The following is a 240,653-nucleotide window of genomic DNA, read 5'->3' as shown; positions in this document are numbered from 1 at the left end:
TGGTCGCTGAGCCAGGGCACAGCCTGCACTCGGCTCTGTGTCCCTGTTGCCAACATAGGACTGGCACCATCGTGGGTGCTCAGCGACCCTCGGGGGAATGATGAATTGGAGCTCGCTACTCCTCCTAAAAAGCATGGCCTGATTCAGTCCTAAAGAATCCAAAGTCCTGCAAAGACTATGGCGCCATCCCATGCATGGATTCACATTGGGAAAAATAATTAACTGCAAACAAAACTCTCACTTCTTCCCCTGTAGGATGACCTCGTTAAAGGTTTTTTGTTTGCTTGGAAATAACAAGTCCCAAATTCTTTCAAAAAGCAATCTTTCACTTTTTTTATGTCCCCTTTTTGGGGGACTCTGCTTTGCTGGGCTGCTCTCCATACAGTGGGTGGTCTTGACATTACTCTGCCAACTTTTTGTTACCAGACTTTCTTAGGTTCCAGTGTTATCTTTTTAACTTCTATTCAAAAAATTGTAAAAGATACATAAAACTTACCATTTTGACCATCTTGACCTGCACAGATCAGTGGCACTAAATACACTCACATTGCCGTGCAACCATGACTAATTCACCTCCAGAACCCTTTTATCTTGCAAAACTGAAACCATCTTTTAACCCTTAATGAAAGCCTCCCACGTCTGAGCTCAGGCGTCCTGACTGCCCTCTGGGTTTCACGGCCTGGCTGGCATCAGCAGCTGTTTATGCAGGAACAGCCAGGCGGCCCTGTACTTGGCAGTGGCTTTTGTGGGATCAGCCCAGCCGGGGTCAGTAAGACTGGTGTGGACTCTGGACGTCGAAGGCCAGATGTAGTCTCATGATTTCTGTGCATCCTGTAGTTGTCATTGTGACTCCCTTTATACAAAACAGACCGCCAGAATCTGCCCAGTGTTCTGATCCCTTTCAGAAGGTGTGTGAATCCAGATTTGGGGACCCTCTGGAACTCCCACAAGGGCCCTCAAGCCTACACCCTAGAGGTTTGGGTCCTTGGGATGCTTTTGTCCATACTGGAGACCTCAGGCACCCCAGGGTGACCCAAGATTGGACTTGGTGCTGAGGAACACCCATGACACAGCCCGGGGGGATGAGGAACATGTTGCCCGAGTGCATTTCACAGCAATTGGAAGAGAAAAGGTCCGAGATTGGCTTTTCCTTCTGGCTCCCAATACCTTACATCTTCTGATGCTCACGATGGCCCCAGGAGGTGAGCTTGGTCTGGTTTCCTCCCTCCTGCAGGGGGTAGAGCCGCCTTTGCCAGACAGTTTCAGCCTGACCAGAGTTTCTGGTACAGAAGATCCCAAACGTCCCCCTGGAATGTCTCCCACGGCATTTTGCATGATGGAGCAGTGAGCTCAGTGATCCTCAAGCTCTTGACCTATGGATTGTAAAGATTCCTGAGTATGCTGCAAAATGTCAGGCGTTCAGGGGCCCCATAACCATATGAACAGGTGCATTAGGGCCCTTGCAACACTTGGCATTTGTCTGCCAGCATCCTACCTGCCCACTCCTTATTCTGCTAACAGAATCTCCTTCTTGGGGAGAACTCTTCCTCCTCCAACATCCACACAGGGTCACAGAGGCCAGGCCACTGCTAGGAACTGTATATCCCCCCGCCATTGAGATTTACAGGGATAGCTAGGTGACCCAAGCCGATCCAGTCAGAGTTCTCCTCTGGGATTTTACATGCAGATACCGCAAGAGGCAAACGCCTTGCCTCTGGTTTTCGGCCCCCCTCTGCTATATCCCTGCACTATGAAGCACTCTTTTCAAGTAGGAGAGAAAGAGGCCAACGCTTAGAGGAAGGACTTAAGACAAGAAAAGGAGGTTCCACTCCTTAAGGCAACCACAAATTCCATTTCAGTGTCATCCTTTCTGGGTGTTGCTATATGTAGTTGTTAATTTTATTCGTTAGTGAATCACGTTTACTGTGGACAGTTTGGGTGCAAAATGAACTGCAAATGTAGTTTGAATTTAAAGAAGGGCAGAAAGGTATGCATCTTCTGCTACAGGTTTCCTCTTCCTCATGGCACCATCCTCGTCACTTTTGCATAGAAACAGAAAAGCTTCTTCTGCTCCCCATTGACAAGATGAAAAGATTCAATCTGGTTTTTTTTTTTTTTTTTTTTGGTTCACCCAAGGAAAATGAAAGGGGTCCTTTTTCTTTAAAGTAAGAAGAAATGTGAAATTCATCTGGGCTCTTTTAACTTTACCGTGCCATTCCTACTTTTGGTAATAATTAAGCACCTAAAAAAATGGGTTGTTTTTCAACCCTGAGGGCTTAGGCTTAATGACTTTCTGGATTTCAGATGGGTTTATCCTATGACATGTGGGATGATGGCAGTGATAACACAACAAAGAAAGAGAAATCCTTTTGAATTAAAGTCTAACAAAAGTAATGCAACGAGCAACAGTTTATTTATTTAAAAAAAGAAAAAGAAAAAACTTAACTTTTTTACGACATCTTATAGATTAAGTAAAAATACCGGTATTAATATATATGTATATACATAGTGCATATATATATATATATACATACATATGATATAACATTAACATTACATGCTTCTCAGGACAGAAGAATTAGGGCATGTTCCCTCATCAGTTTAAAACTCTATTACAATTTAAAATCACTGAAGAAAACTTGCCTCCTTTATTTTCTGGTTTTAGACTTCAAGTTATAGGAAGTTATCAAAGCAAGATCTAAATGTGGAAACCATCTGCTATGCACCAATGACAACGGACTGCCACAAATGATGAGTCAGGGCTCTTCTGAATTCTTACACAGGTCTCCGCACCCTACAACCGTGTCAACCTTCTACCTGAGATGAGCGGGAATGATGAAGCCTGACAGCTTGTAGGTTTCGTGTGGACATTCACATTGACGTTCCAACAAAAGCAAAATGAACATGTCTTCGTATAGCAACAACACTGCCAATGAAATCACCCTGGAGGAAGACTCATGTCTCTCCTTTCCTTGCCAAACAAAACACAGACATTGCTGGGAAGAAAAAACAACAAAATTCAGGGTGAAGCACCTCTGGCGGTGATCAGCATACAGCAAGGGACAGAGAGGTAGCATTTCCTTGGTGACAGCTCCTGGCTGACTCTGATGGTTTCAAACACACCCTCTTCTGCAAAAGGCACTCACATATTGTCTGTTTATAAATTATACAGTGGGATTCCATACATGGGAGTCTCTCCTATAAATATAAAAGAGATAAGCTGAGGAGATGGTATAACAAAGGAAAGAGTATAAGAAATATACACTTTGGATAAATATGAGCTTTTCTGTTTTTAAAGGATAATCAATACGGTAGTTAAAAAAATTTCATCGAAAATTAGGAATTCCAGTAAAATTCCAGTAAAAGCAAGGTATTGGAGGACAAGAAATGGAGTCCAAAACACTGAGAGGAGCTCCACTAGCTTTTCTTTCGAATGGCCAAAGTAAAGGAGCTGTTCTGCTCTGAACCTGGGAAGACCATCCGCAGACAAGGGAATGTGGAGAGGCAGGGCGGTAGCAGGGGCAGAGGAACAGGTGGAGTTGGGGGCGGGGGGTCCCTGGGGATGTGGGTAGGAAGGAATGCCCTTGGCATCTCCAACGGGAAGGATGGGTCGCACCCCCTCGCTCTGCAGTCCAAAGAGACCCTGCCCAAGCCAGAAGCTGCCCTCACCGGGACACGACCGAGCTAATGGAATTATAGGAGGTGCCACTGTTGCAGCTTGACGCATAGGCCTCCTGGCCATTGCCATCGAGGTTGATTTTGAACACGGAGGATGCCTTCAGCAGGAAGTCTGCTGCATCCCGGCGACCCAGCTCCCTCAGTTTGGACATGAGGATGCCCACCGTGCTCTCGGGATAGGAGGTCCATTCCCGCAGCAGAGCATGGACTGGGCTGGGGAGGAAGTCCTTGGGGGCCCCGTTGTTGGTGTTGTACTTTGCCACCAGGTCGGGGAGGCCCAAGTTCATGGCGAGAAGGCACCAGTCCTTCCCCATGGGGTCGGGCGGGTCCAGCAGGCGGCTGAGCTTCCTCCGCGTGAGGAGGTTCAGGTCTGACGCGTGGATGTCCATGCCGAGGCTGGCCTGCTGGTAGACGTCATGACAGCCGAAGCACATGATGCTGCTGAAGCTCTCCTTGTAGCCGCCCATGGTGTTCGTCAGGGAGGTCTCCTTCAGCGCCTGCGCCCGGAAGAAGTCCCGCGGCTGGTAGATCATGACGGGCTCGTGGTGCTCCCGCAGCTGCTGGGGGCTCAGGTAGTGCTTGACGGTCAGGAGCCCGGGCAGCGTGCTGGCCATGACGTTCTCGATGGTGCTGCACACCGAGTCCAGCAGGAGGCAGCACTTGACCTTGTCCGTCTCCAGACCGCGCACCTGCACCTCCACGCCCTGGCCGTGGTTCACCAGCAGCACCAGCAGCTCCGCGCCGCGGTGGGCAATCTTGCAGCCGTTCACCCACAGGCGGATGTCCGCGTCGCCCTCCGTGCCCTGCTGGTGCACCCAGCGGCACAGGTTCACCTGCACCTTGTGAAAGATGCCGCACGGGAAGGGCGTGAGGTGCTCCACGGGGACCACGCGCACGCCGCCGTACACCATCGCCTCGTCCTCCTCGTCCGCCCAGGAGCGGTGCAGGTTGTCCGTCTTGATCAGGGCGGGCACGTCCACCATGGTCCCGCTGCTCAGGTCGCGGGCGCAGATGTCCATGGCGTCGAGGATCTGCAGCAGCTCCTCCACGTCGCTGTCGGGCACCAGGCGCTGGATGTCCTCCACGGTGTAGCGGCCCCGGTAGTGGTGCAGGGCCCGCGGCGTCTCCACGGACAGCAGCTTCCCCAGGACGCAGGTGCACAGCCAGCGGGGGTCCAGGAGCAGCACGTCCTGCACCGTTTCGCTCTGCATGATGTTGATCTGCCAGAGGGGACAGCAGAAGGTCACTTAGGGAAAGAGCCCTGGCCGGGCGCACCAGCCAGAGTAGGAAAGGGCCTGCTCCCAGTGACAGTGCCTGAGCAGATGTTCCAAGGAATGACCCAGGGTCATTGACACGGATGCATCTCGAAGGCCAAACGCTGTGGGGAAAAACATCCTGACAACGTCAGAAGAGAAATTCTGGAAAACAACTACCCTCGAGTCTTCAAAAAGGCCAATGAAATGAAAGAAAAAAGAAGAGAAATGGCAACCAAAGGCAATGAGTGATTCTAGACTGGATTATGGATCCCAAAATAAATACACACAGAAATAAACATAGTCATGAATGAAATTTTTGGGACAAAGGGCAAATTCTTCCATGAGAACTGCATATTCATTTTTTCAAATATTTTGCTCAAAGTCACCTTCAGAGGACTATATATTAGATCATGGTCCTATACCCATGTCGTTTTTCTGAGATGTGATCAATTATATGGTGTTATATGGGAAAAAATCCTTCTCTTTAGGAGATGAAGGCTAAATTATTTAAGAGAGAAATATTATGATGTCTATAAAATAAATGAGCACAGAAACAAAAGACAGAGGAATCAAGCAAATGGAGCAAAATGTAAACAGTTGGTCAAGTGTAGAGGAGAGGAAGGTTCATGGTACTATTCTTGCAACTTTGCTGAAGGCTTGACATTTTTAAAAAGATTTTTCAAAAAATATTCACAATATTTTATAAAATGTAAATTTTATTATTTTTTTAATTTTAAAGTTTAATTTTAGATAAAAGATGAGGTCTCACTCTCGCTCAGTCTGGTCTTAAACTACTGACCTCAAGTGATCCTGCTGCCTTCGCCTCCCAGAGTGCTAGGATTACAGGCGTGAGCCACCTTGCCTGGCTGAAACATTATGTAAATTTTAAACACCCTTCATTAAAAAGGTCTGGAAAGATATGCTGCCATGGTAACTGTTGGCCCAAGAGATGGGGATAAGAACGAGATGGGGGATGGTGACCAGTAGGGACTACAGGTTTATGGTTGTTTATTTCTTTAAAAAATCAAAGGTCACAAAGAAAAAATGTGACAAAAACAGAAGTAACTTTCCCTTTATGGAACAGTTCCCCTTCCTATCTCCCCTCCTGCCGTGAGCCGGGGCTGTGAACAGTGGCCACCCAAGGTGCCTCCTTCCTCACATGGGGGCTCAGACTCTGCCTGTCGCCCACAGGACTTTGGCACCCACAGTCGGGCCTAAGCCTTCAAGGCGCCCTCTGTCCATGATTCTGTTCAAACCTGAGTCTCGGTTGAAAACTCCTGAAGGGCAGAGCCAGTATCTATTAAGTTCTGAATATGGCATTTGGTGGAACACCATTTGCAATTGTGTCCTAAACACTGCCATCTCCTCAGGGTCACGAAAGACAGAGACTGACAATCTGGCCCCTAGAGGAGCAGAGTAAGCAGGCGACACAGCTCACAGTAAATGCTGTGCCCTGGACCAGAAAGGGCACACCAGAAGGGCTGCTGGGGAAATGGAGTGAGACCTGCAGAGCAGGTACCAGAAGGCAGGGCTGGAGGAGGGATGGGGCCGGCTAGGGCGGGGGGCCCGTGGGGTAGGTTCCCTTTATGGTCGTCCTTCTGTAAGTCTTCCTTGATTTACTCAAGTCTCAAGGGCACGCAGGAATGATGTCAAATAAGTGGATTATATGCTATGATCTAGAAAGGTGCTGGTCAAAAACAAGAAGGCAAGGGAATGCTGTGCCAAAGGAGTCTATTATTATACTCATACCATTCTTAATCTCCGCCAGGATCTTATAATCTAAGCTTTGGCCCTTTGCTTGTCTTCTTCCTTGGGCACATCCCTTTCCAGGATTCCTGAGCAGTCAGATCAGCCGGCTGTCTAACTGGGAGTTTAAAGGTTGACAAAGTCACTGCCTGAGCCTCTAGTTTTCAGGGTCACTGGCTTGTGGATTCAAGTTTAATTTTAAGAATACGAGGCTCATAGAGTCAGACCTGGCACCCGAGACTGGAGAGGCAAGCTCTGGCTGCTAATTGTCTCAGAGCTGCTTCTAGTGGTAATATTCAGATCAGTCTTCTTGGCCCAGAGTAGCTCACGCTGTCTCCGGATTTCCCCTCTTGCAGGAACTCAAAGGCTGCGCCCCATTCTGGGCACCGGCGTACGATGCCGTCAGAACAGGTTTCCCACCGCACCCCAGAGCCGAACGTAACAGAGCCAGAGCGAAGACTACCATTTTCGGGTAATTTCTGGCAGCCATAGCTTGCTGTTTTTTTTTTTTTTTTTTAGATGTGTACCGTGAATTATGATTAGTCTGTGTGTCTGTGCACTGTCTCTCTGTCTCCGTGTCCACAGACACTGTCTCTATGAGAGACTGCCTTTTTCGATGGTGAACCGGGTGTGGAGCTGGTCAGTCCACACTCTGGGAAGCAGCCGTCGTGAAGGCTGCCAGGAATGGCAGGAAGTTCCAGAAGCCCAGGGGGCGTGGGGAGGTACCCAGGGGGCGTGGGGAGGTACCCAGGGGGCGTGGGGCGGTACCCAGGGGGCGTGGGGAGGTACCCAGGGGGCGTGGGGAGGTACCCAGTCACCCAGGGCAGCAGGCGCTGCGCTCCCTAACTGAGAGAATCTGGAGAAGAAGAAACATGACAAGACAAAATGACAGCCCCTAGAGTGAGGTAGCAAAGCAGAGAACTGCAGTTCAGAGCGTCACTTGAGGCTGGATGTAACAGTCGCGCGTCTGGAAATACTGTGGGTAGCTGGGTCATTTCCCTCTGCCTCCCCCAGGCTCATGCCACCTCCAGGAGCTGGGATCCGGGACGGACGTGGGTCTGCGGGGCGCTCACCTCGCCTGTGCTGTGCAGCTGCTGAGCCACGCGCCTGAGGTCCTCCTCGCTGGCCAGGGGGTTCAGCTGGTCCTGCACGTCGTACACGAACTGCTGCAGCGACATCAGCTGGTTGGGCCCATTGAGCTTCCTCCAGGAAGGCAGCGTGGAGATGATTCTCTCACACAGCTGAGTCATGGGAGGGCAGACCTAGAACAGGCGGGCAGGACAGGTGCCCAGCTGTGGGTGTGGCTGCTGAGGAGGGGGACCCAGCTCAGAGGACACCTTTCATTCACGTGACTGACTGGATGAGTGAGTCAGCGCTTTTATGGTTGAGTACTGGGGCAGTTATTTTTTGTAGAGCTGTTTTGAATGGACCTTCGCTGTTTATCGAACCTCAAGTTTCATGGAGGCTTTTCAGTTCTACTGGTCATGTCACATAGATGGAGAGTCTTCCGAGGGTGCTTTTGGGACTGCGGCCTCCATCACTCCATCAACTAACATTCACCACCTCCTAATGCGCCGCTCACTTCCTCCTCCCTCCTTTCCTCGCTCGCTGCGTCTCCCTCGCTCCCTCACTTGCAAAGCAGTGGTCATGCCACAGCCCAGTTCAAAAATGGTCACGCACTGCCTCCTGCCTCCAGACCCCGTGGGGATGTGCTGGGGCCTCCACGGACGCAGATCCTGTCCGTGAGTTTGTGTGACCAGAGTCCTCCCAGGCCTCCCAGACCACCCCCATCTGACTCTGCCATCGTGGGCCTCAACAGGGAAGCAAGGGCATCCGGTGTGCTCAGGGGACAGGTTTTCCTGAGAGAGGAGTTTCCTGAGAATCCCTAAAGCACGCGGGGAAACAGAGCCTGGTGTTGGCAGGAGTGTTCTGGAAGGGGGTGTGTGACAGGAGAGGCAGATGCACACCTGGCCAGAGTTTCCACCCAGGCTTCAGTGGTAGGAACATTCCCGAGTGCAGGTGAGCAGTTTTACATTTTAGCATTTTTTCTATTTACCCTATTTGCCCTTTTCCCACCAATTTTTGTGAGCTTTTCAAATATTATAGATAGTAATGCTTTATCTGTCAAATACGTTGAAGAATGTTTTTTCCGAATCTATTTCACCCTTCAACTTTGTTTATTGAATTTATTTGCCAGAAAAAATTTAGGAAAACATTATGTTTCCAAATAGATACAGTTGAAAACTTATTTTCAAACTTCTTTGAAAGTTTCTGGGGTTTTCTACCTTGTTTTAAGTGTCTTCCCCAGTACCTAGTTATTTTTACAAATACATTCTCTAAATTTCCGTTTAAGATATTTATTGTTTTATTTTTTACATTTTAAATTTTAATTCATTTACTTTTATTTATTATTATTTTTTAATTCATTTACTTTTATTTATTATTTTTTAATTCATTTACTTTTAGACGCTATAGAGTGTAGGAGTCCAACTTTATTTCCTTCCATGCACATCACCAGTTGTGCTACGATCACTTATTAAATAAACTTTTCCCCCATTAAATTAAAATATCTTTGTTTTCCATTACATTTCTAGAGATACTGTAATTTACTTCTATACTCTCTAAGCTTTTCCTCTTATCTAACTGTATTTATATAGAGCCTATGTCTTATTATTTTTCCATGAAAATTTTCCAAAAAACCTAATCCCCTAAATCCCATTCAGATTCTAGCTGGAATTGTAATAAGTTTATATCACGTGGGAAAAATTAAACATTGGGTCATATCCTGTAATCCAAGAATGCAGTCTCACTCCATTAGTTCACCTATCATTTTATGCCTTTTACTTGTTTGTTAGTAACTGTTTTTCCACTCTTCTGAATTTTCTAGATATGCTACAGTAAGTCAGTTTTGAATTTCTTTTGTAATTTATTAAAGAAAATGGTTTTTTAAAAAAACCATTAAAACTGTATGGATTTCACACAATCTGAACTGGTCTACCTGTGCCCATAACAACCCTTTATCTCCAGTCATCTCCTTGTTTCTCTACTTTTCCTTCCTTGACCAAGAGCAACAGGATAAAAACATGTCCCTGCAGCCACCCCGGGCTGGGTCCTACTGTGAAGCAGTCCCCCAAGCCCAAATCCAACCAAGAGGGCAGCACAAAGGCCCAGCTCCCTGGCTCACTGGGTGGTCTGGGGCCAGGTGCCCTCCAGGGTCTACTCACCGAAACAATCTGGCTCCGTATTTCTTGCAGGTGACTTCGAAGTACCTTTATGTCCTTAGACCCAGAAGCCCCAGCATCCAGAACGAACAGCTTATTGGAAATGTGAAGATCATTTCCAAACCTGTGGGAGCAGAAGGAGCTTCCTTAGCAGTGAATCGATCTCACCAGGTCTTTCCACGGAGAGGCCAGGCTCCTACTGGCCCGAGAGGTGGGTAGGAGGCAAGGAAAGTTCTGGTGGCTTTGCAAAGGCCCCTCCTTCCCTGCTGTTTGAGGGACTCCGCCTTATCACACCACGGGAAGAGGCATGGGGACACTGGCGCATGCTCCGAGTCACCCACACAGGAGCTTCAGGTTTTAGCAAAGCTGCAGGAACAAGGCCTGGAGAGACGTCAGTTCCCCTGACACGGAAAGGCGGGGCTAGTGCGCTCACCTTACACGTTGGGAGAAGAAACACTGTTGAAAGGGGAGGAACTAAGAGTAGAGGTATGGACGCAACAGTTGCACCACTGATCTACACGTGTTAATAGAAGCCTCACATTTTTCATATCTTCATGACAATAGATGAGTGTCTCAAGTTAATAATTTAATATCTAAGTTGCTAGCATATTATATAGAGCTACAGGTTCAAACTTTGATAGACTCAAAGTAAAAATATGTATTTTATATCATGACCCCATACACACCCATATTGATAAGTGAAAAAAGTTTTACAAATGAAATGAAATGTACTCTCATCTATCCTATTCTATTCCATTCCATCCCATCTCATTTAAAAAAGATATCTGCAAATAAGGTCACATGCAAAACTAAATAAAAATAAAAAAGAGTTGGTCATGGTCCCCTAAATGAATCTCATGTCCCATTAGTGGATTATAACTTATATTTTGAGAAATACTGATTTGCATTATCATCTTAATCATGGAAAGCACGGAAACCTAAAACAGCTAGAAGCTTTCTCTGGGCAGTGGTGCTGGGAGGGGAGGAAAAGGTAGAGGACTGCTGCTTTTCATGTGTTCTTTGCTTCTATATGTTATTATGTGGATTTACTGCTTTGATAAAAACAAAAAAATAGAGGTTGTGCATCTCTAATTGGGAAATCTGAAATCTGATATGTTCTAATATCTGAAAACCTTTTGAGCACCAACATGATGCTCAAAGGAAATGCACATTGGAGCATTTCAGATTTAGAATTTTCTTATTGCGGACATTCAACCATTATGTATATGCAACTATTCCTAAAAGCCAAAGAAATATGAAATCTAAAACATTTCTGGTCTCAATCATGTTGGATAACAGATACTCAAGCCATACAACAAAAAAGTCAACCAAGGAAAAAGGTCTTTAATTCCTTTCTGTAGTTCATGTGAGTTCTGTTGTATTTTTCACACCCCTGATTCGGTTCCTTGGGTAGTAGGCTGTCACCTGGGCTGGAGACCCAGCAGCCCCCTCACCTGTTCCTGATCTCTTTCAGCAACGATGTATCTTTGTCATATCCAAACTCGCCTCCAGCTGGGCGAGGAACGTTCATGATGTCAGCATGGGTAGCCACCAGGACAACTCGGAGTGGGTTCTTCAGCTTCCCACCAAAGGCTGGGGGCAGAGAGAGCTGCGTTATGAAGCGGGTCCTCCTACCTGGCTGGCTCTCCTGCCCAGGGCAGGGGGCGTGCTGGCCTCATGCCCAGGCCATCTCTGCAGGTGGATGGGCAACCTGCCGCGGACACGAGGGCCCCATGCCCACCGTGCAGTGTGCCCTCTGGAAGTCCCTAGGCCCGGCCAACAGGAAGATGAGCCTATTTCCTGGGCCTCAAGGAAAATCGCTCAGAGTGGACCAGACCTGACCCCAGACTACAAAAGGCAGCTTCTCAGGCCTTCCTCCAAGTAGCCCCAATCTGCACATGAGGGACACTCTTTACAAGACCAAAGAAAGGCCCCTGAGTGCAGCAACACCACCGGGATGGCTCAGAGAGAAACGGTCCGCAAGTCACACAGACAGCCTCCACTTATGGGAGTGTTTAAAACAAAAAGCCATGAACAATAAAAGAGAAAGAAAGAGGCAAAAATGGCAGCATCTTGAGGGGTATTAAGCCCAATTTATTATTAAAGGCTTTTCTGGGAAAAAAATTGACTGCTAAGGATTGCATTTCACCAGGGAAGGCTGCTTCTCTTGTTGTATGTGAAGAACAAAAGAAGTTTATTCCATGTCATCCTCTCCTCTAGGAACGAAGCTAAGATAACACATTCAGGCAACACCATCCTGTCTCATCAGTTCTTGACGGACCTGCAGGAGGAAGGAGAGCTCCTTCTGCTGATTAATTCTGTTCCCTTTAGGCAAAGGGGCAGCAGCCATCTGAGCAGGGATTCCATTCTGCACCCAACAAAATGACCATGGCTGGAAAGCGTAGAAAGAATCTGAGAAATGGCTCTAAATGACTGGCTTGGAATCGGGCCTTTGAGGCAGGAACACACAATCGTGATACAAAATCTTTCTACAGAACACTGGGAACGGCTGAGCCCCAGGAAGCTTTCCAGACTGGAAGTTTCCTAGCAGGAGGAGCCACAGCTGTGGGATCTGCACGCGGCCGGGGTGCAAGGCCTGCACCAGCGGCAGGAGCAGCGCAGGAGCCTGGAGGGAGGAGGCGATGCCCGCCGGCAGCAGGAAGGACACTCCCTCGCCCACGGGCACTTAGCTCACCTATGGGTTCTTCGACTGGGACGAGGGACTTCAGGAAACTGAGCCAGAAAATCACTTGGTTCAGCTGGATCTCATAGGGCTCTTCTAGACTAAAAACAATGACATGGATTGACGTGGGATCATTTGCAGCGAAATAGTCATAACAGCAGAAGTACACAGGATTTCCAGAGAACTCCCACACGCTGAAATCGCCAACTCCTGCAGAAAAAGAAAAGTGGAGATTCCCATCCTGAAACACCACCGCTGAATTTCAACTATAATTTTTCTTGGCAATCCAGGGGTTCCAAGGAGGGCTAGTGATGTCCATGGCATTCATCTGTCTATGTAACGAACATCTTGCCATGATTGCATACAGTTTGTCCCCACTAAAACTCATACTGAAATCTAACTCCCAGTGCGGCAGTGTTGGAGGTGGCGCCTAGCAGGAGGTGTTTAGGAGGGCGGGTCACTCATGAAAGGCTTGGTGCTGTTCTTGTGGAGGTAAGTGAGTTCTTACTCTCGTGAAAGTGTGTTAGCTGTCACAGGAATGGATTTGTTCCCATGAGAGTGGGTGGTTATGAAGCTGGTTTTGATGGCATATCCCCTGAGTCCTAAGCAGCTATAGCATGGTGCCATTTCAGAGTCTAGCACCCACGGACTCCATCCTGCCATGGGCCCAACAGCCCCTGCATCTCCGCAGCCCTGAGCCCCACTGGTATGCCCAACCTGCAGCCACCTCTCTGTGTGGCTACTGCTGCCAGCGCTGGAGTATGAGCTCTTGGCAGCAACCCTACTGTACACTTGTTTTCACGCACCTTGAGACAGAACCCCTCACCCAAAGCCAGACCACTGCAGCCACCCCCAGCAGGCTACATACAGCTGCTGCCACCGAAAGCAAGCCCACTCTACCAGCAGCAGGACTGTAGCATAGCCGCTGTCACCCCCACCCAAGCATTCTGCTGGGATCCTGGGGATTGCCCTGCCCCTGCTTACCACAGCCAGCACCTACACACACCATCAGGGGACCTGAGGACAGGTTTGCCTGGCCTGGCTCTATCTCTGCCTCAGTGCCCAATTATGCTGTCCAAGAGCCTTGGATTGCCCAGCCAGTCCACCACCATTGGTGCCTGAGCACTCCCACTGGAAGCCTGTGGTCAGGCCCACCCAACCGACTGCTACCACCACAACTAACACGTACCCATGTGCGTCACCTGCGGGTCTGGGTACTGGCCTGCCTAGCCCATTGCAGCCACTGCAACACTACTTGGAAGCCAAAGAGTTGTCCCCCTGTTGCTACTGCCATTGCTGATGCCATGCCCACGGTCCAGGGGTCCAATAACCTGCCTACCTGCCTAGCTTATCACTGCCACTCCCAGTACCTGAGCCCAAGAATTGTCCCACCTGGGCACACTAACACCAGTACCAGCAGACATTGCCTTGGGGACCAAGGACAGCCATCCATGCTCAGTTCACCACTGCCACCACTGGGGACTGAGGACTAGCCCATCTGGCATCCCTGTCCCCATTAAAACTTAACCACTGCCTCCACTGACAACCACACCCTAAGCCACTGAGGAAATCACAGACGCCACTGGTGCCATTTATGGCCAAAGAAACCACATAAGGACTACACTACCTTCACATATCCAGAAACAAAGCCCAAGTGCCCAAAACACTGTAGTACTACTTCAGGGAAAAGTCCTCCCCTATGAAAACAAATCCAAAAAGTTGGAAGACGTGACTATTATACCAGATGCACAGGTATCAATGTAAGGACACAAGAAATATGAAAAAGCAAAGAAATATAATTACTTTCCAGCAACAGATTCCAATGAAAAAGAAACTATAAAATCCCAGAAAAAGAATTCAAAATAATAATATTAAACAAGTTCAATGAGATACAAGAGAATACAGAAAAATAATACAAAAGGATTAGAAAGACAATTCCAGATATTAATGAGAAATTTATCAAAGAAATAGATATAAGAAAGCTGAAAGCCTTTCCTCCAAGAACTAGAACAAGACAAGGATGCCCACTTTCACCACTCCTATTCAACATAATGCTGGATGTCCCAGCCAGAGCAATCAGGCAAGAGAAAGAAAGAAAAGCATCCAAGTTGGAAAAGACAAAGTGAAACCATCTCTATTTGCTGATGATGTGATCTGTATCTAGGAAAACCTAAAGACTCCACCAAAAAAACCTCTTAGATCTGATAAATAAGTTCATAATAAATAAGTAAATTTGTAGGATAAAAAAAGCAACATATAAAAACCAGTAGTATTTCTATACACTAATACTAAACTAGCTGAGAAAAAAATAAGAAAGCAATCCCACTTACAATAAAAAATAAAATACCTAGTGATAAATTTAACCAAGGAAGTGAAAGACCTCTATGAGGAAAACGATAAAAGACTGGTACAAGGAACTGAAGAGGACATAAACAAACGGAAAGACATCCTATGGTCAGGTATTGGAAGAATTAATGTTATGAAAATGACCACACTACTCAAAGCAATCTACAGATTCGATGCAATCCCTATCAAAACACCAATGTCATGGGGCATGGTAGCTCCCATCTGGAATCCCAGCAATTTTGGGAAGCAAAGGTGGGAAGATCATTTGAGGCCAGGAGCGTGAGACCAGCGTAGGCGACACAGTGAGGCCCCATCTCGACAAAAAATTAAAAAATTAGCTGGGCATGGTGGCATGTGGCCTGTAGTCCCAGATACTCAGGAGGCTAAGGCAGGGGAATCGCTTGAGTAAGGAGTTTGAGGCTGCAATGAGCTATGATCATGCAACTGGCCTCCAGACTGGGTGACAGAATTGAGACCCTGTCTCTGAACAAAAAACAAAACAAAATGAAACAAAAAACAAACCCCAAAACACCAATGTCATTTTTCATAGAAATAGAAAAAAAACGACCATGTAATTCATATGGAGCTAAAAAAGAGCCTGAATAGCTAAAGTAATCCTAAGTGAAAAGAACAAAGTTGGAGGCATCACACTATCTGACTTCAACATATATTGCAAAGCTATAGCAACCAAAGCAGCATGGTATTGGTAATATCACATACAGACATATAGAGCCATGGAACAAAATAGAGAACCCAGAAATAAACACATGTATTTATAGCCAACTGATTTTCAACAAAGGTGCCAGAACACAAATTGGGTAACGATTACCCTATTCAATAAATAGTACTGGAAAAATTGGGTATCTACATGTAGAAGAATGAAACTGAACCACTTTCATAATATTAATATAAAAAAATCAACTCAAGATAGATTACAGACTGAAATTATAAAACTACTAGAAGAAAACATAAAGGAAACACTCCATGACACCAGTCTTGCAAAAAATGTTATGGTTAAAACCACAAAAGCACAGACAACAAAAACAAAAACAGACTAACGGGACTATATTAAACTAAAAAACTTCTGCATGGCAAAGGAAACAATCAACAGAATGAAAAGACAACTTTTGAATGGAAAAAAATATTACCAAACTATTCTTCTGACAAAGGATTAATATCCAAAATATATAAGGAACTCAAAGAACTCAACAGTGAGAAAACAAAAAAATCCCATTTAAAAGTGGGCAAAGAACATGAATACACATTTCTGAAAACAACACATACAAAAAGCCAACAGATACATAACAAAATGCTTAACACCACTAATGATGAAGGGAATGCAAATTGAAACCACAATGAGATGTCATCTAATCCCACTCAGAAAGGCTGCTATAAAAGAAAAAAAAGGAACAGATGCTGGTGAGGATGCAGAAAAGGGAACTCTGATGCACTGTTGGTGGGAGTGTGAATTGGTATAGCCACTGTGGAAAACAGTATGGAGTCCTCAAAAAACTAAAAATAGAAGTACTGTATAATCTAGCAATCCCACTGCTGGGTATTTACCCAAAGGAAAGGAATCAGTGTATCGAAGCAATACCTGCACGCCCATGTATTTGCAGCAGTATTTACAATTAAACCAGACATGGAATTGACCTGAATGCCTATCAATGGATGAATGGATAAAGAAAATGTGGCACTGTATGTCTATAAAATACTACTTGGCTATAATAAAGAATGAAATCCTGGCATTTGCAGCAACATGGATGAAGGAACTGGAGGTCATATGTTAAGTGAAATCAGCCAGGCACAGAAAAAATAAACACAGCATGTTCACACTCGTATGTGGGAGATAAAAAAAAAATAATTTTATGAAGACAGAGAGTAGAATGATAGGTACCAGAGACTGAGAAGTGTGTGTGTTGGGGGGTCGTGTGTGAGGAGAGGTTGGTTAATGGGCGTAAACACACGGAAGGAGTAAGTTCTAACGTTCAACAGCAGAGTAGGGTGACTGTAGTTGAAAACAATGTATTGTATATTTAGAAGTAGCTAGAAGAGAGGACCTGAAAGAAATGTTTCCAGCACATAGAAATTATAAATAACAAATGCTCAAAGTGAAGGATACCCCCAAAACACCCTGATATGATCATTACACATGAAATGCACGTAATAAAATATCAGGGGCAATCCATAAATATGTACAAATATTATTAATTTACTTAACAATCATTTATCAAGTACCTATGGTATGCCAGGTGCTTTGCTAGGTGCTTTGTCAGGTGCTTTTCTAGGTGCTGGGGATACCCGGGGTTTAGTTTTACTTTAGGAGAGGAAGGCAGCCCAGCTGCGGTCCTGCCTCGCTCCCTATTTCTGTGTGCCTTGCATTTTCTTCCAGGTGTGACACATGCTGCCTGGGACAAGCTGACTTTGGGGAATGACTCACAGCCATGTCAAAGGGAAACCCGAGGTCCTTCCCTAGGGGCAGGCAGGGCGTACCGTTCAAATAGGCGTTCTGGATGTCGATGGCCTTGGTGGACTGGTCATCGGCCGAGCAGTGCGGGTGGTGGGACGGGGCCACGAACACCTCCAGCATCCCTTTGGTGAGGCCCGGCTCGAACATCATGCTGCGGCTCCTCACGCTCACGTTCTCGCAGCCCGGGTACAGGTTGTTGATGCTCACGGAGACTGCAGGCCAGAAAGGACGCAAGTGAGCCCTTGCCCAGAACAGCGAGTCCTGCTGTCCCTCCAGGCCCTGCCCTGTCCCCAACGCACTCTGGCTTCAGGCGGCAAGTGTGCTGGGCAGCAGCGATTCCCAGGGGGGCTGCCGGCCTCTTCTGTTCTCTCCACCTCCCCACAACTCTTTCCTGCCCCGCTCTGTGTCCTGAGAGGCTGGCCCTAGGGGCTGTGTCCCCAGGCTTGTTTGCCATTTGGTTTGTGGCTGGGGCCAGCCAAGGGGAGGCCCTGGAGAAGAGGGAGGAGAGGAAGGTCGGGAATTTCTTCCCTTCTTGCTTCCCGCTGCTTCTCTGATACTAGCTGTGTCTCTCGGTGGCTCTGGCTCCCACTGGGTGGCTTCTCTCTCTAATACATGGGATTATGTCACGTTGAATGCAAAACGACTTTGACAGTAGGAGACCCTGGCATTAAGAATGCTGAAACACATGACCCCAAAGTTTTCCTTTTTGGCAGGGCCCGGTGGCTCATGCCTGTAATCCCAGCACTCTGGGAGGCCGAGGCGGGTGGATCGCTCAAGGTCAGGAGTTCGAAACCAGCCTGAGAGAGACCCTGCCTCTCCTAAAAATAGAAAGAAACTAATGGACCAACTAAAATATATATATATACCAAAAATTAGCCGGGCATGGTGGTGCATGCCTGTAGTCCCAGCTACTCGGGAGGCTGAGGCAGGAGGATCACTTGAGCCCAGGAAATTGAGGTTGCTGTGAGCTAGGCTGACGCCACGGCACTCACTCTAGCCTGGGCAACAAAGTGAGACTCTGTCTCAAAAAGAAAAACACACACACACACACACACACACACACACACACACACACAAGTTTTCCTTTGTAAAGTTCCCGGAAGGCCTTTCAGCAACTCTAGCAGCAAGTCTCCATTTGTGGCCTTGAGATTTTAGCATCTCCTCTCTGCCTGCTCATCTTCCCTGTAATAATGAGGGAGTGGGCATCAGCACGTAGATAGGTTTTAATCACGTTGTTTGCTGCTCATTGCATTTACTTTTACTCTGGCAGTGGTGCTGGGTTTCCATTTATGGTAAGGATGTAACTGTTTTGTTTTCAAATCAACATATTTTAGTAAGTAAGCAAAAGTGGGTCAGTTTAAAGGAAATACTATGTAATAATGGAGGAACGGGCGTGAGACGAGGGGACAGCAAGGCCCGCGTCCCCTGCGTAGGGAGCAGAGCCCAGGCTTGCCCTGCACGGGCCCAGGGCTTCCTCAGCATCCCGGCTCCTCGCCGGCCCACAGCCTTGTCTGTCTCCTCTGCCACCAGCGCGGGGCAGGCAGAAGCCGTCTGTCTGCCTCAGGGCCTGGCCTGAGGTGGGTGCTCGGCCTGTATCTGTGAGTCAGTGGATCGGGAATAGGTTCAAGGTGCAGAACTGAACCACGAAGGACCAATGGTTCACAATGAATTCCACAGACATTGCAAGGCGCTGAGGAAGAGACCATTTCACCTGGGCGATCCGACCTTTAAAATCGGTGATCCACACACAGAGGTAAGCCCTTACGTAAAACCAAATATTTAAGACTGAAGACACGGATGATGGGAATATCCAAAGGATGGGACAAGCAGACCCCAAGGGCAGGGCTGGGTGCCAGAAAAGGAGGAGGGACAATGGATGTCCCTCCTCCTTTGGATGGGAAGAGTTATTCTTAACACAAACACACATACACACCCACACAATTTCTGATTAAAACAGCAGAAATGTTGGCAAACAGGAAGGTAAGAAGAAACAAAACGACTTAACCCTCAAGGTCAACATGGCCAACATTTCAGTGTATTTCTCTGCAGAGCATGGCCCAAGTCTGACAAAAGCTAAGGGGTTTTCCAAAAATGGGTCTGTCCACTTAGCTGTGACCTGGAACCTGTGCCTGGATGACCACCTGTCAGGGACAAACCCTGTTTTAGTGCCACGTGGCCAGGTGCTAGCTGAGTGGAGCAGACGCTGTTTGGTGATTTGCAGCCCTTCCTCCTCCTTGGTGACAGCTTTCATTAGGAGAATGAGAGGTTAGGACAGGGTTAGCATATGGTATTATTAAAAGAATAATTTCACAGGGAAAACACTGAAATCACAGGGGGAAATGGGTTTTTCTTGCTAACTGCTGCCCCGGTGGTGCAGAGTGGCCGGCCCAGCAAGGAGGGCCCCTCCCGCACGCTCGCTCCTCCCGTCACCTTGGATACTGTCCCTCCTTCTGCGGGGCCACCACTCAACAGTCACAGCCGCTAGCGTCCACAAGGCTGAGTGACGTGTGTGGCAGCCAGGTAACGGCGGTGTGAGGTTCACGAGAGGTCACTGCCAGCCCGAGTGCCAGGCCAGGAGCTCTGAGATGCGCCAGGCCAGAACCCTGCGGCCCCCCTGCCCCCGCCCTCCTCTCGCACTGCTCGGATCGTCCCAGGGAACCCGGGCTGGCTGGGCTCCAGAGGCTGCTGTGTGCTCTGAGCCCCTGCAGATGGGGCGGCTGCATTCTCCCACCAGGACACACGTCACACTCCGTCTCCTGCCTCGAGCTCAGCCTTTGCCTCCAGCGTTCTCAAAGAAGCCAATGGCAAAGGGCCCAACTCCTGAAAGCATGCGGACTTCCTGCCGTCTGACGATATCTTGTCCCCATGTGGGCATCTCCCCATAAAAGGAAAAGGGCTGCCAAATCTAGGAGAGGTGACAGGTGTCCAGAGCCCTGGCCTGGGGGAGAGCGGAGCATGGCCTGCTGGGCAGGACCAGGGCGCTGAGAGGGAGGATGTCGCTGCTTCCAGAACCACATCCCTTCCCAGGAGGCACACACTCAGGGGCGGCCTTTCCTGGGGTGTCCAACAAGGCAACGCTGCCCTGTCCAGTCCCTAGGACGCACCTTTCGTGACCAGAGTCAGCTCTCTCCAGGCCACCCTCACAGTGCCTGACATTTGTGCCGTGGCCTGCTTTTGCAGGGTGCTGCTTGGTGCTGACACGCCAGCTGGGAGCCCAGCAAGTGACTACCGACCTGCCAGTCAGGGCTGGCGGCATCTCCTCTGCCCAACCACCTCTGGATCCAGCTGGGGCCTGTGCCCGACGGCGGCTCCCTCAGACGCAGGTGCGCCCACCAGGGGAGGCCCACCCCACGTCGGCAGGAGGTGGCATGGGGCCTGCAGCACAGCCTCCTGCCTCTTCGCAGCCTTAGGCAGGTGCTGAATTAACTGCAGATGGATCTTGTTACTTCCAGGGACTGTTTGGATAAAAGTCTGGGCACCCCCTGGAGCAGGGGCCATGTGGGCGTTAAGCAACGTGGGCCTCGGTGGGGCGGCAAACCTCTTCTGTCTTTGCAGGCCCTTCCAGCACGTATGGGACCAAATCCCACCTCTGACATTGGCTAGGAGTGACCTTACCCGGGGTCACACACTCCAGCGCACTCCTGCTCCACTCTCCGGGGCAGAGCTGGGCCTCGGAGCTCTCTGTCCCGCTCTAAGGGACGCTTGGAGTTGAGGGGCGGGGCAGTGGAGACGGCAGGAAATGCGGAGCCTGCTTCCCTCTAAGTGGGGCCGCTGCCCTCCTCCCCACTGACCGGGCAGGCAGGTGAATCCAGCATGGCCAAAACTTCCAATTTTCCACAAGACTCCAAATATCCAAGTTTTGGGGTGAGATCCCTGGATTTTTAAATGCTGGCAACTAATTCAGCCTTTCTCCTCCCCTCTTCATCCTCGACAGGTGGCTGCAGCTTGTCCCGTGGGGGCCCTCCACCTTGCCTGCACGGACACACCTCGTGTCCCCGAGCCTCGGGTCACTTTCCTCTGAAATGGGCTCAGGACACGATCTCAAGGGTCCTGAGAGTCACGAGAGGACGCGTGGTGGCACCTGGACGCCAGGTTAGCGAGAGCCATGCTAGTGTCACAGGGGCCTCCCCACGGGGTCTCCTTCTACGGAGGTTTCCACACACGCCTTTGGCTTTTGTGTCCACAAGGACAGCGACCTTGCGGGCTGGACCACCTTGAGGGGTCCCTTTTGCCTTCTCTCTCGAGTCTTTCCGGTATTTGCTGCTTTCTTAGGACTTGCAGTTCCCTACGTGGACGTTCTCGGAGTTGTGCTTCCCGAGAGCATGAAGACATTTGCCCCAGGAGAAAGGGATGCAAGTGGAGCGCTGTCTTCCTTCGGGTCCTCGTGGGAAGCAAAGCCAGCAGCCCGAGACGCCAGGACGCCACATGTGCCGTAAAGAACTGAAGGGCAGGAGACTGAAGAAAGAGCAGGGCCCACACCCCTAACCGTCCTCTGGGGGGCCGGGCTCCCTCTGACCAGTGGCTTCTCTGAGAAATGGCTGTCGGGCGTGTGGCCGAGGGACAGGGAGGCAGCCTCCTCCCCAGACCCCCAACCGCACGTGCGGGGGGCAGCGGGCGGCTCATCTGGTCCCAGCGTGGGGCACCCACAGCCCCCGGGGCTCACTGCTCCCCAAGCTCCGGCTGAGGACGCCGTCCGCCCGCCGGTGGGCATGCTGACGACGCGCGTACCGAGCCGCGCTTTATCAAGAACCTACGCCAAAGACTAGGTATGGAAAAGTGACCGGAAGGAAGACGAATGGACAGGTGACTTCTGAGGCTGAAGCGGAAGCAGCAGGTGAAATCTCTCCCTCCCGGGGAGCTCACGTGCCAGGGGCATGATCTTCACACCTCCTCAGGCCTTACGAAAACCCCAGCCATTCTCTCCCCCGCCACCCCGTTTCCCGCACCTCCCACACTGGCTCACAGTGCAGTGACCTCAACCCACAGCAGGAGAGAGCTGCGGCCCTCTAGGGGTCACAGCAGGAACTGCGGGAGGAGCCGAGTGGGACAGTGACAATGGCCTGCAGCTCCTGCAGAGGTGGCCCCTGATCCTCAAATCTGGAAAACGAACGCCTTCAGAGAAGGTGGGACCCATGTTACACCCTCAAGTGGAACCTACATTACAGTGGAAAACAGAGCCGGTACATGGAGACGCCCTTGTGCAGAGTGTCATCAGTGAGCACTGGCTCAAGGCAGCAGACACTGTGTGTCACTATCTGCGTGACTCAGGGCGGCTCGCTGATCACCAGGCTGCAGCAAAACGGTGGCAGAAACACCTTGGAGGGCTGTCGTGTGGACTGAACGAGTGACACACATGCCACATTCTGCCCGGTTCCTGGCACACAGTGCTCAGTGATTATGAGCACGTGTCAGCCAAACTGTAATCATGCGAATGTGAATTCTTTTTAGTTATTACTGCTGTGTTCAGAGAAGAGAAGTTTAAAGGGGTGTGTAAATCTCAACTGTTCCCCGGCTACAAATGCTCCCCTGACCCCTCCCTCGCTGAGAGGGGAAGTTCACCGAAACACAGACTTTAGCACATTTGTTTTCCGCCTAGGAACGCATCTGACAGCTTTGTAATATCATGGACAGAAAATGAATCCAAGTCACAAAGCACGAAATCGTCATTGTATGGGAAATTCCCTGAATGTCTCTATTCTTATCTTCAAAATAATTAATTCCTCCCTCTAAAGGGGGGCAGGAGCAATCACGCGCAGGACGGTGCCGTTGCCTCTTGCTCCCCGCAGGTGCGTCTGCCCTGGGGGAAGGCACCTGCCAGCCCGCGTGGGTCCTCGGTCCTGTCTGCAAAGGCCAGGAGGACGGCGAAGCTTCCCGAGGTCTGTGACCAAGAGACAGACCAACTCTGAAAAGCAGTGAGGAGCCTAGGAAACCACCCTCCGGCTCTGATCTGAGCACAAATGGGGCTCCCTGAGGATCTGATTTTGCGCTCCAGGCCCTCGAAACACTGGGTGCCGTGCAGCACTCCGGGGAAGAAGCATGAGGGGGAGAACCCTGCTGGGGGCCTTGCTGACCTTGGGCTTGGACCTGTGTGAGTCCGAGCCAGGCGTGGGGAACCTGTGGCCTTGGGGCCACATGTGGCCTTTTCACTGACTCCAAATTTTACGAACAGATCCTTTCAATAAGGAACAGAGCCCTGGTGGAACACAACGCAATTCTGCCATGTGCACAGGCACCACACCGGACCTGGGTTTCTGTGGCTACGGTTTTAGGGAGGCCCTTGTTTTGCTATGACTGGGGCAGTTTGCCATCTGGACAAGGGGGATGCACACATGGCCACCAGCCAGCATAGACCACACTTGAAAGCCACCAAGGCCACGGGGTCAAGCAACAGAACACACCGCCTCTCCTTGACAGGGGAGCGCAGAAGCCCCACCCACGGGGAGCCGGCCCGCGTGGGGCCTCCTACCTGCGGGCTTGGAAGCCAGGGGCGAGGGCGGGAACCTGCTGGAGCTGGCGGAGGCCAGCCGGGGCCGGCGCCTCCTGAAAAAGCTTCTCAGCAGCCCACACTTGAGAGACTCCACCAGGGTGGTTTTCCCAGCGCCCGAGTGGCCAAACAGCTTGAGCTTGATTCTCGGCTGCAGGTTCTGCGTGGGCCGCAGCTGCTGGATGAACAGTCCTCGGTGAGTGTCCTGCACACGGAAGAGAAAGAGCCAGTTGTCACACACACAAAAAGACTCACATGACGATTCTCGGGGTTCCTGATCTCTGTTCTCCAACTTTTATGCAGATGTTTTGTTCTGTTTCCACTGAGTCTTTTAAAATTTCAGATAAAATTCACATAGCATGAAAGTCACCACTTTCCGAGGTTTTCAGTAAATTTGCAGTGCTGTTCCACCACCACTGGTACCTAGTTGCAGAGCAGGTGCGTCACCCTGCCAGGAAGCTCTGCACCCAGTAGGAGTCACCTGTCGCCGTCTGCTCAGCTGCTGGCAACTCCTGGTCTGCTTTCTGCACGGATCTGCCTGTTTCCAAGGCGTCCTGACGCACAGCAAATTGGGAGGAGCAACTGTGAGGGCTTCAATTTAAACGCGAAATTGGATCAGCCCTGTTTGAGCAGCTGGGCCTGTTCCTCTCTGTGGGCAGGGGTCTGGTTCCTTTAGGGCTGTGACAGTACAAGGGGATGGGAGAGGACTGGGGACACGATATCCTTGTCACTTTCTTCGTTCTCAGTCCTACAAGGAGAAGCAGGAGGCCCCAACCTGGGACAATTCACGATTCACTCACTCACTCACCCACTCACGCATCAGTGAACATGCATGGAGGCCTCCCCTGGGCTAAGCACAGTGCTGAGGACGGGGAGATGTAGCCTCACCCAGATCTGTAGCCCTGGGGAGATACACACCTGTGAACAACTTCCATCCAATAGCACCCAAGAGCTTTCAAAGGGACTGTGTCAACAAGGTGCTCCGTGAACCTACGCAAGTTCCCCGTGGTGGTACATCGCCCATGCCACCCTGTGTCATCCCCCACATCAGCCCCTCTTCCTACCACGCTGCCCTGCTCCATAACAAGCACCCATTTGGAGCTGTCACCTATAGCCGGAGACCTCCCCCTTCACCCCTAATAGGGAGCAGTCCCTCTGCTTTATCCTGCCGACTACCGTGCACTCCACAAAGCCTGTCCTGCTTGTCACGTCCTCCTGGAAGCTTCCTCCCCAGGCCACTTGGGCCATGCACAGCTCTCTGTGGTGACCCACCTGACTGTGCAATTGTGTGGAGCTCTGCCCTGTAGACCAGGAGCCCCTCGAGGGTAGAGATGGTGTCCCCAGCGCCTGGCAGCGGGAGGAAGCTCAATAAACAGGTGTTGTAAAAATGATTTAACTCAGAGGGGACCCAGGCAAGGGTGTCTCAGTACAATCTCACACCTGGCCGGACCTTGCCTTCCAGTTCTAAATCCTGGCAGGTGCTCCTGTGCTGTTGAGGACCTCTGGCGGGGCCACTGTCACTCTGCTGGAATAGCTGTGCTGTTGCAAACCCATGTAACTCTCCCGAAGGCTCTAATTCTCTACCCCCATTTTTGATTTCTAAACTAGGACCAGACTTTCTCGGCAGGGGAGCACTGACCCCCAGCATGCACCGTGGAGCTCTGTGGTGGCATTTTTAGGCCCTCAATGCTGTGTGCGCTGCTGGGGCTAGATGCCAGGTGTCCAGACAAGGCGCACACAAACGTCCCTCTCAGGGAAGAACTTCCTGGGATCCCCTGACTTCTGAGCATCTGCTGAGCATTTATATAGGAGAAAAACCTGTTTATAGTTATCGGAGCTGAGAACTGAACTGTATTTTACATATCACCCAGAGGGTTCTGGGGCCAGGGACATGGTTTAACATACACTGTGCTTTCCAAGATTACAACCATTTTATCAACTTGCTGTTGGATACACTTTGTTTTTTAAAAATTCTTTCCTGATTTTTCATTTCTGAAAATCTCACCACATGCTGCTGTGGCCTTGGAGCTGCCATCCAAGCCCTGCAGGGCTGTGGGCGTCCGTAGGATTGCACCAGTGACGGGGGGCAGAGGGGGAGGAGGAGGCACCTGTCACATTCCCTGGTCTCCTCCTGCCCTGTGTCCCAGCACACTGACACACGTGTAGTTTATCATGCATATCGTATGTTCCTCCCAGGTCTGTGTTACCCTACAGTGAGGGCATTCTACCGAGCCTTTATAGTTATCTGTGTAGGCGCATTCCTGTCTCTGACTTCCATTCCAGGAGAGGGAGGGGGGAAGGAAAGGGAAAGGTATGAAATGCTGGGCCACGTAGAATTGGAAGCTGCAGCTCTGGACCGTGACTGTAGCACATGAGGTTGTCCTCACTTGGTTTCTTCTTCTGCCTTCAAATCCCAACCGGTTCAGAGGCAAAGCTCCACAGAGGAAGGCAAGGGCTGGGTATCTTGCCAGCAATGTCCCTGATTTATTATCTGCGTTGGCACAAAAACAGCAAAGGTTTACTCTGAGAGACTCACACATTGGAGATGGCACCAACCAGGTGCTCAAGTCTCCCCGAAGCCACCTAGTGCTGCAGAGGCGTGACCCCCAAAGCAATCCTACCTCCCCATCCTACTCTAGCCTTTGGCAGCGGCCCGTGGTCCTCCTGCTGCATCTGGCAGCCCTGCCCCCACCTCCCCACACGTGAGTACCTGAGCTGCAGCCCTCGCACTGAGCTGCAACCACCTCCCACTGTGAACATCCCATGCAGCAGATACCGGCCTCTCCAGCTGTGCTTTGACCCACAGCTCACCAAGACACACGAATGCTTTGTCCCTCCCAGTCAGTGTCTGCTTCACCTGCGTCAGGGAAAGGCAGAAAACTTGCTCTGTGTTTAAACCCAATCACTGGATCTGCGGTGCCCTCGCCTGGGCAAAAGCACTGTGCCATGCATGGCGTGGGGCTCTTTTCTGCCAGTTTTGTGGCCTGTGGATCTTGACACTTTGAGCTTTGGCAAACACGTCCATCCCATCTGCAGGAATGAGGGCAAGTTTGTCCATGCTGTAGAGTCCCAAAGGCCTTCCAAACTGAGGGGACTTGAACCATGGTAAAGTAACCAGCACACACTGCTGTGTGGCTTCTAGAAGCCACTCTCAGCCCACTGGCTGCCTTGCTAGTACAGAGCACAAGTTATGCCTGTGTCCTGCCTGTACTGAGAGTCTGGCTCACTCCTCAGAATTCCATGCAAGATGGTGCTTGCCAGACTCTGCTGGCCACTCGTTTGCCTGCTTCCTGGCCCAGCCCAAACAGTGGGGGAAGAGGGCAGAGGCAGAGGCAGAGGCAGCCGGGAGGAGTTGAGACAGACGCACTTCCGGTCTGCAGCAATGATTCCCTCCTGCATGGCGTCTTCCAGCTCATGCTGTGTTTCCACTCAGTCCTTACTGAGACCTCCAAGAAACCTTTCTGGTCAGTATCGTCCTCCTTGCTTTCAGATGAGGAAACTACAGCTCAGAGAGGCCAGGGAAGTCGCCCAAGGCCACAGAGCAAAGCCAGAACTCACCACCGGGTCTTCTTCCTACCCCTGCTGGCCACTGAGAGGGAGCTGGGGCTTCCTCAGAAGCAGGGGAGGCAGGGAGGGACAGGACGTGCAAACTGAAGGCAGACCCCACAGCTGTGCGCTGCAGTGACAAGCACGGGGGACCACCCAAGGGGGCCCTTCACAGGGCGTCCCACTGGGAAGACTCCTCCCGGTCAGCACACCCTCTGGAGGGACTCGCATCTCCCTGGCGCACCCTTTCGCCCCCGCCAGGAGCTGTCACCTTGGCTGAGACTGACCCACTCACCCTTCCTGTGTCTTTTGGGAAGAGAAGCCAGGAAACTGCTCTCTCATCCAGACGGACAGAATTCACCCACATCTTGAAAGCAAGGAAAGCAACATGTCCTCGCAAAATGAAAAAGCAAACTGTCCTGGCAAATGAAAAACCATTTTGCTTGAAAGCAAAATGTCCTCGCCTTTCTGAGAAAATCTCACCTCCCCCTGCTGGATGACCCCTCTTCCTGCTCACTGGGACCCTGGGAGCATGCAAGCACAGCCGGGCTAGACACAGCCATCCCAGATGGAGTTTCCGAAGGGTCTCCTCTTGGTGAGGCGCGTTTTCACTTCTGGCCACCAGGTGGCGGAGCAGGGGCGATGTTCCAGGCCAGAGACAGTCGCTGGGAAGGCAGCTTTCATCAGCCAGTGGTCAGCGCCGGCCACCCAGAGGGAGGGCTCTGGGTAGTTCTAGAGGGTGGTGTGAGTACTCATTTATTTGCAGGCGGAGCACGAAAGTCCTTCCACAGTGTCTAGGTAACAAAAGCCACAAGAGCACTCTGAAACCTGAGCTGGCCACAGCCCCTGCTGGCCAGGCCCTCAGTGGCTGGGCCAGGAGGAGACTGTGCAGCCACCTCCCCTGGGAGTGGGAGGCAGGGCACTTCTGTGTGACCTAAATTTGGCTCTTGTCTTGAGATGTTGTCCAGTGTGTGCGTCCCTAGGTCCTTGTGTGTGGCTTGAACACACAGGGGACCTGGGGCGTCCAGGGGTGTGGACAAGACCTCCTGCAGTGCAGGGCGACACCAGGTTGGGAAGAGGAGGAGGAAGCAGCACTGAACTGCAGGAGGTGCCCGATTCTGCACCAGAGCCTTCCGGGTGGGCGCAGAGGTGTACCTGTAGGACACACATTCACCTGGCTGTAGCTTTAATCACATGCTTGAAATATTTACACAGGAATGAGGCTCAGTTTGGATTCTTGCTCAGGCTCAGGAAGTAACACAGCTCACACAATCCCAGTCCGAGCGCCATCATCTCTCACCTGGCTGACCAGATCACCTCCTATCAGGTCTCTCTGCTTCTCCTCCTGACGCTGACACTCCGGTCTGAGCATCCGGAGGAATTCCAGAAACCTAAGGCAGTCTCGCACCCACCAGCTTGACACACTTGGCCCGACACCAACCTCCTCACCCACGTCTATAAAGCTGTGCCACCTCTCGGGTCCCATCTGGCATCCTTCTCTGACCCCCAGGCTCATGCCCTGGCTTCAGCCCAGTCACCCTGTCTTTTGTTGTCTTTTGTTTGAGCACTCCCAACTCTTCGCTGCCTCAGGCCCTTTGCACTGGCTGTTCCCTGTGCCTTCCCCCAGCCCTTCCTTGGGTGGGTTCTTTCCTCCTACCCTGCAGAGGAGGTTTACATGTCACATCAGAGCAGCCTCCCCGGTGAGCCAGTTGAAAGGAGCCCCCCACTTTATCTCTTTAAAGAGCGCCAGTCACTTTATCTCCCTTCATCTTATTTGAATCTCCTGCACGGCACCTACCGCAGGGGCAGCACACCTCTCTGTGAGGGTCAGATGGTCTCTGCGGCAAGTGCTCAAGTCTGCCATGTGTGCACACCAGCCACAGGCGAGAGGGAACGAAGGGCGTGGCTGCGTGCCCATAAAACTTTATTTACAAAAACAGGTGCTGCCGGCTGAGGCCCCTGCGCCGACTTACACTCTCTGGCATTTTTCTTATTTGGGTCTGGCCAATTCTGTTCACTGTCGACTCTCAGTGCCTGGAACAGCTCTTGGCATTCACTAGACACTGTGAACATCTTTTAAATGCGTGAACGAGTATTATTTGATAACCGCATTGTTCTTTGCAGCCTGGTGAATCTCTTAGTTTCTAGTTTCCTTTCTTCCAGCACCTCCTCCCCTCTGGCAATTTAGCTTTCACTTCCTCCTCAGAAAAGGCAACTAAACATCAGCAGGGGGAGACCGTCCACAGTCCAGAGGGCCAGATAAGAGCACTGGGAGCACTGGCTTCCCACAGGTGGCAGATGCAGCTTGACCCACATGGACAGAAGCAGGAACTCAATTATGCAAATGCGGTTTCCTTGTGCATTTTTCATTGTGGTCAAACTCCCAAATTTTTCCTGTTTTCCAAAATATTTCCGGGTACCTTTCTTCACTGTCTAGTCTTAGGTTTAGGAAAAGAAACTACTTTTACACATGATCTTAGCCAAAAGGCCCAGAAGCAATAGGAAAAGCAAACTACTTTTACTATCAGCTTATGGAAAATCTGATTAGAAGGATAGTTGAACAAAATAAAAATAAGGCTACTGCCTAAACTCTCTGAAACTATTAAAATCAGACAAGAATGGGACCTGCAGGCATAGATGTTGTGAGAACAGGTGCCGATGCAAAATCTAGATGCAACCCCCCTCCCTGCCTGTCATAACAAGAGTCCCTCCTTTTTTCCAGAAGGACAAGTGGGTTTGGCTTAGCAGCAACACAGTCCTTCCTTGGGCAGGTTTGGAGGCTGCTCTGGGCTCTGTTTTACCTGTAGGACTGAGCACAGGATAGAGTAGACAGCACAACCTTCTTTTGTAATAAGGTGCTACCTACAGCCCGGATGGAGCTGTGGGGGCTTTCAGAGACCCCCAACGCAATGGCGAGCTGGTCAGCTACCTCCAGTGTCAGGGAGCGATCTGTGGCATTTGCTGATTCCTGTGGTGTAAATGCCCCCACCCTGGCTGATTTCAAGACCCTATGTGATGACGCTGAGTTGGGAAAACATGCGCATGGACAGTACCAGAGACTATCGCATACCACTGGTCCCAGTTCACTTCCTGTGGAGTTGGGCCAGAGCAGACCCCACACAGGTCAGCCCTGCCCTGGGCTCTTCCTTCTCCCACAAGCCCTGGCGTTGGCCTCAGCCACCCTCAGCCCTGCCCCTTTCAGGTGAGGAGCTCATGTGGGCCCCTGGAACACACGGGCTGCAAGGTCCCATCTCCCTTGGGTCAGACCCCTGCACTGTCTAACGATCACAACAGCCGGGCCCTCCCCCCTTCTATTCTCCAATGGTGCAGGCAGACGAGATGACTCTGGTTCTAGTTCCGAGTCCCCATTGCTTCCCTAGCAAACGTGGTTTAAAAATGCATTTTGAGGCAATGTCAAATGACGAGAGCTGAGAACACAGGGTGCATGTCTATCACTAATTTGGCCCATTTGGAAACCAAATAAAATGGCAGGCAATTTAGGGCCACCACCCAGGCTGTCCCAGATACAGACCTCTCCCCATGAAAGTGTTCTGCATCAACTCCAGTGGTCCTCACGGAGGCTGGCTGCACCCCAGGGGGTGTCAGCAAATGCGTGGAGGTGTTTCTTGGTTTTCACAGTATTGGCAGGCAGGGGACGCTAGGACATTAGATGCTGGGGTCCAAGGACGAGAAGCATCCTGCAAGGATAGGATGTCCCACGCACCCCAAATGCCCACAGCACCCTGGTGACAGACATGGAAAATATCAAGAAGAAAATGACACTGGAAGGAAGATGGCACCAAGATGCTCCGGGTATGAAGACACTCTTCCTTTCCCCTCCCCATTGTATTCTGGTTGTGAACAATCTCTTCCTCCAGGTGACCCGACTTCTAATTGCAAATAAATCCATTTCTGGACTTTCTCCTCAGGTGCTGTCTGCTCCCTGCAGCCCCTGCCACAGTCCTCCCTGTTGTGCGACTCCAAGGGTACCACTGTGACAGCTCAGTCATTTCCAATAACCAAGTATCCCAGTATCGGTGGACCAGGGGCCAAGCAGTTATTCAGGTGGGGATGGATTTTCACAGTGAAAAGGTTACACGGTGCCTGGCAGACAGCACCTCCCTTTTTGGCTAATCAGGAAGCTGCAGTCTAGAGTCCTTGAGGGATGAGGAAGATGAACAAATATGAGGGACTCCTTCAACACTGAGCCTAGATGATTCTGCTGAAGGGAAGAGGGACCTGGGCTCTGCTCGGGAAGGCAATCCGAGTGCACCATGAAGCAGGGTGGCTCAGCACAGGGACAGCAGCATGTGCAGAGAGGCTGCCATCCTGTCTGGCCAGGAATCCTCAGTGGAGCCACCCTGTGCCCCTCAAAGCGCGTAAGCAGACATTTCTACGCCAGGTGGGGACCTCAGCCCTGCACTTATCAGCATGTTGCCACGCTCTTTGAGCCTGGGCCTCCTGCAGGAACATTCCCCTCCGCAAACCTTGGGGATCTTGTAAAATTACAACGCCTGACACAGGAACTGAGGATTCAATGGCGGCTGTTATTGCAAAGGACTCTCCAGGGTCCCTGCCACAGTGGCCATCACTGGCACCCTCACAGCAGCTCCAAGAGTGCTCTGCAAGGTTCCAACGACAGCAAACAGGTGGGGATTACTGTGTGCAGGCACTGTGCTGAGGACATTATTTACATGGATCCATCCAACCCTTATCACCTTCCCAGAAGGTAGCACCAGATTCACCCTGTTTGACAAATGGGGACACTGAGGCACAGGGCTGTTGAGCAGCATAGTTCTCCCAGCAAAACCGTGGCAGAGCCGAGGCTGGAGCCTGGGTTGCCTCACTCCTGAGTCCGCGCTCTCGGCCACTGCCCTGTGTTTTGCCTCGGAAAGCGCAGATGAGGGGGAAGCTTTTCAGTGGATTCCGGGTGCTCAGGGGGAGGGTGTCCGTTAATCAGAGGCACTAAAATGACTATTCGTTGCCTTGAGCTCTCTTTTCGAGAAAAATCACAGGATAATGGCAAAATACTAAATGTTGTCATATTCCCCCTCTCCCAACCTCTTTTAAAAATCTAGGCACCCAAAACAAAGGTGCCAATGGATGGAAGACAATAAAGGAGAGCCCAGCGTGGGACACAGCAAGAGCTCCGTGAAATGCACAGTTCTGAATGGGAGTCAGCTCTGACGTACGGGGGCACGGAGCAAGCTGCTCCGTGTTTGTGACTATGACAGTGATCGCGGCACACGGCAGCAAAGGGGGAAACAGGAAGAGAGAGAGAAACCCTCCACCCAGCAATCCAGCCAACCTCAGCTTGCGGGCCACTGCTCTCCCTTAAGTCTTTTCTCTGACCGTTTCTTCGTTCTTTCCAGACGTGTCATTATAGTGCACATCCGGGTGTGCATCCAGCGCGGCAATCTACTTTCTAATAGAAGGGGCTGTTCCTAAGGCAAGGTGGGCGAGCCGCAGCACGGCCCCACAAAAGGCCCCGTCCCTCTGCAGGGGAAGGGTGTCTCCTGAGGGGCGCGTTGTTGGACTGCAGCACCCATGCACCCCGCTCTGATGGGAGTTTCCCAGGTGGTAGACCGTACTCCCAGCCAAGACAGAACGTGGCAACTGGATTTTCCACCGAGCTCCAGTGGTGGCTGGCACTGGCACTGTGGCAGCCGAGCGGGGGGGGGGGGGTGGCAAATACCTGGCAGGGACACGAGCCAGGCACCAGGTGCACAGCTGGGGTTCCAGTCTTTCTGTGTGGAATGGTGGAAAGCCGAGAACACCAGACCAAGCAGGCTAATATACCTGGTAAAGCTGTCAAGACTGTTTCTTTAGAAGCCCTTCACCATTGCTCAGTAAAGCGTTCTTTTTACAAGTGGACTGTAAGGGGAAACCTAATGAGTAACAGGAAAAAAAATCTGTGCCTATTGAGTCTGTGCAAAGACCAGATTTCCTTTGACTTTTCACTGTTGATGGATGCTACAGCAGTAACTGATTTACTCTAGCCCTTGTATCTGGACACTTTGTCTATAAATATAAGATTCTACACCCAAATGCAGGGCTTCTGCTGTACAATGCAGCCAAAACCAGAGGTTGCAAACCACAGGCCTGGGCTTTGGCTGTGTTTCATTTGGCTGGTATTGTAATTCAGATAAAGAAAGTTTAACAATTAGGAAATGTTATGTAAAAGTTCATTATTGATTGGTACCCTGACTATTAGGCTCTCTCCCTACGCCCGCCTTGCTTTTTCTTGTAAACAAAACGATCTCCCTTGTTATTCTAGTCCAAATTCTCACTCGCTGTGACAGTGAGACAGTCCATAGCGGTACAGGGAGGGAAATACAAAGCCTGCAATTAATTTACATATTTTCTGTAGGAACAGATGAGTCAGGCTAGGAACATTTTTCCAGACTTGGATCTTTCTGGACTTTCCAGAACAAAGGGGAGACCAAATCCCTGCAGCGGTCTGGGTGACCCCAGCCTTCCCTGATCGTGTGCCCAGTGCCTTTGTGGCCAGGTCTCAGAATCCAAAGCACAAGGGTGTGAACGTGAACAATCCACGACATTATCCCCCACCAGGTCAACTCCAAAGAGTTTTAAATATGCATGTGCACTTGAAATTGTTGAGTCTCTCCAAATCTATGCTCTGTAGAAGGAAAGAAATTATTCCAATTGATGTCCCCTCTACCCACGGCTAGCCAGGAGACAACCACGCACATGTAAACTTGCGATGCTGTGAAGGTGCAGGCATTACCACTCTCCCCAGGCCCTCCTCCACCCATGCACATGGCAGGGATCCACAGCAGGGTTTGGACAATACCTTTTCAACAAGTACTTAAGCCAACTGAATTATCTTTTCATTTCTAGAAAGTTTGTTTTTCAAAAATTATAATTTATTGTAAAAAATTTGGAAAAATACAGTAATGTTTAAAGAAGAAAATGTTAATGACTCACAACAGCCAAATCAAAAAACACCACTGGGAACATTTTCCTTCTCTGCATTTTGAACACAGTAGGGATTATAATGCACACACAATTTAGCTTATGCTTTGAAGCCCAGGGGACACCCTAGGCATTAAATTCCTGTCGCTAAAACCTATTCAAAAATACTTTGAAAGCCAAAAACCACTCTATTCTATAGCTGTAGGATAACGTGCTAGACATTATAGTTGGTCACCTGATGTTTCCAATTTTTATTACTTTATTATAAATAACACTGCACCTTTGCATATAAAACATAGAGTCCCCAAATTAAAGGAAATGGCTCACGTGAAGTCCCTTAATACACGTTGCTATGATGTGGCTGGAAAGGTACACCTGCTTTCACTTATTTTTATGTTTATTTATTTATTCATTTTTTGAGACAGAGTCTCGCTTTGTTGCCCAGGCTAGAGTAAGTGCCGTGGTGTCAGCCTAGCTCACAGCAACCTCAAACTCCTGGGCTCAAGCGATCCTCCTGCCTCAGCCTCCCAAGTAGCTGGGACTACAGGCATATGCCACCATGCCTGGCTAATTTTTTCTATATATATTAGTTGGCCGATCAATTTCTTTCTATTTATAGTAGAGACAAGGTCTCGCTCTTGCTCAGGCTGGTTTCGACCTCCTGAGCTCAAACGATCTGCCTGCCTCGGCCTCCCAGAGAGCTAGGATTACAGGCGTGAGCCACCACGCCCGGCCATTTTTATGTTTATTTAAACCTTAGAGCAACGATGATTGGCAAACAGGAGCTTAACTGACATCTTGGACTTCAAAACATAAGGAAAGAGGCAGAATCAGCGTCCTTGTTTCCTCTCTAGTTCATGGGAGGCAGATAGTGCAGAGAGGGTGGGAGGGGAGGAACCAGGCACAGCAACCGTAAAGAGGTCAAATGATTTCCAAGTCCAAATAGAGAAGAAGAAACCGGATAGCGAGCTTATGCATTTATGCCACGTGATATGCAAACCACAGGACAGGGACAGATGCCTCTTCGTAGAATCTGGGTGCCCAAAGCCTTGTTTTGTTCGCTCTCATAGTTTACAAGGGAAAAGACTGAGCATTTTTCACATAAATAAAAGTAGAGAATTTCAGACTCATAAACTGCATTTCTCACCTTCCGGAGTCTTGCAAGGAGACCTGCTACATGCTCATGCTGTTCTGATTTAGCAAGATCTTCTGGTGTCTTTCCGTCCTGTTAGAGAAAAACTGTTAGTTTCTTTTCTCTGAAAGAGAGGGCTGTGTGTGTTCCATACACCAGTTCCACCCATCCGGGGCAGAAATAAGCCTATCCTCGGATGCCTATCAGAAGCAAGTCAGATGGACCAAGAGTGTGTCTGGATTAGCTCCTTATCTGTGGAATGCTTATTTCTCTTGACTGTCCAGGAGGAAGAGAAGAAGTAGGAACACAACATACACTGGTGTCTTGCAGTCCAACAGGGATGCTAACTCTCACCCCAGTTGGGCAGAGAATAAAGATTGTCATTAGATGGCAAATTCTAGTCAGTGCAAGCTGATGTCGTACAATCAATATATGGGCAAACCTAGCCCTCATATGATGCCAACCCTGGTAATTACTGTGCATTTCAAAAAAGACTTAGTTTGACAATTTTAAAAATTTTTTAAAGTTCTTAATTATTAAGTATACATTATAGTTGTATGTATTTATAGGATACATACGATGTTTGGATAGAGGCATACAATGTATATTAATCAAATCAGGGTGACTGGGGATCCATCACCTCAAGCATTTATCATTTCTTCATGTTAGAAACATTCCAATTCCACTCTTAGTTATTTTAACTAAAGTATGTCCTAACTTATTGTTGACCATGGTCACTTTGTTATCTTATTGACAGGCAACTTCGACATATTTTTGGTAAACTTAAGACAAGGAAAAAGAGCTCATAGCACTTTGGTGGTTGCATTTTATTAAGAGACTTTCCTAGGGCTCCAGTTTCATACCGAAGGGATTCATTTCTGTTTCGACACCATGAATTTGCACGACGATGGAGGGCATTTACCCTGAACACCTCTCAACACCAGGCAGACCCAGTTCTCGGTGCTTGGCATGTAGTAACCCTGAAGTCACCCCTGGGAGGCAGGAGCTACCGCTGTGCCCATGCCACCAAGGAGAAAGAGAGGCTTAGGGGCTGTTCTGTTGCTGTTTTGGACAAAAACTTCAAAAGTAGAAAAGATGAGAAGCAATTTTCAAATAAATGAAGAGGACTTTTTAAAAAAACAAAAAAAAAAAAAAGAGAAGGATTTGTCCTATCTAATATGTTTGTAAATAACAAACAGAGATGAATCCCCATGGAAGCTTAGGGATGTCCAAAATCCGTTTAACCGAAAACCCCCCAATTCCTCAACTTAATTCTCTGAGCCATGACTGGGGTCCCATTAAACCAGCCTTTCTCCATCTCGGGACTACTGACATTTTGATCCGGGTAATTCTCTGTTGTGGCATCTCTTCTGTGCCTTCTGGGATGTTCAGTAGCATTTCTGGCTTTTATCCACTAGGTGCCAGTAGCATCCCTCAACTCACACTGCAACAGCCAAAAAAATCATCTCCAGATATTGCCAAATGTCCCCAGAGGGGCAAAACGGCCCAGCTGAGAACCACTGGTATAGACTGACGGCCGAGGACCATCTGGGAGCTCCGGAGGAGCCCTGTTTTACGTTCAGGACTGCCCGTCACTCTGCTCCTATGAGTCCTGAAACGTCTCCACAGGGCAGGGAAGGGCTTCTAGCTTGCCCTGGGGCGAATTAGGTGCCTTATCAGACACTGCATTTCCAACCCGAGGTGCATGACCAATCCTCTAGTTCCTTCACTGACATGAAAGAAGGCCTTGGTTACGTGGTTTCCAAACTTCACTGCACGTTGGAACACCTGGGGATCTTGGAAAAATCCCGCTCACTGGCTCTCACCTGGACACTGCTGTCATCAGCATGGCATGCAACCTGTGCCCCCCAGGTGATTCCACTGAGCAGCAAAGTCTGGGAACCACTGCCCTAGTGAGAAGAAATCTGAGCCTGGACTTAAGTTTCCTGCCCGCTGCGGTTTCCTCTTGCAGACCCCCATCCGTAGGCAGCACAGGTGGGCCGCCACTGCCGCGGTTACTCTGCACCACTCGGCCCCTCGACAGACAAGAGAACCTCCAGCAACAATAATTCCTCACCGTTGCCCCGTACTTCACAGTTGGTGAACCGTGTACCTCTAAAGGACACTGTTCGAGCTTCCAAAAGAAATGTCTGCCAGTGCAGTGGACATGGCTTGAGAACTTGGAGAAGAGGACCCAGGCTGAGGTCCTGAGCCTGCCCCTCCCGGCTGTGTAAGCCACTCGGCCTTCCCGCGCCGGGGCTTCTTCACCTGCCCGCACAGGTTCTTGAGCGGATGAGAGAAAACCAAACGGAAAGAACCAGCCCAGTGCCGGGCACAGAGGAGCACACGGTGGTAAGTCTTAATAAAACAGCTGAGAATTTCCCCCAAACTACCTGGTCTTCTGTCCGGGAGGGAAAGGGGCAGGAGCTGGGTCTGCTGCTTTCTGGTCTTGGCTCCACTGGGTGCCGAGCGAGGTGCTAAGGGCCACATCTGGCACACAAGTGACTTTATCACCTGCCGCCCTCCTGCTTACACACAGGGCTCTCAGGGACCCAACAAGTGCGTGCGTTGAAAGACAGAGAAAGAAGGCGGAGTGTCTCAGCACCCAGCTGTCCATCATCTCAACGTGGGGCCTGTGAGCCTTGGGGACCGAGTGACTGGAAAAGGATGATCTGGGCCCAGGAATCTGTGTGTCTTTTGTGCACTAGCAGCACCTCCCACTGCATGTCTAGCCCTGGGCAGCAAGTCCCAAGTTGGCAGCAGGACATGGGGAGAAACCCATGGAAAGGGCCAAAGGCCACTTCACTCACTGTATTCAGGAAGCTAATCTCCCAGTGAAAAGATGATCTGAAAGAAATATGCACAATAACTTCCCCAGTTTTCAGACAGTGTGGGTGCAAATGATAGATATTTTTAAACCACAGAATTGTAAGGATCCATCCATTTAGCTAAGTCCACCCAGTCAACAAACGTTCCATGTCCTGGGCACTTTGGTGTCATTCCTTCCTTCCTCCCTCTTTTTATCCAGTAGATATTTATTGAGCTCCCATTATGCACAAGCCTGGGGAAATAGCAGTGAATAAAACCAACAAAAGTCCCTATTCTCATGGGATATAAAATCTAGTGGATATCATCAGCAAAGAGTGAGAGTTTGACCTCTTCTGCCCCCATTCGGCCATCCTGTCTGACTGGTATAGCAAGAACTTCCAGCATTATGTTGAATAGAAGTGGAGATAGTGGAAAAACTTGTCTGGTTCCAGTTCTAAGTAGGAATGCTTTCAATTTTTCCCCATTCAATATGATATTGGCTGTCGGTTTATCATATATGGCCTTAATAATTTCAAGGGATGTCCCATCTATGCCTACTTTGTTGAGGGTTTTTATCATAAAAGTGTGCGGGATTTTATCAAGTGCTTTTTCTGCATCTATTGAGAGAATCATATGATCTTTGTTCTTGTTTTTATTTATGTGGTGAATTACATTTATAGATTTGTGTATGTTGAACCAGCCTTGCATCCCTGGGATAAAGCCCACCTGGTTGTGGTGAATTATTTTTTGTTGTGCTGTTGGATTCAGTTTGCTAAAATTTTGTTGAAAATTATTGCATCTATATTCATGAGGGATATTGGTCTATAGTTTTCTTTTATGGCTACATGCTTTCCTGGTTTGGGAATCAAGGTGATTTTGGCTTTATAGAATGAGGTGGGGAGCATATCATCCTTCTCAATGTTTTGGAATAATTTCTGCAGTATAGGTATGGGTTCTTCTTTGTATGTTTGGTAAAATTCAGGTGTGAACCCATCTTATCCAGGACTTTTTTTCTTTTTGGAAGAATTTTTATGACTGCTCCAATTTCTGCGCTTGATGATATGCTATTATACCTAGAAAATCCCAAGGATTCAGTCAAGAGACTCCTGGAATTGATAAACGAATTCAGTAAAGTCTCAGGATACAAAATTAATGCACACAAATCAGTGGCATTCATATACGCCAATAATATTCAAGCCGAAAATCAAATCAAAGACGTAACACCTTTCACAATAGCATCAAAGAAAATTAAATATTTAGGAATATATTTAATGAAGGAGGTAAGAAATATTTATAGGAAGAACTACAAAACACTGAGAAAAGAAATTGTGGACGATGTGCACAGATGGAAATCCCGACCATGCTCATGGATTGGTAGAATCAATATTGTTAAAATGTTCATTCTACCTAAAGTGATCTACAGAATTAATGTACTCCCTATCAAAATTCCACCATCATTCTTTACAGATTTAGACAAAATAATTCTATGCTTTGTCTGGAACCAGAGAAGACCTCCTATAGCCAAAACAATCTTAAGCAAAAAGAAAAAATTGGGAGGCATCAGTCTGCCAGACTTCAATCTTTACCACAAGGCTATAGTAACCAAAACAGCATGGTATTGGCACAAGAACAGAGATGTAGACCTTTGGAATAGGACGGAGATCCCAGATATAAAACCATCCTCATATTGTCATCTAATCTTTGACAAAGCAGACAAAAGTATACATTGGGGAAAAGAATCTCTCTTCAATAAGTGGTGCTTGCAAAACTGTATGACCACATGCAGAAGATTGAAACTGGATCCCCACCTCTCACTTCTCACGAAGTGGTTGGGTCCCACTGTACACACCGGAGGGGCCGGGACAGAGGAGGTCTCCTGGGTGCTCCTCACCCCGTGACTCCCTCGAGATGCGTTTCTCTCTGTTACCACCCTGCCCCTGTCGGTGACTGTTGTGTCAGCGTCCCTTTTCCACTTCCAGAGGTTTCCTGAGGGGCACACCTGTTTTGTCACCACTGGACTCCCTGTCCTTAGCAGCGCCTCGTGCGGAGCATGTGCTCGGTGTTTGCGGAATGAATGAACGAGATGTGGGAGTGCTGCTGGGGTGAGGCTCCAGCGCCCGAGGGAGGGGCCTCGGGACAGGGCGGGTGGGAGGGGGAGAGCGGGGAGGGGCAGGGAAGGATGCCTGAGCAGGGTGCCGGCAGGATGGAGGGAAAGCCGTCGTCGTGGGGGAGGGCGGAGGTACTGCGGCCAACAGAAGGAGCCCTGCGAGGCCAGCTGCCACACGCTGGAGCAGCCCCAGCCACACTGCTGCTATTTGGCAAGAGTCAGCAGCTGGCGTTTTCAAAAATGTCCCTGCGAGTTTTTTTATGAGTTTTTTCTAGAACAAAAAAATAACTTTTTTTCCTAATAAAAATGCATATAAACGCTCTGTTACGGAGTAACTGGACCCCATGCCCAGACAGGACTGAGCAGGACTTGACAACGACACGCCAGGCCTAGCAGGTCACGCAGGGCAGGGTGGGTCTGTGCTGGTCCCAGAGGGGCGCTAGGAAGGGCAGCCACCCCACACAGGTCACCGGCAACAACTGGGCTGGGAGGGAGCACAGTGCGAGGCCAACGCCGCACGGAGCAGGCCTGTCACTCCGGGGAAGGAACGACATGGAGATACCGTGAGTGCTCTGAGGAGGGGACATCCCAGACCAGAGGTCAGTAAGCGCTTTCTGTCAAGGGCCAGGGAGTAGATGTTTTGGACTCTGTGGGCCACACAGTCTCTGTTGGAGCCACTCGACTCCGACACTACGGTGTGGAAGCAGCCAGAGACTACACAAATGCAGGGGGCATGGCTGCGTCCCAATAAAACTTCATTTATACAAACAGGCAGCAGCTGGATTTGGCCCGAGGGCCACAGTTTGCTAACTCCTTGATGACCTCCAGGAAATGAGGCTCGACTGCAACCGCAGGGCCCTGATGTTGGCTGCCACGTTGAGAAACCACTTGATCTCCTCAGAGATCAGCAAAGCTCTAATCTGTGAGTTCCAGGACTTTCCCAGCGGAAGGGGGACAGCCAGCCACTGCTGGGCCAGCAGCACTGCAGCCATCGTCTCTCACCCAGCAGTGACACTGCAACTGCATCCGAGTGGCCAACGCAGTTCCCTCTTGGTTTTTTCATGAAATGTGAACCAAAGAATTTCCTCTGTTGGGATGAACTACATCTGGGATGGGGAGAGGGAGCAAAGGGAACTGAAGAAATTTAATTTACAAACATTTTCAGAGCCGGGCGTGGTGGGGCTCAAATGTAGTCCCAGGAGTCTCACCCTGGGCAATGTAAGGAGACTCCATTTATAAAAAAACTAAAAAATAAAAACATAAAAAATGTGCAGGCCCACTAGCAAAGCCAGACTCCTTAAACAACGGAGACCTGCTCTTGTGCCTGTGGCATGTGGCAGCCTGGCCCCTCCGGGTGGGCGGATGTGGGGACCACACCCTGCAGCAGAGCCCAACTTCCTCCAGATGTGCCTAAAGGCTCCCCAGGGGGCCCAAGTGCCCTGGGGCGAGGGGGAGCGGTTAGGAAAGCGCACAAATCTCACAACGACACAGAGGCCCCGTTGTGTGACATGGGAACAGAAAGGCCAGTGGGAACCAGCGGAGGCCCCTGGCAGAGCAGGGCACGGCGAGATGAGAAGAGGAGGGTCACTGCTCGAGATGGCACTGGCGCGTGTGGGCGACCGTTCACACAACCGCGTAACACCAGCTTCTCTGCTCTAGAGTGTGTTGCCGAGGGAGCCCTGTCCCCTCTTGCCCCGGCGGCGCAAGCCCCCCACGCCCCGGCCCCGTCCCGGCCGGGCCCTGGCGGCACTCACCGCGGTCAGCGCCTCCACGCCGGCGCCCATCAGACAGAGGTACCGCACCACGTCCAGGATCCCGTTGCTGGCCGCAAGGTGCAGAGGTGTTCGTCCACACTGGGGGAGAAAAAACACCAGAGAGTCCTTCTCACGCTGCTGCAGAGGCTGAGGTTCAGGCAGTGCACGCGGGGGGCGGGAGGGGGCAGCAGGCAGGAAGATCTGGGGTCGTCAGGAAGACAGAGGAGACGCTGTCTCCTCTCTCCAGAAACTTTCCATCCACGGAGGCAGGCCGCCAGGCGGACCGTTTTCAAGTACTTTACAGCTAAAGGAGTCACTTCAAAATGCAATTTCAAATGAAGGAGTGGGCGGCTTACCATGGCATAACTAAATTAAGTTTCCTGCTGTGCTGGCGGGAAGGAAGAAGGAGGGAGCCAAGAGCTTCGGGGCAGCAAAGTTTTAGCAAGATCTGCCCCGTAGTTCAAATTTAGACACAGCCAGGGGAGAAAAGAGAGAAGGGCAGATACTGAAGACACTGCAATGAGTGAAATTCCAAGGATATGCCCACCAAATTTCTATTATGCCTATGGTTCCCAAACTGTGTGCTAAGGCACCTCAGGGCACTGCAGTGAAGTCACAGGGGTGCCAAAGAATACTGGAAGTTTTTGATGGAGCCGCCTTGTGTAGACACCAAGTGAACTACTAGCTCGAGGTTGTTCAGAGTCTCCTCACTAGATTGTGTCACCTTCCCTTTAATGGTATCTTATCTTTACACAGCAGGGGTTAGTGGTTGCTATACTAAGAAGCCAGTATCTCGAGAAATTCACTGTGGAACAGGAAGTGAGGGCAGCTTGTCCAATCTGAGCCCGAGGTTTGAGAAGCTAGGCAGTGCCCAACAGGGTGGTTATATAAGAATGAGATTAAAATAGTGGTTTTCTTTCAATTTATGTGTATGATTTTTCTTAATGGCTACTAAGTTGTTAGGACATATTTACTAAGGCGTTTGTACTGAACCACTCAATTTATGAACAGAACTGTCAGGTATTTCTTCGGCCCTAGGGGAACCGTGAAAAGAAATTGCTGAGACCCTAAGGATGTTGTGAACTGAAGAAGTGTGGGGATCTCTGATGGATGCTGTCCATTGGTAAATAACTGTTATGAAGTTAACATGCTCTTTCAAATATCCAAACAATAAGAGCAACATACAATAGAAAGTAAAGGTCCTCCTTCCCTACTCCCTCCCCTCACCCCTGCCTGCCCCCAAGTCCTCCTGCCTGGAGCTGTCCCTATTTAATATTTTGTCTTTTGCAGCAGCATGGATAGAACCGGAGGCCATTATCTTAAGTAGAAGCAGCCAGGCACAGAAGAACAAATATCGCATATTTGTACTCCTAAGTGGGTGCTAAAAAAACGTGTACATGTGGGCGTACAGGGTGGAGTGACAGATAATGGAGACTCAGAAGAGTGAGGGGTGGGGGTGGAGTATGATGAGAAGTGGTGAGGGATACCCTAAAATCCCTAACTGCACCACTGTGCAATAAATGCGTGTAATAAATGTAACCTCATATATTTGTACAAACAAAAGCGCTGTTGGTGCATTCCCTTCCAAGCTCTTACCTACGAATCCTTAATGGGATTAAAGCGAAATAATTTAAACAGCCAAGATGTGATCATACCCAACCTTCTACTCTATCGCTTGCTTTGTCCACCTAACAATAGATTGTGACTACTTTTCCATATCTGTTACCAAAATCAATCACGTTCTTATGAATTCCTGAATAGTATTTGCTGTGTGGCTGCGTTGTGATTCACTGAGCCAGCGCACGCAGGTGGACACCCAGCGAGGTCCAATTCTGTGTAGCACAACTAGTGCAGCAGTGTGCACACACATTCATATTTCTTTACTATTATCCTCTACGGTGATCTAGAAAGAGTTATTAAGCATTCAGATATCCTAGAGTTAACAAGAGAAGGGAAAGAGAAGCTTTCAAAGGTTTGGAAGAAGTGTCTGGAACATGCAATCTAAGGGAGATATCATTCCGGCTGTAGAACGTACACAGTTTTGCAGAGGGGAAGAGAGTCACTGAGGAGGAGGAGTGTGATGGGGTGGAGGAAACTGACACTTTGAAGCCCCCGGTTTTGGACAGAATAAAATCTAAAGTCCTTAGCATGATATTCCAGGTCTGTCACCACCTGGACCCAACGTCTCTTCCTAGCTTCATCTTATGCCTTTCCCCATTACCTGCCATCTAAATACCTACCCAACCCCACTACGTGTCAGCGACAGCCCCCAGTAGACATACTTGCTCGCCTCGTGTGAAACAGGCATCCTCTATTCCCTCTGTCAAAGCCCTAATCATTTTTACGTCATCACCTGTGAAAAGTCTTCTCTGATTTCTTTAATGTCCAAATTGTTGCATCTATGTTTCCGAAGCACCTGTGTCCTTGTTACAGCAGTGATGACAACATGACATGCTGCGCGATCTGCATGTGTACGTGTCTGTCTAAAAGCAGCCCCAGGGCAGAACCACTCACTCTGGTGAGCTCCTCCCTCCACACTCCGTAAACGCTCGCCAGGCACGGAGTCCTCTCGTCCTCCCAGATGTGTGCGTGCGCATGTGCACACGTGTGCACAACATGCTTTCTCTGTCTTTGCTTATAAAAAGCACCAGCTCAAAAGGAACAAGTGGGCGAGGGCCATGCACTCTGTGTCGTCTATTTCATTTCCTTGTGTGTGTTCTCTAACGCCGTAACGCAGCCGGGTTAAACAGCCGCCCTCCTGATTGCCGCATGAGAAGAATGAAGGATGAAGAAATGTCTGTTTCGTTGCATGAGCATTAAAGATAGTGAGGAGGTCCCCGACAGGGGTAGGATCTGAACTGCCATTTTTATCTCTGGGGTAAAATTTAATCCAGACAAGGAAAAGGCAAGCTGACAACACAGGGAAAGAGTCACAGTCTTCCAGTGGGTCGTAGATGCCTCCGTGCCACGTCCACGCTGTCGTTGGGTTGAGGGGGTCCGTGAGTAGCTGGATGTGCCATGGGGGGAAATGACGCCTTTCCATCCCCTCCCCTGCACATCTCCTAAACCCCTCTAGAGCCCCATCACCCTTGCTTTAAAAAAAATAGAAAAACAAGCATGACACCAGCCCTTCTGAAGGAGGCCTGAGAACCCCAAGGGCAGGACCTGCTAATCATCGGGGTGTCGAAAGCAACCCGGGAGCCTGTCTGCGGGCAGGGTGCAGACTGTGTGCCCGGCACGCTTCTGACCCAGACGGGCTCTGAATCTCGGGTCTGAACTTTTCTGTGAATTCCAAGAGGTTGAAACTAGGCAAATGATTCTCTCTTTAGCTGAACTCAACTCAATGACAACGTGATCTTCTGGTGGCCCTCTGTGTGCCACTGCCATGCCGTATGTAGCAGAAACGCAAGTTTACGCCAGCACTTATGACTGTCATGGCCATTTGCAGTAGCAAAAACATAGAGACTTTTCCATTAAATAAGCCAGTTGTTTTAAAACATGAATGTCTGGGATTGTCTTGCTGGAATTTTAAAGAGCAAACATAGTAAACGTACTTTTTGCATTGAGGCGTAGGGTGAAGCTGGAAGAACACCTGTTCCCTTTCTAGGTTAGGGCAGAGCACCGTGAGGCGCGCGCCTCTTCCCGGCCCCGTCACAGGGAGGGAGCTGGTCCCAGCTGCTGGGCACACGGGAGCCCCTGCGCATACAGTGGCCAAGCGTAAGGCAGTCAAATCAGTGCACGGGTGTTCCTTGAAGCCGCTTTTGATTCATTTAAACAATCCAGGAAGGAAAGCCAAGGTCTTTATGCTACTTTATATTACATTTGGCTTCCCCCTTAAGCCACTTACCTCCCTGACTCGGCAAGATTAGAACGGGATAAACGAAGGAAGCAACCAGCAGCTCATGGCTGAGACCCAGGATACTGCCTGTTCACATTCCCACAATGTGAAGATTACCAATTTCAATTTCCATTAGAATTAATCACATATTATGCCAGACGAATAATTTTTTGGAGAAGTATAATTTTCCAGCTGTTTCAGACATTAATTCTTTTACCTAAACAAACTGTACTAAAATCCTGCTGGCACTGTACATGCCATTGGTAAATAAGCATTTCCCTACAATTAAAATATTAATTCCGCTTGGACTTTGTTTTTAACACAATCATAACAGAACAGTACTTGAACTTTCATACAGCTCCAGGACTAAATCCACATGAATATCCAACTGTTCTACCTTATTTGGTAAATTAACAGCTAGACAGGATTCAGGGACAAGCGAAGGTGGTAGCTAAATTCTCAGAGTCAACATACAGGATTTTTTTTTTATGGACCTGGGATCGTATAATTAATTATTTTCATTCCTTCATTATTCACCAAATGATACAATCCCCTTGGTCTTACTAAATTTATTTAGCACAGACAAAGGTATTAGGAACTTTTGACTATAAAACTCTCAATGCAAAAAGCTAACAAGAAAAATATGGTCTTAGGAACCTTCATCAAATCACAATATCATCAGATGTTTTCCTGAAGACTTTGAGCTCCAGAAAGATGCCCCAATTTGTACAATGTTCTCTGATTCCTCCATAGCTGTGGTCCCCAACCCCTGGGCTGTGGGCCATTACCAGTCCATGGCCTGTTAGGAACTGGGTCTCCCATCACTGCCTGAGCTCCACCCCCACTGCGTCCATGGAAAACCCATCTTCCATGAAACTTAGGAACGGGGCGGCACAGCAGGAGGTGAGTGAGTGAAGCTTCATCTGCATTTACAGCAGCTCCCCATGGCTGGCATCACCAACCAAGCTCCACCTCCCGTCCCTACCTGCTACCCCCACATCTGCAGAAAAACTGTCTTCCATGAAACTGGTCCCTGGTGCCAAAAAGGTTGGGGGCTTCTTTTTTTTTTTTTTTTTTTTTTTTTTTATTAATATCTTCAGATTCTAGGTTGGGGGCTTCTGTTCTACAGAACCGTACACACATACCCACACACACTGGATGCAGTGTCAAGCCAGGCTGGACAGGAGGTACTTGTTAATGTAATAATTTTCTGTTACTCTAGGAAATTATTCAGAAGTCACATGTAAAATACGCCCCCAAATGGCAGGGCCCTACGGAAGGGAACACGTCCGCACGAGCGACACTGGGTTTGAAGAGACGCAAACTGAAGCCCAAGCCACAAGCAGGTGGACGGACGGAGCCAGCTGGGACGTGCAGGGGTCTTGCCCTCCATGCGTACCTTGTTTGAGACGTCCAAGCTGCAGTTTGCTTCGCAGAGGGCCACGACGATAGGCAGGTTGCCGTCTTTGCAGGCCACGTGGAGGGGGGTGTTGCCGTGCCTGTCCTGGAAGTCCACGAAGCAGCCCTGGCCGAGCAGGGTCTTGAGCACCTCCATCTGGCACCGCCGCACGGCCAGGTGAAGGGCGATGTGCCCGTCCTGCAAACAGACCCCGTCACGGTGACTTTTGCCTGGGCCTGGGCCCCTGACTCTCCACTTCCCTGCCGCCCACTGGGTGAGGTCTAATTGGCAATAGGATCAGAACTGAAAGCCCAAAGAAGGATTTAAAAAATCATAAACCTTTCCTGGGGGGAGGCCCGTGATAATGAGAGGGAAGAGGAGGCTTTCTATGCTCCACTCTGAATGATCAGGGCCTGAGCTGACCGTGAGCTCGGTTAATTTAGGCCTGGGCTGTACAATCGGGCAGGGCGAATCTATACTGCTTTTTGTCTCTGAATTTATAAAACACAAGAATTGTTGATACTCTGACGTCCTGTTGAATCAAAGTATTTGAAAAAACATTTTAAAAAACATTTGCTCAGCAATCTTCACTAACATCCTAAGTACAGAGACTACTATTTTAACTTGCATCAGGAGGAGCTGAGAAAGCAACGTGAAATAATTTGCTCAAGAGCTGTCACATAAATGAGAAACAGATTAACATGCTTAACCTCTGCATCCTACAAAAAACAAGCCTGGGAATGCATTATAGAATCCCTGGTGAATAGACGTGTTGAGTTTTAGGAGTTGGGTAGAGAGTTCTGAAACATTTCTATAACTCATCTGTGCTGGGGTCTCTCAGCCTCAGCACCACTGGTATTTGGGGCCGGGTGATTGTCGTGGGGCTGTCCTGTGAGCTGTAGGATGCTTAGCAGCGTCACTAGACTCAACCTACCAGATGCCAGTAGCAACCCCCACCTCTAGCTGTGACAATCAAAAAATGTCTCCAGACATTAGCAAATGTCCCTGGAGGCAAAGTCACCCCTAGGTGAGAACGACTGTTTTGTACCAAGAAAATCCTTCCCAAATGGCAGATACTAACTCAATTACTGCATCCCCAATCTAACTATACATAGCAATAGCACAGCCTCATTTTATGTGCAAGTTGACAATAAAAAGAGATTATGCTGAATTTGCTTAATTAAAAAATGGAACACCTGGTCTAGAATTGAGATTGACAGACAAATAAGAGTGGTTTATTGTCTTTTTACAAAATAGCAGATGACGGAAGTAAATAAATTTCTTTGTTTACCTAAAAATTAATAGGGTGATGGCAATTTTAGTCCTCAACGAGGACTGTCTTGGATTCAGTGATTGTCACTGTACCTGCTCCAAAGCTAAAAAGGCTAAGAATAAAATAGAAGAGACCAAAGCCAACTGATCAATTCATAAATGTTTTTACATGACAGAAATGAATGTTAACTATTATGCGGAATCTAGAAAAGTTCACAGAATCTTTGGAAGAGAGACGAGAAAGGGCGATGACGATTTGCTGTATTCAAGTTTGTTATCTTAGGGAAAGGATTAAGGAGTCTTGTGGTCCCTCTAGCTCCCTCGATCATTTCTCAGTGAGTGTGACACCCTCCCCAATAAAGCACCTTGTCAGAGGCATTCAGGTCAGCTCCGTGTTCCGCCAGACACTCCACGATGTCGTGGTAGCCCCTGGCGGAGGCGGTCAGGAGGGGCGTCTCTCCTTCTCGGTTCTTAATGTTCACATCACAGCCGGCTTCACACAGGGCTTTGGCCACAGAGTAATAGCCGTGCCAGGCAGCGCAGTGCAGGGGGGTTTCTTCTTCCTGGCAAGGAGATAAGTGCATAGAGGAGGAAGTGCTACAATGTGAAAGACAGTGCAAGGCATGGTGGGGGTGTGGCCAAATTCAGCAGCAAAGCAAAGTGAAGGCAGCTAGGGGGAAGAGCTCATAGCTACTGGAGCAACACGTGAATCTGAAATGGCGACACGGTGTGAGCTGCCACCACCAACAGGCAGATGTGCTGTCTCTCCTTTGTTAGTGCTCTTCCGTCAACACCTGAGAGCCTGGTGAACCCGGCTGTCTGCGCACGTGACTGACGACGGCCTCTCGGGAGCCCACTGGAACCACGGGCCCTGCTTTTCTGAGCCGTACAGCCTTAGTGTGGGTGCATCTATAGCACCTTGCTTGGAAAAGTGCCTTCCTTGACTTCATCTGAAACTATGAGTGGTGGGAGAGCACTTCTCTGAGCAAGAATTCTTCTATCAGTCCTGATGCTTCAAGATGTGTCGAGTATGTGACACGAAGGTGAGTCATGACAGCACTACTGCTTTGGCAAGGAAGTCATGGTGGAAGCAGGCAAGGCCTTGTGGTCTGTAAGGACATGAGGCCTAGCCCGTCACAATCGACAGCATTAGACACACACACCTTCCTACGAGAGGCTGCTACAGTGCAGTCGTTACAAACACGGACCCTGAAACCAGACTGTGTGGGGTCTAGGCCTGGCTCCACCACTTATGAGTTGTGTGAGCTTGGGCAAGTTATGGAACCTTTCCCTGCCTCAGTTTCCTCATCTGTAAAATAGGAATAATAATAACAGTGACCCAACTCAGGGCTGTCCAGAGGACTAAATGAATGAGTGAACGAAACGGTTAGAACCGTTCCTGGCACCAGCACCTTCCCCGCGTTGCAATGGTGCTTCTGTTCGAGTCCCTGCTCTCTGCAATCCATGGCAGAAACCCAACTTGGGGAACACGCCCAACGACCCGACTGTACCCTCTGGCTGCCTGTACACCCATGCAAAGAGCGGGAGACAGGGTGTCGGCTTCCGGGACCCACCTTGTCCTGGAAATCGGGATTAGAGCCGAAGCTGCACAGTAGCTGGACCACGTCGGCGTGGCCGTAGCGAGCCGCCACGTGCAGGGCCGTCTCTCCAGACTGCGGAAGGAACAGAGACAGCGATTCAGAGTCTCCTCTGCGAGCAGCCGTGGACACCAGAACACAAGGCCCACTGCCAAGTCCAGTCCTGCCTCATCACCCACCCACTGTGGGCCAGATGCCTCTCCGTGGCAGGTCGGGGACTGGGGTGTGAGCATTAAACCCACACACTTGGCTCGCCCATTGGTGATAAATCCCAAGTGTGAACAAACCGGTGAGAAGGGCTTCCCTTTTCCATGGTGGCTGTTCTTAATCTTCATGTATGGATCCTTCTAGCTGCGTGATTGTTTAAGACCACAATATTCCTTTAAAACTAGGTTTATAGTTCGATTATTTAAATGTACCATTTTATTTATTAACCAGTTTCTCATTTCATTGCCTGACTATGCTTAGAAACTTATTTCTTACATTCTCAGAGATTTTAAAGAACCTCACTATTCGCCCATACAATAACTTTCCATGGATTAGTAACATATCCAACTCCTTTAAGATAATTTACTTACATCCATTCCCCAAATTATCAGAATAAACAAATTTTTAAAAGACAAAAGGACATATTTTATTACCACCTGCCAGAAAATTGCCATAATAATACACAGGTGTCTCGGATGAGAAGTCATCCCTTAGATATGGTGCAGTACACAACCCATACAACGGTGTGTGGCAGCCTTGACTAAACATGTCGAATTAGCCTACCAGTATTAGAAGCAGGGAAGTGCTATATAGTAAAATACACTATGGATGAGAAGGTAGAAACTCTAGGTTCAGGTTCCAGCACTGACAATTAATTCATGGGATTGCTGTGTAGACTGAATAAAACACGTATAAATGAAAGCAAGGTATCTTGCTAAGTCAATAACTTTTATAACATCTTTGCCCCCCAGCAAAGCCTTACTTAATGTGCATTATCTCATTAATCTCCTAGTGCCAGTGACTGGAAGGCCAGCACTGTCAGCCACTTCAAACAACAAGAAAATGGTAGAGGTGTGCTTAAAAGCACAAGGCAAGTCAGTAAAAGAGTAGAGACTCAGGTCTCTATCTGGTTGTCTTTCTGTTAGAACTCTGAGTTTGCACATTATGGGGAGGATCATTCACTGCTTGCATGTTATGGCAGCTACCTGGAAGATGCCAGCATAAGGCAGATTTTAATATTAGACCAAACCACAGGCCAAAAGAAACTTCCAACTTAAATTCTCTGCAGGAAGATTTTGGTCCTGGATTCTGATTCTTTGTGTCCTGATGCACATGGAGTGCCAGTATTCACATGCATCCTTTTATTACTTCCTCATGTTGCTCTAAGAAGAGAAGTGGCCTTACCTTGTCTTTAACATCCAAAGGGCATTTGTTCTCATTGAGAAATTTCAAGGTATCGACGTGGCCATGCCGAGAAGCCCAGTAGATGGCATTGGATCCACCCTGCATAAAAACCAACGTGGAGTCACATTTCCAGAGAGCTGGTAGATTTGAATGCATGCAGCCCTTGGAGTCACTATATCTCCCTTCCCATGTGATGACCAACCAATCTCAAAGAAGCAACTTCCCAGAACAATAAAACCCTCATTCAATTTTATAGTTTTGACAAACGCACCATGTTCACACAAGATGTTAACATTAGGGGCAACTCTGTACTATCTTTCCAACTTTTTTGGTAAATCTACAATTATTTCAAAACAAAAAAAAATTATTTTTCTTTTTATAAACCCTCATTTCAGCCCGTGGTTAGGATTCCCCTATTATGGAGGGCCGGATCTAGTCCATTTACAGCTCTGTTGAAAGTCTAAGGATGCTGACAACAGATCCATTGTGATGACTGTCAGCTGTTACTTCATTCTGTCTACACTTCTAATGCAAGCTAGCCCTCAAAGTGTATCATCCTTACTCAGTTGCCCAGTGAACATGCAGGCAAATTCATTTCTGGTGAGATTAATCAGACAATGCAAACTTTTCCAAGTGTGACATCTCACACTGTTGAGCAAATATGTACAAAGGAATGCGGATCTAAAGCAACAGAGCCAAGGAGGCGATAAATGTTTGCCTTTTTCTAACATAGGTGGCAGACCGTACCAGGCTCTGTAAGCAGTCCATCTTTCTTTACAGGAAACTGACAAATTAGGACATATATATTTTTTCTGTTACCTCTAGGATTCGTAGGCATTTGGAAATACTTTTAAAAAATCAATTCACTTGCAATAAAATAGAATTAGGACCTTATCCTGGACATCGATTCTTGAGCCTCTTTTAATGAGCAACTGTAGTATTTGAATATTTCCGCAGCCAGCAGCAATGAGTAACGGAGGTGTTCCATGCTGGGATAAGAGAGGGAAAAAACATCCTTTTTCAGGCATGGTAGAAAAGGAAAAGCCCAAACGATCATTGCTGTCCCCATACACCCTCCCACGGCTCAGCAGACACAGAACTGCTGCCAGAAGGACACACGACAGCCCTTCCTCTTTCAGATTCACATCAACAGTGACATTTTCATTTGCAGGTGGGTAGAGACTCAACAGGTGAATGAAGAAAGGCCCTCAATGCGAAAAGACCTTATTTGTGACTCAAATCGCTGTCTAAACAGAAGTGATTTTTCCCGCAGTATAAGTTTCTCATTGGAAGGCAGAGTGGAGAAGCAGATGGGGTCTTCCCACCTTGGACTTGGAGGTGCACAGCCACTGTGACCACCCTCCCCCCGACCTCCCGGACCCCTGGCAGAACAGAACCAGACCTTGTTGGGTTGGTTAACGTCGTAGTTGGACAATGAGCCCAGAAGGTGCTGCAGGCCTGGGACGTTGTCATCATTGATGGCATGGATGATGGCTTTCATCACAAAGGAGTCTTCCTCATCCTAGACAGAGATAGCAGAGAAGGAAAGAAAGAGTTAGCCTATTGGCTGTGATCTTCTTATCCACCTAAGAGAAATCAGTGCTCCCCTGTTTGCAGGGGCATTCAGAGGGAAGTAAGCCGTGTGACCAAATCCACACGGTCATGGAGGGAACTGGGGGTTACTGTCTGTCCCTTCCATGCAGCAAATAAACACCATCTACGATTCACCTGGGTCCTAATGTCACCTGCATTATAATCCAGAGAACAAACAGCTTCCGAGCTTCAGATTTCAAACAATGATGATGACAAATAACCATTTGTATTTATCTTAGGAATCTGTCCAAATAGAGGCCCAGAAAGCACTGTGGAAAATTTCAGGTGCAATACAGGTCTCTTCTGGGTAAGGAAAAAGAAAAACCATAGAAGCAAACAAATGATGCCTTTGAATAAGATATTCTTAATTTGCAATTTTTCCAAGTACAGAATTGTCATTTTTTGATCACTTGAGTTTCTTCTTTCTTTACATAAAGAATAACAGGGTAAAATTCTCTGATAGCTGGTCATTGTCATAAAAAAAAATGAAGAAGAATGAAATAGGCTCTAAAAAGGGAGAAATAAAAATAAAGGTCAGAAAAAGGAAAATGAATGCATTTCTCCTTACAGTGGAAAAATATCTAGAGAATGCTGAATAAGTTTGTTATATCTTTGCCACTTTGTCAAAATTTTCTTTCAATAACAAATTTCCACAATATGGCACATTAAACCAATGAATCAGCTGGAAAGATCCTAAACGAAATTTCTGGACTTAGATGGCTACTGACATTTCAGATCTGGAAAAATGCATCTACAGAGGCTGGACCTCTGCTTGTGGGGGCAGAACGGAAAGAGCATTTCTCTGAACTGTTTTCTATAGATCTGAATCTAAACAAACTCCATGTGGGTTTTTAATACTATTTGTATGGAATACACGTTTAAGAATGGCATTGGTTTTCCTTTACTGTCACAATCCAAGTTATGACTATGAGACATTTGCATGAAAGTGAAAGTCAAGAGAAAGGAGGAGATTGGAGAAATAAGGCAGTTGTGCCAGGTCACACAATTAGCAGAACACGGGGACGAGAGAACCTGACCTCTAGTTGGGGACCTTCCCAACTGGAGTTTCCACGGCATTCTGGGTCCTGCTTCTACCTTAAATTTTGACTGTGATGCATGTATTTTTTTCCCAACTGACTATTCAGGATGATTTTCATTTGCAAACTTTAATTATTCTGATCATCTCACTTCGAGTCATAATAGTTATCTTTTCCTTGGGTCCACCGTAGCCCGCAAGCAATTCCCAAACTAAGCCTTCCTCTTGCTCCTCTTCTCCCCCTAACTTGTTTCTCTCCCTCGCCTTTTTATTTTTTAAAACATCTCTTACCTCATTTTATTTCACAAGGCTAGACCTGGAGCCTCGGTGAAGCGACTCATTTCAGGGGAAAAAAAAAAAAGAGCGCTGGTGTCTGCTCAAGTGTGATCCCCACCCTTGGAGTCGCTGGCTCGGCCCAGGAACGCTGACTACTCCGTTACAGGGACAGGGCGGTCCCCACAGAACTCCCGTGTCTGCCCTTCCTGGAGTCCCCTTTACCCCGAGTTAACAGAGCCCTGTTGTTGGACTGTCGGGAGAGAGTCTGGTTGAATTCAGATGCGTCCACTCACATCGGAAGAGCCAATCTGTGATTGAGTTTCAGTTTGGATTGCGGGGAAGACTGCAGAGCTGGTCTCAAGGCACTGGGGCAGTTAATACACTGCCACTAAAGCAAGTGGGTTTGGCCGTTTGGTCCACCAGGAGACACGCCCGCGAGCAGCACGGCATTTTCCCATCTCCCAGTGTGTGTGCGTGGTGGGGGAAGGGGTGGCGGCTGTCTCCCCTTTTTGTATTACTGTGATCTAAGATTCTCCTATGTCACTGGCTATAGAGGCTCTCATTTTAGATCATGCAAATTAGAATGAGCTCTTTCCTCTTGACTGGTTTCCCTCTCTTACCAAAATGTGTGTGTGTGTGGGCACGCACGTGTGTTTATGTGTGTGTGCATGTGCGTGCATCAAGACAGAGGGTAGTGTTGGAGGTCGTAGTGGTGCGAGTGGGGCAGAACCAACCAAATCAAAGAGAAAAGAGGAGAAAGCAGCACAAGGGTCATCAAATCATCCACCCCAACCCCATCCTCGAGAGGAGTGGGAACAGGCCTGGCATTTCCACGACTCCAGGTTTTCTGGGCTACTGAACAAACAGAACGGCTTAAACACCCTAAACACATAGCCCCGAGAAAGAGGCTCACCAAGGCAAACAGGTTTGCTTACCAGAGTATCATCGCTTCTGGCGACACTCATGTTACTTCTGGACAAGAACGACCTGGATAATCTTTGGCACAGTGATATCAAGCGAACGGATTGCTTTAAAAAAGAAAAGAGTCAGGGGAAGAGGGGGAGAGACCTTATGTAACAATAGTCAAATTAGTGCAAATGACAAAGTCTTCGAGATAGTGCTCACTGCTGACAGTGTGCATTCCTCAGGGTTGGGCAATCCTAAAGTAGGTTGCATTCTATTTGCTTACAGAATAATTCTAAAGGTCTTACAAATCAAGACAACAGGACAGAGAGAGATTCTTCCCATAGAGAGAGATTTTTCCTTTGCATTTCATTATTAAACTACAGAGCTGGACACCTTGCATCCCTTTTCTCTCCATATTTTGTTCTCTACTCGTTGAAGAATGTGATTACCCTGCAAAACCCTTGCAGGTTCCCCCGTGGAGAAGCACAGTATGCAGGGACCTTGCTCTGTGTCCTCTGTGCCACGTGGGCAGTAATGGTAGCTAATGTGATAATGACATACAATTGTCGAAACAACAGGTGGGACCCCTTAGTTACAGAACAAACATCTCTGCATTTACACTCAAAGGCAGAAGCAAACAGGTAGGGAATGTGAGAAACAAGTGGTTCTCTATTTTTTTTTTTTTTTTGAGACAGAGTCTCGTTCTCTTGCCTGGGCTAGAGTGCCATGGCATTAGCCTAGCTCACAGCAACCTCAGACTCCCGGGCTCAAGCGATCCTCCTGCCTCAGCCTCCCGAAGTAGCTGGGACTACAGGCACATACCACCACAGCCAGGTAATTTTGTTTTTTTCTATTTTTAGTTGCACAGCTAATTTTTTCTATTTTTAGTAGAGATGGGGGTCTCACTCTGGCTCAGGCTGGTCTCAAACTCTTGACCTCAAGTGACCCTCCCGCCTTGTCCGCCTGGAGTGCTAGGATTATAGCCACCTCACCTGGCCCCTGTTCTCTCTACATTTTAAGCCTAATTTTAAGGGCTCCTTTGAGAATGTAGTGCTGTGGTCCTCCTGATCCCAATCAGGGCACCCCAAACTTGGTGGGTGTGAAAATGAGGCACACTGCTGGCCCAGTGCCAGGGAGACACAGCAGGTACCTGCTTCTTCTGGGTTTGACCTGGCCCTAGGCACAGGAAACAAAACCATCCTGTCTGAACAAATCGGACCTAGAAGTCTGATTTGTTCCCGGACGTCAGGAATGCCTTTAGAGCCCTCTCCCTCGCAGCCCGGGTGGAGGCAGTGTGCACTGAGGAAGAAGAGGCCGCACTGCAAATGCTCACGGTGCTGCCTCACCCGCTCCCCAACTGCTTCCGGACAAAGGCTGGGTGTAGAGAGCCATGTACACAACTTCCCTTATGAACACGATCTCATGCTGCTTACCACAAAGAATGGATTTATTTAAAATACGACTTGTGGTATTAGCAAAAGACTTCACTATAATTTTATTGTGCTGATTTGAAAATTCGTCTTGGGAATGGTTTTGATAAATAGTACAAAATTACATTTGAAAGTATGAGTTAAATAGGGCTGAAATACTGTTTTTGTTTGTTTTTGAAAATAGAGTAATGGTGCAGCGGATGACAGAGTCAATTAAAAAGAGGAGAGGATACATTTTCCACACTACCAGTGTCAGAAGAGATGAGCCCTGACCACACAGAGCTCCACGGAGGAAACAGACTTTGGTAATTCCTCCATGTCAAACAATCTTACTTTCCATTTTTTCCGGGCTGCAAACTTCTTGAACTTCTCCATGTTTACTGCCGATGCTTTTCTGCTAAGAGCTTGTTGTGTATCTTTAGGCTAAAACGAAAGTCCAAGAAAAAGACTTAGAGCTCTCAAATGACAGAAATGTATTACATGACAACTTTTTTTGAAAGTTCTCATAATTCAGGATGCTTACATAGTCACTTTACCAAAACAGAATGACAACGTGGGACAGCATGCAAGATCTGGGAATTTGGTCTCAGTAGGCTAACTGTTACATCGCAGGGTGTGATAAAATCTATAAAGAATGGTCTTGGGGACAAGGTGAGCTTGCAGCCAAACTGAATTATAACTTTCACGTTGATCCGCTTGGGAATGGTAAGATTCATGGTGAAGCTGTGTTCTGAGGCATTTGAAGTTGGGTACCATCAAGTAATTTAGAGCTGGGTGGGACATCAGAGGTTGGCACTTTCAGTCTCTCCTTTCTACTGCATCTTTTCCAGTAGATGCATTTAGCCAGGGCCATCTAGGGGAGCCTAGGCAATTGCTGCCCCGGAACCTGCTTTTGTAGCCTACTTATTCATTCCATGATTTTGTTCTGTAACTGTCATATTTCCCCACCCTTAGTCCTTTCTGCCCTAGGCTGAAGCAACTTTAATCCAAATGCCAAGAGGGCCAGGCAGGTAATGTAAAGGTGCAATATGCCAGGGTGGCCACGTGCCCTCATGCAAAGGCACCTGTGCTCAGTGTTGGCAGATCTTCAGGTTTTTCAAGAGAAGCTGGAAATAGAGATTTCATATGATATTTACATTCTGGAAATTAATTCAAATTTTTAAAAAAATTCTATTTGGGCCAGCACCCCACAGGTCAAACCAAAACATGGCTGTTGCGTGGACTTGACCTTTTATGATTCTGCTTCATGATGGCTTACTCCTCTCCCTCCACCTTGGTGATCACTAGGATACAGTCTAATATGTCAGTCTGTCTTAAAACACAGCATCAATAGCAAACAATACTCTAGGTATAACTTGTGGTTAGCAGTACTCTAGGACAAATGACCCCCAGAGCGCTCAAACTAGTCACTTAGAAAATGAGCTAGGCAGCGACATAACATGCAACTTACTTTGATCCAGGGATGCTGCAAACTGTCTTGAATTGTCATTCTCTTCCTTTTGATGGAAATAAAGAGAAAGAAAAAAGTGCTGTGACCATAGCAGCAAATACTACAGTTATTTCCGTGCTGGCTGGGTCTACCATGCAGACACTCTGGAAAACGCAGTTTAGGAAAGAAAGCCAAAAAACGACACGGGTCTCTTCGTGATTATTTTGTTGTGCCCGCAGGGACTGCCCAAGCAAGTGCAAAGGGCCCTGTGTACGTTTTCTGGAACATTTCAGGTGGCATGCTGCCCTTTGGCAGTTGCAACCACCAGGGTCTGGGAGAGGCGGCCACATGCACAGAGCAGGTGCTGGCCCCTGCCTAGTGGAGGCCATGGCCGAGCATCTTTCAGGGACAGGGGACACTCACTTTGGATCCTTGACCAGAAGTCTTCTTATGAAATCTTTGGCTAGGGCACTGGTATTACTGAAGTATTCTTCCTCAAATTCATAGTTGACAGCAGATACATTTGCTAACGTTTCTTGCTTAGTGTCTCCAAGAAATGGGGAGGCCCCACTTAGGCTGTTAGAAATAAAGTTGGGCGCAGAATATTAATGACAACCCCTTGTGTCGCCATTTTGCTCCTATAACATCTGCTAAGGGGACTGTGGAATAAGATAACCTGGTGCTTGAGTAGTCACTTTGGAGTTTGGCTATATTTCATAAGGCATTTAACTATCACAAACAAAAGCTTCACTTAATGCAAAAGATTCACTTAACAAGTTAATGTGGAAGAGTGTCTAGCAGTTTAAAAGAAACCTATTTTCTCAGCAGTGATGGACAGCCATGCTTTCTTTCAGCGACTATGCTACAGTTTCTGATGACTCATTTCAAATTAGGAGAAAATGTTTAATTAGTATAAACTAAACATGTTTTGGGGGTGTAAAATGAGTATGTTTACATAAAAGGATGCATAAGCTGAAGAGATCAACACAGCACATTTAATGGTTAATTAAACATATGGTCTCATAGGAGAGGAAAGGATATGAGTTGAGGATTTTGCTACTTACAGAATATAGGTTATTACTCCGATACTCCTAAACACAAAACAAAACAAAAGCTTGTCAGAAGAAGAGTAGAATGAATCAGAAAGATAAGAACACCAAGGACATGCTGCTTACCACATATCCGCCTCAAGACCAAGAGGTTCATAGTTGACTATCTCAGGAGCTAAGAGGAAATAAACATTCACTTAGCTTGAGAAGGAAGTAAAAGACTCTACCTTCAAGTAACAACCATAAACACGTGCCAAGGGAACGGTCTCGCAGCAGGCCAAGTCCCGCCAGCACGACGTTCACGAGATGTAAACAACCGCAGGAGGGAAGACACTTACCGACAAACTCTGGCGTCCCAAATATGTTTTTAAATTCATTGCCAAAGTCAATTTTATGGGCCAAGCCAAAGTCGATGATCTTGATCCGCGGCTTGGGGACATTTCTATCCAACAGCATTATGTTCTCAGGCTTTAAAAAGAGAGAGAGAGAAATAAAAAGCTATGATATGTTATGCTGAGGACAACAAAATAGTTCTTCCATTCCACAAAAAGAAAAGATCCCAAATAGGGAGAAAAGGTGATTGAAGGAGAACACCAGGGGAAGAGAGAAGTTTTGGTCACGCCCTCCCCAGAGCAGCCCTGAGGCAAGGGTCAGGGGCGAGTGGTTCCCTCGGCAGGGGTGCCAGGAACACTCGGTGGGGAGGGGGTACCGGAAACAGGGGCAGCCGGGGCAAGGTGTCCCACCGAGGCGGGGGACTGCAGCGCCGTCCCTCTGAGGAGCTGGGGCAGGAGGAGCGGGGCTCAGGCTCACTGCACCTGAAGCACGAGGGAGCTGGGGTCTTTACCCACCGCTGCCCCGTCCTCCACTGCCCAGAGCTGCGTCTGTGGGCACGTATTCTTTGGCGTTTCCAGCTCCCAGGGCCAGAAACCAGACACCAGGTAGAGTCACAGGAGTTCGCAGCAAGCGGCTTTCCGGGTGTGTGTCAGTGAGTCGGGGGTGGGGTACGCTTGGGGTCCAGTTACAGTGAGTGTGGAGAAAATCCTCTCTCTGTTAAGTCCGACCCTGGCTCCAATGGTCAGGATCATTCCACGTGTCTCCTCACTGCCTTCAACTAAAGGTCTGTAATGCTGCCATTTCCTGTTGCTCCCTTCCCAAAGAGACCGTGCCTCTGTCGCAGCTGGGAGTATGACTGATGCGCCTTGTCGTCTTCCACAGTGCCCTGCCTCCAGCCAGGCAAGCACCACAATTAGCCCACCTCAGGGTTTGGTTGGCTTGACTGTTGGTGACAGAGCCATGCCATAAGCCTTTGCATCAACAACGGGACAGTGTTCAAGACTCCTGTCTTAACGTGCCCAGAGCCACGGGGGAACCGGTGCCAGCCACTGGCTAGTCCAGGATGAAAAATGCCCCGGTAACCATGGGCAACCCCTCTGCTTAAAGACCTTGCTGGTAAGACCACTTGATTCTTCCCCAATGAGTCCAGGCGTAGTCACTAATCTTAAGCCTCTACACCTCAAAAAAGGTTAGGCAATCCCAAGGGTAGACATGTATCACCTGCTTGCTGATTTATACTGATAATTCCGTCTGTTATGCCCAGACAAGAGGAAGAAGGCAACCCTTCCGGATGCCTCCGTTTTTCTTATCGAATAAACCACCAAGGCTGTGCCTTGCACAAGCCGCTATCTGGCTCACACTCCACAACCTACCTTAAGATCGAAGTGGGCGATCTGAAGGGAATGTAGGTAGTAAACGCCATTGAGAATTTGTTTGAGAAATTCAGTGGCTTCCTCTTCGGTCAAAGATTCCTTTTCAGCTAAGAAGTCAAACAGCTCACCACCTGCAACACTGAGAACCCGGAAGCAGAGGTTATTGATGACAATTCTGTTTCCTATTAATTTGTTCTCTCATGAGACATGCTCAAATTCCAGACAAGCAAATAGCATAAAGTCATGCTGAAATCCCAAGAATTTTCTGTGCGTGTTATGAGAATTCTGCATTCAGGTGCATTTGTGCTTGAAAGTACGTGGGTGCCATTTTCCTAAGATACCACGTTCACAAATGAGGAGAGGGGCGGAGACAGACATCTCGGGGAGAAAAAAAATCAATGTGTCTTTAAAACATTTTAATTAAACATATTTAGAAGGGAAGTCTTAATTCTACTGATGGGGAAATAATGCAAACCAACCCTGTACAGGATTTACAGAATACATCTTCCTATCTCAATTACAGAGTAGCTGAGAAGTTTATAATCTGAATGTTCGTCAACTTTTTAAAACTCATGATCACAATATATGGTCTGATGAGTTTCTTTTTTGGTTAGTATTGGTTTATATGTAAATACTAATATGTTTATAAAGTTCTACATTTAGTAATGAACTTAACAAATACCTTAATTAGTAAGAATAAACTTACACAAAACTGAAATGTATGTGGTTGGTTAAGGATTTTTTAGTGTGCGTCGCCGGCCAGACTGTCAGCTGTGGAGGGCAGAGGTCAGCCACCCCCACACAGTGGCCACTGCTATACCCACACTCCCAGGACAGTGCCAGGTACACAGCAAGTGCTCAAAACAGTGGATAGATATAGAAACTTCTCCTAAACACTCCATAGTGGTGATTAACGAAAAATAACTGGGAACTTTTACTAATGGTTTTTATAAGTTCATCTTTGTCAAGTTTGACCCTACATTTACAACATAATAGTGAAGTGCAATCATGCACATCACTGCTGTATTCATTATCTTTCTTAGGGTAAGACAGTTTCACAAACATTATACCTACCGGATCTACATCCATTCAGAGGAAGCAAACTGGTGTTCGTAAGATTAGACAAAAATGACAAAAAAGCTGTTTTCTTAAAAAAAGTTTCAGATCCCACCCTGAAGACACCCTCCAAGACAGCATTTGTCTTAGCGTAGTCTCAGTCCACTGGGTCAGAATTGCTTGGGGATGCTTTCAAAGTGAACATTCTCGGCCTCACTTTCAACCTGCTGGGTGAGGGTTTCCAAGAGTGTGGCCCAGGAAACTCAGCATTTTTAATAAGCACGCCAAAAACTGAGAACCATTTTCCCAAGTCTTAACCCCATGCGCCTGCTGCAGGGCCACCCCCTGATTTACCCAGGGGGCGAGGCGATCCTCCCATCCCTGGGCCTCTTCCCCAGGGGCCTAGTAGAAGCGACCGGGCCCTCCTGGAACAGTCCCCAGGGACTCCCTGTTGGCCAGAGGGGGCTGTCGCTGGGCCCGCAAGGCAGCTCCACTTGTCCTCCGCCCGTTCCTGCTCCCTTCTCCTCCCCTCCAAGTCTTGTTCCTAGACACGGCTCTTAACAATCACCCTGCACATTCTTCTCCATCTCAGAGTCTGTGTCCCAGGGAACACAACTGCACCCCATCATTCTGGGGCAGTCTGTTACCCAGCAGTACAACATTCACCATCTTGGACTGGGCTCAGCCAACAGAAATCAGGTTTGCGCTCTCACGCCTGCTCACCTTGTACCTTATTCCGTCTTTGAGTGCCGAGCAAGCCGGGGACCAGGACTGCAAAGTGGCAGTGCCTCATCAAGACTGAGAGAAAGGGGCACAAGTTGGTCCTCTACTTTCCTTCACCCACCCCTCTCTCGAGGCCCTGTTCAAATCTCATGTTATTATGCGAAGAGGTCCGTGCGTGGCTTGTCCAGGAAGCCGAACCATTCAGTCAGTCACTAGGGGGGTGAGTGGAGCCCCCATCACGCTGACTTAGGGCCCCTCAACTGCCCCTGAAGGCCCTGTGTGTATACGCCTCCCCCTCCATCCCTACGCACACACTCCTCCCCCTCCATCCCTACGCACACACTCGTCCCCCTTCATCCCTACTTATACACTTGTCCCCCTTCATCCCTACTCATACACTCGTCCCCCTTCTCTCTACTCATACACTCATCCCTCTTCATTCCTACGCACACACTCCTCCCCTTTCATCCCTACACACACACTCGTCCCCCTTCATCCCTACGCACACTCCTCCCCCTTAACCTCTACTCATACACTCGTCCCCCTTCATCCCTACTCATACACTCATACCCCTTCATCCCTACTCATACACTCATCCCCCTTCATCCCTACGCACACACTCGTCCCCCTTCATCCCTACTCATACACTCATCTCCCTTCGTCCTTACACACATACTCATTCCCCTTCATCCCTACGCACACACTCCTCCCCCTTCATCCCTACGCACACACTCCTCCCCCTCCGTCCCTACGCACACACTCCTCCCCCTCCGTCCCTACGCACACTCGTCCCCCTTCATCCCTACGCACACACTCGTCCCCCTTCATCCCTACTCATACACTCATCCCCCTTCATCCCTACGCACATGCTCCTCCCCCTTTGTCCCCCTTCATCCCTATGCATACACTCGTCCCCCTTTGTCCCCCTTCATCCCTACGCACACACTCGTCCTCTTTCATGCCATGCAGCAAGGGAGATGTTTTTGCCATGAACCTGTTTATAAAATCTTTACTCATTAATCAAAATAATTGAAACCAAATGATGTCCTTGAAGATTTAGGAGCACGATAAGTACCGTGCAAGAATTCACCCCCGTTCAGTCCCCCAAATCTCAGAAGGTACAAAATGACCTGAGGGTTTTTTTCCTATGCGGACACTTTCATATACATGACGAGAACCAAAACTCAGATGCACACGATGTTGCTGCAGAACAAGAGAATAACATTAACAAGGAAATCAGTCAAAACCTTGGTACTTTTCCTCTTTGTTCTGAATTCCACATTTTGCCTAAGAGAAGGAAGATGGATGGGAGAAGAGATGAGCAATCTGTGCGGCAGATTTAGAAAGCGAGTTCAACCTCCTTTATCAGGTCTCTGAGTCAGTGTCTTAAATCGCAGAGTGATCACGGAAAGGCTGTGAGACGCATGCTAATCAGCGCTCCCCGTTTCCTCCAAGATCGCCGGAAAACACGAGGCTTCCTTCTCCTTCCCGTGCCTTTCATCCCCACCCAAGCCTCCCTGAAAGTCAGCCACCACAGGATGTCACGAGGACACGTCACCACTTTGAAAACCAAGCGAGTCTTCCGAGTAATGTACAGGAAGGTATCACAGGATGCCAATTTCTCAATGAAAACACTACGGAAGGTCCTTGGCTCTTGTTAGGAATTGCCCAAGATGACACAGGGCTTGATTTGGGACGAGCTCTGGCCGAGATGCCAACCACAGGGGGCTCTTGGCCACACGCCCGCTGCTGGACAAGGCCCCTTTCACGGCAAACACGAGGGCTCCGCCGCAGGGTTGGGCTGCGTTTTTCCCCATTTGGTGTCACAGACCAAGTATGTGTGGTTGGCGAACTGGGGGCCAGTGGGACAAATTAAGTACCAAGAACGTTCTTCTGGGACACACTCTCGGGGACCTGGCCTGCTAGGTCACAAAGCCCTGGGAAGTGGCATGGCCAGAGGGCTGTGTGGGCCTCACACAAGGGCCCACAGCTCCAACTCTGGCTTCAAGTTGTGCATGGCTGGAAGGCGTGTAGGGAGGTCACATCACCACCTCTCTGGACCTCAACGTTGCGGTCAGAAGGTTGAACAACTGAGTCAAGTGGTTCTATGACTTCAGTACACATCACAATAATTGAGGGAAATATTAATGCAATTTCCTAGGACCAGCTTCCTGAGTGGGGCCTGTCACATCCACATGGGACGTTGAGTGATTGGGAAATAAATCCCATTATGTTAAAGCACTGAGATTTCGTGCTTGTGTTCTGCCTGCTCTAAACATAAATCCATTTAATCAGAAATAATAATGTAATCCATTTTCAAAATTAAAATTAAAAGAAAGCAACCAGTCCAAAGCACAGAGCACACTAACTGTCGCAGTGTAACAACAGTCTATTGCTGTGTAACAAATTGCCCCAGAACGTCAGTGGCTTTAAACATGACAATTATTTCATGGATCAGGGATTCAGGAAGGGCTGGCTGGGTGGCTCTGGCTCAGGATCTGTCATGGGGTTGCAGTCAGACAATGGCTGAAGCTGAAACTGTAAATGGCACTGGAGCAGCTAGTGGCTGTCTGGTCACCTCTCTTCTTGTAGCCTCGTGTCTCCACGTGGTCTCTGCATTTGGGCTAGTTAGGGCTTCCTCAGAGCACAGTGGCCTCAAGACAAGTGGACTGCTCACAGGCAGGTCCGGACTCCGGGGCAAGTGTCCCAGCCAATAGGTGGACGCTGCTCAGAAGTCACGCAGCACCAGAAGTGCCCACGCAAGACTCCAGGGAAGAGGGTTCAGAACCCACCTCTTGAGGGGGTGGATTTCAAGGGACGAACATGTAGGACAGGAGATAACACTGGAGCCATCTTTGGGAAATACAATATCACTCCGACTGTGACAGAGGAACGGAAATTTTGGGTCTTCTCTTATTTCATCCTCGATGTATAATGATAAAGGGTTAGGTAGAGGGAGTATATTAGTTTGCTAGGGCTACATTAGCCAAGTACCACAAATGAGGTAGCTTAAAATGACAGAAATGTGCTGTCTCACGGTTCTGGAGAATACAAGTCCAAAACCAAGGTGTTGGCAGGGCCGTGCTCCCCGGAGGCCTCTAGGGGAAGTCTTTGCTGCCTCTCCCCAGCTGCCTGTGGTTTGCCATCAGTCTTCGGTGTTCCTTGTAGATAATCGCCGATCTCTGCCTTCACGTGGCCTTCTCTCCTCACCCAGACTGCCTGTGCCCACGCCCGTATCTGTGCCCAAATTCCCTGTTTTTCATAAGACACCAGTCATGGTGGATTAGAGCTCACCCTAGTGATCTCATTTGTAACTTGATTATATCTGCAAAGAGCCTATTTCCAAACACATTCTGAGGTCCTAGGAGTTAGGACCTCAACATATTTCTTGGGGGGGGGGGAGTGGGTAGTATCCAATTCAACCCATAACAGGCAGTAAACTGTTTACAAGCTGCAAACAAAATATTACCGATTGGCTAAAGCAACTCAAGAAAAAGTGAGCAATAAAAGAGGACGATAATTAGAATTCACTAAAGTATTTTCTTAGTCTTGTATTTGGATTCTCCTATGAAAGAAAGTTTCATTTCTGCACCATTATAAAAATTTTTAAATACTGATCAAAAAATCTGGGTGAGAAATATATACCTGGTCCTGTCCCTGGGACTTAAGTAATTTTCCCAAATATTTTCAGATGATTCTTCTTTTAAACATAACTATCCCGGGTGCATAGAGTGTGATGGAGCAAGGTGGTACCTGATGACCTCTTAGTTTTGCCTCTAAATAAACCAAAAATTAAAAATCAGTGGTCCATTGTCACCACTGTTGTATTGAATGTTCTTTCTTATTAACCTGGGGGAAGCCCTGAGGATTTTCACATTCTCACCTCTCACATTCTAATTTCAATTTCTTGGGTCCCGAAGGACTTTGCTCAATGCAAAGTTGAAGCTGGGTCACATGTAGGGAAGACAAAACATCATGCATTGCCTTTTGCATTTGTGAAACAGGTGCGAATTTAAGGTTGGAAAGAGATTCAGCAGGTCTGAGCCATTTTTTGCTTACAGACTGTGCTGCCCCTGATTCAAATGAATAATTTCAAAGACGTCCCTAACCTTAAGGCCTCCTCTGAATTGACCCTACCTTCTTTGAATCCAAAATGCAAGCTGTATCTGAAAATACATTTCTGTTTTCACCTCAAATTCAAGTTCAAGTAACAACTTAAAAGGAGTTCTGGGGATTTTCACAGAAATGCATGCCTGGCAATCAAAGTTCATTAGTGGGGGGATCTTTCATTTTACCCAAGGAGGTTGTGCAAAAAACAGGAAGGAGCCTCTGTAAAGGTCTCTACAACAAAGTCCCTAAGGGAAGAATACCGCTCGATGGTTAAGAGGCATTGGAGGAGGGCAACCCGGGTTTAAATCGGGGCTCTGTGACCTCAGAAAGGCTAAGTTACTTTCTCAGGCCCAGTTTTCTTTATCCATACAATAGGAATATTAATACCTACTCTCCACTATACTAATGGGATTGATGGGGGTAATATGATCAGGATGGGAGTGTCTGGCACAGAGGAAGCTGTCAATATTCCATGCAGCAGGCCTTGGCCTCAACTCCTCTGAGCCACAGGTCTCTGGGTGAGGCAGAGCCTCGAAGCTACTCCCTGCGAGGGCCGCTTGTCCAGACGCTAGGCTTACGTCACCGGGTTCTCATGTGGTCTTAACACTGACAACAGACTAAGGCCACCTGTGCTCCTGTGGTTGGCGAGCAGGGTTTTCCTGAAATGGCTGGACATTCCTGGGGCCAAAAACCGGGAGAAGAGGTTGGCTCTTGGACAGAAAACAGGTGAGCCGGAGGGTGGCCTTGGCCCCATGGGAGAGAGACGCTCTCTCTCTGAATCTTCCTCTTGGGTCTGGACACGCAGGAGTCGAGATGCTCCTGAGGGCAGCCACGGGGACAGGGCAGAACGAGTGGCATGAGAGGGGACGGTGGCCAGGGCTGGGCAGGGAGAGGTGTTGGCGATTCCAAGCCCCGCACCAGAACCCTGGACTTTAGGAGCGACACTGTCTGTTTCACGTGACTCTTTTTTCCCCTTCTGTCATTCTCAGCTCTCAGTAAAGTATTACTTAAAATTCTTCAGTTGTTCCAACTGTACGACAAGAAATTACGGAAAGAGCATTTCCTTGCCTAGCCAAGAGTGTGAAGGGGACCCTGAGGCCAGATGGAGGTGACAGATGTGATGAGAGACAGCCCTCAGGAGCAGGGTCACCCTCATGGGCTGAGGTGACCACACTCAGACACACACCCCTCCCCCCGCCAGGGCTGGGCTTGCTGAGGGAGACAGCAGCTTCCTTCACAGTAGCTGTTCTGTTTGCGAAGAACTAAACTTCGGCTTGGTCTTTGAAAAATATATTCTTCTTTTAAACAATTAAAACATTCATCTATAAAACTGAAGTCCCTCTGACCACCTCCCCTCCTCCCCAATCCTGGCCCTCCTCCTTCCTGCCTCCCCCAAAACATGCACTATTATGAAAGAGAACTCCTTCTACACAGCCGTGAGCCATATGGTGTTGCTCTATGCACATTTTAAGAGCATCATGGCATCAGACTATATGCATCAACCTGTAATTTGCTATTTTACCTCAGCAATGCCAACAAAATACCTTGTTTTCTCCTTTTCCTCGCAGCCTAATGTTCACCTGATGTCTAGATCAGAGTGTGTTTAGCCACACTGACGGTTGGCCTTTCTTTATGTTGCTTCCAAATTTTCACCATCCAAACTACAAGGCAATGGTTCCTTGAGCAACTGCCTGCCCCCAAGGATGTGACCATTTTTCTAGGCCACGGGATGCGCAGAAATCCCTGTTTGGGATTTCTGGTCAAGATTATGCTTGGTCGTAAGTGATGCTGCATCCGTTCACGTCCCTCCAGCAGCGGCCATGAGCGCTGCTCTGGCGTCCCACCCTCACTTGTCTGGTATTGTTACTTCCAGCCAAGCTGATAACCGAAAAAAATGATCAATGTTTACCATACGTCTCCCTGTTTAGCAGTGAGACCAATACTCTTTCATGTTTGCTGGCTGTTTATGTTTGAGCGAGTATAAACTGTGCGTCCATGCCCTTTGCCCATATTATTATTACTGGACTGTCACTGCTATTAATTTTAACTGACCGACAGGTGCTTCTTACATATTCTGGATACTACATCTCCATCTCACATATTCTAAGTGGTTTCTCCTAATTTTGTCATTTGCCTTTTAACTTTGCTTAAAGTGATGTTTTGTTAAACAGAAGTTTTAAATTTGGATGCAAACTTGCCAATCTTTGGGCAGAAATCAAGATTTTCTAAACCAAATGTGAAGACAATGAAAAAGCAGGTGGGATTCTGCAGCCGAGGGCAAGGTGTCTAATCTTTCTGGGCTTGTGGATCTTACTGATGGCTGCCTGTGAGCCCAGAGTAGCAGATGGGATTTCTCAAGTTTTTTCTAGTACTATTTGCACTCCCCACGTCCAGGGACGTGCCTATATTGGGAGCTACCAAGGCAGCGTTACGCACATGGATCCCCTGAAACTGTCACGGTGGGAAGCAGGAGCTCCTGCGAGAGCCCACGATGTGCTGCTCTTCCCAACTCCGCACTTAGTGATGCCGTGTTGGCAGCTGGAAATTGGCTGTGGTGGGAGTATTCACACCACGAAAACAAGTTGGGGCCTCTCTCCCACAGAGAGCCGGTTGTTAAGCACTTAACAGCACACCACTGACTACAGTGCGCACGCACAGCCACCTGCCTGCAGAGCCTTCAGCTGCAAGCGGAGTTCCGACGGCGGACGACTCCAGTTAGAAAATTCTACCTCTGGGCACACGGGTCCAGATTCTGCCTTCTAGAACAGAGGTTAGCAAACTGTTTCTGTGTGAGAGCTCAATTATTCAACTCTGGCCAGGCACGGTGGCTCACGCCTGTAATCCCAGCACTCTGGGAGGCTGAGGCGGGAGGATCACTCAAGGTCAGGAGTTTGAGACCAGCCCAAGCAAGAGTAAGACCCTGTCTCTACTATCAATAGAAAGAAATTAGCTGGACAACTAAAAATATATAGAAAAAATTAGCCGGGCATGGTGGCACATGCCTGTAGTCCCAGCTACTTGGGGGGCTGAGGCAGGAGGATCGCTTGAGCCCAGAAATTTGAGGTTGCTGTGAGCTAGGCTGATGCCACAACACTCTAGCCCAGGCAACACAGTGAGACTCTGTCTCAAAGAAAAAAAAAATATTCAACTCTGCTAAATATTCTTCTTGAATTTTTTTTTAACCATTTAAAAGTGTAAAAAGTTTTTCCTCAAGGACTACATTTTTGGCCTGCGTTTGCACCAGGCTTTGGCCAGCGTTTGTCGACTGCTCAAGAACAACACAGGTCACGGACCACAGGCCACCGTGACCTGCACAGCCTCCTTCCCGTGCCAGAAGGTGGTTCTCACAGCCCTGGGGCTTTCTCCTCCGGACAGCATTCTGCCAGTGTTGTTCTTAAAGTCACTTTCAAACACGGGCCAAGTGATGTAGGGATGTTTCTAGAATCTGCTTCACTGACCTCAGCTCAGGTTTCTGTGCCTTTTCCTACCACTAACTGGCTTTGCCAGGTGCTCAGGCCAACTCAGGAGTGTCACAGACTCTACAGGAAGGAAGAGCATGGAGGACCTATCCATGTGCTCGCTGTGAGAACCAGGGCAAGACACTGAACCTTTCTGCGCTTCTGGTACAATAAAGATGACTGCAAATCCTTTGACACTTCCCACTGAGAGCTGTGGTCTCTCTCCTTACCTCAAATCTGAGCAGGCTCCATGTCTGCTTGACCAATAGAGTATGGAAGAAGTGATGCGGTGTCCATTTTCAGGCCCAGGTCTTAAGAGACTGGCAGCGTCCTTGTCCTGTGATGGACACTTGCCCTTGGAACCCAGCTGCCATGCTGTGGGGGAGCCCAAGTAGCACCACAGAGGGGGGCACGTGGGTGGAACCAACTGAACTCACGGCTAACAGCCAGTGGTGTGAGAGGCCATCTCGGAAGGAGATTCCCCCTGCCGAACTCCTGACATGTAAGGAACCATCCCAGAAAGGCATATTCCTGCCCCAGGCAGCTGCCCCAGCTGGGGCTGCAAGCAGGAGAGATGAGCTGTCCCTGCTGAGCCCTGTCCCAATTGTAGATTTGTGATCAAAACAAAGGACCGTTGCCATTTCAAGTCAGGAAGCTTTGGAGTGGTTTCTATGTAGCAACAGAAGCTCAGAACCCTGCCTCCTTGGGCTTTTGCGAGGATGAAACGACAGGATGTGCACAATATGTTTAGCTCGATGCCTGGCACATAAAAGTGCTCAGCGAATGGCAATTATTATCATTCAGAAAACACAAAGTTTGAGTTCCCCTCTAGGGACAGAGAAAGTGTTTTACCTCCTATCTTAGGGGTTTTTCTCTACAGGCCAAGCTTCCTACAGAGATGGATGTGTTTCGGTTTCTACATTAAATGAGATCACATGAAAAGTGCTCCTGAGCACAGACCACAACTCACGGTCGCCGTGCAGGAAGAGTCAGCTCGCTCCCTGCACAGATCCTTCCTCTTGGAAGCGCAGAAATAGAGAAATAGAACCTCCACTCCAAGCCACCCTCCAGCCCACCATGCCACCACCGCACTGGGTCCCCAAACTCTCCAAGAACAACAGGCAAGTTTATCTCAGTTCCGCTGTGCCCAGGCTGACGTGCGGCCTCCAGTGATTGGAGGAAACAGACTTGTTACCGGCACAGAAGACCCCGTCTTAGGGACGTGTGCTGCACACATGGGAGACCAAACCTGCCAGCTCCGCCAGCCGCGGCAGGAGGAGGCGGACTCCGGCCTTGTGAAAAGACCCATACTTGAAAATAATGCGGGATCCCCGAAAGGCCCCTGGCCTCAAAAATCTGGTCTTCCATAGTCATGGAGGACTAATCTGTGAAGCTGGATTCAAGAGCAGCCAGTGTGGAAAAATGAGGCTTTTAAAGCAATCACTTTCATTCATAAACGAAAAGGCAGAATCATGGCTTTCTTTCAGCATCCAGGATGGAGACAGAATGCTGGATGGGGGGAAAAGAAAATGCGTCATGACTTATCAACACCAGCAGGCGCGACGGGACGCAGGGCTGGACCACGCCACTCCAGCTGCTAAGAAGGCGGAAGCAGTTGCCAACGCGGCGCAGCAAGCGGCTGTGCTTTCCAGCCGCGGTGGTCTCTGGTATGGCCAGCCCAGCCCCTGACTTAGCCGCTGGCACGCTCAAACTCAGGGCCACGCCATGCAGCGTTTGCTGCGGCAGATTTTCAAACACGAGGCCGCCATTCTCAGCTGGACGGGAGCCCCCAAAAACACAAAAAAACTTTTTTTTTTTTAATTGAGGAAGCATTATGTGGAATATAATGAGGCATTTATAAAACAAGCCAACAAACCCAAAACAGTTTCTGTTTCTTCCTCTTTCGGGGAACAGAATCTACCTTCCCTCCCGCACTGGACAGATCAGAATGACGGCAGCTCTGGCAAACGGGCCGTGGGCTCAGAGCCGCGGCCTGGGGGAGGCCGGCTTCCGGACAAGACAGCCTGGAGGTTGTGCTGGAGTGACCGGCGCCTGCTGCTCAGGCAGTGGGCGACCCGTCACACCCTACAGGACGCCTTGCGTAGGTGGCCGTCACTCCTACAGTGGATTCACAGAGGCCACGGCCCTCCCACCCCAACACTGGGCATCTGCATTTTCCGATTCTCTGCTTGCATTTTTGTTTCCACAGGGGAAAGGGAGGGAGGGGGCGTGGAAAAGTGACATGGATGGGGAGGTCACATAAAAATATTCCAAACAGATGAAAGCATAATTTGTTTAAGGCTCCCAGAAACAAAAACAATGGAGACTATCAACTCAGGAAGGAACATAGGAGAAAGGTGCAAGGCGGCAAGAATGAAGGCCTTTGTGGAACGATGGCTCTGTGTGCCTCCCAAGAATTTCCAGGAGATCACAGGATGCCCTAGGGGAGAGGTGCTAGCGTGCGAGAACACCCTGGTGCTCTAGGGAGCCCAGCAGGGCTGTGTGGAGAGCCTGGGTTTCTGGTCAGAGGGACGAGGAGCTGTGGATCTGGAGTCACCCACACGCCAGTGCTAATGGGTGGTGAGGAAGTGGCAGGGGAGGGTGCAGAGGGATGGCCAAAGTGTCCACTTCAGGTGAAATTATAACCAAAATCAGATGAGAAAAACCAGACGCTGGCATGCCAGAAAGGATCTTCGGGGCCAGGGTGGGTGCTTGCTACCTGCACTGGGAATGCCGTGAATGAAGATTCAAGACCTGAAGCACGAGGGGGGTGGCCCTCCTTGTTCAGCACCCAAAGGACTGCGGACAGTCCTGGGCTCCCCAGCTTCACAGAGACGCGGAGTCTGGAGAATATTCAGAACGTGGCATACCAACAATAAGGGTGACACACGGGGGGACAAGAGAGACTGCCCCGTCTCCGGGAAGTTTGGGAGGCCAAGAGATGCAGAAATGCTTCCCGCAGACGCCCCAGGAATGTAAGGAATCTGGACGAGGTGGTTCAGGCAGGAAGTGCAATAGGAAACATACGGCCTTCTGGGCATAGCATCGCAGGGTGCAACGGCCAAGCCCGCCAACTGGGTCACCATGAAAGGGATACAGGTGTGCAGACTCACAAGCCCCAGCCCTCAGGTGTCTGCATGGCGTCCTGGGGTGCCTGCCTGGCCCCTGAGGGTGGTCATCTCCATCCACAACTAGCCTCGTCTGTTTACTCCACAGAAGCGATGATGCCCAACGCACGCGGTACGGGTGCAGGAAACGGACGGCCAGTGATGCCTCAGGCGGTGTGGTCGCGGAGGCAGGCGGGTGCAGAGGGAGGCGAGAGACAAACTATAGTTCCCCCTTCCAATGGGTCCATGCGCATTCCCTGAAGTGGAGCAAGTGCTCATGCAGAGGGACAGAGGCGCTCCCCAGCCACAATGGCCGCAGCATATGCCAAGCCTCTTGGGACTTTAATGGCTTCACTCCAAGCGTCGGAGACCCGCAGAAGTAATTAGGCCAATCGAAAGTGGGGCAAACGGAAAAGCAGGGGCAGCCAGACATCTCTTCGGCCCGGGTAATTATAACTGGCACTGGAACAAAAGGCCTGCGGGAAGCAAACCAAGCTGCACAGCTGTAGAGGGGGGTCTATTCCCAAATCAACCCACCTCGTCTAGTTGGACACAAGGGAAGGCTGTTATCAAGGGAAGCACAGAGACCCACCTCCTCGACTGGGCTACTTCTCCCTGCCGAGCCAGTGAAAGGGCCCAAGTGAAAGCTGCTGATTGTTGGTGATGACCTGGAAACCCAGGGATGGACGCCCACTGGCCCGTCCGACAGGGGCACGCCAGTCGGAAGGGTGATGCTGCAGCCCTGAGATGAGGAGAGCTGCAATTTTAACGGCATAGAGCAGAATGATCCTCCCCTGGGGTTGCGGACGTATCTGAGGAGGAAGAAGAAGAGTTGGAGGAGGAGGAAGAGATGGACGAGTTGGGAGAGCTGGGATTCACTGAGCAGGTGCGGAGGCTGTCGTCTCTACCTCGGCATCTCCCTGGAGCGCTAAGGAACCTAGGGAGGGGCGCGGAACGCTGCTCTGCCGGCAGAGGAGGGCTGAGAGCAGAGCGCTTCCCCCATCAGGGGCCACCAAGAAAGACGCAGCTGAGGTCAGGTGTCCCAGCAGCAGAGCCCGCCTGGGGCCATGCCAGGGTTGAGCAGGGCGGGTGCCATGGTGTCACGGACAAAGGGTACTTTTGACGGTCTAAAGAGCTCATCTTCCTTCTTTCTCTCCTTCTCTGCATAAATAGTTGCTGAGTTCCTGCTATGGGATGGGCGTTACTGTGCCGCATGCCAGTGCCGATCAGCAGCTCTACTTCCAGCCACCCACCTCTGACTGTCAGCGGCCTCCCGCATGACAAAGCCAGATACAGCACAGGTTCTCAACGCCTGTCCTTGGAACTCCGCCGACTGCCTCATATTCAACTCCTTCCCCTCCCACGCACCCAACCCAGGGTCCTACGTCCCAACCCTCTCAGGCCCAAGGTAGAAATTAACCAAGGTGACAAACTGCCCTGTTTCCAAGAGACAAGACTACTCAGGGGACAGCAGGTCACAAACGATGCGGAGCCTTCTGGAAGCGGTGCCTGTGACTTTGTTCCTTCTCTTCATCGCCACGGTCCTTGCCTGGAAAGTCTCCTCACTGCTGCTCCTCAGGATTGGAACCATCACCGCCCAGCTAGTGTCCACGACCAAATTCAACTTCAGCCACTTTTCCTGGGCACTGAGCCTGTGCCAGCACTCACGTCCTTGCCTAGAAGCCTGGCATCTAATGACAAACAAGCAAAGTACTGCGCAGCCCCCGAAAGCTTATAGTCCACTTACTTACAGGAGAAAGAAACATAAACATTTAAAGCATAGTATGCTGAGTGCTGCCATCAATATACATCTAAAAGGTGATGAAAACGCACTTACAAAGGCAATTAAACCTAACTGGAGTGGGCAGGAAACTCGGAGGGGGTGACATGTGAGCTGGGTTTTGATATGAGTAGGAGTTCTCCAGGGGGACAAGGTATGATCTGGTAATAGCAAGAGGTTCTCTGTGGGTGGAGCATCAGGGACAGAGGTGAGGGGGTGGAGGGGAAGGGGATGGATATAAAGAAGGGCCTGGACATGGGTTCAAAGACTCCACACCATTCTATGAATCGTGGACCTCATTCTGTCAGAAGGAAGGAGCCATCAGAGGTGTTTTCTTTCTTTCTTTTTTTTTTTTTTTTGTTATCACAGTGGTAGAAAATCAGAGATGTTTTTTAAAGCTTTACTGAGATGTAATTCACACATCATAAAATTTGCTCTTTTAAAGTGTACAACTCAATTGATTTTCGTATGTTCGCAGAGTTATGCAACCATCACCACAATCTTATTTTATTTTATTATTTATTTTTTGAGGAGAAGGAAAGAGGAGTATATTAATTTGCCAGCAAATGAGGAGGTTGGCAGACTCCTGTCTCAAAGTACCAACATCCTCCCTCTGAGCAGACGTACAGAGCTTTTAAAGGTTCTGATTAATCCCATAATCCCATCTTTGGCTAAGACAACCTCTGACCTCTTCCCGGACAATTCTCTTGAGCCATCTACTGGGGCACAAAGAACAAAAGATACTCCCCTGCCCTTCCTGACCACTGTCCTGAGGCAGGGATGCAGGTTTTAGTTCTCAAAAAGGGTGAGGGGGTTTTGAAGAGGTAGAAAACATTTTTACCCCTTTCCAGGCCATTTTCTGTTACATATTCCCCACTGTCAGTTTTTCCCCTCCCATATCTATGAGAGGAGGGGCGACGTAGTCATCAATCTACTTCCTGCTGAATTGGGGCGATGTTTTAGATGGAAGGTTTATACTTATTTATGTCATTACAAAGCTTCGGCAGTAGATTTACAACAGATTACCAGGCAAAAAAGGGCATAAGCAACAGCTACAACTGTGGGGACTGACAAGGCAAGATGGAGGACACCTGATAAGAGAGATTTACTCCGCTTAGTATCTAAGACATCAGGAGGACTGCGGGTCCTTCCTGTCGCCTTGCATATGATGCCTAATACAAAGCTGGGTAAGAAAGAAACATGGGACCTCTGAGTGCAGAGCTATGAGTTGCACCCTGTAGGGCGTCTGAGAGACCAGCATCTGCCAAGTCACAAATCCATGTACAGAAATACTTGCACGGAACAAGGTTTACGGTAGGTAACACACCCAGCAGTAAGACAGATCAACAGAAGAGGCGATAGCCCGGGAAATCCTCACTAAGGAATTGTCCCTCTACCCTACAGACAGAACACATAACCAAAGAAAGATTAGTGAAAATACATTTTCACTAATGAAAACATTTTCATTTTCCCCTTTTTCTCAAACAGATACTTTAGCTCGCCTAAAGGCTGCCCCCTCCGCTGGGGGCTACACCTCTTTACTTAGTAACATAGACCCAAGGTTTCACTTCCCGCTATCTCAACAAGGTGTCACTTGTTAGAGGCACGTCACAGGGCCCCCTTCACTTTTCTGTTTCCAGCTGGGGCAGTAACCTGAAAAAGGCAAACTGAAGTACAGTGGTTAGCACCTGACCCACTCATTTGACCTGTGTTTCATTCTATTTTCTTTTACTCCTGGTTATATTACCATAGTTGCCTTGGGGTGCTAGGAGCGTCTCTCATAAGCTATTTTTTTTAGGGGCTTAACTTAAGCCTGCTTCTGAAGGGCCACCCTACGCAGAGGAGGGCAAGCGGCAACACCCTGTCTCACTTTAGATGGGTTTCTTGTATCAATTCCAGGACATGTGTAATTTCTAGGTGTGGAGCTTTGCTTACTTGCCGGGTTACCTCCGCTACAAAGGAGGGTCCATTATCACCTTTGTGAAATGCCCAGGGCTCCGTGGAGTGTGCTCCCGGGTCCTGTGACAGTGGGTGCCTGCTGATGTCCCCGCTGAGCTGACTCTGTAGCTGTGTGTCCACGGCGTCCATGACCAGCACGCCATTCTCTATCTGCTCGGCCTCTTCCCCAGGACTGCGGATGCCTGTTATCCCTCCGTGCTCCGAGGCCTGCTCCTCTTCTGTGCTGGCGTACGGGTGCAGGAACTCGGTGAAGGCCCTGTCTCAGGCCAGCAGCTCCTGGTAGGATCCCATCTCGGAACCTCAGACGATCTCTCTGTTTGGGTAGGACAAATCTCTACCCAGCCTGAAAAGGTATCTACCGATACGAGCCTAGGCATCCGAGTGAAACTGTCAATCATTGGAAGGGTGGACCCCCACATGTTGGGGTCCCCGTGTAGTGGGTCACCTTTCTGTCCTTGGACTGCCCCAAGCACATAAACAGTTAGTTGTCAACACAGTCCTCTCCAATGAGGCCCCACCAAATCCATCAAGGCATCACACTCCCAATGTATGTATTCATGCAGGTTCCTCATAAGAGGCCGAATCAAAGCTATGGTAGGAGAATCAGTCTATAAGAATTCTGTCTCCATTTAGTTACCATCCCAAGTGCCAGAGCTCCAGTCTTTAGTTTTAGAGGGGATCTAAATCTAGCCAAGGTATCAAGGCACGGAGGAACAGATCACCTCCAGTGACCTCCTTAACTGTTCTGCCAGTGGCCTGATTTCCTCTGGCAATCAGCTCAACTGTTTGGTTTCGAACTCCTGACCTTGAGCTTGCTCAACTGTTTGGGCTGAAGTCCCAGGTGGCAGTGCCACTCTGTGATCACCGCATATCCAGGCAGCCTCCAAAACCCCTAAACAGGCATGTCGCAAAACCTCATTCTTTTTGGCTGGCAAAAGGATGGCAGGATTGAGAATAAACACAGTCTTTAATAACAACTGACGAGTACCTGCTACTGTCAGGAGGCAAAGAGGCCATCCTCCCATAATGCTGTCCAGTGGCTTTGAGAAATAAGCCACTGGCCTGGGCTGTCTCCCAGCATCTATACTAAGACTCCAAGGCTCATTCTTTGTTTTCCATATTATTTAAATTATTTCTGTGAGTCAGGCAAGCCTCAAACAGGGCCAATCCTGAGACTCTGTATCAGTTTTCCAAAGGCATTTTGAAAGTCTGTGGTCCAGATCAGGGGCTCCACATCTGTCCCTTTAAGGGTCCCATATAAGGAAGTCTGGGATCCAGACATGACAGAGCCCTGTCATTTCCAGGGACCTTAGATAAGTAACCTGCTGTTTGCAAATCTGTCCAATTACAGGTTCCACAGTCCCCTAGTAAGCTCTCAAAGAGGGCACGAGAACCCTTTTAAAGCCCCAACACAGTCTAGCAGCACTGTGAGGCCATCCCAGACCCAAGATCCTGCCACTCAAATGCAACTGAGTCCAATATCCTTAGTGGCATGCAGACCCTGCACATATCTATACTCATGTGATCCCACTGTTAGCCTGGGTCTGCCCCCCGCCCACTGTGGGGCGTTCTCAGTTGTCGCCTGCCCATAGCCGCCTCACTGCTACCTGGTTTGTGGAATGCCGTGCACAGCTGGGGCCAGGGCTGCACCACGGCAGAAAGGTCGGGGGCGGGGGTGGGGGGACCCTCCAGACCCCTCCTGCCCACGCGGCTTGGTACCCGCCAGTGGAATCCCCACTGTCAGTTTGCATCTGGGGTTGGGGGGAGCGGAACGCATGGAGCCCTGGGCCCCTTCAGTTGTAAAACTCTGCTAATCAGGTCCCCGCTGTGAATCTGCACCCAGGGGCTTCTATGGGGATATTTGGGTTCGAGCTACTAGTGAGGCAGGGGCCGCCCTCCTAGCCCCATCCTTAGTCATCTGAGTCCTGGACTTGAAGGAGCCATTTGCTTTCCTGAGGGTTTTTTTACCTGGAGCCCTTAGCAATTTGGGGCAGGGTTCTTTCCAATGCCCTTCTTTTTTTTTTAAGTCCAAAAAGCATGCTGATTGTTCCCCACCCTAGGGTGGCCTTTCCTTTCAACTGTCTCAAAGGATCCTTAGCCAGCATAGCCAGCAGAATGCACACAGTTTTTAGTTTACCTTAAAGGCCATACTGACCAGCTGTGAATGATTCATGCTAATTGCCTTGCCCTGGCTATGGTGCCCTCTGGCCAAATGGAGCTCCCTGCTGGGTATGGAGAGACCATTCCAGACCCCAAGTCATAACCTAAAAGGCGTGAGATCAAAGAATTAGTTCAGGCAGAGTCCTCCCCAGCTCCTCCCAGGGTGCCAAGATGGTGGTGGCAGCAGGTGGTCCTTCCCCCTTGCTGTGGTGGCCACGAGCGGCGCCCCATCCTCCCTCCCACAGGTCCGCTCCCAGGCTGGGGCCCCTCAATCTTACAAACACAAATCATTTTGTATACTATAAACAATGAGTTTATCTCAGGCAGAGAGCTTGAGGCTCAACATTTTTTTTTTTTTTTTTTTTTTGAGACAGAGTCTCACTTTGTTGTCCAGGCTAGAGTGAGTGCCGTGGCGTCAGCCTAGCTCACAGCAACCTCAAACTCCTGTGCTCAAGCGATCCTCCTGCCTCAGCCTCCCTAGTAGCTGGGACTACAGGCACGAGCCACCATGCCCGGCTGATTTTTTATATATATATATCAGTTGGCCAATTAATTTCTTTCTATTTATAGTAGAGACGGGGTCTCACTCTTGCTCAGGCTGGTTTTGAACTCCTGACCTTGAGCAATCCGCCCGCCTCGGCCTCCCAAGAGCTAGGATTACAGGCGTGAGCCACAGCGCCCGGCCTAGGCTCAACATTTTAACTCTGCAGTGGTAGGCAGATGATTTGAACTCTGAATTTTCCTTGATATAATTTTCCCTTTAGTGAAAACTTGTACACAAGAATTGGCCATCCTAGAAAACCTGGCATGCCTTTGAACCTTCCCATTCATACACATACTTGCAAGTAGAGGCACCATAAACCAACTGGGATGCCTGAAGCGGGTCGTTCTCCTTGTGTTTCTTTCTTTCTTTTTATTTCGGCATATTATGGGGATACAAATTTTAAGGTTTCAATAAATGCCCTTTCCCCCCTCCCCCCCACAAGTCTGAGTTTCCAGCATGACCATCCCCCCCTTATTTTCCATTCTTCTTTGAAAGCACATTTATAGTACCTACATATGAGACAGTTCAGTTTCCTGTTTTACAAAAGCACAGAAAGGCCAATTGAGATTAATTTTGGGAGGAAGAGGCAATGGAGATGACCCTTTAGAACGCACCTCCAAATCAAAATTAGGATCCAAACAACAAAGTCCTGGGAAAGGAACCAACAGATAAGACATAGGTTCACAGATGACCATTCAGAAACTTCTCCCGAGGGACTTTCAGATGGAACAGAAATGGAGCCTCCCATGGTAAGACAAAACTCACAGTCAAACACAGACAATACAGGGGATTCCCAACACAAAGAATCAAAAATGCCAAGGCCTATCAATCACATGGGAGTTTTCATTTAATAGCCACTTCTTACAAGTATAAGTTCAACAAAACTCACAAATAACAGACAATACAGGGGATCCTCAATACAAAAATGCCAGGGACTATCTAACAAATGGGAATCCAAAAGACACAAACGCCACCCCAAATGGTGCCTTGAATGGCCTGCCACAGGGCCGGAAGGTTCACAAGCGGGAATCCAAAGGTGATGAACGCTGAATTCAAACCAGATTCCCTAGTTCCACTCAACCTCATGACTTTCACCCCTAAAATGGCATCTTCAAACAAACAAAACCAACAGAAAGGTGTGAAAACCCGTGTGGGTGGAACCAGGGTCGTGGCGAGCACGCTGGGGAGCTCACCCAGCAAGTGGCCCGTTTCCTTCTCCTCAACTCCGTGCAGGCTGCGGGGGCTGCGTCTACTTCGGGGAGACAGAGATGGGAGCTCCCCGGAGCTAAAACAGGCTCCCGCAGCTGCTAAAACAGGTTGTCCCTTGCTCTCTCACCTCAAAAACAAGTTGCTCCTTCCCATGAAGACCCTGGCTTTGACCTGGGGCTGCTGCTGGTCACGGGGTGCCATTCTACCAGGTGCCAATGGGCCCACCCAGGGATGCCAAATTCTGTTACCAAAAGCTCGGCACTTGTCCCTGAGGCTGCATCGGAAGAACAAGGGCAAGTGGTTTGAGGAGAAGGAAAAAGGAGTTTATTAATTGTTGGCAAATGAAGAGGTTGGCAGACTCCTGTGTCTCAAAGTACCAACATCCTTCACAGTCTAATTTTAGAACATTTTCGTCAATCCCGAGAGAAATCTTGTGCCCATCAGTAGCCACTCCCCTTCCACCACCAGTCCCCACGTGCCCTCATCGGCCACACAGCTACTTTCTGTCTCTATGGATGTGCCCGTTCTGGACAGCTCGTGTCTGTGAAGGCATGTGACGTGCAGTCTTTTGAAACTGGCTTCTTTCACTTCGTAGTTCACCCATGTTGTAGCCCGTATTAGTTCCTCATTACTTCTAATTGCCAAGTAACTGTCCATCACGTGGACATACCACATTTTGTTCACCAGTTGATGGACATTTGATTGGTTTCCACATCTTGGCTATTATGAATAATTCCACCATAAACATTCAAGTATAAGTTTTTGTGTGGAAATACATTTTCATTTCTCTCGGGTACAATCTGAGGAGTGGAAATGCTCAGTCATATGGTAACTATTTTAACATTTTGAGGAATGCTCCCCAAGTGGCTAAACCAATTTACACTCTCACCAGCGGCGTTCCAGTGTCACCCGCAGGGTTCCGATTTCCCACATCGCGATTAACACTTGGAAACAGCTGTGTTTTTGATTATAGCCATCCCAGTGGGAGTGAAGTGGCATCTCATTGGGGTTCTGGTTGCATCTCCTACCGACTAACGACCTTGAGCATGCTTTCATGTGCTATCCACCACAGAGTTTTCAGCAAGAGAAGTAACTGTTTTGTGGTAAATGAGGAGGTGAGCTGGACGGGAGGGAAGCTAGAGGATGTTGCAATAATTCAGGGAAGAGTCCATGAGATCCTGCACAAGAGCAGAAGTAGAAGAATGGTGATGAGGAGAGATCCAGGAGCCCGCTCAGCGGCAGAATCCCCAGGACTTGATGAAGGACGCCGCATGTGTGGTACAGTGGAGAATGGGGGAGAAGAAAGGCCAGGAGAGCTCCAAGTGTCCTAGTCTGGACAACCAAGAAGATGGTGATGCCATGGTCTGAGCTAGAGAAAGGGGGGGGGGGCAGAGGAGGGAAGACCAGGACCTCCGTTTAGGACACACTAAGTGGAGACCATGAGGGTGGAGACGTTGAGTAGGTTGAGTAGGCTCCCAGAGAAGCAATCGTGGGGTCCAGAGAGACCTGGAGATAGAGCTTTAGGTGTTACTAGGACACTGGGAGGTGACAGTTGAATAGCATGGGCTACACACAAACGAGTGAATCCTGCGGTACGTATTAGGGAGCTTCGGCAGAGCCCTTTCAGTGACAGTAGAGGATGGAAGGTAGATTACAGTGCCATGAAGAGGGAACTGAGAGTCAAGGAAGAGAAGGGAGCTTCCTGTGTACATGAAAAGCCTTCCCACTGCATCCATCATACATCAGGATGCTAAGGAGCAGCCAGACAATGCCCACCCCCTTCAGGTACGGACGCAACAGCCAAGGGCAGAGCAGGCGGGCTGCACTGAACTCGCCTGCTGGGCAAGTCGCCCTGGCAATGGAAAGCTGCCACTGGCTCAAGAGCCAAGACATCTAGCCCTTGCCCTCCAGGTCTCCACCTCCCCATTCCAATAAGGTTATTAATAAAGCAGAAAACACGGATAACAGGAGGGGGTCATGCTTCCAGAAAAGATATTTCCTTTTTAAGAATTTCTGATGGGCACACAGTCTTTGGGAAAGGATGACAGCTCTGTGCTCAGAGGGCGCTTCCCCATCATCTATCATTTTCTCTGAACCTTACGGACACCTTTGTTAACAGTCTCAAATTTCCCTGTTTGTGTGTGCCATCTGTGTCCTGGTAGGACCTAGATTGACCCAAACCCTAATGGTCAAGAGACTACTGGATACTTTACTCTTCAGGAAACTTGGTCAAGGGTATGCTTTCTAGGCCGGGCACAGTGACTCACGCCTCTAATCCCAGCACTTTGGGAGGCTGAGGTGGGAGGATCACTTGAGGCCAGGAGTTAGAGACCAGCCTGGGCAACATAGTAATACCCCATCTCCAAAAAGTAAAAATGCTTAACCAAGCATGGTGGTGTATGTCTATAGTCCCAGCTACTCAGCTGACTGAGGTATGAGGATTGCTTCAGTTTGAGGTTGCAGTGAGCTATCATGACACCACAGCACTTCCACCTGGACAACAGAGCGAGACCCTGTCTTGAAGGGAAAAAGAAAAAGATCATGTTTTCTGAAGCTCAAGCTGAAGCAAGTAGACAGGCATCTCATAAAGAAAAATGTCCTTGTTGATAGTCGACGTACCAACACACATGGCCCTTCCTCACATCGTGTTCTTCTTGCTCTGTCTGGACTTGACATACATTCATGGGACAAGCTGAGTCTTAAGGGTTGTGGGTGCCAAAGCAGGACACAGTCCTGCCCCCAGAGAAACATGCTGAGGGGGCCAATATGCACATGCTACCGTCACGCCAGAGTCCCCACAAAGTCATGCCTCTCCTGGGCTTCTGCATTCCCACGAGAAAATGATAATATTTTCTGTCCTGCCCCAACTTCATGGAAAGGCCAGGAAATACAGAGCAAGAACAGCACGCAGCCAGAGAGGCAGCATGAGAGGAAGAAGCAGAAAGCTAAGGTGATCCTTGAAGTCCAGCCTGGCCTTTGAAAGCTTCTAAGTCACTGCTTTGAAATCAAGGAGGAGCACATATGGCTTGGGAACCCCTGGAATGTGACAATCGCTCCTGAGGAGGCATGAGGCCAGGTGACAACCAGCGCCTAGACAACAAGGCCTTGAAGGTGAAGCCCCACGGTGGCTTAGCAGATTTCTAGAGCTTGGAAAACTCCAACAAAAGAATTCCCTCCCCCAGAGGCTGCTGCCTGAGAATCAGCACGTCCCCACCCTCCCTGTGACCTACATCTGGCTGGAGTGGGCACAGCTTTCTTATCTGCAGGGTGGAGGTAATGCCACTCGCCTAGGGTTGCAGTGAGGATTAAATGAGATCTAATCAGGGACAGGCCGACCATGGCTGACTCAAAGAGGCACAAGTGAAGCGCCAATACAGGCGGCCAATTTTCCACTGCGGAAAGCCAGTCGGTCATTGGACTCTGTCCTCTCTCTTCAGGCAGTTTGTGAGGATTCACATCTGACTGGAAGTAACTTAAAAGAATGAACTCTGTCTCAAAAAAAAAAAAAAAAAAGAAATGAAATGAACATTCTATTCAAAATTTCAGAAACAGCCAATTCTACTTGAATTTTCCCATCAAAATACTGAGGGGAAAAGTTCCTGACACTTGTGTCTAGAGCCGGGGAGTGAGCCGACATTTCAGTGTGGAACGTGCACATGTTTACTGCCGGCCCCTGGAGCCCTGACGTTCCCCATCTGCATCACAGCAATCGTGACAATGTTAAAAACAAGTGACAGGAATAATCAGGGAGGGTGGAGCAAGATGGCAGACGAGAAACATGGCCAGACAGAGTGTCTCTGCAAAAAAGACAGTTTCTAGAAGAAATTAGAAGAAAGAAGCAAGCAGATGAGCATACATCGGCAAAGGGTCGGAAGGAGGGGTACCGGAGACTACGGGAGACACTAAGGGAGACTCCAAGGGAGGAGGATGAGGAGGAGAACTGGAAACAGAGACCTAAGAAGCTTTGAGACCAGTGGCAAGGGTAGCTGGAGTGGTTAACTTTCCCCTCCCATGCATCTCAGACTGACGGTGGGATCCCCAGCAGGTGGAGAGACCTGTGGAAACCAGCCCAGAGATGGCCACAGCCAGTGAGCTCCCCTCCCTGACAGCTTTTCCTGGAAGCAGAAAACAGAACAGTGACCCCTGCTAAATAGCATTTGTGATGCCTGAGGGCAGGCTTACCCAACCCAGCTCCGCCCAGACTCACTCCAAGACCAGCCCTCACTGAGGTGGAGAATAAGGATACTCCTAGAAGTCCCAGAGCCACCCACCACCAGAAGCACTAGACTGCCTCTCCAGAGGAACAAGAGCTGGTTACAGGACACAAAACAAACAGTGTAGCCTGCTCATCTGAGCAAGCAACACCTACTGACAGGGAGGATGTTCTGCACACCCTTTTCACAGCACCTACTTGACTCATCATACAGGGTGTGGTCAAATGTCACCCACAAACACCACATCCTGGCTCATAGATTAAACAGGGTGTATCATTATCCAAACGAAAATCTGAAGGAAAGAAGCAACAACTGATCCATATGGGAAGAAATCAGTGAAGAACTCTGGAAATATGAAAACTCAAAGGGAAAGCACACCCCAAAAGGGGAACACCAGCCCCGTAGAAATGGACACTAACCAAAATCAGACCACTAAAATGTCAAAAGAAGAATTCCAAGCATAGATCATAAGAAAATTCAACGAGTTGCAAGAAAAACTGGATAATCAACACTAGAAAATGCAAAAAGACTCCAGGGCCTGGAACAAAAATTCACTAAAGAAATTGAACCAATTAAGAAAAGTTTAACCGAACTCCTAGAAATGAAGAATCAATTCAGGGAACTACAAAATACAGTGGAAAGCCTCAAGAACAGGGTAGATCAAACAGAAGAAAGAATCTCAGAGATTGAAGATAACACCTTCCATTTAAATAAACCAGTCACAGTGATAGAGCAGAGAAACAAGAGAAAAGAGCAAAGCCTACAAGAGATGTGGGATTATGTGAAGAAACCTAATGTGAGGGTTATAGGGTTACCCGAAAGGGAAGAAGAAAACACTCAAGGCTTGGATAAGCTATTCGAAGATATAATAGAGGAAAATTTCCCAGGCCTTGGTAAAAATCTCAATATACAAGTTCAAGAAGCTCAGAGGACCCCTGAGAAATTCAATACAAAAAGGAAGACGTCACGACATGCAGACATCAGACTGACCAAAATATCAACTAAAGAAGCCCTTCTACGAGCTGTATGGCGAAAGAAGCAAGTCACATACAAAGGAAAATCAATCCAAATAATGCCAGACTTCTCCACTGAAACTTTACAAGCAAGGAGAGACTGGGGCCCCATTCTCACTCTTCTGAAGCAGAATAATGCCCAGCCTAGAATCTTATTCCCTGCAAAACTAAGTTTTGTATGCGAAGGAGAAACCAAGACATACAGATAAGCAAAGACTGAGGGAATTCACCAAGACAAGACCAGCCCTTCAGGAAGTACTCAAAACAGTGTTATCCACGGATCAGCACAATAAACACTCACCAATGTAAATCTACTCACAAGCTAAAGATCAAAGCCCAGAAACCACGATGGCCCAAGAGAGAAAACAAAGCAACAGAGTTCAACCCAAAATAATGAACAGAAATCTGCCCCACCTATCAGTTATCTCAATAAATGTGAATGGCTTGAACTCCCCACTCAAGAGACATAGGCTGGCTAAATGGATAAAAAAATACAAGTTAAGTGTCTGCTGCCTTCAGGAAACACATCTAACCTGCAAGGATGCATATAGACTAAAGGTAAAGGGGTGGAGAACAGTATTTCAAGCAAATGGAAGCCAAAAGAAAGCTGTCGTGGTGGTACTGATTACAGATAACTTAGTTTTTAAATCAACAAAAGTAATAAAAGACAAAGAAAGTCACTATATAATGGTGAAGGGTACAGTTCAACAAGAAGACATAACAATTCTAAATATATATGCACCCAACCTAGGTGCACCCAGATTCATAAAGCAAACTCTACTTGATCTAAACAAGTGGATAAACAACAACACCATAATAGTCGGAGACTTTAAAACCCCACTGATAGCACAGGACAAATCCTCCAAACAAAAAATCAACAAAGAAATAATGGACTTAAACAGAACTCTGAAACAAATGGGCCTGACTGACATTTACAGGACATTCTACCCCAAAGGCACTGAATATACGTTTTCTCATCAGCTCATGGGTCATTCTCTAAGATTAACCATATTCTAGGACACAAAGCACGTCTCAAACAATTTAAAAAAATAGAAATTAAATCATGTATCTTTTCAGATCACAATGGAATAAAAGTAGAAATCAACCCTAACAGGAACTCTCATTTCTACACAAAGTCATGGAAACTAAACAACCTTCTGCTGAATGATCACTCATAAACGAGGAAATCAAAATGGAAATCAAAAGATTCTTTGAACTAAATGACAAAGGAGACACCAGTAACCAAAACCTGTGGGACACAGCTAAAGGAGTCCTGAGAGGAAAGTTCATTTCCATAAATGCCTATATCCAAGAGTCGAAAAGATCCCAAATAGACAACCTAATGATATCGTCTCAAAGAGCTAGAAAAAGAAAGACCAACTCCAAACCCAGCAGAAGAAGTGAAATCATTAAGATCAAATCAGAACTAAATGAAATTGACAACAGGGAAACCATACAGAAGATTAACAAAACAAAAAGTTGGTTCTTTGAAAAAATTAACAAAATTGACACACCTTTGGCTAGACTAATGAATAACAGAAAAGAAAAATAATAAGCTCCATCAGGAACAATAAAGGGGAAATTACAACTGATGCCACAGAGATACTAGATATAATTCATAAATACTCCAAAAACCTCTATGCACACAAACTGGACAATGTGGAGGAAATGGACAATTTCTTAGAAACACACAGCCTCCCTAGGCTCAACCAGGAAGAAATAGAATTCCTGAACAGACCAATATCAAGTACTGACATTGAAATAGCAATAAAAAACCTTCCTAAAAAGAAAAGTCCTGGACCAGATAGTTTCACACTGGAATTTTACCACACCTGCAATGAAGAACTGGTGCCTATCCTGCAGAAATTACTTTACAACATTGAGAAGGATGGAATCCTCCCCAACACATTTTATGAAGCTAACATAACCCTGATGCTGAAACCAGGAAAGGATGAAACAAAAAAAGAAAACTATAGACCAATATCCCTTATTAATATAGATATAAAAATTCTCAACAAAATCCGAGCCAATCAAATCCAGGTGCTTGTCAAGAAAATAATCCATCACAACCAAGTGAGCTTCATCCCAGGGATGCAGGGATGGTTCAACATATGCAAATCTATAAATGTAATTCACCATATAAACAGAAGCAAAAACAAAGACCATATGATCCTCTCAATAGACACAGAAAAAGCATTTGACAAAATTCAACACCCTTTTATGATAAGAATGCTCAACAAAATAGGCATAGACAGGGCTTATCTAAAAATGATATAAGCCATATATGGCAAACCCACAGCCAATATCATACTGAATGGGGGAAAATTGAAAGCATTCCTACTTAGAACTGGAACAAGACAAGGTTGCCCACTATCTCCACTTCTGTTCAACATAGTGCTGGAAGTCCTCACTACAGCAATCGGACGAGAGAGCGGAATTAAGGGCGTCCAAATGGGAGCAGAAGAGATCAAACTCTCACTCTTTGCTGATGACTTGAAAGTATACCTAGAAAACCCCAAGGATTGAACTAAGAGTCTCCTTGAATTCATAAATGAATTTGGTAAAGTCTCAGGATACAAAATTAATACACAGAAATCAGAGGCATTCATATATGCCAACAACAGTAAAAGTGAGAACCAAATCAAAGACTCATTCCCTTCAAAATAGCAACAAAGAAAATAAAGTACCTTGGAATATATCTAACTAAGGAGGTAAAAGACCTCTACAGGGAGAAGTATGAAACACTGAAGAAGGAAATAGCAGAGGATGTAAACAGATGGAAGAATACACCATGCTCATGGGTCGGCAGAATGAACTTTGTTAAAATGTCTATACTACCCAAAGTGACCTACAGAGTCAATGCAATCCCTATAAAATACCATCATCATTTTTCAAAGATATAGAAAAAATAATTTTACGCTTCGTATGGAGCCAGAGAAGACCCCGTATAGCAAAATCAATCCTAGGCAACAAAAACAAAACAGGAGGCAACAATTTACCAAACTTCAAACTATACTACAAGGCTATAGTCATTAAAACAGCTTCTGACTGGCACAAGAACAGGGACATTGACCAGTGGAACAGAACAGAGAACCCAGATATAAAACCATCCTCATATAGCCAACTAATCTTTGACAAACCAGACGAAAACATACACTGGGGAAAAGAATCCTTATTCAATAAATGGTGCTGGGAAAACTCGATAGCCACATGTAGAAGACTGAAACAAGACCCACACCTTTCACCTCTCACAAAAATCAAGTCACGCTGGGTAACAGACTTGAACCTTATGTGTGAAACTATTAGAATTCTAGAGGGAAATGTTGTAAATACTCTTCTAGACTTTGGCCTGGGCAAAAAAATTATGAAGAAGACCCCAAAGGCAATCACAGCAGCAACAAAAATAAACAAATGGGACCTGATGAAATTAAAAAGCTTCTGCACAGCCAAAGAAACTGTCAAGAGAGCAAGCAGACAATGCACAGAATGGGAGAAAATTTTCTCATACGATAAAGGGCTGATAACTAGAATCTATTTAGAACTCAGGAAAATCAGCCAGAAAAAATCAAACAACCCCATCAAAAAATGGGCAAAGGACATGAACAGAAACTTTTCAAAAGAAGACAGAATAATGGCCAACAAACATATGAAAAAATGCTCAACATCTCTAATCATCAGGGAAATGCAAATCAAAACCACAATGAGATATCACTTAACTCCAGTGAGAGTGGCCTTTATCAAAAAGTCCCCAAACAATAAATGCTGGCATGGATGCAGAGAGAGGAACACTCCTACACTGCTGGTGGGACTGCAAACTAGTTCAACCTCTGTGGAAAGCAATATGAAGATACCTCAAAGTGATATAAGTAGATCTACCATTTGATCCAGCAATTCCACTACTGGGCATCTACCCAAAAGATCAAAAGTCACTTTATGAAAAAGATATCTACATTCGAATGTTTATAGCTTCACAATTCACAATTGCAAAGCTGTGGAAACAACCCAAGTGTGCATCAATTCATGAGTGGATTAATAAAATGTGGTATATGTATACCATGGAGTACTATTCAGCTTTAAGAAACAATGGTGATATAGCACCTCTTGTATATTCCTGTATAGGGCTGGAACCCATTCTACTAAGTGAAGTATTTTGAGAATGGAAAAACAAGCACCATATGTACTCACCAGCAAATTGGTTTTAACAGATCAACACCTAAGTGGACATATAGGAATAACATTTATCGGGTGTCGGGCAGGTGGGAGGGGGGAAGAGGGGATGGGAATATACAACCACAACGAGTAAGATGTGCAACATTTGGGGGATGGGCACCCTTGAAGCTCTTACTCAATGGGGGAGGGCAGGCATGGGCAATATATGTAACCTTAATACTTGTACCCCCATAATATGCTAAAATAAAAATAAATAAATAAATAAATAACAAATAAAATAAAATATTACCAACTTATTTTAAAGTCTATATGCCAAAAAATTGAAATAAACTATTTTTCCTTGAAAACAAAACAAAACAAAAAAACAAGTGACACAGGTGAAAAAAAACAAGTTAATGTAATACTCAGTTACTTAGAAATACAAATTAGGAGAAAAAAGCAACATAAAATTGTTTCTGGAAGTATTTCTTGTTTGCTTTTTTAACTACATTTTACAAGGACATGAGGCAGCAGGGGAGGCTCTGAGGGGCCCAAGGGTGCCCTGGGAAGACTGTCAGGACCCACTGCGAATGCCATTCTAGTAAAATCATCCTACTATGTGCCCTGCAGTCCCAGTGCTCTCCCTTCTGGAGCCCTGGTGGGGGTGGAGGGAGGAAGCTGAGAAGAAAGGAAGACTGTCACAGCGACAACCCTCTCATCCTCTCGCTGATGTTGGGGGTGTGCCTGGCCGAGACAGGAAGAACAAGGTCTGAGACTGGCTGGGAGTTTCCAGGAGGAAGTGCGAACAGTCTGTAGGACTTGAGCTACCCTGGAGAACCCTGGAGAATCTGTGGCCCCTGGGAAAGGGTCTAAGAATAGCCACGTGCCTGGAGCTATGGAAGGCCCTGAGGCTGGCTGGCAGGTAGCAATGCTGCCTCAGTTTCCCAAACCTTCACCACAATTATGGGTCTCCCTTGGAGATAAGCAGAGACTCCAAATACTATCCATAGCTTATGTACAGAGCATGGAGAACATCATGCCAGATACTAAAATTACAAATATATCCTAAAAACTATAGATCTATGAGCTCACAGATACTGCATGGGGTTTGTTTTTAAGATTTCCATTGTCCCAATTTTTTTTTAAGACCATCCAGAAATCAAATAATCCACTTAAGTGAGTGAAAAGACCTATTTAATAACACTAAGGAAACACTCTTCAACTGAGCTGGCAAGAAGGGAAAGTGTGGGGGAGACGCACATGCAGGGTTTCCTTTCTCAAGAGAATGCCTGGATGGCAAATACCCTATTTTATGTGATTTAATTCTGCTGTGAAAGGTTCAGACTGCTGCCAAAATGTACTTTTCTTCTCCGCGCTTGCCTAGCCACAGATATGTGAGGAGCAGGATGCCAGAAGTGTAACCCAGAAGAGCTCTTGAAATTACCTTTGCGAATAAAGACAAAAGTTCAAAAAGTCAGAAGAGCTGGCTTGAGCTCACAGAAGAGAGAACAAATGTAGCAGCAAAAGGAGGCATTGGCAAAGTCTCAGTGTGCTTTGTGCTTTGCAAGCAGGGGGAGAGGAGCAGGGGCAAGGGGAATAAAAGGCCTCCATACCACACACACCTCAGCTTCACTGAAGTCCCCAACGCCACATTCAGTTTCTACGACCTTTGCCCACTTTTAAGGTCCTTTGAAACCATCACTTTAATGGCTGCATTTGCTTCTTGAAAGACTCTTGGGCATCTGACTTGCCGACCAGGGCAGCATGTATTCATCTACTTACATACACGGGGGCTAAGATACAATTTTAAACATTCATATTCACATTCTGATAATTCTGCATCCTGGTCTGGCTAGGAAAGAGTGAGCCAACTGAACAATGATCCTGCATAAGGCCATCTAATGTTGCACAAACGTTTGAATACAACTCAGCAGTTGTTTGCAATGGACAAACTGAATTCCAGAAATTATTAACTTAGCCAAAGTCAAAGAGATCTAAAAAAGAAGAGCTGTTGTTCAACAGGTATAGTGTTTCAGTTTTGCAAGACGAGAAAGTTCTAGAAATCTGTTGCACAACCATGTGCATACAGTTAATGCTGTGCACTGTGCATTTAAAAATGATTAAGATGGTAAATTTTATGTTGTATGTTTTGCCACGATAAAAAAATAAAATTTTCCTTTTTAAATTAAAAAAAAAATGCATCATTCATTTCATGCCCTGCACTTGGCTAAAACCACAGCAAGCTATACTAATTAAATGGAATTTCCCGTCACACATACAAAAAAATTTAAAAAGAGGCAAAGCTAAAAGGAGTTACTCCATTTTAAAGATCTGCTTTAAAACTATAGCAGAACTAATAAGGGGCAAATTTAGAACTAGAGAACCAAACTGGCTTGATTTCTCTGAACAATCCACTATGCCGACACTTACTTGGCAATTTTAGCATGTTTACTTTATAAACCTTACCATGGAAACCTTTCAGACAGGTGACCGTCCTGAAACAAACTGTGACGGGATAATGTCAATCCCTTCCTTATGTGAGCCCCTGTACCTCACACCTCGCCAATCCTTCTCTGTTCAGGCCTCCTACTGTGAGTAAAATTTATGTATCACATCGTTTTGCAGTTACCCAATGGAAACACCATGGTTAGGTGCTTTGCTTTGTTTTTAAATAGTTTGCAGAATTTAAGATTGACATGTGAGTAGGCTCCTAGGCTAGCAATTCTAGTTTCCGTTCAACTGGTGCTCCTGGGTTAGTTTCCTAGGGCTGCCAGAACAAGGTGCCACAGATCAGGTGGCTCAAGCGATAATTTATTGCCACACAGTTCTGGAGGCCAGCAGTTGGTTTCTGGAAACCAGAGCTGGTTTCTTCTAAGGGCCCCGAGGAAGAATCTGTTCCACTCTCTCTCCTGCGATAACCACGCTCTCCTGTCCTCACATGGCGTTCTCCCTGTGTCTGCCCACGCGGGGCCTTTTGACAAGGACATCAGTCAGGTTAGATGAGGGCCCGGCACGCTGTTCCAGTATGGTCTCCTTGTAACTGACAATATCTGAAACAACCCTATTTCCAAATAAAGTCACGTTCTGAGGTATGGGGGTGCTGTGGTTTCAATGTGTCTCCCCTCCAAACTCATGCAGAAATTTAACTGCCACGGTCAGAGCATTAAGAGCTGAGGCCTTTCAGAAGTGATGAGGCCACAAGGGCTCCACCCTCAGGGGCGGGTGTGCCTTAGACAGAAAGGGCTTCTGGCGGTGGGCTGTCCCTCCACCCTCTCGCCGTGTGAAGATGCAACAAGAAGGCCCTCACCTCACCAGATAGGGGCCCTTGACTTCTCAGGCTCCAGAACTGTAAGAAATAAACTTCTTTCCTTTCTGAATTACCCGGTCTGTGGTATTATGTTAAAGCAACACAAAACAGACTAAGGCAGAAAGGGAGGAGCTGACTTCAACACACCTTTTTTGGGGAGCACGATTCAAGCTTCTTTAACAGCTTCTCAAAAGGTGAGCCCCAGACCCATGGCATCAGCATCACCTGAGAATCTGTTAAGAAGAAACAGATTCTGAGCCAGGCACAATGGCACTTGCCTATCGTCCCTGCTACCCTAGAGGCTGAGGTAGGAGGGTTGCTTGAGCTCAGGCGTTCAAGGCCGGCTTGGGCAATACAGCAAGACCTCTCAAAAAATAAATAAATAAAAGTTAAAAAAATGCAAATTCTTGGGGTCCACCCCAAACCCACTGAACCTGAAACTCTGAAAGCTCAGCCAAATGGTTTATCTTGTAACAAACCCTCCAGGGTATTCTGATGCACATGAAGTTTGAAAAGCACTGTTTTAAACCATCCTGTCCCTTTAGGAAAATGATTTTATAATGCTAAATGTACATCTTGCCCTTCCAACAGAATCACTAGCACTTTGGGACAGTCTCTGACTGTATTTATCTCATGTTACTTCTCCCATGGTAGTGATTAACTTAGTTTTACATAAAACAGGGTAGAATCTGGAAGTCTGTGCAGGTCACATGTGACCTTCAGATGTTTTATTTTGTCTGCTCATGAATACTATGGACTGATTGCCAACATTAAACACCCAGATTATAGACTTTTCCTAAAAAAGTTGGAAGATCTGACAACACTAATCCAAAATGCCATAAGGCAACAATCAACTGATTGGTAGCTACCTCCTTGCATAGGGCAAAGGTGGGATTCCATGTAGCCACAGTCTCCACCATTCCCTGACACTGAAGCTTCGTGGAGACCAACACACTCATTTACATTGTCTGTCCGGCCCCTAAGTGCATTTGGGTTTGAACCACAGCTGGGTAGAGGAGAGCTAGATAGAAAAATGTATCCCTATGCACAGACCGGAGTACTGAGAAATGGAATGGTAGAGGCCAGTGCCTCTGATGAACAATGCCACACACTTAAGAAACTTTAAGTTCTGTGAGCCTGGCTTTACCCTTCACCAGGTAACAAGGCAAGTTATGAAATCACTCAAGCACTGAAGATCAAAGTTTTATAGTGGCTTGCCCATGTTGCAACGCGTGGGTGAGCAAGAACACAGTAAGAAGATAGTTTTGTATTGGCAAAACTTCATGACGGAACAGCAGAACAGTGAGGACACGAAATAGTGATTTCTAAGACATCACATATGCCTCCTTCGGGTACATGCCATGCTGAGCCGTGATGGCACCAGCCGTGAAAAGGAGATTTTCACATCTGTCTGCTCACCAGTCCCCAGTGAGGCAAGAGTCACTGTTGTAAAGCTACTTTCAGGCTCGAAAAATTTTAGAGGGCAGATTCTGGACCACGATTTGACAATTGCACTTTTAACACAGACACCAAATAGTTTGTGTAGAAAGGACAGAAAAGATACCTTTTCAGATTACTGGGGGGAGGTTCGTGAAATATCACATGGAGTGGTATTTGGGATGTTTATTTCAGTGGTAAGGATGAGCCTGGAGCTTAGAGAAGACAACTCATACACAAAGGAAACAGAGGAAGTCTGACTTGCCATGGAGCTCATCTCAAAGCAATAAATCCAAAAACTATATGCGCTCGAAGATTATTGAGCCAGGGGACTCAGACAAATGGCCACCATTACATCAGAGGGCTATTTTCTGACAAGTTCTTAATTTTTATTCTCTCCTTAACCACCACTGCACCATTCTTAAGAAAGGAAAGACGAGATAGAATCTGTCACTGACTGAAGCTTCCTTTAAAGCTATCAGATTTAGAACGATGATACTTTTCTCAAAGGCAAAGACGACTGCTTCTCCTAGATGGACTTAATATTTTCAATAGTCTATTAAAAGTTTAAAAACATGCAGTGTAAACATATGGGAAATGGGACAGGCTTCTGAGATAACAGCAAGGGTTCAATTTTCCTCCTTGGTACTTAGTGCCACTGCATTACTCAGAGCTCTCCAGAGAAACAGAGCTGACAGGAGATACATACACACATGTATGTACCTATATGCATGTACACACATCCTACTGTGTGTATATATCCTATGTATCGCATGCATATGTATGAATTCACATGTGCTATTGTGGAGGCTGACAAGTGCCAAGATCTGCAGGGTGAGTTGGCATGGTGGGGCGTGATGGTGTAATTCCAGCCCAAAAGGCAACATGAGCAAGACCCAGGAAGAGCTGACATTTCAGTCTGAGTCAAAAGGCAAGAAAAAGCCCATGTCCCAGTTTGAAGCCATCAGGCAGGAGGAATTCTCTTTTACTTAGGGGAGGGTCAGTCTTTTTGCTGTCCAGGCCTTCGACTGATTAGATGAGGCCCATGCACACTGGGGAGGGCAACCTGCTTTACTTAGCCTACCAATTTAAATGTTAATCTCCTCCAGAAACACCCTCACAGAAATACCCAAAGCAATGTTCGACCAAATATCTGGGCACCTCATGGTCCAGTCAAGTCGACACATAAAAGTAACCATCCCAATCTACCATGTGCCTGGCAGATGCAGAGGCAAGGACAATCAACTCGCAGGGGATGCTGGAGTTTGTGAAGACCAAATGACCAAGGACGTGTCTAGTCCTTGTCTCAGACACCTCCTGCCCACTCCATCAAACAGCTGCTCCTAGCCAGCGAGCTCAGCTTTCACTGGAGGTCATTGCACAGTTAGCAATGTAAAGCTGGATGCCAGCATGCACCTATGACAATGCCTACAGTAAAAAAAAAAATACTGACAATGTCTAATGCTGGTGGAGCAACTGGAACTCCCATCCATTGCTGGAGGGACTATGAAATGTACGGCCACTTTAGAAAATAGTTTGGCAGTTTCTTATACTGATAAACACACACTTACCACACGACCCAGGAATCCCAGTCCTAGGTATTTACCCAAGAGAAATGGAAACGTATTTTCACACACAGCTCTATATGTGAACGTTTACAGCAGCTTTATTCGATGATCACCAAATCCTAGAAACAACCCAAATGTCCTTCCATAGGTGAATGGATAAACAGACATCCATAAGATGGAACATTACTCAGCAGTAAAAAGAGATTAATTGTTCGAACTCAAAATCTGCAAAGCATTATGCTGACTAAAAGAAGCCAGTTTCAAAAGGTTATATATTGTATGGTTCTATTTGTGGGATATTTTTGCAAAGACAAAATGATAGTGATGAAGATCGGCTCAGTGGTTGTCAGGGGCTGTGGATCAAGGGTAAGTGTGACTATAAACAAATATTAATAGCACACAGGGTGCTGGAGTATTTGGAGTATGGGAACTGTCCCGTGTCCTGTTTGGGGTGGTGGTTATAGGACCTACATGTGCTACCTTTCATAGAATGACACAACCCTCCTCCAACACCACATTTACTGTATGGTAAACTAAAATTTAAAAAAAAAATCAAATGGTAAAAGAAAAAATTGTATGCCACCCAATTAGGCACAGGGTAAATGCGCCCAACGGAACTGTCTATGAAATTGGGTCGGTCAACAACCTGAATCCAGAGTACCCACATGTGCTGCCCATCAGCCATGAGGCGTGGGCCCCACTCAGGCACAGGAGGGGCAGTCTGCATATTTTGATATGACAAGAAGATAAGAGTCACTGGACACAACATGGGAATTCTCTGAAAAGGCAAAATAGTTGTGATTTGTTATGTTTTTTTCCAGGCACTTAAATATTCATGGCCTGAAGGGAGATTTAGGCTTAAAGACAGAAAAGGATTTGCCCTGGGTTTTGATCCCAGTTCTGTCTGGCTCCCCAGTCCCTGACTTTACTGTAGCCTGCAGCTGCCCGGAAGCCACATAAAGCCACAGAGAGGATTACACCTGGATTCCTGCCTTTTCCTCTGCTGTAACACAGGCAGGCCCTAAATCCCTTAGCCCCTTAAAGCCCCGCTCTTCCCTTAAAGCTGGAATTCAGGGGTGGGGGTGGGGGGGAAGGAGATTTTGCCCCCAGGGGACATGTGGCAATGTCTGGACGCATTTTTGGTTGTCACAACAGCATGGGAGAGGATGCTGCTGGCATCCAGTGGGTAAACGCCAGAGATGCTGCTAAGCATCCTACAAGGCACGGGCCGGCAGCCTGAATGAAGAACGGTCCAGCCTACAATGTCACTAGCGCCAAGACTGAGAACTGCTGGTTTAAAGGAAGAAAGGAAGAAAGGAAGGGAGGGAGGAAAGGAAGAAGGGAAGAAGAAACGAAAGAAGGAAATGCGTACTAAACACATCTATGAGCTAGCACTGTGCTAGGTATTTTAAAATCCTTATGCCATTATCTCCCCAAATCCCTTTGAGGTATAAATATAATATATATAAATCCTATTTTATAGTTAAGAAATTTGAGTCCGAGACTCATAAAAGAAGATGTCCTAATCCCAGTGATGAGACAAGACGCTGTGGGACCACAGGCACCTGTGATTACAAAGCCAGGTGACTGCAGGAGCACCTGGGGGCTGGCCTGGCCGCTCTGCAAACCCACTTTCATTTCCTTCTTCTCTGGTCTCAAAAATCACCTCTTATCCTCAGGCGACCTGCAAAGAAGGGGGCTGTTGGACTGGCACAAAGGCAAATCTGAATTCAGGAGGCTCCTGGGAAGTAGATGGGGCCTGTCATCGCTAAGAACCAACCAGGATTGGTTTGTCCCCAAATCTCCTCTTGCTCCACTCATCCCTCCTCCCCCAGGGCGCTAATGTCACGCCTCCGTCCACAGAGCCTAGAGCCAGACCAGCTGCGCGTCCTCGGCTGGCTCCCTCCTCTCCTGCCAGCAGAGCCGCTGGACTCAGCCATGGGAGCGGCCGCTCGGCACACTCAGGCGGAAACGGGGGCAGGGAGGACAGGAGCTGCCACGTGCCACAGTCAGTTTCCCGGAATAACACCCGACGGGCAGGGCTCGCCTGAGAAAATCAGCAACTCACTTTAAAAACAAGTCCTATAATCACATCTGAGTGATTCTGGCCCAATTTTACCCCTTTGTATAATTAGCGTTGATAGTTCCAACAGTTAAAAATGGGGTGTACGTGTGTGTGAGGTGGGGGGAGGAAATGGGGGGACGACAGAAAGAGAACAGAGGAAGAAAGGCAGGAAAACAGAGGGAGGACAGGGATAGAGTGAGAGGGGAGAAGGGCGTGTTTGAAGCTTAATAGAAAACTGGGAAAACAGACGAGCTCATGACAAGTGAGCCCCGGAGAGTGGGGAGCCCCGCAACTGGGCGAGCCTCTTGCAAATCGGGTGGAAGACGGAAGCCGCTCTTTAGGACTGATTCTAGGTAACCGCCGCCAGCCTCGGGTCAGCAGCACAGTGCTGTCCCCGAACACGGCATGGCAGCACCGACTCCAGAGGAGGCCACGGCGGGGCGGCTGGAAGGAAGCTGCCGCCCGCCATGCCCTGCCGCCCGCCGGCCCACGCACTCACAGCTCCAGGATGAGGATGACGTCCGTCTTGCTCTCGTACACCTCGTGCAGGGTGATCACGTTGGGGTGCTGGACCTGCTTCAGGATGCTGACCTCCCGCTCGATGTCCTCGCGGCTCACGCCCCGCCGGCTGGATTTGGTCCTCCTCTTCTTGATGAACTTGGCGGCATACTGCAGACCTGTGCTTTTCTCGCGGCATTTCTTCACCACCGCGAACTGCCCGCTGGAAAGAGAACACGGAAGACTATTTTATTGTTCACTAACAAAAAAAGAAAAAAGGATTTAAGAGAGGATGTGCGAGGGGAAAAGAGAATCGTGCACAGGAAAGTTCAAATTGTGGGAGATTAACAAACTAGGTAGAGATGTTTCTTACACCATAGCTCAGTTTTATTAAGCTTATTTATGAACAATGATGCAAGGAATAAGAGCTTGTTAAGTCCATTTTATTGAAAGGGTAATGTCTCCCTTCCCATTTCAGGTCCTGGGACAGCGGCAGGGAAGCTCTCTGATCTGACTTTACTTCCAAAAAAGCTCTTTTCTTGTGTGTCTAGTCTTGGAGGCAGGAAAAAAACAAATTGAAACCAGGGAATTGGTAGAAAAATAAGTAACGCTCTGCTTTTGACAACATAGTTCTAGCACCAATATTAATCAATGGAAACATCCAAAACATAAAAATGGTGTATTATTTTGTTCACAGTTGGGGGACTGCTAAGCCACATGAGTTGGTGTCCATTGGCTGCTTTTCCAGCACTATCCCCGCTCCCTTCTCAACAATAAATACCTTCATCCAGGGATCCCTGTGGCTCGGGGAGCTAACTGCACCCCCAACTGTAAGTGTGGGTCATGTGACCAGGCTGAGCCAGTCAGTGCACTGTGCTCTCCTGGCTGCAATGATAGGCACGTAACCTAAGAAAGGCCTTCCAGAGCTGGCGGAGACAAAGACTTTCTGAGACTCTTTCCCCTTCTGGATGTGAACGTTGAACCATGTAACCCCCAAAGCTGCTGCCTGCCATCTTGGGACCGTGACGGGAGCTGCTCTTGGTTTGAAGATAACCACCACAGAGGCAGGGCCGGCAGAAGGAAAGAAACCAGGTCTGCTGTAACACTGCAGAGTGGCTAGAGCAACCCTAGCCTGAAACCATCTACTTTCGATTTTTCGGCAACATAAATTCTCTTTACTGCTAAAGTCAGTTTGACATGGGCTTTCTGTTTCTTGCAGAGGAAAGCAGCCTAAACACCACAGCAAATAACCAGAGCCTCCTTCTCATGTATAAAAGAATACAATCACAGAAACTTGACACAAAATAATAAGGTGTGCAGGCAGCAAGCGGGTGCGATCCTGGGAGGCAAGCAGGCTCCCCTGAACGTCAGTGACACACATGGAAGGACCCTCCTTGTTGAAGCTGGCACCTGCCTTTCTTCCCTGGAGCCCAACGGAGGGCTGATCCACCCCTCATCGGATCTGTATATTTCTTGGCACCTAAGAATGATCACAGTTATTTTTAGCTGGCTTAATTCTCACACGAAGACAAAAGCAAGAAAGAAAGTGAAATTAAGGATAATATTTTGATGTTAAAGAATGGATACTTTAAAACATTACTCATTTACTTTAGCAGCAGGAGGCCAGTGGAAAAGAAACACATACTGAAGAATTATTTTTATAGCGGTGCCAAATTTTTTTGCATGACAGGTCATTAAGACTCTTTCTGCCCTGCAGCAGGATAGCAGAGAAGCTGAAGAATAGATTGCACTGGAATGCCAAGCCGGATTGCCTGTAAACTCACTACCTTAAACGGTCACGGGGTCTGTTTTACGACTCTATTATAACCTTTTTCCAATTTCTCTGGGGAGTGAAAATCTGTTCCCTCTACTGGGGAGCAGAGGGTGGCAGAGACGGGACATCTGGAGGGAAGACGGAAACAGCTTGAACACAAAACGCATTCAGCTGCTGCTTTAGAGTCCAGCCCCCTCCTCACCAATACGCTACGATATCCTCACGGAGCTCATCGAGGGGACCCGGGACAGCCCACTGACAAGCAATGTCCATGCCTCACTCATGGTCACAGCAACTTGTCTCAGGGGCTTAAGCCACAAGGCAGAACTGTGGTTTGAATCATGGTGCTTTAAAATTCAAAAACAAAAAGCCAAAAAAACCCAAGCAAAACCCCCTTCCTGCAGGAGAGCCACACAGAATTACATGCAGTCCTAGAGTCAAAGACTTCTCCAAGTGTGTTTTCACCTCCAAATGCTGCATGTCGAACACGCCCCCCCCCTTCTCGTTATTATGGGAAGGGAATGACGACAGGGAAGGCTGACCCTAAGGGCAAGGCGAGGCAGGTGTGTGCACATGTCCAGTGAACTTGGCGCCCAAGGCTGCAGCAAAACGTCTGGAACACACTCCCTCACTCACACTCTGGGAGTCCCAGGACGGGGCTGACTGGAGAGGAGGGGTCGGGCGGCAGGCGGGCGGCAGGCGGGAAAGGCTCCACCCCTGCTGGCCGCTGGGTCCTGGCTGAGCCTGACTGCAGAGGGTCCAAGGAGGGTCTCTTGAGAAACACGTTCGAGATCTATCCCAATGCCACCTCTTTAAAGACACCTTTCCCCTTGTTTTTCTGCCTCCCCTAACAATCTACCCCCCTGCTCCAATCTCCCCAACAGCCCTGGGTCCACAGAGCATGACACGGGCTGGGCTGGGGTGCAGGGGCAGGGAGGGGAGGGGCACTTGCTGTTTCCTGCCTGTTCTTGACCCCCACCCCCAGACTACCAATTCCGGGGGACAGGGGCCTGCCAGGCCCACCTTCCCATCTCTTGAGGCCCTGGGTGCTGAGCTGCTCCACAGACTCCATACACAATGCAGATGTGCAGCTTTTGAATCCTGAATCTATAATCCTGAGAACCAGAGGTATTGAACTGAGTCAGGTGCTGCATTGTAAGTACATGGAACTGTGTAGCAGCTAGGAGCACAGACTGCCTATTAGCTGTGTAACCACCAGCTTACTTCCGACCTAACCATGCCATGCCTCAGTTTCCTTACCTGTAAAATGGGTATAATAAGAGTGCCTACCTTCGAGGGTTGCTGGAGTGGAAGGGGAAGGATGAAATGAGCTAACACACATAAAGTATTTAGAAAAGCACCTGACCGTAGTAAGTCTTCAAAAACTATCAGATATGATTCACATGCAACAACCAGGGTTATTTTCATTAGTGCACTGTTGGTTAAATCTCACAGTGATGCAGTATTACCTCCAAAATATCTACCTCTTATTACTGCCAGGGAGAAAAGAGCCCTAATAAGACAAAAAGAAAAAATAAAATGAAATGAAAACAACACAACCCACAGCAGAGCTGTACTGTGTTAACAACTGCGTAGGACTATTGCTAAATCTTGAAACACATCATCCCCTTCCGCCCTTTATCTGCCTGTGCCCACCCAGAGGGTGTGCTGCTGCTCACCTGCTACCCAGGCCGGCCCTGGCCTTGGGAACACAGGGTCACAGGTTGAGCAGAGCCGCAGCCAGGCCTGCCCGGGGGCCGCTGTGCGCACTTGGTAACGCCTGGCATTGCCACAGGCAGCCAGCACACTGTGAGCACAGACAGGACATTCTTCCCTGATCACAGTAATTTGCTTTGTGAGCCCTGATTCGAGTTGGACTGTTGGTTAACTGCAGCTCTGATCTTCTCCTTCCTGGAGAACTGGCCCCTCGACCCACGGGCTCCCTGGCACCCACTTTTACCCTGGCCTCGGACTCCTTTGGGGGACACCCCTCTTCACCAATCCCCTACCACCCAAACTACAACTGAAAAACAATTGGTTGTTTTTTTTTGGCAAGAGCTTCTAAACCATGAGCTCCCAGAATGACAACACGATCAGCTTGGAGGCTGAGCGAAGACCAGAGAGGAAAGTGAACACCACATGCAGCAAGGCCACCACGTGGCCAGCCTGGAGCCACCTGGCTGCTCCGCCCTCCTTTCTCTGCGCCAACGCACTGAGGTTCGTCCGTGATTAACACCAGCACAGACGGCTGCGTTATTACTTAGGTAACATCAATACAGTCAGGGCTGTTCACTGGGTGAGGGAAGGCAGCTTCTTTGCTGGAAAGCAGAAATTCTCTGTACACTATGACATTTAGTTTCGATGAAGCAGTACAATCGATACTTCATTATTTGAGGTTTCTATACTTGTAAATTTGCCTACTCACTAAAATTTATTTGTAACCCCCAAGTCAGTGCACATGGCACTTCTGTGGTCCTTCATGGACGGGCATGGATGGGTGAAAAGCTGGAGATCGTGGCACGCGAGATCCAGCTGAGGTCAAAGTGATGCCCTGCCTTCTTGTTTCCGCTCTCACACTGTAAACAAGTGGCTCTTCCACAGTCTATTTCATGCCGCCTTTTTCCATGTTTTGTTCTTTTCTTGGTGATTTCACTGTTTAAAATAGCCCCCAAGCATAGCGTGGAAGCAGCACCTAGTGCTCTGTGTGCTAGAAGGCTGTGATGTGCCTCATGGGGAAAAGTGCTGTTGGCCCCGAGTTCAATGTCAATGAATCGATAATACGTGTTAAATCAGATGTCTTTAAACAGAGGTACACATAAAACAAGGTTATGCCATCAGCTGACAAAAATGTTTTGACCAGAGACTTACAGGAACCTAACCCTGTATTTCCCTTAGGAGCAATGAGCACTGCTTCAGTGTTTGCAGTGAATTTATAGAGCATTACTCCTACAAATAATGAGAGCCAATTGCATGTCTTTTTGTTGTTGTTGTTAAACTACACTAATACTCTATAATTTAACAAACTGACAAAATAGTTTATTGCGTTAGGCACAGACAGCCAAATTCATTTTGACATAAAAATTTTCAACTAAATGTAATAAACATTTATTAAATACTAGTGCTCAGATACAAACAAAGATAATGAGACACATCCCTACTTTCATGAGCCTTAATTTTTAAAAACTTGATTTAAAAAGTCACAAATTTTGGTTAAAAAAGGAAAACCTTGGCTAAAACGAGCAAAGCTTCATAAAGAACAACCTGCCATCATAAAGAACAACCTGCCATCTAATTTCTTTGTCTCATTTACTAATATATCTGATTTGACTACAACCATGTAGTCACTTAAGGAACTGTAACCAGGATTATATGCAAGGCTTTGTACATACATTATTTATTAATAATCACAACTCTGTAAGATGCATTTTGTTGTTATCTTTTCTGACGAGTGAGAAAACCAAGTCTCAGAGAGATTTTTAAAAATTGCCCCAAATCATTCAGCAGTAAATGGCATAACTGAGAAATGAATCCAAACCCAGGTATATTTGCCTCCAAATCCCCATACCCTGAGCCCACTGCTGTGTTGACCTTGTGTGCGTTTTGTTCGCTATACAAGTCATCTCACCGTGAAGTTACAGAAAGACTAAATCCAAAAGCATCATGCTAGGAAAGCACCCTGTGAGGGGACAGCAGATGGCTGGGGTTTCTGGTTAAATCAGTTTGAAAACTCACAAAGTATTTTAATTAATCAAAACCATTGCTTAAGATGCTCCGAGGTGCTGCGCAGTAAGAAGCACACCATGTCTGTGTGTGTGCTCAGGAAGCACTGTTGTAACAATTAGAAAGAAACCCAAGAAGATTCTCCAGGTGGAGACACAAGGATGACACGCATTCGTTTGCTGACACATTCGTATTTTTACAGACCTTCTGCAGGTCGTAGAGCGCTAAAAAATGAGCCTGTTGAACTTTGTTTTATCCATTCAGGTCTTCCTATCCATTTTATTTATTTGTGGGAGACTCTGTTACCACGGAGGAATGAAGGTGTGCACGGACAATGTCAGAGAAGTTGCATTCAGAGCGGAGAAAGCACAACCCCACTGGACATGACAATTTCCGCCACATGAGCTGGTACCAAACCTAGTGTCAACACTTTCGTGTCTGGTCCTGATCCAGACATGAAATTAGAGCAAGGTCCCACCTGGGCAGACAGGTCAGATTAAAAAATATGTGATGAAGACAGCATATCATATTTTATTTTATATACCCAATACATAAGACAGTTAAAATTATTCATGGTAACTAGTGGTATCATGAATTCCCTACATTAATGATGAAAACAGATCTGGTTTAAATCTAACAGCTGAGACTTTTCATCTTCCCCTTCTCCCAAGTCTTAATAAACGCTTCAACAAACGCTTACAATAAACGCTTCTCATTAACACAAAATAATTTTTACTTTTGAACTCATATATCAAATCCCTGGCACAATGTTAGTGCTGGTTTACAGATGATCTATCTTCTCAAAGAGCTGCACTAAGAGAGTGGTAGCAGCTTGAATCCTGCCAGAATACTAGATTTACAGGTCATAGGTAAGGGGAGAGGTACAGAAATGATTTCTCAAGGATGAATTAACATCTGATAATAATTCATGTTTACATCAGGGAAAAGAGCCCGAGGGTTAATAGACTAGTGGAAGAAACAAGCACAAACACTTGACCGTGGGCCTGGGGGGCAGAGGGTGCAGTCAGGAGAGCCTGTCCAGCCGGCCGGGCTGTGTCTTGAAGGCCGGGTGTGAGTCCGGGGCTGAAGAACGCCTGTGCACAGGGTCAGGGAAACAGGGAAAGCCAGTTTCATATATTTCCAGAGGAATGGAGGGGAGGGCATCCGCGTCCTGCACAGAATGGAGCAATGCCAGCCCCAGCTATGCCAACAACTCAAGAAAGCAGGGGCTCTCTGAGCCTCAGTTTACCCATCTGTGCAAGGCCAGCGACAACATGAAATGAGGCCACATGTGTGAGCACAGACTAAGCTCTCTAAGCGCAGCAAGCATATGTAAAGGATGAAAATGAGCTGAAATGTCTCAGCTTCACATACTTCTCGGAGAACCCAACAGGGTAGGATTTCAGCGACTGAAAAGCAGCACCAGATTTCTCCTTGGCACTTTTCTACTCAACAAAGTTAAAAATCTAAGTGTTAAATCTCTACCTTTTTTTCCCACTAGGACTCAACAAAGCTATTTTCATTTTGGATGGAGACATATTTTGTGCCCAGAGACCACTGCAGCTTTGCTTTGATGCTGAAGCTGGAGGTGGGTGCCGGGCAGCAGACAGCACTGTCCAAAGACGGTCTCGGCCGTCTCTCCATTCCACATGCTCTCCTGCTGTGTGACCTTCCAATTCCCATCAAGAGGTGGAGTCTAACCCCTGTTCCTTGAATATGAGCAGGGATCAGTGAGTGACTTGCTTGACCCACAGAACATGATTCTGGAACTTTCACTTGGCTCTTGGAGAGCTCCCCCTTGGAACCCTACTAGCGTTCTGGGAGGCCAAGCTACGTGGAGAGGCCACATGCAGTGACCCCATCTGCAGCTCCAGCAGAGCTGATGGCCGCTGTAAGAGGCCAGCCATGTGTGTGAGCCATTGCAGACATCGTCCGGACCATCGACAGGCTGGCTTCAGGTGGCTGCAGGACCAGCCAACATCTCAGTGTGACCGCCGGAGACATTCCAGGCAAGACCCACTCAGCTGAGCCCAGGCAGCCCACAGAAGCATGTGAGATAAGATATCGTCATAAATTATTATTTTTAGCTACCAAGTGTTGGGGTGGTTTGTTTTGCAGCAATGCATAGGTAGGATAGCCACTAAAGAACCTTGAATGGTGGGCTTAACAGATCACTGGAAGCTGTGTGGGGGAGGGGTTCAGCACAGACGGTCAGGGGCCGGGAGGTTACCAGGTCGTGACCGGCCCCACAGGAGAGCACGGGGAGAGAGCGCTAGTGTCCACACCTTTTTGGATGCAGGCCCCATTCTGGGCTCACACAAACAGGCCCTCACATCACAGCTCATGGGGACTCTATCTCCAGGTTTTTCATGTCTCATCTTGGCAACATTTTCCCATCTTTCACAGAAAGTACTGCATCGTTTAGGAGGGCTTCTGTGCTGCCAGCAAACAGCACAGACAGCAAAACCTGAAGACTTTCCCTGAGCTGCCTTTGCAGATTCCTGGCCGCTGGGGGCTTGCTGCTGGTCTCCAACTTTACCTTTCCCGGTCTCTGTGATGAGGCGGGTCTTCCCCCTGGGAAATGCACGGCATCCAAAGGCTACACATGGTCCAGTAAATCCGGCCACCTAATCTTCATTCTGGCTGGTCTGAACGCGCTGTACGTACCTCCAGCGACATCACCTTTAGCAGAACACAGGTGAAGAGGAAGTGCTCTCTCCTCCCGTTCAACAGAAGCTCTTCTGCAATCCCAACCCCACCGGCTTGGCAGATTTCAGCAGACGACGAAGGCAAGCCCTGTGTGGGAACTTGGCACTTTAACACCAAGTGGCACACAATTCCCTTGCAACGTCCCCTTGGTGTGGCTCACACTCAGAACTGCTCTCTACCCGTCCTTTTAGCAACTATGAGTGAGAGGAAAGCAGACTACTCTTCACAAAAGAAGCAAAGCTGGTGGTTTTTAAAAAATTATTATTGTTTCTTTTTAAAAAATACAGCATTTCAAAAACTATTGTGAACAGCTACAAGAACTCAGTTACACGGCGTGGTTTGGAGAGCAAGTCCCCACCCGTGAGCAAGCAGCTCGGGTTGCCATGGCACTGACGGGAGGCGCAGCGGCCCGTCACCCCGGCCACCAGAACACTGCAGGGGCGGGGGAGAGACGCAGAAGGAGAAAGGTGGATAACGCAAGGGCCCAGGAGAGCAGAGAGGTGGGTCCCCTGGGGAGAACGATAGGATCCCACAGAGGACTGCGGAGGAAAAGATGGCAAGACCGAGCACCCAGGGCCAGAGCGGGAAAGGGCGGGTATGCTGTGGCAAGTGGGGTCAAAGAAACCAAAGGTATAACGTATCGGTGGCTCAAGCCACCTCTTTATAATTAAGGAATTAGCAAACCAGAGCAGTTGAGGACTCCAAACAAAGTAGGAAAGATTAGAAAGACAGCAGTGGGCGCCTCTGTCCACTCCATGCGTCCCCATGACACCTCTTTGGAGGCAGATACCCATCTGGAAGAGTATTCCCAAAGTGGGGTCTTCGGAGCTCATATAAGGAGATGCTACTTGGAGAAAGCGTTTCACAACTGGGTAAACTGAGTTACCACAGGATGCTGCATGCAGGACTCAGCACATCTGGTCCTTTCCACAAGGGAGTATAGCATTCGGCATTTCACATTGTTTGGGGTTATTGTCAACCACGAACCTGGTTTTTTTTGGTCACGGAGCATCCTGAAGTCCAGTTTTCTTGGGAAGGTGTGCTTTGCTCCTCTCTCCCAGTTAAATGGTCAGCGCCTTCATGGCCAGGTGTGGACTCTGAATCCACTGTTTATTCACTGGACTCTGCGTTTATTCCCTACAGCAGGTGCCAATCACACGCTCCTCCGTGGGCTGGTGGAGCTGAGCACAGAGCTGGAGGTGGGAGGTGCCCAAGGCAGATCCAAACCCCCTGGGACGTGGACCAATTAGAAAGGGACCAACTGAGTCCAGCTGGGAGAGGGGTCTCCTCCTGGCCTGGGGCTCCTCCTGCCTCCTTCTAGCTGCTGTCACAGGGCTGCTGAAAGGCCTGGTTTCAGCCCTGAGGTCAGCTCCTTGCCACTTGAGACTAGCAGAGAACTTGGTTTTTCTTTTCTTTCAGTCAATTGGGCTGGGTATTTCTGGTGACAACTGAGGGCTGGCAGAGTAGGCGCGGAGGATAGATTCTCAGAGGCAGAGTGCACACGTACTGGCCAGCTGACATGCAGATGAGCCCTTGAGCCCTGGCTGCCACCCTGGACCAAGACATCTCCCCTGAGGAAGAGCATGGTGGTGACCATGGAGCCTGGAGCCTGAGGACTGCTCAGAGCAGACTCGTGAGCCTGGAGACGCACTGCCACCCTGTTCCAGGCCCAGTGCCCTGGCTTTCTGGGGCTCCCTGCTGTAGCAGTCCCACCTGACTCAGACAGTGTGTGCCTTTAGGAGTTTATAACCCGCAGGGATTAACAAGACATTTCAGTGCAACAGACTTGCAAGTGCTCAGTGACATGGTGTCCAGAAGGTGTGGCACGGGGCCCTGGCTCTAGCAGAGGATTGGGGGCTGCAAGGAAGTCACCCCTTTTGCTCAGCATCAGCCCTAGGACCTAACGCACAAACCTGCCTGGGGCTTGCTAACTATTTGTTTTTGCCTTTAGGCCCAAAGGGAAAGGAAAGGAGAAAATAAATGTTGGAAAAGCATCATTTGATACAATCTAAACAGGGCCTCTGGTGGACAAGACAAATAAAACAAACAACACTCCAAGGATTTACTGCAAATATAGTAGGGCCCACGTCGAAAACATGGCTGCCCTTTGAGTCCAGTCTTATGGAGAAAAAAATGCCTTTATAAAGAAAAGGTATCTGCAGACTGTCACGCCAGGGTCAGCCGTTCCGATTCAATGAGTGGAGACCAGCCCAGATGGCTGCACAAAACGGGGCTTCCTGCCCCAAGACCTGCTCAAGCCACAGGGGGCTCCCAGGCTGTCCCAGCTGAGACCCAGAGGGGTCAGCCCCTGCGGTGACCTCTCTGCCTTCACCGTGATTATGTGACCATCCTAACTTGTCATGCAAGCCCTTCTAGCCAGTGTTAACCACAGTTAACTAAAGTTAACTGGACCATGAGGAACGATCTGTTCTCAACTCAGCAAGCTGCTCTCAGGGGAAAAAGTTGAAAAACGAGAGCAAGACATTCATGTAACTTCATGGGGAAAGAGACAGTTCATGGCAAAGACAAACAAGAGCTAAGCTGAAGGTCCTTAGTCCATGGCAAAAGAAGAGAACGAAAGTCATATGAGTTCAAGGTGCTGAGATTCAGGATGGGGAACAACCAGCTCGAGGGAAAGAGACAGTTAACAGATGGGCAGCGTCTGGGGGGTGCAGGTCATAAATGTGCAAATACTCTATGGAATTGCCCAGATTGAAACACAGCTTATAGAAACTGTAGGACAATCCTGTCCAATATTCACTCTGCTCAGCTCTGGCGCACGACAGGGACTGAACAAAGATGTCTGAGTATTTCCATTGTTCCCCTTTCAGTTTAGGTAGAAATGCTATTCGCCTGCATGTTTCACCCTCTGTCGTGCTTTGTCATTGGAAGAATGAGCTCCACCTTGTCCCAGGAAGTCCAGTCTACGTTGGTAAAAAGCGTGAAGTCGAGTGACTTGGAAGACATTCAAAAGGCCTGGCCTCACGTGGCTTTTTACGCCACACATCTTGGGAGCCGCTGTTTGTGGGCCTGTCCCGTTCTGGAGACTTAACGCGATGAGGAGGGCAGTGGAGCTTCCCCAGGGTTTTCCTTCTCTGGGGTTGCAAGAGTCGCAGGCTCAGGTCTCAGGGAGGCAGTGGTGGTGTCTGGCAGTCAGCCCGAGCGGGAAGAATCCTTTTCGCCGCGCTCTAGGCCAAGCCCTTTCCCATGATGTCTACAGATCCGTTACCTTGGCTCGGAATCAGGTGGGGACTCACCTCGCCGGTGAAGTCTGGGGGGAGGAGAAGACAAGGAGGGGACCTCGGGGGTCACTTCAGGCCAGGCAGGGGAGGCTGGCAGGGAAGCTCACTGCTGGAGTTACTGAAGTGAGAGCCACTCAGATAAAACCGAAAGATGATAAGTTAAAGAGAAACCAGAGCTCCCCGGGCATTCTCTCAGGGGAAGCAGAACTCCTGGAAGCGAGCCGCCAGCGCTGACTCAGCCCGGCGACGGGATCCAGCGCAAGGGGAGCTATCCTTGCGAGCCAGGGGAAGAGCGTATACACCACGGCCGGGAGAACAATACACTGACGATGTTACTTCTCCCAGGAAGTGCCACTTTGGAAGAACATGTGGCACTAATCCAGTCTTAGGTCAAACATGAAAGAAAACATGTAATTTGTGTGTCCGAGGTTGGAAGGCAGTATCTCCCAAAGCAGGGACTGCAAACTCAGTGACCGTCTCATGGGGTGTTGCTGCCTAAGACAGTGTGGACTGCGACTTCTGCGGGACTTGGAGCGATGACCACTGGGGGAGCCCAGAGGCTTTGCGTGATGGAAAGGTCCGCTAGCAGGCAAGCAGGCGTGGTGGGAGCACGCCGGTGAGCAGGAAGGGGACTGACCTCTCCCGTGGCCGTGCAGGCTCCCTGCAGAAGTGCTTTCTCTTCCCGGGCTTGGGCCCCTGCACGGTGGGGCTGAGGAGCTCTACACCCCTGCAGAGCTGGGGGTTAGCGCTGTCTTGCCACTTGGGTCAGAAGGCTGCGCTCGTCTGCAGCCATGTGAAAACACCTGGCCACCACAGCTTCTAATGGAACCCACAGGAAATGTGGCTGCAGCCCCGGAGCGGAGACAGGACACCAGGGAAGCAGGCACACCCAAGTCACACGCACGCCACCGCCCGCTTGTTTAGACTTTCTACTCCAGGGTGCTCTCTTATCAACTCCAGATGTGAAGGCCACGGGACTCCACCACAGCTCGGTGGCTTCATGGTGAAAGAGAGTTCTGGGCAGGAGGTGCCGGCTACAAAGCTGTGGAATCTCAACAAAAATGGTTTGGAGCTTCCTTTGCACTTGATGGGCACGTGAATGCACAAAAATAGAACCCATCTTTTAAGCTACTTCATGATTTGTTAGGCATTTACAAAGGATACATCACTAGTTACTACATTTGAACCAAAAATATGTAACACGAACACTAAAAGAACTAGTTTGTTCAGTTTAAATTTTAATCTCCTTCATAGTGACTTACCAATGTAGTATTAGCTTTGAAAAAATTGTTGAAATCATACTTATATATATATGATTCTTTCTGAAAATTGACACCACTATTGAGTCTCCAGAGCCTAACATGGTGCATTGAATAAAATTTTAGGATTAGTATGTATTGACTCAATTACCTTATGGGTCCCTAAATTTATATGCTGACATCTACCTGTTTACATTGTTTCCACTGACCTTCTGCGTATGGAAAAACAGTGAATTGCTCCAGCATTTTAAACCGTCGGTATAGATGTCTACCATTTTGCTTTAAGAACATCCGGGCCCAAGACAGTCCACACGTATTTACTTTTCTCAAACACTTACTGGGCTCCAGTTTTTTACTAGGCCCCATCTGATCCTCTGGGAGTTGCCTACTTGCCTTAGAAGCCTGTCAAGGGGACAATTAGTTTATGTCATCATGTACATTCACTAGAAAAGGAAAATTATATATGACAGCCCTCACATAGGCCCCTGACACTTCAGGGGATTCTCCTGGTTTCCTGGGGACTAAGTGCTTTGTGTAAGCAGTTGCTCTAGGGCACAACTTTGGGTAACTTAGGTAGATTTCCTAATTGGAGCATGACCTAAATATTTTTTAAGTCAGAATTTTTTCATAGCCATTAGGCAATTTGTAATTGGCTCTTGAAATGCTAATGCAATTTGTAAACTTCATGAGGTTGGATTTCTATAAAGTGGAAAACTGGAAGGACTCATGATCTTGTATGACTACAACAGAATTGTGCAGATTATTCAGGAAGCCTCAGTGAACTGAGGATGGGGGGAGGGGGTTGAAAGGTAAGCTCATTTTGAAGAAAGAGGACAGAAAAGAGTTAAAATGACTGATCAGAGTCAAAGGTGTAACAGGCAGATAGGAATCAGAACTAGGCAACTTTTTCTTAATTTTCTTTTTGTTTGTTTATTTTTGGAAAAGCTAATGATCTCCACAGTTGGGAAGAGTTGGGAAAAACATTGTTAAGGTGAAAGTGAAGCTTGAAGTAAGAAAAGATATAATAATAATAATAAAAGATTGCCTGGTTTAGGCATTTAAAAGAAATTCAAGTCTCCAGGTCTAAGGAAGTAAAATCTCATATCATTGCCAGCAATCTCAGACAAATAGAGAGTGAAGCTGTGTTGATGTTCGAAGGGAACCAAATTGGAGCCCTCTTCAAGATCAATTAGTTTGTTGTTAGTGCCCAGCAAACACTGAAATCAATTTTTGATCAGCAGAATTAAGAACACTTAGCAGGTGATCAATGAGTAGCAAGACATTAAGGGAGTTGTAACACAAGTAGAAATGGGAACTGATACAGGATGTGTTTTCATTTCAGTAAGGCCTGTGATAACATTTTTTCACATGATTAGATGAATCAGCCTGTGGTGGGTTTTGGCCAGGGAATTATAAGGCTCTTGTATTAACACTGTCCTAGACAAGATATTTTTCAGTACATCCTGGCCCTAATATTTCATCTGATATTCAGTATATCATAGGAAAGCATGCTTACCAAACTTCTGAATAGCTAGTCTAAGAAGAATGGCTAATACAGACACTGACCAAACTTGGAATCTAAATTATCCCAACAGGCTGAATAATAAAATTCATAAGAAGAATAAACAGGAATTTCTGTATTTAGGTTCAATGACATAAACTTCACAAGAACAAAATGGCGCAGACCCGGCACAACAGCAGTTCATGTTAACTCAAAAAACTTGACGGCACTAGCTGACCACGAGCAACACAAGCACGGTGTAACCTCCTCACTAATGCTGTGAACACAGCCTCCAGAGAGTTTAAGGGGTACAGCACCCTGTGCTCAAGTCTGGGCCCCATTCTGGGCATTGCACTTAGTGGGAAAGATGCTGAAAGTACAGATGGCAGTCGGGAGGGACCAGGGCAATAAAGAAGGCATTGCTGCTGGGCATGAGAACTGTTGGCATCTGAAAGGTTGCAGAGGATTCCTGGAAAGGTTGCCAGGAATTACCAAAAGTATTTTAGCATCCTGTGGGAGGCTGGACCATGGTCTCTAAGATTTCTTCCAACTTCAAGATGCTCTGCAGCAATCTGGACAGTTCTCAGGGAGGCTTTTGCTTAGTGCTCTCCTCACTTAACCAAAAGAAAACACTGAAACTGAAATCCATATTGCCTTCTCTAGTCTCTATTTGGAAGTATATTTTATGCATCTGCACAGTCGAGCGGGGTCGGGGAGGAGTGCTAGACCAGGAGACAGCAGTCTGGATGCTGCCCCACTCTGCCATTTACCATCTGTGTGAACACTGATCCTCACAACCTTTACTGAGTCTCAGTATGGTCATTTGGGAAACAGAACAAAACAAAACAAATCTGAGATGAATAATCTTAGCTTATAGGGCTGCTACAAGACTCAAAAGAGGTATAAAGGTATGATTATGTTTTTTTATACTGTCTGTTACCACACAAATATAATGTTGATATTTGGAAAGGTTTAAGTGATATCACAGCTGGGAATAAAATAACTGTGTCTGTGTCCAGTGGAGACACAGTTAAAAAGAATGGAGCCTTTTCAACAGGATTTACAAACAGGCAATTCAAGAGTCCAGAAACTAAAGCCTAACATAAATATCTACACAGATAAAATTATTTTAATCTTCTGCATGACATTATGACTTATTAACTTTGGAGGCAGAGGGCCTGGTTTTATATCCTGGCTTTGCCACTAACTGGCTGTGTAATTTTGGGCAAGTTTCTTAACTGTACTGTGGCTCAGGTACCTCACTGGCATATTGAATGTACCTACCTTAAAGGGCTGTTATAGAGATTAAATGCTATACATGTAAAGCTCTTTCGACAGTGCCTGACACATAATATGTGCCATATGCTTGATATTATAGTTATAATTACCATTAGCGTATATAGCCACTAAAACCATCTGCATCTTTTAGGCACGTGCAAGGGCTCATACATTATCCTATCAGAGAAAGTAAGAGAAAAAAAAATCTATCCAAGTTCTCCTCTCTTCTGGAGAAGCCATCCTGAGCAAGAGCTACTGAGTGGAACTCCCAGGAGGCTACTGGCTTCAGGACACCTCAGCACGTGGGGGTGTTTGCTGCACTTTCATGTAAAACTGCTTGGACTTATGAAATACTGAAATATTGAGGATGAAGAAAAGGAAAGCATGTGAACAAAATGGCCGATTTCTATATCATGGGCGCTTGGCTAATATTATTCTGCTGTCTTTCTGGCCTAACAGCCTGAGGAGTGGATGGTCGAACTCTGAGAGCAGCCGCACCCTGGGCTAATTATAGGTTATCGCTCCATCTCTTGGAGCGCTAAGGAGGAGAGATTCTAACTGAAGCTGCTTGAGGCTGTTTCTAACTCGAGTTTAAATATGTTCCAAGAAAACTCAAACTTTTCATGCTGACTTTGTGTCTCTGATCATTCAAAACCAGTATGTATCCTGTATAAGAAAAATATGATTAGCATCCTCCTGAGAAATGCTTAGTGCCAGAGAACAAAGCATCCAAAGTGAAATTTAAATATGTTAAAGGAGTAGAGAATTATCTGCTCTTGTTTGCCTTCCATTATTATTAACGTGAGTGTAAAATCTTGTTGGCTACTTTGTCTGAAGGCAGAGAACACGGAGGAGAGCTTCATGCTGGGGAGCTAGCTCCTAAACTGTCCCTGTTAGCCTAGCCTGTGCAGCTACTAGAAGACACCACCTACCCCCAAATCTAGGCGTTTGGTGAGGGAGAAGAGGGAGTTCTGAGCCTACTAAGGCTGTAAATAAAGATGTAAAACACGGAAATAGTGTTGTACCTTTCTTCTCTTCCCCTCAGCAAACCTTCAATGGACAAGTGGATAAGCTGATGTATTCAGCCTTAGTCCCTGGAATTCCAAGTATCTCTTGTTAATGTTTGATTTATTGGCCCAATACCTAAAGAGAATGTTACTTAGAGTCTTTTCATTACTAGGTACTTAGACTATGACACAGAGTTAGGTAAGCAAACCAATGAAGGCAACTTTAAGGACACGAATTAACATTAAAAACGAAGGATGTCATGTCCCTATGTAACAGGTTCAGAAGAGTTAATATTAGCAGTTCAGTGTAAAGCATACGAAATTGAACTTTGCACCAGTTCCAAAATTCTAACCTCTCTCAAACAGATGTACATCATCTCACACCTGTTAGAATGGCCATTATGAAAAAGACAAAAGATTAACAGAATAAAATTTAACGTAAGAAAAGCTATGAAAACTTACAATCGAAACATATTGTTTGATTCAAATATATATTAATTTATTTAAGTACTGGTGTCAATTATTTATTTAGAAGACTTACCCATTCATATTTTATCACAGGAAGTACATTATAGTTGTGTGATCTTCATAATAAGGATATACACATACATTTAAGTTTTAAGCAATAAACACAAAATTAAAACAATGATTTTACTTTAGGACAGAGCTGTTGATCAGAAATATAATATAAACCACAAATGCAAACCATATGTGCAATTTAAAATTTTCTAGCAGCAACTTTGACTTTTAATAAAAGTCAAAAGAAACAAGTAAAATTAACTTTAATAATATATTTTATTTCAATATATCAAAATACTACAATTTAATCATGTAGGCAATCATTTTAAATTATTATGATATTTTTGCCCCTTTTTGGAGTAGTTGAACCCCAGTGTGTGCTTTATATCCAGCGCACATCTCATTCAGACCAGCCACACTTCAAGTGCTCAATGGCTACAAGTCATGCCGAATAGCACAGCTCCAGGCTAATTTTATAGCTATAATATAAAACTGGGACATAGCTTGATTATTTATAGAGGGGAAGTGGAAGAGCTACTTGCAAAGTCACTGAGAGGTGAGCCATAGCTAATTTAGCACATTAATCACTGGAAGATGAAAGATACAACTGCTCACCTTATTGGAAGAATAACAAAGACCAAAATTATCTTAGAAACCTGTACTATGTATTCTGGATAATTTTCTTAAAAATATGTGAATATATTTTCAATTCTTCATTTATATGCACTAAGATGGTTTTCTTTTTAAACACATTCTGCTGTTTGGAGGATGGACGTCAGCTGGACAACAGTACTTGAAGGCATTTACCAAGTCTCCACTCAGCCTTTTCTAGCAAATTCCTGTTGGTATAATCACTGGTTCATGGAGATGAGCTTATGGCTCCAAAAAGGCAAACATCAAGATTTCTATGATCTGGGAAATGACTTCTCGGATACGACCCCAAAAGCACAGGCAATAAAAGCAGAAATAGACAAATGGGATTACATCATACTAAAAAGCTCTGCACAGCAAAGGAAACAATCAACAGAGTGAAGAGACAGCCTACAGAATGGCAGAAAATATTTGCAAACTATATACCTGATAATGGGCTAATATCCAAAACATAAAAGGAACTCAAACAACTCAATAGCAAGAAAACAAATGACCTGGTTAAAAATAGGCAAAGAACCTGAATAGACATTTCTCAAAAGAGGATATGCAAAAGGCTAATGGATACATCAAAAGATGCTCGACATCATTAATAATCAGGAAAATGCAAATTAAAACCACAATGATACATCATCTCACACCTGTTAGAATGGCCATTATGAAAAAGACAAAAGATTAAGTGTTGGTGAGGATGTGGAGAAAAGAGAACTCTTGTATACTATTGGCGGAAGTGCAAATTAGTACAGCCATTATGGAAAACGGTATGGAGGTTCCTCAAAAAATTAAAATAGAACTAAAATATGGTCCAGCAATCCCACTAATCAGTATATATCCAAAGAAAATGAAATCAGTATGTTGAAGAGATACTTGCTCTCTTAAGTTAATTTGCAGCATTATCCACAATAGTCAAGATATGGAATCAACCTAAGTGCCCATTAGTAAATGAATGAATAAAGAAAATGTGGTATTATACACAATGGATTACTATTCAGCCATAAATAAAAGAATGAAATTCTGTAATTTTTGACAACATGAATGAAGCTGGAGGACATTATGTTAAGTGAAATAAGCCAGATACAGAAAGACAAATACCATATATTACTTATGTGTGAAATCTAAAAAACTTGATCTTACAAAAGTAGACAGTAGAATGGTGGTTACTACGGGCTGGAGTGAACATTGGGGGGATATTGGTAATCAGATACCAAATTTTAGTTAGATAAAAGGAATAAGTTCAAGAGATTTACTGTGCAACATGGTGGCTATAGTTAATAATATATTGTATTCTTGAAAAATGCTAAAAGTGGATATAAAGTGTTCTCACCATAAAAATGATAACTACGTGAAGTAATGCATACATTAATTAGATTTAGTCATTCCACAATGTATATAGACTTCAAAAGATGTTGTATATAGTAAATACATACAATTTTATCTTACATTTTTAAAATGTCAATTTAAAAAAAACTAAAACAAAATTTATATGTAGCATACTACACAGAACACTATAAAAATATGTCCAGCCCCAATGTTAAATACAAATAGAGATTATGATTCTGCTAATTTTAAAAGTCTGACCTTACTTGGTAAGTAGATTTTCTATACGATTCCTATAGTTTGGATACATCCAAATCTCAGATTTGAAATGTGATCCTCAGCGTTGGAGGTGGGGCCTGGTGGGAGGTGTCTGGGTCATGGGGACACACCCCTGATGAATGGCTTGGTGCTGTCCTCCTCCTCCTGGTACTGAGTTCTCACTCTATTAGTTCAAGAAGAGAGAACTTGCTGTTAAAAAGAACTTGGCACCTCCGTGCTCTCTCCTGCTTCCTCACTTGCCTCGTGATCTCTGCACACACCAGTCCTCCTCGCCCCCATGGCCTTCTGCCATGAATCTAAGCAGTCCGAAGCCCTCAGCAGAAGCCAGGCAGTGAGGTGCCATGCATCTTACACAACCTGCAGAACCGCGAGCCAAATAAACCTCTTTTCTTTACAAATGACCCAGCCTCAGGTACTCCTTTATGGCAACACGAAATAGACTAGGACAATGATCTTTATTATTTCATGGTCATCCTCACCCCCATCTCCACCTCCACGGACTGATGAAAGGAGAACAGTGATGGATTGTGAAAGAATCGTGGCCTGGAAGTTTCCACCTGGGCCGAAGAGTTGTTACGGCAGAAAGGGGTGGGCAAGCTGGTGGAAAGGAGATGCTGTGAGAATGGCTGCCTGGAAATAGAGATGCTGGTGGCGTTTCTGGTGACAGCTGTGGAGTGGAGGAGGTGGCCACTGGAGGAGGATATTGGAAGCAGAGTGCTGGTTACCTCATCAGCAAGGAGGTTATGGCAGGGAAGGGGTAGCACAGATTTTCCCTGCTCACAGACGTCTGCCCTCGCCCTGTGTCACATTGCTTAAACACGGGGCTGAACCATTTCTTCTTCACTTTCAAGAGATCACAGTACTAAGATCCATTATTTCCTTGCTTCTAGCAGTGATAAGAATTAACAAGCCTACTGAGGAACTCACTAAATTTGCTGCAGGCATTTATGCCTGAAATGCTTAGTGCTCCTGCCTGGTGGTAAGTTTAAACATGCCAGGGAACAACTGGGGTTTCTACCTGCATTCCTGGTGATTGATACTTGCATTCATTCATTCATTCATTCATTCATTCATTCATTCACTCAATGAGCATTTCTTGAGCACTTATGTGTCAGGCACAGTATGATGGGAGGGGGTTTCTCCAAAACACCACCAAACGGGGAATATGTAACAATGAAATGTTATTCCTCTCTCTCCTAGCTGAGAATTACAACCTCTTAAGAGTCTTTTTACTGTTTCTTTGCCTCTTTCTGTCTGCTTATTAAAAAACAGAAAGAAGGCCGGGCGCTGTGGCTCACGCCTGTAATCCTAGCTCTTGGGAGGCTGAGGCGGGCGGATTGCTCAAGGTCAGGAGTTCAAAACCAGCCTGAGCAAGAACGAGACCCCGTCTCTACTATAAATAGAAAGAAATTAATTGGCCAACTGATATATATATAAAAAATTAGCCGGGCATGGTGGCGCATGCCTGTAGTCCCAGCTACTCGGGAGGCTGAGGCAGAAGGATCACTCGAGCCCAGGAGTTTGAGGTTGCTGTGAGCTAGGCTGACACCACGGCACTCACTCTAGCCTGGACAACAAAGCGAGACTCTGTCTCAAAAAAAAAAAAAAAAAAAAACAGAAAGATAAATGGCATGCCAGTTTTTAAATGGCCAACTGTATCCCCTGTTGACCTGGAGAAGACAAGTCCCAAGACCCCAAGGGTCAACTACCTCTTGAAAGAAGATGAAGGAATCGAGGGCTTGATTTAGTATGTGGCAGCTGCTGCAGTTCTGATCACCCAAGATCTCAAGGTCCCTTATGGCCCAGTGACCCCATTAGAAACAGAGATGGTGGCCGGGCGAGGTGGCTCACGCCTGTAATCCTAGCACTCCAGGAGGCCGAGGCGGGCGGATTGCTCGAGGTCAGGAGTTCGAAACCAGCCTGAGCAAGAGCAAGACCCCATCTCTACTATAAATAGAAAGAAATTAATTGGCCAACTAATATATATAGAAAAAATTAGCCGGGCATGGTGGTGCATGCCTGTAGTCCCAGCTACTCGGGAGGCTGAGGCAGGAGGATTGCTTGAGCCCAGGAGTTTAAGGTTGCTGTGAGCTAGGCTGATGCCACGGCACTCACTCTAGCCTGGGCAACAAAGTGAGACCCTGTCTCAAAAAAAAAAAAAAAAAGAAAAGAAACAGAGATGGCTGGTCAAGTGTGGCCATGGAGATCCATGGCAGAAACAACTGAAGTGGAGCATCAGTCTCAACCAACTCGCCAGCCACACCTGACCACATTTTTTAGAACTTGTCCACCATACTGAAGATCAGTGAACCAATGTCACCCAGGACTGGGCCCCAACAGCCTAGATGCTGCAGTCCCACAGACTCCAATGATAGCTGTTTCTCTACTGGCTTTTTCATGACATACCTAACCTTTAACTCACTTCACATCCAACTCCACTTTGCTTTAAATCCTTTGGTACCATTAGAAAAGCAGCCAAGATTCTAGCAACTCTCTCGGTGTTATCTTATGTACGCCCATGCCAGCTCCTCCAACTCACGAGGAAAGGAACCGGGGGAGAAGGCTGCACCTGATCCAGGGCCGCATTCCAGCAGAGCACACAATAAATCTTTGTTGAACACATGAAGTTGATCATTTTAAAGAGTATAGCTTTGAAGGCTTTCTGGATTTGTTTTCTTTTAAAGTTTAGTTACTTTTTGTGGAGTACTGAACTCTATGTATGAGGCTCTGTTCAAATTTAATTTCAGTTAAAATTTCTTATTACATTAAGCCCAAGAGTCTCAAATTAAAGAAAATGAGAGGAAATGAATGTTGAAAAATACATATGACCTCAGGGCGCGTGACCTACTCCAGCTGAAGGGCACGAGGAAAGCATTTCTGGAGCACTCAAGATGTGTCAGGCACAGATGAATTGCTAGTTTGTTCCCTGGTGGCAGACGTCTCCCCCTGCTTAGCGAAGTTTCTCCAAGTTTCCAAGTCAGTTCACTCAGCCAGATTTTAAGGCTGACTCTGTTTTGCAGGCTGCTCAAGTGCGCACATTGCCTTTGATCCCAAACAGCTTATCTTCCACTGGCCAAAAGGGAACTGAGGTAGTTGGGGAAAAGAATCAGATTCTAACTTACAGCCCAACCTAGCTAATAACTACACATGAACATGCAGATTCCCAAGCTGAAATGGGCTTCAAGTCCTCCAAGACCATGGGCCCTGGAGCCAGGCTTCTCTGTTATTGGTAATGATAACTATGTGATTTTAAATCCATTTTGATTTCTGGATGTTGTCCTAAGTGAAATTTACTAAGCTTTTTAAAAAGTTACAGCTTCAGTCCATCATCCTGGTTTGTGCTCAGGCAAACCTGAATCTATTTGCCTACAGAAGAGGCTTATTTGGCTACTTATTTACCAATGCTAATCAGGACGGCACGGTAACTCCCAGCCAGGTACCACCCATTGCTAGTCCCAGCTTCCTCCCCTTGTAAGGAAAAAAAATGAAAACAAAAGCACAATTGTGCAGTTTGAGGAAAACAGTATGTCCAAGGAATAAACGCATCTCCAGAGGCTATGGACTTTTGGAAGCTATTCTGAACACCCAGGGAAAGGCCTGCATCAGAGTTTTAGACGATGAATTTAAAAGTGGCTAAGAAGACTGAATGCCACAGAGAGAACTCAGATTAAGTTACCTGATTGTTATCTAACTGGGTCACACGTTCAGTTCATTCCACTGACTTTGTAGCTGGGGGGGAGAAGGTTTAGTGGTCCCACGGAGGTGTGTGTAACTTACATTTGACGGTAGTGTCAATGTCACGTTGTACAAGGGTCACACACTGAAATAATGATCAGATATTCACATTAAATGTCCTCACATGCTGTCAGAACCATACTCTGAGCATTGCTTCTCCTTGAAACTTCAGAAAACCTCTTTAGAAGCTTAACCTCTCAGTCCTAGCTGGAGATCCACATCCGTGTGACCTCTGCAGGGGAATTCTAATCACGGTCGGGATCCACACAGGGCCATGAGCCTCAGAGGAGGTGGCAAAGTCATGCACAGCGGGAGCAGGTAGGTATCAATCTCTGTAGCCATTCTTAGCTAGCCGTGGACACAGCCTTGTATACAGCAAGTGCTTAATAACATCCGGGGAACTAAACAAAGGAGCAAAAAATTCCTCCAAAGCTAAAGTGATGAAGGATAAAATTCACTACTGTGTGGTCTGCTGTGAAGATCGTATTTTCCAAACCAAAAACTGGGGCATGTAGTCTGAAGAGTAAAAATATACTTATGAGGACAAAATATTTGAGATTGTTCCTGCACTGGGAACACCTCCCCCCACCCCCGGCATCAGTGTCCTGTAGCCATCGCTGCAAAGTCCCTTCTACCATAGGAGGTAACTGTTCACAGGTTCCGGGGATTAGGGGCCATTACCCAGCCTACCATATACCCCAAATGAACTAACCATAAGCACGGACCTTTTTATTCTCATAATTAGGAACTAAAAGGAACTGTCTGGAAGAAAGAGCAGACTGGGCAGGTCCGTGTATGACCAAGAAGTTCCCTGACCCACAGTTACAGGTTTTCCCTGCTGCCTCCTTGACCACTTTATCTGCTGTCACTACTGCCACTGAATAGATGAGCCCTTATAACTGGCTGATTCTCCATACGTTTTTCATATGGTCCCGTTTCAAGGGAAAATGAAATCTGTATATACCAGTGAGTCCACACCAAGCCACCACTTGGGCCTCTAGACACTTAACGCACACTCCTCTGTTACACATCATTGCTACACTTTGGAAAACCCTTGAACCACAAGGGGCTACTTTCTAGTAGTAGCTTGGATAATACTACTTACTACTTAATATATTTTCATGGGAGTAAAGGATAGACAAGAGGGGGGAGAACATGACCAGGAGCCTTTGGGATAAACGTTCATTCCTGCAGCATTAGTTAGCTGATTTTCCTAAACTGAAAAAGAGAAATAGAAGAATCACTTCGGAAATAACTGAAGAAAATTAGTAAATCTGTGGCCTTGACCCCAGAGTAGAAGAGTTTGATTCTTCTTCCTGCCCTCGTCCCTCCCGAGCCTTCCTACCTCCTAAATAATGCCAAGTTCTCGGAATTCACCAACAGCTGGGCCTCTGCTATTATTCTCCTGGGTCACAGATGCCCTAACCTAAGGCATGAACTCCAGCTGGCAGGTAGATGTCTGCACAACATGCAAAAGTAGAGCACCCAGGAGGCAAAGGTGCCAGAAGAAGCCTCAGAATTATTATGGGTCCCCTACTTGGCCACCACCCTGCCAGCACAAAACTTCCCTTAAAGTTTTTGGCCTGCCTGGCTTTGCCATTGTGACAAGCTGGGATAGCTGCAGAATATTAAATGCAAGAATAGAAATGTTCTCTACCTCTTCCTCTATCTAAGTAATGTGTATCCAGTTTGAAAGGAAAGTCTGCAGTTACAAGTTATTCAGTGCTTCAATCAAACATCATGTATCATGATCTTGGAAGGCCAAGAAAATGGAATCTCTGATAATTTCAGTCTGAGGTTCTAAAAGACTTTACTTCATGATGCACTGAAAAAGTGCACTTGAGAGAGAGTGCATGTACACGTGTGGTGTGTTTGTGTGTGCGTGCACACACGCATGGATGGGGTACAGTATCACTTCTATAATAGACTATGTATACCTTGGTGATCTAGAATAATGTGACCACAGTGCTATGTATGTCTTTTGCTACAACATCCCAGAGCATTTATGAGGGGCCTCTTGAGCCGCCTGGGAGTTGCCTTAAATGCCATGCTGGTCTGTGCTGGTATGCTAGATGTGAGTAGGTTAAATGGTACAAAGGCATTAGGGAGGAAGCCCAGATACCATGAAGCTGGAACCACAAGAGAGCAGAGCTGAGAAACCCAGATGGTCTCAAATCCCAAGATGAGACAAAAATCCCCAAACTAAAGCTGTCAGGACACCAAAAGCTAAACATGACTCCAAAAGATGAATAAAAGGAAGATAAAGAAAGACACATGGGTTTAGGAATCTGTGACCACATTTGCAGAGAGCTGCTAGAGGGGAAGTTCAGGAATACTTGGCCCAGCAAACTTACAAATGGCATTGCTTTTTGGTTTTGGCTTTTAAGATCATCACCAACATTAGCAAAAGTACAAGGGAACAAGCATTCTCTCATTCAGAGTGGGAATAAAGATGGCACAACCCTTCTGGAAACAAATTTAGCTCTCAGTAACAAGAATCATTAAAATGTTTATAACTTTTGGCTCAGTGCATCTACTTCTAGGAATCTATCCTAAGGAAATTATCAGACAAGCAATCAAAGATTTCTCTACAAGGATATTTGTACTTACCAAAAGAAGAATGACATTAACTGGAGGAAGATGGCTAAACTAATTATGATAAACCCACATGGTGCCATCTGATGCCCAGAGCTTTGAAAATGAAATTTTAAAAATACCACATAAGGTTAGGTTAAAAATAAAGAAGCAAGATGTGCAAATAAATATATCGGTATGATGCTAGTTCTATATTAACAAAACATATAGATGCAAGGCTGAAAGCTAATACTGCGAAATGTTAACATTAAATGGGATATTTGGGGGGGTGCAAGATCATGAGAGAGTCCCATTTTCTCCATCAAAGTTTTCTGTTTCTCTAAAACTTTCTACATGAGTATAAGTTACATTTAAAATCAGAAGGTTGCCATCAAAAGATATCAGAGCACTGTAGGAAATGAGGTAAAGGCAATGGAAATTTTCTCTGGCCTGTGGGCAGCATCTCATCTTGTCCCTGTTATCTCCTCTGAGCACTTGTTCCAAAAGAATTCTTCCCTCAATTCCAAGCCCACCACAAAGAACAGATAAAGGAGGAGGAACAAAGGAGGAGGAGGAGAGGGGAAGGAGGAAGGAGAGACAGGCCAACACATAAACTCTTTAGAACAGATGCTTTCAACCCTGGCTGCACACCGGAATCCCAGGCAGAGCCTTTACAAAAATCCCCAACCCTGGGCTCCGCCCCAGACTCTTGGATCTCTGGGCGGGCGCGGCTTGGCTTCCATATTTTAAATGGTCTCCGGGAAAGTCTAAGATCTAACTAGGCCCGAGAACCAGGATGTAGAGATTAACATACATTCAAATAATCTGCAAGTCTGGTTAAAACACAGATTGCCGGGCCCCACGCCCAGAACTTCCAATTTCCTAAATCTGGGGTGAGTCCTGAGAATTTGCATTTCTAACATGTTTCTGGGGGTGATGCCGACATGTTGCTGGTCCGGGGACCACACTTCGAGACCCCCTGCTATGGAGCAACAGCTTCTTAGGTTTGCCCCATTGGCCTCGAGTTCCATACTAAATCCTCACGTAAATTTGAGTGACAAACCAGATGATGATTTCTTCCCCTAGAGCCTGACTGGCAGGCTTCTGTCCAAAGAAGGCAAAGGGAAAGTGAAGACAGAGAAAGGCAGGGCCCTTTCAGCCACCTGCCGCCCGGCCCAGGCTGCCTTGCGCTAGGCTGGTCCCCCAGGCATGCATTTCGGGGCTCACCTGGTCCCCCCAGCAGTGCTGCAAAGAGGCATGGCCATTTCTGCCGTGGAAGAATGAAACCTGAAATCCAGAGAAGCACAGGAATTTGTCACAAGCAGGCAGGAAGGTACCAGGCATGTCACTGTTCCCCCGTGGAATCCTCGTGAGGGGCGGAGGCCAAGACGCGACTAAAGCGTGTCAGTCACCCACGCCCTGGCTTTTCTCCCTCCAAGAGCAGACACACTTGACAAGATAAAACCTTCCCTAGAAGCAAACATCGAGCTGCCCTAAGAGACATGACTTAGATAATGCGGGAAGAGCAAACACACCACTGTGCTTTGTTCTCTAGTCTTGTGAGTCCTGGTGCAGATAAGGCAATGACGCAGTCAGCACAGGACATTTGCTCGGCCGGCCGTCAGCACCGCGGCGGACGCATTTCATTTGCGTGGAGTCCGGCCTGTGTGTGTGCATGTGCGTGAAAAACGAGCCCATCAAAATCCGCTCAAGTCTGGAACGCTGAGCGCTGACATTAAGGAGATGGCACTGAAGCAGACATCGAGTACTGCTAACCTGAGCTAGTTGGGAAAAGCAAAACGTTGAGCAGCGGGAAGCGTCTGCACGACACGTGAGGTGGCTCCCTTGGATTGGGGACACCACCGTCCCCATGGCCTCCCTCCCAGGGCTGGAGCTGGGGCTGGGGCTGCCCCGCGCGCAGTATAAATTCTATCTGTACCTTCTGTTCTGCCCCAGATTTCCTTTGCCAGGGGAGCTCCTTAATGCCTGAGAACGTGAGGGCTGCTCTGCGCAAGTTTGGGATGATTAGATTAGAAAATTATTCTTCCATCTCTCTTGGTACATTTTCTTCTAAAGGGAAAACTGTGTGTGTGCTGTTAGCTGCCCCCCCCCCAAAAGGGGGGCGGGGGGAAGAGGGGTGATGATGTGCAGCCCACTTACGCATCTTTACCTGCACAAAAATTTATCCCAGGTATTTTTAGGCATTTGGCAAAACATGCTAGAAAGAACACAAAATGGCCCACTTGGCCCTGCACTAACCTCTAGAAATCTATTTGACTCTCAATGTGCAAATGATATTGATGCCACTTCTCAAATCCTCCTTTGTAAACTCCATGGAGGAACAGTGACATGCCTGGTACCTCCGGCTTGAGGCTTTGCTTTTTTCAAAATTGGGATCTCAGAACCCAAACACTCCTTAAGGTCCACTGTTTTCAGCACGCCCCGTAGAGCACCCAGTGCTGACGCACAGTCATCCATTCCTTCCGGTGCTAAGGCTTGGTCCATTTTTCTATTTTAGCTGTGGTTTTTGCTGTTAATCTCTCAGCTCCAAACACATGTGCAAACCCCTCCAGCAAGCTGAGGATGGCACCATGGGAACCGCTATGGATCTATGCATTCTGCCTTTAAACTTTGATTATTGCCAGCAGTTTTCTCCTCATCTCTGCATTCCACATCAGCCCTATATTATTAAGCCATAATTAATTAGTAACACCTACAAGGGCCAGCACTGCCTTCTCTTGGAGGAGTGCTAAGAGATCCTGCATGCCCCCTAACTTCCTCAGTATGTAAAGTGGCTGGGAAGCATCTGTTTGAAACATTTGGAATGAACTGAAACATTACCTAGATTTGAATGACACAGGTGAGGCAGGGACAGTCGCTGTTTACCCTAATATTTGATCTTTGCTTTGTCTCAAGTCCTAGAAGTACCAATTTTTAGCTGAGAATCTGGTTCATTTGCTGTAAAGACTACTTTTCTTAGTCTTCCTTATGGCCACCTAACTAGCTGGCTGTTGGTATGTAACTATCTTCTGATGAACAGGATGTAATAGAAAGGAATAGCTTTCATGGGAAAGGGCATGCTCTTCGTCCTCCCTTCTTCCTTCTTGCTGAGTGGGATGGAGATGTGATGGATGGAGCATGAGAAGCCATCCTGGAGCATGAAGTCAAAGCCCTGTGCTTAGGAAGGTACAACAGTGTGATAAAAAGAGGCAAAGTCCTCAAAGATACTACAGAGCTGCCATATCAGCTCCGGGCTCTTTTTACATGATAAAGAAATAAAGTCATAAGGTTATTGTTATTTTGGATCTTCTGTCGCAAGCAGCTAAAACTAATCCTAACAAACATTCAGTCATGAAAATATCTCTAAAGAAACCTTCAAAACCTCAAGTGATCAAGTTGCAGCTTAGATTAGAATCACAGAGGTAAGGGACACGAAGTGAATCCTACATGACAATTTCTTATAACTTGTTAAGTTCCTGGACACCAGATCCCTAGCTTGTTAAATTGGGATTGTTACACTTGGGAGCACTGGAGCTGTAGAGAAGGGCCAGAGAAGAAGGTCGGAGCCCCAAGACCATAGGATGTTGACACAAAGTGCTGGCTAAAGTTGCAACCACTTTCTTCTTCCAGCAGGCTGAGCCTTGGTGGCCAGAGAGAGGCAGCACAGTACCGCTGTGTCAAGGGGACACCCCCAGCCGTACTGCCCATCTCTGCAAAAACACCAGGCCCCCTTCAGAGCTCTATGTCCCCAACCCCTAGACTCACCCCTCCTTCCCTTCTTCTCTCCTCCTCCTCCTCCTGCTGTAATCTCAGGATGTTGCATGACACACGGCTGAGTGGCATGGACATAACGCGAGTGTCACCTGCCAGTGTTTCCATTCTGAGGAGACAGAGCTTTGGGGAGACACAGCTGCCACCTGTGAGAAATGTGCTGTGCGTGAAGGACCTGCCTAGAGGAGGCCCAGGTTCCAGGACATCCGGAGTGGACTGTCAGCTGTGCAGATGACAGTGACAAGGAAAGACGTGGAGGTGTGCATCTCAGAGGCAGTGAGAGGAGGGAGCATGTTCCGGGCCCCAGGAGGCTGGGTGCTCTCGGCGTGGCCTTGTGCAGACCACAGACACTCTCAGGACCCTTGTGTGCTCACAGATTTGCTAAAGCAAGGCTCATGTCTTCAGAATCAGCATCTCAGGGGTGGAAGGGCAGCTGCATGTGTCAGAATCTCAGCCAGGCCTGGCAATCTCTGGCTTAAACTGGCTGCCCAGTGTGTTCCGTGGGCAGCAGCAGCAGCCTCACCTGGATGCATGATAGAAATGCAGGACCTGCCACACGCAGCAGCGTGTACTTGTAGTCCCTGCTACTTGGGAGACTGCGTGGGAGGATCGTTTGAGCCCAGGAGTTCAAATCCAGCCTCGGCAATATAGTGAGACCTCATCTTTAAAAAAATAATAATACGATAATAAAAAAAAAGAAAAAAAGAAAGAAAGAAATGCAGGATCTCATTCCCCTCCCAGACCTACTGTTTCAGAATCTGCATGTTAACGAGATCCCAAGATAATTCATGCACACATTGAAGTTTGAAAATGCTGGCTTTGATCTAGAATAGCATGACTTCAAGGAGAATACAATATATTTAGCCATTGTCATGGAATCCAATCTAAACACTTGCTCTTCGTTTTGTTTCATTTTAAAAATAAAAACCACTTATTATGAGGATTAAAAGTGATGATGCCTAAAGAGCACGCTATGGTATAAAAAGGTCAATAAATGTGAGCTTTGTTTATGTTGCGACTATTATTATTATTAGCTGCTACAGGCATTGGTCTAGATTTACCCAAACCCAAGAGGATGGGAATTTCAAATTCTGAAGCAACTCTTTTACTTGTGACTTATTTATTCCCAGCCCCTGGCATGACAACATTCTCCCCAGTGAACAAAGAACACTTGAAATATGGTCTTGGCTGATCCCCCAAAGGCAAAAGAAAATGTGAAGGCCTGGAAGGAAGAGCCCTAGGACTCAGGATCATTAGTCAAAGAGCTGGCCCGAGCCAATAACACAGCCAACCGCTGGGCCACCCTCAGGAGGAGAGAAGCTTCCAACTCCATGTCCCCACCCAAGGAGATGCAGAGGCATCACCTTCACATGAGAGATGGCTCAAGGGCAGTGGGCATCCTCCCAAAACACCAGAGGCCCCCAATTCTCGAGTTGGCATGCACGCACTGCCTGCAGATCACTGTGTAAATACAGTGTGTAAATGCTTTTTAAATGGCTTTACCCAAGGCTGAACTGCTGGCAGGCAGATGGGCAGCCACATGACACAACCATCAATTTGTGTCACTGGAGCTTTTGCAAAGAGACAGATCAAATGGGAGAACCAAATCCTCTCTGTTCCCTTTTTTAATCTCCTCCTTCTGCTTGACTTCTGGTCTTGTGTGCATGTTCAGGGTCGGGGGTGGGGGTAGGGGTGGACTCTGGGTATCTTCGCAATAAGTCAGGTCCCCACAGGGCCAAGTTCAAGTTCCCTGCATTTTTAAGCTCCAGGAGAAACCACTCCATGGATTACAACTTCCCAAACACCAGCAACAGTGCAGACACTAGTTCTGGAGTTCCCAGCAGCAATGACTCTGCAGACAGAAGCAGTGAGTAGAAGCCTGGGGTCTCCCATCTCGTCCCCAGGTAATGGCTTTTGTTCCCAGGGTACAATTAAGTCACTGTTGGCTTTGTGTCTGTGTACCGAATACACAATGCCTTCTATTCTCAAGGCCTAAAGAAAACAGCCATTGGCATGAGGCATCCACATTTTCCTTAATGAACTAAACAGCCCAACCCGAAATTCAAGTGCTAAACTTTCAACAGCAAACAAAAGGCTCATGTTCCAGTCCAGTTCACTGAAACCAAGTGACGTTTTTATCAGTCTTGAACCCTGGGAGCAAACGTTTACTTACTTATTCTTCTCTTATCAGAGCGTTGAGGGGTCAGTTCCACATGTAAGCAAGGGAAACAAACTGAGCATATGACACTTCGGATGACAAAAAAAAAATCTCTGTGATTCGTACTCAACACCTTACGTGTTCCTGAAGGGTTTCTCTCTTCTCTCTCCTGTCCCTGAAATCGGGGGAATCAGGCATTTTGGACACTTGAAGAGGCAAGTCAGTCTTTAGAATAAAATCTAAGTCTCTGCCATAAATGATGACTCCCTGCCGTCAAGAATCCCTGGAGAAGTGGACGTCTGGGTTAAGCAGCTTTTCACTCCCCAAGCAGCTCCTTGCTTGTGAGCGCCACATAAACTACAGCCCTGCAGCAGAAAACTACATTATTTATGTGAGGCGAAAATGGCTATTTATTTGCATAAAAATGATGAGAAGAATGGGAAAGCACATGGCCCCCTTAAGGATAATAATAAAGGAAAAGCGAAGTATTTAACGATATAAAAAAGGCACACGTTTTGAGATGTTATAGAATTAATTCCCCAATTACTCAGGTAGGTATGGGAGGGAGAGTGAGCTCAGAGTCTATAAAGGCTCTGGAGATATTTGATCGGCAGTGTTTTCTGCCTTCTCTTTCCTGGACTGCAATTGACAGAAATCCTTCTCTTATCATATAGTGACGAAAAATATTAGCAAGTGACTCAAAGATCAACACTAAAAGTGGACCAAAAACTTCAAGATAACGGGTATAAAAATCCAACGTGGGTAAAACAGCCTGTCTTATAAGCTTTTCTAACCCATTAAGACCCAGAAGCACAAATATTACATTGCCAGAAATAAAATCATGACATTCAGACAACTAGAAGAAGTAGTAGTTTATAGCGATTTCTTTATTTGGAAGAGTAAAACTTAATTTACCATATTGGTGAAAACTGTTTTCTAGAGCTTAAAAAGAAAAACAAAGCAAGAGGACAAACAGCTCTTAGCCTTGCATTTACAGCTGTCTGGCACCATTTCTATAAATTGCCATTCCAGCCAGGAAGCACGACACAAGACCAATGGCCTGGAAGACCCCTCGTAGGGAGAGCCTGGATTTAAGCAGAAAGTGGCTGCTACACACCCGGGTGCATCTCTGCTCCCACTGACGGGATCCAGGTCTGCACCTATCCGCTCCGAAAAGCATATCCTGTTGGACCCAACTCTCCAGTAGTGAAGATTAAAGTAATTACAGGCTTTGAGCTTTAATTGACATCTGTTTCAGGATGTCTATTTCCCCATGAAGTGCTTGTCAAAAGTGGGACACTATAAAGCATTTATATTTACTAAGTGCAAATAACATAGGTGCGTGTATTTCTATGCGGGTAGCTACGCTGAGCCTTTAAAAAGACAGGTTCCAGGGCCCTCCTTAGATTATGATTCAGTCCATGGGGCTGGGCCCAGCAACCTGCATTTTAACCGGCCGCTGGCGCTCCTGGTGCTTGGTGAAGTTGGAAATGCACAGACCTGGAGTAGCGGTTCTCAACTGTAGAGTCACTAGGGGAGCTGCTGAAATTCCAGATGCCCTCACCAGACCCCAGACCAACTAAAATCCTAGTCTCTGAGGCTGGGCCCAGGTAGGGTGACATTTAAAATTCACAGGGATTCCCCAAGCAGCCAGTTGACGCAAATGAGGGCTTCTTATGCAAACCCAGAGATGACCCAGAGAATTTCCTCTATCTGGAGAAACTGCTCCCCCCAAATATTTTTTAATTACTTCTGCCAGCCAAATCCTACCTTTCCATAGCTGATTCTATATTCCTCTAAAACTGCTTTCTCAGTATAAAGCCTGCTCGTTCCATTAGACCAGCATGCACCCGAGGACTGCAAAGACCTGGGCTCTTCACTGCGGAGAGCTCCGCTGTCACACCCAGGGAGCCAATGATTAACAACCGCAATTTAAAAGTGCACACGTTCTGCAACAGCTCCAAATCTGTATGTCCCAGACAGCCCTTTACCCGCTGTTCAAGAATTTTTAGAAAATAATTTTTAATGACTTTGGTGCATCACACAAGGCACATTTGGACAGCGTTCCCCTTCTATATCCTGGCGGGACGCCACCTTGTGCACCTCAGACCCGCGTGCAGAAGGTGGGGAGGATCGTGGTTAAGCCACAGGGTGATGGCACCCACACTGTCTGCCATCTTCCCACTCTCTTCCACCAACGTTCCTTGGAGCTGGGGGACCCAGAGCAGGCACAGAAGGTGCCCTGATGAAAAAAAAAAAACCATCTCCCCATGGACTGCATTAATTGCAAGCTAAATGGCTCCAACAAATTATCTTAAAAGCCAAGTACTTTCAAAAGAAGCTAAGCCTCATTCGCCAGGGGGTGGTGCTGTAACTCAGTGCTCACAAGTGGAGGCTTCTGGGGGGTGTTGTTTGTTTGAGCCACAGCCTGGGACCATAGTGTTTTGAAAAGAACTCAATCCATTTTCACCATTTTAAAACTCTAATTCCTGGTGTTGCCTGAAGCCTTGGAAAGGCTGGCAGCACTGGCCCGTGTCCCGACAGGCAGCAAGCACAGAGTAAATAATGGAGCTGGACATGGGCCATTGCTCCCCACTGCCCCCGCCGGGTCAGCTTCAGCCCTGCTGCAGCCGCACAGCAAACTCTTCTTTAATCAATAACTCACCCCGAAGGGGAAGAACAGGTGATAGGATATTTGCAATCACACTTTTGGTCTTCCATTCATTCAGCCATAAGACCTTGCTCAGTCACTGTCCTCTCCTCCGAGCCTTAGTTTCCTTAGCATTACTATTTTGATGGAATGGTGACGCTGCTTGGGGTGTCTGTGAGTACCAAAATATGAATATGAAGCGTGTGGGCATGGAGCAGTACGCACGTGCAACCCAGGAGACTCGAGTCATGCTTGGTAGGGACACACCCTGGAGGAAGGTCTGCTGGCGTGGGGCTCATAGACTAATTTGAGGGCAATTTGGAGAGTCCAGGCTCAAACTGCTCCCCAGGAGGGCGGCAACTGCAACCCCAGCACCAAGAAGAGCTCAGTTCTGACAGGGCTCCTCCCATGGCCAGCGTGCCAGTGGAAACAGAGAGGTTGCCAGTTCTTGAATTGAAAGAAGAGGCTGCAAAACGCATTATCACCACTGGGCCTAATTCCCTCATTATTTCCAGCCCAACCCCATATCTCCCATTTAGACCAGGGTCTCCTGATCCACATGTGGTCTTTCTCTAACTGGAAGAAACACAGCAGGATGGAAAGACATAGAGCAGCGGAGAAGATAGCCCCTGCTCCCTTCCCCAGCCCCCACGGCCTTCCCTACCCCCACCTCCCTCAGACCTTTCTCTCTCTTTCCCTCTATTATCAGTTTAGTTCACTATTTGCATTTTGGCAGGATTTTCCTTTTCCAGGCCTATCTACCGAGTAGAGGAGACAGCAGATGGCCTGCTACACAGCTAATTTGAGGACATATTCAAGACAGTAATCAGCTACAGATTGACTTGGCACCGGCCACCAAGGGAGGAGAGGCCAAGTATTTCTAAAGTCCAGCGCGTCCCCGTGACTTTGCCTCCGCTTGCTTTGCCACTGGAAAGAGAATATTTTAATCTCATAATAATTTGTTTTGGAAGGAACTCCAGATTTCATAAGCAGTCTAAATCTTCAGGTGAATGGCCAACATGAAGTCTGGGGAACTCTTCCCTGCGCTGCTAACCCTTCATTGATCAGCCTTCTCGTCATTTTCCCATCCGACCAGGCACCCAAGTGTATGGGTATCAGCTCATGCCCTTGCCATAATGACCATGACGATCTGCCAATGGGCAGGACATTGTCACCTCCCCTCCCATGTGCCACGATGATGATGCTTCCCCAGTCCAGCGAGGTGTTCAGATGAGGAGATAAAGTTGGTCTGGCAAGACTAGCTCCCCAGTCATGACTTTCCCTTCATCCTTTCAAGAGCCCAAGCAGTGTGTCCATCTCATCCTTGTTCTTCTTATTCAGAACGCTGGTCTACACAAGTCTGTTTTGTTTTGTTTTTGTATTTAGTATTTGTCATAATCATCAGGTATGGTCTAGGCTAGTTCTACATAGTCACCACGACTTACATAATTTATTCCCCCCACCTTATTTTTGGTAGATCCTTTAAAAACCTGAGCTTATTTATTTGGAAAGTTCCTTTATCAATAAATATTTATCTCCCTCTACTTTTTCTCCTCAATTGGAGTATTTCTAACATTGCTTACAATCTCAATTTTTAGAGCCCCCTACCTTGTTAAGCCGTATCATCTTGGAGATAGATAGATAGAAATATATATATATATAAATTTTTTCTACTTTCTTAAAGACCAAGAATGGCTTGATAGTTGACTACCAACCCTACAACAACATGGCTATGATGCAGTTCCAAGAGCTCTTAACAGATTCCTGAGACAGACAAGGAGGTTCAAATCCCAGCTCTGCCACTACATGATGTGTGACCTCAGGCAAGATGCTTAACTTCTCTGGGTCTCAGTTACATCATTGGCAAAATGAAGAGAAAAATGCCTACTTCACAGTGTTCTTGCAAGAATGAGTTAATACACGTAAAGGGCTTAACAAAGTGCTTGGCATGTGGTAAAAAACAAATGTTCACATATAACTAGGAGTACTGAGCCGCAGTAATGGAAATGATGGTAACAGCGGGAACATGAAGATGGAGGAAGGGAAGAGAAAAAAAGACAAAGCAACAGCAAATTTAAAATGGGTGTTGTGGGTTCATTTCCAGACCTCAGTAGATGTCAAGAATTCAAATTCTGGTTTCTCTTAGAACATCATTTTACTTCTGCCTTAGAAGAACCCATATCCAGCCTTTTTTGAGATCCGGAAGTGTGAGGGGTAATTTCCCTCCAATCTGTCACCTGTGTGGTTGTCCCCACTTGCTGTTCTCCTATGAACCCGCTGCAACGACCCGCAGCAAGGCCTTTCCCCAGCCCAAGCTTCGCCTTCCTCACATATAAAACATGGGGCACTAAAGAGAGGACTCCCCGAGTTCCTGCGCCTTTGACCCTGAGGGCTGGGCTCCTCCGGTCGGCTTCACTTCCGGAGGCAGAGGACTGGGCTCTGATTCTCCAAAGTGCTTTTGCTTCGACCCCTCAGAGAAGCTCCTGGAGACAGGACGTGTCCCGTCTCTCGCTCTTCCTCTGAACAGCTTCTCCACACTCGTTGTTCACGCTCCCCACCATTCCCTTTCCAGGCTGCTGGGACCGGAGCCTGCTCCACAGCACAGCCTGGGGCCACCGAGGAGACGTGGGGGCGGTTTCCAGAGCACCAGTGACCTCAGGCTCCTTCAGCTCCTTCATGAAGAGTCTTCCTGTGAATCTCCACAGCACACACCTGCCTGCCAGGTGCTCGGTAAATGTGGACAGAGTCGGCTTTTCCTGGGAGCACTGATTCTTTCCCCAGACACAAAGCCCACCCCACCTGCCTCCAGCAAAAACCAACAATAGAAACAGACCCACGGAGACCCGCCAGCTCTTCCTCTTCAGGAACCCCAGTGTCTGTATTGCTTCCACCAAATAAAAATTTGGAATTAGGGGGACCAATAGCACCAGCTATGGTTTGAATGTGTCCCTTAAAGTTCATGTGTTGGAAACTTAATCCCCAATGCAACAGTGTTGGGAGGTGGGACCTTTAAGAGGTGATTAGGTCACAAGGGCTCTGTCCTCATGAATGGATTAGTGCTGTTACTGCAGGAGTGGGTTTGTCACTGCAGGACTGGGTCCCTGATAAAAAGGATGAATTCAGCCCACTTCATATATCTGTCTGTCTCTCCCATGTGCTCTCATGCCCTCCCCTCCCCTCTCGCCTTCCACCATGGGATAGCACAGCAGGAAGGCCCTCTCCAGGTGCTGGTGACATGCTCTTGGACTTCTCAGCCTCCAGAACCATGGCCAAAATAAACTTCTATTGTTTACAAACTACCCAGGCTCAAGTCTATCACAGCAGCAGGAGCTGGACTAAGACAGCACCCTCCTTTCCCAGAGAGCAAAACTGAGCCTTAAGTGGTGAATCATATGTGTCTCAATCAGTGGGACAGCCAGGCCTGGTCAGTCACGTACCCTGACTCCCAGCACAGTGCTCACACTGATATAGTAGTTATTTTTTGTACCTTGTCACCCAATGACCTGCCATTCCTACTGTGTGCCAGGATCTGAGTAGGGGCTCAGGTGCCATTAAAGGATAGGAAATAGGCCGGGCGCGGTGGCTCACACCTGTAATCCTAGCACTCTGGGAGGCCGAGGCGGGCGGATTGCTCGAGGTCAGGAGTTCGAAACCAGCCTGAGCAAGAGCGAGACCCCGTCTCTACTATAAATAAAAGAAATAAATTGGCCAACTAATACGTATATAGAAAAAATTAGCTGGGCATGGTGGCATATGCCTGTAGTCCCAGCTACTTGGGAGGCTGAGGCAGGAGAATTGCTTGAGCCCAGGAGTTTGAGGTTGCTGTGAGCTAGGCTGACGCCATAGCACTCACTCTAGCCTGGGCAAAAAAGTGAGACTCTGTCTCAAAAAAAAAAAAAAAAAAAAGATAGGAAATAGGCTCCTCCCACAATCCGTAAACAAGCACAGGGCAATGTAGAAAGTGCCCATTGTGTATGAAGGGCTTCAGTGCAGTGGGGAATCAGGAAAATCACATGCATTTGAAGAGAGGACAAAGAAGTTCCAAGGAGAGAAGGGGAGACAGACATACTAAATTGAAGGCACAACATATCCAAAAAGTGCCAAAACCCACGCCATTATGAAGAATGGCAATGAATGTCTGTGTTGCTGTTGTGGAAGGTTTGTGCAAGGAGTGGGCAGTAGTCATCCTGTGGGCACAACAAACCACTCAAATCAGGCGCCCTAATAGCAATCATTCCCTTGATCACAATTCTGTGGTTCCAACATGGGCTGGGCTCAGCTGGGCAGGTTTTCTGCTCCTCCTGGTGCTGGCAGGGCTCAGTCATGTGTTTGCGATTAATGGGGCTGGCTGGATCCAGTGGCCTCACTAGAACTTCTGGTGGTGTGAGCTAGCTGCTGGCTGGGCCTCTCACCCCACAAGGCCTCTCATCCTCCAGGAGGCTAGTCAGAATGTTTTTACATGACAGCAAAGTGTTGCCAGAGAGCAAGGTCTAGACTTGGAAGTTATACAACTTCCCTCTGCAAGTCTCTGTGTGGCAGATCAAGCACAGGCCAGCTGCCATTCAGGGGTTGGGGGAACCAAGCCAAGGTGCAAACAGGCATGGACACACACAGGCATGGTTCCTGGGGACCATAAGTACTATAGTCTACCACAGAGTGGACAGAGACAATATTAGCGTATGTGTTCTTAACATATCTTACAAATTCAAATGCAAACCCCTAACATTCAAAAACATTCAAGGAGCTTAAAATCATATTTACCTTTGTACCCCCAATTGTGACTCCCCTAATTCTTTTCCATACATTATGTTTAATAAATTTGTGTGGATTGAGTAAATTCTCACAAATGCAGACAGTTACAAACTTAGGAATTGTGAGCTTACCAAGAGAGAATGCCCGAAGGTGCAGTTAATAAAGAATAAAAAGTCTCTTTTAGGCCGGGCGTGGTAGCTCATGCCTGTAATCCTAGCACTCTGGGAGGCTGAGGCAGGCAAATTGCTTGAGCTCAGGAATTCGAGACCAACCTGAGCAAAATGAGACCCTGTCTCTACTATAAAGAAATTAGCCAAACAACTAAAAATAGAAAAATTAGCCGGGCGTGGTGGCGCATGCCTATAGTCCCAGCTACTCGGGAGGCTGAGGCAGGAGGATTGCTTGAGCCCAGGAGTTTGAGGTTGCTGTGAGGTAGGCTGATGCCATGGCACTCTAGTCCAGGCAAGAGTGAGACTCTGTCTCCAAAAAAAAAAAAAAAAAGTATCTTTTGCTCACAAATACTGTAAGATGACAGAATAGGAACATGATCATTTCACAACAAGGGGCCCGGGACCTGCCCTGAAATTCACTGGAAACAAATCTCTAGGTGGACTGTTGCCTTTCTTCCATTTTCCAACCTTCACTCCAAATCACATCATTGGTCATAAAGAAAGTAAAAAAGTTTAAGAGGTCAGCGTTTGTTTCAGGTTCTATAAAAAGGCAGAATAAGCCATCATGTCTGGGCAGAATCCTCTGTACTTCATCCCTTAAGGTTAATTCACAGCCAATTATCTGTGCTCTGCAGTAGCAGCAGACTGATGCTTCAATCTGACTCCCAATTTGGGCACCAACATGCTATCATTTCTTGAGTTAGACTTGGCAAGATTTATCTATTTCCTTCTGGACGTTGTGCCTGAGATTAAGCAAAACAGTATGGCACCAGGTTCTACAGACAATCTTAACTTCCCTCAACCATAAATAATATAGAGACTTTGGGTTATCAAACGACCCAGCTCCTGCCCCCTTTTCTGTAAAAATTTAACACTCTACTCAAATAACTACTGCAGCAGTGGTAGTCACCAAACTCAGGGTCGTCTCCATTCGGCACATGGCAGGAGGGCACACACCATGCCTTCAGGTTGGGTGTGGCCACATGACATCTTCTGGCCAATACAAGTGGGCTCAAGTTCATGTGCTGGATCCAGACCAAAGCCTCAGGAGCCAGCCCTCAATCTGCCACAGCCTCTTCTTCACCAATGGGACCACAATTTTCCAGACGGTAGAGGCTCTATTAGCTTTGGTCCTGGAGAACACACGAGGGGGAGGCTCTAGCCAACTCACATTAACTACTGGGGTTGTTTGTTACAGCAGCCTGACTTTGCCCATCCTAACTTAATATGCCTTTGATGAACGTGTAATTCATCTTTGACTGCTGTGTTGACGCAAGCGATGGTCCAATTTTCAGTTTTAGAGCAGTTCAGACGACAGCAATACGGTGCTCCCCACTCCCTCTGCCAATCACGCCTCCTTTCTTCTCGCTGGCCTTGGGCTTAGGAAACTGCTTTATCTCCTTTCTTCACAGGAAACCCAGAGAAGGTACTGTGTCCAGGGAGATAGCCTGGGGCCATGTAAGTTCCTTACCTGCCACGGGACCTTTGCTCCAACTACTTTGAACGCCATCCCCAAGTTTGGGATCATGGGGCCAGAGGGCATCTGCATTGCCTGTGGCGACCATCTCATCCACAATCCTGACCCTAAGGGGAGGCGTGAGCCACTTGCCTAGAAGAAGCGGCAAGCCAGGTCCAAAACCCAGGCTGTTTGCCTGGATCCGTTCCAGCCTGGGCTTTAGACCTGGCTTGCTGCTTCTTCTAGGCAAGTGTCCTGCTGCCTCGACTGGCCCCCAGCACTGCAAGCACCATGCAGAGCCAGCTTCTCTTCCCTGGAATCTGAACTTGCCTTTTCCCGCTGTGCACAGCTGGTCTGAGGGTTCACGGGCCTGATGCTTTCTGCTCTCCGGGGAGGTTTCTCTGGTCCCACAGCTACATGTCCCCAAAGCCCACCCTGTCCTGGATGCCCAAAGCTATAACCACACAGAGTGCAACTCAGAAAGCCCTGGCTGGACTCCCTGGGACTCCCACCAGGCCCTTGCCCCCATCTCCACTGCCCTAGTCCCTGCCTGGCTCCTTTCAGCAGCCAGGAGGACTACAGCCCCGCGCCCAGGCGCCCTTCACAGGCAGACAGCGCAGCCAGGGGACAACTGGCCTGGGCAGGATCTGCTTGAGCGACGCCCCCAATCCTTCTTCACGGAGGACTAGTAACAACGAACAGAAGGAATGTCTTTATTGAAGTGCAGTGTGACTATTATCCGAATGAGACTTCTTAGAGGAGCCAAGCCTTTCAACCCCCATTCCACATCTGAAAACTCATTCCAACGGCAGGATTTTAAAGCAGACCCATCCAGAGGAGCCCTCGCAGGCAGCCGCCTGGGTCCCGTGCGTCTCCACGCCCAGAATATAACATGCCCCTTCCCCTCACTGCGGGAGAATTTAGAGCCTGCACACAAGAAGGAAAGCTGGCAAGTTCTAGCAGCAGGAAAGGCAGGCAGACACCTGTGGCTTCAGGGCAGGTCCTTTGTACTATTGTCTAAATCCCAAGGGGGGCACACTGAAGACCCGCAGGTGAACACAGGCATGCGGGCTGCCCGCCCTACACGTCCCCCTTCCAGCTTCCCATCAGAATCCCCTTGTATTCACGGCTGCAGTGTGCCCCTCCCCACAGGCCAGGGTAAGGTGGGGGTGCCTTGTGACCCAGTCTGGATGGCGAGAGGTGAACAAAGCCACTCACAAGAGGCCCCAGGAAAGCCCACGCAGGGGTTCAATGAGGCAAGAGTGCACCCCTTTCCCTTACACGTCCCTTCCTCTTGCCTGAACTGTGGGCACGGTGGCTGCAGCTCTGGCTGTCACCTGAGGCTAGTAGGGGGCAAAACCCAGGGAAGCCTGGGTCTGCAGTGACCCCGAGGAGCTGCCTGGTCAGCTCTGTCCACTCCTGCTCTGTCCACTTCCCCCGGTCTGCGTGAGAGAAAAAGGAACTTTTAAGTTGTGTAAACTACTGCCTGAGGGGTTTCTGTTTCTAGCGCCCAAATGCAGCGCCTGTCCAGTGACCATCCAAGCAGGGGAATTTCTTTTCTACCATGGAAAGTAAAAGACTCAGAGAAATTAACAATCAATGGAAGGTTTCAATAAAATAAAAGTCCACTCTGGCCAGACATGTTTGGGATATTTTGGGGATATTTAGGATTGGGGAGAGCAGAAAGGGTCAACTCTTGCTGCTTTTAAAATAACGAAATAAGCACAAACTGCTCCTCACCTGATACATCAATTGTTCACATGTTTTAATTACATATTATATTTTAGGGGAAAATGAGAGGGAAAGAAAGAAAAGGTAAGACAGAAGGGCCCCCGAATGTCCACTGATGGACGAATGCGCACTGCAGGTGTGGTCCAGCCATGCGACAAAATAGTACGCAGCCCTGAACATGGGAAATTGGGGCACATGCTACAACACGGATGCACTTCGAGGATATCACACTAGGGGAAGTAAGTAAGCCATGAAAGCAAAAACAGTATACAATTCCACTCATAGGAGGTGTCTAAAGTGTCAAAATCATAGCAACAGAAAGTGAATGGTGGTCGCCAGGGGCTAGGGGAAGGGGGGTGAGTTAGTGCTTGAAGGGCAAAGAGTTTCTGTTTTCCAAGATGAAGCAGCCCTGGAGATGAGCAGCAAAACAATGTGAGTATACTTGACGCTACTGAAGCGTACATTTAAAAATGTTTAAGATGGTACATTTAATGCTATGTGATCATAACAATTAAAAACAAAATTTAAAAATTCCTTTAAAGATACAAGGGCAGAGGAGAGAAGAGCGAGGTTACAGAGCCGAGAAACCGAGGAGGGGACAACAGAAGCAGGGGGAGGCAGAGGAAGGGCGTGGCGGGAGGCGGGAGGGACAGGAGACTCTGGGGGGGGGGCACGCAAGTCTGGTCACACAGGTCACTCACTGGGGCTTAGGGCCTCAAAGGACCACATCGGAGACCCTGCAAACACCCAGCACCGGCACAGACATTTGGCTGCTCGCTGGTCTCAGTTCAAAAAGAACTTTGGAGCGGCGCTGTGCGTGCAGGGGTCTGACAGGGATTCCGACCCGACCCCCTAACGTGCCCGGTACCCAGCAGGGGCTCGCCAAGGACCTTCCAAGTCAGTTAACAGAAGAATAGTGCCAATCTGGTCCAAGGCCACCAGGGGCCCACAGCCGCCCGCATCCGGCTTTTGAGAGCATCGAGAGAGCCCACAGCTGCAGGGAAAGTTCAGGTTAAGTCCAGCATGGCAGATTAGCCACGGGTGCTACTAAAATTTAACTTTAACTAATTAAAAATTCACCTCTTCAGAAGTACCAGTCACATTTCACGTGCTCAATAGCCACACGTGTCCAGTGGCTACCAACACTGGACAGCACAGAACCTTCCCGTAACCACAGAAGGCTCGGCTGCACGGCACTGGTGTGGACGCCACCCTACCCTACCCTTCCCTGCTCCACCCCATGCTGTCCCGTCCTACCCAGGGCACTGGGTAGGACTAGCGTAACACACCACACGACCTGTCTCTGTCTCGGTTGTTTCCTTATTTGTAAAACAAGGAGAATGTCAGCATCTGATGTTTAAGGTGGTTAAGCAGATTAAATTAGACAACAGAGGTAAAGCGCACAGTGCCTGGCTCACAGTGCAAGCTCCATGAGCACTAGCTGTGATCTTGTGCGAGGGAAGGGCGGCTGGGACATGCACGCGCACACACACTCAGCTGTGGTTTCCTACACAGGGAGACCATGAGTTCCTCTCTCCTCCCCACAGTGGGAAAGATTCTCAGTAAGCAACTGGAAGGGAGGGTCCCTCCAAGGGGCTCTAGTGGGCGGAGGTGCTGTGCACAGGGTCCGGGCAGTCTGGTTTCTCCCCCACCTGCCTACGAGGAGTCCGCCTGCAGGGAGCATGGGAGTGGGAACCGTGCTCTGGGCGTGTGGAAGCCACAGTGGGTGGCTGAGTCCCCAGGTGGCTCCAGTAGGCTGTTCCGTGAGGCCATGAAGGGACGGGATCCGCAGAGGGATCCCCTGCCATCCCGCCCCTCCCAGCCCTTCCCTGCAAGGGCCCTGAGGTCAAGAACAGCAGAAACCAGGGCCTGAGTGGGTACCTAGGAATGGTTCGTTTGGCCTGACAGGACGTCTGCGTGCAATGACCACCTTACAGCCTGTATATCTCTCTCCACGGGGCTGTGTGCCTCTGTGCATTTGTGTAGTGAGTGCATAGTAGCAAGTGTTTCTGAGATCCTTTACTCATTTCAGATCTTCCGTTGAAAGTCTTACTAGACTATATGCCATAATTTCTTCCACGGGCGTGCTTTATTTATTCTCTCCCATCGTTCTGTGGGCTTAGCCTCCGGGTTTGTAATGCTGCCCAACAGGGCGTGACCCATTTGGAGTACCTGGGGCCGCTTCAGGGAGTACTGAAGAGACGGGCACCCACTGTGTGCAGATAAGATTCCGTCTCCAAGATTCCTGACCACCCCGCGACACCAGACAGACAGCATGACAATGGGACCGCAGGAGCTCCTCCTCTCAATTCTGACAACCAAAATTAAAATGAAGGATTTGTTATGGTCGAGTAAGTGAAAGAAGGAAAACACTCCAAGGATTGCTGACTACTCTAACCAGACACACCCAGCTAAAGGATTGGGTAATTTCAAAACTCCGATGCATTTTCCCTTTAATGGATCACTTCTCAAAGAGTCATGTTTGAAAAGGAGGGAGATTCTGTGGGAGATAGACAGAAATCTTATAAGGGTTTGTCCCCAAGGTTATTTGTCAATAAAAGCCGTAGACATTCAACATTATTTTAAATGTGTAATTTGTTAATCTGCATGGCTTTAGCTCTCACAAAAGAGGATTCTGTGAGTCACAGAGAGAAAACTGTGCTTTCTTCATGAGATGAAGGGTCTAATTTGGAAGGACAAGGAAGGCGGCCGGGTGCAGTGAATGAGGAATGGGACGGGAAGGCAAGGGACCAAGGTTCTCCCCTGGCATGGCTACGGTGGAAAATGAAGATCCCAGGTTTCCGGACTCTTCTAAGATGAGTACTACGTGTTCCTCAGAGGACTGCCTGGGTGGAGGTAACATTCACCTTGAACAAAGGCTGGGAGACCAGAAAAGGTGTGAGAACCACCGGCCTTACCAAGCCAGACGCTGGGGAAGGTGCCACTTCTCTCTCCCTGCAGAGTGGCCTTGAGGGCAGGGGGAGGGCAGAGGCCAGGCCGTCTCCGCTAAAGGTCACCTGCCCACCTCCACCACGGAGCTCCAGATAAAGGCTCTCAGAGAAGCTGTCGCCTACGGCCTGAGGTTCACCATCCCAGGCAGGAGCAATTCCTTCCCTTCTTAGTCCCTTCCTGAGAACAAGGACAAAAAAAACCCAATCTGGTCCCCTCTTTAATTAAAAACTTGAGGAAATTCCTTCTCCTGAGGGGACAGGGTGAGAAGCCACACAGCCCTGGGTTGGAAGTCTCTTCTCTAAGCCCCCTGAGCAGAAGCACCATGGCCTTGGCCTTGCACCACGACCCGAGCAGAAGACTCCACCTGTCAGAGACCAAGGCTCCGACCGTGAAAGAGTCGCGTGGCTCCTGCACAGGGCTCTGGCAGAATACCCCCCCAACCCCCAGCAATCACTACACCCCACCCCACATCAGCACCAGGGGGCAGACTGTCGTGTCCACTGCTGTGCCCCCAGTGCCCGGAATACTGACCCATGTACGGCTGTCAGTAGACAGAGAATCCACCACAGACCCAGAGAGTAAACGGAGCCCTTGGCCCACCACTGGCAGCACGCACGGTGGGCACGAGCCTTGCCACCTCTGCCTAGGGAAGCCTAGACAAAGTACTTTGCCTCTCTGTGCCTTAGTTTCCTTATCCATAAAGTCAACATAATATTTGTACCAACTTCACAGGGCTGTGTGAAGATTAAATGAGAAAATACATGAAAAATATACTTAGAGCAATGCCCAGCCTACACATGTGCTCAACCACATAAGTTATTATTTATGAAATGTCCACCCCAAATGGCCTTCTTCTATTTTTGGATCCTATATCACTCAAGAATCCCAGTGACGGAGAATAGAATGCAAATAAACAGCCCCTCATCTGCTCCTGAGCAGTAATTAGGATGGTCACACTCACTCTTGCTTCTTCCTTCATAATACCTGATTTTCTCATTTGTCTTTTTAAGAATAAAATAATATCTAGTGGCAACGAGAACTAGTGACTACCTCTGTTCCTTTAAATCGTAATTTCCCCGTGCATTGTTTAATCATATTGATGCGGAACTCACACATCTTTTGGCTAGCCAGTGACTTTTTAATGGTGTGCTCTTGCATGATTGCATATTTGTTCCTGACAGTAAGTCAGCTTCTTCTAGTGCTTAGGAGCTTAAGGAGCTTCTTCTAGTGCTTAGTGAGTTTCTAAATTTTCTTCAATTTCTTGGAGGGTTTTGGTCTTTCTTGTTTGTGGTTACAAATATTTCTTGAGGAAGAGAATCAGACGGCTGCAGGGTGTGTGTCACCCATCTTCTCCCTGTGTCTGTGCCAGAGATGGCAGCCGAAGGACAGGCGTGCTGCTTTGAAAGGTTAAGACCAGGCTTGGTTCAAATTGTCCCAGACTTAACATCTGCTTAAGAAGATGCTGTCGTGTGGAAATGCCGTAGTGGACAGCTGCTACATCAGGAACTGGCTCTTCTGCCTCCATGAGGCTCAGAAATAAGGAACTCCCTTTACTGAGAAAAAGGGATGTTATGTAAACCCCCAACGCATATGTCAGAACAGTGAGGCTGCCCCTGAGAACGCCAGGGTGACAAGGCCTCGGGGCACACCCACAAGCCTGTGCGCGGTTCCTCCTCAGTCCAGCAGTTACCCAGCTCCCAGAATCCTCTCCAGAGATCAGGGGCCTCTACATCTGATGCCATCATTAAATTCTCGCTGCAGGTTGTGTCAGAGAACTTGCCACCAACAGGGCTTCTCTTCAATGACCTCCAGGAGAACCAGCTGAGGCCAAGAGCAGAGACCCAGCAGCTCTCAGGTGTCCAGGGGAAATGGCATGGGAAGCCCAGGCAGGAGACGGCACAGGCTCCCTCCATCTACCCAGACTAGTCGGACAGCTAAGGCCAGCCCATGGTGCTTTGCTCATTTGGGTCCAGGTTGCCATGGAGATCAGCAGTCTCCCTGGATGCCTCCTGACTACAGGAGCAACTAGGGCATTCCTGCTGAGGGATCTAAGTGAGTGACTTAAGTCCCAATGCGGGGGCTGGGGCGGGGCTGTGTGGAGGGCTCCTATGGGTGGTCCCCTCCATCTTCGAGCTTGAGTCATAGGGAGTGTTCCAGCAGTCTCTGTTATGTCCAGAGGTAAAAATTCTTTAAACTGAATAATCTCGATGAAGTGAAGATGATATTTTTTTGGTATTACATTTTATTTTTACTGCTCCTTCCAGAATTGCACAATTCTTTAATGATTGCTATTCAACTAAAAACATGCCTCAAGGCATTGCATAAGATGGGAACGACAATTTTAAAAACTGTAGTCAGCAACATGAAGAACCCTTGAAAGCATCAGTGTAAAAGCATTCAAGAAATAACTTCCTTTGGCTTCCTTGGACTTGTTTAAGAGATTATTGATGGCAAAATCAAGTACAAAATCTTAATGGATCAGTAACTATAAACTAAGCTACTTAAATGAAAATAAAAATGTTGCCAGTTTTATGCCTTGGAACAAAATTTCTGACCTGGGGGTCTGGGAATCTGCTGAGACTGGGGGCAAAAATTTGGCAGAATGTTTGAATATTTGAGGCATTTTTTTTGAGAAGGGGTATATGGGTCTCAACTATTCTCAGTAGGCGTCCCCAGATGTTAAGTTTTAAGTTTGGTTAATTGACAGCAAAGTTTCCCAATCTGGTTCCCTTTTTTTTATTCCATTTAAGATGTCAAAACTTGATGAAAAGCATATTGGGGGTGTTCTCCTGCCTGCCCATTCTGCCCACGGGACATGTCTCATCCTTCCTCTTCCTCTTTCTCCCCTTATCGCCCTCATCTGTGGAATATTAAAAATAAATATTGAGCATCCTAAGTGCCAGGCATAGCATGTAATAATTATTAAGATGCACCTGCACAGGAGGAGGGGAAGGGGAAGTTGGGAAGTTTAGTGTAGATATCGAATATTCCCAATCACTCAACCCCACCCTATGTGACAGGTAAAAGCCAAAGAAGAAAATACTCAAGAGTCTGATAATGGGATTCTGCTTGGTTTCTTGCCTAGCTGGCCAGCTGGAACTTAAATATCAACCACAACGTTGAGGGCCAGAACAACGTGTCTTCTCACAAACAGTTTTAAATTCAGAGACGGAAAGTAGAACGGTGGTTGCCAGGGGGGATGGAGAGTTAGTGCTTGATGGGTCCAGAGATTCAGTCGGGGAGGACGAAAAAGTCCTGGAGACGGATGGTGGTGACGGTGGCACAACAAGGGGAATGTACTGAACGCCACTGAGCTGTGCATTAAAAGTGGTTCAAAAGGTATGTTTTATGGTATGTACATTATGCCACAATAAAATCTTTTTTTAAAAGGAGTCCTGATTTTTCTGTCTGTACTTGGCAAAAAGGGATGTCACCAGTGCCTGCCTCTGCCAGGGTGCTAGAGAGAATGAGTCTGCCAGGCCACAAGTTTCACAAACCCTAATGTATGTTAGGTCCTTCCCTATTTTCCAGACAGCAGTGTCCCTGTCACTATGTAGGCTGGACATCCCTCCTTTTTCCTCTTTGGGACGTCAGTGGGGCCGGGAGGGAAGAGTCCTGGGTCCAGAGAGCCCTGAGCGTGGCGCTCGGGACGGCCGCGTCAGACCAAGCCTCCACGCTCCCTGAGAACTTCCTGACGAGCAGGGTCCCCTCCCTGCTGGCTGGCCTTGCCGGGCTCTGTGCTTCCCACTGGGTCCTGGAAGGTTTGGGACCCCCAGCGGGACCTGGGCAGGGCCCTGCCTGGCCGGGAGGCACGGCATCCTGTTTCCGAGGCTACCAGCCTGAAACGCGAGCCAACCCCGGGAGGCTTGCTGTTGGCCTAGAACTTGATCCTGGCGATCACAGGACTCCTCGCCCGCAAAGCCCCTGTGGCTTACTGGCAGCCGAGATTATTCCGGGGTGTAGCTGGTCATCTGGATTCCGGCTGCCGATCGCTGGCCCACAGAGGCATCTGAGACTCGATCTGCTGCAGGCTAGACTTTCGCGCGTCTATCAGCACCGCCTGCCCCTCAGAGAAGACAGCAGCGGGTAATGTTTATCTTCAGGACTCTTCTCCTGGGCTCTGCGGTGACTCTGGTTTGGTTACAGCTTCTTCGTGCTGCTGTATCAGCACCCACACTGCCCTGAAAGAAGTCATGGGCTCGTCGCTTTCCCCTCGAGGGAGGAGGGGGACGTCACGCCGGGCCAGTCCCCGACCCCCACCACGGCCCACGATGGTTCCCCAGGTCCACGCTCTCCCTTCTCCCTGGAGACTGACACCCTGTCCTTCATCGGCTGTCACCACCGCCCTGTTCCAGCTCCCCGCTTCCTTGCTGTCCCAGATGCCAGGCCCTCAGCCTTTGGGTCTTTAAGGATTTCATCACCACCCTCACAGGGAAACCAACAGACTGGCTTAAAATCTAAATTAACAGACGTGATGCTGTCAGCCAGTGTTAAGAAGTAGGATCTGCAGTTTGTAATCGCCACCTCCTGCTGGCCTGGAGTGACCTGAGCAACACCGAGGAAGCACCGGGCACCCGCCAGCTGGGCCTTCTGGCCCAAGCATCCTGCCACATCCATCCCAGGTTAGCCCCTGTCCCCAGGCCAGGGCATGTTCCCAGGAAAAAACAAAAGGACACATCCACAGAAAGACTTGGACAAAAGTGTTTCTGGCAGCTTTCTTCACAATAGACTGCACACACTGCGGTCTATGTGCACAATGGAGCACCACTCAGCAGTGAAGAGCAAACTGCTGATACATGAAGCAAGCCAGGTGTTGGGGTCACAGGTTGAATCACACCCCCTGCCATTCGTATGTTGAAGTGCCAACCCTCAGAAGAACCTCAAACCATGGCCTTATTTATAAATGTAATTAGGTGAGATGACTGTAATTAGTTAGTATGAACTAAGATGAAGTCATACTGCAACAGGGTAGGCTCCTCACCCAACACCACAGATGTCCTTAGGTGGACCTTAGGTCCTCAGGAGGAAATGTGGACATAGAGCCACAGAATGCCATACTGTGTTGCCAAGAGCCCAGTAACTTCCAGAAGCTAGCTGGAACAGAGCCTGCTGACACCTTGATCCTGGACTTCCAGCTTCCAGACCTGTGAAGCATAAAGTTCTGTTGCTTAAGCCATGCAGTCTGTGGTATCTGGTACAAAAGCCCTTGCAAACGTATGCAGTTGGCAACAGAAGTCTTACGCAAAATAGTACACACGCTGTATGCTCTCATCCAAATTAAGTTCTAGAACACGTTAACCTATGGTGAAAAAATCAGAACAGTGGTTTCCTTTGGAGGATGGGGTGGCAATGACTGAGGGGGCAGATGAGGGAACTTTCTGGGGTGATGGTACCGCTCTGTGATCACCTTGATGGGGGCTGGGCTACACAGGGGATGCCTTTGTCAACACTCTTCAAAGGTGCACTTAGGACTCCTGCTTCTCCACTCTGCACACATAAAGAACCATCAACAAATGCTGAACTCTAAGAACTGACATGCATGATGACACGTTAAAGGGGTGACATGTGCAGATACCTGCAATTCACTTTGAAATGCATAAAAAATGAAGATCGTTTGATAGAAGGAAAAATATAAAACGTTAACTGTGGATCTGGGTAATAGGTACATGAGTATTCACCATGCTTTTTTCTCAATTTTTCTATATAGTTGAACATTTTCAAAACAAGATATGGAAAAACATCACCATGCTGATTGTCTGGTTTCTTTCAGTGCTCTGCTGCCAGGTGTGTTAATATAATTGCATGACAGTGCTACTAAGGATCTCGAAGGCAAGTAATGAAAGGGTGATCTAAAAGGAGGGAGAAGGGGGCCTTATTTTATGCTGAAATGTGTACTGTTTGTGATGAGAAATGTTTTCCCACTCTAAACTATCCTTAAAACTAAACTGTGTGAAATGCCTATAACAAAAGAATAGGGGCCAGGTTTGGTGGCTCAGGCCTGTAATCCAGCACTTTGGGAAGCTGAGGTGGGAAGACTGCTTGAGACCAGGAGTTCAAGACCAACCTGGGCAACGTATAGAGACACTGTCTCTACAGAAAATAGAAAAATTATCCGGGCATGATGGAATGCACCTGTAGTCCCAGCTACTCAGGAGACTGAGGCAGGAGGATTGCTGGAGCTCCGGAGTTTGAGGTTGCAGTGAGCTATGATGACGCCACTGCAGTCTAGACTGGGCAACAGAGTGAGATCCCATTTCAAAAAAAAAACCCAGAATAGGTATGTGTGGTATTAAGAACTTGTTCTTCATTCCAGAGGTTATTCTTAAAATACTCTGAGGATAACCCAAGCTAACCAAAGTACATTAGCATGAAATCCACACCGGGTGGGGAGTGCCCAAAAGGTGCATTCTTTACAACCTCAGGCCGGACTCTGCCCTCAGCCCCCACAACCAGAACCAGATCCTGAAATACATATGAGAAGATTCCAACTGAGAAACCTCAGCTAAACTGCAGGGCAAACCCTCAGCGCATGCTCACCATGCTCACCAGGAGTCAAACCAACACTATGTTCCCAAGATGACAAATACATGGAACTCTGGCTGGCTCAGAAACAGTTACCCCAAAAGAAAAGATTCACACGAATAAGAACAATGCCATGCCTTCCTCTTGAGTGAGGGAAGTAACTCCGAATACAATAGTTTAGTTATTGTTGTTGAGGAATCAAAAAAAAGCAATTCCAGTGTTTTGGTATTAGCTTAAAGAAAAGAGCATAAATCAATTCAGCTTTTCAGCTTTTATTGACCATGTTACCAAGCTGATATTTTGCAGGAGAATAGACACAGGAACAGGAGAAACATAGCCTACAAAACGGTGAGAGAAAGAGGCGAAAAAGAAAACAAAATGTAGGATCCTCCACACCTTCCCCCCACCACAGAAAACACAGGGAGAGAATTCTCATTCTCATTTTACAGATGATGATACAGAGGGTCAGAGAGGTTCGGATTCCCACATCACACAGCTATTTAAGGGGCGGAACCCGGGTCTCTAACCCAGGCCTTTTGACTCTGGCCCCTGTGAAGGTTGATGTTTAGGAAACAGCTTTGGCCCCTCCACGATCAATAAGGGAGGCTTGCTGGGGGCCTCTATAGCCAAGCTGCGGGCGTGACTCCTAGCCGTGTGACCCTGGGCAAGTGACTTGCTGTCTTGGTACCCATTATTGTTTTCTAGAGAAGGTAGAACAAAAGCATTTACCTGACGGAACCCTGCCCCCCCCGCCCTCCCCCCCCCCCCCCCCGCCCCTAAAGTGCTTCGAATAATCCCTGGCCTGGTACGAGCAGGTTGTCTCCAGACCTGTGCTGGCCAGCAGCGCAGCCAGCAGCCGGAAGGGGGGGGGGGGATGTGTCCCCTTGGTAGGCCTCGTACCCAGATATTTTGGTCGGGCATTATTCCAGATGCCTCTGTGAAGGCACTTTTTTCATGAGATTAACGTTTAAATCAGTAGACTTTGAGTAAAGTCAATGACTTACTCCCCACAGCGTGGGAAGGTGGCCTTGTCCAGGTAGCTGAGGCCCATACACAGAGAGGCCAGCAGATGGCCTTCGGATTGGCGCTGTGATGTCAGCACTTCCCTGCGTCTTTCACTTGCGGGGCCCGCGCAGATGCTGGACTTGTGGACTTGCTAGTCTCCACAATCACGTGAGCGGATTCTTCAAAACAAATCTCTTTTTCTCTCTCTCCCTGTGTGTGTGTGTGTGTGTGTGTGTGTGTGTGTGTGTGTGTGTATTACACACATACACGCACACCTCCTATTGGTTCTGTTTCTCTGGAGAATCCTAATAGATGTGGCCATTGATATTGACTTTAAGTTAACTAAAATCCACAAAAATTAAAAATTCAGTTCCTCGGTCTTACCATCGAAGCGCGCTATAGCCACGTGTAAGTAGGGGCTACTGTACAGTTCGGCACAGACACACAGCATTTCCGACGCTGTGGAAGGTTCTGGAGGGTTGCTCTAGAGCAGGAAATGTTCCTTTCCGAGGAAGCCTGTAGCAGGCTTGCCAAATGGCGGTGGAGCGCTCAGCATTCTCCTCCTCCCGCTCCTGCTCCTCCTCATCACTGCATCCGGTCGTTACTTGCATCGCATCGGGTTATTATTATTACTTGTTCATCAGGCTCTTTAATGCCCCCAGTGACTTTTCTGCAGTGGGATGCAGATTGCTCCAGCCTTTTCAGGCCCCATCTGAGTCTCATGTTAAAAGGAAGGGGGAGGAAAACAGAAAGACGAAGTGGAAGGGAGCATGGCCCGGGGAGGGGGGGAGCTGGGCGGAGAGGACGGGGAAGAGAGGAAAGCACCTGCATCTAGTCACCCAAAGCCGACGCGCTCAGTGCGGGGTAATCATGCCTCTGTATTTTCTGCATTTCCCTTGCGCCAGCACTGTCCCAGCACTAGCCCATTCCTCATGACAGTAAACCGCCAGCTGCCGGCACACCCTTCACAAGCTAACCGCCACCCACCCCGCCCACTCGGTCACCCAGCCCGCCTGCTCCCCACCACAACTCTCCCACCTTAACCACGGCCAGGTGCCAGATAACCGGGGACAGCCCCACACCCCTGAGACCGCAAAAATTATTCACACTAGCCAATCCTAAATCTGCTCACCCTGCCTTGCCCATTCCTTGCTGCAGGAACCACATTAAAGACTCTCAGCCTCAGTTTCCCCTATGCCTCCTGGCCGACGGGAGCTTCCCTGGGTGGCCCTGCTGGCTCGGCGTGCCCTCTCCTCTCAGCAGCCGTGAGGACCAGCCGCCTGTTCAGTCACCTCCTGACCTGCTGGCCTCACAGCACAGTAAACCTACGTTCTACAACAGTTTCGCTCCGCCACACCCAGCCCCACCACAGGGAAGTTCAAGTTTGTTTAACTAAAAACCAACTTCCCAGCCAAGGAGCTGGAGTGCATTACTCAACCCATTTGTGGTACAGGAAGTGCTAAAAATGTGTAAGTGCTGCAAAAATCAAAATTTAAAAACCCTCTTCTTTTATAGTTTTTTTTTTTTTGAGGAGGCAGCAAAATGGCCCGTCTCACAGGACCATGAGGAGTCACTCAAACCCAGCCTTTTAGGGAACCTGTAAGATGGCCAGATGAACGCCCTTGTTCTACAGCCAAGGTCAGCGGTGGGGCAAGGCCATTCTGACGGATGCCTGTCTAGTGCGTGTATTTTTTTTCCAGTACATTCCACATTCACCTAAAATTGAGAAAAACCAATAAATTACTTAGAGTTCTTGCTTGCGGTCTACTGATCCCCTAATATTGTATATATTTTAATTAAAGCAGCCATTAAGATCTCTCCATCCCAGGTAACTATTGCAGTTGAGATTATTAACAACAGTTTAGCTGTGGGTCCAGGAACCATTTCTAAAGCTCGTGAAGCCTTGCTCACACCCAGCCAGGGCCTGGTCTGCGAGCAGAAATAGGGAGACCAGCCTCCTGGAGGCCTAGATCTTCTGAATAAAAGGTGTGAAGGCTTTGGCAGCTGGTCTGATAGGAAGGAAATTTGGAAAGCAAATGCTCACCAAATGCTATTAGTCACCTAAAGTGAGCGGGGGCACCACCGAGCGCTCAGGGCTGTGCTGCCACTTCCCCTTGGCCTTGGGGGAACCACATGAAAATTTTCATTTTTTGATTTTACCCTCTAGCAAAACACCTTTATTTCTGCATTTTGGATACTGGCGGGGAAATTAGCTTTATGTGAATCTTAAACACTCCTTTAAAAATACCCACTATCCAGTTGTCCACGTTCCCGGTGTGAAGTGTTGTATACATGGTCCATCTCGCCAGTGACGGCCTGAGGGACAGACCATCTGCAGGGATGACCCAAAGCCCACTATTAAAGATAAATGTTACGGTCACTAACAACCACACCGCAAAAATGATGACTTTCAGAAAGGTGCAGATTGTATTTTGGAAGAAATGGTAGACAAATTTTCCAGGGTGGTGTGTGTGTGTGTGTGTGTGTGTGTGTATACATACATATATATGTATATACATATATATATACACACATTAATGTATTTAAATGCGCGTGCATGCAGATACACATATACATACACACATATATTCTCAAGTACCATATATGCTTGAGCATAACTGTAAGATTTTTCCCTGCTAATACATGTAATATATAAAAATGAAAATCTGCTGAGCTCACTGGTTCATCTACATTGTCAAAAAGCATTTATTAACTAAAAATCATGACAGGTTTATTGAGTTAGTGAAGTTATGAGTAAATTTTCCCATTTTTGCCAGTTGTGGTGGCTCACACCAGTAATTCTAGCACTCTGGGAAGCTGAGGCAGAGGACCACTCAAGCTCAGAAGTTCGAAAGCAGCCTGACCAAAAGCAAGACCCCATCTCTACTAAAAAAAAAAATAGAAAAAAATTAGCCAGGCATGGTGGCACCTGCCTGTAGTCCCAGCTACTTGGGAGGCTGAGGCAGGAGGATCACTCACTTGAGCCCAGGAGTTTGAGGTTGCAGTGAGTTATGATGACACCACTGCACTCTAGCCAGGGTGACAGAGTGAGATTCTATCTCAAAATAAATAAATAAGCAAAAATTTAAAAATATCCTGTTTTTCTAAATATTGGACAATGAATTATGTTGCTTGTATAATTTTTTAAAAGTTTAATATATTTATATACTTAATCACATCTGTTCTTCTGAAACTTTATTTGAAATAATTTCATGGAGAGAATCCCTACCTTCCAGGGAATTATATATTTACAACTTCTACCTTTATTATCTCAACATGAGTTTGTCTTTAAATATGACAGACTACTAATTAAGGCCACATGAAATCTTCTGAGTCCTCAATCTTTAAAACTATAGCATAATATTATTAATAAACAAAATCCAAACACACAAAGCTATAACCCATTTAATCTGGAGAGTTAAAAAATGAGTCTTTTACATTTTTTCCAAATTTTTATCACTTTATCCAAATTAGACATTGTACTGCCAAACAATGCAATCCTTAATAAAGTAACTATTTAAAAAATCTCAGATAAGGACAATGACAAATTTGCAGAAAGCTCCATGAAATGAAAAAATAATTCTTAGTCATTTTGGCTGATTTTGTTGTTTTATTAACTATGTGAGAATTCACCTATCGACCTCCAGAAAACATTTATTGTCGATGTACTTTAAAGAAATTGAGTTCAAAATGACTCACAATTATACTCAACTGGTAGGCAATGCGAACTGTATACATGTAAAGTGACTATTTGTGTGACGAGCAACGAGAAAGACTCAGATACATGCCAGTGAAGGAGGCCACCATAATTTTGTTTTTGTGTGAAGGTCTCTCTCTTCTTCTGCCTTCCCCTTTCCCATGATAAGGACAACTTCCTTATCAGATCATTTATTTCAGACACCCTTAGCAGAACACTCACAGCCATGACCAACAATTATATATTGTATTGCACATGAATGTGAAAACTTAAATTGTACTTTTACATGCTTTTTTATGTTAACATTCTCTAACTTGCTCCATACAACACATGCCATATTTGAAATACCTAATTATTAGATAAATGCCTTTTAAAGGGAGAAAATAATAGAATCTTAAGGTGTATGGGAAGGTCTAGCCTTTTGTATACGACATGAGCACAGATCTGCAAAATAAACCAACACTCATATCTGTATGCACTCAGACACCTACACATATGATTGGGAAATGACTGAATATTTAAGATTCTCTTTGGATAGTGGGATTACTGGTGATTTTCATCAAGTTTCCATGTTTTCTTTCCAGCTTTTCCCCCTCTCTCAATGGTCATTAATACCTCTATAGTTGTAGGGAAATAAAATCTTTCTTAAAAAAAAAAACCAGACTCCAAGAGGGCAAATCCCCAAGTCATGATTTAGTGCTATTATTTGCCTCAATTATTATGCTATACTTCAGTGGGAAATTAACATCTTAAATTTCCTCTGAAAAGATTCCACAACTATAGTCTTGGTGAATTCATTTAAACAATGACATTGAGATTGTAGCTTTAGCTTTAATTAGAATCCTTTTGACCTTAAAGCAAAAATGGGAAGATACTGAAGTCTTCAAGCCATCTGCTGAGTTACAAAGCTTTTGGGGCCAGTAAAACAACTCTAATTCCTGTGGGATTTTGGATAAAAAGCTGGCAGCCACTACTTTTGTAAATGAGAACACACTGCAACGCCTCTCAAACCCCAGCTTGCCTCTGGCTCTGCTATGTGATGTTTATAGCTCTAGGGGCTTGATTTTATGAAGATGCTCCTTCCTTGGCCTCAGAATCAATGTGGTCCTCACCAAGATTTTCTTCTAACTTTACAGCTGCACACCTGATACCATCTGCTACTTCCACAAACCCTTCTCCTTTAAGAGCAGAATATAAGAAATGCATCCTTTATGGCATTCGCCACTGCTCCTTCTGAAAACACACAAACATGCACAAACACACATCATATACACCACACACATATGTATACATTTACCCTATACATCACACACTCCACACATATGCACACATGCCACATACCCCACATGCAGACACATCACATTCCACATAGACACATGCATATATCATATATATCACATAAACATAAACACATACACTATATATACATACCACACACATGATCTACATCACATACTACACACACACACACCCTATAGATACAAACCACACAAACAAAATACACAAATACACACAAATATCCCACATTCACACCATACACATTGCATACAACACACACATACACCACACACACACAACTCCATACCACACCCAGAAACATCTCTGTACACAGCCTGTGCAGCAAAGCCAGCTGCCACATGTGCCACGTAGCAGTAGATACTGACACGCTACCTAAGGAGGGTTTCCAAAACACATTAAAACCTCAGTTCTCCACCATCAAGTTTTTCAAAGTAAAATTTAATTTAAAATGGATATTATTGCTTGGATGATAAAACTAACATCAATACTACATTAGAAAAATATCAAATGACTGGGTTCATTAAAATTCTCTCCTACCCTTGAATTTTAAATAAATTTACTGTTATTGTGTCTATTCAAGACAACAAAGAATTTAAATAAGAATAACATATTCTCGAAGAGGATATCATTTGACCTAAAACCAAATACTAGTTTCATTTAGGGCCAACATGGGTAGGAGGGTAATGGGGGAGTCAGGTACTGATCTAAGTGCTTTATTTATTATTACATTATTTATTGAGTTAAAGCTATTATCCTCAAACATTTTTACAATTCCCACTTGACTTGAGGATGGCTTTAAAAAAAAAAAAAAAAAAAACGAATTCCACTGTTAGAGTCTTAGGCTCTCGGCTTTAAAAACCAGTGCAGACAGATAAAAGCTTTAATTATTTAGCATCTCCCCAGAGCAAAGAGTCTGCAATCGTCATACCTCACCACTGGGTCACGTGCTCATTCACATGGTCTTCACATGTTTATCCTGACTTGTAGACACGCGCTGTGACTTACATCTTCTACCCTCTACTCATCCCGAGAGCGTATTTGTGAGCTCTCCGTGTCGAGCAGTTCCAAGAACAAACCACACAACCCACGGAGACCCCGAGGCTGCCCCACGCTAATGCCTCTGCTCCCCGTCTGTGGCCCAGAAGCTGTAGCTCCACACCGCTCCTGACCTCGCAGGGCACCAGAGGGGCCGAGCTGAGAAATAAGCCAACCAAGCAAACAAGCGAGAACATAAATCAATCTGCAGGCAAGCTCCACCTCGCTGAGAGATGGGAGAAGCTGGGGAGCAGGGACAAATGACCCTTTTTGAAAAACAAGTAGCATTTTATTTCTCATTACCAAGGTTAACAGTCTACTGTGGAAATTTTAGAAAACTGACAAGCAATAGTAAAATAAAAATCACCCAGATGGTGCAATCCTCCACCTGAAGATAACCACCATGGGCTTCGGGCTCATGCCCATCTATTCCTTCATTTCCCCCAGATAAACATACGTATGTATGTTTATGTATGTAAGCTGCCTTAACAGTATGTCTTGGGGGAAGGACATTCACTACACCATCATGAATCTTATTAAAAATAGTATATGTTTATCTAATAATATCATACAGAATTGGTGAAGAAAGTTTATGAACCTGGAAATACTCTAAGATATCTTGAATTATGTTCCCATGGTAAAGGGAAACAAAACACTGAAGGACTATTTATTTAAATTAACTAGGGCGGAGACTATAACCTTTCTTGGAGAAAAAAAATCCTATTTATAGACAGTATTATATTAAAAGAACATTCTGTATTTGATACCAAAGGAGACTGTCACACAAGAGAATCCCAAGTTAGGATCAACTGAGCCCCGTAAGTTACTCTGTAATTTACAATATTAAATGTTTATCCCATATAGAACAAGTTTCAAATTTATAACTTTTTTAAAATCACACTCAAAACATAGTAGGGCTTACAGGTAATCTAATATCAAAAACAAATTGGTTTCCTGTAACGTACTTGCATTAGACACTAAAATAAATCTAAAAAACACTAGTGTGATATAGCACACTCACAAACGTCTCTGTGCTGATTTTCTGTTCAGTGACATCCAGGGAACAAAAATCTCCCGTCCCCTAAAAGCAGGAAAAGGGAGCTAATAGAAATGCATTTGTTAAGCCAGCGGTGACAGCAGAAAAAGGGGCTATTACAATAGGTAGAGCCTGGCAGAATTTGCCTGGGGCTAGAAACGCTCAGAGAACACAGAAAAAATGGATGGTCTTCCTATCATCTGTTTATCCATTTACATCACCAGCTTCAGGAAGCTAAGAACTGAAGAAGAGGATTTATCCTTTAATCTTCTGAATAACATGCTTTCTAAAAAGTGCTCTTCCTATTGATAAATGCATTTGCACAAATCGAATCAATTATAAAAAATAAATCGTGGAAGGACACCCCCCCCCGACTTTTAAAATAAGAGTACCCAACAGGAAGGCACTTAAACCAAAGTCATTTTACTTGTCCCAATAGTATCTAGCAACAAGAGCACTGAATGTGCGTAAAGCTGCTTTGCTGATCCTCAGGTTGGAAATGGAATCCAAGCTAGGGTGTCCCACGAATAACTCAGAATAAACTCAAGAGAAAGCAAACATGTATGGAGTACCTGCTTTGGGATCAGCATTGCATGAGGGACGCTGGAAGAGCCAATGAAATGTCCAACGCAGAACCCCTGCTCTTGAGAGCAATAATTGGGAGGGGCAAAAACTGTCAATTTAAAAATTTCCAAGCCAAACCAGCTGGAACTGCATTGCAGCATTTAAAAAAAAATTGTCAAAATAAGCCATCTGCATTTTGGCCCCATGTGTGAGATATAGCACAGTGTACACATACTAAAAAGCATACCCTAATGTTTACAATATTCTTTTTCCCAAGAATTCATAGCAGTTTGCAAAATTTTTTAAAAATTCTCCTAAGGAATTGGGATATTAACTCGCACAGGATCACAGTGGGGCCAATACTACCCAAGAAAAGTGCTTTAAAAATTGCAAAGGACTACACAAACGTTGATTTAAATAGGCCTTAAGAACAGGGACTTGAGAACTGCTGCAAGAAAACGAATGGCCAGGATGAACCAATCAGACATTAACTGTTCCTGTCACAAAAGGGTTCTTGGGTTATCGCAAGGCTCCTCACTTGTTCCTTCACGTAGCAGATTGCCTAATGCCTTTCAAAGGTGTTCTAGAAGCCGGCCTCTCTGCTCGCCAGCCAGGGCTCACACCCCACAGGCACAGGTGCGGTGCAGCCTGGTTTGGCCTGTGGTCTTGCACCTCTCCGCCCAGCTGATGCTGCTACCTGCCAACTCACAGAGCCACTTCTCCTGCCTGGGACGAGCTCCTGGAGAGCAGAAACAATGTTGCAAAATCAAAGATGTCAAAGGCTTTGGCATCTTTCATTTCACAGCACTTGTTCCAGTGTCTGAGCACTGCTAAATGCAGTTCTCTCGGCTGCTTCTCAAAGACTCCGCTACCGTATGGACAGTTTCATTCCTTTGTTTGACATACAGACATACATACACACATATACACATATACAAACAGATGTATATATATTCTGTGGGTGTTTACACACGTATAGGCAAAATTTTACAACGTGTGTATTTATACATGCACACACATATAGTTCTTAGGCCCAGGCTTTAATTACATTGTATCTTTCTGTTTGTTGCCATCTGCTTTTACTCCCCCTTTTATTCCATTCTGGAAATAAAAATATTCCACACCCTTCAGACCATGCCTAATTCACAGTGGAAATAAAAGTAACCCATAGTTGAAACGTATCAACATCTGCAACTTATTTTGAAATGCGTCCAAATGGAGGTGGGCAGATGGGCAAATAGTTACGTGATAAAGGAAATATTAATAATTGTAGAATCTAGCTGGTGGACAGACTGGTGTTCACTGTACAGTTCTATCAACTTCTCTGTATATTTTAAATTTTTCATAATACAATGTTGGAAGAAAAGAGGGAGAGGGTAGAAGAGGACAAATGAGGTTTTTTTCTTCTCTCCAAGCTCCAGAGGGCTCCATGATGGACACCTGGCTCTGCATATTCAACATTTTACACATTCTTTCACTGTCTAGCATTTTTGGATTTTCAAGGGTGGTATGAAAAGTGATATCAAAATAAAAATCATGACATTATAATATAAATGAAATTAATATAATACATTTTAGATCTCAGAATTTTTTTAAAAAGCATAGGGTAAAGATACAACATGCCTACCCTGATGATGTAAGCCAGGGGTTGGCAAATTTTTCTGTAAAGGACTAGAAAGTCAATATTCTCAGCTTTGAGGGCCACCTGGTCTCTGTCACACCAAGTCAACTCTCGAGATGCAGCAGGAAAGCAGCCAGAGACCAAGCAAATGGGTGTGGCTGTGCTCCAATAAAACTTTATTTATGGACACTGAAATCTGAACCTCATATAATTTTCACATGTCACAAAATATTATTCTTCTTAAAATTTTTTCTAATCACTTAAACATGTAAAAGCCATTCTTAGCACCCGGGCTCTATGGAAATGCGGTGGACCAGACTCGGCCTTGGAGTCATAGCTTGCCGACCACTGCTGCAAACCACAGGACCCTGGCGAGGTCTGGCACCAGCTAAGCACAGCACAATGTGATTACCCACAAGAGGAGATCAAAGGGTGCCATCAATCCCAATTTGGCCAGAAAGAGATCAGGCACTAACCCTGTTTAGGAGTACCATGCCTCGTAAAAGACAAAACCAAGAGCCACGCCTGTAAACTCTTAGCATTAGCTAGAACACATTATGAAAAAAATACCAGCCCAGGTGGCTCGCAGGGGAAAACTACTGCAGAATAGGGAAGCCCTTGGATTCCTCTCTCTTCCTGCATTCCGATATCCTCCAATATTCTGTGAAAATTCCTTTATATGTTCATAGCACACAATAAGATAAAAGTTAGCATTCAGGATACTAGCTTTTTAAATTATGTACAATATTTAGTACCTGCATGAAAGAAACTCTAAGGTGTAAGACAGTTCAGTGCCTTCTGTTGGGGAAGGGGTTGTTTTTTCTTAGCATTAAACTGAAGTGGCTGTCGTCTGCCTTAATCTATTCATGCTCCGGTCAATGTTCCAGAAGACGTTTGCAGGCGTCTGAAATACACAAGTCTTTGCAGCCCAGTGAAAGCCCTCTCACGCCCAACTTTCCCCTTCACTGCTTACGAAGCCTTCAGATGGACTCATAGCCATTCCTTTTTCTTCTCATTCTGGTTTCCTCAGATTACAGAGTAACACATGCTCAATGAAGAAATCACAGAAAAGCAGGAAGGAAGAACTCAAGAAAGCATGGTAGGATACTTGCTGTGTGAACTGGTATGAACTCTCTGAAGCGACAATTTGGCAACATCTTTGGAAATTTCAAACTCGTATTTTTTAACCAGAAATCGTACTTCTAGTAATCAATATAAAAGATACACTTGGAGGTATGTCATACTAAAGACAAAAGAAAAACAAAAAACCCACTGAAAAACCAAAAGAAAACACTAAGCACTATGTGTTTTAGGTATCCAATCTCCTTGTGGCCATCCTATAAGTAAATACTGGCCCATTTTACAGATGAGAGAACAAAGGAGAGGTCAGGTATATGTCACGAGCATTTAATGGAAGTGGAGCTTGAACTTCAGAGCCCATACTTCTAACTACAACACTATGTTGTCTTCAAATATTGTTTCTTCTTTAAATGACCAGGCCAGAGGCTGGTGGCACCAGGAATGAACTCTAGCCAGCTACTGGCATGGATGTAGGGCACAGGGAGAAAGCCAAGCCCCTGTGCAGAGGGGACTCGTGCACAAGCCATGATCCACACTGGGGTGGAAACAAAAAGCCTACTGAGCCCACTGCATACAACAAAAAGATGAGAGCATTTTTTTCCCTAAACAACATTTCTGACAAAGATCTCTCTTTCCCACCTTCTCACTTGAGAGGAAGGGTTAGATAGACACTTGAAAATTTATCCATGCTTCCCTCAACTGTCCAAAGGGTAAGCGTTTCCCAGTCTCTATTTTTAAAAGGCCTGATGCTAAGGCTTGGCTGGCAGCTGCTCCATCCCCCAGGGCAAGGAAATCACTCATAAACCCCCTTTGAAGGGAGCCCTGCATGAATATGGAAAGGTCACTGGTCTGGCCCCAGTGACCACCTTTGTTCGGGGAGGCTGACCTTCAAAAGGGCCCCTGGGGGCTTTGCTTGGACATGTGCTCCCCCTCTCTGTGCACCCTTCACCCACAGGACACCCCACTGACACAAAGGGAAATCTGCTCGTTCTGTCCCAAAATGTCAGAATTCCCTATGAAAGTAGGTTTTAAACATTAAATAACATGCATTTCTTTTTAAAGAGCCAACTTCATACTCCTCAAACAGAGAAAAGGTTTCCTGGAAGAAGTACAGTGGATAAAAGAACTTCTCATCCATTATTAAAACTAAAAGAACGCGTGCAGAGCTATGCATTAACTTCCTCTTCCAATTTTCAAAAGGAGTCAAGAAAGCAGACATCTTACTGGACCTCAGAGAGACTGAGGTTGTTGATGAGCTTAACATGAATTCCCTACAAAAACAAACTGGGAATCAACTTGCAAACGTAAAATCAGGCTACCCTATCGGAGGGCTAAACGCGGGGATTGGCAATACAGCCCTCGTTGGGAAGGCAAGGTCTCCGCGGTTTATAATAAAAATTACAAGAGCTCTCAGCCGCTTCCCCTGGACTTCTGACAATGACAGGTTCAAGGGTTGACTTATTCCTCATATTCTGGAAAATGGTATGTTGCTGTGGCCTAAGTCATGCTGAATGGAATAATAACAATGGAACACAGAGGACCATACAGGTTCCTGTTGGGGAACACAGAGGACCATACAGGTTCCTGTTGGGGACAAGGGGCAAAATTGGGCTGTGCTTTTTCCATTCCGAATACCAGAGGGGAAAAGCTTAAATAATAACCAGAGCACTGCAATGAGAACGTAGGCGCATTCTCTCACTCAGTCTGCACAGACCTCTCTGGCAGCTCTCATGGTCTCATTCCGCAGGTGAGGAAGCAGGGATGCTGAGAAGTCGGGGCGGCATCACACCCCCTCCACACCAAGCATTCTCATGAAACCCCACATTGAAAGGGCCAGAGGTGACAGGGAGGAGATTGAAAGCAGGAGATGGATCTCAGGACAACAGGGCTGATGTGACCTATACCAGAGGCAGGTGACATGGACTTTCCTCCCGGGCAGTCTCCCAGGCCAGCCTGAGCACCGTAGGATTGGTGGCTTCCTTGCTCCATCCAGGCAGCCCCAATGCAGTCAGCCACCCTTGCAGGTGAAGGGATGTTGGCCGCAGTCCATGTGCTGTCAAAGCTCTGGCTCCTCCAGGGCAACCTGGGTCTTTCCTCCAGCTTTGTAGTCAAGAAGTGAATGCAAACTGATAGTCAAAAGCCTATTCCATGCACCCCCAGGGCATGCAGGCATTCAGGCCATGGCTTTTATTGAGCACCTATTATGTGTCAGGCACTGTTCTAGATGCTCGAGATAAAATAGACACAGGTATCTGCCCAAAGAGTCACAAAATAAATGGTACCCTTAATTTTTAATTTAAAAGATGAATGGGTAAGGTTATATTAGAAGTACCGTAGTAACTACCAAGTGCTAGCAGTTAAGTAGAACAGAAAATGGGGTACAAGTGTAGGGTAAGAGGTGATTTTGTTATAAGGTGGTCAAGTTTGACTTTATTAAGAAAGTGACATCTGAGCAAACGTGGAAGGAGGTGAGGGTTAATTATGTGGCTGCCCGGGGGAAGAGCATTCCAGGAAGAGGGAATAGACCATGCACTGCAACAACAGGCTTTCCAATGGATAAAGTGTCAGCACGCTCAAGCCACCAAAGTCCTCTCAAGTCTGATTAACATAGGCAAGTATGCTAGGCTTACGCTGTATATTAGTGCTGGTGTCGTCAGCATGTGGCTTGATGCACAGAATTCAAACTACATACATATCTGTGTGTGTATACAAAATATTGTGGGATATACATGTGCAATGGGAAAGTTTCTGAAATTTAATTTTCTATTTCAAACTCAGTAGAATGCAGCAGCAGAGGGGGATTAATGATTTCTGCATTCTCGTCAGCAAACAACCACTTGCAGACAAAGCCTTAGCCACAAGATCACTTCCCATCCTCGGATTTTCTCCTGGCTTAACATGCGTGCTTCAAAGGAGAAGTATTTTAAACGCTGCTCGCAAGAGAAGGATGTGAAATAACCACCTGGGGGAAGTCCCAATAACTCAACCAGTAACAGCTCAAAAACAAGTTCAGTGTTTGGAAATTGGCCAAAGAAAACATTAAGAGGGTGTTTTCATATATTTAATAGAAGACAGTATTGCATGCACACCTATTTAAGTGATGTTTAAAGGCTTTGGGGATCTTTTGCCACTTCCATGTAGACCTGGGTGTAGAAAGCATGTAATTCCAGGAACGGGGCTCACCTTGGTGGAACAAGCTCTATTTTGTGCTCTGCTGAGGCCGGGTTGGCCAGCCTGGCTTTGCTTGTACAAAGCACAGTCACCCATGTAGTCTGGTGAGCAACGGTGGCAGCACAACCATTCCTGTGGCATGGAGTTGCCAGTTTTAAGACTTGCAGACCCAGCAGGCTGCAAAGACACTTGTGTGCTGGGATTCTCAGAGGGTGGAGTCAGCATCAGAAACCCAGGAGGCCCGTCTCCTCCAAGCCCCTCTCCCTCGCAAAGAGGACCTGCAGGGCAAGTGATCTGCCCAAGGGCATGCAGTGCTGGAGAGCACACAAGTCAAGGATGAAGGCAGACATCCTCAATGCCACCCTTGTGGGTTTTTTGCAGTTACTGGGAGACCAACACCTAAAGGTGCATAGAGTCACCTGGAAGGGCACAACCTGTCCATGAAGTATACAGACACTAGCTCTACATACTGCAGTGTGATGTCGTACACCAGGCTTTGCTCTTGCAACTAACAACATCGTAGCCCTTCACCTTCGGGCGTCCACTCTCACAGCCTGCCAAGACCCATGCGTCCAGCTGGTTCTTTCTCTCCTCTCCCTCCTCGAGCCTCACTGCTAAAGAGTCTCCCTCTATCCTGGTGACAGTCAGACGGCATGTCTTCCGTCTAGCTATCCTCCAACCGCCTTTGAAGTAGAAAACAGCATATGGAGATGGTTTAGTTTGGGTTCTGAGTTTTCCGAAAAATCCTCTTATAAACATTTCTAATTGGCCTCAACATCAAAGAAGGTGTGTTGTTCACAGAAGAGAACGAACAGCAGGGAATAACTAAGGATGGCGGAATGGTGAGATGTCAGCCAGACCTGGGCACAGTGACACCACCACTACCATCATCACCGTAAAGGATCCTTTTGTACACAATTATACAGGATGTCTTGGGGGATGCTACCCCAAATGCTTTGCCCTCAAGAGATGCCAAACATACTTGGTTAGTATCACAATGATTCTCTAGAAAGCTTCCCATCAACTAGTGGATGGAAATAATCAGAATAGTAAAACAAGAGGAAAAACCCAATGCCTTCAGCTGGTGAATGGATAAACTGTAGCATATTCATACAATGGAACATCACTCAGCAGTAAAAAGACAACTATTAATGTAGGTGGCAACACAGAAGAATCTCAAATGGGTTATGCTAGCCAGACTTGAAAGGTATGTATACCATGATTGCATGTCTGTCTTTCTCAGTAAGGAGAGACTACAGGAACAGAAAACTGGCCAGTGGTTGCCAAATGAAGGGGGATGAGTGAGCGTTAACCACAAGGCCCACGTGGAAATTTGGGGGAGCGTGGAACTATATGGTATGTCTTCATTGCAGTGGTGCTTACATGACTATATGTGTTTGTTAAAACTCATAACTGTACAGTAAAAGGCGTGAATGTTACCTTTGTTACCTTTAATATTACCTTAAAAAAAAGCCCCCCAAATCTAGTAGTAATGAGGGAAAAAGAGCAAAATCCAATAAAAAGTTTTAAATTTTTACTGTTTCTTGGTAAATTTTATTTTAATATTTTAAAAACAAACTTACATACTCATTCTGTATTCCTGTGGCTCAATCGACTACTAAACCTGGTTGTGAGATTCAGAATAACTGAGCCCTCATGCCACAGAGAGGGCAACAGGGACAGGTAATTAAGCCCCTCACCGTTCCCACCTGTTCCATGCCTGTTCCATGCCGGCAGGGTGACAGGAGCTGGGGCAAGCAGCTGGGCCCTGGAGGGCTCCCAGGGGGAAGAGACAGGAAAACACATGGTGGGGGGTGGAGGGGTGACCAGAGGTCCCCAACCTAGACGTGGCCTCGCTGACAAAAAGAACCACCTCAGGTTATTTTTAGAACCTGACATTTTGTCATTATTTATTCAATTCACTTTTGAGCTAAGCACTGTGTTGGGCACAGGCAAAAACAGACATGGAAATTCCTGGAACTCACCCCCCCACACACATTAAGACACCATCTTGCACCCCTGTTCCTTGCACAGGGCCATCCACCGGCCCCTGGGGAGGCCCCAGGGCGCACCATTCACACTGTTTTGGATATGAAAGAACCCAGAATGGGGTCCCCCCCTAGAGTTCTATGGGGAGGTGGTTCTGGAAGGAAACCTAACCCTCCCAGCTTTAGGAATGATGGAAGTTCAAGGTCTCAACTCTGGGCTTTCCAACCTTTTCTACTTCCCCTCTGGGAACACACAGAACTGATAACCACACCCTTTGCAGCCTGAGATAACCAGTCCCAGGCCCTACCCCAGAGCCCTCAAGGCGAGGGGACTCAGGCCCAGCACACAGGGAACAAAGGGGTACTCCCTGGCTGTCCTTCAAGTAGCTGGGAGGAGAGATCCAGTGGGGGGCTTGCTCCTGTGTCCAGGGCACCTGTGGCCTTTGGGCCAGCTGGAAACAGGCACCCCTTCATCCAGGCAGAGGCCCCACGGCCAGCCTCCTTTAGGGACTAATGTCAGGGCAACTGCTCATGGTTGCAGATGCCTCGCCCAGGACACTGCAAATTCTCTCGTGTGCTGTACCTATTTCATCCAAATCTCTCAGTGCAGACACATGCAGGTCATCTTTGAACAGGTTTAGACAATGTACTCACCGCATGCCTGTGATTCTATCTCAGGAAAACAAACATAAATACTGGGGAGCTCATATTTTCCTAGAATGGGATTTTATCAGTCTAGCTCATGCTTAATTTCTGACCCACCAATACACACACACACACACACACACACACACACACACACACACACGACAAGGACTCCTGGAAACGGCTGCTTTGCTGCTTCCCTACAGCTACCAACTATGCCAGAAACCTCCCTGGTTGAATGCAGCCAGTCCTCAAAAAATGTTTTGGTGACCACGTGGAAATCAGGGGGCTCTGGAAAACATACACTCAGAGCCAATACCTCACACTTTACACCAAATTAATTCCAGATGGAACACAAATTTAAACTTACATATTAACTCATAAAGCACTAGAAGAAATTATGAGAGAATATTTTAAAATACAGAGTGGCTAAGGGCCTTTCTAATTGTAATACAAAACCCACAAAAGATGAAATGAATTTGATTAATCTGACTACTTTTACATAAACATCCATTTGAGATGATGAAAACGTTCTAGAGATGGATAGTGGTAACGGCTGCATAACCGATGGGAACATGCTTAATGCCAATGAACTGTGTGCTTAAAAATGGTTAAAATGATAAACTTTATGTTATGTATCTTACCACAATACAAAAAAATATATTGATGGGCAAAAGCACCAGAAACATCAAAAGACAAATAACAACCTAGAGAAAAGATGCAAAAATCATATCCCAGACAGAAAGTTATTTTTAATAGCTACAATCCTACAAATCAATGAAAAGTCTACAAATGGCCAAACTGTATGAATAGAAGGTTCGTAGCAAGGATGAACATTTCTTAAACACACTTGAAAAGATGCTCACACTCATTCACACTTAAAAATTAATGAAATTATACTTAACCAAGTGGCAAGAATCAAACAGCTGTGGGAGAGGGTAGAGAAGCCAGTGCTCACATTTGGACTTGTAAACTGACTGACCTTCTATGAAGAGTAACGTGACAATAGCTATAAAAATGACATGTGCATGTTCTCTGACTCAGCAATTCCACTTTTAGGAATTTATCCTACAGATAGTTTCAACATATTAAACAAAGATATTTATTGTAGAATTGCTTGTAAAGAAAAATTAGGAAAGAATCCTGTAAGTTCACAGATAGGGATAGGGTTCAGTAAATGTCAATAATGGCAAACCCATAGAATAGAAAAAGGCATTTTTTTGTACAGTAATGACATGTTCAAAATATGTTGTGAGGTGAAAAAAAGGTGCAGAATAATGTGTATAACACACTAAAAAGAGCTAGTCATTAGAGGGTAGAAAGATATTCTCTTTGACTTTCAAACTGTGTGAATGTATTACATATTGCATTTTAGAAGATGTAAGGGGAACTGTCTAAAAACAGGTACATAATGCTCTTGTTTTCTATAACTGGTCATTCCAGTAAAGCATTGATGACTACTGTCTTGGTCCATTTTCTGTTGCTATAACAGAATACCACAGACTGGGCAATTTGTAAAGAAAAGTTTATTTAGCTCACGGTTCTGGTGACTGGGAAGTCCAAGTGCATGGTGCTAGCACCTGGTGAGGGCCTTCTTGTTGTGTCATAATGTGCCAAAGGGCATCACAGGCGAGAGGGCAAGAGTGTGCTCATGTGCTATGCTCAGGTCTCTTTCCCTCTTATAAAACTACTGGCTCCACTCCCATGATAACCCATTAATCCATTAACCTTTTAATCCTTGAATGAATAAATACATTCATGAATGCATTTATTCACCCAATCACCTCTTAAAGGACCCATCTCTCAACACTGCCACTCTAGGGATTAAGTTTAAACATGAGTTTTGAGGAGATAAATATTCAAACCAAAGTGACTACCATAAGCCATCAAACCACTAGACAAGAAGGCCTTCCATTTTCTAGAAGACGGGGAATAAAAATGCCAGAAGATTAAATAAAGCTGGAAAAAAGGAATACCAAAAAAGACACCATCTTTATTCTTTGTAACAAGCTGCCCAAATGCTAACATCCCACCAGAAGGCAGGGCCTGTCAGCCAGGTGCTGACGGTGGGGACAGATTTCTCTGTCTTTTCCAAGATTCCTCACTGCCCACCAAGAACCTTGTTCTCATAGAGTATGAACTGGCCCAGCTTGAAATCTCATTCATCCATCCCACCAACACTTATTAAATCTCTAACCATCTCTAACCATACACTCCGCACCTCCTTAACCCCAGGGCTAAAGAGTGAATAAAGACAAACACCTGCCTTTCTGGACCTTGAAAATACAGCGGGTCATGTGTGCTGGCTCACAGGAGCTGTTCGTTTCTCAGGAATTTTGTGACTTGGTTGCTAAACGCAGACACTGTCAGACAATATTGAATCAAACAACGTCCCAACTCCTGCAATGACACCAAAAACTGAAAAAATAGCTAGTGCTACTGCACTCAGCAGTGCTGAAGCCAAAATGGGGTTCAGCTTAAGGAATATGATTTATACATGGTGAGAAATATTATAAAAGTAGATCACATATCAGATTTAATGGCAATAAATTTATTAGGGAAAGAATTAGTGGATTAGGATGCAACTGTGTTTATGAAACCATTGTCAGCCATAGGTCGGCCACAGCAAAACTCAACAGTGCACTCTGTTTAAGACTCAATTGGCTAAGTGGAATTTATAATAAAGAGGGTGCATAGTTTGTTACAATTTTTTTCTATTTTTTTTCCTTAGCGATGGGGTCTCACTCACTCTGTAGCCCAGGCTAGAGTGCTGTGGCCATGCAATTATAGCTCACTGCATCCTTGAACTGCTGGGCTCAAGCCTCCTGAGTAGCTGGGAATATAGGCGTAAGCCCCCGTGCCTGGCAATTTGTTTTTATTTGCATATTATGTTAACTTTCTTTCTATGAGTCAAATTTATAATAAATGTATGTATGTGTATAGATGTATACGTGTATATTTATGTCTGTGTGGATATATACATACACACAGATGTGTACACACACATACGGATGTTTCAATTCGCCACTGAATTGAACTCTGCCACCTCAGGCTTAACTTCTTTGAGCTCTGATTTCCCAATCTGTGAAAGAAGGATAGAAAAACCACTTCTCACCTACCTTCAAGGGTCAAAAAGAAACTGCAAAAGCTATAGAGTTGTTGTAAAATCCTAATTCTTCCCACCCAAAGTGGCTGATTTTTAAACTCCTGCTCCCAAACAATTCTCCCCTTGTCTTTTGGCTTTCAAGCAACCGTCTTCTTGTCTTGAACCTCTTTATTATCACAGGGAGAAGTGCAACCCAAGCACGAGAGCTGCTCGGAGCCGAAAACAGCTCTGCCTCCAGCTGCACTGGTCCCTGTCAGCACAGGGAAGCAGGGAAGGCCTCCGCTGGCTCTCCGGGGCCCCTTCTGCGGTTCCTGCACTTCCTCCCTGAGTGCGGGGAGGCTAATTCACACCTCGCTGGGACGCTGGCAAGGCGCCAGCAGCCTGTCTTCCTGTCACCCTGCTTACACGGTGCTGCTGGAACCCTCCTTGTCTCCTCCCAGGGTGCAACTCCAAGCACATCGTATAGAACTAATTTTAAACCATAATTAAATCCTATCCTTTTAGAACACATGACACACCTTTCCACGGGTACTTGAATCAATTAAAACTCACTGGGAAAGAAGTCAATTCTATATTAAGACTTCCTTCTTCTTTTCTGAAGCCCGATTTTCAAGCATCATTAAAAAGAGAGCAAAATTTGACACGACTGACTGACCGCTGTAAAAAGGCTCCACTCCCAGGCCCGGCGACAGATGTGAGCTGCCTTCTCTCGGAACCACGCTGGCTGCGCCACGGGCAGATGGGCATCCGGGTACCTGTGACCTCCGGTGCCCCTCTTCCCCCCACCCCCCCGTCTGTAACAGAAACGGGGTCAACCACATCTTATTGCCACTAGACCCACCTCCCCACTATGCTTTCACGTTAAAAAATACACGATACTGAGAATAAGTAACATGGTAATAAGTTGCCACAGATTTGAGGGACACCCTCGGCATGCTACAATGGAAAGGACGCAGCCATTTTGCCCAAATCCACTCTACCCCAGCTAGCAGAGAGTGAGCCTGGGACCCGCTCTGTACCCTTACAGGGCTGACACCTCCCAGGGTTGCCTCAAGGAGGAAAACACGCACACAAGCATAGCATGCGTCTTAAGGAACTACGCAGCAATGGCTCGGTCCACCTCTAAAACTCACAGGAACAATGGCTACCAGTCCTTCATTCCAGAGTTTTGTGATGATAACCAGTTGATCAGCAAACAGAGATTTCTGAAGTACCTTCTACTTGCAAGATGCTGGGAACAAAAGATTTATGACACCTTAACGGACGTGCAATCTAGGGAAGACACACACACACACACACACACACACACACACTGGAACAAAAGATTTATGACACCTTAAGGGACGTGCAATCTAGGGAAGACACACACACACACACACACACACACACACACACTGGAACAAAAGATTTATGACACCTTAAGGGACGTGCAATCTAGGGAAGACACACACACACACACACACACACACACACACACACACAGCGGGGAGTTGTAGTGCTGGATGAATGTGCCAGGGAGGAAATACCCCAGGAGTCTGCAAGAGGAGGGCACCACTTTGAGGTGGGAGGCTCCTTCCTGGGGAAAATGAAATACAGACCCGATTCACTGAGAAGTAGCGAGGAGGGCCTAGCACACCAATTCTACAGGTACCGGTCACCCCCACTCGCAGGAAAGCCACAACGCAGCAAACCCATTATCATTCCGCTACTGTCACTAGTGGACTCCCCTTCCTGGTTGTTCTCCATCTGTCCCATCTGTCTGCCCTCCTCTGCCACCCAATCTGTTCTCTCTTCCCCTCCCTCTGCACTACCCTGGCTGGCTCCCTGCAGGTGGTTCCTGTTAGGCTTGGCTAACAGGAGGCACTGCTGGGCGGTGTGGGCAGGAGGAGACAGAGGTCATGGTATTTGTTCCCCAAAGTGGCACATGCTAGTGACCCTCCCCTGTGGCTCCAGCGAAGCCCTGGGCATGGCGTCAGCTCCCCTTCTGTTGCCAGAGAGTTCCTGCCTGACCATCCCACAACCTAGACCTGGACCATCAGGAGGGTCCGATTTCCGGCCAGCACCCTGACTGCCAAGCCCTCCTTTTGCACAGTGCCCTCCAAATCCAGCCCTGTCCTCTCCCAACTGAGATGGCTCCGCACTTGCAGAGAAAACTCGATGTGGCCTAGACCGCCACTATGGCCTGGCCCTCGAGGTCCAGCGTGGTGGCCGCTACAAAGCTGGCAGCGCACAGGAGGATCTGGAATCCAGTGGCGACACAAGAGAAAAAAAGAGTAGTGATGGCGACAGAGCCCCAGCCTCCACACCAGGGAGAGTGGCAGAAGCTGGGAGCAAGTGCAGCCGGAGCGTGAACTCCAAGCAGCAAGAGCCATAGTTCATACACACCCCTTGAGACACAGGGACGTGCCGCCTGGGCTTCCTGGGCAGCTCCACGACTGTCCTCTCCTTCGTGCTCTTCCTGGGGATTCGGCTAAGTACAGGTGAGAGCAAGGAGCGGGGAGAGGGGACGGGCACTTTCTGACCACTGCAGGGGAGTGGGGGAGGCTGGAGGGACCCACCTGCAGGAGCGGGCAGGACAGATCGGCAGGATGGACCCTACGAATGGGGAGAAAATAGCAGTTACTGGCCCAGTAGCTCCTATTGGAGCCACCGTTCAAGGTAAGAGGACTCTGATGGAAGCTGTTACTGGCATGGCTCCCGTTGCTGGTAATTACCGAGCCACAGGGCTGGAAGGTGTCCTCAGAGGTCAGCGGCGATCCCTTCTTCAGAATCCCCACCAGGTGGGCACCCAGGGCCCACACCCCGGTGCAGCTGCTCACCGCCTCCCCTGCAGCCTGCGCTGCTGTTGCGGTTTCCAGTTCTCCCCTCTGAGCCAAACTCTACCTCCCCACAGCTCCCCCACTGCCCCCCAGTTTGGCATTCTGGTGCCACCCAAATAAGGCTACCTCCATCCAACAGACCATCCATGCGTGTTTGTGAACCATATGCTGAGAGGAAAAGAAAGAAGTGGACGTCCAAGCCAGACAGGCTCGGGTCTGAATCTCAGCTCTGCCACTTAACTCGTTCTGGCAAATTAAATTATTTAATCTCTTTGAGCCTTGGTTTATTCATCAATAAAACAGAGCAGGGGTTAGCAAATTATGGCACACAGGCTAAATCCAGCCCACTTGCCTGTTTTTATTAGAACACAGCCACACCCATTTGGACACATGTTGTCTGTGGCTGCTTTTGAGCTACAAGGACAGAGCTGAGTTGTTGCAACAGAAACCATGCGGCCCACAAAGCTTAAAATATTTATTATCTTTGCAGAAAAAGTCTGTCAAGCCCTGAAATTGAAGGGCCAATCTGAGGAATTCAATGCAGTAATATCTGCAAAAGGGTGCCCAACAGCACAGCTAAGCAAAATACATTAGTCATGAGATACTGGGGTTCCCTCAAGTCTGTCAGTGTCTCACCCACCAGAACTCTATCATGTCCTAGACAGAGACCCCAGAGAAAACAGAGGGACCAGAACCTCCCTCATGTGGATGTTCCATTTCTATGGTATAGATGGAAGCCGTATTTTCTTTTTAATGTGGTCACAAGTCTATTGGCTCCTGGGACGTTTGTAAATTACCAAAGCTCTCAACTCTTCTCCAAATGGACACTGTCATGCCAGGTCTCTCTGCTGCAAGCTTTGGACACTTGTTTTTTTCCCTCCAACCTAACTGTCTGGCTTCATCTTCATCTCTAATAAATGTAATCGTGTTAGGTTTGGTTCATCCTAACAAGTAATGCACACCTCCTATGCATTCATTCAAATCACTCATTCAAATGTTCACTGAAACCTATTTGGGGCCAGTTCACGTGCTCAATGTGACAGCAAAAAACAAGTCATAGATGTAGATCCCGAGAGCTTCCAGCCAGTGTTAAGGAAGAGAATGACACTTTAAAGTAATTATACAAATAGATGTGTAATAAGCATGGTGATAAGCATGGAGAAGAAAAAGGGATTCAAGGTGTTCGCTGTCACACCCAGGCCAGGGTCATCCCCATGTCTGATGAGCAGGTTCTCCAGGCCTCACTGTCAGTCCCAGCCCAGACCTCGGGGACAGAGCAGACCATGTGCTCCAGGGACAGTCCACACAAGCCAGAGTGAAACAGCAACTGCCCTAGACCCTACGCTCACACCACACAGCAGCCTGTCCTCCTCTCTCCGCAGTTTTGGACACCCAAGATTGATACCTTCTGTAAGCTCCTTCCACAGGAAGCTCAGGGGCATTTTCTTTGCCCACTGGGTACAGGCTGCTCCTTGCCTACACCGGCTCCAGCCCCCAAACCCGTCAGGCAAGACTTACCAGTCTGATCCCATAGCTGGTGGCTTTCAATGGAGGAAGGGGGATTCTGCCCCCAGCAGATATTTAGCAATGCCTGGAGACAGTTTGGTTGTCACAGCTGGGGGAGAGGGGCTGTTGCTGCACTCGAGTGGGTAGAGGCCACAGATGCTACTAAACATCCCACAATGCACAGGAGAGCCCCACAACAGCGAATTATCCAGACCAAGCTGTCACGAATGCCAAGCCGGAGCACCCTGGCTCAGAGGAAGCAAGGAAGGAAACACGCTGAACACGTCATGTGAGCCAGCACAGTGCTAGGAAGTTTAAACGTTTTCAAACCTCCCTTCCAAGATAGTGACAGACAAACAGTTCACAAAATGAACTGCGCCACCAATTTCCAGACATGGCTTAGTAGTTTGGGAGTCTAGCTCTTGCCTTCACCACTTTAAACATACTATGCAAGACTGAGCATCTTTCAACCTCAGTTTTTTCATCTGTGAAATGTGAATTACAATACCTACCTCCAGCTGCCGGTCTAGAGTGGGCTCCTAGCAAATCTTAATTTCCTTGTCTCCTTCCTTCATGTCCAACCCACATACACACCCTCTCCTGTGTCCACCTGCTCACATTTTTATGTCTCTCCCCCTAAGAATCTTAATGAATGAATCCTCCAAGGTGGAATGATCACTCCTTGCCTGGACTCCATGCCTATCTGGCTTCTTATTCAGGCTGTCTATCACTGTAGTTGCGAAAAGTCTGTCTACTTGATGAGAAGCGTGTTGAGTTAAAGGGCCCTGCCAACACCCCAGCAAGGGCCACGCCATCGAGACATCCAATCAACCAATGATGCCTGCATAAATGATGGGCGAATATTATGGTTCCAACGATAGCGTTGTTTAACAGCCTATTTCTGTTGCCTGTTTATTAATTTAGTATTTTCACTCCTTGATATTTTACCTGAACTCAACATTATAGGCCCAATTTCCAGCCATTTTCCTTTTCAAATCTGTCAGAGTTTAATGTTAATTTTATAATCTAAAGATACCCATCCATGAGCCCAAAGAATAAAGAAGAATCCTTTCCAAGCTCCTGTGCAGCAGCCACGTTTTTAGAACAAACTAGACCCCACTGCGGGGGAACGAGGACGGGCACTCAGACGTGTAAGTGGGCATTTACCACAGCAGCTGCCAGGCCTCGCCGTTAAGTAAACCCTCACAATTCAGCCTTTCAGCCACCAACCTAATAGGCTTTTCTTGGCATGGGCAATTCTGGCTTGGCAAAGCACTCATTTTCACATCTTAAATTAGTACGTGTCAGAAATGAATGGAGCCTCGGGATCTGCTGTACATCTTCGTTTTGCAGCAAGCTTGTCCTGGTCAGGAGCTCAGGTGCCCACACTCAGCTCAGAATTCTTTCTCCATGAAGATGCATAACAAAAATCAATTATTTGTTTCCCTGATCCAATTCCCCATGTCTTGTGTGGCCGCTTAAGATGGCTTTTTAATTTAAAAAGCGAGCTAGAAAAATGAAATCTACCTTTCAGGAACTGAAGCACACCGTGCTGAAACATGAATGTACGTGCTGACATAGTCCCAGGTTCCCAGTAATGCCAGGATGACGACCACTCAAAGCATTTCTGAGCAGCTTCCTAACAAGCAGCTAACTCCTTCTGGCTGCGGTGCAGCTGTCAGTCTTTGCTCCCGTGAATGCATCTCTTCCCGTCTTGACAGAGCCTCCCCGACGCGGGGCTCCTCCTGCCTCTTGTCAAGGCGTCCAGGAGGACTCGCAAAGGGGATCCCTTTTAGCTCTGCCCAGCAGCCCACTTTCAAATGCACAGCGTGACTCGTGGTTAATATGTTTCTCGGGAACCCCGAGAATCACCCTAACAGCACAGGATCAGGCGGCCTCACGGAGGGGCCCAGCATGCAAACTGGGTTCCTCCAGAAAGGGGCAGGCACACCCAGAAAGATGGAGCAAATGTGGTAGCATGAGCCCAGCCGGCAGGCTGAGCCGAAGAGGGAGAGAGAGGAAGAGGAAAAGGGGAAGAGAGGGAGGAAAATGAAACTGAGGACAAGTGAGGCCTCACCCCTATGTTGCTCTCGGGAGGCCAGGCGGGAACCTGGTTAGGTAATGAAGAATGAACGGAGAAGAGGCTGGAGCCAGGAACACCAAGGCGGAAGCATGTTACTCAGCCTCTCTGCCCTCCCCACTGTCGCTCAGTCTTACTAAACAGCCACCAGCCCTCGAGCCCTTACCGTGTGCCTCATACTGTGCCAAGGACGTCAGACATACCACATACACCCCCACAACACCCTTACGAAGTAGGTCTGATGATTAAACCCATTGTACAGATAAGAAAAACTGAGTCTCACAGAAGTCAAATGACTTTCCCAAGATAACAGCTACAGTGTTGTGGAGACAAGAGAATTGGGTCCAAAACCCTGAACCACTATTCTAATTTCTAGATATGTTCTTCTGCAGGTCAAATAAACAAGGCCTACTGTGTGCTCAGCTTAATCCTAACCAAAATAAGAGACATAAAAAGCCACGCTCTCTACACTCAGAAAACTCGTGATCCACAGAGGGCGCCAAGAATCCCAAGCACAAGTGGGTCATAAGAGAATTCAAAGTGGCCAGGCATAGAATCCAAATCGTTACGGGACACAGGTTATCAGGGTACCCACGGACATGCTCTGGAGAGGCTGCAGGTTGGAAGTGGCCAGGTCATTTCGTATTTGTATTTGCTTCTTATTCTCCAGGTGTCTCTCTAATGTAGGTAATATTTTTAAATTATCTGCATTCAAGAGAATGTTGCTTCTAAAAATGAGGCCTACAAAAGAATGGTCTTTATTAATTATTAATGTTCTTAAAACAGGATCTACTCATTCAGTGCCTGCATCACATTTAACAAAACCAGGAGACTTCAGGCTTCCCCACGGCCAGCAGGCTCACGCTCCCCTGTCCACGGCTCTATATGCCAAGCATTCTTATCTCTTTGAGCCAAAGGAGGGGCGGGGGAGGAAGGCACAGATTGATAAGATTTCATCCTGGGAAATATTCCACTTGCGCTAATTCACTTCCTCTCCCAAACAATTGAATCAGATGCCTGCGGCTCCACCTGACGGAATAAGTGATGGAGCTCGGAGTGAACCCTTACGATTCTAGATGGGAGGGCTGTGAAGACCTCCCACCTAGTCCATCTGCAGTGACGCTAGTGACAAAAGTGGCTTCGGTCAGCCGGGCCTGGCCGTGGGCCGGTTGCCGCTGCATTCGTGTGCGACAGGAGCGGAACCAAATGCTGCGGCGAGGAAGGAAATGAAACGAGCGAAACCGTGATTATCTGAAGCCAGAGGAGCTCCTGAGAACGAACGTGACGGAAGGTTCCGGCATTACTAACAGCAGTTCACACGCTGACTGTAGGGACCTGAGTGGCAAAGCCAACATTTAGCAAGGCAGCTTTCCATATTCCCATTCCAGGTGTACAGCAGAATCTCCCGGCGGGCTCTGCTTTCAATTATACTGATTTACAGACCCATAAAATGTTATTTTTAAGGCGGCATATAACCTTTTAGTGCTTTTTGCCTTGCCAAATTCCTAAGGACAGCTTTTCTGGGTACCCTGTGCGATCCAGCATCTCCAACATCAGCAGTTACCTGCTAAAAGTCTGTTCTCCACAGGATGCATACACCTGGTGCGCCTATAGCTGCGCTTCTGGAAAGCCAAACAGCTTGTAACTCCCAGCCTATTAAATATTATACTCAAAAGGTTACAGCCTTTTATCACTTTTCCAGAGACACGCATTTCCCATAAACCACAGATGGCAAAAAAAAAAAAAAAAATCAGACTTCACACAGAGGAAGCAAAAGTATTTAGAAAATCTTCTCAAAGGAGGTGAGAAAAATCGGAACTGAATCAACACTAAACACAGACCTCTTCTCCCCATTTGTCCCATCATACTCCTCTGCCACCTCTTTTCTCACATCACCTAAGTGGTACCTTGCCCTCCCCCAGATGCAGCCTGGTTACAGACAGATGGATGGGACACCAGGCAGACACAGTGACAGGCAGCTCAGAGGAAAATCCAATCATTTCACGACGGAACAAAACAAAGGTGGTGATGGCTCTCTCCACATTTTGTTTTCAACTAGAAAATTCTACACTGTGGTCCAGGTGTAAGGGATTGGAAGTAAGGTCTCAAAAGTTCTGACAATCTTTTTAAATTAAAAAGGGAAAGTTTACCTGGTTTCAAAAGTAGAAAGCCATGAGCCATAGACAGAACTATTCAACAATGGAAATTAATTCATTCTCATAGGTGAAAACTTTTAATATCAACTGTAGTTAAAATATTTACAAGCCAGCCCCATTCATCACATATATCTAAATAAGAGTATCAGGCAGTTTTGACAGAAAATAACATGTGTCCCAAAAGAAAGTCCATGCTCAGAGCCAAATTTCCTAGCCAAAAACCACCAGGCTTATGAATATAAGCACCATCAGTGTAAACTTTTCGCACACCAGAGACCAGCAATTTACAAGCATTCATTTGCTCAAACATTATGTTCTTCGTCCAAAGTTGAATGTGTTTAAAAGGAAAAAAAGATCAACAGCATTCTCTCAACCTCCTTCCCCGCCGGACATCTCTGATATATATTCAGAAATGTCACAGGCGGGACAAAAGAATAAGGCCCTACGATCATTTCTCAGAAACAAGCAGCACTACACTTAAGTGATCACAATGTGATCTGTAAGCCACACCAGCTCTCAACGTCACCCAAACAAGACCAAAGAGATAAACATGCGTCACTATGGATCACACTTGCCAGGTATCTCCAGAGATTAGTGACTGTCATGTGGACGTTTTGCTTTGTTTTGGACAGGGATTAAAAATAAGATACAAACTATTTTAAGTTTTAGACTTTTTCTCAGTAAAACTACATCTAGCACATTCAATCTAGAAACCACACTTTTTATTTTACCTAAGAAAGATTTACTAGTTAGAGAAAGTTAGTCTAAACCCATTTTAGTTAGATGATGTAGAAAATCCAAATGTCAGCTTTTTTTTTATTCTACCATCTCCAAACTGCACATTTGAAACAATTCATTTAGAATGGTAACAAAGTCATACATTGGATTTATTATAAATAATGGTACTGTCATATAATCTCCTTCAAGGCCAAGGGATGATGCATTCTGTTTTGATAACTTACTGCAACAAACCAGAGTAAAACAATTAAATATTACCTTCCACATAAAGTCCCAAACAATCACACACCAATTCTAAGCTATTAATAGCTGGACCAGTGCCTCTTAATGAAAACAGAAACTATGGTCATTTAAGGAGTAGGCCCACAGGGCAGAGACCATACTCTTACATATAACATTATTCCAAAGTTAAGTAATAATGAAAGTGTTTGGTGAGTTTTGTAAAAAGCTTAACTATTAACTTTGGGACTTGGGTAAAACTGTGCCAATGATTACCACCATTCATAACTGCAAAGCACAAGCAACTTGGAAAAGGAAAGTGGGTCCCAGAGTGTGGCTACGACCTGTGAGAGTTCTCAGCTCAGAGGGCAGGCCCTTTCACCTTCGGCTGGGCTTCAAATGAAAACCTTTCATGAAGTGGTTACTATTTATTCCTAGCCATCATCTCCAATGCAGATGCTAAAACGGACTGGCATCGAATCCCACATCACCTCTCTTAAATACCAACTTCATCTGGCTTTCAAAAAAAGAACACTGCCAAATCATAGGTAGTGTAGATAACGGAAAAGGGCTGGCCCAGGGTTCTGGACCCATCTCTTGCCAACTACTAACCCACTGCTTTGAGAACACCACTTGACCTGTCTAAACACCAAGTGGATAAAATGACAAGAGAAGACACACTGGTCACTGAGGCTTCTTCCAGCTCTAAGTCCCTGCAGTCTCTGGGCTGCCCCTCACTGAAGGAAGCCACTCCCCTCCTGTCCACAGAGTGCTTCCTTTATCTCATGATCAGAAACAACTTTCTGCTACTATCATGTTTCATTTCATTTGTACAAGATAGTTAGTTAGGTTAGGTACACACAGCAGTTGGCTGGAATTAAGGAAGAAAGGTCCTAACACATTTCCCTGCTGAGTCAGGCCACATAACCTTGACCGTGTTGCTCCCACAGCTTAGAACCTGTCCCCCACACACTCTCCACACCATCTCAGCAGGTAACCCACAGCAAGAACTTGTGCCTCTCTACCCACCCACTCTCCCCCTGCCCAAGGCACTGGACTGTGCCTTCAAGGAGTTACAACTTTGCTGGAAGAAAAAAGGACAAACTGAAAGAGACAGTGTCGCCTCTTCCGATAGAACACCTGTCTATAGCTACAGTGGGCCCTCCGTACCCCTGAGGTCTACATCCATGGATTCAACCAACCTTGGATTGAAAATGTTCAGAAAAAAAAAAAACTGCATCAATACTGAACATGTAAAGATCTTTTTCTTGTCATTGTTTCTAAAAATACAGTATGACAACCATTTACATAGGTATTTACACGGCATTAAGTATTATAAGCAATCTAGAGATGATTTAAAGAGAGGCTATGCATAGGTTATATGGAAATACTACCCCATTATATACAAGGGACTGAAGCATTCATGGATTTTGGTGTCCTCAGAGGTCCTGGAGCCAATGCCCCACAGATACCAGGGGATGACTGTACCTGAATGAATTGGAACACCCACCTGTAAGTTTACTGTGTGTTTCTCAGGGCTCTGCAGGGGCATGCCAATGTTATGGCGCCTTTAGGTTCCTAAATGGCCAGAGGAGACACAAGCCTAGGGTACAAGGGCACGGGGGACGAAGGAGTCAGCTTCCCCATCAATAAGCTCCTTTACCCTCTCTGTCCCTGGCCCCCTTGAACCCAATGATGCCTGCCGGGTAGTCCAGCAGCACACTCCCAGCAATGCCAGCAAGCACGCATTCAACCAAACTGCCACCTGCCAACAGCATCCTGCCCTCCCTTCACATCTGGGAAGACTATTAGTAGACCTTCCTAAATTGCACAGGTTTTTAACATCACTAACTGTTGCTTCTGATATATGTTCTTTGAACTTTATCTCTCTTAAAACTTTGCAGCCTTTCCTATCAGAGGAAACATCTGATGGCATTTTAAGTTAAAATGCAAAGAGAAAAAAAAATCACACTCAACACAGTCCTACAAGGATGTAGGAACCCACTAGTGGCCTGCGGTTCCCATTTCCAAAGGGAAAACACACCAGAATGTCTGTCCCCTTTTCCTAGCCACACAAGATTGTCGCTATTCTTAGGACAAACTCTTGACTATCCACAGGAAACCAGCTGAAAGATATACCTGGACAGTCAAGGCTCGTGACAACTTCCTACTTCAATTAAAATGCCTCTGGATTTTGTCAAAAGGGGAGCATTTTAAGTATGAATTACTAGCTTCTAACAACCATCCAAAACAGTGCAAAATATTTAATGCTCCACTTCACTTGTTTTGTTTAAAGCTGATCTTGTGCTCGGAAAGTTAGGCTGCTGTGCTCATTACTGCTCAGCCACAGAGAATGCAAAATCAAAACCATTTTTTATTCTGATGAGCCGTGGCCATTATATCCTACGTGTTCATCTCCATCATAGCCATCATTTGTTGAGGGTCTGATATATATATATATATATTTTTTTTTTTTTAGGTACTTCAGATATATTGATCCATTCAGTCAATCAGCATGCATTTACTGAGCACCTACTAAGTGCCATGCATCTAATTAGGCAAGTGCAAGGTCATGGCCACATAGGGAAAGCAGATAATCAAATAAGCAATTACTATGCAATGTGGTAATGCTGTGACGGGGAAAAAGATTACTAAAAATAATATACTGGGCAGTGATTATAGGTCAGATCTTTAGAGCCATTGTCTCTAATTCTCACAACACCCTACAAGGGTAGGTGTCTCCCCGCTTTCCAAAGGAGTGTACTGAGATTATTCCACAGTGCATACTGCCTCTCTCAAAACACCAGCATCTGCATCATCGCTGCATGTGAAATCCCCATTCTGGCCTCAATATCGCAACTGCCGGCCTGCATTATTAGCTCTTTCCGGCACGGATCCCGACGATGACGCCCATGCTGATGTGCCGGTATTCTATAATACGACACATTGCACACTGTCGGGAGAAAGGGCCACAGCAACACTGAACCACAGGGCACGCCCTGAAGGAACTTACAAGCTAGCCACAAGGAGCAATACAACACTAATAATAATACAAAACAGCATGGAACATGTCACTGCGCAGTCTACAGTCATGGACAGAGTGTCCCAGACAAGTCACAAGGCTCCTCAGAGGGAGAAATCATTGTGGAAGGATTTATTGAGGAAGTGGGACTTGGGTCTTAAGATCATGTAAGGTCAGATAGTGGAACAAGAACGAAGGCTAGTCCCTCAGGAAAGCAATCTACAGAGAGGTGCCCAGGAGGCTCAAAGGTTAGGCTGAACGACGGCCAAGGGTGTAACTGGAGCCTGGCGGTGGGGCAGGCCAGCCTGCAGCTGCCCACGGTGCCAACTGATAAGAGATGCTAGGGCATCCTGGGGCACTGAAACAACCCAGTGTAACAGCAGGCAGAGAGAACTGCATTTACAAGACCTCCTCTCAGAGACTCCTCTGTCAGATAGAGGAGTTCTTTGTTCAGCCTCCTGGGACACAGGGAGAGACCCTAAAGGGCCTCCTGGAGCCAAAGTCAAAGGTCAACAAATAGTCTTCTAAAGTCTTCCCTTTACTGAAGGGACTTGCTTCTGCTTGGAGGGTGTGCCAGCTCAAGGCCAGAGCCACATCATTCAGAACCACAGTGGAGGCTGAGTGGGTCAACCACGGGTCTCCCATGACCCTTTTCCCACAGGGCTTCCCCTCCCAACGCTGGGAACAGATCCTTAAAGAAGACTGCATTGCAAGACAAGTGATTAGCCTGTCTGGAATACCCACATGTCTTAGCCAGTCCTACAGATAATACCCATATTTGTTTAACTCTTTACTGCAGATAAAATACTTTTATAAGTTAGATTACTTGATTTTCACTACAGCCATGAAGTAAGCACTAGGCCTGTATTTTATGGATGAAGGTCGGAGAGGGGGAGTGGGAACGTGGCCTGTTCCGTGTTGGAAAGCTCGCAGGCTGCACAGCGGGTTTGGGATCAGGGTATCTGTCCAGTGGCCCATCTGCCCTGCCACTGCTGCAGCTATCATAATACTTCATAAGCTTCCTGGCAGTTGTCAGAGAATTTTTACAGAAGTCTTGGGCCATATACACAGACAGACGTACATATGTACATATATTCTTACATACATACGCTCTCAGTTTTCCTAAAAGTAAAATATTAGTATAATATACAGTATAATATGCTATATTATACTTCTTTAAAAACCCATCTTCCCTCCTCTAGCTACAGACTTTAGTCATCTAAACAATAGCTATTCACTGCACTTATAAGGTCAATGAATAGCTACTGTTTAGACGATGGCTAAAGATATGCAGGTAAAGCCCTAAATCCTAGATCTTGGTCTGCTTATAATTCACTGCTTAAAGCTATAACTGGCTGCTTGGAATGACCTTGCATTTGTGCCAAATATCTGCCCATTTCCATATTCTGCTTCTGAACCCCTGCCTCCATTACTAATCTCCCCTCAGTGACAAGTGACGTCATACAAGCAGCAACTTTGCTACAGGTCTATCTTGCATTAGGACTTGCTTTCCAGAAGTGACTACACCCAAGGAAGACATAAGAAATCACAGGACTTGTCAAACTTTTCAAAAAAATCAATCATTCATCCTTTTGTTTTTGCAAAACCAATAGCAGCGATATAAGATAGATACGTACGAACATTTTATTTTTAAAATATTCCCAACTCCCAGTTTTTCAGAGCGCTTCTTTCAGATTCCTAGGTCACATAAATTATTTAATAAGTAATTTGTCAATTAGTCTTGCACAGTGGGGAGAAAGTTACACACAGAAATGTACACAGAGCCAAAAACAAAGCGAAATGCTAGTGACAAATGAACAAACCACCTCCCTCATCATCACGCCCACGACATGAAGATCACAAACTCCCCTTGCCAGCCACGGAGAGGCCTCATTTTTTTTCTTCTTTCTCATAACACATAATTGTATCAAAAGACTGTAATGAAAATAAGGTCAATAGACTTTATCCATAAAAGAATCATCTCATCTAATTTTAATCACCTCTCTTTATAATAAAATGTATATAATCAGGCCACACTATACAAATGGAATTAAAATTTATTTTTTCATCTCTTTTTCCCTAGTCCCAAAGAAATATTCCATGTACCACTCGCCTTGCTAAAAACCACAGGAAAATGTGATTTAATTCTAGTTAAACCAGGTATTTCAGCCACACACTCTCAAACCTTAATCTCAAACATATCCATGAAATGTGATTTTTCGAGAGCTTTCCTTCTTACTCACTCACTAAATTTTCAATATATAGGAAACCCCTGCTAAGCACTGGCTCCCTTTAATGTTTTTAGTCAATATTAAACATATAAGGAAAGATTCTGATACAGTAACTTTAAAAATTGCTTTCATTCTGCACTATTATTTCAATTTTTTAAAAATTTTAGTTAAGCTTGGATTTCATAATTCTCATTAGGTAATCTAGGGTGTGGGTGTTTTTAAATTTCCTTTTAACAAGGAAAAAGGAAGCTTTGTATCAGGACATCAGGTGTGTATGGGAAAAATACATATTCAAATACACATAATAAGCACATATTTTGATTTAAAGATCCTTTTGCCTACTTCATTCACAATGCAAATACGCCACAGTCAAATTCCACCAACTGAATTTTCAATTTAAGTGTGAAAACTGGGTTTTCTGCTAAAATAGACCGGAGCTCAACACACTCTGTGGAATACCCAGTCACAGGCAATAGCAATCAGCCCTACATACCCTCAAAGAAATCATTCTTTGTTCACCTAGAAACTGATTTTATGCTAAGAATCACAGCTGCTACAGCAATGGATGTATGCTCTGAATCCAGATAGCCATATTAGACTCTCATTGATTTGTTAAAAATTTAACATTGTAAATGAAACTAAAGCAACCACCAACACCAACTGGGTAATTAAATTCCTGGTTGGAAGTTTCAAATCCAAGTTTCAAAATCCAAGCCCAACATCAACATCTGGCAAGTCTCCATTTGTGACCTACCAACACTTGATCATGTTACACTGAAAATTCAGAAAGAGGGAAAGTTTTAAGATTTTTTTAAAGCCCATTAATTAGTTTGCATACTGTTTAAATCACACATAAGGGCTAACTCCAGTTGCAATTATAATCTTAGCGTTAGTCTCATTGTCTCGAAGGGCAAAGGCTGACAAGAGTTAGTGCAGACAATTAAATCTCTTGATCAATATCCTGTGCCTCGTAAACTAGCAACCAGCTGCTGCCCCCTCTCCACCCCCAGACCCTGGGATCAGGCCATTTATTTCTGGTTCTGGCTCTGGCTGGGTTAGTAACTCTTTTCTCTACAATATGTGCATCTCCAGTAAGGGCGAGGGAGAAGCCTGATGCATTTGTTTACCACCCTCAGCCCCCAACATTATGCATTCCCACAACCCAGCGGCGAGCGCTTCCGCCCCCCCTTTTACCTGCCAAGTTCCTCGCCAGTGTCGTAGTAATCATCCACGTTTTCCTGCCTGAACACGGTCATGATAAACTGTCACGCCTCACCAAAGCCCAGCGCACTTCAGGTCCGCTGAAGGTTCCCAAACCATCACCACCGCTCCTGCGCTTCGGTGGGACCCTCATGCATCAGCCTCCAGTTCTTAAAAAAAAAAAAAAAAAAAAAAAAAAGACAATAATAAAAGGACGCCCCAAAAAGGAAGCGGACCTCCCCAGGGCTAAGACCCGCGTGCCGGAGACCAGGTCTCCGGAGTTGCCCCTCCCCGCGGGGTGCAGAGCGGCACCCTTTGTCAAACCCGTCCCCAACCCTACCGCGCCCGCGCGCGCGTGGAGCCGGGGACCACCGCACCCCAAGGTCCGCGCTTCGGAGCCTGGAGCGACCTGCACGGATCAGAACCGGCTCCGGAAGTGACTGGCCTCCCCGCCTCCCCTTTCTCCGCACACACGCCCACCCAGATCCCCACCTCCAGGGGCGCCGCAGAGAAACCAAGCCCTCGCCCGGGCGGAACGCGCCTCGCTGGAAGCCTCCCTCTCCAGCCCGCGGCCACGGTGCCACCCCCGCGCCGCCTCTCGGCTCCTGCGCCTCTCCGGCCACCCTCTCCCCTTCCCTGAACACGGCAGTCCCCAGAGGCACATTCCTGGCGACTCCCTCTCCGTTACCCGGCCGACCCGGCGAGCAGCCGCCCGGGGGAGCAGGGGAGGGAAGGAGCAGCCGACAGAGGCGCGGCCGCCCTCTCCGGGTCCCCGCGCCCCTACACAAAGCGCCCGGCCCGCGCCACCTGTTCCGACCTGGCCCGCGGGGCTGGGGACGCCTCCCGGCTGCGATCGCGCTTCTCCCCGCGGCTAAGTTTCCCTGGCCCGGCCTTCCCCGTCGCGCGGGGCGCTGCCTGGGCAAACCCGGCCGCGAAGGCAAAACCTGGCGGCGGGGCCCCAGGGTGAGGGACCGGGAGCCGCGCGCCGCCACTCACCCGGGCGCCCGGGAGCTCCCCGGGTCCCTCCAGAGCGCTGTCGGAGGCCGACCATAGGCGCCAGCGCCGGGGACGAGCGGGACAGCGGCGTGGGCACAGCTAGGGAGGGAGTGGGGGCCGATCCCACGCGGCCGCCCGGGCGCAGGCTCCCGACCGCAGCCGCGAGGGTCGCCGTGCCCCCTCGGCGGCGGGAACAATGTCCTCGGCGTCGGCTCCGCGGGCTCTCCCGCTCCGGCTCCCGGGCAGCCTCTTGGCTCCTCGCCGCCTTCCGGGCGGAGGGCGGCCGCCGGGCGGCCAATGGGGACCCCGCGAGCGGGCTGACGGCGCGGCCCACCCACCTCCGAGCGGCCCGGCCCGGCCGGCGCTGCGGGCTCCGCGCGGCGCTGCTGCTCCTCCCCGCTCCGCGCTCCGCGCTCCGGGCTCGCGGGCGCGCTCTGCCGCGCACGCCCCGCACACACCCACTCGCCCCGCACCCACGCCGGCAGGGCGCGAGCGCGGCGCCCGGGACGCCGGCGCCCCACCTGTGACAAGTCAAGTCGCTGAGCTGCCCTCCTCCGCCGGTTCTTCGTCCCGCAAACGTGTCCTGGGAGCCCAGCGGGTGCCGGCGAGGCGCTTGCCACCGGAAAATCACGTAGAACAAAACAAATCCCTGCCCTCGGGAATACCTTCTGGTGGACAGGGCAGATAATAAATATGTAAGCTAATAAATGAGGTCATTTTAGAAGAGACAGTTCTCTGTTTACAACAAAACAGGTTGATGGGCTAGAGACCAGCAGCAAGGAAGCGGGCCTCATCGGACTGGGTTCCCCTCCAGGACTGGTGGTTTAAGCTGGAGTCTGAAGGCGAGAGGCTGTGCAACCCGGGGAGAAAGCGTTGAGGTCTCAGAGGCTCAATGAAGCAACAGAAAGAAGAGATTATTCGTGCTCTCCAATACGCCACGGGCTATTGATGAGCTGAAACGCAGCTAATCCCAAATGAGTTGGGCTGTAAGTGCAAAATACACATCAGATTCCATGACTCATGAATATTTTCATATTAATTGTGTGTTCAAATGATGGTATTTTGGATATATTGGGTTAAATAAAATATATTATTACAATTATTTTCACCTATTTCTGTTTACTTTTTAAAATGTGGCTGGCTGTTAAAACACAGGACAATTCCCGCGTGGCGTGCCTTAAGTTTCTGAAGATAGTGCTGATGTACACGCAGCCCCGGATCTACCGGAGACCTCTTATCTTTTTTCTCTACTCACCCCATGCTTCCAAGGATGATTCCCCATAGGAACAGCTAGGGAACCCAAATGGAGAAAAGCTCCTAAAGGGAAATGGACCTTTCTGCCCAGAGTTACAAAAACTGATGCGCGAACCTGCTGAGATTTCAGACTCACCCCATATTTGTTCACATTCCCAGGTTTTCTAAACTAGGATGGTTCAGACTCTCTCTGGTTCAATAGACATTTTCAACTGTGGAGATGTTGGCCTTTTGAAAACAAAACAAAACAAAAGAATGAAGAATGTCCCTCAGGCCTTATGTCAGATCCTAGTCTTAAAGAATATTTTATTTGCTGGCCTGGAGGACGGACACACAACAATGACAGTGGAATCAGGAAGTCTCCAAATTGGAAGGTGGTAACACAAGAGCTGAGTTTGAGAATTATTAATAATACAAAAGGATCTTGAGAGGTGAGAAATACAGTTAAAAATAACAACGACAACAAAAAAAAGTGATTCATCCAGGGAAAAATGCAAATGAACAAATCTACTGGTGAAAAATTAAAAACACAGATGTTTGAGAGAAACTTATAAGTTGCTTACAGATGACTGCTCTGTGGGTAATATATTTTTCTGCAAAATAAATATGAGTTTTCCAGGGCATTTAGAAGCATTGAATCTGTTTGGTGGTTAGTATGTCTTACCTACCCTATTAGACACTGCTGATCACGAAAGATTTTCTGGGGTAGTGAAAAAGAGCATGGAATTTAGAGTCACAAAAATTGGATCTAATGTTGGTTGGAACCATTTAACAGCTGAATGACCTTGAATGAGTCACTGACCTCCAAGCTTTATGTCCGCACTAATCTAGGCAAGCATTTTAGAAAAGGGAATTGTGGTTGTTTAAAAACATGCTGGCAACTTCTTTGACAGTCCTCCAGTAGAGGTGGGATCTAGTTCCTCTCTCTATAAATATGCACTGCCCCTAATTTCTCACTTCTAAGAAACTGTAGTGGCAGTGACAGAGAGTAACTTCTTTCCAGGGTTAGAGCATAAAGCTTTAGCGCTTCTGTGCCCTCTCTCTCTCCGCTCCCCCCCTTCTGGAGCCTTCAGCTGCTGTGGTTGCCCTGGGGCTGCCAGGTAAAGACACACAAGGCCACAGAAAGAAAGGGAAATGTCCCAAGAAGCCAGCTGCCCTATCCCACCCCCACCCCCAGAGATTTACATCTTCTATTTCAGGTTCTGTGAACAAAATAAATGACTGTTACTGTTTTAAGTCATTATTTTGGGGTGGTTTGTTACACAGCAATAGATTAATTTATAAAGAAGTTAGAAAAGTTAATAAAACTTAACTTTTAACACCTAGCAGGCTCTAGGTGGACTAAATAATTCTCCTGTTTAATCTTCAAATAACTCTGTAAATTAGTTGTTATTTCCACTTTATGTATAATCTTCTTAGTCTCAGTTTCTCGGTTGATCCTTTTCATCTGTGGGCTAATGAGAGGAGAGAGAACACGGAGGATTGCACAGGAGGTTTACTTAGGGGTCAAGTTTGAAGTCTAAAACCTAGCCATTTGGGGGGCAAAATGTTCTCAGAGCAATCAAAGTGGATCACATTAACTCAGTTCACCTGTAGGGTGCTTTTTACTAGCATGGCTTTGGTTGTACCAAGGGCTAATATTTGTTAATGGCCCCATGCAGAATGTTTCTACACCTGTAGTTTCACTGTTAAAGATATTGTTCATTATGCAACTGAGAGCCTCCTATGGAGGCCGTCATATGACTGATCCCAATTCCCCCCAGCACCGAGTGCTAAAAGTACTTGTCTCTTCCTACCAGATTATATGTCCTTTTATGAGACGATGAAAATTATAGAGCTCTTTCTGTTCTCCATTTTGCCTTGGATTCCAGAAAGCATGTGGCAAGCTTGGAATGCTCAGTCCTCCAATTAATGCCCAATGTACCACATTCTCTGATTCAATCCATAAACATTTGTTGAGTGTCCGGTAGAGGTTAGATGCTAGGGATATAGATAGAAAAGAAGCATTCTCTGTCCTCAGCCTGATGAGGGAGACTGGTGAACAAACAGACAAGCAATTGTGCTACATAGAATCCATTGGTCCTCTACGCTACTCTCCACCCTACTCCGCACTTATACGCGGGGAGGCGCAGCTGGAGGATGATTTTAACTTGTTCCTTGTCCTCCGACTGCTGGTAGGTTTGGCCAATGGGGAACCTGGCATGAGGGCAAAGAGAAGAGAGGAGGATGAGGCCAGGATAGTTATTCCTCCACTTCCCTCTCTGCGTGGTTGCCTGGGCCACAGCCAAAGGTCGCTGATCCTCACCAGGTGACATCTTCTCCATGGTTTCTCCTTCCAGGTTTTGGTAACCACTCTCTCTCTTTGTCGCTTCAAGCCTTGGTTTGGTGCCAGCTTCACTAGTACTTACCTGGGTTCCTGCTCCGTCCCTATGGCTCTCCTGTACCTCTCCCACACCTCCTTGAATTGTCCTGATTTGAGCCTGCCACCTCTTTCCTCTGGGACTCTAAGTGATAGCATAAAGAGACAGGAATCTCAGAAGAGGATGGAAGCACACTGGAAGGGCACTTAATTCTGATGAGGGCCAGGAATGGAGAGTGAGGGTAGGGGTGAGGCTGGGGTTTTAGGGAAGTTTCCTGGGAGAGCAGACATCTAGCAAAAAATTTGAAAAAAGATTAAGAGTCCGCAGAATATAATGGCAGACAATGGGGTGGTGGGTTGTGGGGCAGGAGCAGGTGGAGAGAAGGGCATCTAGACAGAGGAACTGCAAGGCTAAAATCCTGGTTGTGAGAAAGATAAGAGTTCATTCAGACATCTGGCAGGGAAATGGCAAGAGATAAATGTGGGAGGCAGAGGATCTTTTCCACCATGCCTAGAACTCAGATAAGAGGAGGGAGATAAACCAAGATAGAGCTTTCAGGTCATTGTCCATTGTGCTGAGCATTTGAGTCTTCACTTGGAAGACTCTTTGATGCTCAGGCTTAGCCAGTGCTAATTTAGCACATCATTGGAGATAGTGGGTAGAGAAAAATAATGAGATGCTTTAAGAAGGTAGAAACCACAGGATTTGGTACCTTGGTACCTGGGGAAAATGACAGAGTCAGAGTGACACCCCAAGTTTTGGTTGAGTGTTTAGGTAGATCTTGCTGCTGTGTAGGCTGAAATACAGGTGGACAGGCAGTTTCGGGAGAGAAGATGAGGCGTGAAGATGAGATGTGAAGAGGGGGCGTCTAGATGATGTCCAGGTGGAGATGGGTAGATGGGTACCTAGGGGATAGCAAGCCACAGGCAGAGAAGTGGATAAGGCCACCTAGGGACAGGGTGCAGGACTAATAAGAAGAGGACCAGTGGCAGAACTCTTGGGAACAGCAGCATATTAACCCAGCAAATACAGAGGGGCAAGAACACCTGCCAGTCACTATGGCTTGTCAATTAATCTGATAAGCAGCTATAAGATTTTTGTTTGTTTCTTGGGCAAAGAATAGGTGGGGCCAGAATGGGCATGACTCATGGGCGGTGACTTAAGACCTCATGAGTACCGAGTGCATCATATGCTTCCTGTGTACAGTATATAGCATACCACGAAGATGTGCTGTCTTTGTGGTCTAATAGGCTCCTAATCTCCTTATCTGAGCTTAACACATCTCCATGCCATTCCTCCATTCATTTACTTTCTTTTTTTATCATTGAATTTAATATTCACAAACAAAATAAAGAGCACACATTATGCAACTCCTGCTGAGCTGTGAGGGTTTGCAGCACCTCTCAGATGCCTTCTGCCACGACCACTCAGGTCTTCCAGCTCTTTTGTTGAAAAGATGACCTCCCTTGCCCTACGAACTGGGAGTTTATGACCCCAGGTTTAAGGCCACATGGCCTGGATATGCCTGACCTCCGTCCATAGACTTGCCCTCTGACTCAGTTTCTTTCCAGTTTTCATGTCTGGTACCCTGTGGTATTGAATGCATTAAATCCTTTGCAAAAACAAAGAGGGTGCAAATAAACACGTAGAAATCACTGACCAGTGACTGAAAGGCCTGAGGAAATCATAAACCTCTGGGGTCAAACGTTTGCTTTTCTCCTTGCCTGATTTCTTTTATGCCTGGCCCAATTTCCTTTAGGTTCTGACACTACCTGAGCAAAAGATTGATAACACTACACAGCGCTTGGAAAGCTCAAGGCCTAGAATGTCAGTTAGGTTTCTACCTGAATGGTCATAGTGATCTATGCTGCCCTCATTTTGCTTGTTTGTGCAAATTTAGCTTTCATATAACATGCACACTTTTCTCCCCCAAAGGACTCACCAGCCAGAATCTACAACATTTCCCTGCGAGAACATTTGGATATCATTGGGAAGGAAAGGATGGGACATTTAAAAGAGTTTCTTTCTGTTTTGTCAAACAAATTTAAAGTAAGATTTTTAAAAAGTCATCCAGAAAGAAGCATTCAACCTTATTTCATCCACTAGAAATAGATGTGCTGATTATAATTACAGATAAAATCTGAACTTATTATATATCCACATTGATTTAGTGAATACAGTTATATTTATTCTCTATTACTTCTATTTTTTTTTTCTACTGGTGACTAATGAACCTCTTTAAAATCATCCAACTTAACACAATTGATTTCTATTTCTGTTCTTTTCAGCAAAAATTATGGTAAAAATTATTTTCAGTAAGTATCAAAATTCATCTTTTTTGGACAGATAAGTATTAAACATTACAGAAGATTCAATATCAACGAAAGCCTCTAGGTTTCTTGGCATAGTTTCATGAAATGAAAGTCCCATTATTCAAGCCAGTGAAATGATTTACAGCCTATTCGTAGCACTTTGGTAAGATTTATAGAAACATTGCTTTTTTAAAAAGACAACCTTGCCATAAATTTTCCCAAAAGGTTCTGTCAGTTTGAAGATATGCAAACAGAGCAATAATCTTTGAGCCATTCTATGCCATAGTCTTACAGCGTGAACTCCAAATTTACACATCTATAAAATCCGTGTCTTCTCCTTATATAAATTTAATAAATCCAAATATGCTGTTTGTAAAAACCATATAAAAATATTGGTGTAATTTAATTCATTGTTTAAGTATTTTCTGCCATTTCCTCCTATTTTTAAGAAATTTTGAGATGATGAAAATATCTGAGGAAATACCCATCAAGAACACTGTAACATCTCAGGATTCCAGGACTACTTCCAGTAGTTTAATGCTCTTTCATTCATTTAATTATTTATTGAGTGATAAGGATGGTGGTGAATAAGACTTACAATATAGAAGTGCTATGATGTATTTCTTCAGAATTCTCTTAAAGAAAGGGTCTACTTGAGCTTTATTAAATTTCTTGCTTATGTTTCCTAGAACAAATCCCCCAAATGGAGCTCTCCAACCACAACCAATAAAAGCAGTCCCTAATTGAGGCTATTGAAAAAGACACAACCACTGAAATGATTTCCCACCTCTCCTGTCCACCTTCACTCCACACCCCCTCCAGTCTACCTCGTCCTTTTAAGGTTTAACAACCCCCCCCCATTTTATCCAAGCTTTTTGCATAGGTGATTATTTTTTCAAGTATTTACTTAATAGACTCTTTCATCTATCAAAGAATTACAACTTAAATGACTTAAACATAAATATATCTCTTAAAAATATTTCCTGCCTTTGGAGCAATTCCATTAGGTATTTGGTTATCAGCCACATTGTAAGCTTTTAAAATACTTGTTGGCTCGTTGAGCATTAGAAGTCTATGTTTTATGTCATTTAGTATACCTCAAAAAGCTAGCTAGTGTGGTACTAGGTATATGGTAACACACAGTGAATGTTTTCTCCTGGATTAATTTCCTCGTAGTGTAATTAATTAACTACAATAATGTTCTGATATATAGGTAGTCTTTGTTTTTAACCAAAATGCATTTCAGGTAACTTAAGCATTATGTAAGTCATAGTAAAACAGAAAGTACTTTTCCACTGAAGAGTGCAATAATTGGAAGTTGTACTGACCAAAGATTTGGCATCAAATAAACCATGGCAGTAAACAATAATATGCCATAAAAGCCAAGGCTCAGTAATGATAATCACTCTGAAAATACAAAAGAGTACATTTATACTCCAAGAGTAGTAATACAAGAGGCTTCATCCTAAGCTATGTGTGTGTGTATACAAGATCACATAAAACACAACCTTATGGTATTATAAATTCTAGTTAAAATAGTATGATGAGTAAAACAAACATCAATCAAATAGTCAATAATAATTACACCTGCCTTCGTAGAGTTTAGAAGGACTTTTTGGGAGGTAATTATAATGAGCCAGGTTTCTAATATCTGTCCAAGAAAGTTTGACCTGTTCCTCTTCTCTCTTAGAAAAGTTCCTTAAAGTAGCAAGAGGCTTCCAGATTCATCAGTGCTGCTTCAAAGGGTGGCACAAGGTACTCAGTATGTGATAATTCTTGACATCAATGATCACTGCACAGAAAAGTATATTTTTGAGCATCTCAAATTTGACCAAAAATATCTCCCCTTCATTGTTGCATCCTCAACTTGTTCCCAAGTGCTATTTATTATTAGATATCAAAAAGTTCCCAAAAAAGAATACACAATAACTTTTTCCAGGTCATTGGAAAACCCTGAACTTATAATAGCTTTATATATTTTTCATAGAGTTGCCCAGTGAGGCATATAATAATATCCAACCAACCTCAGACTCTGACAAAAACTACACAGTGGAGGCTGAAAGGTGTTTTGAATCTGGCAGTATGGTGAACAAGGAACCCAAAACAACTCTAGCTACGAGGTACTGGAAACACTAATAACATCTACCAAGCATCATTTAAATATATTTCTGCACCTGGAAGAAAAGAAGATACAACCAACTCTGATATCTTCAGGGATAACGTAGGGTTGAGCTGGATTTTTAATATCCAATTGGGACAGGACGTTAGAATTTTGGCACTTTGTCTCCAAGAGACAAAACCTTCAGTAAGAGGTATACTGGATAAAAATCCACCCACTTACACAAATTGATAACAAAAAGCTGATTTGTCATAAAATTCATGAAAATTTATAACCTCAGGCCTCCTCCTCACATGGAATTGAGTTTAAAATTTATACTTCATACTTGTTCCAAAATCATCTTTCTTAAGAAAGTGGTCTTGTGCTGGTGAACAATTTTGGAGGGACTCGTCCTCATTCCATGCCAGGGAAGATAACCAAGCCCCACTGAAGATGAGTTCACAATCGGAAACCACAAAGCCCTTGAGGAACCAGTGTAGCATAATTAGTTATCAGCAGATTTAATAAATAACAGAGATAGTTTCCCTCCCAAGAACTTTTGGTAGCAGGACAATTGGTTAGAGATTATATTATAAAATAAGAATATTTAACATGATCAAAGACATAAAAGAAGGATTCAAACTTAAAAAATGATAAAAGGACAAAAATTAAAATAGGGTTATTAGGCAACTATCAGATGGTATGGAATGAAGGAACCTCAGTCCAAAATGAGGTGATACATTGGAAGCTGTGAATCTCACCTATGTTTGACTCCATTTTCTCCATACACTGCATTCAACCATTATTCTTTTTGATGTCTGGTATTTAAAAGTAAGAATAGGGTGGAATCCTAGACATCAGCCTAGGCAAAGAGTTTATGAAGAAGTCCCCAAAGGCAATCACAGCAGCAACAAAAATAAATAAATGGGACATGATGAAACGAAAAAGCTTCTGCACACCCAAAGAAACAGTCATGAAAGTAAACAGACAACCTACAGAATGGGAGAAAATTTTTGCATCCTACGCATCTGATAAGGGCCTGATAACTAGAATCTACTTAGAACTCACGAAAATCAGCAAGAAAAAATCAAATAACCCTATTAAAAAGTGGGCAAAGGACTTGAACAGAAACTTTTCTAAAGAAGACAGAATAATGGCCAACAAACATATGAAAAAATGCTCAACATCTCTAATCATCAGGAAAATGCAAATCAAAACCACAATGAGATATCACTTAACTCCAGTGAGAATGGCCTTTATCAAAAAGTCTCCAAACAATAAATGCTGGCGTGGTTGCAGAGAGAGAGGAACACTCCTACACTGCTGGTGGGACTGCAAACTAGTTCAACCTCTGTGGAAAGCAATATGGAGATACCTTAAAGCGATACAAGTGAATCTACCATTTGATCCAGCAATCCTATTATTGGGCATCTACCCCAAAGATCCAATGACACTTTACAAAAAAGACCCCTGTACTCAAATGTTTATAGCAGCACAATTCATAATTGCAAGGCTTTGGAAACAGCCCAAGTGCCCATCAATCCAAGAATGGATTAATAAAATGTGGTATATGTATACCATGGAGTACTATTCAGCTCTAAGAAACAACGGTGATACAGCAGATCTTATATTTTTCTGGTTAGAGCTGGAACCCATACTACTAAGTGAAGTATCCCAAGAATGGAAAAACAAGCACCACATATACTCACCAGCAAACTGGTATTAACTGAGCAGCACCTAAGTGGTCACATAGGTACTACAGTAATAGGGTATTGGGCAGTGGGGAGGGGGGCAGGTATATACATACATAATTAGTGAGATGTGCACCATCTGGGGGATGGTCATGCTGGAAACTCAGACTTGTGGGGGGAAGGGGGGAAAGGGCATTTATTGAAACCTTAAAATTTGTACCCCCATAATATGCTGAAAAAAAAAAAAAAAGAATAGAGTGGAAGTGCTCTAGTCCCAAAGGAGAAATAACAGATTTAGATGGTTAAAAATGTAGACCAGATATTCCTATGGAATTGTTTAGTGATTGCAAATTTTTATTGGGACCATCTCTATGCATTTGAAAAATTTTACACTTTTAAAACCACAAAGCATTTTTCATTCACCATGTTTTAAAATTTTTACTTATATTTGGCCACATTTGAGTGGTTAAACTTCAGTTTCCTATTTTTTTTCCTGTCAAGATCAGTTGTAACTCTGTTCAATCTGTTCATCTATCTTTCCAAGGGTTTTAGTAGATAAGAACGCATCTGTAAGATAGAACTTTGTAGAACAAGCTTGAGACTGGGGTTGAGAGACTTGGGTTCTACCGCTCACTATGCCATTAACTCTTCCATGAGTCATTGAGCAAATGGCTTAATAGCTCTCAATACCAATTTCTCCTTTTAAAAAAACACACCAAAATTTTGTGTCAGATAGGTAAGTAGGTAAAGTGAACCAGATTCCACTGGTATGTAATGATCCCACCTGGATTTGGTTTTGTTGGTTTTTTGTTTTTTTGTTGTTTTAGAAATAGGGTCTCATTACTTTGCCCAGGCTGGAGTGCAGTGGCTATTCATGGGTGTGATCATAGCGAACCGCAGCCTCGAACTCCTGGGTTCAGCCTCCCGAGTAGCTGACACTACAGGCATGCACCATCACACTCAGCTAATAGACTATTTTTTAGAGCAGTTTTAAGTTCACAGCAGTTACAGAGATTTCTCTTCTACCCTTTCCCAGACATGCCTAGCCTGGCCCATTATTAATATACCCCACCGAGTGGTATGTTTGTTACAACTGATGAATCTGCATTGATACATCATCACCCAGAGTTTATAGTTTGCATTAGGATTCAATCTTGCTATGTACATTCTACAGATTTGGACAAATTTATAATTTGTAGCCATCATTATAGTATCATATAGAGTAGTTTCACTGTCCTAAAAATCCTCTGTGTTCTGCCTATTCATTCCTCCCTCTTCCCTCACCCTAAGCAATCACTGATCTTTTTAAGGTTTCCATAGTTTTGCCTTTTCCAGAATGTCATATAATTGGAATCATAGGATATGTAGCCTTTTTGGATTCACTTCTTTCACTTAGTGGTATGCATTTAAGGTTTTTCCATGGCTTTCCATGCCTTGATAGCTCATTTCTTTTTAGCTCTGAATAATATTCCTTTGTTTGGATGTACCACAGTTTATTTATCCATTTGCCCGCTTATGGACATCTTGGTAAAAACCACACATGATTTTTGCTTGTTTATAGCAAACATTTGTATGCAGGTTTTTATGTGGGTATGTTTTCAACTCCTCTGGGTAATACCAAGGAGTACAATTGCTAGATCATACGATAAAGAGTGTGTTTGGTTTTGTAAGAAACTGCCAAATTGTCTTCCAAAGTGGCTGTACCATTTTGCATTCCCACCAGCAATGACTGAGAGTTCCTGTTGTTCCACATTCTTTCCACCATTTGTATCGTCAGTGTTCTGGATTTTGACCATTCTAGTGGACATTTAGTGGTATCTCCATGTTGTTTCAATTTACATTCCCTTGGTGACATATGATGTGGGCATCTTGTCTCATGCTTATCTATATGTCTTCTTCAGTGAGATGTCTGTTAAGGTCTTTGGCCCATTTTTTAAGTTGGGTTGTTTGTTTCTTATTATTGTGGATCACTGTGTCCTCAACTACGTTCCACGGAGTTCAGTTCCTTGACATGCTAACAGAAAATGTTGTATAAGAAAAAGCAAGTTCTGGTAAGCTTTGGGAGTTCTAAAGCAAACAGAACTAAAAAGGGTTTTTTGGGCACAACTTCTCAGACCTTTAATAGGATAAAGTGCAGAACAGCGCTCCAAGGCAGAAATTTGGTGTGCCAGGTTTTCCTATCTTATTGGACCTTATTTTTGCCCAGGAATGTGAGAACAACTGGGAACACCAGATATCTGCAAACTATTTGTGTATCTTTCAGATCCACTGTTCTATATATAACCATATGGACACATTTTTATTTATGTGCTATTTCTAAGACAATTTAGGCAGATATAAATACAGGTTATGTCGCTTCTATGGAAATTATGATTATATGTACCATATTATTCCCAAATTTGGAAACTTTCTCTTAAGAATATTAACCATTATCTTCAGAGATAGCAACAGTAGGAAAAATTAATTAATTAATTAATTAATCAATTAACCATGCCTTAGGCCCTGCTCATGTCTCGTTTCCTCCATGAAACTTTTCCTATTATTTATGATCTACATTGATCTCCTTTCTTTAAACTGCTTTGACCCTTTAATTCTATGTAATTTACCCCCAAATATGTCTTCCTTGGAATAATCTTTATTATGCCCTGTTTGATGATCCCATCTCTCAAAACAGGTTATTTGTTTCTTCAGGAATATACCTTGTATTATTGCTGCATCTCCCACAGCTTAGCAGAGTGCCCCACACATGGGACACTTTTAAGTAAAACTATCAAATAATTGTTTTTTCCCTAGACATTTACCCCTTCCTCCCTCCCTCCCTCCTTTCCTTCCTTTCTTCCTTCTTAAGCTTTTGATTAAAGATATGCTAATTGAAAGCATAACAGTTTTATTTTCAGAGCGGATCACGATAATGCTAAATTAGATTCATTTGGCTTCTAAAACACACTGCAAGCTGTTTAAGAACACCAATGCATAGGTGTTCCTAAAGGTGCCAACTTTATGGCACCTTTAAATTATGCATTGTGGCAATCTTTCCCCATGACCAATAAGTTGTACGCCTGCCAAGAAGCAGAGAAAAATTTATTTAATAATGACTAAATGCATTATATTTTGACAGTGAAATAAACCATTTTAAAACATGATTGCAACAGAACAGATTTATAAGCTGCATTGCAAATGTTTAGCATATCCTCTCTTGCCTTTGGAGTGTTTTGTGCTGTTAAATAGGATTAGCTGTGAGGATTTCTCAGTATTCTGATGGCAATGCAGAAGCAACCAAATATTGTTAGAAATCTGTCATCAGGGAAACCCAGGCCTTTCAATCTTCTAGCTGGAGAGAACAGTGAGTTCTGTACAAATGTGTAACCTAGAAACAGAAGCAAGCAAAATACCTGAGTCGAAATGATTCACGTGATTGGGGGAAACTCAACATAATGCTTTTACCCAAGATAATCACTTTTAAAAGGAATTGCAAAATGTACTAAGCATCCTTGAGTTGTACACTTAAAACAAGTGAATTTCAATACAGCTATTTAAAAAAAAAAAAAAGGTTGCAGAATTTTCTTCAGAGTGCTATTAAGAGTGCTCTTGAAATTCTTAAAGGAGAATACATACTGCTCTGGTGTGATCATCACATCTCTTATGTAGGGTACAGTATATGCTGCCTCTTAAAATCTCCCAGGTGTGGCTGAGTGAGTTGTCAGAGAAATTGCAGAATTAACATCGTCCTCAGTTGTTGCTACAATAGTTTTGTTTAAAATAATCACTCACAATTTCGTATTGAAGGACGATGTCGAGTATAATGACAAGCAAGATACAATTTTTAAAACCATGTTATTGAGATCTGGTTGCCATATAAAAAGCTGTGCGCATTTAGTGTGCACATCTCAATGAGCTTGGGGATAAGCATACACCTGTGAAACCATTAGCACAATCAAGGCCATATACAGAGCAAGGTGCATTTTTTTTTTTAAAAGCTTTTCATCATCTTATTCAAAACAGGACATGTTTATCCTGGAGCAAGGCCATTAATTAAGTACCTGAAAATAGACAGCAAGATGCCGCTTTGCAGGGACTTTACTAAATGGTTACATACATGCAAATACCTGAATAAAGCATTTGTTAATTGGCACTGAAGGGCTATGTTTGCCTATTACGATAATGGGACGTGACCTCAAAGAGCCACTTGTGTGCAGCTGGCAATGGAAGTTTCCATTGGTCCCTTTGTGTATATCATTTCCCCTTGTCCTGCCTTCCCTGCGAGGCACTGGGCCAGTGTTCACAGTGACGGGGATGTGAGCCTCCCCTTCATTTTAACAGGCAATCTTGTAAGAGTTACGCATCAGCTTTGGCCCTTCAATAAGGACATGGACACCTGGGTAGACATCGGGTTTCTTTTCTAGCATCGCTTCTTGTGGTGTCACGTTTTATTACCAGCAGTGACTGCTCAGGTCTTCTCTTTCCCTGCTTTATGCTTTCTTGAACAAAACGTTCATTTCAATCTAGCAGGCGGGACATGAGAGGAGGCTTCCTTGGAGCCGTCCGAAGGGCTGTCCCAAGTGACACAGTGCTGTGGGTGGTTTGGTTAAATGTCAAATGCTGTGTCATTGTCAAAGTGGCAAGATGACCTCACCACCTTCACGGTGTGGGTGAATCCCCCCCAAATGGTGGTTATTTAACATTGCAAACAAGGGAAGGGAAGGGGGAAGTGAAGAAAGGGCTGCCAGAGGCATCTTCCTGGGCCCACCATGGTCACTTGACCAAGGAAATCTGCAGCGGCTCAGCCACCACTGAAACCACACACTCCTGACACCTGCAGGGTGTTCCCCACAGCCCCAGAGGCCTGAGGGGGAGAGAAGGGTGCACTCTGATATCACCTGTGTTACAGGAATCTACGACATTCATTTACCAATAACATTTTTATGTATAAACATTCTAGGGGCAGAATTAGCAAAATGAGATCATCACATACACTAAGAGTTTTGTAAAATGTCAGATATCCTGCTTGTGCAAAGTACGATTAATTACCTCACCACCTGCTGTCTTCCTCCTGCCTTGCCTATCTCCTCCACGCTGGTGACACTGGGCTACTCCCTCTCCGCTTCCTTGCTCGCACCCGGCCCGGCCCCGGCCCCAGGCTGCGGCTTCCTCCTCCACGTGCCAGTTCCCAGCCCTCCGTTCAGCTGCACTCCCTGGACTGGGAGTCTGTGGCCCAGCCCGGCCTGCTGGCCTGCCAGGGGCATCTGTGGCTCCTGAATATCAAGCTGGCCCAGGACAGAGGACGGCAGGGCAAAGGCCCCATGCCACATCCCCAGCTGGTGCCTGCTCTGCCTGGGTGAGCCTGGGGACAGGCCTGGCCGGAGTGCGGTCTGCATTCTGCTGGGAAGTACACACTCACCTTCTAGGCCCCATTCCCTCCCTGTTCCTGGGATGGGGGTCTTGGGGCGGCAGTCCTGATACCCTGGCCTGGTCTTGCAAAGCTCTGCTCCCTGGAGAGGAGCGTGTTTATGCTCCTGGGATGGTTGTGTCCCCCCACAACCCAGGTCCCCCTTCAGGAACGAAGGCCTCACTTCCTCAGCTGCTGGGACTGCTCCTGCCGGAACACCCTTAGCTGTCAGCCCCCTGTGGGACTTGCCCCAGCTAAAGAGGACCTCTTGGCCTGAGGACACCTCCCCTAACTGGGAGGTGGGTGCCAAGGACCATCCCATTCCCCTGAACTTGAGACGACTCTGAAGGTGTTCTCCCAGCTTCAGACCTCCTGGAGGGGTTGTCTGTGGCCTTCAGCTGGCTGCTCTCCTCCTCCCCCTGCCCAATCGGACCTGCCCTTCCCATCCCCAAGATTGATCCCAAGAGCTCTCACTAATCAACCCCTCGCACACCAGCCTCTGCCCACGCTTGGACCTCCAGATCTTCTGAGATGACAGCTTCTGCTTACCTGTGTCCGTGTCCTCACGGTTACCTGGATTCTCTTGCTGCACTCTGCCTACCTGTTGGCCAGACAGACAAGGAGACCCACTACCCACTTCTGTTGGCTTTTAACTGTTTCCACTTAGCCTGGCTGCTTTGGGTTTTGTTTTGGTTGCTTTTTGTTTGTTTTTGTTTTGAGACAGGGTCTTGCTCTGTCACCCAGGCTGGAGTGAAGTGGCATAATTATACCGTAGTTCACTGAGGCCTTGAACTCGAAGGCTCAAGCCATCTTCCTGTGTCAGCCTCCCGAGTACTTGGGACTACAGGCACGTCACCAGTCTCAGCTGTTTTTAAATTTTTTTGTGTGTGTTTTTTTGTAGAGCCCAAGGTCTGGCTGTGTTGCTCAGGCTGGTCTCCTACTCCTGCCCTCAATTGATCTTCTTCTCGCCTCAGCCTCCCGGGAGTGCTGGGATTACAGGTGTGAGCCACTGCTTCCAGCCCTGGCTGCTGTGGTTAACTAACATACTCTGAGTTTAGGAGAGGCAAGCTAAAATCCCATATGTAGAGACAGAACAAAATGGATTGCAAAACTGCACTGACTGTTATATAAAATTATTGTCAGTTAAAAATAAAATGAAATTAAACAAAAACTTCACTGACCATCATTTTATCTTTTCCATAATGATCTAGATGATCCAGAAGGCACCATGCAATCATGAAGAATTATGAGCGTCCTTTATGGAAATTCCAGTTGACAGAGATCTGGGGCTGCTGGGATACTGCCGAAACCTGCTTCAGTGCTGCATAGAGAGGGGACATCTCGTACACTGATATTCTTATCTCTGGGTTGAATTTGAGCTGTTGAATTGATTTTTAAAGCCATACACTTTTGCCTAACTCTCCTGTTTGAGAGGCCAGTAGGTTAACTAGGTAACTCGTTCTAGTTCCACCAAAATCTTTATGAATATGCGTAAACTACTTGTCTGCTTTAAACCTCTGTTGTCACTTTGGCAAAAGCGGGGTTGGGTTGGGTGTCCAGTTCTCTGTCTGTGATTTCTCATAGTTTGCTACATCAGAGAAATCTTCTTAGGGTTTGCAAGGACAGGTGGCTGGGGAAAGTGCCTCCTGGGCTGCACTTTCCACTGCATAGGTTACTTTCAGGAGTGGATTCAGTCACCTGTTCACTGGCACCTACCCTGAATGATAGATAAGGCCACCCACGTATTCACAGTGTTTCCCTCTGGAGTATTTGTGTTTATTTTTTCTGCTGCCATAAAATGTTGTTGTGAACTCCCAAGAAGGAAGAGGAAAACAAGAAAATAAAACCTCACCCTTATTTAATAGGAGTTGTACATCACAAATTGCTTCCTCGGTTGACTTGTTTTAAATCTCAGCTCCATTCCTATATAAACATGGGTAAATTACCAAAATTACCTATACCTCAGTTGCTTCCTTAGAAAAATGAGGACAATAAATACTATCTGCCTCATATGGTTTTTGTGAGTTTTAAATGTGAATATAGCCTAGTGCCTGGCATACATAGGAGTCAGTGAATATAGATCTCATTTTTATTATCTGATTTGCAATATCATGCCCATCACATACAATTATGAGGAATTGGATGATTACTATTATATATAATAGAGATATGATTAAGATAAAATGATTACAATTAAAGGGCATTGTTTACTCTTGAACAATAGCTGAATTACTACCCTATATTTCATGTTATTATCATAGTCACAGGAGGGAGGCCCGGTATTGACTCTAACATGAAGGTCTAGAGAAGGGATAACAATTGAATAGATGACAATTTATGAGCTCAAAATGAGCTTGAAATTCATTCCTCAGAAAAAATAGAACAGTACAGATTTCTCACATACTCTACGTACTGAGAGGAAAAAAAAATAACTCACAGAGGGAAAAGGATAAAATAGTGTAGGAGTGTTCCAAAGTGGTCCAGGAAAGAAAAGTCTTCTGGTGGTTGGTTGCTCCTTTGAAGTTAGATTGAAATGAATCTATTCCCTACCCAAGAAACGAAGGCATGATTTGCAGTGTATATTTAATTTTTGCTAAAAATATGTAGCTAAGAGAAAGAAAGCCAAGGACATATTTTTCATTTAAGAGAAGCCAACTTCGGTGTTGTTTTCTGTGTGGGTGGAAAGTGCTGTGTTTTTATCCTTGCCAATCAATAACCAACATTCGGAGTCATAAGACACATTACCATTAATGATCATAACCTTAGCTCTGGTCTTTGGGGGGAGACTAACATTCATAGCAGCCAGGATTTCCAAGGATAAATGTTTCTTTCTCCAGTTGCTGCGGGCATTTCACTGATGGACAGCCACAAAGTTACTTCTGCTGTTCCACCAACATTTTTTACTGCTTCATTCCTCCTGTTGATCACATCTGAACATAGACTGGGCCCCTTGACACGTTTCTCCTTCCTATACTTGGAGTGGGGGGCGAGGCATGAGGCGTCGTCATGGAGTGGCCAGAACACAAGTTTAGAGTCAGATAAACTAGGTTCAAATTCCGGTGCTGCCACTTTGGACTCCAAGTCTCAGTTTTCTCATCTGTAAAATGGGGATAATAATGATATCCATCTCATGGGGCTTTCATGAGAATTCATGGGGTCACACATGAATTCACGGGGAGGCAGTATAAGCAGTGCCCAAGGCCCTGAGGATTTTACACTGCCTGAATTTGAGTCCTGCCTCCGCTATAGCTGTGTGATTATTGGAAACACTGCAGTTGGCATCTTCGTCTATAAAATGGGGAGAATGACAATTCCTGCCTCGTTAGGGAAGTTGAGATGACTAACAGAAATAATACATAATGATGGCCAATGTGTGCCTGGCTTGTGCTGAACAATCTTATTTCTTTCTGGTCTTCTCTATTGAGAAAGCTATACTTCTTTAGTCTTTTCTCGTGGGAATTATTTTCAACTTTTCAGTTTTCGTAGATTTTTTTTTCGTTCTTCTGAAAGCTCATAGTAGTTTTTTGCACTTCTCTTATAGTGCTTATCCCAAAGGATAGTTAGTTTTATGTGTCAACTTGGCCAGGCTACAGGATCCAGTGATTCAAACACTAAGCTAGGTGTTGCCACCAAGGTATTTTGTAGACGAGATGAATATCTAACAGTCAGTTACCTTCAAGTAAGGAGATTACTCCGGATAATGTGGGTGGGCCTCATCCAGTCAGTTGAAGGCTTCAGAGCAAAAGCTGAAGCTCCTTGGAAGAGAAGAAATTCTGCCTCAAGACCGCGGCATCACCTCCTGCCTGAGTTTCCAGCCTGCCTGCCTGCACTATAAATTACAAACTTGCCAGTCTCCACAATTGCATGAGCCACGTCCTCAAAATAAACTTCAAGAGCCCTTACCTGCTATGGTTCTGTTTCTCTCCAGCACCCAGATAACCACAGGCCACCTTGTCACTTTTTTTGTTTTGTTTTTTCACTTAGTATGAACATTTTAGTTACAGGTGCCACTTGCCCAGAGGATAGGAAGCTGCTGGAAGGCAGGTGCACCGTATAGATCTCGGCATCTGGCCCAGTCAGTGCCTAGGATGGTGTCCGCTCCATCCTGGATTTGAGATCACCGCTTCGCAAGCCCCTCGAGTCTAAGTTCTGTTTGGCCCTTTCCATGTGGTTCTGTACAGTGTTCTTAAAAATTTTAATTAGTTGCCAATGTTAAAGAAAAGGAATATTTCTCATAAAAATTTGAGATTCTTCTCAGATTTAGGGATTAGGCATCTCGTAAAATAAAGTCAGTAGATTTGGAAACTTGGGGCCCATATTCCTTCCTGGCAGCAGTTGGGCGGAGCTTCATGAGGGCTGTTTCCCCAGACAGAGTTGTTATCCAACTCACTGGACTACAGATATTTGTATTTGCCAAACTGTGATGCTTCACGTGTTTCTTAAGAGGGGTGTGTGGATGGGGAAGTCATTTACATTTGCATTATTTTTATTGCCATATCTAGTTCTTTTACTTTTCATTTCAAAATATTAAAGGGATACAGATGTTTTTGGTTATATGGATCGCTTATGTAATGCTTGAGTCATGGCTATGAGTGGGCCTATCACCAAAATAGTGTTCATTGTACGTGTTAAGTAGGTTTCTCTCCCTCCCCCACCTCCTACTCCCTGCTTGATTTCCACTGAGTTTTACTTTCCTCTGTGTACATGCGTGCTCTCAGTGAGTTCACATATAATAGCAAGTATTTGTGCTGTTTGTTTTGCCATTCTTTGGATATTTCATGTCGAATGGTCTCCAGTTCCATCCAAATTGTTGCAAAAGGCATTAACTCATCCTTTATATGGCTGAGTAGTACTCCATGGTACACGTATGCCATATTTTATTAATCTACTCATGAATCGATGAGCACTTGGGTTCATTCCACATCTTCGCAATTGTGAATTGTGCTGCAATAAACACTCAAGTGCAGGTGTCTTTTTGATAAAAAGACTTCTTTTCCTTTAGGTAGATACCCAGTAGTGGGAGTGCTGGATTGAATAGCAGGTCTACTTTTAGTTCTTTGAGGAATCTCTATATTATTTTCCATAGACGTTGTACTAATTTGCAGTCCTACCAACAGTGTATAAGCATTCATTTCTCTCTGCATCCACACTAGCATCTATTGTTTTTGGACTTTTTAATAAAAGCCATTTTATAATAACCCGTGATATCTTGTTGTGGTTTTAATTTGCATTTCCCTGATGACTAGTGACATTGAGCATTTTTCTTAAGTTTATCAGTCATTTGTCTATCTTGTTTTGAAAAACTTCTGTTCGTGTGTTTGCCCACTTTTTAATGGGGCTGTTTGTTTCTTTTACTTTTTTCTTGCTGATTTGCTTGAGTTCTTTGTAGATTCTAGATATTATCCTTTTATTGAATGTACAGTTTGAGAAGATTTTCTCACATTCTGTAGGTTGTCAATTTGCTCTGTTGATTATTTCCTTAGTTGTGCAGAAGCTTTTTAGTTTAATCTAATCCAATTTATTTATTTTTGTTGTTGTTGCACTTAATGTAGGGGTCTTAGTTATAAATTCTTTGCCTAGGCTGATATCTACAAGTGTTTTTCCTACATTTTCTTCTATAATTCTTATGGTGTCATGCCTTACATTTAAGTATTTTATCTATCTCGAATTAATTTTTGTGAGTGGTGAGAGGTAGGGGTCCTGTTTCATTCTTCAGCGAGTGGCTATATAAATTTCCCAGCACCATTTATTGAATAGGGATTCTTTGCCCCAGTGTGTGTTGTCTGCTTTGTCAAAGATCAGTTTGCTATAGGTAGATGACTTTATATTGGGGTTCTCTATTCTGTTCCATTGGTCTATGTCTCTATTTTTGTACCAGCTGTTTTGGTTACTGTAGCTTTGTAGTATAGTTTTAAGTCTGGTAATGTGATGTCTCCAGATTTGTTCTTTTTGCTTAACACATTAACTGCCATGTGAGTTGTATTTAACTCATGCTAATTTTGAGCCTGGGGCTTCGTGAAGCATATGTAACTCACATGTCTGTTCACCTAGGAAGCTGTGTGAACTATTTTTCAAGTTGCATATAGCTCACATACAGAAAACAATAAAAAACAACAAATTTTGCATTAAATTAGAAATGATCATTTTGTTTTGAAGTCTTTATTCTATTTTCATAATAAAACACCATGGCCCTAAGGAAACAATTTTTTTTCTAGCGTGGCAGTCAATGTTAAGATTGCTTTGCCTATTTGGGCTCTTTTCTAGTTCCAAATGAAGTTTAGTATTATTTTCTTTAGATCTGTGAAGCATGACACTGATACTTTGATGGGGATTGCATTGAAACTATAAATCACTTTAGGTACCATGATTCCCCAAAAATAAGACCTACCCATAAAATAATCCCTAGCAGGATTTCTAAGCATTTGTGCAATATAAACCCTACCCCAAAAATAAGACCTAGTTATGGGCGTGGCTATGCAGCGTATCTGCACAACCCGTGCATTTCGTCAGGGAGCAGTAAAGAAGATGAGCAGCCCTTCTTATCTTCCCCATCGTGACAGCTACTATCCCAGAGGTGACAGCAAAGGTGCAGGCAGCCCCACCAACAAGGTCGGCTCCCCCTGTCAGGTCCCAGCCATCCTGTGCGTGCTGCAAGCTGAGGCTTTGAGGGGAAAATAACACATCCCCTGAAAATAAGCCCCAGGGTGTCTTCTTGAGGAAAAATAAATATACGACTCTGTCTTATTTTCAGGGAAACACGGTAGTATGGACATTTTAACAATGTTGATTCTACAGATCCATGAACATGGTATGTTTTTCCATTTGTTTGTGTCATCTGTGATTTCTTTCACTAGTGTTTCATAATTCTTCTTTTAGAGATCTTTTACCTCCTTGGTTAAGTATATTCCTAGGTATTTTATTTTCTTTGTAGCTATTATGAATGATATTGAGTCTTTGATTTGATTCTTGGCTTGACTGTTATTGGTATATAGAAATGCTACTGATTTATGTACATTGATTTTGTAACCTGAGACTTTTTTGAATTTATTTATCAATTCCAGGAGTCTTTGGGGTTTTCTGGATGCAAGATCATATTATCAGCAAAAAGTGATAGTTTGACCTCCTCTTTCTTGATTTGAATACACTTTATTTCTTTCTCCTGCCTGGATTGCTCTGGCTAGGACTTCCAGCACTATGTTGACTAGAAGTGGTGACAGTAGGCACCCTTGTCTTGTTCCAGTTCTTAGGGGGAATGTTTTCAACTGTTGACTGTGAGTTTGTAATAGTCAAGGTAATAGTAAAGGTAATAATAAAATTACCTTTATAATTTTGAGGTATATTCCTTCTATGTCCAGTTTATTGAGGGTTTTTATTATGAAAAGTTGCTGGATTATGTCAATTGCCTTTTATGCATCTATTGAGATGATCAGATGGTCTTTGTTTTTGCTTTTGTTTATGCTGTGAATCACATTTATTGATCTATGTATGTTGAACCATCCTTGCATCCCTGGGATGAAGCCCACTTGGTCATGGTGGATTATTATTATTTTTTTTGATATGCTGTTGAATTCAGCTTGTTAGTATTTTATTGAGGATTTTTGCATCTATACTCATAACAGATATTGGTCTATAGTTTTCTTTTTTTGTTGTATCCCTTCCTGGCTTTGATATCAAACTAATACTGGCTTCATAGTATGAGTTGGGGCAAATTCCCTCCTTCTCAATATTATAGAATAATTTCTGTTGTGTGGGTACCAGATCTTCTTTGTAGCTCTGGTAAAATTCAGCTGTGACTCCATCTGATCCAGGGCATTTTTTTTTGTTGGAAGGTTTTTTATTACTGTTTTGATCTCACTGCTCATTAATGGTCTGTTTAGGAGTTGTATTTCTTCAGTTTGAGTCTTGGGAGGTTTTGTATTTCTAGGAATTTGTCCATTTCCTCTGTGTTTTCTAGTTTATGTGTGTAGAGGTTTTTGTAGTGTTCGTGGATGATGTTTTGCATCTGTGGTGTCAGTTGTAATGTCTCCTTTTTCATTTCTGATTGAGTTTACTTGGGTCCTTTCTCTTCTGTTCCTTGTTAATCTATCCAGAGGACTGTTGACTTTGTTTATCTTTTCAAAGAACCAACATTTTGGCTTGTTGGTCTTTTTATTATTCTTTTGTTTTCTGTTTCATTTAGTTCTGCTCTGACTTTTGTTATTTTTTTTCTTCTGCTGGCTTTGGGTTTGGTTTGCATTTCCTTTTCTTATTCCTTGAGATGTGGCTAATTAGGTAGTTAATTTGTGATCTTTCTGTCTTTCTAGTTCTTTTTAAAAATTGTAGTGGCCCAAATATTCACGGGATCCCTAGATTATATATACATAATTAGAATATTTTAAACTACATTGTCTATAACGTAAGTATTTCATTGAATAACCTAAATTTTTATAAGACCTGAATTCAAGAGTGTGGGAAATAAATGCTAGAGTAAAGGGCATTGAATGTAAAATTCCAGCAATAACAGGTTGTGATGGTGGTTTGGCCCAAGTCTTCTGAATAAAACCAAGGGTTTGATTGAAACAAACTGTTCATGGAAAACACAAATGCTTTTTTATAGTATATAAAAAGAAAATCACAGCCTCAGGCACCTGCAAAGAGCTGGCCCCACAGATCATTCATTAAGGACATTTCTTGCTAACCTCCCATAAGCAAGGATGTGCAAACTGTACCTATGTGTAAAACCTAAAACTAAAGCATGTTTGATTCCACACTACTAATGAATTATAAGTTTATCTGAAGGTAACAGAACTGGAGGTAAGACAGAATCAGGCATTCTTCCACCTACTCAGGGACATCTACATAATTGATGCTTCCTTCACTCTCCTTTTTTATGTAAAATGTAGATTTCTTGGCCTCACAAGAATGTAGCCACTACCTCATCAACCCCTCCTCCCCGCTGCCTTTTCCCCTCTCTCTGTAAATCCTGAAGGTTCCAACTTCCCCTTCACAAAAAACAGCCACAGCTTGTCTGCAATTAGTGTTTTTTCCCTGGGCACATCCTCAAAATCTTGGCTTACTAAACCTCCACTGATTGAGATTTTTGCCTCACTCATTTGTTTGAGTTGACAGGTATCAAGTAGACTTAAAATTACTGTAAAACTCGGGGCTGCTTTGAGTTCAATTCCCCCTCAAACAGCCATTTCTCATTTTCCATTTGTTTACTGCTTCTTCAGTCCTATTTGCCTCACTTCACTGTGTTTAGTAAAATGATTCTAGAGCCTCTGAATAATTAGAATAAGAACCAGACTGCATTAATCTCCCAAAATGGAACTGCTATGGTCTGGTTTCTGGGAAATTATTTAAGTTCCATTTTCTAAAACTAGAATCTTGAGAGTCTTTATTAAAACACTCAGCTGTTACAATTTCAGGCCTGTGTGCGTGTATTGTGGGCAACCCAGCGACAAGTGCCAGGCACATTCCTGGGTGAGTTTGCATTGTAATGGAGAAACCAGCAGAAAGAAAATCACCTCCCAACATGGCCTAGGAGTAAGGAACAGGAGATGAAGGGCAGAGCTGTGAACTCGGTGACAGGGCTCTGCTGGTTGGGCAACTCTTCATCAAGGAACACCAGGCTCATGACTGGGAGTTGGCTCCCTATATCTGCTGGGGCCCAGGAGAAGACCAGCTGAGCCAGAAGTGGATCAATACAAAAGAGGTGACACAGGGTCCCCATGAAACTTTTCTGACCATCTTTTGGGTCATGCAGAGCTGCATGATGCTGGTACCAATTTTAATTATTAGGTGATGGAATGAATGGGCTTATTTAATTATTAGGTGATGGAATGAATGGGCTTATTTAACAAGTAACTATATCTAGTTAACTGTCCCTGGCTATGTCCCTGTAGGGGATAGAAGATTTCCCTTTAACCTCTGAGGGTTTGATAACTGAGTCTATGAAATAAATTGACAACAGGCAGATTAATAGGAGAAAAGGTATACAAATTTATTATGTAAACACGGGCATCACAGGAAGAAAAAAAGTAGATATCCACAAAGCCAGGGAGACTTAGGAGCTTATATATACCTTCTTTACAGGGGACAGGAGAGTGGGGATGGAGGTAACTCTGGGGAGAGTAAATGATTTGGAGGAAAGATGAATGGACCCTACGAAGAATAGATGATGGTTTGCCGCAGAGTCCGTCTGGGTGTGGTGCTGAGTTCTAGTCTCCTCTCCTGTGATAAGACTTACTCTTCTCTGGTTGATGAAACCCCTGGGGAAGGGATTGGTGACAACTGAGTTCCTTTTGGAGGATCTGTCTTTAGAGAGATAAGGGGAGTTCAGAGAAAGCCTGTATTTGTTGTTTTCAAATGTGCCTTCAGCTATTATATGATGAAAGTGATCAACATACCAAAGTGGCATATTTGGGGGTGGTATTTTCTGACCTTCTGCACCCCGCCCCTCAGCTGTGCCACTTCAGCATGTGTACCTGCTGGCACTGCTGGCTCTTTGCCTGCAAACTGTCTCTGTCTGCTGGAGCCCACAGCATGCTGTAGGACAGAGGGCCTGGGTATTACCACATGCATCTTCTCCTAGCAGCTTTTAGCCACAACACCCTTGCTCCCTTACCCTGCCGGAGTAGAGATAGCCCCTAGGCGCATATTCTGCCCTGTTTCCTAAATTCTCTAGCAGGATTAAGCCCCATTTGCGCACCGTGGTAACTGGCTCCTAATACACCCAATACACCCTTTACTGCCCTCATCCCTTCCCAGCTACACTTCACTTCTCTACAGGTGTTTTTGGGGATCTCCTTCCAAATAGACCACTTGCACTTGAACCCTTGTCTCAGGAAGGCTTCTGGGGGAACCCAAACCAAAATAGCATCTATATTCCAAAAGTTTCTCCTTTGTCAGTAGAATAACACTACACATGCCTGGGCTGCCATATGTCTGTCTGTGTTCATTCGTTAATTCATTGACTCATTCCCTTTGTCAAAAAAATACTGATTGTCTATCTGATGTGAAATCACTGAGCCAGCTGCTGCAAAGACAGTAGTAAACAGACACAGGCCCTGCCCCCAGAGTAGCCTGTCCAGCAGAAACACAATGTGAGCCACATGTGTGGTTTAAAGAGAAATAAAATTAAACCCAGCATGTCTAAAATACTATCATTTTGCTGTGTACCAAGTATGTGGAATCCAGTGTTCATTTTCCATTTGCAGCTGGATTTGCTGGATTTGAAGTAGCCCTAGTTCAAGTGCAAAATAGCCACATGTGGCCAGAGGTTACCGTATAGAATAGCCCAGCTCTGGAAGTTCACTCTAGTGAGGATGGGGGAGGAGCAGCCCACTTTAGAGGTGGTCAAACAATAGGGGTGTAGTCACCTCAATCAATGTTTGTCCAACTTGTTGTGTGTCTGAATTGCCTGTAGAGCTAACGAGGGACCTGGAGTCCAAGGCTCATGAAGATAGAGGGCCTGGGCCTTTGTATTTTCACCAAGTTCCCCAGGACAAGGGTCACAAGACCATGGTCACCTGTGATAAGGTCCACTGAAACCACCAATTATAGCTAAACAGCAATAGTCTGAAGCCACAACATTTTATGCCCAACCACTGAAACCCCCCTTTAAAAAACCCTGTTTTTCTGCTTGAAGGCAGGATGGTGGTCTTTTGAGACACTAGTGTGCCGCCCTTCTCGTTGCTGGCAAATTAATAAACTTCTCTTTCCTTTTTCTCAAACCATTTGTCCTCATTCTTCATTCTCACTACTTCAGCCTCCAGAGCAAGTACCAAGGTTTCAGTAACACTCTGTACACACAGGTTGACAACTGCTGCCCTCATTCACTCCACAACCCAATCTCCTCACTGTCAGCTTCTTAGGTAAGGCCTTCTGCCCCAACTTGCTGGCGTCTAGGATATACCCAGGGAATGTTTAAAAGTACTGATTCCTGGGTCAGTAAAAATTCTGATTAAGTGATAAGAAATGAGGCCGGGTTACCAAGATATTTAAAGTCTCCCTAGGTAAGGTATAGCCAAATTTGGGGACCACTGGTAGGTAACCAAACAACACATACTTTGGGTGTCCAGTTTTGTAAAAATATCTTTATGTATGAGTGCCACAAAGAAGAATCTTGAAGGGCACGGATAGCTATCCCATCCCAGAAGATGTGAGTGAGTATGAATATTCTTTATGTTTTTTTTTCTTTGTCTCTATTTCCTGATTTTTCTTTCCTAACTTGTGTGTGGCACTTGACATGAAACATAATAAAATAAAATCCAATTAAAGGAACAATGTAAAAATTGGATCTAGATTTATTTGGAGTTTTTGTTTAGGCTTTGCTTTGAATTTTCAGCCTATGATCATCTGCTTTTTGGTAATATTTCCATAAGTGTTTAGTTTGGCCTTGAATTGAATCTTTGCCTTCTGAAAGAATGACCCTGGTAGGTTGGTAGAAACCCAGTGGAAGGGATAAGATGGAGGTAGAGAAATCTGTTAGGAAGTTGGTGTTTCCAGTGAGCGGGCTCTTCAGGGCTGGGCCAGAGCTAAGGGTGGGCCTTATTACTCTCATTCCTGGACCTCCAGTCAGGGAGACCTTCTGGTTGAAGTCCTGAAACCTTCTCAGCACTTGGGTGTTGTAATGCTTTTTGCTGGGTTTGGGCTGTTTAGTGATAGAGAAAAAAAGAAAAGAAAAGAAACTCTGAAATGTCAGGCTTTGGCTTCGGGCATAAACCAGCTTGCATTTAAATTAAATATTGAATGACTCTAAGGCTATAAACATTGATCTTCTCTTAGACCAGTTGCATTTATATATAAATAGTCAAATTCACAGGTGCTAAATTTTGTGTGTTTATGTAGATAATCCCTGATGCCCGACATTGATCTGTGCAATTGAGCCCAACCATATATCATGGAAATGGAGTCAGGTCTTGTATTTTAGCTGCTGTGTAATGTGTTAAGTGTTTCAGTGAATTCACGGAAGTCACATAATGTATTTTTAAAGTTGACTTTGACAAATTGAAATAAAATGAAGCTTAGACTGTTGCTAACTTTTAAAAATTGTCTAAATAGTAATTTGATCTGGTCTTACAGAAATGACAAATTTAAGTTAGAGGAAGGGACAACATCGTCACTCTTTGGTTTTTGTGTCTTTCCTTGGTTTTTAGATCCATGTTTATATGTGGTGCTTTGCATTTCTTTCCCAGTGAACTTGACCTGAAACTCTTTAGAGCGGTCAAATGCTAAACTTCTTTTAGCACCACACAAACTGGTTTCATTCTTCCAAAACAGGTTTTTGCTTTGGAGTATAAAATGACAAGGGAAACACATGTAGCCAAGATCCTTATTTGAGACCATTACCGATTCAGACTTGGCTAGACCTGTCTTATGAGTGGGAGGAGGGGGCAGGTCATTAAGTAAAGAAGTTATTTGCATGAGCTAATTTGCATTGGGCCCGTTTTTTGTTGTGGGAGAGGTAGGGACCATTATCATGTGCCTGGGGCAGAGAGGAGAATAGGAGGGTGTTTTGGTGCTGGCTCTGGAGGAGGCACAGGTGCAGAGTGTCAACCGAAAATAATCAAAAGGGCCGGGTGCAGTGGCTCACGCCTGTAATCCTAGCACTCTGGGAGGCCGAGGCAGGCGGATTGCTCCAGGTCAGGAGTTCAAAACCAGCCTGAGCAAGAGCGAGACCCCGTCTCTACTATAAATAGAAAGAAATTAATTGGCCAACTAATATATAGAGAAAAAATTAGCCGGGCATGGTGGCGCATGCCTGTAGTCCCAGCTACTCAGGAGGCTGAGGCAGTAGAATTGCTTGAGCCCAGGAGTTTGAGGTTGCTGTGAGCTAGGCCGACGCCACAGCACTCACTCTAGCCTGGGAAACAAAGCGACACTCTGTCTCAAAAAAATAAAAAAATAAATAAATAAAATGATCAAAAGGATCAGACTCTAGTTTGAAGAAAGTTTATTCAAGTACAAGGGTTGAGGACTGCAGCCTGGAACACACTTCTGTGAACTAAAATAAAATTTTAAGACTCACCCCCGCCCATCTGCTGACTGAATGGACCCCCTTGTGACCAAAGGAATATCCTAAAACTAAATTGTCTGCCAGGAGGAGGGAGGTCAGACAGGCCTCATCATGCCCCCCTCCCTTCTTGGAGATGTCCTTTGTAACCCACGAACAGGCCTAAGGGTATGCAAGACAATCCTGCAGGTCCTCAATTTACACAACGAATCTATGTCTGGTGCCTGATCTCTGATAACAGCTCCTTATGTTAAAATATTCCAAGCCTTTAGACAAAGCTTCATGTCTTTAACCAATTACAATCCAAAGAATCTTTAAACCCACCCATAACCTGTAAGCCCCTGCTTCGAGATGTCCCACCTTTTTGGGCCAAACCAATGTCTGCCTCCCACGTATTGATTTATGACTTTACCTGTAACCCCTGTCTCCCTGAAATGTATAAAAACCAAACTGTATCCCAGTCACATCGAGTCCACTAGCTCAAGGCCTCTTGGCAGTGGCTCCGGGTCATGGTCCTCAAATTTGGCTCAGAAAAAATCTCTTTAAAATCATTTCACAGAGTTTGGCTTTTTTCCGTTGACAATTTCAAGATGCCTTGGGGAGCGGTCCAGAGAATAAAAGAGAGGCTCAAATTTTTAAGGGAAAAATGGACAAATCAAGAGATTTGTCCAATCGCCTTTTATAATCAGGCGATTATAAAAGTTGTTGGCCAGGAATTCTCATTGGTTTACAAAAGTAACTGGCTAGTGACTAACTGTGTATGCACTGTGGGTCTGTGGGGTGTACGGCCTTTTATGGCTGCCTGGCCTTAGCCGTTCTAGAGCCCTCCCAGCAAGTGGCTGCAAGAGGTATCTGCTCGTCCCAAGGGGGAGTGAGACTGACTGCTGTGACATTCCTCAGCCACACTTTCTCCCCAGGCTTCAGAGAATGTATCACCGGGCTGTCACTGAGGCTTGGCACCCTGGGGAGCATCCAAGAGAGCCTTGGGAACGTACTTTGACCTTCCTCTGGTGGGCACTGGCAGCAGGGAGTTCTCTGGGTGCCAGAGAGCATTACAGAGAGACGGAGCAGAGAGGAAGAGTGCCTGGGTGCGCCCCCTTGGGAAATGGAGATGCCAGCAGGGACACCCAGATGTGACTTGTGACATGTTTTAGTGTTGTAGGAGGGTCAAGTCAGGAATGTGGACTTTCTCCATTCATCCAATTCCATTTATACTCATGTATGTTAAAGGCAAATTTAAATGGAATGGCTTCCATTTAGGAATGCAGATTTACTTTAGCAGCAGAAATGGTTCTTTAGCTGAATAAGTCTCTAGGTGGTGAAGGGGCTCCACACATTATTTCTAGTGAAATCTTTGATTCATAGAAAGATTCTTAGAAGTCTTACACAACAGCATGACAATAAACAAGCAATCGTTTGGACTTTCATGCAGGAAATGTCCTTGGCCAGCAATCATCCTTAGGACATTTTCAGAGCTGCACGTGATTCTCAAAGAGGTATTGTTTTGGGAATGCCTTGTAATTAGTTCCAAGCTCTTACCAAACACCAGCCCAGGCCTATAATTTCTATGTAAACTCAGCTCACTGTTTGAGTCATACTATGTTTCTTTTTTTGCTCAAGATTTGTCATCCATTAAATAAAAACAAAAACCTTCTCTGGTTTTGCAAAATAGACAGCCACCTGAAAGTGCTGGAGGGAAGAGCCAGTTTGCACAATGTGGGGGCATGTTGTGGTGGGAAAACCTGGAGACTCAGCAGGAGGAGCGGGGTCTTCCTCTCTCTCTTGTGCCCCTGAGCAGGCACCCTTGTGAGTCTGGGCTTCCTTTCTTATAAAACCAGGTGGTTAAATCCAGGTTCATACTCAAAAACTACGTGTTGAGTTACAGATTTATGCCAAGGGTTTCGATAAACCTTCCCCAACCCAAACACCACCACTTCCTTTTAGGACCATCTGGTTTCCAAGGTCCACTTCAGTCATAATAGCTTTATATGTCTGGGAACTTATGTTTGAAATTCTTCTGTAAGAAACTTACCTAGTGTGTAACAAAAATGAAAACGTCTCTCTCATTTTCCTGATTTCAACTTGCCGATTAGAAACATTCATACAACAAGAATTTATAAATAAAAATCACTCGTAAGCATATCTCCCAGCAATACCCACAGTCCATATTTTGGTAAATTAGCATCTAGACCTGTTTCTGTGGAGTCTCATACATATTTATTTTTCCTAGGGTATTTTCAGAAGTCTTCCTCTCCATCTGGTTTTTTCTTTCATGTCAACATGAGATCTTTTCGTATCAAGAAATACAAATCTAGGCTGGGCGCGGTGGTTCACATCTGTAATCCTAGCACTCTGGGAGGCCAAGGTGGGCAGATCACTTGAGGTCAGGAGTATGAGACCAGCCTGAGCAAGAGTAAGACCCTATTTCTACTAAAAATAGAAAGAAATTAATTGCACAACTAAAAATATATAGAAAAAATTAGCCTGGCATGGTGGCACATGCCTGTAGTCCCAGCTACTTGGGAGGCTGAGGCAGAAGGATTGCTTGAACCCAGGAGTCTGAGGTTGCTGTGAGCTAGGCTGATGCCACGGCACTCTAGCCGGGGCAACAGAGTGAGACTCTGTCTCAACAACAACAACAAAAAAATACAGATCTAATACGCATTTTCAATGACTTTAGACTATTTCATCTCATAGTTAAATCATAATTTATATAACTATTCCCTGTTGATAGACATTGAAGTTGGTTCCATTTTTTGTATGAAAGCAAACTAAAATAAATATTGTACATTCATCTTTGTGACTATATATCTCTGTTTCTTTACTTTTTTCCCCCTTTAGGTAAATTCTTACAAGTAGAAATCCTGGTTTCAAAGATATCTAGAAGAACTGCACCAATTTACATTCTTACCAAATATTAATAGTATAAAAATGCCCATATCTCTAAACTCAAGTTTATTAGCATTATTATCCTTTTAATTTTTTATAGATCAGCAGGCAAAAGATGACATCTTGTTTTATTTTTATTTCTTTGACTACTAGCAATGTTGAACATCTTTTTTAGGTGTCCATTGACCGTTTTACCTTTTCATTACCATTTTTCTATTGAAATACATATTTTTTATTGCTTTGTAAAGACTATTTCTATATTAAGGATATTCTATGAATTATAATAAAGACCATACCCCTTTATTCTCAAATTACTCTCATTTTAAATTAAGGCTTAATTCATCCATTAGTAGATCACTTATGCAATGAACTTTTGAGATAAGTTGGGAAGAGTTGGTTGCTCAATGTAGAAGGTCAAATCTTATTTTCTAGGGCAAATTAATTTATTTTTTAAATTTCATTTTTTTTCTTTAATTTCACTCCCAGTTTCTATACAGAACCTTTTCCGAAGCCCCCAGCTCCCACTTCAGCTCCCCAAAAGTGAGGCTATTAAGGTGCTCAGTGATTAGAGGATTTGAACATTTTGAAAGAGAAGTGGGTGTTGACAGCACATTATTGAAACTTGAAAGAGAGCCAGTGTGATATAATTTCACATTGGGAGCTGATCACTATGGCAACAAGGCACAGATTTTGAAAAATAAGGTTCAATATAATAGAATTAGGGGAGAAAAATTGATTAGAAAAAAAAAGTCTGTTAATCTTTTGTTTTACTTTTAGCTTGTTTATCACATGTTCCAAAAAAATCTACATTAGCACCCAAAAAACATATTTCCTTTTCAAAAGCAAGCACATTTTAATTATGTTTATATTGTATAAAGCCACAAGGAGAAAATGTTTTGTTTGTAATAATAGTGACAGTATCTCTTTGGACTCTTTTATTTGAGAAGAAATAGTTTAATTTAAAATACATGCATAGCTTTGATTACTTATTTTTATTAATAACTTATTATTTTCATCTATTTATGCACTCAACCAAAAACCATTCATTGAGCCACTATATTAAAAATTGAGTATACAGTTGACCCTTGAACAACACAGGGGTTAGGGGCACCCCCCTTACAGTAGGAAATCCACATATAATTTTTGACTCCCCAAAAACTTAACTACTAATAGCCTACTGTTGACCTTACCAATAACATAAAGTCTATTAATACATATTTTGTACATTATAGGTATTATATACTGCATTTGTATAATAAAGTAAACTAGATAAGAGAAAACATCATGCAGAAAATCATAAGGAAGAGAAAACATATTTACTACTCGTTAAGTGGATCAACATGAAGGTCTTCATCCTCATCATCTTCATGCTGATTAGGCTGAAGAGGAGGAAGAGGAGAGGTTGTTCTCATTCGCTCAGGGGTAGCAGAGGCAGAAGAGATGGAGGAGGTAGAAGGGGAGGCAGGAGAGGCAGGCACCCTCGGAATAATTTCTATTCAAAAAAACCCATGTATAAGTGGACCTACACAGTTTAAACCTGTGTTGTTCAAGAGTCCGCTGTGAAACATTGAGCAATTGGTCTCTATTCTCATGGAGTTTTCATTCTATAGGAGATATTTCCCATATCTTTAAAAGCCCTTCAAACCACAAATTCAATGTTACAATTTCCCAATGCATGTATATGTGATAATTTATTTAATTATAATGTTGCCATTGGACATTTAGACTAATTTTAATTTTTCATTATGACGGATGATTGAGTGGTAAGCTTATCTGTATGTTAACTTGAGTTTCTGGTTATTTCCTTAGGATTGTTTCTTAGAAAGGGAATTATTAGCTTAAAATACCTAAACATTTTTCTTAAAAAAAGAAAATTAGGACTCTAAAAATGATAAAATCCTAGTCTTTCCAGTGAAAAGATCATCTTGTCAACAACACTGTTTCTAGAAATGCAGCATAGGTAGCCTAGGGCAATAAATGCCTTTATTTTATTACTGTCTCCTAAAGTAGATGTTGAGTAGAACTTTGCTTTAGAAAACAAACCAAAGTTTAAGAAAATGTCAAAATTCAATACTACTCAATGAATAGAGTCTTTTTTGAGAAGGTCATCTTTGATAAGAAAGAAAAAAGATGTCAAATCTATGCATTAAGGTTGCGTTTGAGGAAAAACACACAAACGCGATCCAGGTTTGAAGTTAATTTTATTTCCTTAGAAGATCAATCCCAGAGGACAACAGCCAAATTAGTAATGTCAGAGTATAATGGTCTAAGAAGCCAGTTACGAGTCAACAGACCTATTGGTTTATCACCACTCATAACCATCACTCCCTGTGCCACTGAGGGTTGCCCCTGCAAAAATGGGATGCCCAATTCTTATCCTATGAAGACTCTCATTCTTCCGTTCATTATATATGTCATTTTCCAGAATATAGAGTATTCATAATTGAATGAATTTTATTTGTTGAAAAGACATTTCAATTATATTTTCAAATCATCAGACCCACCAACATAGTGTCTTACAGAATTTGCATTTGCAAGAACCAAAATTATAAATGTTGCTTCCTTTTGCTTCGCTCAAAACATATCTGCTCCAGGGAGTAGTTCTCAACAAACTCCACTTCTCCTTGAAGATGAGGTGAGAAGAAAACTGTATAAGTGTTAGGAGCCTGGGGTAGTAGTCTTGGGTATGCATTTGTGTAACCTAAAGCAAGTCACTTATTCTTTCTGCATCTGGGTTTGCTCACCTATAAAATAAGGAGGTTGTAGTAGATGATCCCCAGGGATGTCCAGTGGTCCTTCTGCTCCTTCTCATCTCTCTAGTATACACATGTGCACATACACAAGTATATGCTTTATTCCATCTTTACTTATTATGATATGTTGCTTTGTAAATATCTTAAGAATCAAATCTGCATATGTTCTATTTATAAATGTTGTCCATTCAGGATTGAAAGGTAAAGTTTTAATGGAAAAGAGTACCATCTCATCCTCTTTCCCATCTTCTTCCCTTCCTGCTCCTGTACTTCCTCTGTCTTCCTCTTTGTATAGTTGTCAGTTCTCTAACGTGGCTTTGCCATGGTTTTACTCAGTTAGGTGCCTAGAGCAAGACAAAGCTGAATGACCTTGGATAAGTCATTTAAACTCTTTGGGCTTTGAATTCTGCTGTGTCTTCCTTTTCAGACTAAACCCTCATGACTCCCTTATACACACACACACACACACACACACACACACACACACACACACACACAAGGTGTACCACATAAAATCAACCCCCTTTTCCTCTTTGACATCTGGCTTACATGTTCTCTCCTCCTGGAACTCACACCAGTCCTGGTGTTGCCCTGCAGCCCTCCTGCATCTCTTGAGTCCGCACTCTAAGGCCTGGTCCACAGGGCTCCCTCAGCAAGCCTTCCTTGACACTCCTTACAGGTCATGAGTGTATTGTGGTTCCAACACCTACAGGCCCCTGTCCCTTTCTATCTCTAGCTCCAAACACATATTAGCAATAGACAAAAATATAAAAATATTAAATAAATAAATAATAAAAGGCATGTCTCCCCACAAACCAGACAAAGATCTTTCTCTAGACCAGGAAGTAAGGCAGAAACACAAAGCAGTGAGCAGGACTGAAACAACAAGCCAGCTAGTGTCTGGGTCTGAGAGAACAGTTCAACTTCTGTGGGATGATTGAGGCCAAAATGCCCCATGAAGGGTGGGAGATTGAATCAGGCATTCCACTAAGAGAAACTAGAGAATTCCACCTGAAACTAGAGAATTCCACCAAGATCCCTAACCTATAGACAGAGGCTGAGGAAATGCTGGTACTACCAGGAGGGCAGTGTTTATAAAGTTATATGCCTCATATAACTTAGGTGGCAGGAGGAAGTAGATGCAACCTTATTTTAGAAAGGGGCTCAAGGGATTATGGGTGGCCCAACCAATGCATCCCTGAGATCCTCAATGCCACCTTCATGCAGGAGTCCTGAGGTTCTCATTGGAGGCACAGAGGTGCTTTGTGGAGGAAACAGTACAGCTACTGGTGAGGAGGGCTAGTCTCAGAAAATGTACTGCATTGTATTTACAATAGAAACTCCTATGAGTGATGAGCCCACAATCTCCAGTACAAAGTACATGAAGAAAGCTAATGCTAAAAAAGACAGATTAAGCTCAGCTTCGGGTAAAAAATTTACTCCCAAGGAAATGAAAATAATGGAGCAATCTGAAAATGACTTTAAAATAAGTATGTTTGAAATAATTTAAGAAGTAAAGGAATAAATAACATTTATTTAAGTCTTACAATAACTAGGATATGAAGTGTCATTTTATTCATATGTTAAGAATCTGAGGCTTAGAATGATTAAGAAAGTAGCTCAGTGGGAGGCATCAGTCTTCCTGACTTCAAGCTGTACTATAAAGCAATAATAATTACATCATCCTGGAACTGGCACAAGAACAGAAGCATCGATCTTTGGGATAGGGACTGAGATTCCAGAGATAAAACCATCTGCATATGATAACCTAATCTTGATAAAGCAGACAAGAATATACATTAGGGAAAAGACTCTCTCTTCAATAAACAGTGCTGGGAAAACTGGATAGCTACATGCAGAAGAATGAATCAGGATCCTTACTTCTCACGTCTCACAAAAATCTACTCAAGATGGTTACCAGACTTAAACCTAAGGCATGAAACCTTAGGAATCCTAGAAGAAGATGCTGGGAAAACCCTTTCAGACATTGGCCTAGGCAAAGAATTCTTGAAGAAGACCCCCAGCAACAAAAATAAACAAATGGGATCTCATCAAATTAAAAAGCTTCTGCACAGCCAAGGAAACTATCATTAGAGCAAATAGACAACCGGCAGAATGAGAGAAAATATTTGCTCTCTACACTTCCGATAAAGATCTGATAACAAGAATCTATCTATAATGCAAAAGAATTAACAAGAAAAAAATCAAACAACCCCATCAAGAAATGGGCAACGGAAATGAACAGAAACTTTTCCAAAGAAGACAGAAGAATGGCCTGCAAACATATAAAAAAAATGTTCAACATCTCTAATCAGCAAAACCACAATTAGATATCACCTAGCCCCAGTGAGATTGACCTGTATCAAGAAATCCCAAAACAACAAATGCTGGCGAGGATGTGGAGAGACAGGAACACTCTTACACTTTCATATTTTCTTGAAATAAGATAAATAAATAAATAAGTAAACAAACTAGCTCACTATCCCACAGCTAGTAAGTAGTAAAACCCAGTTTCACACTCAAGGCTGTCTCCAAAGCCAAGCATGTAGCCACTGTGCCGTATTCCTCATCAGCATCTATAGGACAAAACATCTTTGCATGTTTCAGACCATCCTGAAAGGAAAAACATAGAACAAAGCACGTTTAAAAAATGACTCAAATGTGCATGGATCTGGCCCTTATAATGTACTAGAAAACAATAAGTAATTCTGCAGAAGTTCGATTCAGTAATTTTTTTATTGAATATAGACAACTTGTTCAGTTCCCTGCTAGGTGCTATGAGGTTGTTGGTGGCGGGCAGAGAACACAATAGAATTTGCTCTCTAGCTGGGGAGAAAGACATGTTCAACAAGATGTACTCAGATGGGAAAACAAATGGTGTAGCCAACAAGACAATCAGGATGCCAGAGAAAACAGTGGCCATTGGTGGCATCTGAGTGGGGTAGTGAAGCATGTGCATGATTCGCATAGGGTGATTGTCAAGGAGAGAGAATTCCAGGAAGTAGGAATATCCACCATCCCCCCACCACCCCGAAAGGAAAGAGGCAAGGAAAACAGCCATTCTCAGGGCCCAAGGAAGGCACCAGATTAATTAGAGAGAAAAGATTCCACTGAGAAGGTGAAAGAATACATTTTTAGATCAGAATCAGACCAGGTGACACCTTGCTCAGCAACTATCCTGTATTCTGGTAAATACTGCTGCTAAGGAAAAAGCCATCAAATGACAAAACATTTCCTTTAATTTTAGTAGGAAAAACTAGAATGTATTCCAGACAAGTGCCAAGATCCCCAAGCAATTTGCACAGATAGAAAAGCATATCAATTGCAGTGGGCATGGTGCCAGGCACCTCTCATCCTAGCTGCTTGGGAGGCTGAGGTGTGAGGGTCACTAGAGTCCAAGAATTCTAGGCTATAGTGTAGTGTGATGGCGCTTGTGAATAGCCACTGCACTTCAGCCTGGTCAACATAGCAAGATCCCACCTCTAAATTAAAAAAAAAAAAAGGAAAGTATATCAATTGAACAATGATCATTTTATATATGTTAGAAAGAATAATTTGAAGGTTAATAAAATGCAGTTTGGACATATAACATACTGAAAATTTAGGGTCTCCCCAAAGAAGGAAGAGAAGACAGTAGCTTGTGGTGGGTAGAAAAGCATGCCAGGAAGATATTCTTTGGATTCACATTCTTCTTTCTGCCCAATTTTTTTTTTTAACAAACTTTTCAACCATTTGGAGCCCTACAGTTATCTTGCACTGAGACTGCCCAGGAAAATAACGTTATAGCTCAGCCAAAATATGTTTTGGGCAGAATGGAGACTCCACGAGAGCGCTGTGATGAAGAACCTGGAAATGAAGGATGCATCCAACAGATGGGAGAGTGGAGAGAGAAGCTGCTTCCTCATCTTTTTCTCCCAGCATGTTTCTTACGGTTCAGGGTCCTATAACAAATGATCACAGACTGGGTGGCTTAAACAATATTTATATCTCACAGTTCTGGAGACTGGGAAGTCCAAGATCAAGGTGCAGGCATATCTTACTCTGGTGAGCTCTCTCTTCCTGGGTTGCAGATGGCCACCTTCTCCTTATATTCTCATATGGGAGAGAGAGAGAGAGAGAGAGAGAGAGAGAGAGAGAGAGAGCAGGCTCTGGTGTCCCTTCTAATAAGGGCACCGATTCCATTCATGAAAGCTCCACCCTCATGACCTAATCACCCCCCAAAGGCCCTAGATCCTAATATACCATCACCTTGAGGGTTAGGATTTCAACATATAAATTTCAGGTTGTGACAGCATATCTAGGCAAAGCAAAACAACTTGGGCTCGTACAAACATGGAGCATGATCCTGAATCATCCCACATGTGTGTCTCTGGGTAAACTCACCAGCATATCTTTGCCTGAACTCTAAAACTGAGCAACCTATTTGCTATATAGCCAACTTTGGGATAAAACAGTTATATTAGAGAAAAAGGAATCGCTTGTTTGGAAGTGAGACTTTTTAAGGGTCTTTATTGTGAAAAGTCATTAATCAAACCTCATTGTGTGAGATAAGTCTGCACTTGGGATGGTGAAATTGAGGATGCACATGGGTGGTTTCTGCTGGGTTAACTCAGCTTCCCTTTCCTGAGACCTAAATGCCACTGTCAAGAAATACCTACTTCCACCCTGTTTGCAGTATGCACATCTCCAAGTAATCTACCGCTGTACTTGAATGTAAACAGAGGCAGCACCTCAGTCCTTAGAGATGGTGTGGTTGTGTTTTTCTGTCAACACCTAAATTTTGGGATATTTAGATTGCATCACATATTCATAATATTTGTGGTCTTATGAAAAGTGTGTTACCTTTTCCATGTGCGACTTTCTTCGTAAATACTTTCCAAATCCCTTCTGATCTTGTTATCAGAAATAGCACAACAAAATTACCAAGACCAATTCATTTGTTATAACAGGAGTTGTTTGTTTGATATTCCAGTTTGATATGTAAACTAAGACAAATATTGACTTCACTTTTCAACTTGATACCTCCAGTACACATATAACTAACCTCCCAAAGAGGGAACACCTGCTTTGAGTGGCTGTTATGAATTCTATTTGGTTAACTGAAGGGAGAGCTCTATTAATAGTAGTTGACATTTTCCTCCTTACTTTGTTGATTTAAGCAGAGTTTGCTCATGGATCTGTCTTTAAAATTAGTAAAGGGAACTCCCCAAATAAAATGTTGTTTGTAGGAAGCTTTCCAGATCAGCATGGTTTTATTTGGCAACAAAACAAAACAAATAAACAAAAAAAGTGCAAGAAATGAAGGCCTGACATACTCTGTTCTCAGTTGCTCCTCAGAGCTGATCCCACAGAATCTTCTCTTTTGAGCTGAAAGGTCTGAGAATCTTTTTCTGAAGGTGCTTGTAAGTACCTTTCATCTCTATCAAAATGAAAACAGATGGATGTGGGGTTGAATTTCATGTTCACTTCTTGATTACATAACAATTCAAGAAAAATGAAGGGGCTTTTCTGATGTTTACTGATGCTCAATTACTCTATTAAGTAATTAGTTAGATTTTCATCATCTTATTGTTGATAATAAGGATGATGATAATTAGTTATACAGGAGTAGAACATGAAACTTAAGGGGTCATGGGCCATTCTCCCTAAGGAGATGCTAAATAGGATTCAAAGGTATTTGTGTCCTCATATAAATTATAGCTCTCAGATCTGGGATCCTTTAGATTTACATTTTTTCAATCTTAATATGTAACACATATTTTGCTTTAGTTTATATTCAGGAAGACTCTGATTGAAGAATTCTTAATAATTAATTCATGAAAGCCAAGACCACACATGTATATTAATAGGTAGAATATTATGTTAATGGCCAAATAACTTCCTACTGCACATTCTAATTATACATTTTATTGGCGGTTAGCTTTTAGAAGTTGCTTTCTCAAAACAAGGCTGAACTTGCTGTCCCCATTTCCCAGAACAAGGAGCAAAAGGTTCATGTAGCAAGCGACTTGTTCAAGGTCCTAGAAGCAAAGTGGGATATGGAATTCAGAGCCCTTGAGCTTTGGTTCTTTGCTAAGTTCTCCTCTGTTGCTTCTGGTCTGTTGCCTAGGAACAATGGGGCCTCCGTACCCAATAGAATAACATCTGCAGAGCATGCTATTACAGTGTAGAGATTTTAAGTGGAACTCAAATTCTCAGGAAATCACTTCTTCAAATTCTATATATAGCAACAAACAAATAAAAAATTTAAAAAAATCCTCTGGCGCAATCACAATTTGAGGAGATTGAGTTTTGTTAAGGTTTTAAAAAAATAATTCTTCTAAGAACTTAGTGTCACTTTTCTCTTGGAATTCCCTCTTCTGCAGTGTTTTAAATTTATTTGTTTGCTTGTTTTCAAGAGGTGACCCTGGTATATGACAGCCAAAAGAAACCAGTTGCTCTTAGGAGGAAAGAGCGCTGGAAGGACTTTGGAAGCAACAAGAATAACAGTTGATACTAATTGATCACTTACTAAATGCTGACACTGATCTGAGCCTAGAGCTCCGGCACCAACACGGACCATTAGGCTCATGACACGGCCTTAGACTAGCGCAGTGGTTATGGGCCTGAGCTCTGGAGTCAGATTCAACTTCTAGTCCCGGCTGTGCTCTCTGCTGCCTCAGGACTGTTGCTCAAATGCTCTGGTCTTTCGTAGACACAAAGCAGGGAGAGTCATCGCGCTCACCTCACATGATTAGTTAGGAGTCACATGGCATGATGCATGTGAAGCGTCTAACACTATGCCTGGCACCTAGTAGGTGCTGTGTAAGTGTGGGCTGTCATCATTACTGTCAATGTTATTAGTCAGGAAAGATACACCATGGATTAGACAGAAAGTGTCAGCATGCGTGAGGAAGTTTCTAAGCACAAAATATCACAGCCTTTCCGATGTTTAAGTTCACTGTTCAACCCTGTCACTTTCTGATAAAGAAACTGGAGAGGGACTAAGCGACTCATTCAAGGTCCCTCAGTGCCAAAGTCAATACTGGGGCACATGGTCAGGCTGTGTCGGCCTTCACGGGTGGGAGGGGTGTGTGTGAGCAGAAGTAGAGACCCGGGTGGGAGTGCAGAAATAGGAAGCTAGATCCAGACAGGCTTGGAGAGCCAAAGTAGGGGTGTTTGCGTTTGTGGAGTGGTGGGAACATGTTTTTCTGGGAAGCCGATGAGGGGCTGTGGCGGACACCATGGAACACTTTGAACACACAGAGAGTCCTGCTTATAAATACATCTGATGGGCAATGAAGATTGCACCGCGGGCTCAGCCATGGAAACAGGACTGCCAAGAGAGAAGGAGGCTCCCCCAGAGTGCCTGAGAGGGGCGGGGGAATGCAGCTACCCAAGGACCATGTGGCTGAGCCTGCAGGTCCTGCTGCCACCACAGCCCAGTCACAGGGGCATTAGCTTAGTGAGGACGACCCTCAGACCCTGCTGGCCGTTCATTGGGGAGGATAGGGGCAGGCTGCAGGCGGCTGGGCCCTTGCTCTGAATAGTTGCAAAGACACTAGGACTTAGAGCTATTAGCAATTCTATCAGTCATCAGTAACCTTCAACATTACAGTCCCCAATCTCAGATGGTCTAGGATATTTTCCTTACTGCCTCCTACAGCATATGACCTTGGCAAAGATATCCAAACACGTGCAAAACAGCTAAACACAGACAAACGCTAAGATACTAAGTGTTTACCTCAAGATCCTCATGTTTATTTCTCTTATTTTACTTTTTTAGAGATGGGGTTTAGCTTTGCTGCTCAGGCTGGAGTGCAGTAGGGTCATCATAGCTTGCTGTAACCTCAAACTCCTGGGCTCAAGTGATCCTCCTGCCTCAGGCTCCTGAGTAGTTGGAACTACAGACGTGCACCACCATGCTTGGCTATTTTTTTAAATTTTTTATTTTCATAGAGATATGCTCTGCTTAATTTGCCCAGATTGGACTCAAACTCCTGGCCTCAAGCAATCCTCCTGCCTTGGCCTCTCAGAGTGCTGGGATTATAGGTGCGAGCCACTGTGCTTGGCCCAAGATCCTCATTATTAGAATTTAATTCCTGCACTAAGCATTTTAAGAGGATAAGTCAGCTCTAATCCGTGACTCTCCATCCATTACCATGCCAACCTCTCTTTGCGGAGTAGTGTCCAGGTTGTGTGCAAAAAGGCCAGGTGGGAGGCGCCTCCGAGTGAGGATGCCAGGCAGAGCTTGGGTGCTCAAGCAAGGCGGCATGAGGTGGTGGAACTGGGCTGGACCGGAAGTGCCATGGCCACACATCGGGTGGCCATCAGGAGCTGAGGGGCAGGGTGAGGAGGGAGAGAAAGCCCAATGAGATGGGGACCAGGCAGTGCAGGGCAGAACTGGTAAGGAGGCGTGCTGAGGTGACACTTTCTGGACTGACTCTGCAAATGGAGGCATCGCGCTGGTGCCTGTCCTACACGGGGCTGGATGTGCCACAGAAGAGTGGCCAAGTGCTCTTTTCACTTTCCATTTGATGGCAGTTTTAATTTTAATTTTTTTTTACACATAAAGACATTTTAGAGCCTTTCTTTTGAGAGCCTCTCCTGAATATGACCTCTTTGGGTATTGGGGTGAACTCCAGATTCTTCCTCTAGGACTAAGTTTAGTTGCCTATGACTGAAAACCCCAGTATGCAACCTAAGTAAAATAGAGGTTTGTTTCTCCTTTGATGTATGAAAGATCTGGAAGCAGAGAGTCTAGGACTGAGATGAGTCAGTTGACGTTCATGTCATCAGGACGCTGGGCTCCATTGCTCTCCTCCACTGTTACGCAAGCACCTTCCACAATGAAGATGGCCCCATGGTCGAAGATGGCATCTGGCTCTTCCACCATGGAATCAGAATTTCAGTGTGGAATCCAGAAGGCAAAGGAAGTGTGGGGAGTACCCTTCTCAGCTGTCAGTCCCTTTAAGGAAGGAGTGAGGAAGCACCACATCTGTCTACATCTCCTTGGCCAGCGGAGTGGCAAGGAAGTCTGGGAAATGTAGTCTTTTAGTGAGGCTGTGGCTGCCTTAGGTGTAGTACAGACCACCCTCAGCCCCCTACAGTCTTTTATGTCTCTCCCTACTCTGTTATCAAAAGTTTTCTAACCCATCTCTAATTCCCAGCTCTTTTCTTATGGCTGTTTTTTTCTGGGTGTGGGAAGTGGCTAACATGTTAGAATCAGGGGTCAGAGGGAGCTTAATGTATAACATGAAAGGCTTGTTTTAGGGATGAACTTTTTTTTTTTTTTTTTGAGACAGAGTCTCACTTTGTTGCCCAGGCTAGAGTGAGTGCCATGGCGTCAGCCTAGCTCACAGCAACCTCAAACTCCTGGCTCAAGCAATCCTCCTGCCTCAGTCTCCCGAGTAGCTGGGACTACAGGCATGTGCCACCATGCCCGGCTAATTTTTTTTGTATATATATATATATTAGTTGGCCAATTAATTTCTTTCTATTTATAGTAGAGACAGGGTCTTGCTCTTGCTCAGGCTGGTTTCGAACTCCTGACCTCGAGTAATCCGCCCGCCTCGGCCTCCCAGAGAGCTAGGATTACAGGCGTGAGCCATTGCGCCCGGCTGGGATGAACTTTTAATGGCATAATTTCAGGTATTTGTGGTCATCGGAAAGCAAGGGGGGAAGAGAAGAGACACTATTAGGCGAATGCAAAAAGCCACACTGGCACCTACTGCCCGGAGGAGGCTCAGACTTGCTGGCCTCCCCTCTGCCTCCCACTGATTTTCAGAGTAGGATCAGGCAGTGCCTCCTCACCCCCAGGCTTCAGGTTGCTCCAATTTCCTAGCCAGTGGGTTTTAACACTGGCTTTCCTTGAGAAACAAAATATCCCTCTGTCCAAAATACAGTCATGCCTTGCTTAGCAATGGGGATATGTTCTGAGAAATGTGTCGTTAGGTGATTTCATCATTGTGTGAACATCGAAATTGTAGTTGCTGGGAGCATTTGGCAGGCTTATGTGGGAGAATTGCAGCAGAGGTCCTCAGGATTTTGTAGCAAGGCCCTGCCATTATCTTCAGATAACTATTCTCCTTTTGAGAGACTACTCTTGGCTTGCTACTGGGTCTTGGTAGAAAACAAACACTTGACTATGGGCCACCGAATTTCCATGCAACTTGAGCTGCATATCAAATACTGGGTGTTATCAGACCCACCAAGCCATAAAGTTGGGCACAAACAGCAGCATTCCATCAGCAACTGGAAGTGGTATACACGTGACTGGGCCCAAGCGGGCCCTGAAGTCAGAAGTTACACAAAGAAGGGGCCCTAATGCCTGTGGTTCCCCTGGTTGTATACTTTGCTTGAAAGGAGACATGGCTAGATGGGTGATTATACATCAATTCATGGGCCAGATGGTTTGGCTGGGTGGTCAGAGACTTGGAAGAGCCATGATTGGAAGATTTGTGACGAAGGAATTTGGGATAGAGGTATGTGGATAAACCTCTCTGAGTGCACAAATGATGCAAAGATATTTGTGTCCTATGTCATGCTAATCATAAGGAGACATCAGAGGAGGACTTTAATAATCAAGAGGATAGGATGGCCAATTCTTTGAATACCAGTCTGCTTCTTTTCCCAGCCACTCATGTCATCCCTCAATGGGATCATGGACACAGTGGCCATGGTGGCAGGGATGGAGATTATGCATGGGCTCAGCAACATGAACTTCCACTCACCAAACCTGACCTGGCTACAGCCACTGCTGAGTGCCCAATCCGCCAGCAGCAGAGACCAATACTGAGCCCCCAATATGGCACCATTACCTGGATGACCAGCCAGCTACCTGGTGGCAAGTTGAGTATATTGGGCCACTTCCATCATAGAAGGGGTAGTGTTGTGTCTTTACTGGAACAGACACTTTGGATATGGTTCACCTTCCTTGCTCACAATGCTTCTGCCAAAACTATCATCTGTGGACTTGCAGAATGTTTTATCCATCACCATGGTATGCCACACAGTATTGCTTTTGACCAAGGCACGTGCTTCACAGCCAAAGGACTGTGGCAATGGGCTCATGCTCATGGAAATCATTGGACTTACCATGTTCCCAACCATGCTGAAGCAGCTGGCTTGATAGAACAGAGGAATGGCCTTTTGAAGTCACAATTACAGCACCAGCTAGGTAACAATACTTTGCAGGGCTGAGGCAAGGTTCCCCACAAGGCTGTATATGCTCTGAGTCGGTGTCCAATATCTGGTGCTGTGTCTGTGATAGTCAAAATTTGCAGGTCCAGGAATCAAGGTGTAGAAATGGGAGTGGCACCCCTCATTATTACCCCTACTACCTGATAGCAAAATTTTTGTTTCCTGTTCCTTTGAATTTATGTTCTGCTGGCCTAGAGGTCTTAGCTCCAGAGGGAAGACTGCTTCTAACAGGAGATATGATAATGACTCCATTGCTGGAAGTTAAGGCTGTCACTTTGGGCTCTGACCACCAAAAGGACTTCCCATTGGCTTTAAAGGGGAGTGGGGGCACTTTTACAAAAGGGAATTTATACCCTGCTTTTAGGCTTCTGAAAAGGGGGAGAACAGAGAGTTCCTTCTGCATCTCCTATTTCTTAATTGACTTTAGCTCAAAACAATCCTTGTGCCTAAGGTTTGTTTATGCCTCCGATTCAACAAGCAAAGAAAGGGGCTATCGTGTTGGCTGGGGTGATTGGTCCTGACTATTAAGGGGAAATTTGACTGCTACTCTACAATGGAGGTAAAGAAGAATGTGTCTGGAATATAGGAGATCTCTGAGGTGACTCTCAGTAACACCATGTCCCATGATTAAAGCCAATGGGAAACTAGAGCAACTCGATCTAGGCAGGACTTCGAAATGGCCCAGACCCTTGGGGAATGCAGGGTTGGGTCACTCCTCCATGTGCAGAGCCACAGCCAGCTGCGGTGCTTGTTGAAGGCAAAGAGAACACAGACTGGGCAGTAGAAGAATGTGGGTAGAAATACCAGCTCTGACCACGAGACCAGTTACGAAAATGAGAACTGTTATTGTCACGAGTATTTCCTTCCTATTTTGTTAAGAATATATTTATATTTGTGGGTACATATACATATGTTACACAAATATCTTTGTTTTCATTCCTCTTATTCCTGTATCATGTAACATAAGCTATGACTTTATGTATTTACGTATCATTAATTTTACATGATAGCATTTAATATTTAATTTGTGGGGTATCAGGAGAAGAGTAAACATCACCAAAGGACTTTACTGCCCCTTCTGGGGAAGGAATTAGTGAGTTTTCGGTTGCATGCAGGATGGCTGCCCCATGTTAGGCAGAGCTATTACCTTGCTATTGTCTTTATTTGAAGACTGGGTAGGGTTTAAGGAGGTGCATGTGGATGCCAAGTTGATAAGGGGTGGACTTGTGATGTTCAATTTTAGGTGTCGATTGGGTTAGGGAATACCTAGAGAACCGGTAAAGAATTATTTCTGAGTGTGTCTGTGAGGGTGTTTCTGGAGGAGACTGGAGTGTGAACCAGTGGGCTGAGTGGGGAAGATACACCCTTAATGTGGCTGGGCATCATTCAGTTGGCTCGGGGCCCAGGTGGAACAAAAAATGCAGGGGAAAGACGATTTTGTATCTCTCTCCTAGAGCTCGGGCGCTCTTCTTTTCCTGCCCTTGGACATCAGAACTCCAGGCTCTGTGGTCTTTGGTCTCTAGGACTTACACCAGCGGCTCCCTGGGTTCTCGGGCCTGTGGCCTCAAACCGAGAATTACACCATCAGCTTCCCTGGTTCTGAGGCCTTCAGACTTAGAAGGAGCCACGCTGCCAGCATCCCAGGGTCTCCAGCTTGCAGATGGCCTGCATGGGACTTGTCGGCCTCCACAATCATGCAAGCCGGTTCCCCTCATAAATCCCTTCTCAGGTATCTATATACACATCCTGTTGGTTCTGTTTCTCTGGAATTCCCTAACGAATAAAGGCTGCTAGAGGTGGTATACTGTGGGAGGGAAGGTGGGCAAAATGAATGGAAGATAAGGGTTACTTAGTAAGATTTGTTCATGCAAACTCATCTCAGTGTGACTTTCTATCTCTTATAACGGGGTTGTTCTTCATATCCTGGTACAGAAAGGGGTGTGGGGACACTTACAAAAGGAAATCTATGTCCTACTTTTGGTTCCTTAAAGGGGGAGGGGAGAGAGTCCCTCCAGTGTCTGCTATTTCTTAATTGACTTCAGCTCAAAATAATCCTTATGCCAAAGTGCCGTATTCTAAGGTGGCATATTCTGATTCCTCCTACATCCAAACTTTGGAAAAAGTAGAAATCAGGTAAGTTTCAGGAACCTTAGCTTCAGGAATATTTAGACTCCTTAAAGTTCTCCTCCAATCACATTTGCTAAAGATTCAAATTTGTGGAAAAGAGTCTGGTTAACCCAGCTTGATGTGTTGTGCCAACCTTTTGGTGGTCAAGGAAGAGAGACTTCTGATTGGTGGCCCCATTAGAACCACATGGAACAGAATGGAAAATATGCCTCCAAAGAAAGAGGCATTCCCAGGCACAAATAATAGGTGTTCACTACAGTGAATTGTGAAGTCAGGATTATAGGACATGTGGCTTGTTAGAATTAGTCACTGAACCTTAATAGGGAAAAATACAGTGCAATTCCCATTTATGTACCAAAATACGTAGAGGTAGGTTAAGGACTGGCTAACTACTAACCTAAGTATCACCTGTAGGACACAATGTACCACTGAGGGTGATGCTCTTGAGAACGAGGCAGCTGTGGCTATGAGCTAGTTTAAAGAGAATGAGAAATGTTGGGAGAATAAGAGTAGGATGGCTTCTTCTAACATCACTGGATATTTTAACAGCTGTCTTATACTTTGAAATTCCTACTTCAAGACATGGAATAAAACTCAGAATCATTATGAGATTGCAGTTGAAACCCATTATTGTGCAGTCATGACTAATGGTTTAAAAATAACATATAATAGAAGAGAAAATATCAAACTACATTGTATGAGTTAGGGGTGAGAAATGTTTCATGTAATTTATGATTCCATTATATGTATATATGAACTTATTTATGATATAGAATTTATTTTATGTTTAGGTTATGGCTGAAAATGCTAAAGAAACACTGAATTCTAGTAGTATGCTTTTGGCTTATAGAGGTGGGGCTAAAATAGTTAAAATCCAAATTCACAGATCCACTCTGCAGGTGGCTAATTTAGTTCACAATCCAACTACACCTCTCACTGAAAATTAGGGCCTTGACCAGGGATCCCAGTAATTGGAGTGAGATATAAGGCAAGATTTGAAGGGCCTTTAAAGATCCTCCAAACTTTCTAAAATGCTGTCTACAGCATTTTCCTCGACTGAGGAAGCCACATCGCCTATGTATAAATTTTCACAGGCTCCGTCTCTGAAGATAACCAGGATTCAAACACAAAATGGCCAGGGGAGTGAAGTGTGAGATTCAAATGTCATATCCAGAAGAACCCGAAGGGATTTATAAATTTATGTTGTTAAAAGTCTAGACATATGTTTTGAAATGGATTTGGGGGATGTTTCATCAGAGATAGGACTCAAAGTATTTATATGAGTATGCTTTACTAGAAATTCAGCAAAAACTAGGCTAGGGTTGGCCATCCAGCTGCAGTTATACCAGTTTCCTGGGTTAACTCTTATAATCTTGGATTCAATGTTGCCCTATACCTAATGACACAGAAAGACCATTAAGTAATAGTAATTATAAGAACTTGTGTAACATATACTGGGCTGGATCTATATTTTCTTTACCTGACCCTTCTTATTTCACTAGGTAGAACCCAGAAGACTTTCCCTTTACCCTTGCCATGAGGACAATGTTGATGTGAGAAGCAACATGATATTTAAAGAAATTTACAATCTGTTCTGGAAAGATAAAAAATGCTGATGAAAAGGACGACAATGGGAATGGCTCCTTGATCTCAGTGTGACTGAGAGAAGTTCAGGTGTCTGAGTCCAGGTGACAGCAGAAGCATGGTTGGCACGGTCACTCCACTGTGCAGCAGGGTAAGCAGGATGTGAAGACCTTAAAGGTCATCCATTTCTGGCTGTCATTTTTAAATTATGGGGACCTTAAGAATGAAATTAGCAGGCAGCTCATGGATGGATGGACAGAGAAATCTGGCTTAAGCTATCACATTAGAAAATAAGGCTTCTTAGCCAATTCCACAAGATGAGTCAGTTAAAAGATCCAGAAGGTTCTGAATGAAGGTGAAGCTGAGCACCAGTGATGAAAGACCGTGCTATATTACTACATATGTTTAGTGAGTTCCTTCTGGCATCCTTTTAAAGGACTGTGCTATTTTATTGGGAGAAACTACTGGATACCAAGAAAGATTAAATGATTTCTTGAGGGTATAGCATGTTCTTGTTTGCGGATCAGAGTGATTGGCCAAATTCACTGAGTAGTGAATGGAATGCAAAAGTCCACTTCTGGGGGAATTTCAGAGATTCTGTTGCAATCAAACATTTGAATAGAATGTCTAATGTTTCTTTATAGCTTTCTGATATATTTCTCAGTGCAAAACAACTGATCCTGAATAATAATGGTAAATAATAATTAACTAAGCGCTAATTTTCATTGTGGATGGTCATCCACACAGAGTTTTATTACTGGAGCAAATTTATAAAGCTCTTGCTCTTCCACTATTCAGCTGGTGTATTTGTTTTACATTCTTTTATGTGATGTTCAGTCAGAGGCAGCCACAAGAGGAGGCAGAGGAGAAGCTTAGGAAATCAAAGTGTATTATACTCACAGATCTTAGACACGGAGGTATGGCATTCTATTCAGGGCCACGTGAAAAAATGCCAGAGTGGTCAGGAGGCAGAGGACAGGAGTGAGTGAAAAGCATTAGGCCAGAGTCTTTATTGGGTTTCTGCAGGAAAACAAAGGCAGGGCTGGGTGAATGGTTTAGGATTGGTTGGTTTGAATGATTTTGGCAGGCTCTAAGCTTTAGGGGTGGGCCTTAGTTGCCTGGTACTTGGCCCTGATATGATAAAGACAGAGAAATATTGTCTCCTGGGATATACAAGCCAGATAGAGTAGATATAGTTTTGGATGGTTAATTTGCATATCAAAGGAATGCTCTGGGCCAGAGCCTTTGCTGTCAGTAAGAACTGGCTACTCAGGGAGGTGCAGTCTCCCCATAGCCTAAAAGGGTTTTTAACATGTCTGCTATGGTTTAAACATGTCACCCAAGGTTCATGTGTTAGAAACTGAATCCCCAATGCAACAGCATTGAGAGGTGGGACTTTAAGCAGTGATTAGGTTGTAAAGGCTCTGCCATTGTGAATGGATTAATGCTGTTATCACAGCAGTGGGTTAGTTAGATTATCCTGAGAAAAGGATTAGTCCACTTCCCTTCCTTCCTCTGTCTCTTGTGCTTTCTTGCTCTTTCCCCTTCCACTACGGATGATGCAGCAAGAACTTGCCAGATGTTGGCCCCTCAATCTTGCACTTCCCAGCCTCCAGAACCATGAGAGATAAATTTATGTTCCTTATAAGCAGAAGGTATGCTATTATAGCAACACAAAAAGACAAGATAATGTCAAAATATCATAATATGCAGAAATAAAAAATATATATTTATTTGTACATACACAATACAGTATATTTACCCATTTCAATTAATTGAGAATTCCAGAAATCTTTGCTTTCACCTGGCAGGGTCAGCAATATACCTGTGGCATCCTGCCAAAGGGAAATTTTAATTCTCTGACTCTGTGCAACAAACTAGTCTATAAAGACTATAATCAAATCTTCTTTCTACTGTATGTACCACTAATGCCTACACTAGTGACATTATGCTGACAAAAGTAGCAGGTTCTCTAGTTATCCTAGTAAGACATTGAATCGTGGATATTGCAAAATAACATTTATAATGTTTCTGGAGCTCCAGTGGCCTGAGGATTATTAAGTTATTATCTTTTCCAATAGGAAACACATATTGCTGAGTACTGTGTGTCTTTATCACCAAAAAAAGAGGCATGGTGCATCGTGAGCTTCTTTGGATATTGTGTGTCCTGTTTGGATCAATTTACCAGGTGGCTCCCAAAGCTGTCAGCTTTGTGTGGAGCCCAGAACAAGATATGACTCTCCAGTAGGGCTGCTTCTATTTTTCTCATTTGGCTCAGAATATTCAATGGTTTCTGGAGTACCTGTGGCAGATCAGAATGTATATAAAACTCATGTCAACTCTGGACAGGAAGATCACAATAAAGACTCTAAGGTTATAAAGGAAGGTTATGCTCCCTCAAGCAAGTAACTACTCTCCTTTGTAAAAACAGCTCCTGACTTGCTACTGGGACTTGATTAAATGCGTGATCATGAACTGAATGCTGTCTGATCCATCCAGCCAGGAAGTCAGGCTTCAGCCATCAGGCGCGAGAAGCAGTTGCAGGCTTAGGTCTGAGTAGAATATTCCCTGAGGACACAATGGTGTTTGCAGCTCTACATGGTTCCCACTCCTAACGTGCCTTCTCCTGCCACACC

At 45.8% G+C, this 240,653-nt stretch overlaps 1 protein-coding gene across 5 annotated transcripts; it reads right to left on the bottom strand.

Annotated features, from left to right (window-relative positions):
* Nucleotides 1–2,780: 2,780 nt before the first annotated feature.
* DAPK1 (death associated protein kinase 1) lies at nucleotides 2,781–189,282 on the bottom strand. 5 transcript variants are annotated; one of them, XM_076008529.1, is made up of 26 exons: nucleotides 188,725–189,282; nucleotides 187,385–187,560; nucleotides 99,450–99,671; nucleotides 61,092–61,230; nucleotides 59,724–59,853; nucleotides 59,512–59,560; nucleotides 59,401–59,427; nucleotides 58,760–58,912; nucleotides 58,358–58,403; nucleotides 57,241–57,330; nucleotides 55,507–55,599; nucleotides 53,069–53,188; nucleotides 52,557–52,655; nucleotides 51,667–51,765; nucleotides 50,251–50,349; nucleotides 49,042–49,239; nucleotides 47,405–47,602; nucleotides 42,168–42,266; nucleotides 35,514–35,591; nucleotides 23,867–24,089; nucleotides 17,424–17,612; nucleotides 12,597–12,794; nucleotides 11,356–11,494; nucleotides 9,905–10,025; nucleotides 7,754–7,942; nucleotides 2,781–4,898 (listed from the first exon to the last, which is right to left on the bottom strand). In XM_076008529.1, the coding sequence occupies exons 2-26, from the start codon at nucleotides 187,444–187,446 to the stop codon at nucleotides 3,666–3,668; spliced, it is 4,293 nt and encodes a 1,430-aa protein (XP_075864644.1). In that variant the 5' UTR covers nucleotides 187,447–187,560; nucleotides 188,725–189,282; the 3' UTR covers nucleotides 2,781–3,665. The 5 variants fall into 5 exon arrangements, with proteins under 5 accessions (XP_075864644.1, XP_075864642.1, XP_075864645.1 ...); XM_076008527.1 differs by lacking the exon at nucleotides 188,725–189,282 and adding an exon at nucleotides 188,387–188,701; XM_076008530.1 differs by lacking the exon at nucleotides 188,725–189,282 and adding an exon at nucleotides 188,208–188,359.
* Between the last annotated feature and the right edge of the window lie 51,371 nt (nucleotides 189,283–240,653).

The sequence above is a fragment of the Microcebus murinus genome, chromosome 12 (assembly GCF_040939455.1).
Source record: "Microcebus murinus isolate Inina chromosome 12, M.murinus_Inina_mat1.0, whole genome shotgun sequence".
In the NCBI taxonomy this organism is placed as follows: Eukaryota; Metazoa; Chordata; class Mammalia; order Primates; family Cheirogaleidae; genus Microcebus; species Microcebus murinus.
This window is presented reverse-complemented; position numbering and strand designations above follow the sequence as displayed.

Bases quoted from the DNA above. Each gene is read 5' to 3' on its own strand.
- DAPK1 (XM_076008529.1), bottom strand. From the start codon at position 187,446: ATGACCGTGTTCAGGCAGGAAAACGTGGATGATTACTACGACACTGGC. The intron at 61,231-99,449 runs GTGAGTGCGTGG...CCGGGTTCTCAG, and splicing joins GTCATCCTCATCCTGGAGCT to TGTTGCAGGTGGTGAGCTGT. The intron at 50,350-51,666 runs GTAAGGCCACTT...TTCCTTCCGCAG, and splicing joins CTTTGGATGTTAAAGACAAG to TCTGGAGAGACGGCCCTGCA.